The sequence below is a fragment of the Microtus oregoni genome, unplaced genomic scaffold (genome assembly GCF_018167655.1).
Source record: "Microtus oregoni isolate MIOR12 unplaced genomic scaffold, Mior012 000002F_ref0000024, whole genome shotgun sequence".
NCBI lineage: Eukaryota > Metazoa > Chordata > Mammalia > Rodentia > Cricetidae > Microtus > Microtus oregoni.
Genome location: NW_024543061.1, coordinates 8,077,017 through 8,365,374, shown reverse-complemented (window position 1 = coordinate 8,365,374; position 288,358 = coordinate 8,077,017). Strand labels below are relative to the sequence as shown.

The following is a 288,358-nucleotide window of genomic DNA, read 5'->3' as shown; positions in this document are numbered from 1 at the left end:
ATTGCCCAAAAAAAACTCCAGTTGGTGCAAAATGAGATGTTTTTTTTTTTTTAAATTTATTTATTTATTAAGGATTTCTGCCTCGTCCCCACAACCGCTTCCCATTTCCCTCCCCCTCCCCCGATCAATTCCCCCTCCCTCATCTGCTCGAAGAGCAATCAGGGTTCCCTGACCTGTGGGAAGCCCAAGGACTGCCCACCTCTATCCAGGTCTCGTAAGGTGAGCATCCAAACTGCCTAGGCTCCCACAAAGCCAGTACGTGCAGTAGGATCAGAAACCCACTGCAATTGTTCTTGAATTCTCAGTATTCCTCATTGTCCGCTATGTTCAGCTAGTCCGGATTTATCCCATGTTTTTTCAGACCTAGGCCAGCTGGCCTTGGTGAGATCCCAATAGAACATCCCCATTGTCTTAGTGTGTGGGTGCACCCCTCGTGGTCCTGAGTTCCTTGCTCGTGCTCCGTCTCCTTCTGCTCCTGATTTGGACCTTGAGATTTCTGTCCGGTGCTCCCGTGTGGGTCTCTGTCTCTGTCTCCTTTCATCGCCTGATGAAGGTTAATATTCCTGAGGAGGCCTATGTGTTTGTCTTTGGATTCACCTTCTTATTTAGCTTCTCTAGGAACATGAATTATAAGCTCAATGTCCTTTATTTATGGCTAGAAACCAAATATGAGTGAGTACATCCCATGTTCCTCTTTTTGGGTCTGGCTTACCTCACTCAGGATAGTGTTTTCTATTTCCATCCATTTGTATGCAAAATTCAAGAAGTCCTTGTTTTTTACTGCTGAGTAATACTCTAATATGTATATATTCCATACTTTCTTCATCCATTCTTCCGTTGAAGGGCATCTAGGTTGTTTCCAGGTTCTGGCTATCACAAACAATGCTGCCATGAACATAGTTGAGCATATACTTTTGTTGTATGATAGGGCCTCTCTTGGGTATATTCCCAAGAGTGGTATTGCTGGATCCAGGGGTAGGTTGATCCCGAATTTCCTGAGAAACCGAAACACTGCTTTCCAGAGTGGTTGCACAAGTTTGCATTCCCACCAGCAATGGGTGAGTGTACCCCTTTCTCCACAACCTCTCCAGCAAAGGCTATCATTGGTGTTTTTTATTTTCGCCATTCTGACAGGTGTAAGGTGGTATCTTAAAGTTGTCTTGATTTGCATTTCCCTGATCGCTAAGGAAGTTGAGCATGACCTTAAGTGTCTTTTGGCCATTTGAAGTTCTTCTGTTGAGAATTCTCTGTTCAGATCAGTGCCCCACTTTATAATTGGGTTGATTAGCCTTTTACGGTCTAGTTTCTTGAGTTCTTTATATATTTTGGAGATCAAACCTTTGTCAGTAGCAGGGTTGGTGAAGATCTTCTCCCAGTCAGTGGGTTGTCTTTTTGTCTTAGTGACAGTGTCCTTTGCTTTACAGAAGCTTCTCAGCCTCAGGGAGTCCCATTTATTCAATGATGCCCTTAGTGTCTGTGCTGCTGGGGTTATACATAGGAAGTGGTCTCCTGTGCCCATGTGCTGTAGGGTACTTCCCACTTTCTCTTCTATCAGGTTCAGTGTGTTCGGACTGATATTGAGGTCTTTAATCCATTTGGATTTGAGTTTTGTGCATGGTGATAGATATGGATCTATTTTCATTCTTCTACAGATTGACATCCAGTTTTGCCAGCACCATTTGTTGAAGATGCTCTCTTTTTTCCATTGTATACTTTTAGCTCCTTTATCGAAGATCAGGTGTTCATAGGTTTGTGGGTTAATGTCAGGGTCTTCTATTCGATTCCATTGGTCGACTTCTCTGTTTTTATGCCAATACCAAGCTGTTTTCAATACTGTAGCTCTGTAATAGAGTTTGAAGTCAGGGATGGTAATGCCTCCAGACAATCCTTTATTGTATAAGATTGTTTTGGCTATCCTGGGTTTTTTGTTTTTCCATATAAAGTTGATTATTGTCTTCTCCAGATCTGTGAAGAATTTTGATGGGATTTTGATGGGGATTGCATTGAATCTATAGATTGCTTTTGGTAGAATTGCCATTTTTACTATGTTGATCCTCCCAATCCAAGAGCAAGGGAGGTCTTTCCATTTTCTGGTGTCTTCTTCAATTTCTTTCTTCAAAGACTTATAGTTCTTGTCAAGTAGATCTTTCACTTCCTTGGTCAGGGTTACCCCAAGGTATTTTATGCTATTTGTGGCTATCGTGAAAGGTGATGCTTCTCTGATTTCCCTCTCTGCTTCCTTATCCTTAGTGTATAGGAAGGCAACTGATTTTTTGGAGTTGATCTTGTATCCTGCCACATTACTAAAGCTGTTTATCAGCTGTAGGAGTTCTTTGGTAGAATTTTTGGGGTCGCTTATGTACACTATCATATCATCTGCAAATAACGAAAGCTTAACTTCTTCCTTTCCAATACGACAAAATGAGATGTTAATACTAATAATTGTATAGGCTTATCATAATCCACCCTTTGTAAATGCACCTGTTCTATACTCTACCTAAGCAATTTTAGAGCTGCTTCAGGAAATCTTACTGGCCTGAGCCACCACAACCGGCCCAGGCTGCACACAGGCTCAGAGACATTTCACAGCTACTAAGAGGGTTTCTCGAGTGCTGCAGGGAAAACCTACTGCTCGCACCACAGACTCTTGGGCTTGCAGAGCCTGGAACCGCCACCATCTTCTCCTTGCTCAACTGCTGCCTTCTCAGGCAGCTCACCAGGGTCTGTGCTCCAGCTTTTCTTGGCTCCCAGGCAGGGCACCGGCTTGGCAAGGGCAATGGGCTTTCTGCCACAGCCACCTAGCAAAGCTCTGCTCCAGCTGCCTTCTAGCCCCAGCTGCATTCGTTCTGGGTCCAAACTGGTGCATGGAGCGGAGCAGAACTCAGGAAGGCAGGCTTGCTGCTCCAGAACCACTGAAGGGCCCCCACTTAAATAATCTTTTAGGCTGATGACACCCCAAATCCCATTCCGGCTACTTCCTGCTGAGTGGGGGGCTCTACATTCTGGGGGTATTTTACTGCAACATTTCAGGAGGTCTCAGTTAATCCAACCACATGAATCTTGAATAAATCCTCAGGTTCTCATCCTCTGTGGAGACGAAAGCAGAACCTCTTTTCCAAAGGATGAAATCCTTAGGCCCGTACTTTAAAGTCAAAATACCTTTGTTAGCAGTTCCCAGAATCAAATATCTTTCTCCAATCCAGAACACCATAGACAACACAATCAACATAACATACATCTGTACATCTTTTTTAGCTGTATACATTCTATCTTTTGGAAGCCTTCAATTCACCCTCCCTCCTCCTGTTTCAGAGGGTGTCCCGTCTTAATTCCTCAATACGTGCCCACCAGCTGGGGACGACCCTGTCTGCTTACCCCTCTTCCTCCACTGGACTTCCACTTGCCACACATGCATGGCCTGGAACTGAAACCCTAGCTAAGGATGTCAGGATTAACACATACCTCAATCCGCCCTCACCTTCCAAGGATGACCAGTTCATGAGCTTGGGGCAAGGGGCTAGAGGTTAAAATACACAAACACACAGAGAGACAGAGACACGGACCTCTAGTCACTGGTAAGAAGCCCTTTATTCAATAGCACCCTGGAGGCTATATACCCAACAGTCATGTGGGCCAACAGGTGAAAACCTTATCCTCTGATCCTCAAGGCCAAGGCAACACGTGCTTGTGAAGCAGAGCTGGTAAACAATTTTGACACAGCCTTTAGTAACTCAAATCAGAAGGAAAGTAAAGATCTCTAGCAAGAAAGAGCAGCTGGAGGCCAGGACTCCAAATGGTCCCAACTGCAGGTGAACAATTTAAATAGACCTATAAGTTGTGAGGAAATAGAAACTGTCATAAAAAAAAAAATCCCAAGCAAAAAAAAGCCCAGGACCAGATGGTTTTAATGCAGAATTTTCCCAGAGCTTCCAAGAACAGCTGATACCTATACTCCTTAATGTGTTTTACATAATAGAAACATAAGAGCCTTGCCAAACACTTTTTTTGAAGCTACAGTTACCCTGATACCAATACCACACAAAGACTCAACCAAGAAAGACAATTACAGATCAATCTCGCTTATGAACATCGATGCAAAAATTCTCAATAAAATACTGGCAAACCGAATCCAAGAACACATCAAAAAATTATCCAAAAAAAAAATATCCATTTCGATCAAGTATGCTTCCTCCCAGAGATGCAGGGCTGGTTCAACATATGAAAAATCTATCAATGTAATCCATCATATAAATAAACTGAAAGAAAAAACCATATGATCATTTCATTAGATTGTGAAAAAGCATTTGACAAAATTCAACACCACTTTATGATAAAGGTCTTGGAGAGGTTAGGGATACAAGGATCATATTGAAATATAATAAAAGTAATATACAGCAAGCCAACAGCTAATATCAAATGGAGAAAAACTCAAAGCCATTCCACTAAAATCAGGAAAAGACAAGGCTGTCCACTCTCATCATATCTCTTCAACATAGTGCTTGAAGTTCTAGCAATAGCAATAAGACAACATAAGGAGATCAAGGGGATTCGAATGGGAAAAGAAGAGGTCAAACTTTCGTTATTTGCAGATGATATGATAGTGTACATCAGTGACCCCAAAAACTCTACCAAAGAACTCCTACCTTCAGTGATGTGGCAGGATACAAGATCAGCTCAAAAAGATCAATAGCCCTCCTGTACACAAAGGATAGAGAAACCGAGAGGGAAATCAGAGAAACTGTTTATAATCTCTCGTGAAATTTATACTGTAGAAATGGCAGTATACTTGTACCATGTATAGATCTGGTTGAAAGCATTAACATTGTTTCTTTATCCAGAAAACTGGGACAGGTGTTTTCTGTGCAATACAAAGTGTCTTTGATGTCTATAGTTAGGAAACAAGCAAAGGGAAGTTGAAATCTTGAGCTTGTGGCTATGGTGACTGTGGTAGTATTCTGCCAGAGCTAGATTAATAGCTTATCAGAATTTTGACAATTCATGTTAAGACTATGGAATTTTGGAGTCTTAATATAACAGTAGCGTAATGAGAGAGATATCTGGAACACATTTTATTCTTTTAAACATCTCAAATCTTTTTTGCTTATTCAGCACTTACGACTTTTTGTCCTCAGACCTTTGTAACTTGCATTTATGCACCTTAAGTCACTTTTAGGTGCCCTCAGACCTTCATAACTTGAATTACATGTCTTAAAACATTTTCGTAGACCCTCAAACATTCTTAGGCCCTCACATCTTAAGTTTTGCATTTTTTTTTTGTTTGTTTGTTTTTCGAGACAGGGTTTCCCTGTGGCTTTGGAGCCTGTCCTGGAACTAGCTCTGTAGACCAGGCTGGTCTCGAACTCACAGAGATCCGCCTGCCTCTGCCTCCCGAGTGCTGGGATTAAAGGCGTGCGCCACCATCGCCCGGCTTAAGTTTTGCATTTTAAAACAACTTTTATCTAATTTGCCATTAATTCCAAGTAGCTGACCACCGAGCACAGTCACTGTAAAGTAAGTTCCTGTAAACAAAGGAATGGTAAGAAGTTATACTGAAATCTTTTTTGTGAGTTTTTTTTTTTTTTGAGTCTGGTAACGAGGTGAACTGTGTCTGGACTTAGTATTGGGTCTAAGAGAGTGAGGTCTGTGACTTGAATTTTATAGAGAACTGGGAAGGCAACTGAAGCCCTGGTTGCTGCTTTTAAGTTGGCAAAGGTATTAGTTGTCAAACTGTGTCAGAGTTCTGAAGGGAGTAAACTTTACCTGAATTATTGATTAAAAATTGACAGAGAATTACTTGCTGTCTGTCTAGACAGCTACCCCAAGGTCCTCCTTGATCATTAAGGCAGGTCATAGGGCAACATCTGTCTTCCAGCTGGCAGAGGTCAGCTTGCAAGTTCCCTGAGGATCCCACAAGCTTCCCTGGCATGAGGATTTAGGCAACTCTAGGTATTAAATTCCCCAGTGTCCCGTTTTACCCACCATCTAAAGAGGGTCTTTGCAGCTTGAGGTGAAAGGCAGGTTCACTCAGTGGCTAGTTCTACCAATTTTGAGCCCAGTTTTGGGTAGAGATTCTCCTGCTTCCATCAGTCTTCTTTGCAGGAAATCAGGGAGATGTCTGGAGCTGGCTTGCCTCTCTATTACACAAAGCTTTTAAATAAAACATTTAGTTGCTATTTTCTGCAGATCTCTGAGCATGTGAGGAGAGTCTGTCCATTAGGGAGATCTCAGCAGACAACCCTTGCTACCAGTTATTTGCCCTAAGCACACAGAGCACTAGGTAGGGCTTCTCCCTGCAATAACCACATCAGTGCTTAGCATGATTGTAACCAAAGAGCATGGTAATTCATAAGATGACTCTTAACTTGTATTTCTTAACAGTCTACAATGTGTTAGCAGCTTTCATAACTAGGACTTTATATTACATTCCTGCTGGATTTAGTCTTAAAATAATGATTTTAATTGAAGCTCTTTTAGTATCAAAATATAATCCTTTAATAGTAGATGATGAGTTCAATAAAGAAACTAAGATAGCCATTCTATTGGTAATAGCAGAACAGGTTTGTGCCAAACTAAGACTATCTCATGAGAAGGAAGAAAAAATGATGAGGGAAAGACCCCAGGGCCAAATGGGAATAGGAGAAAAGTAGTTTGTGAGGTGGGGTGTGGGCCCTGAGCAGAGACTGAGGAACACAGGGGCCGACATTGCCATGGGTCCCCTGCCTAAATCTCCAGTCCTAAAAAAAAAACCTCTCTGAGGGGTAGGTATTTTATCACAGAATATATATCTTGTTTATCAAATACCTACTTATCAAACAGATATTGTCATTTCATTAAAGTTTCTGAAGTCTTGGTGTTAGATCATTGGCAAAGACATAAGTTTTTATGTGTAAATCTCTAAATTAGTTTTTGTTACTCTAAATAGATCTTTATAATCTTAAATTTTTATCATCATATAAAAGTTCATATCAATTTAAAACACTTGAAACTTGTTGCTTCCTTAGTCTAGAAGGAAATACGATGTACAGAGATGCAATGTAGAGAGAGCTCCTTAAGACTAAGAAGTGTTATATAACATGTAATCATAAAACTAATATTTGCATCTTAATTATAAGCACATATATGTGTAATTAAATCAAGCTCTTATATAGTTAAATTTAAGTCATATATGTGTAAATGCATTTTAAATAAGAGTTGAACCATTTATATTCTCATGTACGGAAATTTTAGTATAAGTCTTTATTCATTTGCTGAAAGTCAAATTTTGTTATAAATTATGTAGATTTTAACCTATATCTCATGAAAAATCTGTAAGTCCTAAGAGAAGAATTTAAAGTATTATTTAAAGATATTATTATCATTATTATAACTATTTTAATCCTTATTATATCAGACACAATAACCAGAACATCCAGAAGTAAATTTTAAGGTTGGGCAGTCAGTAAGGGTTGCAGACAGGACGCATCAAACCAAGTCAATTTATACATTTAGATACATTTAGAAATAAATATTTACTGGCCATGTTTATGCATTTTAACATAACAAAATTTTTCTTACTTTTTCCAGCTGAATTTTGAGGTTGGGGAAGGGCGGCAGGCCATTTGTACTTTCCTGATAGGGCTGCTACTGCTAATAATGGGCCCTGGTGTTCCTTACTATGCCATTCCTTACCATGGAGCAGTTGTTCTTTTGTGAGATTTAAAAATTTATTGTCCAAGAGAAGCAGCTGATAGTGGCCATCATTGCCTGCTGCCATTTATTCTTTAACCTTTGTCTAACCTTGGCTCAGTTAACTTTGTCCTTGGATCTTAGCCTGGATTTTATCCTTTAAGAAATTCTGAACTGCAGAGGTGTCTCAAGCCAGCAGAAGTTCCATAGTCATTCTGAGGTATGAGACCAGGCTGTCTTCATGCAGCCCACTTAGGCTCATCCTAATCTAAAGCACTCACTCCATGTTGTGTCTGCAGCACTCAGAAACTGCTTTCTTTCCAAACTTCTTTATACTGAGTTAAAATTGGCCTGATGGAGGATTGGAAGAAATGAGGACCCTCAGATATTGCTATGGTGTAAAATTATCTAGCCCTCTTAGAAGCTATGTATAACTTTCAGAAACTTGAATAGCAGCTCCCATATGACCTAGTGATCCCAGAATGAGAAGTGTCCACAGAGAATATAGAAGCATTCCTAAGAGCACTCCCCAAACAGCAAATATTCAAATTCCCATCACTCATGAGTAAAAAGTCAATGATGTCAAGCCCTTCCATGGATTATTGTTAAGCATGAAGTACATGTGCTCATTTGACCATGTGTTAGTCAGCCTTCTGATACTTAGAGAAATCTCTGACACATTCATCTAATGCATGGAAAGGTTTATATTTTATTCCTGATTGTAGAGATTTTCTGGTTTTCTGTGCTCATTGCTTGAGCTCATTGGGCTGAAATTGAGGTAACCTGTGGTTTAGAGAGCTCCTTTTAGGGGACACTGCCCTCCTTGGAGCCACTGGGAAGCACTGAGTGAGAGCAAGGGGCTGGTCTAACATCATGCAGTGGTCTTGTACCAGGAAACTAAGCCTTTAATGTACAGACTGGAAAACTTGCTATGCAAGTTGGGATAACTTGTCAAGGAACCCTAGCAACCACAATTTGCGACTTGGGTTTATAAGGCAAGCACTACATTGACTGATCTGTCCACTGTGTTCTTCTCCCACATTACTAGGCATGCATGTGGTTCACAGAAAAACAGGCAGGCTAAATACTTTATACCATACATATAAAGTAGAAATAAGTTGAAAACTTATCAAAACAGACCAACAGTACATAATCCTCAACACATCACTACATCACTCTGCCTGGGTTGGAATATGGGTAGAGAGGGTGTGGGCTAATGAAAGTTAACCCTCTTCTCTATAGTATCCCAGGTGATCTCTTCTTAAATTAGGTTAGCTAGGAACTAAACATGTGGATGCAATGCACTGTGCTTGTATGTGTGCATCCATGTACTTGTGTGTGTGTGTGTTTGGGTGTGTCTGTGTACATGCATACACACACGTACACATGGGTTCAGATAACTCTGCCCTAAGAATACAACTTTCTAATGAATAGGAACATCAAAGACTGGAGGAATATCTTCAGACCCTACTGAAGCTGAAGAAACTGGTTACCCAGCAAAAAGACTTAAAAGTCAAACTATAGCATCACTTCACTGTGTCCCAGATGAGGCAGGAGCCCAGACTGGCAGCAGCAGTCAGTCTAGTGGATCACCTGTAACTGCATCTCTGAACTCTTTGGGTTTTTGTTCATTTGGCAAGGCTCCCAACCACAGCCAGGGAAAGAAAGTTCAGAGTATCGAGTTAGTTAATCACTAGGAATTGTCCAGGCAACAATAAGCTTGGTTATTAGTCTTCTGGGGATTGTGACCCCTTCTTTTCTTCTGAGATCTCTAATGTGGTCTAAGTATCTCGTTACTTAGGTTATGTCTCCCCATAAATATTCCCAGGGTAACCCCAAACCTAGAAGTGGGAGGTCAATTGTGAAGGACAGAGTGTTCTCTGCCACTTTATTTTCCTTCAGGAACATCACATTTAGAGATGAATTTCTATTCTTCAGATTATTAGAATGCAGCACACTCCTGCTGATTGCAGGCTCTCTGCAGGGTTCCTCAGTTTCCAGTGAGAATATTTACTCTGGCCAGAAATAGTTTAGGAGTTGACAAATTAACCACATGCAGCATCTGAGCTGGAGGAATAATCACAGCCTTCTCTGCAGTATTGTGTAGAGTCCACTAGAGGTCAGCCAAAGTGGCCTCTGATCCCTTCACTCCTCCCAGGTCTCTGTAATTCCCACTCTGTGGGAAAAGAAATCTAGTTTTAAAACATTAAAGCCCAAACTGGATGTCTGTCTGTTGCTGACCTTTTCCCAGTCTGTGCGGTTGAGGACAGCTGGGCTCTGAGTTCATCTGTCCTACCTAGGTCAGTTGAGGCGTGTGATCAATCAGACGGAAGCAGTAGAAGTAGATAAAGACCCATGACTAATGCAAGCAGGTGAGGAGTGGGTCTGGCCTTTAACATTTCCTATTTTGGAAGTAAGCCAGCCCCTACTAGACTTTCTCTTCTCTAAGTTGCCCTGTTCATGGTGTTTTCATGACAACAAAAACATAAACAAGATGAGGGTAAGTTTTAGAACATAGCAGGAAATGAATACTGGTCTAGCAAAATGACTTCTGATTGGTTGTAACTGAGCCTTAGCTTAGGCTCATTTCTCACGAGCTCTTATAATGGGACCTGTTTCTCTTCATCTGTGTTTTGGCTCAATGCTTTTTGCCTTTCTTTTCCTCTGTATATCTTACTTTTACTGTTTCTCCTTTGCTTCCTGGCTTCTGGTCCCAGGCATGTCCCTCTCTTTCTCTCTTGTTTACTTCTTCTCTTTTAACTCATTCTCCTATTTATTCTCTATGCCCACCAGTGCTGCTTATCCCTCTCCTGCCTAACTATTGGTGACTTCAGTGATAAGGGACCACCATCAACTCTTGAGAGCCCACCAAGGCATACATGGATAAGCTCTATTAATTTTGGAAAAACTTTGACTATCCTGGTCAATCATTTGAAATAAGGTTTCTTGTTTTGGTACTGGAGGTTTGGCTGGTCTATGGTTCTTGTGGGAAGGACCGCCAAACTGAGTGACTTAACTTTCGCGCTCTCTCTCTCTCTCTCTCTCTCTCTCTCTCTCTCTCTTTCTCTCCAGTGTGTGTGTATATGTGTGTGTGCGTGCATGTGTGTGTGTGTGTGTGTACACTTACCAAGTGAGATGGTTTATGCCCCCCTTCCTCATTTTAATGACACACTTTAGGATTTTATTTCCTTGACTTCTATATCAATTACATTTCAATTTATTTTTCATAGTACTAGAGGTACCAGATTAATCCCAGACCTCTTCTTGCATATGATTTTTGGGATACTTTGATTGTGTTCTGTCTTTCCATTTTCTTCATTTAAGCAAAACTATGTTTTCACTTTTCATTATTTTGTGGGATTTGTAGTTTTGTTTTGACAATCTTGGCAAACTTGAGGTTTCTGGTTAACTTGTGTATTTCTCTAGTTGGGTGAGAGCATCAGCTGAGAAACCATTTCAATTTGCCTCCTTTGAAATAATGCAATTCTAACTCAAGTTTTTAGTCATTTTTAAAATTTGTTAATTTAAATATATATATATATCATAAGCTCATGTATATACATATATAATGTATATATATATGTATGTATTTAAGGGGCTTGAGAGATGCAGTCAGTAAAATGCTTGCTACCTAAGTTCATAAGTACTTGAGTTCAAATCCCCTGCACCCACATATATGCTGGATGTCGTGGTATGTATTTATAACTTCCGCAGCAGGGGAGTAGAGACTGGTTGTTCCCTGGGCTCACTGACTAAATCATGGCCCTCGTGTTCAGTGAGAGACCCCACCTCAAAAGATAATCTGGAGAGCAACTAAAAGAGATACTCAGCATCACCTCAGGCCTCCACATGTGCTCACACACCATGCATACATACACATAAATCTAACATGGTCAATTGTCTAAGAATAGTGATTTACAAAGTATGACCCAAGGTCCTGGAGAAGTGGAAGTACACAGACACACCACAGGTGAACACACAGACCAGCAAACCCTCTAAGTCAAGAACAAAACAATAACTTCATTGTTATATGAGGAATTTTTCTTTCTCTCAATTTAATGTTTTTATTCATTCATTATAGATGGAGCCTCACTGTGTAGCCCTGACTGGCCTGGAGCTTGCTATAGAGACCACATTAGCCTCAAATTCACAGAGATTTGCCTCCCTACTTTTATAACCTTAAAAACTATGGAGAACCTTTAGACATTGTGGCGCACGCCTTTAATCCCAGCACTCGGGAGGCAGAGACAGGCGGATCTCTGTGAGTTCTAGGCCAGCCTGGTCTACAGGAGCTAGTGCCAGGACAGGCTCCAAAGCTACAGAGAAACCCTGCCTCGAAAAACTAAAAAAAAAAAAAAAAACAAAATTAGTTCTATTTTCAAAGTTTTAGTTTTGTTTTGCTATTATGTTTTGGTGTTTTGTTTTTGTCTTTTTGTTGTTTTTGTTTGGTTGGTTAGGTCTCTCCATATCAGCCTGTCTGTCCTGGGACTCGCTATGTAGACTTCGAACTTAGAGATCCATATGCCTCTGCCTCCTGAGGACACCACCATGACTGTCTTATTTTCAGTTTTGTTGGGAACCTCCACACTGATTTCTACAGTGGCTACACATTTGCTGATAATGGTTCCTCTTCCTCCATATTCTTATTTCTACCTCTTACTTTTTTGTTTAATAGCAGCCATTTTTGACTGGGGAAAGCCAGAATCTCAAAGCAGGTGTTTCATTTTTATTATTTTCCTAATGGCTAAGGATGTTGAACACTTTTTAAAACAATCACTGAACATTTGTATTTCTTTTTTATTTTCTTTATTGTATGCATATGTATGTGTCTGCATAAGCATAGACCATATGTCCATATGTCTGTGCATGCCTCCTGCAGACAGAGGAGGCCATCAGATGCTCTGAGAGTCTATCTTTCCCCAGTCAAAAATGACTGCTATCATTATTATTATTATGTATACAGGTTTCTTCCTTCATGTATCCTGCAGTACAGAAGAGGACAGCCTCTGATCATGAAGCATCTGCTCCCTGACAGAGAACACACAGACGCCCAGGCTGTTCTGGTCGTCCCTCCTGGCCTAACCTCCCCAGACCAGAGGTCTCAGTTTGGAGTCCACTGCTCTGATCAAACACCGTGACTGATAAGAACTTGGGGAGGACAGGGTTTCTTTGGCTTAGGCATCCCAATCACAGCCCATTATGAAGGGAAGCCACTGCAAAGAATCCAGGCGAGAACCTGGACGCAGGAACGGAAGAAGAGGCCATGGAGGGATTCTGCTTATTGGCTTGTTCCCCATGGCTTTGCTCCTTTCTTATACAGCCCAGAACCACCCACCTATGGGTGGTACCACCCTTCCCGGACTGAACCCCCCCCCACACACACACATACCAATAATAATTTTTAAAATACTCCCACCGACTTGCCTACAGGTTGGTCTAATGGAGGCAATCTCTTTTCAGTTGCGGTTCCCTCTGCCAGATGATCCTACTGTATTTCAAGTTAACAAAGCAACCCTACCCAGCACGCCACAATTCCTTCCACACACCACCTGCGGGGCCAGCTGCATTGATTCCACCTGCCAAAGTCTGCGCCCCTTGATGGGTAATTCCATTTTCACAGAGGTTCCCTCTGATGTTAGGTGATGAGAAGCCCAGCCTCACCCATTTAATGGCAAAGCAACATCAAGGAGAGGAAGGCCACGGCTCTTTCCTCACCCCTGCACAAAGCCAAATGGCAGTTCCTCTTCTGTGAGTTTTCTAAAACATTGATCCCCATTGGCTTTCGTGGACCTTTGGACTCGGGCTCGTGGGCTCCAGTACAGCCTGGGTCTGGCCTGCCAGGTGCTCTAGAGACCAATGTCTTCAAAGCCAGTCTACTTATACCTGTGCTGCACCAATGACGAGGCTGGCCTATGCTGAGGGTGGCTGAGGAGTCCCCCGCCTGCAAGTCTGGGCCTTTCCTTTACAATCAATTTGCAGATCGATGATCCTTCCAGCTTTGTGGTTGTGTTCTCTCCTGGGTGGGGCAAAGCTTTGTTTCCCAGAGGTGACCCTTAGAGTTCCACTCTGCTCCAGTGGGGAAGTTCAGTAAAGGAGGGTTTTAGAGCAGAAAATGTAACTGACACTTTGAAGGGGGATTTTAGAGATTTTACCAAAGATCTCACCAAAGTTCTCACCCGAGAAAACGACTTGATTTGGTCCTGGTTTGCGGGACCCAAAGCAAACTCCCACGTTTATGATCAATTGAATCTCAACAAAATGCTGCAAAATCATTTTTAAAAACAATATTTTTAGCTGTGGTGGTGCACGCCTTTAATCTCAGCACTCAGAGGGGGCAGAACTCAGTGAGTTGGAGGCTAGCCTGGTCTATAAGACCTAGTTCCAGAACAATTTTTTTCCAACAAGAAATGATTCTGGGGCAATTTGGTATCCACACGTGAAAAAAACAAGTGCTGGTAACTATGAAACAGCACCAATAAAATTCACTCAGAATGCAACATTAAAAGTATGAAATGAGATGCGCAAATTCAAGTAAAAAAAAAAACATGGGCACACATCGTTGTGACTGGATCAGGCAAAACCTTGTGTTAGGACATTAAAGCCTAACAGCTCCATCACCATGCACCTGCATGCTTCAGAGACACCGCCAAGGAGAGCAATGCAAGAAGGCTAGAAGAAGAAAATACTGGCACGTTCATGTGCCTGATGAAGAACTCATATCCAAGACATACAAATGACTACAAACACCAGCAATTTAAAGCTGGAGAAACAATTTATCTAGACCTCCTCTATGAGGTACACGAATAGCCAATAGGTCCATGGAGACCCCTGTGCTCCATATGTTAGGGGAATGATGGAGGAAGGTCATTGGCTAATAAAGGGACTGCCCTGGCCCATTTTATTGGTTAGAGGATAGGTGGGAGGAGTAAACAGAACAGAACGCTGGGAGGAAGAGGAAGTGAGCTCAGAGTCTCGACCACTCTGCTCGGGAGCAGATGCCTCAGCAGAGACGCCATGCCCTGCTCCCTGGCAGACACACGCGATGAAGGTCCGACCCAGGATGGACATAGGCTAGAATCTTCCCGGTAAGACCGGTTCTCACAGATTATTAGAGATGGATTGATCAGGATGTGAGAATTAGCCTGTAAGTGCTAGAGCTAAAGAGCCAAGCAGTGCTTAAAAGAATACAGTGTCTGTGTAATTATTTTGGGGCATAAGCCAGCCGAGCAGGCGGCCGGGGTGCTGGGAACGCAGCCCCGCCGCCTCCATTACTACAGGGGAATGCAGATGTGATCCACACAACACATCAAGTAAACCTGATTTAGTTTTTAAAAAAGGGAGCTGGAGGGATGAATCAGTGGTTAAGAGCATTTCCTGCTCTTCCAAAGGTCAGAAGTTCCATTCCCGGCAACCACATAATGGCTCAAAACGACGTGAAATGAGGTCTGGTGCCCTCTACTGGCAACAGAAGGAAAAGGCAATGCTTAAAACCATTGCCTGCTCTTCCAAAGGTCCTGAGTTCAAGTAGAGACAAACACACAGACAGGGCCATAAATAGATTGGGAAAGATATCAGAGTAATATCACCCTTCATGGGGCTTCTGGGAGGAACAAGGCTCCAAAGTTCTTGTCCTGCTGCCCTGCTCCATCAGTGACCGCTCCTGGAGTGAATTAGTCTCTGGAGCCTTAAGTGGTATCTCACCTTCCTCCTGGCTCACACAGCCTAGGCATAAAAAGAACCCCAGAAAGTTGTCCTCTGCCCTCCACTTGTGCTCCTCCCACAAATAATAAGTAAAAATAACTTTTAAAACACGAAGAAAGGTTGGCTGTGCTAGGGATAGAGCTCAGTACAATACCCTGGATTGAGTTTCCAGTTCAGCTTCCACCTCCAGAACCACATAGCTAGGGGTGTCGCCACCTACACCAGTGCCTGGGAGACCGGTGCCAGGATGGCTGGGATGACGACCCTCACTGATAAACCTGACTATACCTGAGTTAGAACCCTGGAATCTACATTAAGGTGGAAGGAGAATGGACTCTACAGATGTATGCTCCACACCCTGTAAGCACCCTTCAAACACACACACACACACACACACACACACACACCATATAATTAAAATGTTTTTAGAGGTTAAAATTCATCCTCAACTAAATATGAGTTCAAGGTCAGTTCAGGACCTACAACACACAAAACAAGAAATAAACTGAGTGTAAACTATCAGAATACACGGCATTACCATACAGGGTCAACAGTGAATTGCACAAAGGCAGGAGAAGCGCACACTAAATGCTGTACCTCTCTTCTATTCTGCTCTTGTCCATGAGAGGCTGTTTAATCCACTGGTTAACCAATCTTTGTCCTTGAGCAGTTTTGCATTTATTCAGTAATGCAGCGAGAGACTGGGAGCCAGTGGTATCTTCAAAAGAACCCTAGTAACACACGAAATGAAAAAAACCACCAGCAAAGACTTTATTCTGCCACGAAACAGAACTGGAATAGTGAGCACTGCTCTCCAAATATACACTGGGAACTGCCCACAATAGCTCCTCTAAGGCGAGACCTGTGCATCTGCATTTACCCTCAGCTGACTCACAGTGACTGCAGTGTCTAAACGAACTCAGAACAGAACTGTAAGGCCCTGTGTTAACGCAGAGTCACCCAAATGACCAGGACAGTCTACACATACTGTCTGCGACTAGCAAAATAAAATACAATAATTAAAAACAATTTATGGGGGCTGGAGAGATGGCTCAGAGGTCAAAACCACTGGCCACTCTTCCAGAGGTCCTGAGTTCAATTCCCAGCACCCACATGGTGACTCATAACCATCTGTAATGAGATCTGGTGCCCTCTTCTGGCCTGTAGGCAGGCATGCCAGCAGAACACTGTATACATAATAAATAAGTAATTTTTAAAAAAAAAACTATCTAGTTTAACCACAATAATGTTACAGAATACAAATTCCTTACATAGATCATTAATTGTGAAAGGGAACTTTTTTTTTAATTACTCAGTTTCTTGATTTTTTTCCTCCCCAAGACAGGATTTCTCTGTGTATCTCTGGCTGTGCTGGAACTCGCTATGTAGACCAGGCTTGCCTCAAATTCACAGAATTCACAGCTTGCCTCTGCCTCCTGAGTGCTGGGATTAAAGATCTGTGCACCACCACCCAGCTAAATTATTCAACATTCTTAACCCATGTTGTCTTTTTTACCTGGAAAAGGTTGAGGGCTCTAACTGCTGCCATGTCCAATTTCATGTATTGGTTGAAGTCAAAAGTAGTCAGTTCAAACTGTCCAAAATTTGAATCATCTGACAAGAGTTCTAAAAACTTGATTACTGCAGATAATGATGAAACTGCAACCTAAAAATAAATATTAAATAAAAGATTCTTCCATCACTAAGATTAGAGACTAGAAAGGCAAAACAAAAGCAAAGTAAGGCTAACTGGGCATGGAGGCATGTGCCTGGAATTCTAGTACTCGAAAGACCAAAAGAGGAAAGTCAAGAGTTTGAGGCCAGTCTGGAATACATAGAGAATTTGGGGCAAATCTAGAATACAAAGAGAAACATTGTCTCTCATGCTGGTGAGACTGCTCCATGGATCTCATGGTCACAGCTTGATCCCTAAACCCACAGCAGAAAGAGAACTCCTGAGGTTGTCCTCTGAGCTTCCCATACATGCTGGGCACCCTAAGGACCACACACTCATATTCATACCCAATAATTAATATTTACATGTATGTGCACGTTTAAAGTGAAACTTGCCAGGTAATATTGTACAGCCTTTATTTCCAGCAGTTGAAAGGCAATGGCAGGGGGATCTGTGAGTTCGAAGCCAGCCTACACTACATTGTGAGTTCCAGGCCAGGCAAGGATACACAGTGATACTCTGTCTCAGAAGGGTAAGAAAACCCAGTCTCTTGGAACGGGGAACCAGAGGGAAGATGGTGTACATCTTTAATGGACAAGTGTTAGGAATTCATCCCCAGAGAGACTGTTTCATAACAGATCTTCTTCTAGGGAATAGCAGTATTTGCTGTTCTTTTTCTTTTTTCCTTTATATCCCTCCCCCCAAAAAACTCTGCTTCACCAAGATGTAAAAAAGAAGAGGCTACAGGAGCTCCTCTGACTCCCAGTCTGATGAAAGAAGGCCACCAAGAACCACATAGAATAAGCTGCACCAGGCGTCATCATGGCCCCTGCCCACTTCCAACAGCTGGTGAACGAGGAAGTTAATGTATGTCTGTGACACTGACAACTAGGCATGCATTAGCACAGAAGACAACCATCAAGAAGTGGAGAACAGCTCAAGCTGGAGAAGATGAAGGTGTCTATCTAAACAAGGACTGCTGTGTCCTTCCTCACAGATGATGAGGTCATGCTGGGAATTCCCGCTGGAGGAGCTGAACTGGTTAGCATGCAATTCTATAAACATACATGTGTGTCCCCTTACCTTCTTTGTATAGATTACTGAATTAATATAGTTTTATTAAGTAAATATTTTCAGGTTTCAAAACTTGAATTTTTTAATCTTTATATAATTTAACACCAATTCTCTGGTCTGAAAGAAATAAAGGCATGTATTAAGTCCTGTTAATGTTGCCTTTTTGCTGCTTCTTTGTTCTTTTTCCAAGACGGTGGTCTTCTGCGTAGCCCCTGCTGTCCTAGGACTCAATCTGTAACTCAGGCTAGCTTCCAACTCAAGAGACAGCTACCTATGCCCCCCAGCCTAAAATGGGCCTTTATAAAGGATGCGCCACCACTGCCACCGGGCTGCCTTTCTACATTTCTAAAATACTGCTCCTTGTTATTTTGCACTCATTTATAAATAAACCACACCATTATTTATTTTAGTATTTTTAGTATACATAGAAGTAGAAAGGCTATCTCTAAAATCAAAATAGGGGAAGAAAGATATAAAAAATATAGCCCTATAAATCATTTATATAAACAAATAAAGGCAAACTATTCTATACTGTCAGAAAATGAAGATGGTAAGGAAGTCTTAATGGGAAGTATAAGAAATTAACAAAAACTAAATAAATAAATAGATACATGAGTGAATGAACAAATAAATAAAAATAAAAGAGGAAAATATTGACTCGGCAAGGCGGTGGTGGTACACGCCTTTAATCCCAGCCTAGACGAAGGCAGATCTCTGTGAATCTGAAACCAGTCTGGTCTATGAAGTGAGTGCGGGACAGCCAAGGCTACACAAAGAAACCCTGTCTCAAAAAAAGAACAAACAAAATATATATAAACTGACAAGCAGGGGGGTACATACTTTGAGTTCCAGCACTCAGGGGAAAGATAAATCTCTGAGTATTCCAGGCCAACCTGGTGTACAAAGTGTGTTCCTAGCCAGGAAGGGTTATATAGCAAGAACTGGTCTAAAAAAAAGAAAGAAAGAGAGGGAGGGAGGGAGGGAGGGAGGGAGGGAGGGAGGGAGGGAGGGAAAGAAAACTACAAAATCCCAAAAAGCTTCTCATTCTCAGCAAGGAAGACCGTTCTCTAACCCTTAAGATTTTCACTCATCCTTGTTTTTTTTTCTTTTTTTTGCCTTTTTGAGGCAGTTTCTTATAGCTAACGAGGGCCTCCAACTCAACTCAGTCTATATTTAAGACTGCCTCCATCTCCTGACCACAACTAACACATGATGGCTCACAACCATTTATAATGAGATCTGGTGCCTTCTTCTGGCCTGCAAGTATCCAAGCAGACAGAACACTGTATACATAATAAAATAAATCTTTAAGAAAAAACAAAAAAAAGTAAACAGCCAGGTGGTGGTGGCACAGACTTTAGTCCCAGCACTTGGGAGGCAGGCAGAGGCAGGCAGATCTCTAAGCTTGACATCAGTCTGGTCTAAGAGGACAGCCAGGGATACACAGAGAAACCCTGTCTCAAAACAACAAAAAAAGTTAAAAAAAATAAATAAACACCAAAACAACAAAGAAAAAACACCTCCAACAACAATCCTTCACTGCAGACATATTTATCCTCATTTAACAGAACACTAAACTGTCTCTTACAAAGATTAGGTGATTTATGAAAGACCCCAGAACTGGTGCACAGCACAGCTGAGACACGCAACACTAGGCTATGTCTCCTACTCAAGTGACAGTAATCAGCTTCTTAACAACATTTTCCCTTCTCTCTCTGGAAACATGGTCTCAGATCACCTGACCAGCCTCAAATCTGCTACAAACTTCTAACCCACCTTCAAGTTGCTGGGATCACAGGCTTCCATATCAGACTCACACGCAAATGGTAGACTCCTTTTGATGTGGGAAGATAATATGTCAATCTGTTGATTTCATTGGTTAATAAAGAAACTGCCTTGGCCCATTTGATAGGCCAGCCCTTAGGTGGGTAGAGTAGGCAGAACAGAATGCTGGGAGGAAGTAAGGCAATCGCCATGCCTCTCCTCTCTGGATCAGACGCGATGAAGCTCCAGCTCAAGATGGACGCACACTAGAATCTTCCTGTTAAGACACCACCTCGTGGTGCTACACAGATTATTAGAAATGGGTTAATCAAGATATGAGAGTTAGCCAGTAAGAGGCTGGAACTAATGGGCCAGGCAGTGTTTAAGTGAATACAATTTGTGTGTTGTTATTTCTGGTAAAGCTAGCTGGTGGTCGGGAGCTGGGAGGCAGTCGGAAGCGGCCCACAGCTTTTTCTACATCCTTTCATATAGAAACTCCACAGAGATGAGCCACATATGACCACAGGGGGCTTGAGAGATAGCTCAGCAGTAAGAAGAGCCTGTGCTGCTCTTCCAGAGTTAGGAGGTCTTGTTGAGACTGCATAGGAGAAGGCAGGAGGCTTCTGGGATGCTGGCTGAGGAGGAAGGTCAGCTGGGTGCTTTCTCTGCCTCTCTGAGCTAGCAGGATTTCACCCAGCATCTGGCTCCCAGGTCTTTATTGGTAAAACTGAACAACTGAGACTTTGTTAAAAACAACACATGCAGCCACACATGTAATAAATAAAGGCTAATAAAGTCCCTAGTCATATAACACTAACCCAGGCTTGACTATAGCCCAAACAATACTTCAAACTCTAACAATCTTAGACATAAACTTGTCTCTGCTCTGACCCTACCCTTACCCTAGCAGTAGCCTAACTCTGTCTAACCCTAACACTAATGATATCCCTAAGCATAACCATACAATAATCCAAATCAGACAAAAAACAAAACATTAAACCTACTCTACATCTACCTGAACCACAAAACTAAGACTAAAACTAATCACAAAACAATTTTTAACACTAGCACCACCTGAAACCTAAGCCTAAACTTAGCTCTGACTCTAACCATCATTTCAAATCAAAATTAAACACTCACATAGCTCTATTTGTAAATTTACATCTAACCCCAATCCTAACCATATTGCTGACCTTACTCTAAGCCTACAACTAATATCCCACCTAAATTGACATTAAAACCAAATCTTAGCCTTCACCATGAATCTAACCCTAACTCAAACACTAGCCCTAAATAAACTGGCAACCAGAAACCCTACCACTACTAACACTATTATGCTTAATATTAACCATAGAGGTTGCGCTCCCTTAGCACTTCAAGAACTGACTCTAACCTGATACCAACATTAAATCTAAACATAAACATAATCTGAGTGTCAACCACCTACAGTAGCCATGCAATCCCTAACCCTAACTTCCTAACCTTAAACCTCGCCCTAACCCCACCTTGACCCTAACCATTACTGAACTCTAATGCTAGCCCTAATTATGGTCTAACCCAAAGCTAACCAAACCCTAACTGTAACCGTGATAGCAAACATTAAAACAAACCCCTAACCCAAACCTCAAAACTCAAATGTTAACCACAAACCTAACCCATTCTCTATTCCTAACCTGATTCTACAATAAATCCAAAAGCTGACAGCCTAAGCCTCACCTTCTTACCGTAACCCTAAAGTGAACTTCATCCCAACTGTAAGTCAATACTAACAATAAACTTTACCCTAACACTAAGCCTAACCCTAACACCTAACTTCAATCCTAACCACCTAATGCCAAGCCTAAACATAACCCCTAACCCTAACTATAATAGTAACCTGAACTCTACCACCAAATTTAATCCTAACCCATATCTTAACCACCAAACAGAAACTATAACCTAACGCTCAACCTAACTCCATCCTAAACCTAACAAAACATAACCAAACCCTAATTCTAACCTTAATACAAAAGCAAACCTAAACTCTAACCCTTTATCAGAACATATCCCCCATCCCTACAGGCACAAGGCCAATAAAGATTGTGTTCATATGTAAATGTAAACGCAATTCTCAAGGTGCCAGTATCTAGCTTTCCTTAAAACGAGGCATCTGGAGGGTGGGCTAAGGTAGGAATGGTAATCCAGGATGTCATAGGTGATAATATTTACCTTTCCCAGTTCATAAACACTGAAATGGTCCATATACACACCCCAGAGAAAGCATACAACATTCTGGACACAATTCGCTGTGAATTAACCCAACATGCACTACTTAGTACCCACTATATACTCACATGCCAGGAACACAGTACACTGATGTGACTCTTGTCCCTTGTAAGCACTTGACAATGCCCAAATAATGGAAAGCTTTTGTTAGGTATTTCTAAATTACAATTAAAATGTGAAGAAATTAAGGTAGTGCAAGGTTTCATTTTTAATTAGAGGAAGAGAGAACTAAATCTGGGTGGATTTGTGCCTGTTAAGGAAAGCCTGGCTGAACCAGATATTAAAGAAGGAAGTCAGGGGATCTGGAGGCCATCCTTGTTCACGCCATCATCCCTAAGAGGATACCAGACTTGGGCACCTACTCATCCAGTCCTCCCAGAACATAACAAAATCCTATTCTTGGCTTAGTAAACTAAATAGTCAGCACATCACCTATGTTCCTCAGCACTGAGAGCCCCTCCCCATTACCTTTCTTCCATCTGGCCTGGGACTCAGAATAAAAACCAGGTGGCACATGCCTTTAATCCCAGCACTTGGGAGGCAGAAGCAGGAAGATCTCTGAATTTAAGGCCACCCTGATCTACACAAAAAGAGTTAGAAAGAGTTTTAAAGTAGCCAAGTCTACACAAAGAAACCCTGTCTCAAATATATAAAAAAACAAACAAATATTTTTAAAACAAGAAGAAAAGAAAATAAGATGGTTTTGCCAGTTATAGTAAATTATGTCCACTCAACCAATCACTGGAAAAAGTGAGAAGACAGGCTAATTTTTTAATGGAATATAACATTGTCTTAAAGTTGCAAAGCTTTACCATCTACTGTCTTGTCTGTTTAGTTTGATTCTCAGAATAAATAACCTAAGAAACAGAGCCTCTGTTGTATCCATTTTACAGATGGACAAGAGAAACCCAGGAAGAGTGGATTTTACTAATTCTAGGTTGCAAAAGAGATAAGGGAGTACAGAGAAGAGGCGCTTTCCTGATTGGATCAGGGAAAGGTGTATCACAAAAGGCTTCCAGAAATTAAACAGTGATTGAGAGTAGAAAATCCCAGTTGTATACCGACACCAGTTGAAGAGGAGAAGACTCCAGGTACACGACTCTGCAAAGGTTTGAGAACATGTGGGAGGCTGGGAAGTTGACAGGATACAGTAATGATGGAACTGTGGCAACAGCTGGCACTATGCACCAATTAATGAAGTATGAACTTTATGCTTAGAGCCAAGATGTTTCTCTCTTCCCCTGTCTGCACACACACACACACACACACACAGAGAGAGAGAGAGAGAGAGAGAGAGAGAGAAAGAGAAAGAGAGAATTCTCAACAGAGAGAAAATGTGCACACATAGGTGCTTTAGATCTTTCTTGTGGCAGGGTGGGTGGAGGTTCGACAGGCTAGGCTAGTTGTTCAAGAACCCTAAAGAGATGGTGGGGGTAGAAATCAGAGGTGTGTCCCCAAATATCCTGGTGCTACTGGGTAAGAAGTTGTCCCTCGTGTCTCTACTTCCTCTGTCTATAAAGACAAAATAATAGGTTTGCATCTGTCTGCCTTGGGAATTGCTTGAAAATTAATGGTGCAGAGACCTGGCTAGCTTCCATGAGTCAAACAACACCCTTGAACAGTATACTCCTGACACACATTAAATGCTGATATATAAAATGTGTTTTGAAGGTGGATCTGAGAATAATTATAGTTTGTTAATTATTGTTAATTTTACCACAGCTTGGAATGGTGGACTTTCTCTAGATTCTACAACAGATTGCCGCCCCTCCATCCCATTAAAGAGGCACAGTTTCTCCCAGGCTCCATTCTCTCATTATACTTAGTGGTTCAGCCACCTCCATTGATTACCAAGAAATAAAATCAAATTTACAGAATCTCTCCTAGTGGCCTTACTGAATCAAAAAAAAAAAGTTTCTTTCCATTTGTCTTTAAGAAGTATAGGCACACAAGAACTTTTAATACTTGGCACACCAACCAGGAGCTCTGGATTCTGCAGGTGGTGTGGTAATAGAATTGTTTCACTAGTCTGTCTTCATATTCTGCACCACTTTGTTTTCATAAATATTCATTTACAGGACGCAATCCTGGGAAATCAGTGGCTGGGTGACTTCAGGTCCCCTTGCCTCATCTGCATCATCTCTCCTAGAATAGGATTTACTGACAGTACTGCTTGTATCCTGTGAGGTTGCACTAATGTTGGTGACCAGAGAAAGAATGAAGGAACTGCCTAAATGTGTTATGAGGTGTCCTGGAGCAAGAAGAGAGGAAAGCAAAGAGACTGAAGATAGGAGTTGGGAGAGAAAAAGAGGAAGTATGGGATTATGGGACCTGGAATGAGATGGGCAATGGGCGTGGAGTTCAGCAGCTGGGCCTTTAGAGGAACTCAGGAGGCTGCACTAAGAAAGATGGGCCACCCTGGTTTGGAGCCATAAAGAGGGCAGCGTCTCCAGGGTGGGGACAGGTAAGTACTGGTTTCCTCTGTGGACTTTTGGTCAGCAGATGGCAGGAGCAGCCTCCCCTGCCTGATCCTATCTCAGGAGGCTTCCTTCGTGGGACCTGGGAATGGGGAGCGCCACCCAGATTCCACTGGGTGAGTCACTGGCAAACCAGTCCCGCAGGTCCCTGAGGATATAAGAGCAGGAGGGAGCGGCCTGGCAGCAGTCGCCGACAACGTCCTACCCAGTCTGATCCTTCAGAATCCCGGCTCCTGGTCAGTAGCTGTAAGTACGCTCTCCTCCACCCCACCATGGCTAGGGGCTCGGAGTTAGCACCTCTGATATTACTGCTGCTGCTTGCGGTGGTGACCCGCTTTTGCGTGGCACAGACCGACTGTAAGTGTCCCACCAACAAGATGACCGTCTGCAGCTCTGAGAGCCCAGGTGGCGCCTGCCAATGCCGGGCAATTGGCTCACAGGTGTTGGTCAACTGTTCCACGCTGACTTCCAAGTGCCTGCTGCTCAAGGCCCGCATGAGCGCCCAGAAGAGCGGCCGCACCCTGGTGAAGCCTAGCGAGCATGCGATTATAGACAACGATGGCCTCTACGACCCAGAGTGTGACGATAAAGGTCACTTCAAGGCACGCCAGTGCAACCAGACCTCGGTGTGCTGGTGTGTAAACTCAGTGGGTGTGCGCCGCACGGACAAGGGCGACCTGAGCCTGCGCTGCGACGAACTGGTGCGCACCCACCACATCCTCATTGAATTAAGCCACCGACCGACCGACAGAGCCTTCAACCACTCTGACTTGGACTCTGAGCTGCGGCGGCTCTTCAAGGAGCGCTACCAGCTGCGCCCCAACTTTCTGTCGGCAGTGCACTACGAGGAGCCCACCATCCAGATAGAGCTGCGGCAGAACGCATCGCAGAAGAGCCTGGGAGACGTGGACATCGCTGACGCCGCCTACTACTTCGAGAGGGACATCAAAGGCGAGTCGCTTTTCACTGGTCTCCGCGGCCTGGATGTGCAGGTGCGTGGGGAGCCCCTGCATGTGGAGCGGACCCTCATCTACTACTTGGACGAGAAGCCCCCCCAGTTCTCCATGAAGCGCCTCACCGCTGGTCTCATCGCTGTCATTGTTGTGGTTGTGGTGGCGCTAGTGGCTGGCGTGGTCGTCTTGGTGATCACCAACCGGAGAAAGTCAGGAAAGTACAGAAAGGTGGAGCTAAAGGAGCTGGGGGAGATGAGAAGCGAACCTAGCTTGTAGATGTCCAGCAGGTACTGGACTTCCGCATCACCCTAGACAGAATGGGATGGCCTGTTGGTTGATTCTTGGCCAGGAGGTAATTTTCCTCTCCGTTCTGACCTCTTCCTTCTCTGTTCACAAACAAATTCGCTAGATGCTGAGTTCAGTTCACCTCCTCGCCTTTGGTCTTGAAAGAAGCATTTCTGAAATTCCTTGTTTGGTCAATAGAAACCTGACCAGGAACTTAAGCGAAGGTGGGCTAGGTGACTTAGTTAAGAAGCAAGTGCCAGACAGCCCGGAAGTGTTTCCCAGAGACTTGAATCCACATAAAGACTTAAATCAGTTGAAATGGGAAAGCAGAGCTTTTTTTGTTGTGGGTTGGTATCCGTCTGCTCCTCATCTTCCCGGAAAGAAGAGAAGTTCACTAATTGAGCCTGTGCAGTGTTCTTCATCCGCCGTCGTTTGTACCGGGAGGAAAAGGCGTTTCCAATATCTGAATACATTTTAGATATCTCTGTTGAACTGTATCTATTCTTCTGTCTGCTCTTGATGGAGCTGATACTAGTAATCTTCTCTTTTGTAAAATGTTTGTACAGATGCGTCTTTGATAATGCTGCTGTTTTTTAAGCAACAATTCAAGTTTAATAAAATATGGGAAAAGAATAAACCTGAAGATGGACTGTGTGAAAATTCCTCCAGAATTATATCATTTTGTTGTTTTCCTTTGTCTAATGCTTGGGTTTTATATTTTAAATTCTAACATTGACTATTGAAACTCTGGTGTTTCCTGAGGACTAGGGTGGTATACTTGCCTACCATCTGACAGGCCCTGAGTTCTGTCCTCAGCAGGCGGTGGGGGGGGGGATGGAAATTTTGGAATTGCAGTTGCCTTGAAGGTGGTTGCTAAAACTAGCCGCCTTCAAACCGGCAGAGGTGTGAGATGGGAGCAGCCTCTAGCTGCTTATTAACAGACAAACCTTCCTTATATAGTTCTTAAGCCACATGGAGGAGCTAAGACCACTCCCAAGAATCCTAGGAAATAAATGACTAGGTAGGTGGCTTCATGCGACTCATCTTCTGAAAAATAGGGCTAAGAGTCTGTTTCTCTCTTGTTAGAACACTCGCCTGTTGGCGATGGTCAGCTGTATAAATGTTTGCTACTGAGTGTTGTGGAGGGACAGAATCGGGGAGGGGGATAAGGGGGAAAGATTTGAAGGTAGAAGTTGGGAGAATGGGGTGGGGCAGCGCCTCCAGGTGCTTTCCTGAAATTCCAACCTTTACTATTGGTTCCATGCTAGTTTCCGAAGGTGGGAGGTGTGGTTGCCTAGCAAAGGGAAGCCGCGCGGGGGTAGAGCCTGGGCGGGCAGGCGAGTATCGGTTTTCTCTCCTGGCTTTCGTTTGCCCAGAGGCGTGTGCAGTGTGATGCTATCGCGGCAGGGCTGGCTGGGTACTCCGTAGAGAGGGAGGGCCACCCAAATTCCTTTAGGTGAGCCACTGGAACCAGCAGATCCGGTCTAGCGGAGAATAAGGGCAAGAGAGAGAGGGAGCGGTCCAATCCGCAGAGTTCTGCAGTGTCCCAACACCCACTCCTAGCCTGTCAAAGCCCACGTCAGGTCCACCCCTTCGCGGCCTGGCTTACTACAGTACTGCGAGTACTAAAAGTGATGCTCCACTTCGCACTGGCACAGGACAACGACACCTGATCTGCTAACTAGATGGTGACCCACGGGTTGCTGCCACTGTCGAGTTCGGCTTGGGTTTGGTGACCCACTGCTCCACGCTGACCTCCACGTGCCGCCCGCAGCTCAAGTGCGTGAGCTGGTGAGGCTCCTTCGTTTCACAAGCGTATTTTCTCGTAAGAGTCCTACTCTGAAATAAGAGGTACTAATCTCATTTAGCTATTGGGCAAACACACTAATCTTGGTGTTCAGACTGTTAAGGAACTTCCCCAAACCCATATTTATGAGCACTTGCACCATTTTTCCATTGCTGTACAAGTCAGTCACCGATTCCATCCGTTTACCGCTTTCTTTTCGCTTACTGCTACTCACGAGAAGCCAAGAGTGTCGCTCTGAGACAGCAAGTCAATGCAATAGCCGGGAAGCTGATATTCCACAAATATTTAGATGCAAGGCTTTCTCCCCCAACAGAAACCTATCTCCTTCCACCCCTCCTCTGCTGACCAAAACTGAGCCTCAGTTTAAAGTACCTTGCTGGTGGCTAAGGGGTAGCAGCTGGAGCTGTGGGTGTTTGGCATTGGTGGTTTAGGTTGCTTCTGGGGAGGAATGACTGTCAAGCTTAAAACTTCCTCTGCTGTTCCAGTGAAACCACTTAAAGGAAGGGAGGGGGTACAGGCAGGTTCCCAGCAGTGGCTTGGAGGTGGAAGTGCATAGTTACTCCCTAGTGAGAGAGACTCTGGAGTCCTCATTCCCTAGTGGCTGCCTTCCTCTTACAGATTCACCCTAGGGTCCTAGCTGAAAAGCCTTGCGGGAAGGCGAAGCATCCTTTGACCTAAACTTCCACTACAAGGGTGAAATGAACAAGGGGTTTCCCAAAACTAAATTTTTGTGGCCCAGTTGGAGCTTACAGGTTTCATTAAATTAACTTACCTTCAAAAATCAAATGAACAGATGAGAATGTGGATGTCGGCAATAGAAAAAGGAGCTCTCTGAGAAAGCCTTCCTCTATCAAAATGAGGTACTGGCTGAAACATCAGTTTCTTCTCTTAGCCCTGAGTAGATGCTTTGCACTTTACAGCGCTCTGACTTGGCTACCCTCTCACAGGCGTGATCTTTGAGACACTGACTTACTGGAGCATCCAAATTCAAATCCTGTTTGGGTGAGAAAGTCACTAGCTCCCGTCTCTGTGTGAATATGACATGAGGTATTTGTTGAGTTCAGCTTGTTTACACTACTCTCGTTTCTAGATCAAATGATACAAGAAAGCTAAGGTGCACATCTTCCATGAGTCAAAGTCTGCTTTGACTTCCTGGCCCATGCGACCGCCCTGAGCACCTGATGTGTAGGGTACCTTTCCTCTTCATTTCTTTCAAGCTGGTTATATTTCTGTTTTCAGCTCAACCTATCTGCTGGGGACAGAGCTCCTGAAGCAATGACCTTCAGGACTTTGCCCTTCTTCCTCCAGGATTGCCCCTCACTCCAAAATTTCCCTTTCACTGGCTGGTTTGAGTTCAGGCTGATGCTGGGCCTGAGAGGAATGTGAAAAGCAGGTGGGGCTCTCATCAGGTCTCAACTCGTCCTCTGAGCCGCCAGCAGTCCTGGTTGATTTCTTTGTGAGTCACCAGGGTTTTCTCCACTATTTCCATTCCCTTAAGAAGAACAATAGCGAGCATTATTTACCCCTCTTGCATATTTTTGTTTACTGTTTCCAGGTAGAACGTTAGAGACAGGAGAAGTGACAATTTAGTTGAATATTTTATTATATAGATGAAGGGATAAAACACAGAGAAAAGACTTCCCTAAGCCAGGAAGCAGCTGGCAGTTTTACTTGAGTTCCTAAACTCCTCGCGGTCCCATCTAGTGTTCACTCTGCCTGCCTGCCTGGTTACTCTCGTTTGTTTTTTGATTATTTACACACATTTTTTTTAAGACAGGGTCTCACTCTGTACTCTTGGCTGGCTTAGAACTCATTCTATAAATCAAGATGGCCTCAAACTCTGCCTCTGCTTCCTGAATGCTGAGATTAAACATGTATGTCACCCTGCCTGGTAATTATTTATTTCTGTTTTTAAGATATGATTATTCTATAGCTTTTGGATATCATTTAAATGGGAGCAATAATTTGGTTAAATGGTTGTAAGATGGTAGGCTTTGAAGTCACAGCTGCTATTTTCCTTTTTGTAAAATAGGTATAGTTTTATTTAACAATGTTCTCGGTCTTAATAGTTAAGACCAGGCTTGGCTGTTGAAGAGATTATATCACTCCTGTTTGATCTACAGGACGTTAACCTAAGAGCCTGGAGGAAAAATTACTGGTTGTGAATGAGTTCATAGATCATCCACCCACTTGTACATGGAAACATCTTCTTTTCTAGATATCTGTGATAGGGAAACTAGGGGGCCATCTGTTCACAGAGACAGTCATGGCTCCTCTGGCTTGTACAAAACATCCATGTTCAGCCGGATGAGCAGAGACATATCTTCAACCATGATATGAGAAACAAATTTCTTTCTTTCTCTCTCTTTCTTCCTTCCTTTCTTCTCTCCCTCCCTCCCTCCTTCCCTCCCTCCTTCCCTCCCTCCTTCCTTCCTTCCTTCCTTCCTTCCTTCCTTTTCAAAACAGTTTCTTTGTGTAACAGTTCTGACTGTCGGAAGCCCAAGGACCGCCCACCTCTATCCAGGTCTCATAAGGTGAGCATCCAAACTGCCTAGGCTCCCCCAAAGCCAGTATGTGCAGTAGGATCAAAAACCCATTGCGATTGTTCTTGAGTTCTTGGTATTCCTCATTCCCACAGGTCAGGGAACCCTGATTGCTCTTCGAGCAGATGAGGGAGGGGGACTTGATCAGGGGAGGGGGAGGGAAATGGGAAGCGGTTGCGGGGAGGAGGCAGAAATCCTTAATAAATAAATAAATTAAAAAAAAAAACAGTTCTGACTGTCCCAGAACTCTCTTTGTAGATCAGGCTAGCCTCAAACTCACAGAGACCTGCCTACCTCTGCTTTCTGAATGCTGGGATTACAGGCATGTGCCACCACCACCCATTTCAAATGTGTTTCTTTTTAAACTTCAGGTTTACACACTCGTGGAAGCTCCATCTTGTAGAAATGAAAATTCATTTGAGAAAACCCAAATTGAGAATGCCACTGAAGGGGCTCCCATCACAGGGAGTAGAGGTCTAGTATCTGATTTCTGAGGACACAGGATGAAAGAGTTTGGCACTGGATGGCTAGGTGATAAAGCATTCAGAGCACAGGGAATCTCCCATGGCAAGACAGGCTTCTCAAAGCCACCAGGCCAGATAGATTTTTGTCCTATTTCCCCACAAACTCTCTCTCCCCATCACAACCATTTCTTTTTCATTTAATACCCAATGTCAGTTTTAAAGGACGTCTAAATCCTGCCTTATCTCTTTTTTTTCCTCTTCCTATCTTTCCTTTTTCTTTTTCATCTCTCAAAAAAACAGAAACAATCCTGGTTTGAGGGGTCTCCATGAACTCCTGAGAAATGGAACTGTTCTACATTATCTACAACATATTTTTACCTCTTTCAAATTACCTTCTGTCCAAACTCCCTTATCTCACCCTCCTTTTCTTGCTCTTAAAGCAACCCCTACTATTTACAATTTTCCCCCATGCTTTCTATCAAATCAATACTATTCATTAGTCTTTCTTACTGTGGGATTTTTTTTCCTTCATTTTGCTTTCCATGAATAACCATAATATCTGATGAAATAATCACACAGTACTGTCAGTGTCTCTTTAAACTCCAAAACAAAGCAATTGGTGCCTTTAGGATAATGGTTTTGTAGCTGATATAAAATAAATAACTCTATTTTCATGAAAGGTCTACCCCAGATAGTAATTAATGCAGCAAAATGCAAATAGGATTCTACTTTCATGAACGGAATGGGATTAGAGCCTAGTGCCTTATAAAGTGTCTTATAGAGGAAATGACTCTTCAACACTTCCTCAAACTAATTTCTCCAGAACATTGAAGACACTCACATGGAAAGAGGAAAAGTGACTTAAATAAAAACTTCCCAGATGCACAAGTACCAATGCAAACACAAAAGTAACATGAACAGAAAGACAGCTTGTCTCCTCCAAAAAAATACTAATCCCACAGTACTGACCCCAATGAGAATGATTTCAATAAAATTCCAGACAAATAACTCAAAAGAATGATTATAGACATATCTAAAGAAATCAGAGAGGCTGTGAATAAACTCCTGAATGAATTCTAAGAAAACACAAAGAGCTAAATGAAATAAGGTTATAAAAATAGAATTTAGTCAAGAGATAGAAATGCTGGGGGGGCTAAAGAGATGGTCCAACAATGAAGAGGTGCTCTAAGTTCTGCTCCCAGCACCCACTTTAGGCACCTCCGTGGGCAACAGCATTCCTGTGCACATACCTACACAGAGACACATAGATATACACATAATTTAAAATAAAATAATTTTTTAAAACATATAATAAATATGAATAAAAAACTGAAATAGTAAAATGAAAGTTTCAATAAGTTAAATAACAAGCTCAGATGAGTACCTTACCCTTAGAATTGCCATAGGGAGAACAGAATATAGGGACAGAAGACAAGGTAGAAGAATTGGAGTATTCTGTCAAGAACAAAGATACATTATTTAAAACATACAGATGGAATATGGAAGATCTATGGGACGCTAAGAAAATAGTTACAGGCTAAAAGCATAGAAAATATTTTCAATATAACAAGAATCTATCTGCAAATCTAAAGAAGGAAATGTTCACCAAGGTACAATAGGCATGTAGACTATCAAACAGATAAGATCAGAGAAGAAACTCTATACACCATATTAGAATCAAAACAGAACAACTAATGTATCAAAAGGTGCAAGAGATAAAAATGAAGTTACATGTACAGGCAATCCCATTAGAGTAATAGCTGATTTCTCAGCAGGAACTTTTAAACAGAGAAGGCTTTAGAATGTTATATTTCAGCCTTAGGTACATCATTGGCTCCAAGACAGACTACTATACCCAACAAAATTCTCTATCATCATGGAAAGGAAAATCAAGCTTCTTTTATAATTAAGATGACTTAAGGAACTTATGTCCATTGACCTGTACAGAGAATACTGCAATAAATTCTTCAGACTGAAGAGAACAACAAACCCATGCAAGAAGCTACACAGAAAATTAGTTACACAAATAAGGATTAGGAAAAAACAAATATTACATCAATAAACTGAGAGTAATTAATATATAACTTTCAATAATAACACTGAATATTAATAGCCTCAATTCTCAAACCAAAAGACACTAAATAGGAGATTAGATGAAAAAAAGAGTCCTTGTCTAGAGGACTCTGAAAACTGGAGCAACCTCTGAAAATCAATGCAGGGGTTCCTCACAAAGCTAGAAATAGATCTACCACATGATCCAGTTATACCACTCTTGAGAACATCCCCGATGAACTCTTTATCTTACTATAGAGATAACCTGGACCAGTGAGAGGTTTCTGGGAGGGAGGACCAGGAGATGAGAAGTAATAAGGAAGGCAGGAAAGCTTTGGATCAAAAGTTCTTGTACAAGTTTATAGCTCATACAAAGAAATGTATTAAGAAGTACAGCATCAGCCAGGCAGTGGTGGCATAGGCCTTTAATTCCAGCTCTCAGGAGGCAGAGGCAAGTAGATCTCTGTGAGGTCAAGACCAGTCTGGTAAGTACTATGTCCTAAATACAGACTGCAGGGGGGAGGGGGGTGGAAGGAGAAACATGTCAGAGTCAGCAGAAAGCTATTACACAGTAGGACAAAGTCAACAGGAAGCTAATCAAGCAATGTTGTGTAAAAGGAAAACAAGATATATCAAGTATGACAGAGTAAACATACGGTGGCCTTGCCAGTCTCTACCAGGGGAAAAGAAAAGTTCCAGGAAAAAAAAAAAAAACCCTTAGCTCTTTTGATGCCTCCAGCTTCAGACCTTGCCCAGTCTCCTCCTGACCAACATGCAGAAGCAGCTTTCTCTCTGTTGTTTCATCAAGGCCTCTGCTGAGAAAGTCTTCTATCAGCCTGAATCTCAGCACAGAGATCCTTGTCCTTACTTAACTGTCTCTCCATTCACAACTTCCAGAAACTAGAAAGAGCCTAGATGTCCATCAGCGAATGAATGGACAATAAAAATGTGACATATTTATTTACGCAGTAGAGTACTATTTAGGTGTTAAGAAAAGAAAGCACAATTAAGCCCAGTGGTGGTGGTGCATAACTTTAATCCCCCAATTAAAGGTAAAAGAGGGAGGCAGAGGCAGGCAGATCTCTAAGAGTTCAAGGCCAGCCTGGTCTACAAAGTGAGTTCCAGGACAACCACTACTGTTACACAGAAAATCACTCTCTAAAAAACAACAAAAAAATAGAAAAAGTGGGCCAAGGGGGGTAGAAAATTATAAAATGTGCAAAAATTATAAATAAATGAAACTGGAAATAACCATCCTGAGTGAGGTATCACAAACTCAAAGAAACAAAGATAGTATTTTCTCGCATATGAGGACATTAACTTTGCAGCTTTGGATATAGGTGTTTGGTTTAAAATACCCATAGAAGTTAAGAAACTAATAAAGGAACGTGTCAAGCAAGGAGAGATAGAACATAGTGTTATAAATGGAAGAAATAGAAATAGGAAGGATTAAAGGGGTGAAGGTGGAAAGGCAAGGTATAGGAGGGAATGAGGGGGACTAACACTAAAAGCCTTTTTGAGGAAACCTACCAGAATAGATACATATATAAAAATATATACATATATAAAAAGAGTTTAAATGCAACTACCCTATAATGGGAGACAAACAAAATTCCAACTTGATACCATACACTACCAAAAGTTCCCAGTACCAGCAATAGAAATCTTAGAATTTCTGGCCAATGGGATCCCATAACTCCCACAAACATTACATGATATTCCCATTGCTCTTGGTTACCCTCCAGCACATGACAGCAATTGAAGACACCATATACTTGAGTCACAAACATGAAGAAATCAAATAGCCACTGATCTGGAAGTTCCACCCCTACTGGATAACATTAATAGTGCTAGAGGATGGTTTGCACAATATGGGAGGGGAAAAGTAATCACCAGTCTCTCCCAGCTATGAACCCTGCATATTGTAATAATGACCTGTCTGCCAAGACGTGACCATTAGTGCAATAATAGCACGAATGTTATGGCAGTGATCATCCACTTTCTGACTGGATCTAAGGCTCACTCCATGAGGTGGGACAAATATTTTGCACTGTTAATGAGGCCAACATCCCAAGGCCCTAAGAGAGTTTGTACTACTATTATTCTGCTAAATGGACACAGCATTTAAACTTATGACTTACTGATTTACTCAAAGATCAGTGTATCACTCAATCCTGTATGGTCTATTCAAACACACTGTGAACCCCGAGTTTGCATTTGCATTAGTTAAATAAAGTCAACCTTGGGTCAAGAGGCCCAGTTAGCAGTTAGTTGACAGAAAGCAATCATAGAGAATCAGAGAGTGTCTGTAAGATGATAGAGACACACAGGGAGTAAGAGGGAGGGACTTGGTGTAGAGTGGGTGCCATGGTAAAAATAAAATGGTGCAGTTCCCTGAGTGGCCCTTGGGCCATGAGGGCCAGGGAGTCCTAGGCAGGAGGCTGCATGGTCAGTGAGAGACCCAGTCAGAGCAGCCAGTCCCACAAGGAGCAGCAGTCACAGTGGGTGAGAGACAGACCAATAGGCACACCATGCAGAGTGAGGTGGGATATATATTTAGTGGGTTATGAAAGGAAAAGGGAGAGAGTGGGAGAAGGGGGATGAGGAAAGAAATGGGGGGAGCCATGGCAACAGCAGCTAACTCTTTGGGAGAAAGACAGAAAGGGAGAAGGGACTGGCAGTCTTGCTTCAGCAGACGGGGGAGGAAGTAGACGGGGCTTGTATCTTAAAGGAACAGGACAGACCATTACAGTGGGTTCTTTTGTTTTGGTAGAGCAGAAGAATGCCCTCTTTCAGAGATGTTAGCAAAGAGAGAAGGTCAACTAGTTGCTACTCAATCTCCCTGAGCTAGCAGGTGTTTACACCAGGCTTTGATTCCCTAATCTTATTGGTAAATAAAACAATAGAGATTTAAGTAAATGCTATAGTTGGTGGCAGCAAGACAACCAGTGTCTATGGGAACAGGATTTCTGCTAGGCCACAGCCTGAGCAGCCAAAGAATCAGGCCAATAACTGTAGAGCTGCCTTTGCTGACTAAAACAGCAGCAGATTAAAGTGCAGTCTCTGTGCTGATGAAAAAACAACCCTTGTTAGAGAAACTTCTTTCAGCAGATAGTGATTTTCACAGAGATCTACCACTGGAATAAGAGAATAACAGACTGTGGGATATTTACCAGTAAACGGGATATCTATGCCACAACTTAAGGCTCAGGGCTAATCACGGGAGAAGGAATGGAAAGACTGTAAGAGCCAAAGGTGGTGGATGACTTCAAGGAAATGGGGTTTTCTGGACACCAGAAGGCATACACACAGGAACTCACAGTTGTTGTGGCAGCATACACAGGATATGAGAAAACTCATGTCAGACAAATTCCCAGCAAGAAGTGTGATGAGGTGACCATGTAATAACCACTCTTAGCTGAGGAGATGATTGACATTTGACAGCTGCTGGCAAAGGCAGAGTTGGTTTCCTTTAATATATTGACCATACTCCAGGGTGGGGCCCACACCCAAGAGAAGGTAATCAATGTAAACTGGGCTTGATGGGTTTGAAAAGAGAGTGTTGAATAGTGAATGAGTTAGAAAGAGAGAGAAAACAAGAAGCTGGATGGAGAGGAAGGCAAAGATGGATCTGGGAAAAACTGGGGTGACAGGGATCAAAATACACTGTATGAAAATTTCAAAGACTTAATAAAATATTATTTTAAAAATAAAAAAAAAACAGAGATCCGATCTGGGCACCGGGAGAGCCATCATTGGGATGAGTGAGGGCGGCAGCAGCCCGGAACAGGGAACTCAGACGTTCCTCATCCCTCCTACACTTCCTGGTCATCCTGCAGGGGCTATACTGCCGGATACCGCCTCTCTCTTCCTATCCCACCCAGCTTGCATCCAGAACCTCCCCTCCCCATCTGACTCCCTCCCCTCTTTGGCCACATAACATCTCCCAGCTCAGCCTGTTCGGGCGCTGGGAACGGGACCGAATCCAAATCGGGAGGGCAACCAGGAGGGCGGTAATTCCTTTGTCACAATAACCTGCCTGCAGCAAGCAAGGTAGGCCCTTTGTTTACGAGATACCCAAGCAGCACGGAGAACCAATCTGGGCACCAGGAGAGCCATCACTGGGAAGAGACATCACTGGGAAGGTACATCAATGGGCAAGCAGACCTGATCCTCTAAAAGAAGATCCATGGAGGAGCATTCGGAGGAAGAGATGGACAGGCGCCAATGCAAGAATTCACCCAACAATCTGAAAAACAACATGAAACCATCAGAACCCAGCGACCTCACAACAGGAGGACATGAACACCTTAATCAAGAAGAAGTAGAAAAAATTGACTTCATGAAAGTGATAGAGGCCCTTAAACAGCATGTAAAAATGCCCTTATAGAAATGTATGAGAAGTTTAAGAGAAAGTTTGAAGAATTGAACAAATCAGTGAATGATAGCATAGGAAACCAAGAAAAAACAATCAAGCAGATAATGTAAACAGTTCAAGACTTGAAAACTGAAATGGAGGCAAAGAAGAAAACACAAACAGAGGGCCGGCTGGATATGGAAAGTCTAGGTAAATGAATAGAGACTACAGAAACAAGCATAACCAGCAGAATACAAGAAATAGAAGAAAGAATCTCAGATTCTGAAGATAACATAGAGAAAATAAACGCACTGATCAAAGAAAACAGCAAGTCGAACAAACTCTCATTACAAAACATTCAGGAAATATGGGACACAATAAAAAGACCAAACCTAAGAATAATTGGGATAGAAGAAGGAGAAGAAGTGCAGCTCAACGGTCCAGAAAATATATTTAATAAAATTATAGAAGAAAACTTTCCCAACCTGAAGAAAGATGTACCCATGAAGGTTCAAAAAGCATACAGAACACCGAATAAGCTGGATCAAAGAAAAACATCCATTCGCCATATAATAATCAAAACACAAAGCATACAGAATAAAGAAAGAATATTAAGAGCTGCAAAGGAAAAAGGCCAAGTTACTTATAAAGGTAAACCTATCAGACTTACACCTGACTTCTCTATGGAAACCATGAAAGCCAGAAGGTCCTGGATAGATGTACTGCAAAAACTAAGAGACCATGGATGCAAGCCCAGAGACTATACCCGGCCAAGCTTTTGTTCACTATAAATGGAGAAAACAAAATCTTCCAGGATAAAAACAGATTTAAACAATACGTAGCCAAAAATCCAGCCTTACAGAAAGTAATAGAAGGTAAATCACTAACCAAGGAGTGCAACAATGACCACAATAACTCAGACATCTAGAGATCCTTCACCAGCACAACTCAAAGAAGGGAAACACACAAACTCTACTACTAAAAAAGTGACCAGAGTTAACAACCACTGGTCATTAATATCACTTAATGTCAATGGGCTCAATTCACCTATAAAAAGGCACAGATTAAGAGATTGGATACAAAAACAGGATCCAACATTCTGCTGTTTACAAGAAACACACCTCAACCACAAAGACAGGCACCTACTCAGAGTAAAGGGCTGGGAAAAGGCTTATCAAGCAAATGGACCTAAGAAACAAGCAGGTGTGGCCATACTAATTTCTAATAAAGTTGACTTCAAACTTAAAACAATCAGAAGAGATGGAGAGGGACATTTTATACTCATAACAGGAACAATTCATCAGGATGAAGTCTCAATCCTGAATATCTATGCCCCTAATATAAAAGCACCCACATACATAAAAGAAACATTACTAAAACTCAAGGCAGCCATCAAACTGCACACACTAATAGTAGGAGACTTCAGCACTCCTCTCTCACCAATGGACAAGTCAATCAGACAGAAACCTAACAGAGAAATTAGAGAATTAATGGAGTTAATGAATCAATTGGACTTAACAGACATCTATAGAATATTCCACCCAAATAGGAAAGAATATACCTTCTTCTCTGGAGCTCATAGAACCTTCTCGAAAATTGACCACATACTCGGTAACAAAGCAAACTTCCAAAGTTACAAAAAAATATTAATAACCTCCTGTGTCTTATCAGATCACCATGGATTAAAGTTAGAATTCAACAACTATGCTACCCTCAGAAAGCCTACAAACTCATGGAAACTGAACAGTCAACTACTGAACCATACCTGGATTAAGGAAGAAATAAAGAAAGAAATTAAAGTCTTCCTTGAATTCAATGAAAATAAAGAAACAACCTACTCAACCTTATGGGACACTATGAAAGCAGTCCTAAGAGGAAAGTTCATAGCACTAAGTGCCCACTTAAAGAAAACAGAGAAAGCACACATTGGGGACTAAACAACCCACCTGAAAGCTCTAGAAAAAAAAAGAAGCAGACTCACCTAGAAGGAGTAGAAGACTGGAAATAATCAAATTGAGGGCTGAAATCAACAAATAGAAGCACAGAATACAATCCAAAGAATCAATGAAACAAAAAGCTGGTTCCTGGAGAAAATAAACAAGATTGATAAACCCCTATCCAAACTAATCAAACGGCAGAGAGAGAATATGCAAATTGATAAGATCAGAAATGAAAAGGGGGACATAACCACAGACACAGAGGAAATTCAGAGAATCATTAGACCTTATTACAAAAGCCTGTATGACACAAAACTGGAAAATGTAAATGAAATGGACACTTTCTTAGATAAATACCATATACCAAAGTAACACCAGGACCAGGTGAACAATCTAAATAGACCTGTTAGTCGTGAAGAATTAGACGTTGTTATCAAAAACCTACCTACCAAAAAAAGCCCAGGACCAGATGGTTTCAATGCAGAATTCTACCAGAACTTCCAAGAAGACCTAATACCTATACTCCTTAATGTATTCCACAATATAGAAACAGAAGGGTCATTACCAAATTCCTTTTATGAAGCCACAATTACTCTGATACCAAAACCACTCAAAGACTCAACCAGAAAAGTGAACTACAGGCCAATCTCACTCATGAATATCGACGCAAAAATCCTCAACAAAATACTGGCAAATCGAATCCAAGAACACATCCGAAAAATTATCCATTATGATCAAGTAGGCTTCATTCCTCAGATGCAGGGCTGGTTCAACATAAAAAAAATCTATCAATGTAATCCAGCATATAAATAAACTGAAAGAAAAAAACCATATGATCATTTCATTAGATGCTGAAAAAGCATTTGACAAAATTCAACATCCATTTATGTTAAAAGTCTTGGAGAGATTAGGGATAAAAGGGTCATACCTAAATATAATAAAAGCTATATACAGCAAGCCGACAGCTAATATCAAATTAAACGGAGAGAAACTCAAAGCCATCCCACTGAACTCAGGAACACGACAAGGCTGTCCACTCTAGCCATACCTCTTCAATATAGTGCTTGAAGTTCTAGCAATAGCAATAAGACAACATAATGGGATCAAGGGGATTCGAATTGGAAAGGAAGAAGTTAAACTTTCATTATTTGTGGATGATAAGATAGTCTACATAAGCGACCCCCAAAACTCCACCAAAGAACTTCTACAGCTGATAAACACCTTTAGTAAAGTGGCAGGATACAAGATCAACTCCAAAAAATCGGTCACCCTCTTATACACAAAGGATATGGAAGCAGAGAGGGAAATCAATGTCTTTAAGACATTGAAGAAAGAAATTGAAGAGGATACCAGAAAATGGAAGGACCTCCCCTGCTCTTGGATTGGGAGGATCAACATAGTAAAAATGGCAATTCTACCTAAGGCAATTTATAGATTCAATGCAATCCCCATCAAGGTCCCATCAAAATTCTTCACAGAACTGGAGAGGACAATAATCAACTTTATATGGAAAAACAAAAAACCCAGGATAGCCAAAACAATCCTATACAATAAAGGATCTGCTGGAGGCATTACCATCCCTGACTTCAAACTCTATTACAGAGCTACAGTAATGAAAACAGTGTGGTACTGGCATAAAAACAGAGAAGTCGAACAATGGAATTGTATAGAAGACCCTGATTTTAACCCACAAACCTATGAACACCTCATTTTCGATAAAGGAGCTAAAAGTATACAATGGAAGAAAGAAAGCATCTTTAACAAATGGTGCTGGCACAACTGGATGTCAACCTGTAGAAGAATGAAAATAGACTCATATCTATCACCATGCACAAAACTCAAGTCCAAATGGATTAAAGACCTCAATATCAGTCTGAACACACTGAACCTGATAGAAGAGAAAGTGGGAAGCACCCTACAGGAGATGGGCACAGGAGATCGCTTCCTAGGTATAACCCCAGCAGCACAGACATTAAGGGCAACATTGAATAAATGGGACCTACTAAAACTGAGAAGTTTCTCTAAAGCAAAAGACACTGTCACTAAGACAAAAAGGCAACCTACTGACTGGGAGAAGATCTTTACCAACAAAGGTCTGATCTCCAAAATATATAGAGAACTCAAGAAACTAGACTTTAAAATGCTAATTAACCCAATTAAAAAATGGGGCACTGAACTGAACAGAGAATTCTCAACAGAAGAAGTTCAAATGGCTAAAAGACACTTAAGGTCATGCTCAACCTCCTTAGCAATCAGGGAAATGCAAATCAAAACAACTTTGAGATATCATCTTACACCTGTCAGAATGGCTAAAATCAAAAACACCAAGGATAGCCTTTGCTGGAGAGGTTGTGGAGAAAGGGGTACCCTCATCCATTGCTGGTGGGAATGCAATCTTGTGCAACCACTTTGGAAATCAGTGTTTTGGTTTCTCAGGAAATTCGGGATCAACTTACCCCTGGACCCAGCAATACCACTCTTGGGAATATACCCAAGAGATGCCCTATCATATGACAAAAGCATTTGTTCAACTATGTTCATAGCAGTATTATTTGTAATAGCCAGATCCTGGAAACAACCTAGATGCCCTTCAATGGAAGAATGGATGAAGAATGTGTGGAATATATACACCGTAGAGTACTACGCTGCGGTAAAAAACAATGACTTCTCGAATTTTGCATGCAAACGGATGGAAATAGAAAACACTATCCTGAGTGAGGTAACCCGGACCCAAAAAGATGAACATGGGATGTACTCACTCATAATTTGTTTCTAGCCATAAATAAGGGTCACGGAGACTACAATTGGTGAACCTAAAGAATCTAAATAAGAAGGTGAACCCAAGGAAAAACATATACTTATCCTCTTGACTATGGGAAGTAGACAAAATTGCCGGGGAGGAAAGTTGGATGGTGGGGGTGGGGTGGGTTTGGTGTAAGGGGAGATGGGGAGAGAAAAGTGAGAAGGAGAGGATGGGGGGGAACTTGGGGAAACAGGAGGATTGGGATAAAGGAAGGCTGGATAGGGGAGCACGGAAGCACAATTCTTAGTTAAAGGAGCCACCTTAGGGCTGGCAAGAGACTTGAACCTAGAGTGGCTCCCAGGAGCCCAAGGCGATGTCCCCAGTTAGTTAGTTAGGAGGATGAGGATAGGGAACCTGAAACGACCCTATCCTATAGCAATACTGACGAATATCTTGCATATCACCATAGAACCTTCATCTGGTGATGGATGGAGATAGAGACAGAGACCCACACTGGAGCACTGGACTGAGCTCCCAAGGTCCCAATGAGGAGCAGAAGGAGGAAGAAGATGAGCAAGGAAGTCAGGACCACGAGGGGTGTACCCACCCACTGAGACAGTGGGGCTGATCTATTGGGAGCTCACCAAGGCCAGTTGGACTATGACTGAAAAAGCATGGGATAAAACAGGACTCTCTGAACATGGCGAACAATGAGGGATGATGAGAAGCCAAGGACAATGGCACGGGGTTTTGATCCTACTTCATGTTCTGGCTTTGTGGGAGCCTAGCCAGTTTGGATGTTCACCTTCCTAGACATGGACGGCGTGGGGGGGACCTTGGACTTTCCACAGGGCAGGGAACCCTGACAGCTCTTTGGACTGGAGAGGGAGGGTGAGAGGAGCTGGGTGGGAGGGGGAGAAGGGTGGGAAGAGGGGGAGGGAAATTGGAGGCTGGGAGGAGGGGGAAATTTTTTTTTCCATTTCTCAATTAAAAAAAAAGGAAGAAATTCAAGCAGCATGTAAGCATGAGAAGGTGCTTGCCTTGCAAGAAACAAAGGAATGTCCATTTAAATGGCAAAAAGGAACAATTTTCCATATAGTGTTTCAAGTACTGTAAATACTTAAGATATTTGAATTTTGCATTTGGAGACGGTTACATATCAATATGTGAGCAATGGTATTGTAAGATGGGGTTAAGGGAAATTCTCTTTCTTATATTTATTTTTACTTATGAAATTAGGAAGTAATTATTTGCAACCACTTACAGGAGTTCTCAGCTGGAACTTCTGAATGAGTATCTAAGCTGTGGTTATGTCCTCTGGCTCCCCCTGGAGGACATTTAGCCATTTTGAGTTATCCTGGCTTCGACTACAGAAACCAGATCTTAGTGGTTACTTAGACAAGAATGGGACTGTGGTGAAGATGTTAATACACTAGCATTTCAAGAGTCAATTATAAAAACAACACTCGGTGTGCTGGTATGACCATTCTTTTCAAGCAAAAACAGAAAGTTTAAAGTGGAAGATCTGTTCATTGTGAAGAAGGGTTAGGATGACAAGAAACTAGAAGAATGGATAAATGTAATGCAAGCTAATTTTTATTGGAATGTAACTTATGAATAAGGATGCAGCCCGTATTGCAAGCACTTAAATTGTCATACCCAGTGTATGTTCCAGAAGTCTGAGGAAACATTTCAATCAAGATACTGCCCATGAACTATGGTCCATCACGTCTGTGACTCTCATCAAACCCATGGCCATTTCACCTGTTTCACAGGCTGTATACCAAGAGCAACAAAGATCTGATCATTACATTGAAAGCACCTGTATGAACCTGTTGTAAAACAAGTAGCAGTTCATAGATCTGCAGAGTTTCTATCACCTTTAACTTAGTATTCAGCTTCCCATACCTCATAAAAGATATGAATGAAAGTCCCTGTGTACCAACACGACTTTCTGTAAAAGAAAATTTAGTTTTATTGTACTAGGTCCCCTGGAAACGGAGGTGTGTCAGAGTGCAATATTATTGAAGAAAGTCTCCAAAAATAAGGAACACTGATTGAGAGTGCAAAAAAATTAAATAAACAGATAGAAAGATAGATAGATAGATAGATAGATAGATAGATAGATAGATAGATAGATAGAGCATTTCTCAGTCAACTTCAAGAGGAAGTATGATGCCTGTAGGGTTGTGCTCACTTGTAGCACAGAGGCCATGGCTTTATATTCACAATAGATCTGTTGTTGGGTATGTGCTGTCCCAGAAAAGAGACATATGTCTTTATCCTTGGGAAACTTAGCAGGCAGGCAGTTGCTGGGATGAGAACTACTGTAAATGGGGATGCAGCAAGGTGACTCCTCTAGGTCTGAACAAAGTCCTAATGACAGGGAAGATGTCACAGGACAAATGCTTTAGTGGGATTCTTCAAGCAGCTGTCCTTTCATGACTCTTTAGGAAAGTATACTCACAAAAGTTGTACATACATCATTTCAGCCATATGACACATTGGAACACTTTTTCCAAGGGCTTAGCCAAAGGAAGTTATTTTTCTTGGTCATCTGAATACAGATGGAGTAGTTTTGGAGCCTTGACACTCACATAGTCTTCAAGTGTAGCATGCTGTATTAGTTCTCAGTGCTTTGAGACATAGCTGGGGAAACATGAAAAGAAAAAAGGCTTGTTTGGGCCATGATTTCAGTACATGGCTGGTCAACTCCATCACATGTTGGGGATCAAGGCTGATTACATTTTGGGTTCTGGGAAACAGAAAGAGACACAAAGTGGAAAAGACCACATAGAGATAGGGTACAGTTTTTCAAAGCTGTGTCCCCCAGCAATGTTTTTCTTTTGATCATTCTGGTCTTCCACAGTGCCCATCCCCTCCAAATAGCCTGTAAAATTATTAATTCATCAGTGGATTACTCCATTGATTAAGCCAGAACCATAATGATACAAATGCTTCCCTCAAATTCTACCTCTGAACATTTTGCAGTGGGTATCAAGCCTTCAGCATACTGGCTTTGGGGAAAAACACTGTATATTCAAACCATAAAAGTCAATACAAAGATGTTGGTTCCTGAATGGGATCTGATTGTGTGTCTAAGTCTGGGCTGATATAGCAAATTACTGTAGAATGATGTGCTTAAATGGAGAATGTTTATTTCTCACAGCCCTGTAAGCTGGAAGCTGAAGATCAGGATGTCATTATGATCTGATTCTGGTTAATGGTTCCCTTCCTGCTTTATAGACAAATACTGTATATTCACATTGTAGGAGAGGTCTCTGCTCTTCTCCTATAAAAGGCCATTGTCATTCAGGAGTTCTGTTTTTCAATTATATAGTTACTTCCTATATTAGTCATCTTTGAATCACTGGAATAAAAATATCTGTAAATGGTGACTAATTTTTTTTGTTTCCTTGCTGCCCAGACCCAAATAATCACAAAGATACTAGAACAACTACAACACTCTTTGGCTAATGGCTCAGGAATATTTCTAGCTAGCTCTTATATCTTAAATTAACCCATTTCTATTAATCTGTGTATCATTATGAGAGTGTGGCCTGCAAAGTGTTGGCATACTTCTCCTTCAGCAGCTACATGGCTTCTCCTTGACTCCACCTATTCTCTCTCTCTCTCTCTCTCTCTCTCTATATATATATATATATATATATATAGATAGATAGATAGATAGATATAGATATAGATATAGATATAGATATAGATCTGTTTGGATTTCCTGCTTGGTTGTACTCTGCTAAGCCATTAGCCAAAGCAGCTTTATTCATCAACCAATAAAAGCAACACATATATAGACGGACATCCCTCATCAAATATCTGACATAGTTAAATTCTAAAAAGAAAACTTTATTTTGGCCCATGGCTTGAAGGTTTTAGTCCTAGATGAAGTAGGACCTTTTCTCTTTGCCTCTGTTGAGGTTCCAGATAGTCACAACCAAAAAAGTATGGTTAAGCAAAATGTTCATATCATAAACTAGGAGATGGGATAAAAAGAAAGAGAGTATGGAAAGACACTTAAAAGAAATCCCACACTAGCTCATAAATAAGAAATAGATAGTTATTTATTTAGGGGTAAATTCACAAATCAGAATCTTCTGCTTGAATGGAAAACAGAAACTGAATCCAGCAACCAGAACAGAGAGACCAGAAAAAAGAGGACAGACACATGCTCTGCATCAGCACATAATAGTATAAGAGGCCACTCCCCAGTGGGTGGGTAACCACTAGCTGTAAGACTTCATACAGCACCTCCCCCTTCTTTTTAAATAAGAGAGTTATAAGCCAATACAAAATTATATACAATAAGAATAAATATATTCAATAATTATCCTATCCTAACTAGTTTAAGACTTATATAATAAATAACTTGGCCAAGTCATGAGAAGAAAGTAACAACTATCTAGTCTTCAACACCATCGAAGATCCGAGAAGGGAAATAGTATCACTTAAGTAAGCAGGAAATGCAATCAAGCAACTTCCAAAATGTACAACAAATGACAGAGACAACTGGCTACCTGGGCAGTCACCCAAAGTCTCATTTGCCATGTTGAAGCAACCAACTTTGGCTAAGGCCTAGAATAACAGACAGACTTTTTTTATTTATTTATTTGTTTATTTTTCGAGACAGGGTTTCTCTGTAGCTTTTGGTTCCTGTCCTGGAACTAGCTCTTGTAGACTAGGCTGGCCTCGAACTCCCAGAGATCCGCCTGCCTCTGCCTCCAGAGTGCTGGGATTAAAGGTGTGCGCCACCACCGCCTGGCCAGGCAGACCATTTTCAAAGGCAGGAAATTTTTCAAAACTGTCTTACCCTGTCTTGGCAAGATTTGACAATCCTGCTTATCCATTTCTGAATACTATGTATCTTGTCAGTGGTTGAATCATGGGTATTTCTTTGCCCAAAGGCCAGTTTTGCCAAGAAGAAAACAAGCTCTAAGTGGAGAGCCTTCAGTGCTCAACATTCTCTCGGGAATAGACTGGTGTTGCCAGGAGCAATCGTGTCTCACTTCAGCAGAAGCCTAAGTTATTTAAATGCCATATTCTACACCTCTTTGAAGTGGTTGAAGATTATCTATCTATGCAGAATACAATCTCTATGTATCTAAAGAACCTGATTAACTATAAGTATGACAAACATAGATGACTATTGATCTAGAATCCTTAATACCTAATAACTTAAAGACTAAGTCTTCATATTAGAATATTATACAATAAACAACTGTGCAACAAAGGAGGACAATGACCTCAAAATGTAAACAATGTATAATTATCTTGATCAGAGGTAGAAATGTACATTGCAATATGATAAATATATATGAATATATAAAAATGTTTTAAGCAGAGGTAGAAACATACATGCATACAATATTCAATGTAATTTAACTTTGAATCAATATACAAGAATCTATACCAATGTAATTGTTTATAAATCATAACTCACAAGTATTCGCTCTATTACACACTATTATTATTAGTTTGAGTAAGCTCATACTAATCTATTATCCCATCCAATTCCCCCCTTTTTTCCTTTTTTTTTTTGTTTTTTAGCTTTTTCAAGACAGGTTTTCTCTGTAGCTTTGGTGCCTGGCCTGGAAATAGCTGGCCTTGAACCAGGCTGGCCTTGAACTCACAGAGATCCACCTGCCTCTGCCTCCCGAGTGCTGGGATTAAAGGCGTGTGCCACCACCGCCTGGCTTTCCCCCCTTTTTGCAAAGAGATCCTTGATCTTATAAAATTTCCCCCCAACCACAACCCTATACCAATTACAATCAATCCCTAACTGATGTCCCTAACCATGAGGACAAACTTTGTTGAGAGAGAGTACATCGTCTTATAGAATTACTTCCAGCTGTCATGGGGACGATGTTCTTTCTATAGGATCCTGTGAAAGTAAAATGATAGTTAAGTTCCAAGATTAATGTCTGGTATAATAGCAAATAGTCTCTGAGCATTTGGTAGGGTTGGGCACCAATTGTTGCAGGGGCCACTTGTTCATCCTGGCCACCCAACTAGCTTAGCCCCAAAATAACCACAGAAGCTGTATTAATTAAATCATTGCTTGGCCTATTAGTTCTAGTTTTATATTGGCTAATTCTTATGTCTTAATTTAATCCATTTTTATTAATCTGTGTATCACCACGTGGCAGTGGCTTACCAGGTAAAATTTCCAATGTCTGTCTCTAGTGGATCCGTGGCGTCTCTTTCATTCTGCTTTCTTCCTCCCAGAATGCCATTTAGTTTTCCCTGCCTACCTAAGTTCTCCCCTATCAACAGGCCCAAAGAAGTTTTTTATTAACCAATGAAAGCAACATAAAGACAGAAGGACCTCCTACACTCACACACACACACACACACAGAGAGAGAGAGAGAGAGAGAGAGAGAGAGAGAAACCTGGCTGGGATCCCTTTAATTCCTTTGTGAATGTAGCCTCATTACTAATGTCCTATTGCCTGAAAGTCCATAGAATCTCCAAATTTTGATAATAGGGACTGAGCCTTTGGTGCCTTTAGTCCAGTCAAAAGCATCTGGACACAATCACTTTCAGCATTCAAAATATGAATTTAGAAGGCATGTAAACATGTGTAAGAACTGTTCATTTGGCAACATAATAGTTTATATCCAGAACAGAAAACTTACGCAAACTCTAAAATTATCCAGATTTTTGTGGCTTCTCAGATCTTCTACCGTTGAAAACTATTGTGAGACACTATTCCTGAGAGGATATACACAAATGTATTCACCATGTTCAGGAAACATGACAGACCAGAGCAATGATACCAATGAAGTCTAACTTGAGAAATCAATAAGTTTTATTGGGATTACATAGAGGAATATAGGTTAGGGGTTTACTTACAGTAGCATCACCCAAAAGCCCACCCTAGTCAGGGTGAAAACTCGTGAATGCTGCATGACTTAAAGGCAACTCAGATGCTCTGAGAAGCCCCTTAGCAGTCTCTGATGCTAATAAAACATTGAGGAAAGAGGTCTTTGTGCAACTGGCCAGTTTTAGGGACTTTCTGGGTCTTTTTAGTTTTTATTTCTAAAGTTCATTTTAGACATATTTATTTATTTACTTTTGTGTATGAGTGTTTTGCCTGCATGTACTTAGACACCACATTCATGCCTGCTATTCACAGAGATGAAAAAGTGTGTCAGTTGTCCGGGAACTAGAGTTATAGATGATTGTGGGTCACTATGTGGTTAGTGTGAACGTAGTCCCTATGTAAGAGCAACAAATGCTCTTAACCACTAAATCGTCTATTCAGACCCAAGAAGTTCCTGAATCTTAAGGGGCCTTCTCTAGAACTTCCTGGGTCTTGAGGAGCATCAGAAAAAATTGCTACATGAAAGGAGCATGACCAACTCATAATGTCTGTCCCTGTCTTTGACTTTCCCCAAGAAAGAAAAACAAGCTAATTCTTCCCCAGGCTACTCCTACTCAATGACAGAGAATTTTGTGAAGGGCAGTGGATGTCTATCTCTGCAAGAAACAGAGTTCCTCTAATAAGCAATTTGGGGTTCCGGGATTCCCTGTCTCCAGCACCTCTCCAGAACTATGGTAAACATTGAGTCTTTTCTTACCTAATCTTCTCTTCATTAAGCAATGTCAGACCTTCATCATGACCTCGTCTGATTATTGTTATGCCTGCATCCTTCTCAAACTTTTCCATTCAGTGAGTACCCAGTATATCTGACTCTTTCTTGACATAGACATCACAGAAAACCTGAACTTCTAGCTTGGTATCTGGCTCACTCACAGGCTTGTGCTTTCTTGTACAATCTAAGACCATCTGCTGAGGGATGGTCTTATCCACAGTGGGATGGACCCCCTTATATCAATGAGTAATTAAGACAGTCCTCCACAGAGGTATCTACAAGCGACTGTTCTCTAGGCAATTCCTTAAACTGTGACTTTCGTCTATGAGTCTAGGCTGTCAGGTTAATAATTAACACTAATTTGTACAGCCACTTAAGTGCTCAGGAGAAACTAGCAGGCGCTTTGTTTATGGCAAGAGTGCAGCCTGGCGGTGGTGGCGCACACCTTTAATCCCAGCACTCGGGAGGAAGAGGCAGGCGGATCTCTGTGAGTTCGAGGCCAGCCTGGTCTACAAGAGCTAGTTCCAGGACAAGAACCAAAAGCTACGGAAAAACCCAGTCTCGAAAATTCAAAAAAAAAAAAAAAAAAGCGCAGACACATGAAGCCTAGGCTGATCTAGCGCTGTGTTGGCCACAGTAAGAAAGCAGAGGTGTGGTTCAGAGTGACACATATGCTCCTTCTCAAAGGTTCACTCTTTGGATTGGATTTGGTCCCTTAAGCTGGATGAATAGTCTCTCTTTCTTGCACACATACACATGCCCTTTTTTTGTGAATTAGAACTAAAACATTTACCACCTTTTTTTTTTTTTTGAAACCTGGTCTTTTTATCCTGGGTTCAAGTGATTTCTCCAGGTTCAGCTTCCCAAGTATCTGATTTTAACTATTTGTAAGCCTGGACAAAAGCAATAGTGAGTTTGGTCTGCGCAAACCCAATTAAATATGCCATTTAATACTGCTTACTAGCCTGCAAGTTTGTTCATTTGGCTGAAATGAAAGTCCTTGGATTTAAAGTATTCTAAGAACTGAACTACCTAATTTTCCACTGATCAAAGTGTTAATGGCCAAAGATCCAGAAGGTTGCATCTGATCTACTTTTAGTTTAAGGTCACTTTATTTTAGCCTTAAAATTATGTAGCAATTACTTTGAAAACTGGAGGAAGATTTTAAGTCTAAGGACAGCTGGGACTACACAGCAAGTTCCAGTATATCAAGGCCTATCTCCAAAGAAAACAACAAAACTGAAATCCTGTAACTTGGTGGTATATAGAGCTTCACACTTATCAATTATGAATCAACTTCCCAGTAATCTTTTTACACACAGTTAATAAAAAAGGTGGCTTAGTTTGCATATTTCTTTATAACAAGTTGATAAAATTTTCCATTAAAGCTACCAGTAGCAATAAAAGTAATTATACTAAACATCATTAATAACTATTTATATTACATTGCAAACTTGTTCTTCTTTGAGTCATTAAAGCTGAGCACCGATTTTGCAACTTCATTTTAGAGTTATTTTTTAATTACACGTTTTAGTCAGGATTCTCTAAGGAACAGAACTGATAGAATGAACTATGTGCATCTATATATCAGGAAGGGACTTCTCAGAGCACCTTATAGGTTGTGGCTCAAGTGGTCTTGCAAGGAATGTCTCCTGACGGAAAAGTCAAGAATCCAGTAGCTGTTCAGTCCACAAGACTGGATGTGTGAGCAGTCCCAGTCTAGTGCTGGAGTCCCAGGGAGGTCCCAGAGAGGTGCCAGTTTTCAGTCCACACTGAAATCCTGAAGGCTTAAGTTCTGACACCAGCAACGGAATGGGTCAGGATAGATAAGTTTGCTAGTGAGAATAAGGACAGACAGAAATCACAAGCTTCCTTCGTGTACACATGAATGCAGATGCAACTGGAGGCCAGCAGAGGGAGTGAATCCTCTGGAGTCAGGGTAACAGGAGGTTGTGAGTTTCCTGGCGTGGATGCTGTGACTGACCTTGGGTCCTCTGTAGGAGCACTATGAACTTTTTATCACTGATCCATCCCTAGGTTTGGTTTCTTTGTCATAGCCCCGAATCCTTGGGTGTTATGAGCATGCTCTTTTTTCCCCCCATTGGTGTTTGAGTGTAGTATTTTCTCAGTCTTGTTCTGAATCCCTAATAATATCTTCTGTATGGTCAAGTACATGGATGATGTTTCTACATCCAAGTTTGAACCAAGTCAAAAATAAGCCTGTAAGAATAACAACTATCAGACCCTGAATCTCAAAAAAAAAAAAAGAGGAAGAGAAGAGAAGAGAAGAGAAGAGAAGAGAAGAGAAGAGAAGAGAAGAGAGGCTAAACATCTGAGGAAAAACTGTTTTTATAGTTTGGTTCTAATTCTGTCATGGATTTTTTTTCTTTTGCTGGTGGATATACATTTAAACATATTCAATAGTGAAAATATTAAATCCAAAATGAAGCTCCACAGTTTCAGAATAATTACTCTAACTGTATAAAAGACCACTGAAATGTACAGGCTCTAGATCTGGTTAATTCTAGTGTTTTTTTTTTAAAAAAATTGTATTCCCCTTAATGAATTTATTTAGTTTTGTTTATGTACTTGATGAAAGAGAGAAAGAAGGAGAAGGAAAGGGAGAAAAAGGAAGGGAGAGAGACAGGGAGGGAGGGAGGGAGGGAGGGAGGGAGGGAGGGAGGGAGGAAGAAAAAGTGTTGGAACGGCTTTCTTCTGGGCCTTTGGAAACTGAAGACTGAATGAGCATGGAAACCCAAGCTTGTGATCACTGATGAAAGCCAGAGAATCAACAGTTCAAAGGGGATCCTGGGTCTACACAGATAGGCTCACAAGATACCTTGAAACAAAATACCAGGTCAGAAGAAAAATTGCGGTAGAGAAGGGAAGGGAACCTTGGGGACTGGCAGGCATATATAGAGATAAGGAATGAGGCGTTAAACAATTGAACTTGTGAACTAATTTCTTGTTATTTTGATTTGTAGATCAAAATGGCCTTGAATTTACAGAAATCCTTCTGCCTCAGCTTCCTGCTATGGGAAATACGGCCTATGTCTTTCCTATGATATATGCTGTACCCAGCAAGTGTTTGATGGCTCCAAGAACTGCCTTCATTTCAGTAGCTTCTCTTCTTTGCATACGAGTGGCCTCTACTGGCCACACTTAGCTTTGCAGTGCATGGACTGCATCCCACTCTGGAGATGACCTAGACCATCCTGGATAAGATGGCTGATGTTCTGAGGAAGTACAATAGCTGCAAAGGGAAGAAGAAGCCGTAGCACTGAAATCTTTATAGGCTGACCTGTTGTTATGCTTTCAAACTCTACTAAGCATTAATCACTCAGTTGGATGGGACAGCAAGATGTCTGTTTGTTGGCACTTCAAAGTTCATGGGCTCTACTGCAGTGAACCCACAGGCAGAGAGATGCTCTGGAGGTTAATCCACCTGCTGACCTCAGGCTTAGGAATGTCACAGTCCAAAATTATTCCCAACTAATGCCATGTGCTCCCAAACACCTATGTGTGTCACCATCTGGGTTGAGCCTCCTCTCACCTGCAGTTCCTGGTTTATCTTTTCTATTTTACTTTAATCTTTATATATTTTTCTTTAGAGCATGTTGTTTTATAGAAAAACTGGGCAAACATTCCATAAATTTCTTGTGTACTACATTTTCCTCACCTATATCAGTGGGATACTTTTATTAGAACTGATAAGCCTATAGTGACATGTTGCTATCACACAGGGTCCTAGTTCATGATAAGGTGATGTGCATTCTATGGGTTTAATAAATAGAGAACGACAGGAGCCCATCACTGCAGCATCACTCAATATAGTTTCACTACCTTAAAGGTTCTCCATGCGCAGTCTTTCTCCCTTTTACTAATCTCTGACACTGTGATTATTATATTGTTGTTTGTTTCATTGGTTGGTTGGTTGTTTTTCACTTTTAACTTCTGTGATGTCGTGCAGTGGGAATCAGACAGAATGTAGTCTTTCAAACTGGCTTCTTTATCTAATAACTTTCATTATGCTTTTCCCATGCCTTTCTATGACATCATAGCTCATTTTCTCCAACACTGAATAATATTCTATCATCTGTCTGTGTTACAGATTATCCATTCACCTTCTAAAAGGCATACTGGTTGCATGCAATTTTGAGTAAATATGTATCAAGTTGTAAATTTCTATATGCCGTATTCTGTGTGTTTCTAGATTTTTATCCTCTGAGGAAATACCAAGGAACACTGTTTCTTATTTTTATGTATGAATTGATAAGAGCCTGTTTAAATTTCAAAGTGGTTTTTCTAGTTTATATTTCATCCTAGTGGTTTTAACTTACCTCTGTTTCTTAGCGTCTTGGAAAATCAAGCACAGCTAGCCTTTAGTGTGCACCTCACAGGAAGCGGGGTGAATCTGCCTTCTGCTCCTTTCCCTCTAACAGAGCTGAGTGAGTCTAAGGAGTGTGAAGCTGAAGCCCTGAGCTGCTGACTGGGGAGCATTATCTTTCAGGTAAGCCAATTTATGGCTCTTTCTCCTCAGAAAATCTTCAAGTTCAGTATCGTGATAACTAATGAGACAAAATACTCTTCATTTATTTGGCATAGTTGAAGAATGAGTAAAAGTATCCTCAATTTATTTAAAACCTACAAATAAGCCATAAACTTAGAAAGAATTAATTCAAAGAAAATGAATGAATCTAAAGCTGCTAGGAATGAATCTAAAGCCTATATATATATATATATATATATATATATATATATATATATATGCTGGATAAGCATACCTAACGCTATGTTAATATTTTTTATAAATTCATTGAAAATAGTTTGTTTCCTTCTTAAATAATAGCTATGTCACTTAGTCTGTATGTTTCTTAATTACTCAGAATTTTCATTGTTGAAAAGTAGGTCAGGCTTAGTGAACTGTGCACTGCTGATAAAGGAAAGGTATGATCCGAATGTTCACCCACTAGAGGATGGTAAGGTAGCAAAAATACTAGTCAAAAAAGGGGTGCCTGAACCATGAAACCAAGTTCAGAGTGAGCATGAATAACAAAGTAGAATGTATAATTAAGACTCTATCAACCCAAACAAACTAAGACAAACAACTTTTAGCAGCCTGGTAATAACAATGTGTTGATTGTGCTCAGGGAAACTGGATATGGATATTTTCACTCATTCCAAGCAAAAGAATTTGCAGAACACTCCTCCACTTCAGATTCCTACTGCTTGGCTTTTCTTCTGGCCCCAGCTGAGTCTTGGTAGCCAGACTCAGACATGGAAGGTGGCTTCGTCTTTAATCAGTTCTCCACATAGTCATCCGAATTATCTTCTAAAGCTCAATTGGATAATGTTATTTCTTTACTTAGCAATATTTGACATCACTTTTTTGCCTTCAGAATGAAGCTTAACTGTTTAGGCAGGAATGCCACACCAATTTCAGGCTGCTGCTGACCTGAAGTTGTTTATTTTGGCATGGCAGGGGTGGGCTGGGCAGGGAGGATCTTGCTGGATAACTAAGACTGGACTCAAACTCATGATCCCCCTGCCTCAGACTCCCAAAGACTAGGATGACAGGCATATACTGCTATGCTCACTCTCTCTAATATTATTTCTGGATTAAAGTTCTCTATTCTCACTCTGGAGAAGTGAACTGAAGACCCTGAGGCGCTGTCACTTGTCACTCAGTGAGAGAAATGTTTTTCACACCTCCTCCATAGCTTGTAAGGCCATAACAAATAGTAACTCCTGATTAGCAGTCACTTCTTCAGCTTGGTCCTCAAAGCTATAACATGTTTATGTTTTTCAGGGGTTCTCATTTATTATAGTCATTCAGTTTTTTTTTTTTGTAAAAATTTCAACGTCCAGATTTTACCCACAGAAATTGCAGTCTCATTATCTGCAAAGAGTTTGAGCACAACTGTGTTTTAAATGTTCTCCGACAGTGTGCTTGCTTGGAACTGAAAATGGGTCCTCTGGAAGAGCAGCAAGCACTCTTAACAGCTAAACCACATTTCCCAGACCCAGGCTTTGTTTTATTTTTGAAACAGGGTATTATTCAATTTCCCACAGTATCTTTAAACATTTTATAACCCAACTGTCCTTGAACTAGAGATCCTCAGCCCCCCAAAGGTTGGGGATTTAAAGTAACTTTTCTTAATAAATATACATATTCCCGTGAGCTGTAAATGGATCAGAGTCACGGCAAGCCTTTCACCTACTTAGCCATCTCCCCAGCTCTACACTGTTCATTCTTATTCAAGATTCTCTTTCCTTGTAAGGAAGAAATTTCTTATTTTCTTTTGGAGCATGGGAGGGTATGTCCTACTCTCACGCTAGTGAATATTTTTGAAGCCGAGCAGCCTGACGACATTATCACATTGCACCTGGTAAGAGCCCCGAAGGAAGTGAAAGCTCAGTAGAGACTTGCTGACAGTGTCTGAGAGTGAGTTAATGATAATTAGGGCAGGGAGCATGGCAGCAGATAGGCAGGCATGGTGCTGCTGCCGGGGCTGAGAACTCACATCTGAACAGCAAGGTGGAGGCAGAGAGAGCAAGATTGTGTCTGGTGTGGGCTTCAGAAACCCCAACACCCACCCCCAACACGCGCACCTTGGGTAACACAGCTTCCCCAAGGCCACACCTTCCTAAAGAGCAGCAACTAGATAAGCTGTGTCCAGGCACATGGGAGCCATTCTCATTCACACCAGCATGGGAACCATAAGGAAAAAACATGAAGTTTTGTGCATAAGTTACTCTTTAACTTGCTGGAGGCACCAAAGCTGACTTTTCGTTCACCCACTTTCTGTTTTCTTCCCTTCACAAGTCTGTTTCTCTTGTCTGCTCCCTGCATTTGTTAGCAAACTAAGGATTTACAGGGCTATAATCCCTGTCCCTTTTACCCTTGTAAGGTTTGGCTCCTTTGTTGTGTTGGAAGTGTATATCATCCCTCCCTTCCATATTCCCTCCTCTGCTCTGAAATCTCATTTCTCAGAATTTTGCAAGCTAAAATTTGTTGTTCCTTTACCCACCATTGTCCCTCAGCAACCAAAGGAAAGAGGAGGAGCGTTGGCACAGAGAAACTTCAGCTTTTTTCTGGGGAAACACAGCCTTTGGGTTAAGACTCAGGAAGCTTCTGCGCAACAAACAGTGTGGTTGGGACTGGTAAAAATGAATCTGGAAATGAGGCCAACAGGAGAGAGTGGTGTGACTTCCTCCTTAGTTGTCGTTATCTCTGAAGAAGCTTTGGGGAGTGGAGGGTTTCTCCAAATATCTCGTCCTCATCCTCCCTCTCACTTCAGTGTATGGTGCAGGTAGAGAAACAAGCAGCTATATGGAGTGACGTTTTCTTTTCTTTTCTAATGTTTGTTTTGGGACTACATCTCACTATGTAACCCTAGTGGGCCTCTAATTCCCTATATAGACCAAGCTGACCTTGAACTCAAGGAGATCTGCCTTCCTCTCCCTCCTAAGTGCTAGTATTAAAGACACCCATACACCCCCCCCCCTTCAAAAAGGACACATACAAGCATGCCCATCTGTTTGACTTCTTGAATAAGACAGTATTTTCAGTTAAGGTGAGGAGAAAAAGTATTGACACAGCAGTTCACTTTCAGTAATCTGGGTTTTCCCAAAAAGCGACACGAGAGCTAGTCATTATGAAATGGACACCAAGTTCCTCTTCAGGAAACGGAAATGTAGGTCAAGGCTCTGCTGACATTTCCATTTGTCTCATTGGTAAAAATCTGAAGCACTCACTGACAGGCAGGCACCAGGGCAGTTGCTTGGCTCTGAAGAGAGAAGGTGCTTCGAATGAGCAGAGAGGCAAAGGGACCCTGATCCCTGAAATACAGAACGACAGCTGCACTTCCCTCCGGGAATGCACAGGCCAAACTGCTCTCTCACACATGTTCTGTGATTCTTCCATGCAATGCTCCTGATGAAAGGTGAGTCTCTCATCCTGTCTGCCACCACACCAATTCTGACAGCTTGGTAGTGAGCAGTTAGCTTCTGATGACGCAGTTCTACAGCTGTACTGTCTCTTCTAGAGACACATTGTCATAATTAAGAAAGAGCTCTCCAAATTCATAAGCCACAAAAAAATGCAACTGTCTGTTTTATGCTGCTTGGCGAGCCATGAATTGGGTTTTGAAGTTCTTTCAATAGGAAAAGTCAGGTTTAACTAAATGATAAAAAGCACAACAACTTATTCCACAACCAGACTGATGTGTGAAGAGCAAGGCCCCCCGTGTAAGCTGTGGACAGTGCCTTCCATCATAAGTCTCTTCTGAGGCCTAGAGATGAAGAGCCCCCTTGGGCTTTGACTTGCCATAATTATGTCTTGGCCTTGATTCCCTTTTCCTCATTTTGTATCCTTTTTTGTGGGAATTCTGAAACTTTCAGTTTCTGCCAGCTTTTGTTCATAAAAGACTGGTCTTCCAGTCTTGATGGCTGTGAATGGTCAGACAGCAGAGAGGGGAGCTGTTTGATGCGGGAGCCGTGTGATTTTAAAAAGGGTCTGATGACCTCATAGGATAACCTGCAACATTGCTCTAACTAAGGTAGACGTTCCACCCAGATGCTCTGCTTATCTGCCGCTTGATGAACCTCCTCAGAACACTGGCATCTGTCTGCCCTATTTCTGTCATTCTGAAGGAAAGGATCCTATTCAAGACAATAATCACAAGACATGCAGTGCTCAGTGTCTCTTTAAAACGTTACAATATAAACATTTCATTTTTTTTTCCAGAAAGAAATGAAAGGTTTCTTCCTCATTTGGGATGTGAGTCACCTCACACTACAGTGGCATGTAGGAATCGCCCTCTATGTTCTCTTCAGATGGAGTCATGGAGGTAAAGTGTTTTGTGTTTCTGTCTCTCTTCTCATTTAACAAATAGAATGTTGAACAGTTATCATTTTTCAAGCCATTATGTCATAATATCTATTCCACTGAGAAAAATTAGTATGGAATGAAATGAACTAAAAATAATTCAACTTCCCTCCAAAGGCAGGTTGTTTTTGTTTCGTTTAGTTTGTTTTTTTTCCCCCAGACACCTAAATGGACACTGTCATACATGACAGGAGACCACAAAGGAGACCATTGTGAGATGTTCTGTTTGGGGATTATCATAACTGTTATGTAATTTATCCAAATCCTGCCTTTACTTTAATTCTGTGAACTAATTATTGACGGTCACTATACAGCAATCTCTCATTTAGTCTTTGTGATAAACCATTATTTTGCCGCTGTTTTTCTTTCTGTCTCATAATTCACACTAACATTCAATAGAACAAGTTCCTTTGAGACTGCAGAAGTTAAAGAAGGCTATAGTTGGCATCTGGGAGTTGCTGTTGCGCACAACTGTCTCCTGGACAAAGGTACAGTTCCAGGAAGACAAACAATACCAGCACAGGGTTCTGAAAAGTTGAGTGACATTTTTCAGACTAGGTGATTCAGAATAGTGACAAACTTGTTAATTTTCTTTCTTTTTCATTTTGTTCTGGTTGGGGGGGGGGTATTTGTTTGTTTGTTTTTAGTTTTTTGTTTTGTTTTTGTTCTGTTTTTTGTTTATGTGAAATGCTTCACCAATTTGTAAGTCATCCTCGCTTGGGACCATGCTGACTTCCAATTTGTTCATCCGTAGTCGTGAACACAGTTGTGTTGGAGCTACAGATACAGATGTAAAAACTTGTAGCAAGATAACTGGACATTTCAGAGTTAGCTCAACAGATGCCTTAGAAGGTTTAGAAGAAAAGATGCCAGACAATAAGTAGAACTTCTGTTTCTACATCCAAATGATGGGTACACAGCAAGTGAAGTAAGACATGGTGTTGGACAGTGCCTAGCACTGTGGCTCATTCTTCTGTGACTATTAGTAGGATTCAGGGACATCTGTCAAGGTTTTCAGTAGGATAGTGTTACCCAATTTCAGTAGCTTTACTGGCCAAGTGCAGAGCCACACACCTTTATTCTGACACTCAGGAGGCCAAGACAAGGGGACTGTTGGAAGTTTGTAGCTAGAGTGGGATACAGAACGAGTTCAAGGATAGCCTGGCACACATAGAGAAACTACTCTGTCAAAAAAAAATCCTTAAATAAACAAATAGCTTTATAAAGATATAGGAGTATAATTACACATTTCTACAAAAAGTCAAACATTTCTAACTAATCTAAAATCTTATTTAAGAAACTCAATTAGCTGGGCAGAGGAGCTCATGTCTATAGTACCATCATACAGGTACTACATGAGTTCAAAGTCAGCATGGGCTGCATGCAAAGTAAGAGCATTTAAAAAAGAAAAGAAACTAACAGACTGGAGAGGGAGGGGGAGAGGAGTGGGGGGAGGGGGAGAAGGGTGGGAGGAGGGGGAGAAGGGGGGGAGGAGGGGGAGAAGGGGGGGAGGAGGGGGAGAAGGGGGGGAGGAGGGGAAGGGAAATGGGTGGCTGGGAGGAGGTGAAAACTTGTTTTTTGTTTATGTTTTTTTTTCTTCTTTTCGCAATAAAAAAAAGAAAGAAAGAAACTAACGAGTTAACATGACCTACTCTTCATACTCTGTGCTGCCTCCAATATGTTTTGAAAAGCCACTTCTAAAACTCAGGACATGTGACCAAATCTTTTGAGACTTTTCTATGTATTCTAAAAATGGTTTCACAATGAGTCATAGAAATATGCTTTTCCTAAACTTGAATTGTCACACTTATTTAAAATAGTCAGATATGTTCTTTAAGAAAATAGAGTACATCAAAAATCTGTCTATCATCCTTACTTGGGTCCTATGCTACTCTATTCAATAGTATCCTGTTTTGTCTCCTCTTTCCTTTTCCTCTTCATCTTCCCAGATCCTTCTTTCATTTGTTTTTTTAAGACCAAGTTACATTTTGTTTTTTTGGTTTTTTTTTTTTTTTTTTTTTTTTTTGGTTTTTCGAGACAGGGTTTCTCTATAGCTTTGGAGCCTGTCCTGGAACTAGCTCTTGTAGACCAGGCTGGTCTCGAACTCACAGAGATCCGCCTGCCTCTGCCTCCCGAGTGCTGGGATTAAAGGCATGCGCCACCACCGCCCGGCCCAAGTTACATTTTGTACATCAGCCTTGAACTTGCTATGTAAGACAGGCTGGCTCAAATTCTCCATCCTCCTTCTTCAGCCTGGATCCTTCTTCCAAGGATTGCTAGGATTATAAGCATATGCTACCGTGCCCTGACAGCTCTTTCTTTCTTTTTAAATATTTTTCTGGGAAACAGAGTGTGTGCCAAGGCACAAGGGAAAAGCCAGAGGACAACGTGCTTCTCTTGTTCCACCATGTGGGGTCCAAGGATGAAACTTATGTCTTCATACTCATGTCATCTTACTTGCTCTCATTCTTTGCTACATAGCCTAGGCTATCTTAGAGATTAAAATATATGTAGCAAAGCTGGCTCTAAATTCATGGTCCTCCTTCCTCACTCTCATGAGTTTTGGGATTACAAACTCCCTTTTTATGTCTCTGGTTCTACTTCCTATTGACGATGCTGTAATTATTTTATTATTTCTTCAACATTTAAGAATTGCTAATTTATGTGTAAATGTTCCTTAAACAAAGGGGAATCTTAAATTACATACTCAACAAACTAGTTCCTTAAGTTTTGTGTTTCTAGGACAAGGGCCTTTTTAAAATCGAATACTGATCTTTATTCTTATCTTAATAAGATTTAAATATATTTTAATATAAGTATTTCCAGGAAAAGATACAACAAATTTCATAAAACTTCTGGTGTGTTTTCTAGATAAGAGTTTTATTTCATTAACATTCCATTTGATTTTATACAAATGACTTTATGTTAGGGGAGACTGATGGGAATGTAACTCAAGGCAAGCTCTGCACTAAATTTTACAATAGTGATTTGGTGTCATGAAAGTAATACACCCACTGTGTCATATTTAAGTGACAGACATACACAATTTAAAATAAAAGTATTAACACTGAGACTGATGCTATTAACAACTTTCAGTATTTCTCCATGATTTGGTCATTATTTGCTTTTTTTCAATGTTGAGCTTTTATAAATCATGTTGTTTTTCACCTTGCCCCTATATTAGTAAATTAGTGATGCGTTTTATTTGGTTATTAAGTGCTCTTTTTTTGGAAGGATTTGATCATTTTATTCACATTAAGCTGATAAAAGTTTTATCTCAAACAAACAAACAAACAAAAACACCCTCCCAAACAGCGAAGGATAGATTGAGTATCAAGAGAAGAGTTGGATTCTGCGGTTCATAGTCTACTTTGAGTCTCATACTTGGAAAAATGCTGTGGCTTCATAACATTCTCTGCCTTACGGTAGAAGAGGAAATTGTATTTGCTCTCTAACAATGAGAAAGCTCAAAGGCTGGTTCAGGCTGCTGGCCATCAGGGAATCCATAATGAAAACACACAGCTATTCGTCAGTAATCATTCAGTTATTGAAAGAATATATTTTACATGAAGTAGCATATTCTTCTTCTAAATCCCTTACAATAATTTGCAAACAGTTGATTATTTTATGTGTTTATTTCCAGGTATTACAACTATAAACTGCTCTGGTAACATGTGGGTAGAGCCTGGTGAAATTTTTCAGATGGGGATAAATGTTTCTATATATTGCCAAGAAGCCCTTAAGAACTGCCAACCAAGGAAGCTTAATTTTTATAAAAATGGCGTCAAAGAAGAAGCCAATATCACCAGGATTAATAGAACAACAGCTCAACTTTGGTATAAAGGCTTTTGGGAACCTCATGCCTCTATGCATTGCACTGCTGAATGTCTTGGACATTTTCAAGAGACACTTATTTGTGGAAAAGACATTTTCTCTGGATGTAAGTACCTTGGTGTATCCTAATGGTTAACTGATAATTGCTGGGCTTTTGAACTAAAGCAAATCAACATAGTTTAACTTTCAGTTAGGTTTAAGATAGGGCTCGACTCAAATGTCTACAGAGTCGGTTTGATGAATTCTGAGTTATAGAGGCTGGTGAGGCCCATACAGAGAAGAAAGATCATGGCTCACTGGGACAGCCACTGCTGGTCTTTCAACACAAGACAGAAGTGGGAAGGGTTGATGAGAACACCATAAATTTTAAAAATATGGCAAATATTCCCAGAGGACAATTTTTCCACTCTAGCCTGAATGATTAGTCTTTGTGAAGCCAGCACCTCAGGTCTGAGAGGCTGCTCTTAGTTAAGGATGAACGTGCAAACCTGTAATCCAGCACTCTGAAAGTGGAGGAAGCAGGGTGGTGAATTCCTGATCTGTAGTGGACTGCAGAATTATGCACTGAGAGCTAAACAAGTACTTACTTGTTTAGTCAATACCCTTACTCTCCCAACCAGGTCCTTGTATAACTTAGAAGCCTGCCTCCCTGTAATTAACTTCCTTCACAGACAGTTGGTCAAAGTTAGTGTCCAGGCAAAGGGACCTCAATTGAGACCTTCATAGATGCCGAAGAACAAGAATTACAGCATGTCTGAAGTTGTTGAGCCATAGCTCTTGGAAAGATACAGAGCAAGAGTGTCCTAGATTCAGTCTGCCAGCAGATAGCAAAGTGCTGTCCCAAGCTAACCTCGCATAAACTTTAAAGCATACCTATTCTTCACTTGCCAGTCGGTTAACTAAATACCTATGTCTCAAAGCTTACCTCACTGTACCCCCTGCCCTCTGGCCACAGTCTCAGTTCTGTAACCTTGGACCCTTATGTTGCCATGGCAATGGTTCTGCCCCTATTGTTTAGTATAGGGCTGTGCTTCTGACCAATGAGAGCTATTCTGGTAACTCCTTCTTTTGCTTCAAGTCTTCAAAGATTTTGAGAAACCAGACTAAAAAAGTAGTAACTGGAGGGAGAAGTTGGAAGAAGTTAGCAGAAATGTATAAGGATAAGAATATAGAAAAAATAAAAACGTAGGAAGAAGAGGAGGAGGGAGGGAGGAAGGAAGGAAAGAAGAAAGAGAGAATTAGAATTGAGACAGAGAATTAGAGCTAGGAGGTTATAGACAATTAGGACAAAAGAACTAGATTAGAGGCAGAGAGAAAGGAGAGAACAAGAAATAGATAAATTTCCATGAATAGAAAGAAGGTGTTGTGAGAAAAGTTTCTTTATAGCCCTCAGAAACTAGTTCTTTCACTTACTGTAGCATCTCTTTTGGGCCCTGAGCAAAGACTTTTAAGGCTAGACCTTAAAATACTAATCAACCTGAGTATTGGCAACAACAAAAAGTTTAAATGTTGCTCTTTTCATGTTTTTATTTGGATTTTGTTGGTGAATTTGTTTTCCAAACTAATATAATTAATTTTGAAGCTGCTTGATCCCAATGAGCTATTTTGAAACCAAGATTCAGGATGCATTTCCAAATTACCTTTGTCTCACTGTCCTCCCAGTGAGCTGTGTGATCTTGTACAATTTGATTAGCTGACCTCAACCTTCATGGCTTTTTTTGTGAAATGAAAGTACTTATAAGCACCATATTTCAATAATTTATTTGAATATATGTTAAAAACTTCAAAGTATGTTAGTGTCTAATTCTTATAAATGCATGTTTTTGATAAAACATAAGAAGATTCTACAGACAGGCATGGTGGCTTCTGCATTTAATCCCAACACTTGTGAGGCAGGTAGAGTTCAAGGATAGCCCATTCTATATCAGGAGTTTCAGGCCAGCCAGGGCTACATAGTAAGATCACATTTCAATAAACAAACAAGTAACCATACATAGGGAGATTCTCCTATAATCTCTTGTTCCTAATCCCATAGGCCCTATTATGAATTACTGTTTCTGTCATTATTAAGAAAAATTTAGTCAAGTCAATCTCAAAACATACTAAATCAGTTTGTGTTCACAATATTATGAAGGTGTAAAAGTTCCTTTAATTATTCGTATAAATATCTATGGACCTTTTGTTTTTTGATGTGTTTGTGTGTCTGTGACTGTGTTTGCAGGTGTGCATGTGGGTGTAGAGGCCAGAGGTTAAACCTGTGTGCTATTTAAAAGGAGTCTTTCACCTGTTTTTGTGAGACAAGGCTTTACACTGTAACCTGAAGCACACTAATTAGTCTTGCTGGTCAGGGAGCATTAGGAATTCTCCCGTCTCTATCCACTCAGTGCAGGGATTACAAATTTATGGCATCATGCCAGGCATGTGATGTGGGCACTTGTTGAGGAAGAGAGGGCCTGCTTTTCATCCCACCTGGCTAGCTTACACCCAAAATAATCACACAGAAACTATATTAATTTAAACACTGCTTGGCCATTAGCTCTAGCCTCCAATTGGCTAACACTCACATCTTGATTTAAACCATTTCTAAGGATTCAACGTGTCTGACCTGGCAGCTCCATGATGGCTCTCTGTCTCTGCTTTCTTCCTCCCAGAATTCAGTTCTGTCTACTCCGCCTACCTAAGTGCTGCCCTATCAAAAGGCCAAGGCAGTTTCTTTATTCAACCAATGAAAGCAGCACATAGACAGAAGGACCTCCTACACCAGGCACTAGGGACTAAACTCATGTCCTCATGCTTTCACAGCAAACAGTTTGACACCTAACTGAGATACCTCCTTATCCTCTCACAAGGCTTCTAAGGCCAGAGTCATTCTTCAGTACATCTTTACCTTTTGGGGTGAAAGATCAGAAGGGTTCCCTTCCCCCACACTTTTGAACATACTATAGAAGTCCTCACTTCTTCCTTGGCTTCCAATCGTGGACAAGAAGAGCCAGAACAGACCCCACTATCATTTGGCCACATGACTGGCTGCCTGAAAACTAGGAGACTGCCCTGTTCTGTAATAAGGTCACTGTCCTAGCTAACTCCAGGCAGCTGATCAAGCATGCATGTCTTTCAAATGAGATAGCTAGCTGTAGGATGAGGTGGAGGAGAATTGAAGAAGTATGTTTTAGACTTGAATAACAAACTTGCACGATGTGCCTTGAAATTAATGCATTAAACAGTAAACTATGCCTACATTGTGAAAATCAAACCATAGACAAACAACTTGTCTGATGTATGAAGTCTTGTTAGCTTGTCCATATCTTCAGGAACAAAATCACCCTCTCTATATGTCAGTGATGTGCTGTTTCTCTTCTGAGGATTGATATAAGAGGAGAGATGATATGCAACTTATTTAGAGAGAAAATGAGAAAATTCCACAGTTTCAGAGAAAGGTGAATTGTTGGTTTAAGAGAAAAGAAAAACATCTAAAATAAGTACCACTTCTATTAAAAGAAATAATGCAGCAACTTTGGTTTTCAGTTCTGTGTTACTTACCATTCCTGTTCAAAGGGCACCTCATCCTATAAAAAGAAAAAAAAGTGGTGATGGAGATCAGAGCAGACGATTTTATAAGATGGAGCAGGAAATCAAAACAGTTACCACCATTTTACTTTTAGTTAAAGCAGAATGGGTCTGCCTTACACCAGGTTCAGTTGAATGAACCTTTAATACAGGATGTTGTTGAGCCCGCTATTTTCAGGCAATAACCTTCAGTTTGGCTCTGAATATAGGCCCGTTCATTTTGGTTTGAATTGCTAGTTCATTTTCCTAGTGAAGGAACTTTATCCAAAAACAAGCATTAAAAATTAAAATTTTTACTTAACGCTCATTCCCTGTACTGGAGTGCAGGTGACTGATTATTTGTCATCATCAGCCCAGTGCTGGTTGAGGGGTTTCTGCAGAAAGCCCAGAACCAAGCTGTGTTTCAGGTCAGAGATTGTTTCCCCGCTGGGACAGCCTAAGAGAAATTCTCATCCTCTACCATCACTCTTTCCACTCATTAATTTTCGAGGTGCAATTCCTCACAGAAACCTTGGGTTATGCGTGTGGAAACCCAACTGCCAGGCTAGAATTTACTCAACCCCTGGGTTCAAGTTGAATGTGCTTCGGGGCTGAGTTCTCAGCAAACTTACTTCCTTTTAACTAGGTCAAAAGGGGGTGGGGGCTTGAGGGTTTTGTGGTACTCCAGAAAGCACGCTGCTTTCACTGGGCTGCTTTGATACAGGACATTTGTTCTGTAAGCCAAGTAGTCGTCACTGCTTTGAACAGAGCGGTGGCAGGTATTTTGACACATCATGGAAGGGAGACGGAGAGTGAGTGAGTCAGTGCTTTCCCTGAAAAGATCCAGGCATTTCAAAGGCTCTCTGGTGAGTGATTTCTGAAACACCACTATCACAGTTTCCACTATAATCCACAATCTCAAATGCTTCTTAGATTCTTATCTCTGATTCAGTGAGAACCTATTATGGGAAATTTGTTTAAATAAAGGTTATTGAAAAGTGTCAAATTAAATAAACCATGCAAGTGATGTTTCCATTTAACCATTTACTTAAAATTTTCAGCGCTTTTGCCTTACATGTTTTCAGTCTTCAACCTGTACTTATAGTGATGTAAGACTTGTTAGCCATTCAAAACCCTGAATATTTTCAGTGTAGCTCCTTGTGGAGAGCTACACTGCAGCACTGGAAACATCACACCTCTCTCCATCTTAATTCTTGCCGTTGTCATCCTTTTAATTGAGCCATTCCATTCACGGGATAAACTTCAGTGATGGGTGTATACATGTACCCAAAGACATGCTAAGTATTAGAAACACAAAGTAAAGAGAACCACAGACCCTGCCCCTTCAGAAGGTCTCCGTGGCAAATGATCTTTGGCTAGGCTAAATTAGTAAGTCTCCTGGTAAATGATCAGGGAGCCTTCTATAAGGGTAGGGATTGGTGAGAGCGAACAAAGTTTTAATCCTCCCCGTGTATTCAGGGTATTCTCAGGAAGTGGACAGCCAGCTTTATTCTTGGATATTTACAACCCAACAGTGACTCCAACAATGGGATGTCCCTCCGTGGCTTTACTCTCTAGGTCTTTATTCTGCTTCCCACTAACATACACTGCTCACTTAACCATGTGCAGAGCTGTCACTTTTGTCTTTTTCAAAGTTAATGCCAACGGTGCATTCACAGTCCTGACCATTTCCTTCATGGAGTACAGTGTGAAATAAAGTCCAGAAGGTTGACATTTGTCTTCTGTAACTGTCAAATTACAGTGCTCTCTGTCTAAAACCACAAGAAAACATCGCAAAACTGAAAACCCATATCAAGGCCACAAGCTCCCCAGGACATGATCCCACTGCTATAATCCACAAGCTCTCACAACCCAGGGTACAGAATGATGTAGAGGAATGTTGCCATACTTTCCTACTTCAGGTTCAAATGAGACTTAAAGATTTCTTCCTCCTTGTGGAAGCCTGCGGTTCTTGTTGGAACCAACGCCACTACTCACCAAGCTCTCACAAAACACTTTCATGTCATGAGTGCTGCTCAAAATTAGCTTTGAAAAAAGATCAAGTTGTTTGTGTTTCGGTGTGAGAATGCATGCACATATGTGTGTGAAGGTATGAAGGCTAGAAGAGGGCACCCTCCTCCTGCTGCTGTCTTTGAGGCAGCATCTCTCTCTGAACCCAGGGCTCACATTTTCTTTGCTAGGCTGGAGGACAGCAAGGCACAGTTGTTCTTCAGTTTCTGTTTCCCTTGGAGCTGGGGTTACACATGTGTATACCATGCCTAGTTCATTACACAGGTGCCATGATCTAAACTCCAGGCTTCATAATTGTTCAGCAAACACTCTTAACCACTGAAGCATCTCTATAGCCCAAACCACAGATTTTAATAGTAAAATTGATTACATTCAACATTTTTTTGATGAGCAAAAATAGAAATGCCTATCAAGTGCACGAGCCCATCATTCTACCCATGTCATAATCCCATCTTTACAAGTGTGAATGAGTCTTTGGAGTTTCCGCCTTTCCCTTTCTCTCTAAGGAGGCTGCTACACTTACACCACTTTGTAACATACTTTTAAAGTCACTTTATCATATAGCCATTGTTCAGCAACATATTTCTAATAACTCCTAAGTCCTTAAAGTATTGTCAACAGCATTGTTTTAATGTATGTTTTAGGAGCATATTATAGTCTGCTCAACCTTGTGTTGGAGCATTTAAGGAGAGTCCATGTTTTCCATTATTATGAACACTATTTTGAAGGATACTTACATCCTTTTTTAGCAAGTTATTTTTATACATGTGTGGATATTTCATGAAGAATGCACTCCTAGCTGTACAACTGCTGGATTGCATGGTATTGTTCTCACTTGTAATTTTTAATTATATGCTTATTTATTCTGTGTGCATGTGAGCACGTGTATATGTGTGCACATGCCATCAAATGCATGTGGGGGTCAGAGAACAACTCCAAGAAATCCATTATCTCCACCATATGGGCCTTAGAGATGAAATTTGAATTGTCAGTTTGGGCAGCAAGCACCTTTTCCTACTGAGGGATCTTGCCAGCCCTGTTCTCACCTTTCACTGTTATGATACACAAGGGGGTAAACCTTAGAAGTTATCCAAATTTGTACTCATACCAGAAATGTTACAATATTTTCATAAATCTATTTTAACATTTTATAATTTATGATACCATTTTTAACTCCTTGTCAATTTTTTAAGCTCTAAATAACTTTTTTTTGAGATTTTTGGCTTTACTTTGTTTTGTTTAAAAAAAAATGGTCTCGCTGTGTAGCTCCCTGTGTCTCACTATGGCTGACCTAGGACTCACTATGTAGATCAGGCTGTCCTTGAACTCACAGGGATCCATCTGCCTCTCGAAATAACATGTAATATTCTTGGTAGACAATTTGCAGACACCAAAATGTCTGTGTCCTTTTATATTAATTAAATTTGTTCTTTGACAATTTTATACACATATACATTTCATGATGGTTCTTAGCCTCACTGTCTTTTATCCACTCTCCATCCCCATCAACGCCCTCCTCCTCCTCCTCACATATCTTTTCCCCATATTCTTGTCTTTGTGTTTTGTGATCTAGCGATTTTAACAAGGGTCATCTGTGTGACCATGGTTTGAAACTGTCTATTGTGGCTAGTAGGCTCACTGGCTGGTGCACAACTGATGATAATGTTCATCTCTAACCACCAATAGCCAAAAGTTCATCAGCAAAAGGAGAGCCCCATAAATCCATGTGGAGTGGCCCAAACTTCATTCCTCACAATTTCCCCTGCTGGTGTCCACTATGATTTCTTACATCTGTCTTGTAATTCTCAACATAGTCATCTCAGGCAGGAGTTTACCTGAATGGAAAAACTGAGAGAAGTGCCCTGGAAATGTGGCAATATGGCAAGCACTCAATAGTCCCATGCTTGTTTGAAACCCTCAGTTCTGGTAGCTTATTGTTGAATGACATAATGGGACATCTGGATGCCATTCTGGGGTTACATAGGCCTCCAGAGGCCCTAAGGGTCCAAAGACTGTCATCAAAACTCTTTGTGCAGGCTAGATTCACTCTCAAATCCAGCACCACTGAAAGGGCTGTGGACTGTGTCGGGAAGGTCACAAGCAGCTCAGCTCACGTACTGCTTAGAGAGAGAAATGGAAGGAGAGAGCAACAGGAAGAGGGAGAATGGGGAAGAGAGGGGGGAGAGGAAGGGAGAGGGGGAGAGATAGACCCTTAGAGAATTCTTATTGGTTCATCCTGAGTCATGAGCTCATTCCCAAGGGAAATTCTCTGATTAGTCAGCTTAGGTCAAGTGCACCCTTGTGCGTATATCCTAGCTACTGACATCCTTGGACTGGACTAGTGTAAGAAGGGGAGCTGAGGAGACTGGAGGGAAGTGTTCCTTCTCATAGGAAAAATGCTAGCAGACAAAAGTTTTTTTAAAAAAATGAGGCTATGGGGAGGACAAGCTGAACAGGGGTGGGGGGTTGTGGTCAAGGATGTGAGAGAGAGAACACATCTTAAAATAGTTCTATGAATACCAAACCTTAAAAAAAAAAACTTTTTGATGTGGTGATGGTAAAATCTGCATAGTATAAGCCACTATTTTGTTAACGTTAAGGGCTTGCTTCTGTGGTAGTTACTGCATTTGTTTCTAACCTTCCAGTACTCTCTTTCTGGGACTCTTCTTGCCAACTGTACCTATTGAATAACAGGCCTCATCCCAGACTTCCACACACTGCCTACTTGCACAATGGGCCACCACTGTCATTCTCCATTTTATTTGTGAATTTATCTATTCTAGATACCATTTATAAGAGGAATCATGAGGTCATTTATGTCTGGCTTACTCTGTGCAGTGTCCTCAGGTTTTATCCATATTGTAACTTGGTTGGAAGTTTCCTTCCTCTTACGGCTGAAGTGCATGTGAACAACAAACTTTCAAAGGAGAAAGGAAAATACACTCCCCACAGGAGCAAATAATCTTTTAGGGCAAAGGGGGGAAACTGAAGGATCTCTCACAGAGCCTAAGAACAGAGGCTTGAAGAAAAAAGTAAGAAAAGGTCCAGCTTCTGCAGAGGTCAAGCTCTGTAATACTGATGTAGTTCTGATGAGGCAGAAAAAAGTTTTCCAGATGGAAGGTCATTGTGACCTTAACAGCTGTGGCTTCAGCAGAACCTGTGCAAATTAAACCTGAGTAAATTAGAGGGCTGGTGAGAAGGCTTCATTAGTAAAGTGCTTGTCATGAGGACCTGAAGTTAAATCTCCTTCATCCACATGAAAGCCAGGCTTGGTGATGCCTGCCTGTAATCCCAGTACTGGGGAGGCAAAGGCAGGAGAATTTCTAGGGTTTGCTGGCCTACCAGTTTAGTCAATCGGTGAGCTTCAGGTTCAGTGAGAGACCTTGCCTCAAAACAAACAATCAATCAAACAAACAAAAAAACAGTGGCAACAAGAACAGAAAAAAAGCATGAAAGACTGTAGAGATGATTCAGTGGTTAAGAGCACATACTTTTCTTGTAGAAGTCCCAAGTTCGGTTCCCACAACCCACATAGGGCAATTTACAACTGCCTGTAACTCCATCTCTAGGGAATTCAGTGCCCTCTCCTGGCTCCCAGAGGCACCTGCACTCACATGCACATATTCCCACATAGTCAGATATATGTTATTAAAAAATAAAATAAATATTTAAAAATTAATATGAAAAGTAATGAAGGAAGACATCTAATGTGGTCTCTGACTTCCACTTGCACCAGAATTCCCACACACGTAAGTGTACACAGACCATACACGCACACACACACACACACACACACACACACACACACACACACACATCATGCACACATGCATTCACACAAAAATTTATACAACAATAATTTTAATGATTTCATTCAAAAGAAAAAGGTAGAATGGTAGCTGATGGGAGGTAGAATTGGAAGGAGGCTTGCTTTACTTGAATGGGAGGAACCTAGCCTTGTTAGAATCCCACAGGAGTAGAGACTACAGGATAGTGTGAAGAGGAGCAATGCTTGGTGACAAACTGGGTTACAGGATGGTAGTAGTGGAATGAGGAGCCCATGGGTACTCAGTGCCAAGTGGCCTAGTTTCCCTATGAAACTGACAATTTGTCAACTGCCTCCTTTATCAAGAGCAGCTCTTAGTGATTCATTTTGTTACAGATCCACCGGATGTCCCCAGTGAAGTGACATGTGCCATTTATGAATACTCAGACAACATGACTTGTACCTGGGACGCTGGGAAGCCCACCTACATAGATACCAAGTATGTGGTGCACGTGAAGAGGTAGGTTCTACTGCACTATCAGACACATATTCTGCTGCAGGGTGGATCCAGTAGAGACCAAGACCAGCCTCAAACATGAGACACCTACCTTGGTTAGGGAACTTATAACCACTCCTGGGACCCTGCTGTTTTTTGCTTCATGGGACAGCAAACTCTAGGACCAATTCATTCTTTTCTCTTGAGAGTAAACAGCTAAGTTTAAACAGTGACCTAAATCTCAGCCCTATTCTCCTTTGAGGATTAGTATAATATACAAAGTTGCTCAAAATTTCCATTCTTTATCTTAAAAATGGGCCTTTAATGCCTGCTTGTTCTAATTGATTGATTTTTATTGGTTCTGTGTACATGTGAGCATATAGACTACAGGCTTGGAAGTTCAAGTCCAAAGTGACAGTACATCTGGTGTCTGCCACCAGCCCATTCCTCATGAGTAGTGTCTTCTGTGTGTACTCAGACGAGAGAGGGGGAAAAAACAACTCCATTTCTTCATAAGACATTAACATCATCCTTGAGGGTGAAGCCCTCATTACATCATCACCATCTAGCAGCTCAGTCCCTTAAGACTCTTGCACTAGAGTCTGAATCGTACATAGGAAACTGACTCATTGCCAGGTCTCAGCGTTTGAGTTTGCAGGGACTATCGCAAAGGGAACTAGACTATTATGGTGCTCTCAGAACTGACTGCCTAGGCTGATGTGATTTGTCTCACACCAAGCCCGATTCATATAGGAGAACAAAGGTTAGTAAACTCATAACAATCAAAACAGAGTACTGTGTGCAATTTTATTTTCAGATAATTTTGGACAAATCTAGAAATTGATGCTAAATGTGTTCTGATATGAAAGATTAACTTAGATATATTAGTTATTGAACTTAGATATATCCTTATGTATAGGCAGTATTCCTAAATCTGGGGAAAAAAATCTAAAATCCAGTGCTTCTTATCCTAAGTACTTTGGATAAGGCAGGTAAACTATAATTAAACTCTAGCAAACCCGGCCTGTATTTCTAATTGATGGAGTATAGATCAATGTAATTTTATTGTATTTTAAAGAAGACAGAGTGACACTGGAAAGATGGTTTAGCAATTAAGAGCATTTACTGCTCTTCTGGAAGACCCAAGTTTGGTTCCCAGCACCCATGTCAGATGACTAATAACTGTAACTCCAACTCTAGGTTATCTAGCCCTCTGGCCTCTATGAACACTTGCATTCACACACCTCCGTGCACACACACACACACACACACACACACACATCCACATGTGCACATCACTAAAAACTAAAAAAATAGTAAAACTGCCTTTTTTAAAGAGTACATAAAACACTGGAAAAATTATCATACAAAAATAGTTTCCTTCTAGAAAATTCAAAGCATACTTTCCAGTAAGCAGAGACAAACAAAAGGAAACAAGCATCTAATCATCTTCTAACTCACAGGAGACCCAACCTTGAGCGGGAAGAAGTTAGAGAAGAAAAGCCTACCTCTCTAATAAACTGCACAAAGGCCTTTTTCCTGCAAGAAAAAGCTGAGTTATACTGAATGCTGTGGGCAAGGTAGAAAGCAGGCAGCGGGAAGAAGAAAGAAACCTGTGCGGATCCTGGCCCCTTAGGGTATTTCCATTTAGCCAAACATCAAGAAATCAGCACAGGCAAAGTTTCACTTTTAACCTGCGTGCTTCTGTGTTCCAGTAAGAGCACACACTGTAAAGCCTGCCACCCTGGCTTGTTCCACAGAAAAGCAGCAGCCCTTCAATGGCAGGACAGGGAAGTGGGAGGTCTTCCAGTGTTGCATGGTCCTTGTCAAGCAGAGCTGAGTCTGTTGCTGCAAGAGTTCTTTTCCTCCCTAGTGGTGCCCCCAGTAGACAGACCTGTGTATTGTTTTCCTGTGTGTCAGTGGGTGCTGCTGGGAAAAGACTGGCCTCTGTTAATAAGTGTCTGCTTGCCTTGTCCCCCTGTCTTCAGCTGACCCTTGTAAATGGGCTTTCTAGGAAACTCAGCAGTGTCTGACAGTGCTTTCTGCTTGTTAAAAATTGTTGAATAGAAATGAATGAATGGGGCCTTCATATGGCTCAACAAACAAAAGTGCTTGCCTCAAGCCTGACAACCTCAGTTCGATTCGTGAGACCCACAAGGTAGGAGAGAACTGAATCCAAAAGTTGAACTCTGGCCACCGTGTCATGATATGTGTACCTGTGAGTATACACATACAAAATAAATAAATAAATAAATAACAGGTGAGCAGATACTCAACAATTTCAATAAGTTTTAGAAAGAGAAACGACTAAGTGATGTCCTCATTCTGTCCCAGCCAAGCCAATATTTAGCAAATATTTTTTCCCATTTTATGACTTCCAAGAATGTGTTAAACCCTTGAAATTAGAGGCAGAAAATCACAGTAACGAGCACAACAAGATCATAAACATTTGGCGGCCAGCAGCTCTTCTTAGATGTCGAAATGGGGAACATTTTTCTAAGTCAAACACCAAGATCTTCCTGCAGCTTGTTCCCATCAGGCTGTCAGGCTTGGAGTCAAGCATTTTGAACTGCTGAGACCCATCTGGTAAACTAGAACTCTCCTCTCACTGTTTGGGTCACGTCCTTAGTAACCCAAGGTTTTCTCCTTACAAGACTTGAGGTCTCAATATGTGCGGTAAGAGAACTAACCACAAACCAGTTGAGAATGTATGTGTGGTTTTCTCTAACTGGAAAGGAGTTCAAAGATGTCCCACTTACCCTTACCACTAAGCACAGTGCATCTTTCTTGTTTTCACATTTGAATTCTTAGTTAACACACGCTAGCCTATTTTCCAATAATTTCTCTGTTGATAAACATATGACCCCTATTATTTCAGAAATAATGTAAGACACCTACATAAATATCTAAACACAATGACATAATTTACCTTTAGGTACAAATTTTACATATATCAAACAGATGTGGTAGTGCTCACACATTGGCAATCCCCAGTACCTGGGAAGCCAAAACAAAGGGATTAAGAGTTGAAGGCCAGCCTAAGATACAGAGCAACACTGTCTTAAATCTTTTAATTTCATTTTTAAATTTCATTTATATTCATAAAAGTGACATCACAAATACCTTTTAACTTGTCATAATTTAGAGTCCTCTATTAGGTGTGAAACCATCTCATGCTTCCTCTGCCCATGCATCTACCTTCACTGGTTATCACAGTGATGCCATCATTTCTGTTTCACAGATGAGCAAACTGAATTATATCAAGATTAAGTAAATTAAGTCTCACAACTTATGAAGGGAAGAAAGGTAATATGGTAAAACACTAGAGCTTAAAACCTGAGTTACTAGGGCATGTTATTTGGTCCTACTCCTAAGGTCATGAGTCACCTGCTAAGGTGGCCTTCCTGTGGCATAACAAACTTTCTGTGCTATTTTAATTCACAAAATCATTTTTGATTAAAGCATAAAGCTCATATCTATGTCTCTGCAAGTGTGTCACTTGCATCAAGTTCTGATTCTCCTATCTGTGTCTTTGTGAGTAAGTCACATGAATCCAGTTCTAATTTTCCCGTCTGTGTCCCCGTGAGTAAGTCACATGAATCAAGTTCTGATTCTTGTTGCAGTATTAGGAAGCTGCAGAAACTCAGGAGTTGCTAAATGGACTTGTAGTAATAAATGGAGCTAGAATGGAACTCTAAGCATGAAATGGCAGTAACTTTAATGCTCTCTCTTCCTCACCAACCCTATGAAAGCAGTCTCCTGGAAGAAAAGCAGTGAATGGTGTTAGCTAAAGAAATCAGGCCAATTCTTGCTTCGACTCAGCAACTCAAATGCCAAAATTGGGACGGTACAAAAAAGGTGCAGATGACTCCCCCAGCACCTGAATCCCATGAATGGTGATGTGCAGATTGGTGCAGTGTTTCCATGTCTTAGAAATAAAAAAAAAAATTGGGGGCTGAAATGAGGCTCAATTAATGGAATGATTGTCTAGCATGCACAAAGTCCCAGGTGCGACCTCCAACTCTGAATAACTGGGTCATCTTCAGCAGCACAGAATTTAAGGACCAGCTAGAGCTACATGAAACCCTATCTCAAAAAAGAAAAAAGTCAGGCATAGTGGTGCAATCTTTTAATTCCAGTACCTGTTAGTTAGAAGCAAGTAGATCTCTGTCAGTTTGAGGCCAGCCTGGTCTACATAATGAATTCCAAGCCAGTCAGTGCTACATATGAGACCCTAGAGAGAGAGGAAGAGAGAGAGGACCAAAACAATATATGAATATTTCATAGGAGAGATTTAAAAATAAAGGGCCACAAAATGGTTCAGCAGGTAAGGTGCTCTCTACCAAACCTGATGACCTGTTTTAACCCAGGGGGTGAAAAAAGAACTGACTCCCACGGGTTGTTCTCTGACTTACACACACACACACACACACACACACACACACACACACACATGCACACACGCACGCATGCATGCACACAGGCTCAAACATGTCTTCATCTCTTGAGAGCTAGAGGACTCCTGTTCTGCTTCTTCTGTGTGCTGTACAAAGGCAATATTGGCTAATAAAATTTGGCAGTTTAGCACAAACCAAGTGGAATTCATCAGGACTAACAGGATGACGAGAAAACAGCAACCATGCAATGTAAAAACATTGATGTAATTGAAGTGGCATTTAATGGCTCTCCATACTGCCTAGTCCCCAACCCCCTACGATTATCTTCTTTGTTGTCTCGGACAGGAAATGACTCCTCTTCATTTAATCAGCTACCTGGTACAATCAGCTCTGCTTTCTTATGGTATTTTTGGAGACTGGGTCTCATTGTAGCCCAGGATAGCCTAAAGTTCTCTGTATACCCAGGAATAACCTTGAACATAGGATTCTCAAGCCTCTGCCTCTGTTGCTGGGATGACAGGCACTCAGCCACCATACTCAGCTAGTTCTATTTTCAAACTAGGTCTCTGACCCTCACTTCAGACTAATAGTTCAATTCTGGATGATTACTGCACTTGCGTTCCTTCTCCTGCACCACTTTTACTTCCCAGCAGTCTACCCTTCATGAGGATTCCTCTGAAATTGCACAGCAATCCTATGTGCTCTCTTCCCCTCACGTGGTAAATCGCAACCTATCAGCTCCTCATTAGAGGGTCTTTTGGGTGTGGCCTGTTCCACTCCCAGCTACTTCCTGCCCATTCATGCTCCAGAGGACAGCACTGGTTGAGCTCTCATATCATTTCCCTTACTTGTTTTACAGTATGCTGGGGTTTTTTCTGCCTGTGAAGTTGTCTTCCCTACCTTGCTTCAGTCTCTCACTCCTTCTTGACCCTCCTCTCACTCTCACCCTTTCCCCAATACTGTGGCAGAAATAGAAATAAATGTCCAGATGAAGAGGCCAATGCGGTAAACCTCCACATTGCTCCTTGACAGCGGCGCCCATTTATATCCAGCTGTGGGCAACGCCAAGTTAGCCATTAACAGGTGTTGTAAGTACAGTGCCTGGTGTTCACAATACAGAGGAAATCATGAAAATATTTAATTTTTCAAATGAGAAAAGAAATAGAACTTAAAAATTTTAATATATAATATTAATATTTAAGTCTACAAACACATATAAACTAACATATATTACTATGTGAATATATGCATGTATTTTTACATATGTATTTTTTGCACAGTCTTATTCAGGACTATATAATCAATTTTATTTTAGTGGAGGAGGTCTACTGAGAAAAGTATTTGGAACCCACCAAAGTTAAAGCATGGCCTATGTCATATTTGGAATTTTTTAATTCAGAAGATTAAAATTGAGTTTGATCTATTTTTTAGTAACAGACTAAGTTTTGAAATCAGGTAAAAAATAAAACATTCAACATTTCAGGAACAAGTAAACTGCATAAATATAACTTGTGGGTTTTCTTATAGTTTAGAGACAGAAGAAGAACAACAGTATCTTGCCTCGAGCTATGTTACCATCTCCACTGACTCATTACAAGGTGGAAAGAAGTATTTGGTATGGGTCCACGCTGTCAATGCCCTAGGCATGGAGGACTCACCGCGACTACAAGTCCATCTGGATGATATAGGTAAGGAGTGAGAGATACTGCATAGCTTTTATTACAGACAACTAATTGGCATTGATGGCATCAAATGGTCTAAATCTGAACAAAGTACACCTAAAGTTCCAGCAGATAATAAGTAATCAAATTTTTCTGGTATTCTTTCCCCTGGGGCAATTCTGCAATTGGGCATCCTTCCAGTCTCATATCTAAATGGCGGTGATGCAAATATGTTTTTGAGAACTTGTGTTTCAAAAGCTAGGGAAACTAAGAGAGACTTAAAATTTACCTTACAAGAAGCCATCTGTCAAGGGCAGATGGGAAGAAACAAGGATTGTACTCGGATATGATGAACCTTATGTTGTAAAAGGGATGGCATACTAATGGATTGTGCTCTGTGTGCTATATGTCAGGGAGGGTCCTTTTCAGGTACATACAGATTGCTGAAAATTGTGTTGACATGTCTAACTTCACCAAAAAAACTAGTGTTTGCATGTTTTACTTGAGATATTTTATTTTTTTAATTAATTAATTTATTTATTTTACTTGAGATATTTTAGACCCTGCCTTTTAAAGATTGCAATATTTAATAAGCATCTCTATTAACTCCAGTATTATTTTTATTATTATTTGATCATATGACTGCTTATTTCCTCGTTGGAGATTTATACTGTTCTCAATTTTCCACCATCTAAAGTATAATGTCATGAACTACATTGTAGCAAAATCATCATGAAGTTCTTGATTCTTAAAAATTAATTTTGGTTAGTATACCAAAATGGGTTTCATTCAACTTTTTCATATCTATATATATATATATATTTATAATATACAACTCTAGCCAGCGCTCACCCCCAAGCTGAGTTAACTGGGTGTGGCTGCGGTAGACGTCCCCGCGCGGGGCTGAATCGCTGAAGTGGCTACGCTGCGGAGCAAGGGCCACAGGCCTGCCACGCCCGGGTGTGTCTGGCACCGCAGAGGAGGATCTGCCTCTGTCCTACATGTGCCTAAGCCAATGCCATGGCCTGGGAGTGCCCTGCCCAGCTGCTCTCACCTGCAAAGCCAAACTTAATATGCCAAGTACAGGATGCCAAGCCCACAGCTGCCCAAGGAGGACATCATCAGCCTGGCCTCCCGGTCTGCACTGAGCAGATACCTCTGATCCCTGGGCCAAGCAGAAGGCAACTGTGGACAGCCTGAAGGGCTGGCTGGCTCAGAGACCACCAGCCTTGCTTCCAGCTCGCCAGCAAGATGTGGACAGCCCTGGTGCTGGTTTGGATTTCCTCCATGCCCTTATCTAGAAGCCATAGCATGACTGTGGAGCCGCTAGCGACCAAGGTGTGGCCTAAAGCCATGAATCAAAGCATGACTAGGAACACAGGTCCGAGAACAGCCACAGTGTCGCCTGCTCCTGTCACGCCAACCACGGGGACCTGGGCAGCTAGCCCGAACTTGACCACAGTGACAGCAGAGATGACAACACTGTGGACAAACACGAGCACTCTGACCACCAGAGAAGGCACAACGGGCAGCATGACCTCCAGTTCCCTTACACCACCTCCATCATCAGGGCCCGTGACCGTGGGGCCATCTCCACCCACCACCACTGCTGGGCTTCCCTCTCTCAGAACACCACATGCAGAAGTGCCAAGTGCAGATGCCAGCACATCACCAAGAACAGCCACAGTGGCAACAGTGGCCCCACATACCACGACTGTTGCTGCAGGCACCATAAACACAAGCGGTCCCACAACGACTCTGAGTCCTGCCGAAAGCACACCTACTAACACATCCACCATGAGCCCCATCCCCACTTCAGGTGCCCAAACCCAAGGTACCACCATCCAGGTGACAACAGAACAGCCAGTGCATAGCACAGCTGGCAGCTCAACACCTGGTCCTTCAAATACCACCCTGGAGCCCAGCACCACCCGCTCTGTGGCTTCAACGGCAGTAGTGATCACCACTCAGATACAAACCAAGGAGCCAACGGCCAGCACAATGCCAGTGCCTCCTACCAGCCCGACCCCAGAAGTGGAAGCCACAACCCTCACCACACAGCCAAGCCCTGCATTATCTACCCAGGGGATAGGTGGGCCAGGCACACCCCTGACAACAGAGAGGGTGGAGACCAAAGCCACAGCTGGTACTGCCTCTGCTGGGCCAACACCCAGGAGCTCCGGGGACCACAGACCCTAAGGTGCCAACCACAGACTCGTGTCAGCTCAGCACCCAAGGCCAGTACCTAGTGATCACCACTGAGCCCCTTACCCCATCCTTAGTGAACAAAATGTTGCTTCTGGTGGTGCTCCTTTTTGGGGTGACCCTGTTCATCGCAGTCCTGGCGATGTTTGCCCTGCAAGCCTACAAGAGCTACAAGAAGAAGGATTACACGCAGGTGGACTACCTGATCAACGGCATGTATGCCGACTCGGAGATGTGAGCCCAGGAGGCCGGCCTCCTCCGTGGCCTTCTGTTTTGTCTCAGACCAAACCAAGTGCTTCCAGATCCTTTTGGTGCAATTTCGGAACTGTGTCAGATGCGTAGACACACGTAGCTGCTGTCAGACCACTCCAGGAACAGGAGAGAGCTGCCTTTTCATAGTTATGATTTTAAACTATCACATATGCAAGCGTGACCGCGGTCAAGGGGGCCTGGCCCGTTTGGCTGTCAGCGTGTGAGATCTTGACCAGAATTAAAAGCAATGGCTGCTCTCAAAAAAAAAAAAAAAAAAAAAATATATATATATATATATATATATATATATATATATATAACTATATATATATAATTGTTTTTGTCCTTATTAGTTCTTTGTCAACTTGACACCAACTAGAGACACCTAGGAAAAGTGAACTTTAGTAGAGGAATTTTCTGCATCACATTAACCTATAGTCAGTCTGTGGGACATTTTCTAGATTAAGATTAATATGAAAAGGCCCAGGCCACTGTGAGTGGTGCCACCCCTTGGCTAGTGGCCCTGGATTGTACAAGAAAGTCAGCTGAGTGACTCATGGAGACCAAGCCATTAAGTAACATTACTGTGTGTTTGATAATTTTTCTAGTGATTAATAAGAAAAAGGTTGTGAAGAAATCTTTGGGGATTCAACATTAGTACCTTTTGGAAATCACTAAAGCTTTCTGCCATGGCTTTCTGTCATGACTTCTCAATTAATGTCAATTATCTCAAATAATAAAATTACTTATTTTCTAACAGTCAACCTATCCTGTCCTCTCAATATTGGATTTTAAAAATACATGCTGCTGACTATGATGACAAAAACAACTTCATTTTATTATATATTATTTGGAACTACAGATCTCTTCACAGTGATTATACATTTTGTGAATATATGTTTTAAAGTAAGATATAATAAATACAGCCTTTTCTTAAGACAGGTTCCTTTTTGCGCTGAAGAGATGGCTCAGTGGTTGAGAGTACATAGGGTTCTTACAGAGAACTCGTTCAGTTCCCAGCACCCACACTGAGAAGCTCACAATCACCTGTAACAATCCATGTTCTGTGTCATTTCAGTTGTCTCCTTTTTAGGAATAAAAGTATAAATAGTAACAGCATTATTGTTGTGGTAAGTATGATCTCAATATAATCACCTCCATTTATTGCTCACATACTATATTCCAGAAACTTAGAAGACATCGTATTTAATATTGACAACCGTACATGGTAGTACTGTCTCCATTTTACAGATGAAGAAAATAATAATTTGCTGGAGTTAATACAATTGGTAAATAGCAACAGGGAAGTCACCCAGGTTTGCTAACTTGCTGCAGTTAACCAAACTGGCCATGTATGCTGGGAAACTCTCAGTTGGCCTCCACCTCCAAATCTGGTTTCTTAAATTCTGAACTGGAGTTTGGAATTGATCCTCTTTCTCCTTCTCCTCACAACCACTTTACTTCCTCATCAGTGTCTCCATCCATTCTTCACTCTCTCGTAGCCCAAAATAGACTCGTAAACACAATTTGAAAAGTAGAGATCAACAGTGGAGGAGATTCAAATGAACAAAATCACCAGATTATTACTGAATGAGTTTTCATTGTGTGACACTTTAAAAACAAGGTATTGCAAGTTCAATACATGATCCATTTTATGGAGCTGAGCACAGACTATCCTTGGAGTAATATCCACACAATAGCTCCAAGTTTGAGCTTTTGTAAAAGCTTTTGTGACCCTTTATAAAATCAAAAAGCAAATTACATGCCTCCAACATATATTGGCACAGAATATGCATTACCATTCTAAAAAGAAAGAATGGGTCAAGGTAAAGAAATACTAGACCAAGTAAGACTGAAAATCAAACAAATAACAAATCCTGTAGCTCCATATCTGGTGTCAAAGATTGTAGATGACTCTGTCCTTCCAGTACTGCTGCCTGGGACATCCTTCTCTCTTTCAGTCTGGTTCCACTCCCTGTGTTCGTGGACTATCCCCTTGACAGATATCCCACAGTTCTGTCATCTTGGGATCTTCAATACCATCCCAGTTCATTTTCACAGATTCATACAAAGGTTTCTCATGGCCTCTTACTCTCTCAGGAACTTCATGTAGGGAAGTTCCTACCACACATTGCCTGGACTCAATGACTCTCCTAACCTTGGAAGGAGATTCTATAACTTCTTTCCTCACGTATCTTTCATGACTCTAAGGTCAGAAACCCATGGATGACACTATCAAGTCCAGCTGCCCCATTGGGAAGGAGCCTGTCTCCCTTGAATCACGTTTGCAGCAGCTTTCATTTGCTGTTGCTTCTTAGGAATTTATAAATCCCTTATGCTTTTCCTTTTAAAGGCAGAAGTTTTGCTGGGTAGAGTCTTGCCCTGAGAGCACCCTTCCCTTTATTCCATTGCAGATCAAGCCTTACCCTGATTGTCCTATCTCTTGTAGCACAAACTTAGCTGTGGTGCTTTTTCTCTTCAAACCACAGATTTTATATTTCTTGCTCTTTTTTCATTGTCGATCTACATAAGAATGATTAGTAATCTCTATCTGAAAGAGTTGGTATTAGGCTATCTTGAAATCTTCTTGATAAACTAGTCACACTAGTTTACAATTTAGCCTCAGGTAAATTCTTAGGACAAGGGCAGAAGGCAGCCATTTTCTTTGCCAAAATATCACAGGAATGATCTCCAGTTCAATTAAAGTTCTCACTTCCTTCTTAAGTCTCTTGAGCTATGGCTGTACTGTCCCTTTAAGAGACAAGCCACACCCACTCCCTCCCTAGTCCACTGAAGCAAGTTGATCTTCAGCATCCAGCCTGAGTACCTTCCTTGTTTTTCCCTTCTCCCCACTTCTCTCCTCCCCCCCTCTGCCTCTCTGCCTGCTCTTTCCCCTTCTTTCCTTCCCTTCCATAACCTACTAAATAAATATCCAACTTCACTCTGTATGCTGTAATTACCCGTCTTGCCATGCGGCTTCCTGCCTGGGACCCAGCTGCCTTCGTGGACTGCAGTGGTCTTGGGACCAGCTGCCCGCTGCCTGCCACCACTAGAGGACTTATGGTGTAGTCTCATGGCCCGCTGCCCACTGCCACCACTCAGGGACCTGCAGCATTGTCTTTAAACCATTACAGCAGCTTCACAATCTGTATAGCTATCATCACTACTCTGTTGCAAGCCCCTACTAGGACAGCTCACTAATCCCTATTCAGAACATTTAAAGTATCAAAATGGTCCACATTCCTCCAAAAACCACTCCTGGTACCAAATTCTGTATTAGTTACTCTTCTCTTGCTGTGCTAATACACCATGACCAAGGCAACCTATAAAAGGAAGAGTTTGGTTGAGCTTATGGTCTCAGAGGGTGAGAGTCTATGATGACAAAGTGAAGGCCTGGTGGCAGACACCAGGAGCAGCAGCTGTAAGTTTACATTGTGATCCACAAACAGAAAAGAGCAATAGATGGCTTGAAATGGCAAGAATCTTTTGAAACATCAAAGCTGCCCCCAGTAACATACTTCCTCCAATAAGCCCATACTCCCTAATCTTCCCTAAATCACCACCAACTGGGAGCCAAGACTTATGGAGCACATCATTTAAACCACCACAGGCACCACCTGCATTTCTCAAAAAAAAAAAAAAAAAAAAAAAAAAAAAGCTTATGTTTGCTTCCTCCTAAGAATAGCTGTTTCTGCAAAAGCTTCTAATATCCTAAATAATTAGCTAGGAGACTCTTCAAGGTGAATTGGTTTATTCAGACTTAGCAGTGCAATATGGCCATATATACCATTGTAAACTATATATGAATTCAAAGAGGGCGAGGCAAGAGACATCAAAGGCAAAATGAGGATGACTATAAAAATTGTTTTGGATTAATTACCCTTGCCTGTAGGGATTAGTAACAAAGATAGATAGTATCAACCCAAACATGGCCAGACAGCTGATGGACAGACATTACCCAAGCATTTTGTGACCAGTCCTGTAATCATGCACATGCCCATGAGTTCCTTTCCCTTTCTATCCTCACCCCCAACTTTATTTACTTAATTTCTGTTAAGAGGACTTAACACAGTTATTATGTTTTGATTCTGATCATTTTTACAGGGTTCAGAATACTTAATGGTGCTATTCTGGATGCCTGCACCAAACTCAAGTGGGAAACAGGAGGAAGACTATAATTTATAGCCTTAATAGTACTTAGAAAGATTTTAAGTGGTCCCAGAGCCCTGAAAGTCTACTTTCTTTACTCCAGAAAAATTTAGAAATTGATTTCTATTGAAACAAAGCTTGTATTCGTAAAAGTAAAGTGACTGTGTAAAGCAGGGGTTATAAATCGACCACAGTGAGCTATGGAATTAGTTTCACTTTGATGTTTATGCTTTTTAGTCCTGTGTAAGACTGTACTGGAAAAGCATATTTTAGCTTTATAATTCTCTATAAATTGCCTATCTGCATACATAAGTTTAGGTAGTTGTTAATAAAACAAGAGTTTCCCAAAGTACAATCTATGAAGTTATGAATGAATAAAAATGAATTAATTGATAGAGGATATTAAGTTGTAACAATATTTCCTTGGTCTAGATGCAGGCTGTTGAGTTGATAATTTATCTAACAAAGACAAAAGCTTTCATCTTTATATTATACATATAGAATAAATGAAAAGTATCAATAATGTATTCTGTTCAGATAAGGAAACTTATAGGGCCTAGGAAGATGACTCAGAGATTAAGAACATTGGCTGCTCTTTCAGAGGTTCTAAGTTCAAATCCCAACAACCGCATGATGGATCACAACTGTATATAATGAGATCTGGTGCCCTCTTCTAGTCAGAAAGTATACATGCAGACAGAACACTGTATATATAAAAAATAAGTAAACAAACAAATATTTTTAAATTACCAGTGTATATATAGTTTAGAAATATGAATGTTCTAGTTACTACACAATTTCTTCTATAGTAACTATAAGGTGACCCATCAGAATGTCAGTCCCCCTTTCAGGACACACCACAACAATTTCTTACACTTTGAGGACTTGTTCATTGTAATTAGAGAACAATACAAGTTACCAGTCAATGTAAATATTTATATATTTCCCTATTCCCCAGAAAAAGAGAGTATTACTGTGAAAGGTGTGCTATCAAGCAAAATTATCTGAAATAAACATTGATGGTGTGTTAGCTTACTGTTATTCTGACAATATACCCAAAATAATCAACTCATGAGAAGGAGGGATGTCATTTAGCTTGCCATTTTGGTAGTAACAGTTTGCAATTGGTTGATCCCATTGCTTTGGGCCATGGCAGAGAAGTACATAATGGTACAGTACCTGGTGGAAGAGGCTGCTTACTTTATAGTTGCTAGGAAACAAAAAGTGAGAAAGGAAGGGCCAGAGTCCCAAATATACCCTTTGAAGTCACATACCTCATAGATCTAAGACCTTCTACTAAAGTATGCATCTTAAGGTTTCTGTCATCTCCCAGTGGTGTCAAGCTGGGTACTAAGCCCTTAACACATGGGACACTGGACACACGTAAAATCAAGGTCCCAGAAGAAAAGATACCTCCTTTATCTCTTATTTTATACTCCAAATAATGAGGCCAGCAGTTGGTGTTTCTTTAGGCTTTTAAGAAGTATTTCTTTCTTACATAATAAATCAAAAAATAAGACAAGTTCTATCAGTTGTTACTTAGATTATGAATTTATGGGACTTTGTACTTTGAATTTTGACATGTCTCTATATTGATGAAAAGCTATCAATTTCTTCCTGGGGGACTCTCTTAACCACTAGTATTTTGTTTCTTTTTCTAGTAATACCTTCTGCATCCATCATTTCCAGAGCTGAGACTAAAAATGCTACTGTGCCCAAGACCATAATTTACTGGGATAGCAAAACCATGATTGGAAATGTGTTCTGTGAAATGAGACACAAAGCAACAGCAAACCAAACGTGGAATGTAAGCTAAGTTTTCATTTTCCCTTAGCATCTGAGGAAATGATTTAGAGAACAGCCCATTAACAGTGTTCAGACTGGACTTAGGAAAGATCGGTTTCTCACAATTTTGACTGACAGGATATTTAAACTACTCTGGTTTCAGTGATCGCTGTGTGTTTCTGAATAGGATTGTTTCCAGAAATGATCTTCTGACTTCTCTAAATTGTTAAATATACTGAATTTACAACTAAATGGGATCATTTTTAGTTCCTTAGCATTGTCTCTTAGGATGAAATTTATATCCATACCCGTAAATATGAAATTAAAGCGCTCTATGCAGAAATTGGACAGCATGATTCAAAATGGAGATGTTAGAGTAAGATGTCTGTAACAAATTCCCAAGCATATATATGCTGGGGGAACTCCTTTAACCACTGCTTTTGAGATGCTGACCTACTTTGGGTGTGGCCTTGGGTGCTATAAAAACAGATGCATAAATTTGTTCAGTCTCTCTTGGCTGCTGGATTTGGTTTCTGTTCCCTGCTTGTGCAGAGGACTGTTGATCTGTGAGTCTACCCCTAATAAAGAATCCTTTATTATACTCATTCCGAGCTAGTGTGGGACTACTTTATAGTAATATATTATATGTAAATATAATATAATTTATGTAAATTATATCATATAATATAATTGATGATTAATTATATTATATGTAAATATAATATATGTAAAATATTACATATATTATAAAACATTAATATATATTAGCAACTTGTTAGCAATAAAAAATTAAAACAAAAATTCTCAGGGACGCAGGCATTCTTTGAAGATACGTAGCAAAACTTATGAGAAAGTCTGTAGCTAACCACAGCTTCAGTTGTGAGGAGATACTGGCAATCTCTTAAAGGGGCCACTACAGGTTACAATGGGAGAAAACGAAACCATTGAGCTGTCTAAGGAGACTGGAATATTCCACGTCCAGAGTTCTAGCCCTCTGGCACAGCCATTCCTTGCCCACCTCTGTGACAGGAGTTTTAGTGCACACATCCTCAGGACGCTGAAGTTAGCATATTTTCATAGCACATCAAAAAAGGCAGTAAATCATTCAAAGGTTTAATGTTGTCCCTCTGGTCAGGTGATCAGCTTTGTGTCTGCTCACCTCCTACACTTTCCCTCATTATGACCTCTGTGTGAGGGGAAGGGAGTTCACACACAGTCAAGGTCGTTGAATCTTACATTCCTACCAAATCACTCTGGAGTACAACTAGGTTGAAGGTTAACTCAAGCAAACTGCTAAAACTCGTGCTGGGCTTTTTACAATGTGTTCCTACAGTTCTCTTTCAAAGTATGAAGTGGAAATGTACCCTTATAATACAGAATGTTGTGTGATGACATTTTCCTCGGGAGATGTAATATATACACACATAAATGGGGAGAGTGGTGGATAGATGGAATATAGATAGATAATAGATAAATGGATCATAGATGTAGATAGATCAGAGATAGAAGATAGATGATAGATAGATAGATAGATAGATAGATAGATAGATAGATAGATAGATAGATAGATATGAAAGGGAGGAGCCTATTCACCACAGAAAAGGAACCCATGACAGAACAAACAAAAGATTACACCAGTGTCCAACTTGGTGAAGCAATTAATTTTTATTAGGTTCCTAGCAGGACGAGGTAGCAGGTTTGCCACAGGAACAGGGATGCCTCAAAAATAGCTGCATCACCTAAAAGTCCCAAAAGTGGTGATGACTCACTGAAAGCATCCACCCTGGAACTGTCTGCACAGCTTTGAGATAACTCAGTCTCTTCTCTGTGTAACACCCAGCTGCCAGAGGCCCCTCTCCCAGCAGCTGTTGGCACATTTTTATGCTAGGGAGGAGAATCTTCCAAGTTTCTGTTCTCTTGGTCTGTGGCACGAGTTTTTGTTTTCCTCCTGAACTTCGTGAGCCTCGCCTCCACCACAGAGGTGCTCTACAAGTGTCATGGTGCTTCTGCTCCTCCCTCCTATCCCCATCATATCCTTATCTTCTGTAATCCTCACAACAAACCTCACAGCATTCCTTTGTGACAGGTAGCTTTAACTCCATTGTAGAAATGAAGTAAAGACTGAATGAGTCAAGTCAAGGGTTTCCACATTTGCATAGTACCTAAGTGCCTCTCACTAACTCTGTATTGCTCCCGAGACCCAGTGAATAGTCAGAAAATGAAAGCAACAGGTTCCAATCCAAAGCTCACATTCCATCCCCTCTAGCGTGCTTCTAAAATACAGCCACTAACACAGAAAACGGTGGATCACCATTTCTTTCCATAATTTTCCAGTCAAGTTAAAGATAGCCAGGATGAAGCTTTGTTTAATGTTTTCATCTAGGTCATTCCAGTATAAAAGACTGGAAAGTTGAAAAGGGCTGTACTTTTACCTCAGCTCTAGGTTGACAGTCTTTATCAAATTAGCTGGCAGGCAGTGACAGAAAGCTATCTAAGGAAAATCTTGTGGCTCAGATCACAGGGTCAAAGCTCTGTTCTTCTGTGCAGCCGACAGCACTTTTCTTCTAGCTGTTTCTAATTGTAAAGCTAGTGGATGCCTCAATCTGCTGAGCTTAGTGATATATTCTGAGACATTTACCCATGAGAATGTTAGGCCAGATTTAAATTTTAAGACAAATGGCTGTTAAAGGGGGTAAGAAAGCCTAAGAAAACACCAGGTATAAACGACAGCATTGCATCTCTCCATACTCAGGATGCCCTGATCAGCCAAGATCAGAATCTGCAAGACCTTTAATATAGACTTCGCTTCCTCAAGGAAATTCAGTTCACAATCCCTTCTTGAATTCCAAGATTGGGTTGGGACATATAAAGAAGAGTTAAGAAAGTCTCAGCAATAGCAGTAGGAAAATAAGCCAGATCTCCAATGATGGTTGTGTATAAGTGAGATATGTCAATAACATAGACACATTTGTGTCATTTCACATCAAAATTTTGAGTAACAATGAACACACAAATTAAAAAATCATGTACATTCATTTCATTGACTTCAGTTTGCTGAGTATAAATGTAAACTACATTCCCTGACATGGAATGGCCCCTCTCTTTAGTTATCAGAATATTGATAGAATGGTCCCTAAAATATTGGAATTCCCTCCAGGAATCTCTTGCTAGAATCCTAGTCCCAGACAGAGAGGGTAATTCATCTCCCAAAGAGAGTTCACAAAGCTTTACCAACTTGTCAGACCAATTTGAAGGACAGCTGGAACCATGACAGTGGTGATGGGTGGGCCACACCTTAACCAGAATCACTTAGCAATGCCACGTTTTACCTTTTATTTGAACTTAAACTTCATTTCAGACCTTATAAGATGTACTGGACCTCCAAGTTCTCCTCCCAATATGGCCACATTGAATAAATCACCTCATCCTGCTTTTCATCATGCCTTGCTCTTTATAAGTGACCCATTGTAGATGAGTGACTAAACCTAACTTATTGGGCTGCCAGCTTTATTTAGGCTCTAACCCTAGAAACTTTGTTTACAGTTTTGGCAAGCCATGGACTCCAGAAATAAAGGAGACATTTGGAGTGTGTGGTAGTTTGAATTAGAAATGTTCCCCTACTGCATCTGATCACATGGAGCTCTGTTGGTGGTAACATTTGGGTAGATTTAGGAAGTGTGGCCTTGCTAGAGGAAGTCTGTCACTGGGAATGAGCCTTGAGGTTTCAGATCTACAGGCTGCTCCCAGTTCACTCTGTGTTTCCTGCTTGTGGTTCAAGACTGAGCCCTCAGCATCCTGCCGCAGCTGCCATGCCTCCCCTCTGCCATCACGGACTCTTATCCTTCTGGAACTGTAGGCCAGATGAACTCTTCAATAAGTTGCCTTGGTCATGGTGTTTTATCACAGCAAGGAAAACATAACTAGTACAGAAGTTGGTACCAGGAATGAACATGTTGTGAAGAACCTGATCATACAGGTTTTTTGGAAATGATAACAAGAAGGAATTGCATGTATTAGTCATTCCTATGGTATCTTAAGTTGTGAGACTATAGAGAAATTCATTTTATGGTTTATCTGAGATAAAGTGAGTATCTGCTTTTTATTTTGTTTTTGTGGTTTATATGTTTTACCCTTTTATAATTGAAAAAAATTTCACAAAATATTTTCCAGTTGTAGGTCTCTGTGTTGTTCTCATATACTGCAAAAAGAAACTTCTCTGACAATGACTGAGCAAGGCACTGATCTATGAGCATAGAGAGGTGTCATTTTATTGCTATGTTCCTTTAGCAGAACAATAGTATTTGGTTTTCCACTAGACCCATAGACTATCTAGTCTCTGGTTCTTGATCATCCTAGCAATGTCTGGCATGGGTTTCATCCCATGAAGTGGGCCTTAAATCTCAGCAGTGTTTGTGTCATTGTTAAACCAGAATATCTTGCAAACAGGCCACCTTTGTAGATCTCAGTATTTGTAACTTGATTGGTGTTTCTACTCTGGTAGCATGAGTACCTTCTAGATCATGAACACTAGTCAGTAGGGATCAAGTTCCTAGTTGGGCCCTACTGGCCAATTCAAGTAGATGTAATTCATAGCAGAGAATGGGGTTTTATGTGGTGGTGTAAGATATATAGTTGGAGCAATATCTACCCCATTATTACTGACTCCACTTAGATTTCTTTCATCTATTCATGTATTTTTAGGAAGCTTCTACAATAGTAGGTTTCCACATATTCTCTCCATTACCCTTCTCTGTCATTCCCTCTTCCCATTTAACCCTCCCAATTCAATCCCTCCCATTTCTCCATAACAATACATTCTATTTATTTTGTTTCCCCTTCTTTGGGAGATCCCCTCTTCCTTCCCAGTCCCTTACTAAGTCCCTAACTTCTGTGGCTAATTATGCACATTGTAGCATACATATCAAAGACTTAAAAACTAACAACTCTGCCCCGTGATGGTAGCACATACCTTTAATCCCAGAACTTGGAAGGCAGCAGCAGGTGGATCTCTGTGAATTCAAAGCTAGCCTGGTCTACAGAGAGAGTTCCACAACATCCAGGACTACATAGAGAAACCCTGTCTTGAATGAAAAGAATTAACATTCAAATATAAGAGAAAACATACAATATTTGGGTATGGGTTACCTCACTCAAGATGACTCCTTTTAGCTCCATCTATTTGCCTACAATTTTTATGATTTTTCAAATAGTTCAACAATATCCCATTGTATAAATGTACCACTTTTCATTTTTTCATTCATAAATTGATAGACATCTAGGCTGTTTCTAATTTTAGCTATTATAAACAGAGCAGCAATGGGTATGGATGAGCAAGTTTCTCTGTAGTAAGATGTAGAGTCCTCTGGATGTATGCCCAAGAGTGGTATAGCTGAAGTTTATGATAGATACATTTTCACCTTCCTGATGAATCTGCACACTGATTTACATCATGGTTGTACAAGGTTGTGCTCCCAGAAGCAATGAGTAAGTGCTACGATTTCCTTATATGAGTTGTCATTTGTTTTCTTGATCTTGGTATTTTTGACTGTTGTGAGATGAAATCTCAAAGTAGTTTTGATTTGCATTTCCCTGATGACTAAGGATGTTGAACATTTCCTTAAGTGTTTCTCAGTCACCTGTGTTTCATTTTTTGCAAACTCTCTGCTTAGTTATCAATTCCATTTTTAATTATATGCTTTCTTGATGCTTAAATATTTTAGTTCCTTATATATTTTAGATACTCTTTCCAATGGGCAATTGACAAAAATCTTTTTCCATTCTTTAGGCTACTCCTTTTCCCAAATGATAGTTTCCTTTGCCACACAGAATCTTCTCAGTTTTACAAGGTCCTGTTTACTAATTGTTGATCTTAGTGTCCATACTATTGCTGTCCTCTTCAGAACATCTTTTCCTGCACCAATTAGTTCAAGCCTATTCCCACTTTCTCTTCTATCAGGTTCTTATGATGATCATATGTTGAGGACTTTGGTTAATTTAGGGTTGTCTTGTATAGGATGATAAATATAAAACTATTTGGATGCAGACATCCAGTTGACCAGCATTATTTGTTGAAGATGTTGTCTTTTCTCCAGTATGTATTTCTGACTTCTTTATCAAAAAATGAAGTGCCCATAGATGTGTAGATCTGAATCTTCAATTCAATTCCATTTATGTGTGTGTGTGTGTGTGTGTGTGTGTGTGTGTGTGTGTGTGTACCATGCTGTTTTTACTACTATAGATCTAAAGCACAATTTGAGGTTAGGGGTGGTGATACCTCCAGAAGTTCAGTGACTAATCAGGATTGTTTTAGTTATCCTGAGTTTATTGTGTTTTCATATGAAGCTAAAAGTTGTTCTTTTTTTAAAATTTGTAAAAAATTGTGTTGGAATTTTGATGGGAATTGCATTGAATCTGTAGATTGCTTTTGGTAGTATTGCCATTTTCATAATATTTAACCTAATGATCCATGACTATGGGAGATCTTTCCATTTTCTGATATCATCTTCAATTTCTTAAGTGTCTTAACGTTTTTACAAGTCTTTCACTTGCTTCATTTAAGTTACCCCAAGATATATTTTTTAGTCTACTGTGGAAAGTACTGTTTCCCTGACTTTTTCTCAGTATGTTGACCATTTTATATAGAAAGGCTACTGATTTTTGTGAGTTAATTTTGTATTCAGCTACTTTGCTGAGTATGCTTACCAACTATAGAAATTTCCCACTGAAGTTTTTAGGATCTTTTATGTAAAGTCATATCATCTGAGAATGAACATACTTTTATTTCATCCTTTCTTTTTTGTATCCTGTAGGCTGAGTTTTTTTTTGTCTGGACAGCCAGTTAGTTCTGTCTCACCAGCTTCTCCCAAATAACTACACAGAGACTTATTATTAATTATAAATGCTCAGGCAATAGCTTAGGCTTGTTATTAACTAGCACTTATATCTTAAATTAACCATATTTTTTATCTGTGTTCTGCCACGTGGCTTGGTACCTTATCTCATACAATATGTTCATTTCCTGCTTCTTCTGTCTCCTCTAGACTCTTCTGACTTTTCCCTTCTTTTTCCCAACATCCTCCTAAGTCTCTCCCACCCAATCTCTTCCCGCCCAGCTATAGATAAATTAGTTCTTTATTAACAGTGAGAGCAACACATCTTCACAGTAAACAAAAGGATTATTTTACAACAGCATCCTCTCATCCTCCTTTAGTAGTCTTATTGCTCTACTTAAGACTTCAAGTACTATACTGAATAGGTATGGAGAAAGTACATAGCCTTGTCTTGCTCTTGATTTTAGTAGAAATGCTTTGTGTTTCTCTCTGTATAGGTTGATGTTGGCTTTGGGATTGTTGTAAATTGTGTTTATTATGTTAAAGTGTGTTCTATTAGTAATCTCTCCAGATCTTTTATCACTAAGTGTTGTTGGACTTTTGTCAAAGACCTTTTCTGCATCGAATGAAATGATCATGTGACTTTTGTCTTTCAGTCTCTTTGTATTGTGGAGTACTTTTATTGATTTATGTATATTGAGCCATCCCTGCATCTCTGGGATGAAGTCAACTTTATAATGAAGGGTAATGTTTTTGATATGTTCTTGTCTTTGATTTGCAAGTATTTTGTTGAGAATTTTTGGACCTGTTTTTATAAGGAATATTTGTCTATAATTTTCTATTTTGGGCTGGGTCTTTGGTTTGGGTTTCAGGGTATGCTAACTGAATACTTTCTAACTTTGGTCCTTATTGTTATTAGAGTTGTTGCAATCAGTAGCCCAAATAGAATAGGTTCGGACACTTTTTTGTTGGTGGTGGTGGTGGTGGTGATTTGGTTTTTGTTTGTCTGTTTGCTTTTTGATTTTTCAAGATGGGGTTTCTCTACACAACAGCCCTGGTTGTCCTGGAACTCACTTTTTATTGTAGACAAAGCAGGGCTCAATTCTCAGAGCTCTACCTTCCTTTGCTTTTTGATCAAACTCACATAGTTTTGCCTGCCTCACCTTTTGACTGCCACTGTAATGGGAGGGTGCTTGTTAGTTCCTGGCCGCCTGGCTAGCTTAGAGCCAAAATAATCACTATAGTAATTAAATCGCTGCTTGGCCCATTAGTTTTAGCTTCTTATTGGCTAACATTTACATTACATCTCCATAAATCTGTATATTGCCACGAGGCTGTGGCTTACCAGATAAAGTTCTAGCATCCGTCTCCGGCGGCACAATTGCATCTCTCTGACTCCACCCTTCTTCCTCCCAGCATTCAGTTCCATCTTTCCTGCCTACCTAAGTTCTGCCCTATCAACAGGCCAGGGCAGTTTCTTTATTCACTAACCAATAAAAGCAACATATATAGACAAAAGGACCTCCTACACCATGCCACCGCTGGAATTAAAGGCGTACATCACCATGCCCAGCTGGATACCCATTCCTTATGTCAAATTATGTCAAATTCAAGAGACTAAGTAATGGTGTAAAGCAGAAAAGGGAGTTTATTCAGTGGCCATATTGGGAGAGAAACAAAGAGGTCCAGTGACAGACACCACCTCCACCATCGTACCATCTGTCTTTAGGGTTCTGATATGAGGTTTAGGTTAAAGCAAAAAGCAAAAGATGTGTATAACTAAGCAGTACTGGTAAAGATGCTGTCCACTCTCATCATTTTCTTGCTTCCAGCCATATCCTTCAAGTTGTTGTGACTGTAAAATATCTTTCTGGGAGATAAACTCTCCCTCTGACTAGTACCGGAGCCTCAACCTTTTCATTCTACTGTGATATTTTTAATGAATTCTTACATTTTGGGAATAATTGTTTCAATATTTTGATCACTAAAAGGAGAGAAACAAATGGCTCTTTAGAATATCTTTTTCCTGTTAGGACAGTTACACTACTTGTATTCTGTGTGTGATATATGTTGCTGGCACCAGCATATTTTATCTCAAAGCTACAATGTCAAACTGGAGAGTGAGAAGTGTAACTGTCTGGGCAAACAGACATGGACTGTTGCTCCCAGCAGTGGAGAAGTTCCCTTAGTGCTTTATAGATTGTTGTTGTGGGTTAAGAGGCATCCTTGGCTTTCTTGGAGAAAAAAAAATGGGGATGCAAGTCAGTATGAAACAGAGTTGAACTTTATGAAGAGATTTTACTGTAGATTTTAAGCCTGAGGGTTGTGAAAGAGAGAAGCACTTGGGAAGAATGTAAGACACACCTTAAAGCATGGGGTAGACAGGCAGACTTCTTAGTGTCTCACTTCTTCTTTCCAATAGTCATTAAAATGCTGGTGAATTTTGAGGTTATTTTCTTCAAAGATTGATAAGGAACATAATAAGACCACAGTAGCTTGTTAGATGTACCTAAAGGATTTGTAAAAGTCTAGACCATGAGATGTAAGAAAGGAAAGAGATGGGAAAAGGAGAAGAGAATAAGTTAGGGGAGAGGGAAGGAAGGGAAAGAAGTGGAGGGGAGGGGAGATGAGGGAGGGGAAGGACAAGAGGCCCATAATTAGTTTCAAAAGTGTTTTGAATTCCATTTGTTGAAAAGGAGATTGAGGAAAAATAAACTTAGCAACATCAAAGGAAGTGATGCCAAAAGGATTTAAGATATATTTTATTGACTCCTTGACAAACAGGTTTTTTTATTGGTTTATATTGAGCTCTACATTTTTCTCTGCTTCCCTCTCCGCCTCTCCCCTCCCCTTCAACCCTCTCCCAAGGTCCCCATGCTCCCAATTTACTCAGGAGATCTTGTCTTTTTCTACTTCCATGTAGATTAGATCCATGTGTGTGAACTTTGTTTGGTCTGGTCAGGAGGGGACACTACAAGTAGGGGCTGTTGCATGTGTTACTAGAGAAGCAGTAGAGGCTCCTGTGATGTGTAGCCCTGGAGATGAGTTGGGGCACTCATAATTGTAGAAGGAGCGGCGGGCTGCGTTCCTACCCAGCTCCCACATGGCCCACAGCCAAAGCTCAGTGAAACAGCATTTTTAAAGGCAAAAGCCACAAAGACCATAATTTACATCAAAGTTAGATGAAGGTCAGAGTAACTTTGAAACGTTCATTTCTGGCAGAATATAGTAATTATTTTAGACAGGACATGACTATTATTTTTTATTTATACCTTCCTCAGTTATTTTAGTTTATGTCAAGTTTGTTAATGTTTGTATAAATATTAATTATTTTGGTTAGTACACCTGGACCATGGTCAAGTTCATGGAAATATCAAATGTGTTACCAAGGTAGCTGTAATTATTGTGGGGTAGAAAGCTGAGAACCATTTAAATAAGCACAACATGGAGTCAGAACAAGATGGTGTTGTTTTAGTCATGACATACCTTCATGGAGGGAGATAAGGAACAATTGTATGGTCGGTATCATCAGCATCAGTCAGGTCCAAGAGAAATCAGTAGGCTTTTAGAAAGACCCCAGAGAGCCAGAAAGGAGATACCATGAACCACCATGTGTCAGGGGAGACAAACAGGACCCAAGTACAACACAGGAGAAGCCAGACCTTTTGCCATCATAGCAAACTAAAGATCTGTGTAGGAATGAGGCAGCTTCCTATCACCCACAGAGAAAAGTTCCCGTCTCCAACCTGCTAGAGAAATAGGTTTCCTGGAGAGACTGTGGAGAATGTAGTAAAGAAAACCATGAAGGGAGAAAGCTATTTTAGAGTTAGAAAAGGCATTTGCTACAGGAATTGTCAAACCATTTGCCACTATGCAGTATAAAATCTAGGTCTGTACAAATGTTTACATCAAAGATACCATATTTAGGCCATTGACAGCCATTACTTAATTTTGTGTGTATGTGACAAGATGATGTTACAGAAGAAAGTTGGTCTGATTTCTGCCCAGGATAAGGCATTTTCAGAAAAGGCACCTGTAAGAGTCTTTGGGCAAGAATGGGTTGTATCCATTATGAGGCTTGAAGAGTCAAGCAGGTGGAAGGATGTGAGGGAAGCCTCTGCTTCCTAATCTCCCAAATGTGTGGCCATTGTCACATCCAGGAAACCAAGCTGAGTTTGGGCATCCCCAAAACTGACTGGTTTAGAGCAATGAGTTCCAACCCAAGCTCAAGTGAGGCTCCAAGTTGGTCCAGAAACAGCAGTTGTCCCAAAAATGAGAGACTTACCAGAGAAAAAAAGAGGCCAGTGTAGAGTGTGGAGAAACAACTGTAAGCATAGAGGGGTAGGGGCCCCAAAGAGCATCTGTTTCAACTGAGCCCTCTCATGGGTTTTGGCACCATTATCATAGGTCTCAGGTTAGGAGCTCGAGTGTACACTGAGGGCGGATGGATTGTCAGAGGGGTGTTCAGACCCATGAGGCAGAGTGTGTTCCCTCTTACATGTCTCAAAAAAATGGCAAGGTTCACAGTATCACTTTGAGTCAATGTATGCAACTGTCTCTAATCCCAGGAAGCAGGAAAAGGGGAGGAGGTCTTACATTTTGAGAAAGGAAAGCGTGACCTTGAGAATGTGAGGAGAATAAGGAGGGACCCATTAGCTAATATGATTCTCTCCATCCTTTAGAGTAGACAAAACTTCTTCTTGGTCAAGTAAGTAGAATCTCTGGCTGCATAGAGACCTAACATTCCGCTTATGCTGGATTAATCACTTTGGCTAAGGGACAACCCCGAGGAAGAAGGGTTCACTTGTCATACTTAAGAGATAGATAGAATAATTAGCTCTTTAATGAAGTTTGATACTCTTCTTTCTGCCCCAAGTTCTGTGGCAACATAGGGTCAAAAGTCTGCATGCTTTTCTGAATAATTCAGAAAGTATTCAGAATTATTCAAAAAAGTGAGACCTTTCTTTATTTTCTAAACATGTTTTCAAGACTTTTTGCTTGTAAGTGAGGGTTCAGAGAAAACACCAAACTGGACCACACAATTTATAGAAAGAAAGTTTTATTTGAAGAAATTCAAAGCTTCCATGCAAAATGCAGGAAAAGTCTTGATAGTTTTAAAGAGATGGGCTGCTGCAGAAGGAAGTGGGAATAGCCTGGAAATTAGAGTATCAAGTGGGAAAGTCTGTGAGCCAGAGAAGCCTGGGGACTAGAGAGGAGACTTTAATATGTGTTACTAGGGAACTAGATGCCCCATTACTGGAGATATTTTTCTGTAGGGACAGATAAGGGAAGTAGTGGCTCTTCCTGAAAGGCAGAAACTTGATTCACAAGTTTCAGAATGCTGATTTTAGGGTTTTGTTTATCTGCTAGCAATCTTCTGTTTACCTAACCAGAGTCCAGCCTGAGCTGAGCTCAGAATGCCATTTAGGACATTGTCGATGTCACTGCCATGTTGGGGGTCCACTTTGAATCATGCATCCCCCAATATTTTGGACTTCTTACTTAAAAGCTTGTGGCTACTTATAGGCCATGCATGACATTCACGACCTCCATGACAGCTTAAATGTGTGGTTTTCTCCTTCTGTAGCTGAAGTTTTACAGTATTCCTGCTCTAGGAGTTTTCTTGTTAAACTCTTATAATGTCCTCATTCTTCCATTTGAGTCTATTCTCAAACTGTTTTATTCAGAGCCCCAAAGGGTTAATTAATTAATTTCCCCCATATCAACACAGGGCAGGTAGACCCTGATAGCTTGGATGCTTTTATAGGAGAGGTGGGAGCTATGTAAATGAGCTCTATAAAAAGGACCAGAAGTCTTTTGAGCACACACTTCCCCTTCAGCTCTCTGGCCCACACCCATTCTCTGGGCTGCTTTCTTTCCCACTATAACGTTTCCGTGTTTCTATAACAATACAGCAAACTGGTGCTTCGCATCCTCCCGCTCCTCTGAGTGCCAGACCCTCTCCTTCAGCTACTCGTTATCTTTGTAGTCTTCATCTTGGAGCCTTAAGCTCCTATCAAGAATCGACTAAGGGGCTGGAGACATGGCCCCTGGTTAAAGTGGCCTTCAATGCTCTTGTAAAGGATCAGGGATCAGTTCCCAGCACCCACATGGTAGGTCATACCTATCCATGACTTCAGTAAGTCCCTTTCCACGTGGTGCTGCAGTGAGCCCTGGTCCCTCTCTCCTGGATGAACCAGCTGATATGGGGTGTGTTTTTCACTTTGCTTGATAACAGATGATACCAGAAATAAAATCATGAGTGTATTCCTGAGCTATTTTCTCTCCTATTTCCTTTCCATTGCAGTTTTAGAATACACTTTTCTTGGATGTTTTATTTGCTCTCATTCACTTCTGCACACACTTTCATATTCATATATATATATGTGTGTGTGTATATATATACACATATATATATCTTACATAAATCTAATCACTAAGAACCAATTTAACAACTTAGCTTCTGAGTATTTGTTTCTAATTTTTCATGGGTAAATGAGATATTTTCCCCATTCAGTGAAGTCATCCATACAAATAATCAGCGCTTGCCCTGAATTCAACCAACAGCACCAAATAACTGAGTGACAGGTGCATATCAGAAATCTTAGTGATAGTTAGATGGGACAAGAGGATAAGTTCAAGATTATCCTCAGATACACATCACTTGAAGCCAGCCAAGCCTGTGTCAGATTCTAACTCAAAAAAAAAAGTCTACCTCAGAGAAAGAATATGAATGATGACAATGAAATTCTCCATCCCGTGGTGGGGAGGGGCAACTATCCCAAAGTGCAAAAGGTATCATATTTTGAAATTTCCAGAGATTTCCAAGTTTGTCAAATATAAACCAGTATGGATTTTCCTTTATAATTTTAAGACCTGCATCTGGTTGTGTGTGTTTTATACAAAATACTCTATTCCTGCCTGTTTTCTCTGACTCTGGGAAGTGCCCAGGAATCTAGTAGTGTTCCATAGATCTGCTGAATGGAATAACCCATCCTAAATGCCTATCACATCACCTCACTACTTCTGTGCATCTATTATAGGTTAAGGAATTTGACACCAACTTCACAGATATGCAGCAATCAGAATTCTGCCTGGAGCCAGACAGTGAGTATGTATTTCAAGTGAGATGCCGAGGACGAGGTAGAAGAAGCTGGCAGCCCTGGAGTTCACCCTTTGTTCACAAAACTCCCCAAACAGGTAGGTTTGCTTAAATACTGTGTCCTCTGTGTTTTCGCCTCCTTCTTCTAAGCATTCCTGCAGCTTGCCTGCCACCACTGAGAAAGGCTTTTCTGTGGAGGGTGATAACATTGAAATCAGCATTTGCTTGGAGCCTTTTAAGGGTGGCAATTTGTGAAGTGGTTTAAACCACCTGGAGATACTTGGGTTTCTACACATTTACTCTCATTTCTTCCCACAAAGGACGTATTCCACACACAGTTGGGGTGACAGTTCTTACAAACATGCTAACTTGTTATCAGTTCTTGTTTTGAGTTACATTTAAAAAAAAAAATGTGTCACAAAAATAAAAAAAATCAAGTGATGTGAATAAACACTGATTATACTAAATGTAACCAGAAAGTCTTAAAAACACTTAACCACGGAATTAATGATTTTTCAGCAAGGCCTCACTGATAAAGATTTAGAAAGATCTCGTTCCTATTATTATTAGTTTAATTACATATCTATTTAGTCACACCACACAATATCACCATCTTAGCTGAATAGATTTCAATTGTAAGCAAGTAATAAAAACAATTACAACTGTCATAATATTCCAGAGATATGCCTGTATGTGTAGCTTCTATGCCAGGTTTTGTCTTGCTTTCCAGAAACAACACATTTGTCTTAATTATACTCACATCATTAACAACATCAGCCTTCTTTTTTTATTTATTTATTTATTTATTAAAGATTTCTGCCTCCTCCCCGCCACCGCCTCCCATTTCCCTCCCCCTCCCGATCAGGTCCCCCTCCCTCATCCGCCGGAAGAGCAATCAGGCCTTCTTGTAACAGTTTAACAACCATGATCTGTGATTTCAAGTAGAAGGAGCCAAGCAAGCCAAGTTATTTTGGCGCCCCCTGATGGTCAAATCTTAGAGATACATTATTAAGGGAATAATTTTCAATAAATTATCAGTTCTCTATTTTTGCAAGTTAAAATTTAATATTTTCTGTCTTCAATTGGTATTGGCCAAACTTCTTGAAACTCAATAGAAAGTAGATGTGCTTTGTAATGAAATTCTTTTTCAAATTTTATTTTATTTTGATTTTATGTGTATGGGAGTTTTGTTTACTTGTTTGGGTCTGGAGGCCACAGAAGCCAAAAGAAGGCATTGGATCCCCCGGAAATGCAACTCTGAATGATGGTCAGTCACAGGATGGATACTGGCAATTAAACCCAGATCCTCTGGATGAGCTCGAAACTGCTGAGCCATCTCTTTAGCCCCAAGTAACCTGGTTCTTTTAAAATGAAATCTAGAGTTGTTCAAATACATATAACTAAACATAATATATTTAAATTTACAAAGCACTGCTCTCTATAAGCTTGTTTTGTTTGTCAACATTTTTGGTTGTGTAATTAGCACCATTTTATCATGATTTGCTAGACAGCACATTGCTCATGGGTCATTGCACTGAGTTGCTCAAATGTTGTGCGCTCTCATCACCACTGACCCACACTCTCAAACTTTCTTGTTGTCCAGTTCTGTCTGAACAAGTGGAATGGCATATACTCCTTCCCCACTCCAGGTCAGGGGCAGGCCAATAGATGGTGCATCTGTGTACATGCCTGTATTTGTTTCTTTAGACAGAATATCACTCTGTAATATAGGATTGTCTTGAACTTACAACAGTTCTCCCTCAAGTGCTGGAATTACAGGTGTATTGCCATATCCAGCACAGATGTTGTTTAAGGACAAAAGTCCTCTATCTAGGATAAAAGAGAATAAGAACCTACAGAGCCTAGTCTTAAGATTTATTTCATAAGGAGAAATTTTACTTAAAAGATAAAACAGAAATCAAACTTATATATTTTTTCTTTTTTATTTATTTTCTTGAACTATACATTTTTTCTCTGCTCCCCTCCCTTCCTCTCCCCTTTTCTTTAACCCTCTCCCATGGTCCCCATGCTACCAATTTTCTCAGGAGATTTTGTCTTTTTCTATGTCCCATGTAGATTAGATCCATGTATGTCTCTCTTAGGGTCCTCTTTGTTGTCTAGGTTCTCTGGGATTGTGAATTGTAGGCTGGTTTTCTTTACTTTATGTTTTAAAACCACTTATGAGTGAGAACATATGATAATTAATTGTCTTTCTGGGTTTCTTCACTTGATAAGATGTTTTCTAGCTCCATCCATTTGCCTGCAAATTTCAAGATGTCATTTTTTCTGCTGTGTAGTACTCTATCGTGTAAATGTACCATATTTTCCTTATCCATTCTTCAGTCAAGGGGCATTTAGATTGTTTCCAGGTTTTGGCTATGACAAACAATGTTGCTATGAACATAGTTGAGCACATGTCCTTGTGATATGATTGAGCATGCTTTGGGTATATAGCCAAAAGTGGTATTACTGGGTTGAGGAATGTTGTTTCCTAATTTTCTGAGAAATCACCATACTGATATCCAAAGGGGCTGTACCAGCTTGCACTCCCATGAGCAATGCAAGAGTGTTCCCTTTACCCAACAACCTCTCCAGCATAAGCTGTCATCAGTGTTTTTGATCCTGGCCATTCTTACAGGTGTAAGACAGAATCTCAGAGTTGTTTTGATTTTCATTTCTTTGATGACGAAGGATGTTGAGCATTTCCTTAAGTGTCTTTCAGCCACTTTGATTCCTCTGTTGAGAGTTTTATGTTTAGGTCTGTACTCCATTATTTTTATTGAAATATTTGTTCTTTTGATGACCAATTTTTTGAGTTATTTGTATATTTTGAAGATCAGACATCTGTCTGATGTGGGGTTGGTGAAGATCTTTGCTCATTTGTAGGCTGCTAGTTTTGTCTTGTTGACTGTGTCCTTTGCTTTACAGAATCTTTTCAGTTTCAGGAGGTCCCATTTATTAACTGTTTCTCTCAGTGTTTGTTTAGGGAGTGGTCTCCTGTGCCAATGCATTCAAGTGTACTTCCCACCTTCTCTTCTATGAGGTTAAGTGTGGCTGGCTTTATGTTGAAGTCTTTGATCCATTTGGACTTGAGTTTTGTGCATGATGATAGATATAAATCTATTTTCATTCTTCTACATGTTAATATTCAGTTATGCTAACATTATTTGTTAAATACGCTTTCTTTTTTTCCATTTGATTCTTTTGTTTCTTTCTCAAAAATCAGGTGTTCATAGGTGTGTGTATTAATGGCCAGGTCTTCGATTAGGTTCCATTGGTCTTTCTATGTGTTTTTACCAGGCTGTTTCCATCATTGTAACTCTGTAGCGGAGTTTGATGTCAGGAATTGTGATGCCTCCAGAAGTTCTTTTGTTGTACAGGATTGTCTTGGCTATCCTGGGTTTTTTGCTTTTCCATGTGAAGTTGAGTAGCATTCTTTCGAGGTCTATGAAGAATTTTGCTAGGATTTTTTACTTTACCTCAGCATGCTATGATGCAGTGGTGATTTTTTTTTCTTTTTTTGCTAGGATTTTGATGGGCTTTGCATTGAATTTGTAGATTATTTTTGGTAAGATTGCCATTTTTACTGTGTTAATTCTACATGACCAAGAGCAGAGAAGATCTTTTCACTCTCTGGTGTCTTCTTCAATTTCTTTCTTCAAAGATTTAAAGTTCTTGTCATACAAGTATTCCACTTGTTTGGTTAGAGTTACTCTGAGATATTTTATGCTATTTGTGACTATCGTAAAGGTTGATGTTTCTCTGATTTCTTTCTCAGCCCATTTATCATTTGTGTAAAGGAGGGCTACTGATTTTTTTTAGTTAATCTTTTATCCTGCTACATTACTGAAGGTGTTTGTGAGTTGTAGAAATTCCTTGGTAGAATTTTTGAGGTCACTTATGTAAACCATCATATCATCATAAAATAATGAGATTTTTGACTTCTTCTTTTCTGATTTGTATCCCCTTGATCTTTTTTGCTGCTGTTGCCTTATTCATCTAATTATTTTCTTTTCTGAGATTTTTTTTTTAATGTGTGTGAGTGTTTTGCTTGCAAGTAATGTCTGTACACCATATATTTGCAATATCCAAGGAGGCCAGAAGAGGGCATCTGATCCTTTGAAACTGGAGTTACATATGCACCAACGTCAAGATGTTATGACTCTAACCTGGTACCTCTCAAAAAGCAGACAGTGCCCTTAACTGCTGATCCATTTCTCCTGCCCCCCTTTCCTCATTCAAAGTTTCAGCTACTTCATTTCATCATTATCAGTAAGCTTCTTTAAATAGATTTTCATTTAAGCTTTTATTTCTTTATGTCTAAAAAAGAATTATTAGATTAAGAGTTAGGCAAATTTGTCTTGTTTTGTTTTTTATACAAGATTTCTCTGGGTAGTCATGACTGTCCTGGAATTCACTCTGTAAACCAGGTTGGTCTCAAACTCACAGAGATCCACCTACATCTGTCTCCCAAGTGCTGGAGTTAAAGACATGCACCACCACCTCTTGGATATGACCCAGTGTGTGTGTGTGTGTGTGTGTGTGTGTGTGTGTGTGTGTGTGTGTGTATACTACTGAATCCATCCATTGTTGTACTTAGGTATATGTGTTTAGAGCTGACCATATAAGATGGATAGTCTATGACAGAGCTTACCTCCAAAGATAACTAATTCTCCTTCCCTCAGAAGACATTGTAGCTCTTCATCTAGGGGTGGAGTCTTATGAAAGTCTCCTCATCACTGGCAAGTCAACTGGTGTATTATGCAGGTCTTGTTTAGGCAGCCATATTGTTGTGAGATCACGGAACAACTCCCTATAGGGTCTAGAAGACACTATCTTACAGCAGGCATCTTGGTCCTCTGGCTATTTCTGCTCTCTTTCCCATCATGTCTCCTGAGCTTTAGGTATTAGGATTGTGTTGGAGATGTACGGATTAGGTCTTTGCATCCTATGGTTACTTAGTCTCTGCATTTTGACCAGTCTACTTCTGGATCCCTGTAGCAGTCTACATCTATTGGGAAAAGAAGTTTCTTTGAGAGGAATGTGAGTCACATTTATCTTTGGGTATAAGGGTAAGTGTTTAGAAATAAAAGCTATATTGACTTAGGAGAATGGTTGTAGTAGTTTCTCAAGTATGTTTTATCAAATCCTTACATTTTACCTTTTTAAGACTTAATGAAAAGACAGTTACCATGGTGTTAATTAATATTAATTTAGCCTATACCACACGGCAGGCCTTATAAGTGCTTAAGAATCTCAGTAAGCAAAGGAATAGAGCAAGATCTATATACTGGAGAAGTTTTATTCTAGAGAAGATAGGAAAGAATAAAATTCATAGCAAGTATCATTACCTTATATGTACAAATACAAATAAAATCTGGAAGAAGCAATTTACACAGGTGAATATTAACATGACTTGTGATTGAGACATAAAACAAAATCTATTTCCATAATATTATTATAGTTAGCCAATTTGCTTGGTAATATAGGTATTTTTCCAACAGTTAAATTCCAAGTAATTAAGGGTTTATTTATAAGGCAGTACATACCGTCCAAGCAATAATGTTCCTTCCATGGAGGATTTTCCCAACTTATTTTCTAAAAATTATTACATGTGTTTCCATATTTCCCAAAGTATATCGAACTAGTTTAGTGGACATTTCTCTGTATTGCTGCTCTCTAAAGAGTGCCTTTTCCTTACCTTCAAAGCTTGATCTTGGGCACAGGGCATAGGTACACATTCTTATAATCCTGTAACATGGGAGGCTGAAGCAGGACGATTTGGAGTTCAAGTTCATCCTAGGCTATGTAGTGAAAGTCTGCCAATAAATAATGGATGGATGGATGGATGGATGGATGGATGGATGGATGGGTAGGTGGAGGTGAATGGGTGAATGGAAGGATGGATGGATCAATGGGTTGATGGATGGATTAAGGATGAATTGATGGAGGATACAAGCAGCAAAAACTGGCCTCAAGCTGAGATGTTAGTCAGTTGTAGACTGCTTGGCCTACCTGCTTCAATTACTGCCAACTATGACAACAATAAAAGCTTTAAAAAAACCCAGCCTAAAAAAGAAACTGAAAGAGCTCATTTATAGTTAGAGTTGGGTGACTTGAATTACTTAATCTCTTTTCCTTCCTTGAGTATTAAGCCTTTACTGGAAAGCAGAGCTCTATACCAAAAAGAAAAAAAAATCAGTTCCTCAGAATAGAAGATCAGGCTTTAGGACACCCACAGGGGAAGTTTTGCTGGTTAGACACCCATGCTCCTCTATCCTAGCATGTTATCAAGAGGTCACTTAGTAAGACAGGGAGTCTTTAAAACGTAATATATTAGCTAACATTTCTTGGATGATTACATCGGTAGGGCACTATGGTAAGCATTTTACCTCAAAATTGTCCTTTATTGACATAGTCCTGTAAAACCAGCATGATCATTGTTCCACCCATTACCTCCAGATGAAGGTAATGAGGTCCAAAAACTTGCCAAAAGTTACACAACAGGCAAATAGCCAAGTTCTGGCAAGATCAAGCTATGGGGTTCCAGAACAATTCTTCCATTTGCCTTCCCTGGAGAACCAGGAATCGCCTGTGTCCACCCCATCTCAGCATCCTGTCTAAATGCTCCACACATACGTCAGTAATAATGCTATGCTGACACAGCCTTGTTTCTGTTGGAGGACTCACTTCGAAAATGCACAAGTGGGGAAATAATCATAACACGCCATGGAGTACTTCACACCTCGTCATGAGTAACTAATGAGGAGGCAGGCTTAATCTGTGGTGATGATAATGAAACCACAGGACACCAAAAGTCTTGAGATGGTATAAGGAAGGGGGCAGTCTGAGAAGAGAAAAAAAAAGAACACGTAGAAAAGGTAACTTTGTTGAAGGCAGGATAGTCATGGGCACTAATAAGTTTTTCAAGCAGGTTCCAGTCAAGTAAACTAGAGTACACTGTTTCTCAGAGTGGGTGCCCTGGGCCAGTTGTTTGGAAATGCCTGTGTAGATTCCTGATCCACTTCACTCCCAGGTTCTTCTGTAATGAAGTGTAAGAAGCATTATTCTAAATGGCATAGCAACCTTCAAATAGAATCTCTGGTTGGGTGTCTACCACCTGAAATTCCAGCATGAGGCGCAAATCCCACCAGGAGTTCAAGGACAGCCTGGACAGTATAGTGAGTTCTAAGCCAGCCTGGAAAATGTAATGAAACTCATCTTCCCACCCCAAGAACAGAGAGAATTACTAGCTACCATTCTTCCCAGGTTTAGTATCCAGCTCTCAATTTTCAGTGTTCCCAGGTTCAGGGTTCCTAAGATAACTAAGACAGAAACAAGAGGCAAACAATACCATCTAAATGAGCCCAATAAGGGAGATAGCACAAAAAAAAACAGTGTTCCCGGATTGGGTTCCCAGGGACTCAAGTGTCACAGATACTTAAGTAAAAGGTGGGCTCCCAAAGCCACCTAGTCGGCTACTACACACAACCCGCCATTTCCACAGATATATTTAAAGATCTTTGCTCTCCTTTCTGGAGTTACTGCTTGGCTTAATGATCTACTTGTGTGAACTGGGTCTATCTGAGCTCTGTTTGCAAAAGAGGGTGGAGGCACTGCCTCTGTACCCTCACTAAGATGTATAAACTAAGCTGTGATCTATTATAAAAGTGGGGGTTGTGGAAAAGCTTTGGGGAGGATTCAACAGCTCTGCAACCTGGTCATTGGTGGAAACCTTCTTTGTAAGCAGCATGCATTGGCGAGAGGCCTTGGTGATAGTTTGGGGCCCTGTTGTTTAGTCTCCTTAAGAAAGAACACCTAGGTAAACAAGTCCAGGCGGCTGCGATCCGGGTCGGGGGGGGGGGGGGGGACGGCGCCCATCAGGAGCGCCCCCCACTCCCAGGCCAGGCCGCCCCCCACTCCCAGGCCAGGCTACCCCGCGGACCGGGTCCTCCACGCGCCCAGGCGAGGCACTGGGCTCCCTCTGCTTCCCGTGGGCCGCTCCCCGCGTGGGGCCACTGCCCTTGGCCCCCGCCATGGTGCGGATTTCGAAGCCCAAGACGTTTCAGGCCTACTTGGATGATTGTCACCGGAGGTATAGCTGTGCCCACTGCCGAGCTCACCTGGCCAACCACGACGACCTCATCTCCAAGTCCTTCCAGGGCAGTCAGGGGCGTGCCTACCTCTTCAATTCTGTGGTGAATGTGGGCTGCAGGCCAGCAGAGGAGCGGGTGATGCTGACAGGTCTTCATGCTGTCGCTGACATCCACTGCGAGAACTGCAAGACCACCTTGGGCTGGAAATATGAGCAAGCCTTTGAGAGCAGCCAGAAATACAAAGAGGGGAAGTACCTCATTGAACTCAACCACATGATCAAAGACAACTGGGCTGGAGAGATGGCTCAGAGGTTAAGAGCACTGCCTGCTCTTCCTAAAGGTCCTGAGTTCAATTCCCAGCAACCACATGGTGGCTCGCAACCATCTATAATGGGGTCTGGTGCCGTCTTCTGGCCTGCAGGCATATACACAGACAGAATATTGTATACATAATAAATAAATATTTAAAAAAAAAAAAAGACAACGGCTCCTGACTGACGCATGTGGCTTCACCTTGGCCTGGCCGCCATGGGGAGCCACTGGTTTCGCTCCTCCTCAAAGGAGCTCAGTAACCTTGGCGCCCCCACAGGGGAAGGATCCAGCTCCTGTACATATATTTTATTGCATGCACTGTGAACTTGGGTGGAGACCAGGAGGGGAATTGCACCCCCAGCACCTCCCTGCGATCTGGCTGGCTTGGATCTCATTTTTTAACCCCTTCTTGTCCTGCCTGTCCCATAGATATGGCCTGTGTGCTGCTCTCATGGCCCTGGTGCACTATCTTTCTGTGAACTTCTCCCACTGGATCCCTCTTATCCGCAGCGTGTCTGTTCTCATTCTGTAGCGTTTGTAAATAATAAAACAATGGAATGGAAAAAAAAAGAAAGAAAGAACACCTAGCAAAGGCAAGAAGCAGGGCAAGACCAGTTTCAAACCTGGTTTTAGTAATCACAGGCTTCAGAGAGCACGGAAGAATCTTAGGAATTCTCCTGAGTGCTGTCTGCGCACTTCCCTGAGAGTCTGCCCATCCTGGCATCCTTGGCAGGGCAGGCTCTCGGGAAGCACAAGCACAGGTCTGTCTTCAAGAATCGTGTCCACATGACCCTTTCTGCCACATTCAGTTTGCTCTGGCTGTGAGGCCTCAGTGAGACAGAATGGCTAAGGGCTTCTAAGCCAACAACGTGGACAGCTGCTATAGAAATCTCTGGCACTTTAAGCACAGATAATACCGGAAATGACAAAGATAATTGGTCAATAATTTGTAGAAAACCAATACTAAAAATGTGTAAGTTCCCTGAACTCAGTGCTACCAGTGTAAATCGGTGACACTGTCTGTCCTACAGACCTCTCTGTGATAGAAAAGGGCTTGAATTTCGCAATCCTTTTATGAAGCTAGAGCGCCAAGGGAAAGGCAGTAATTTCATAATAACTAATTAGTGTGCTTGAACTGCAGCTTTCAGTAGAAGTTTCCCAGAGAAGACAGATACCTGCCTGGATGGTTTTCCAGAGGAAGGCAAGTGTGAGCAAGCTGGGAAACTCCTTCTCACTTTGTTCCTGTGGAGTTAGTAGCTACAGAGCCACCGGCACTGTTTAGGTGCTCGTTATCAGTTTTTCAGGATTTTTAGTGCCTCAATAAGAAAAAAAAACAAACATCTTAATAGAACTCAGCATATGTGCTGTTAAGGGTAATGCAAATTTGATAATGCTGTACAGAGTTTTCCAAATTCCCCCTTATTTATAATGAGAGACTTGTCATTCACACATATATAGATGAATTATGATTTGTAGATTCTTAGTTAATAAACTGTGAAACAAACACAGCGCTCCTTGAAATATGAGTCATTTTTGAACTTCTCATCCAGGTTTTATCATCTCCTGGTCCTGCCTCTAATAAACCACTGTGTTTCTGTAGGATAAGTAAAAACTCAAGATTACTGAAGGGCTAGAGAGGTTGCTCAGTGGGTAGGAGTGTGTGCTGTTCTTCCCAGGGACTCCTAGACTATGCAGACTTGAGAACAGGGAAGGACTGTGTCCAAAACCAAGGCTGGAACTTTAAAGAATCTTTGACAACAGGCAAAATTCTTACCTCTAGAGTTTTGACGTGCTTTGGTCTCTGACCCTCATCTCTGTGTGGTCCCACATGGCTTGGGGAATTTTCTTGAACAGCTTCTGGTTGTTTTGCTTCCCTTTCTCTTATTTGTTGCTGCAACAAGATGCCTTTGTTCATCTTCCCTCTTCTCTGTAAACATGTAAACAATGGAGGAACGCATGAACTAAAAGAGTCTGTTGGTAGTATCTCTGCATACCTTGCCATCCTTAATTATCCTGGGTAATATGATTCATGCTTCCTTAAAATAACTCTTGATTTGGCTTAGTTTTCTCAGTCTCGTGGTGAGTTGGTTGTTCACTTACTATTGTTTCTTCCTTGGGCTACTGATGCCTACCAGCTGTTGTATGGTCAGTGTCTTCATTTTGTCAGTTAATATAGGCTAGACCAAATTTTTGAGCATGGTCTGATGGTATTGAAATCCACCTCCCAGGTTTGGCCTGTGATGATAACATTTAAATGTTGTTAGATAGTTGAATTATTAAAGTAAGATTAGAAAGACAGGAACCTAAAGGAGATGCTTATGTTTTAAGAAAATGGTTGGTTTAAAAAAAAAGTTACCTCTTGCTTTAACTCTTCTTTCTTTTGGAAAGAAATAGAGCCTTGAAAAATAATTAGAGATACGGAGCTCAAGATATATAGGGAAAATCAACAGATAAGGAAAGGAAATTCCTGTGCAATGACACTTGTCCCAAAGCTGATTATAATAGTGAGAATTTGGAGTCAATTTAAATGTCCAACATAGCAATAAATAATGTTTTTGAGGCTTTAATTTATATAAAACAACTGTCTCATTGTGTCTCGTGAGAATGGCCCTCCACAGACTCATGTGTTTGAATACTTGGCCTCTAGTCAGTGAAACTGTTTGGAGAAGATGTGAAGGTATGCCTTAGTGGAGAAGGTGAGTCCAGATCTGACCAACTAATCTCTCTCATTCTCTCTCTCTTTCTCTGCCTGCAACTTGCTTGTCAGATGTGAGCTCTGAACTACTACTTCTGCCACCTTTGTCCCTGCCATAACAATCATGAACTAACTCTCTGAAACTGTGAGCAAGTCCCTTAATTAAATGCCTTCTTTGATAAGCTGCCTTGATCGTGGTGTCTCTTCACTGCAATAGAACAGTAACTAAGACAGTCATTAAAATCCCTAAGCAAAGCATGTCTGTTTTCCAGTTTTGCTATAAAGAACATAAATCACAGAAAGGATTAATAATCCATTTGGGATTATGTAATTCCAAGTGATGGAGCTAGGACCTCAGCTATTTTATGTGAGTCAACAGTTTATGTTCAAAACAGCTTTTCAACAGTAGTGTGGTTGTATGGATACTGCATTGTATGAGCATGATGAATATTAAGCAATCATAAGTGTGTTTTGAGTAATTTTTAATGAGGAAGTGCTCATTATATAACACTGGATGCACAAGACACACTGTGGCATTGCTAGAGCATGTGATCTCCAATAGGTATCGATGTGGAACAAGTATTTCAAATGACTGTCTCTAGGTTGTGACAGAGTTTGAAATCCTGTGTGCCCTCTATAATCTTCTGTACTTCCCAAGCCTGTCATAATTAGAGTGTGTTGATGGAGTGATCAAGAAAGATATCTGGGAAACATAACCATAGACTAAAGCTTTGAAGAGCCAGTGCTCAGTGTTTTAGCCCAATAATACACACTGCAGTGGGATCTAGAACGCAGTGAGGCCGGGCAGTGCTGACACCCTGTGACTTATCCTCAGAGACGCAAGGTCATCTTTGACGGGGGGGCAGACTTCTGGCAGGTTCACCACCATGAACTACTGCAAAAGTGAGACTATTAGTTTATGAGCCTAGTGACCAGTACATAATACATGTAACAAGTAGGTGAAACATTGACAAGTTAGTTACCATTCCTAAGTCTTCACTCAGTAAACAGCATGCTTAGTTATGATGAAGTTAAAGGCATGATTGTGAGACTCAGCAGAGAGCACAGGAGGTCTACTGTGTCATCTGAAACACACTAGAAGGTACCAGATGGTTGCCTCACAGTGATAACAAACATAGATTGCCCAGACATGGTTTGCCTGGAGGTCACCATACAGTGAAGAGCTATGGAGATCATTTGGTACCAGCTCAAAGAAACAAATAGAATTCATTATTTCTAAAACCAGTCCTTTGGAGTAGTAGATTTGGTTAATTTAGCCTGTTATTTGTTGGGCTTAAGAGTATATTTATGCTCTGTTTTTTGCCCAAGAATGAGGAACTATTCTTATTGTAAAGATTGTAAAGACTCTAGCTACCTCCAGAGACATTATTTTCTTTTTTTTTTTTAAGATTTCTTTGTTTATTATGTATACAGTGTTTTGCCTGCATGTATGCCTGCAGGCCAGAAGAGGACACTAGAACACATTACAGATGACTGTGAGCTACCATGTGATTGCTGGGACTTAACTCAGCCTTGGGAAGAGCAGCCAGTGCTCTTAACTGCTGCACCATCTCTCCAGCCCCCAGCCTTCAGCCCCCACTCTGTCTTCTATTAGGATCACTCTTACTTTCCATGCCAGTATGTGTAAGCTACATCAAAAATCTTTTGAAGTTAGAAATTATTTGGGTTTCTGAATGTCCTCTAATATATCCTGTGAAGATATAATAGTCACACAATGTAACACTCTACTTCAGGGCAGAATTGTCCCACTGTGAACAGAACACCACATGTAATAAAGAAATAGCAGAGATAGCATGAGGGTTTCCCAGCATGGTAGTTAATGGCCTGGTGGTTGAAGCTGACACAAGCAATGTTTTACAGCTGTGAAGGAGTCTGTGTGTATCATTCTATTTGCGGGGCCTTTCATATGTTAAAATACTTAAATGTACTACAAAATACTAAAAGCTGGTGAATTAAGAGGGTATAATTGGGTTGTTTTTATCTTACACATCTGTTTTCTGCAAAAATATCTTCGCCATAACTTTTGCTTTTATAACAAAAATTAAGTATGATTTATAAAGAAATTAGCCACTTGGTGGCAGTATAACATGGAGAATGTATGGCATCATTTCGGCCCTATGCTAAAAAAATTGTCATAGATTTTTTTGATTTCTTCTCTGATAGTCCTGTTTATAAGCTATTTTATTCAGATATCTAATTCTCTGTGAAATTATCCTCTCATAATCAAGCACCTCTTTTAAATGACTAATTTAATTTAAATGAGTACACCTTGTTGATTTGAAATTATAATAACAGACTCTAAAGGAAAATTGCATTTACTCATTAAGGCTAGGAATGTTTACTATAGTTATTTTGTATGATAGAAGTTAATAACTCAGTAAAGTTTTCATTGTCAAATAATCAACTTAGTTTATACAACAAAATTATATTAACTTGTATTAAACTACAACAACACAACTCATTATTTTTAAATAAAAATGCTAGTTTTCAAATAATAAAAATAAAAATACCAGCAACATATGCTGTAAACCTCTGCCTTTACTAAAGGGAAAACTATGCTGCATTTTAATGTTGTGTTTCTGTTCTTAAAATTCCAAAAGCATGTAGCTGCAAGTCCCTCCCGAATTTGGAGAATTGTCACTACTCTGCGAAGCATCCATCTAGGTTAGCTGGCCTGGCAGTTGGCCATGACTACTTAACCTTCATGACTCAGAATTTAGTAGAATTATTTTCTGAGGAGCCGAAGAAACTTCGGGAAATATTGAGAAGTTCAGAATAATTTCTGATAGCCACAATCACAGGGAACATTTTGCTCTTGATGCAGAAAGTCAGAACACAGACAGACTTTACAGTTTTCAGTTACCTACACCTTCTAAAATCCCCAGCCCTGGCTGACAGAAAACTGTGCTGAAGTTGACTGCATACAATTAGCCTTTTCATAAAAATTCTAAAGGTCTGTAAGAATCTTTTCTTTGAATATGTGTTGTCCATTTCTTAATGAGTATCCCAGGGACCACACTTTATCACATAAGTCTTTGGTGGCTTAGCAACAGGGACATCTCAAGTTGTGCAAGACACTTTTTCAAAAGGTGAATTTGAACAGCGACCCTGGAATGACTAGGTAGCTATGGTTTATGAGATGCTGAACTTAGAACGTTAACCAGAATCAGAGCCTTCTTTGGTGCTGTCTTCTGCTCTTGAGGGTTGTGTCTTTGAAGTCACCTCTGACAGCTCTTATTTATTAGGAAGCAAGAGATGGGCAACCTTGCTATGGAATGCTTTTGAATTTAGACTTAAAGTAAATTAATTGCCAAGACTTCTTACCTCACCCAGTTCTGAAGTTTTCATTAGTGGAACCCTGAAAGTCTGATGGCTAGACAGGGCTGGCCAAGATCCTCCCGAGCAGGAAAGTAGCGAAGAGGAGTCATTAGTGACATCTCAAAGCTGTGGTACAACTTCAAAGTGTCTGCTCATGAAAACTCCCCTTGGTGTAGCCAAAGCAGGATGAGCAAACTAGGGCCTGTATCAAGGCAGAGGTGATGCAGCCTGGACAGTCAAGGCAACTTGGGCTTCATAGCATCATTGCCTATTGGAAGAAACCAAGTAGGGACAAGTTATTGTGCATTTTTTATCATAGGGTGAAATTTTTCTCTTGGTAGTGTCTTGGTGTGTGTTGCTAGGAACCAAGTGAAGTCGCTAGCCACATTGGCATTTTAAAGCCTGTTGTAGTTTTAACTGTCCACGCAGAAGTTCCTCCTTCGAGACGTAGTCACTGAAAAGAAAATAAGAAAAGGTACATAGTTGAGATCTGTGCTTTATTCCACCCTCTGAACCTATGGAAATTACTAGTTCGATCATCTCCAGACAAGAGAATGTCTCGGGAATGTGGGTCACCTGAATGTCCAGTTCTAAGTTGCTGATACTCTTCCTTCCTTGGTCTAAGTTCCCCAGGTCACACCAAGATCATCCCAAGAATCTCAGAAGATTGAGATGCTCGCTGCTACAGTCATTAAAGGACATTCTATTTTTGGTAAAAAAAAAAAAATGCACATACATTTATGTGTGTGTATGTGTGTGACCATGTATTATGCAGTATGGTATGTATGTATGTATATATGTATGTATGTGTACTAAGGCCTCCTTAGAAGAAAAATTCCATACCAAAAATAATGCATCAGCATTTCTGGGAGATACTTGACTAGGTTCAAAATGTGCTTAAACTGATTGTAAGCAGTAGTTCAGCCTGCTGTGGTAGTGAGTTTGTCACATTGTTGTTTCAGAAGACTCTTCTGAGTCTCAAGTCCCAAAAATGTCTATCAACTGTCCATCATGTGCTAGGATTGTATATACATCATCTGTCAGTCTGAAGAGCAACCTGTTGAGATAAAGGCCATGGGTCTACTTTATAGGCAGGAGAACTGAAGTTCAGGAAGGTTGAAGAATGCCAAAATGTATGAAGCTATTAGAAATTCAAGCCTTACTCTTTTATTTTCATTTATTTATTTGTTAGTTTTTGTTTTGTTTTGTTTTTCAAGACAGGGTCTCACACTGTAGCCCAGTCCAAGGATGTCCTGAAATGTACAAGTCTCCTGCCTCGGCTTCCCAAGTGCTGGGATTCCAGGCATGAGACATCACACTCGGCCCTATCCTTCTAAATATACAAGTCTGTGCTCTTTCTTTTAGATGAACCAGTTACCATTTTATTTGGAAATATGCCTCGATGTGTTTTTATTGATGACCATGCATAAACGTTTCAGCATATAAAAAATTAGATAAAAGTATACAATGAGCAAATATGACTCCAAACTGAAATTTGTCATTGAAAAACTTGAGGCCCTGACTGACTATTTCACTAGTAGACTATTTGCTTCCTGGCATGGAATTCTAACAGAACTAGAATAAGAAATTTTGCAGGTGGTATTGACATTTTTACACGGTTAATTCATCCAACAAATATGTGTTAAATGACTATGTATCAGGTACTGTTCTGGGTGATGGGAAATTAACAATGAAAAAAAATGGACAAAGCTGGACCAGGTGGTATCTGCCTTAATCCTAGCAGTGGGGAGGTACAAGCAGAAAGATCAACAGTTCAACACCTCAGCTACATAGCAAGTTTAGAAGCCAGTCTGGGCTAAGTGAGATCTTGCCAAAGAGTGAAGGAGACAAGGGATAGAGGAAAGAAGGAAACAAAAGAGGAAGAAAAAGATGGAAGGAAAATGTAAACAATGCCTTTGTCTTGAGGGTCTACTTTTCATAGATAGGGGAGAAAAATAACAAAATAAAAGGGAAAATGTCTCATGTTGTGCAGAAACATGAAGTAGGCAAAAACATCCCAGTATAGATTCCTAATTGCACACATGCCCTATGAATTTTCTGTGGAAATTTTGGAGGCTTGGGACCCATGACAACTCTATTAGACACACAAGATGTTCTATAGAAAATTAAATGTGAATCTCAACAAGTTTGTAATTATTCCACAAATCCATAGAGCTAATGAATGACAGAGTTCAACTAGACTCCTGGTCTCCTGGTGCCTCCGATCTCCTTTGTAAACCATTTCTCTGAGCACCATGTGACCTTGATAACTTTCTATCTAATTCCAAGCTCTAATGCTCAACAGTGTGCAATAGTGTGTAACCCCATTAGTTGCTTAGGATATTCAAAAATAACTTTTAAGCCCTAGAAAAATACTAATTCCCTAGTGTGTGAGAATTTGAAACAGGCTAAAGTTCACGGGCTCCAACCTGGCAAGTGGGTTTAAAGATGAAGAAGGCCAGCCTGGACACTCCCAGGTCAATGGAGCAGAGACGTGGCTAGTGTGGGGCTAGAAGCCACCTAGAGCTAATTATTTAAGAAAAGTGGGAAAAGGGCAGGGATGGAAGAAGGAGGATGGAAAGGTAGCTGCTAACTCAGAATGGCCCACAAGTCCCAAGACGGTAAATTCATATCTGAAATATCATCTAGATCTGAAAACACTGAGGTTATCATCCCAGGTACTGGGGAGAAATATGATGAGTCTCTGAGCAGCATGTGTTGGATAAACTATATTGAGAAAGCTAAAGTGATCAAGTCAACTTTAAAATGTAAGAAAGGTCTTTTTAAAATAGGTGTAAGAAATAGCAATTTTTATTTGTTTCTCACAGCGTATATTGTGTTAAGCAGAATTACTGTGCTTTCTCATAGGTCAAACTTCATTTTAAAGAATGGTCAGATTAATTTTGCCTCACAGAAAAGGTTACAAAAAGATCTTAGTTGTGGCTTTGGACTGCCTTAAACATTGTCACAGCAATTGGGAATTCTCAGCTGTGTCAGACAAACCAAATGAGGTTCATCAGAACACATATTCATATAAAATATGTTCGTGTGAGTTGACCACATTTGCTGGAGATGCACTTCTAGAAACCCATTGACCTCAGATGGATGTGGTCCAATTTCCTCAGACAGAAGATGGTTTCCTGGGGTACACAGTCAGGCAATCTAGAAGGGCGGTCACTTTGTAGTCTTAGGTGAGTGTTAACTCTTGACTGTGACTCTAAGCAGGGTACCGAAAGCAACGACATGGTCATCACGTGGACACGAATGCCTAGTTAAAATTACTTTTCTTTCCTTTGTTAGATAATAGTCAAGACATTGGATTTTTGTCGGGAATGGTCTTCTTGGGCATCTTGTTGCCGATTTTCTCTCTGATTGGGATATTTAACAGATCACTTCGAATAGGGTAGGTTTTTGCAGTTTCTAGTTTTTGATTTAGGCCATATAAGTATACTATCAAAATGTAGTCAATTATTTACTAAAAATATACATTAACATCTTTATTTTGAGAAAAGAGAGATTTTAATCATTATTGTGTGTGTATGATGTATGGCTGGGAGAGCACACATGCCACAGGTGCGCGTGGAGATCAGAGAACAACTTTGTTGAGTTGGTTCCCTCCTTCCACCTTAAAGTGAGTTCAGGAACTGATCAGGTCACACAGGTAACCAGAGCTGGTATAAGGCTGTGAGTGTGACATCCAGGTTTTGTCCTGAAGACAACATTTCATAGCACTCCTCCCTGTTCTCTGGCTTGTACATTCTGTCTGTCCCTTCTTCTGTCATGCTGTCTTGACTGTCATGCATCTTGAGCCTTGCATTATAGGTGGTCCACTCAGACTAATCATCAAGCATTACTTGTTTCTCAGCACTTTGACCAGTTATGAGTCTCTGCACTGACTTCTGCTTACTGCAAAAAGAAGCCTCTCTGACCCAGCATGAAAATACTACTAATCTATGGGTATAAACAAATACATAGAAGGCAATTTGACTACATGTCCATTTAGCAAGAGAACAGTAGTAGATTGCTTCTTTATTTAGGCCTATTCCCTCTTCAGATATGAACTTTTAGCCGAGTTTATAGTATCACAATTTAATTACCTCCTGTGGAAAGGGATTCAAACCCAATCAGAAAGTTGTTGGTTACTCCTGCCACATTCATGGCACTATAGCACAAGTAAACACATCTACCCTGGCATTTTAGTATTGTAGAACATGGAATTACCACTGGGTAAAACCACTGATGACTTTTCTCCCTCAGTGGACTACATAGCCCCTTCCAACATTATGAACACTGACCAATAGGAAGAAGTTCCAGGTCAGTTCCAGCATAATTTCCCTATATTCTGCAACCAAAATGTATGGTGTCTTCATGTCTTACCATCTAGTTATGGTGGGCAGTTAAAAGCAGTGGTAATGTTTGTGTTATGTTGAGGAAAGACCCATCTTCTTTTAAACAACTTATCCCAGTATAGTATTAGAAAGGTTTATGCCTAGTTGTTCAAAATGAGATATGAGTAAGGAAAGGTCTCTAGCATTAAAGGCCTCTGATATTTCTAAATGTTACCAAATGCATTTGGCATTTCGTATATGTTAATAGACTAAAGCTGTTTAATGTTGCAGTTTTCTAACGTGTGTAATAATGCACAGATTTGGAGACACATGAACATTCTTTGGTTTCTGACTTAAACTATATATGTATAGTCAATCAGAAACTGGAAGCCAGTGTTGTCTTTGTCATCACTTGCTTCAGGAGGTAATCAATCATCTAAATATATAATCAAAATGAAGAAGAAAGAGTTTAAGCAAGCTAGTCTATAAATTACTATATTATACTTATTATCTGTACAACCTTTCCCCACAGAACTTAATATTTCAAATTTTAAATTATATCCCTAGTGCATCTCCAAAGTGGACAAATTAGAATGTAATTTTGCTTGGGGATGTTTTAAAATGTAACTAAATACAAAGACTCTTGAAATATCTTAGTGTTCAAATAATGCCTGCAAAAATTTTTATATTAGCATTATCATCTAAATATATCCCAGATATTTTTGCAATTTTAACTAATAACCATTTTATTACTATAATTAGTAAAACCCAAAGGCTTTTAGTTAGCAATAATCCATAAGAAAATAGAACGATCCCTGGATAATTTAATTGCTTAAATCCTAATTTTAAGAAAACAAAAGAGAGGCTGGGAAAATGGCTCTTTCATTAAAGTGCTTGCTTTGCAAGCAGCAGGACTTGAGTTTGAGCCCTAGAATCCAAGTTAACAAAGGCCACAGGTATCGTGTTGCTTACTCATAATCCTAGTGCTGGAAAAGCAGAAACAGGCATATCTGTGAGTCTCACTGGCCAGCCTACCTGGCCTACTTACCAAACTCCAGGACAGTAATAAACCCTGCCTTCCAAATAAGGTTGATAGCACTTAAGGAATGACACCCAAGGCTGTCCCTAGGCCTTCACATGTACACATATCCACAAATTCACATGTATGTATGAAAATACACACACATACAAAGTAGAAAGAAGAAATAATTCCAATATAAGTATTTAACATATATGTAGATACTGTTGGCTACCAAAACTATACATTATTGATAAAAGCCTGTTATTAAAATCAGAACTAAAACAGAAACAAAAATCACCTTTTAAACGCGGACAGATTATGTCTATTAGTGACTAAGATCAAGTTATCAATAATGCATCAGTGTCGCATTAAGGAAAGTAAAAGCTCTTCACTTGGAGTCATTTAACCAAGAACGAAGTGCAGATTTGAATCCTCTGCTCATGTTCTCTGTACCGTCAGTCCTCACCTCTCTGTTGTATGATACTAAACATGTACCTGCCTGAAGACTGTCTTGTAAATATGTCTGTCTGTGTGTCTATCCCTGTCTGTCTCTCTGTGAGTGCTGTGTGTGTCACTCTGTGTTTATTGCACAACGCAGAAATCATCACATGGGGAAGGAATGGGATACTTGACAGAAATCTTTAACAGAGTTTTACAAGGGATTAAGTCTCTGGCTCCAACTGATCCCAACTGACCCAGATAACATCAATGATAAACATTATTTTTTTTTAATCAACCAATATCCATACATGACTGCTTTCAACTTTTATGGTAGACTTTAGAAAGTGGCTTTAAACTTCTGTATTTTCTGCTTTCAGCCAATTTTACACATGGTTTACCTGGGTCAGGGGCATGGAAGAGTAGATTATTTAAGATTACAGCTATGCGTTAATTTAGGTTGTAAATGTTGATTACATGGAAAACCCAATTCAAGTAGATGGACTGTTACATTATTTCTTAAAGGCAGGTTAAACAAATGGAATACACAAAAGGCCAGCAGTCTCAAGTCTTAAGTGACCTTAAGGTGTATTATTAACTCTGACTATGAGGAACAGCTAAAATTTCAGTCTTTTAGAATGCAAAATATTTTCAGAATATTGTATTGTCACATAAATATAACAAAACTAAGAGTAGGCAAATTTAAAATATGTATGAAAAATCACTGTATACTGTACCAGTGTCCTCTGTGAAATGGCACAGTAACATCAGCTCACTATCATGGTCTAATTTTAAATATAGAAAGTACGTGCATTAATTTTAAAAACTGAATCTTACCACAGAGAAACCCTGTCTCGAAAAACCAAAAAAAAAAACTGAATCTTAAAAGATTGTATAGATATATGCAAAGAAATAATTTTTCACTTGTGTTAGTCAAGGTCAAAGGATCTTGCAAAGTTCACTTGGTCATTTTTGTTGTTACTTAATAAATGTGTTTAGGGAACCTGTTAAATAACATGTCTTACTTGTTTTTCAGTCTCTTGATGTGTAAAAAAATGCCTCATATCAGTGTGGTCTTGTCTATATCCCTGGTACAACCTGTTTGCCCAAATAAGTTCACATAATCAATGTAGAAAGTGTTTTTATACATGAAGACAGCACCAGGAGGAACATTTGATAATACCTCAAGCTGGTTTATACCTGAACACTTAAGTAAGAGATAGAAGATTTGCTTGGTGGGGGTAAGCTGAATTCCATTCTAGCTCTGTGCATCACCTATGATTGCCTGCTCTGATTCTAAATAAATGTTCTGAGAGAGTGTGATGGTGCATAATCCCAGCACTTGGGAAACAGAGGCAGGAGGATCTCTGAATTCAAGGCCAGCCTGGTCTGCAGAGTAAGTTCCAGAATAACCAGGATGACACAGAGAAACTCTGTCTCAAAAAACGAAGGGAGGAAGGAAGGAAGGAAGGAAGGAAGGAAGGAAGGAAGAAGGTGCTGCTTCTAATGTATTATTTTGTCTTCTAGAATTAAAAGAAAAGTCTTACTAGTGATCCCAAAGTGGCTTCATGAAGATATTCCTAATATGGAAAATAGTAATGTTGCAAAATTGCTACAGGTAATCAAGCAGCACTAAAGAGAACCTGATAGGTTCCAAGTGTGGTAGGTATGTCAGTAATACTAGTGTTGGGAAGACTGGGGCAGGAGGATCACAAATTTAAGACCAACTACATAAAGAAACCTTTTCAAAATAAATAAGCAAGGCTGGAAAGGTTGCTCAGTGGTTAAGAGTATTTATTGTTCTTGGAAATGGCCCAGGTTCAATTTTCAGCACCCACATGGCGGCTCACAGCTATCTGTAACTCCAGTTTCAGAGGATTCAATGCTCTTTTCTGACCTCTTCAGTCATCATATATCACACATACATATAAACTTAAAAATAAATAGTAAACAACAAAATACCTGCAATTGAAATATCAGTTGAAGTGTGGTCTGGTTGTTAGAGTAGAAACATAGCCAGTGTGTGTGTGGAGACAAAGTTGTAGCATTTCAAGCCCTCCTTAGATGAAAGAACAGTTAGGGGAGTAGAGGGCAGGAGGAAAGGAAACTGCTATTCAGGAAGAAAGATTGGTAAGTGTCTTTGGGGCAAAGGAGGAAGGAAAGAAACACCCTGTGGAGCATGCAATGAAGGCTCCAATAGGATTATTTACAAGATGTCCAAGTCTTGTTCCTTTCCATTGTTTCAACTTTATGGACCTTGCAAAGATTATCGTTGGGTGACTGTGGAAGATGGTGTCACCAGGGGTAGACTAGGATTTATGTCAACCAGGAAAGAAGGAGTATGCACCAGGATGACCCTGGGAATGAGGGAATTGGGGAGGGAAGCTTTGCCAGCTACAGAGAAAAGGGTCAGAAGTATGTTTCCAGAACTCTGCTCATCCATCACCATTTTCAATACCCAGTTAGTGGGTCAGAAACATGTGATACTACCACAGCAATGGCCATAGAAAATGAACCCAAATGTGATGGAGGCAGAGAGGAAATATGGGAAGATGAGGACTTTCTTGAAAGAATGTTCTAGGCAGAAGAATCATGTGAGCTCAAGAACAGAGGGCCCAGCAACATCTTGGACAGTTCAGGCCTATTTGTAAAAACAGACACACATACTTGGTTCTGCTTAACATTGGATGAACCCACTGTCTTAATTTGCTTTCTCTTGCTGGAATAAACCACTATGACCAAAAGCAATTTGGGAAGGAAAGGGTTTACTTCATCCTACAGCTTTAAGTCTATTATCCAAGGAAGGCAGGGCAGGAACTTGGGGCAGGTACTGATGCAGAGGTCACAGAGAAGTGGTGCTTACTGGCTTGCTTTCCCATGGCATGTTCAGTCTGCTTTTCTATAGCACCCAGGATCAGGGGTAGCACTGCTCACAATGATCCAGTCCCTTCTACATCAATCATCAATCAGGAAAATGTACTACAGATTTGCCCATAGGCCAATCTGGAGGCCACATTTTCTCAATCCTCTTCCAAAAAGATTCTAGCTTGTGACAAGTTAACAGAAAACTAGTCAGCACGACCACTAATCAACTTAACCCAGACATACATCATATGGACAAAGGGTTCCCAGGATAAAATAAAAATAAATATATAGAATTTTTAATACTTTTTTTGTTTGGTTTTGGTTTTGATTTTTTAAGACACCGTTTCTCTTGCTGTCCTAGAATTCCCTCTGTCAACCAGGCTGGCCTCAAACTCACAGAGGTCAGTCTGCCTCTGCCTCCCAAGTGCTGGGATTAAAATCATGTGCCACAACTGTCTGGCTAAAAACTTTTGAAAAAGGTTATAGCCAAGAAATATGCTTAAGACATGGATTATTTTTAATCCTATCTTTGGAAGGCCTGAATAAAGGTTTAGAAGACACCAAAGAAAGAGAAGGCACAAATCATCCAGGACATAAACACTAAGATGGAAGGGAAGGGAAGGGAAGGGAAGGGAAGGGAAGGGAAGGGAAGGGAAGGGAAGGGAAGGGAAAGGGAGAAGGCAACTTTCATCCCTAACTCAATCACTCAGTTGATTCCTTTGAATAGTTTTTGTTTTGGGGGTTGTTTTGTTTGTAAAATGACATAATGTCTTTGTTTTTTTCTAGGAACAAAGTGTACATGAGGATAATACTGCCAGTAAGCAGGACCTGTATGTGGATCCTGTGGTTACAGAGGTAAGTGAAACCACTCCCCTGGAACACAAGCCCACAGGTTACAAGGAAGAAAAGCTTGTGGGCCTCCTGGAGACCAGAGACTGTCCGCTAACAATGCTGTCTACCAGCTCTTCTGTTGTGTATATTCCCGATCTCAACACTGGCTATAAACCCCAGATTTCAAATGTTCCCCCTGAGGAAAACCATTTTATTACCAGAGATGAGGAGTCTACAACTCTTGAGGCCACAGGTGACTGCTTTGCCAGATTGAAAATATACCCCAACTTTTCATTTTCTTCTTCAAGTACAACTTTACTAAGCAAAACATTAATTCTTGATGAATTGAACCTCGTTTTAAATCAAGATGCGTTCAGTCCTCTTGAAATACAAAACTCAAGACAGGAGGAAACCACCATGATTTTGGAAAGTGTCTCACCCAGTGAAACCATCCCAGAGCAGACCCTGCTTTCTGATGAATTTGTCTCCTGCTTGGCAATCGGGAGTGAGGACTTGCCATCTGTTAATTCTTACTTTCCACAGAACATTTTGGAAAGCCAATTCAGTGGGATTTCACTCTTCAAAAGTAGACTATCCCGTCAAAGTCAGTGAGAGAAGCTGCCTTTCCACTGAAGGCCAAATCTTCCCTCAAAAGAAGTATACTTACACTCGCAAGATGCCTCGTTGGCAAAACAAAACAAAAACATTGAGGGTAGATTTGTTTGCTTGCTTTCATTTTCATTTTTTAATATTCCCACTTGAGACAGGATCTCACATAGCCAAGCTTGACTCCAACGCAATACAAGGCCAAGGATGACTGAACTCCTATGTTTCCTGCCTCTTCTCAAGTGCTAGGATTAAAGGTGTGAGCCTCTAGGACTATTTCTTTCATAGTTTCTTCATTAAGTTGTACAAAACAACTCTGTTTGTATAAAGAATAAATAGTGAAGAATACATACTAGTGAAATGTAGGTCTTTAAAATCAAAACGTGAATATTTCCTTGCAAAGGCAGAATCAAGCATAATTTTTATCTTATCACTTAAAGTTAGATATAGAACCAAACAACAAAACAAGGAAAAGCAGAAATAGAAACTAGCTGCTAATTAACATACTTGCTTATTGTTCTTCCGCTATTTTGTTTGTTTTGGATTGAAAATTTGTAATCCAAATGGGACTGATTCCTCCATTCAGGTTAAAAGTGGTGGGCATCATGCTGTGGCAAACACCAGTATTTACATTCTAACAGAAATCATGCCAGGGGGTAGGCACGGGATTAGCAAGACAGGTGGTTTGACTGTTATTCTCAACTAGGTGTTGAGGATCTCAGAAAACCGCCATGAAAACAGATACATATCCTACTCTGGAATGGTGGAAACCCACTACATCTACCCTTGTCCCACAGCCAGTGTCTGCTGCAGACATTGCAAGTTGCTCCCTACATGCCTCAATTTACCTTCTTCTCATTCTCTGAAGCCATTGTGCTCCAAAGTAGAACAACCAGTCCCAATGTAAAAAGCTTAGAACCTGATGGAAAATCTGTTGTTTATCCTAAAATATGTGTGTTTTGTTGTATTTTATATAATCTAAAAAAGAAGTTGAGTGTCACTCACAAAATTGTAATTGTTAAATATCCTGACTTGTAAATTATGATAACTTTGCTTTCGTCTTCTCTAAGGGGAGACTGCCAGTAAGGGAAAGGGGCAGGTTAGATTTGATGCAAAATGCCAGGACAGATCACCTTTGTTTGTTGACTGATCTGGTCTATTGAGAAGGATATTTACATAGGCCATTTCATTGTAATCATAAATCTAATGCATTTAGAAAGCTTTTGTCCTGTTTTAGGGATGAAAGCAAAGAGTTCTTTGCTCATCTGTCGATGCTTCCGGAACAGTGTGTGCCTCTCACCCCAGGCAGTGTGAAGGGAGCAGCAGTTTTGGGTATCTCCTCCCACCACGTGCCTTTTTTCATGTTCAGCACAGGAAAAACTTTTTTTTCAAATTAGCTTACAAAGTAGCAGGTTTCTTTGTGGCTTTAACATATATACTCAGTTTTGGCTGACACTCTCCCTACTTGATCTTCTTGCCCTCCCCCACCCCCAACCCCACCCCCAACCCCGTGTTCACCTAAGCCCCTCCCCACCCCAGCACGGCCACTTGTACTTGCATAGCAAATGTTTTCTATTACCCTCCCCACCTCTCTCCCCTTGAAGTCATTTTCCCCCTCCCCAGGGCCCCTTTCCTGGCCTTTACCATACTCACAGCTACAAACGCACATATAAAAACATTAAAACTAAGGATCCACATAAGAGAAAGAACATGCAGTGTTGCTATCTGGGCATGGATTCCTTTATTTTATAGAATGTCTGGGGGATTAAGAGATGTTTAACAGTGGGTACTGCTCTTACAAAGGAACTGAGTTCCATTCTCAGTATCCATGTTGGTTGACTCACAGCTACTCAAACTCCAGAGGACCTGCCAGCCTTTCTAGTCTCAGAGGGTACCTGCATTTATGCACACATACTTCCATACAAACCCAGAACTTAAATATATTTATAGAAAACAATATATACTATTTTCCTGCAAATTTCATAACTTCATTTACTTTGCTGCTGAATAATATTCCATTGTGCATATGTACCATGCTTTCACTATTCACTTATCAGTTAATGGACATCTGAACTGGTGCCATTCCTTGGTTATTGAGAGTAGAGCAACAATGAAAGATGAACAGTATCTCTGGAATGGATGCTAAGTCCTTTCGGTATAAGCCCAGTGCAGTTGTATAAAAGATCTATTACTAGGTTCACGATGACTTCTCCACAAGGCTTTCCACAGTGTCAGCACCAGTTTAAATGTCTACCAACCTTGCACAATGGTTCCCCGCTCCCCACATTTTCACCAGTATTTGATTTCTTGATGATAGCCAGTATGATTGGGTGGGATGGACTCTCAAAGCTTTTTTATAACATAATTATTTATTGATTCTTAGGGAATTTCACATCATGCACCCCAATCCTATTTACCTCCCAGTCCCTCCATATCCACCCCTCACCTCTGCATCTTACCCCCAAAAGAAAACCCCCCAAATTATTTAAAACAAACAAAAAGGCCACCTCATTCATCCATCTTCCCACATCTCTAACGCCTCTTCATCCATCCTGGTGGCCTTGGGAGCTGTGGTATGTCACATGGTATACCCTTTTTTCCACTCAGCCTGACTTGCAAATGTTCATTTCAATGTGTTGTTTGCCTGGTTCAAGACCTCTGATTTCTGGCACACTGTCATCACTGGACTCACCAAAACCCTTCTCAGATATCATGCTGTTGCCTGAATCATGGAGATCCTGCAGTTACTGTCCAGTTCCACAGAACCACTCCAGCAGGTCATAGATCGTGTAGATGTTAGGGTGGGTCAACCCAAGGCCCAGGATGTGGGCCTGGGTGGCAGTTCAGCTGGTCAGTCCAGGCTGGTGGATGGGATCCCTCAAGTGAGGGGCAGAGCCATCTCTCCTACACCCATGCCATCAAGACCAGCTCTCCCACACTTGTGATGTGGGACCATCTCTCCTGAATGCAGGGCTCCCAGTTCTCCCATGAAAAGTGGAGTCCGCTCTCCTGCTGCAGTGTCCATCGAGAGGCAGGGCCAACTATCTCAAGGGCAGGTCCAGCTCTCTCAGCACTGCCCTTGGATTCCAACATGCATGGTTCCTATGGCCCTCTGTGATAATATGGGCCGTGGAGATCAACACAGATCCCAGTTGCAGCAAGACCATGGACCCAGAAATGGCCTACGCAGCAGCGCAAGCCTGAACATTACCATAACTCAAGGAGGCAGCACAGGTCACCCAGATCAGTATGGTTCTGGTGGCAGCATAGCCCCGAACACTAACATAAGCTCGAGTGGCTGACCAGACCCCTGGCATTGGCACAGCTTTCGATGGCATCATGGGCATTAAAACAGACCCTGGTCATGGTAGGGCCATGGACCCAGGCATGACCCTAGGCAACAGTCCAGGCCCAGACAATACCATGGACCCAGCTGTTAGTGCAGGCCACTCCGATGAGCATGACGCCGGCAGTAGCATACCCCTCGGACACCAACATGGCCACAAATTGTCGCTTAGACCCCAGGCATCCATGTGACCTTTGATGGCAACATGGCCACAGGCATCAAAACAGACCCAAGCTGTGGTAGGACCACGGACTCAGACATGATCCTCAGCAGTAGCCCATGCTTGGATGTCACCATTTTTAGAATTCAGACAAAATGTTGGTCACTGTCACCTGGCAAGATAAGCCCAGGCAGTACCTTAGCCAGCCCAGGGTTCTATGACTGCTGCTTGTGCTCAAGTACTTCTTTCTCTGACTCTTTACTCTCTTTGCCCTCTCCCTTCCCTTCCCCCAATAAAAGTTTATAATAGCCACAAATAGCATAAAATATCTCAGAGTAACTCTAACCGAACAAGTGGGAGACCTGTATGACAAGAACTTTAAATCTTTGAAGAAAGAAATTAAAGAAGACACCAGAAAGTAGAAAGATCTCCCCTGATCTTGGGTAGGTAGAATTAACATAGCAAAAATGGCAATCTTACAAAAACAATCTACAGATTCAATGCAATGACCATCAAAATTCCAACAAAATTCTTCACAGACCTCGAAAGAATGGTACTCAACTTCATATGAAAAAGTAAAAAACCCAGGATAGCCAAAACAATCCTGTACAATAAAAGAATTTCTAGAGGCATCATTATCCCTGACTTCAAACTCTACTACAGAGCTACAGTGCTGAAAACAGCCTGGTACTGGCATAAAAACAGACAAGACTAATGAAGCCAAATAGAAGACCCGAATATTAATCTATACACCTTCGAACTCCTGATTTTTTTACAAAGAAGCAAAGCTGTCAAATGGAAAAAGGAAAGCCTATTTAACAAATGGTGCTGGCATAACTGGATATCAACATGTAGAAGAATGAAAATAGACCCATATCTATCACCATGCACAAAACTCAAGTCCTAATGAATCAAAGACCTCAACATAAAGCCAGCCACACTGAACCTTATAGAAGAGAAAGTGAGGAGTACACTTGAATGCATTCGCATAAGAGACCACTTCCTAAATATAACCCCAGCAGCACAGACACTGAGAGAAACAATTAATAAATGAGACCTCCTGAATCTGAAAAGCTTCTGTAAAGCAAAGGACATGGTCAACAAGACAAAACGACAGCCTACAGAATGGGAAAAATCTTCACCAACCCCACATCAGACAAAGGAATGATCTCCAAAATATACAAAGAACTCATGAAATTGATCATCAAATGATGGAGTACAGACCTAAACAGAGAACTCTCAACAAAGGAATTTAAAATAGCTTAAATGTTCAACATGCTTAGTCATCAGAGAAATGCAAATCAAAACAACTCTGAGATTCTATCTTAGCCTTGTAAGAATATACAAGATCAAAAACACTGATGAAAACTTATGCTGGAGATGTTGTGGGGAAAAGGGAACACCTCTGCATTGCTAATGGTAAGAATGCAAGCTGGTACAAACCTTTGGATGTCAGTGTGGCAATTTCTCAGAAAATTAGGAAACAACCTTCCTCAAGACCCAGTAATACCACTTTTGGGTATATATCCAAAGGATGCTCAATCATGCCACAAGGACATGTGCTCAACTATGTTCAGAGCAGCATTGTTTGTCACAGCCAGAACCTAGAAACAACCTAAATGTCCCTCGACCAAAGAATGGATAAGGAAAATATGGTACATTTACACAGTAGAGTACTACACAGCAGAAAAAAATAACAACATCTTCAATTTTGCAGGAAAATAGATGAAGCTAGAAAACATCATTTTAAATGAGGTAGCCCAGACACAGAAAGACAATTATCACATGTACTCACTTATAAGTGGTTTTTAAACATAAAGCAAAGAAAACAAATCACAATCCCAGAGAACTTACACAACAATGAGGACCCTAAGAGAGACATACATAGATCAAACCTACATGGGAAGTAGAAAAAGGCAAAACCTCCTGAGTAAATTGGGAGCATGGGGACCTTAGGAGAGGGTTGAAGGTGAGTGGAGAGAAAGGTAGGGGAACAGAGAAAAATGTAGAGCTCAATAAAAAAATCAATTTAAAACAAAGAGAACTGCTCTTGAAGGTGATTGGAGTTTGTTTCCAGTACCCATACTAAGAGGCCCACAGTTGCCTGTAACTTCAGCTCAAGAGCTCCAAAATCCTCTTTTGGCTTTAACAAACACCGGCATGCACATATATGTGCCCAGGTATGCTATCTAGTTTTATGTCAACTTAGACAGGTGAGAGGGATGTGGTTCTCTAGATACCACTACGAAAGAGTCAGGGGGGAAATGCTAAAACATAGTGGAGTACCTTACTCCATACACTACTATAGCTGGTAAGTAGAATAATTTCTTTTCTGTTCTAGAACCTTCTTGCTCTTTATTCTTCTTTCTTACATAATAGCAAAAAACGGAGGCACACCCTGTCCCTCATTTGAGCATCACAGGAGAGCAGGCCCCCATTGCTTTGGTGAGGGAGAGCTGGAAGACTGACTAACTGAGCTACCACCCAGGCCCAGATTCAGGGGTTTGAGTTGGCCCACGCCAATGTCTTCCCCATCTATTAGCTTTGGAGCACATGAAGGGACCCATTCTATGGAACCATGGCTGCAGGATTCCCAAGATTCAGTACAGCAGCAGGGTATCCAGATGAGTCTCTGTGAGGATCCAGTACTGATGTAGCAGACCCTGAACTCATTACAATGAACATTTGCAAGTAAAGCTATCTGAGCAAAGAGTGAACTGCGTGACACATGCTTCCAATGCCACTTTGACAAATGAATATGTGCTAGAGTGGAGGGAAAGATGGAGGTGCAGAACGGTGCATGCACAGCAAAACTGGAGACATGACCACTGTGATGGGAGTGAGAAAAGGCTGCAGTTGATAGAAGAGCAGGTTGTGTCCAGAGGGGTAGGTGAGATGGTTTTGGTTTGTGTGTGTGTGTTTTTTGTTTTTTAGGGGTTTTTTTGGGGGGGTAGGTTACAAGAATGGAAGGTGGATATGGAAAGACTGGGAAATGAGTAAGATTGGGGTACATGATGTAAAATTCCCAAAGAATCAGTAAAAAGCTGTGTTTAAAAAAAATGGAGACAAGATGAAATTCAGTGGGGCCATTTCCTGGAGTAGGGTGTGTGTGTGTGTGTGTGTGTGTGTGTGTGTGTGTGTGTGTCTGCCCATCTCTCTGTCTGTCTGTTGTCTGCCTACTGTCCATCAATCTGTTTGTATGTCTGTCCATCTGTCTCTCCCCATGTACTTTACCTAGAGTAGAATCTTTGAACTAGAGTTAGAAATAATATGGAAGGTACAATAAGGCTGTGGCACTCGGGCTGCATGGGCTGCAAGGGTTGCTGGGTTACACCTCCCCACACATTCCCAGCTTCTTTCCTTGTATTTTTAATCATCCTTTTTTGGACAGAGAGGCTGCACATGACTGCATAGAGAAGAAGATTTCAAATATGTGCTTCAACACTTTACCCTTTTTCAAACACAATTAGTTGCAGAATTCCAACTTGTAAAGGCGGAGAGGAAAGCAAACTTCCTGCTGAGAAACCCCTGGAGACCTGTTTGAGGCCCTCCCTTTATCTCTTACCTGCAGCTGCCTCTGAAGCAGCATGAAGAACCCAGACTGGGCACCTCTCCTTCTTTCTGTGCACTGAGTCTGGCCTAGAGAAGCCTAAACCCCAGGACTAAACAGAATTCTTCATCTGACATAAAGTGGGCCAGGCCAGACATCCATGCTGAGCATCCCAAGCTTTCTCTGTGCCGTGGCTGGGCAAAGGAGCTCCTCCCTCACACAGCTGACAGAGGCAAACTGCAGGAAGCATGACCTCGCTGCTCTCCGGTTGCTATGTGGTTTCTCTGGGCTTTGTACAAATTTGGGCTCTGAGAGCAGTGGAAATAAAATATTGTATTGTGAACATAATTAGATTTTATAAACCTGGAGATATGGAATCCTACTGTGGCTTCTCTCTGTGTGAGGTAATTATACCAATTACAGAGGATTGCACCTTAAAGGGAATTGTTACCCACTTGGCAGACACTATTGATTTAACATACAAGAAGTGATTAAAAATAAGCCATGGCTCTCTCTGAGGCATGAAACTAAGTAAAGTAATTAAATTCAGATTCATGAATAGATTGTGTCTGATTCTATTTAAGACGAATTACAGAGAGCTGGACAGAGTGCCACCATGTCTTTTGCCCACTGCCAGGATTAACCATTAAATTCCAATTGATGTTTCATGTTAGGGCTTTTTTAGCCATTTTACTAATTTCATATTCAACCTAACTCAGGAAAATGACTCTATACCTTGTATGTGTAGAATTCTCATAACTGCTCTGAAGATACATTCTGTTTGCCCTCATGTTCAGAAATGCAAGCTATTATCTCTTCTCATAATTAACAATTAGCAAATATTAAGAATGTGATTTTAAATGATCCACTTTTACTCAAAACAGTGAGAACATTCTGGCTGAGTTGTATAACAAGAAAAATGATAAACAAAGCAGCATAAAGCTAGGTAGCAGTTTGTAGAGCCATATTTTTATTTATAAATTTAAATTTTTAATTATATAAAAAATGTAGAACTTTCCTTCCTTAGATCATTGTCTCAAGCAAAACAACATACTTCCTCTAACCATAAAGACAAACCTAAAATTAGCTGCTCTCTCAGAGCACAGGAAGGAAATCATAAACAGTCCAACATCAAGACCCGCATGTGAGGTGCGGAAGCCAGTGAGCCCTCTCTTTCACTTCTTTTTGCTTCCTGCCTGAAAATTTGTTTATTCCAATTTTTGTCAGTTTTTTTTTTTTAGTATATGTTAACAGTATTTATAAGTGATGGGTTCCGATGGGGCCTTTCATACATGTATATGATGTAGTCGGATCTCATTATCATCTCTTGTCCACCTCCCACTCTCACTGACATAGTCTGATCGTATGCACCCCATTATCATCTCTTGTCCACCTCCCACTCTCACTGATGTAGTCTGATCATATGTACCCCGTTATCATCTCTTGTCCACCTCCCATTCTCACTGATGTAGTCTGATCATGTGTACCCCCGTTATCATCTCTTGTCCACCTCCCACTCTCACTGATGTAGTCTGATCGTATGCACCCCATTATCATCTCTTGTCCACCTCCCACTCTCACTGATGTAGTCTGATCATATGTACCCCGTTATCATCTCTTGTCCACCTCCCACTCTCACTGATGTAGTCTGATCGTGTGTACCCCCGTTATCATCTCTTGTTCACCTGCCACTCTCGCTGATGTAGTCTGATCGTGTGTACCCCGTTATCATCTCTTGTCCACCTCCCACTCTCGCTGTTTCTCTTTCTCTTCTCAGCTGGTTCCCCTTTTACTACCACATCTTTTTCTTTTCTCTTTATCCTTTTTTAATGACGTGATGAGTTTCATTAGAGTACTTCAAAGAAGCATGAGTGATGGACTGTTTTACAGAAGCACTGACAACTTTCCAGTGATTGCCCCGCTGAAGAAAATGCATGCCACCCCCAATAATTATGAATTATATAAATCTTCAAGGAGGGTGAGGCCTCCTGAGCACCTCCAACCCAATAAAAAGATAGTGTCAATGACAGGATAGTCTGCCTGAGAATTTAATATAAAAGAGAAAGAAAGAAGTGCAACAGTACACTAGAGAATAAACATTTTATTTTGGAACTGCATTGTATTTCATGAAAATATATTTTAAGCAATGTGAGTAGAATCAAATATATGTGTATATATGTATGTATAACTTTTTGATATATATGTGTATGTACACACACACACAAATATCTATGTATGCATGATTGTTTGAGCTGGGATCTCCCTGTTAAGGCCCAGCTAGCTCCAAGCTCCTAGGCTCAGGCAATCTACCTGCCACAGCCTCTGGAGTAGCTGTAACTACAGGTGCTGCCACCATACTCAATTAGCACACATTCCCAAAACAAACTAGGAAGACAGTGGGCATTAGAAGCCCACAGAGCTGAGTGGTTGCCTTCCCTCCTCTTAGCAATGTGATTTCTAGCACTTGCTTGTCTCCTGGGGATTTGATTTCTTCTTCCATAAGATATGGCCATATTGTCACTAATAAGGGACAATGACAGTGACTTCACACTGTCACCATCAGCAGCCCGAGGAGTTCTCCTAATCTTTTAGGACTCCTCACTTAGGATCACCAGGATTTGTGGACTTCACACAGAGAAGAATTTTAGACATAATTATCCTGAAGCACATTTAGAGGTTTTATTAAAGACATATTTTAGCAGGCTGTGCTGTTTTGTTTTTAATTTTATTTATTATTAATGGGGCAGGGGTGCTACATGCCATGGTGCATATGTGGAGGTTAGAGGACAACTCTTTGTGAAGTCATTTCTTTCCTTCCCCCTTATGTGAGTTCTTGGAATCAAACTCAGGTCATCAGGCTTGTGTGACATGCGTGCAACCTGCTTAGCCACCTCATTGACACAAAAGATCTCTTAATATAGGTTTAAGCATGAGGGTTGGGAGAAAGAGCCACTCGTGGAGAAAACAGGATACATCCTTACAATTATGTACTTCACAAGAGAGAGGGGAAAATAAGACCTATAGAGAAAGTGAGACATACCCAGGTATAGGTTCCTCAAGTTAGAGCCACAACCGGCATCTTCCCTTTGACATACTAACCATTTTGGTGATTCTCAAGTTACATCTCAAGCACTTGTAAAAACTTTTCATCTAAATACAAGAAAAGTTCAGCTCTCATTTTACTTCAGGATCCAATGTAGATTTAGTCTATCTCTGCCACTGAAATGGAGTTTATTTCTATTTTATTAAATATAACGGGATTTTACGAAACTACCAGCTGCCAAATATTTGCTTTCTTTCATGATCTTTGCATGTTGCCTTTGGTAGATCAGCTTGGAAGCTCTGCTCAATTGACAACGAGGACACAGGGAATCTTGTGAGGGAAAAGAAAGAATTCAGTGAAGCCCTGAGCATGGTGACAAACGATTAAGGCAGGTGCCCAAAGAAGAGAGAGAAGCGTTCTGCGACACAGGCAGCTGTCTGCTGTTCCGGTGTGCAGTGACTTCTAAAAGCAGCTTTAAAAATTCTCAAGTTGAATCTTTTCCATTTTGCCTCTTTGTTTTACTAGAGTAGGAATCCTCATTAGCAAAGAAAGTTCAAGGAAAACATATAGAATTCTAAATACAACTGGCGTCACATATAAGCAGACTAATTGTTTTCCTCCCCAAAACTTGCATTAAAGACAAACATAGTTTTCAAATTTCAAACTTACTACAGTGTGCAATGTTGGGCCATTATTACTGTCCTTTTCCCTGTGTGCCCTTTTTTTTCTGCAACAGGCATGCAAACTCTGGTGTGACCTGCTACAGATGTCCCTAAGTTACTTACTTCTTTCTTGAAACCGTTTTTTCCCTTCATGGACATCACATATGATGACTATTTTCTTGAACCACCCAGTCTCAGTCTCCTGTCACAGATTTTCCTCATCTCATCCATCACTAAGACACTATAGACCCCAGAGTACTGATCTCAGTCTCTCCCTTGTGACTTTGTCCATTCTTGTGGCTTACACATATCTAGATGTTACAAAGTCGAGTGAAACCAAACTCTCTCCTGAGGTCCACATTCATATATTCAGCCATCTACTTGTCATCTCCATTTGGGCTCGGGGGTAGCCCATAAGGACTCATGGCTACCCTATAAGGCAACAATAAAAGATTCTTTTTACAATCTTCAGCATCTGGTCACAAGAGTGACAAACGAGAGATTAAGAAGAGAAAAAACGTGCATAATTAAACATCTGCACATGGAAGACCCACAATGTATGAGACTTGAAGAAAGGACATATGACCAGCTTATACATAAGCCCCACATATGGGGACAAACAAGAATTTGAAGGGGATTGTGGGGGATAGCAGCAGAGTTATGAGATGGAGAGGAAAAGAGGTATGTAACAAATAAGAGTTGTCTTTGCGTGAAGATAAAGAGTCTTCAGAAAATGAAAGTTGTCTGGCTGCTAGCAGCCCTAAGGGGAAAAAATAACAAAGTTGACCTGAGCATGGTGCTGACTGTTGAAGGCATCCTACCCACTGTGTAAGCTGCCATCAGCATATTCAAGTTCAGGAGCCCTGAGCTCCTCCACCTGCAACTCCAATCACACTCAAAAGTGGCACAGGCTCATATCTAGTAAAAAACAAACAAACAAGCAAAAACCCACTTGAACTCTTCCTTGACTTTTGATTTGCCTCTCAATCCTCACATTTCTACCAAAAACTATGTGTCCTACCTTCAAAATACACCACTTCATCCAACTGCAAAAGTCAGTTGTCAGTACATTGACCAGCAGATCCACCAACAGATGATCCAGCTCAAAGCCTGCAAGTGTGAAGGCTTTTTTGTGAAATTCTATCTAAAACAATACCTCCCCAACCACAACTCAAACACCATTCTTCCTATTCCACCGATTTTTCCCTGTATTTGCAGCATTCAATCTAACATTGAATATACTGCATACCTCATTAAATAATCTTGTTCATTGTCACCTACTACAAAATGAAATCCAAGAAGGCATGAATTTTGTAGGCTTATTCTGTCAAAATACAAAATTACAAAGAATTACAGGTCTAATTGGCTTTTGATTGTGATGAATCAGGGCAGTCTTGATACTGCAAAATAGCATGGGTGATTTCCCCTTACCCAGAGTAGTGCAGGACGATGGGTTTGGCAAGGTAGCAACAAGGACACAGACAGCGGGAAAGCTGATTGATTAACATCAATTTCTAATCACAATTTTGTAGTGGATAAAGAAAACTCAAACTTTAAGACTTCCTTAAAGTCTCATTTGGTTCTGTGCCATTTAGAACACAAATCAATCAAAACAGTAGCCCCCATTATTTGCATCTTGCAGTTCCTTGAAAATCTTTTTTTTAGATTTATTTATTATTTTTATTATAATTATGTTATGTGTATGGGTGTTTTGCCTATATGTGTGTATGTACACTGTATGCATTCTGGTGCCTAAGAAGGTCAGAAGATGCCATAAGATGGATCCCCTGGGACTGGAATTACAGATGGTTGTGAACTGTCTTTAAAAGCAGAGAATCATACCCATGTCCTCTGTAACAGCAAGTGCTCTTAACTTCTCCACCAACTCCCCAGCCCCTCCTGAAAATATTTAATGCTAAGAAGAGTGTCCCATAAGTGGGCACTTCAAATTTGCTGATGGAATGAACAATGGCACAGTTTATTAATTCCTTCATCTTCCTGTGAAGGTAAACAGGGTTACCTGAAGCCAATGACAAGTTTTCAGACCTGTGTAGACTGAGGTTGTTGTTGTTTTGTTTTCATAATACCCCTATCTCGCATCTCCATCCCAGATCGTTCCCTGATTGCCTATCATGCGATTGGTGTGAAAGCAGCAATACTTTGCACTTTATACATTTTTCTTCTCATCTACTCAGTCTTATTTTCCTGAGTCATTCCAATGTCTCAGTCATTTTCAATGGACTTCTTTGCTTTTGCACAAAACCCCTTTTGTCAGGTGGATTCATTTGATAGAAATAAGGCCCCTCCCAGCAAACAATGTCCCTCATTTGGGAAGAAATTTTTCCACCTTCCACACTTATTAGACAGCTATCTGCCTGATGATCAAGCACAGGCAAGCAGTGCACTAAATAATAGAAAATGAGTAAGCAAACATGAATAATCACCTTTCATTAACTAAATATCTTTTAACAGCTTAATTATAAAATACAAGCATTCTTATAGCTGATAGGAAGTTTAGCACAGAGAATTATGTCACTTCCATATATAAATTTAGAAAGTCAGCATTCGTGATTAAAACCTTGCCTTTTCTGCATACCAAGTATGTGCTCTACCACTGAGCTACAGTCTCAGCTGCAAATCATTTACTTCTAACAGTCAAAAGTTTGTTCATTTTCTGTTACTGTTTGTGGTGGTTTGAAATGTGGACTTGTTGGAGGAAGTGTATCACTTAGGCTTTGAAGTCTCAGATGCTCAAGCAGACCTAGTTTGTCTCCTTCTTCCTGCTGCCTACTGATCCAGATATAGAACACAGTTACATTTCCATCACCATGTCTGCCTCTGCACCACCAAACTTCCTGCCATGACAATGATGGACTAAACTTCTGAACTATAAGCCAGTCCCACTTGAACATTTTCCTTTATAAGAGTTACCATGGAGATGATGTCTCTTCACAGCAATAAAACTGTAAGGGTCTTGTTAAGACTTCATTTACTAAGACACTGTGTTAGATAACACCTGATTTGTTTAGATTCAACCCAATCTTTTTCTGAAGGAAACTGAGTTTAGCCTGATGATTTATACAGGCTTTTCTGGGCCAGACCTTCTCTCTCACTTCAGTCCAGGGCTCTATTACAATTTACCAGATTAGCATACCCACAAATATGTCAGTGGGTCTCACCCTATTTCAATTACCCAGATTTCATTTCAGAAAAAAATTAGCGGGGAAACCCTAGTGATACCAAACTACTAAAATCGAAGCTCCTGTGAACTCTGTGGGAACTTTCTAAAGGTTTGTCAGAGGTATTTTATACTCTTCTAGGAACTAAGTTTCCTCTTTAGGAGAATGGGCTGTTTGCCTTTATTGACTATTATTCTCACTGCTAGTGCCGTCCCAAGCAGACTTACAGATGGCAAGCAATGGGAGCTTCATCATGCAGTCTACAAACTCAACTCCCTGTACCTTCTTGCCTTCCATAAAGTACAAGAAGGATGGCCGCCTCTGCCATCAAACTTATCTCTATGTGCCCTGGACTCTCTCTATGTTTGGTCCTCTGCAGAGACTGCCTGTGACTGTGTGTTTATGATACCCTTACCACGTTTCCAGAATTTACCACAGTGTTGGGTTCTAATTAACTATAGCAGGGACTACTAAGTTTCTGTCAATATGCTATTTAATGGAGTAGCACACTCAGTAAAAAAAGATGCAATGTCCAGTCTCTCTTGCAGCTAGGTTTCGCCATAATGAGGTATGCATAGAAACTATTGAGAGAGATACTAAGGAATGTTTTTAAAGCAGTGGAGAGGTATGAAATAGACAAAGAAAGAAGTCATTTTTTTCTCATTTTTGCCAACTAGAAAGTTGTACAGTTTCAACCCTCATCCTAATCCATAAGGTGACCTGAAAATTAGAAGCCATATACCAAAGATGCTTGAACAGGGGTGGTAAGACAACAGTAGGTAAAGGCAGTTGTTGCCAAGCCTGATAACCTGAGTTTGATCCCCAAAACCAGCATGGTGAAGGGAAATTGACTTTTGGAAGCTCTCCATTGACTTCCATACCATACATACAATGGCACACACACAAACACACACACACAAACATACACACACATAAAAAAAAAATTTAAGGTAGTCGGGCAAAAAGAAACAGCCAATGATTTAAGGAGTTTCTCTGGACAAAATTCCTTAATTTAACTAATATTTTGGACTTTTAAACTTGAAATTGAGGGTTTAGAGTTTGTCCCTTTATTTTGAGATGGAATCTTACTCTGATATTTCTCAGGATCCTTCTGCTGCAGCCTCCCAAGTAGCTGGGACTATGAGTGCTTGCCACTATGCCTTGCTTATTTTAAATCTCTATAATTAGAGATCTTGCTATTTGTATCTGAAATAATCTTTTGTTGTTGTTGTTATTTTTGGTTTTTTGAGACAGGGTTTCTCTGTGTAGTCCTGGCTGTTTTGAAACTCACTCTGTACAATTTGCAGGCCTTAAACTCAGAGAAATCCACCTGTGTCTGTCCACCACTTGGCCTTAATCCTTTTATTTCTTATTATTTATCTCCCCCCATCCTGTGTATGTGTGTGTGCGTGTGCGCATGCATGTGTGTGTATGTGTGCATATATGTGAAAGTCATAGAACAACCTGCAGGAGTCACTTCTTTCCTCCCACCACATAGGCCCCACATATCAAGCTCAGGTCATCAATCAGGCTTGGAGGCAAGAGCCTCGACTGGCTAAACCACCTCACTGGCACTTTTAAACTAATCCTGATGGATTCAGTGGGTAACCAGAAATTGCACTTCAGAGGGTAGATGGCGTACAGTTTTATCAAGGTTGTAATGGGCAACTGAACTATATACTAAAATACTAGGGGGTTGCTGACTTTCCTTTATCCGTGACAAGTATGGTACTGTCTTAGTCACTATTTTATTGCTGTGAAGAGAAACCATGACCAAGGCAACTCTTATTTTTAAAAAGCATTTAATTGGTGCTTGCTTACACTTATAGAAGGTTAGTTCATTGTCATGGCATGAAACAGACAGGCGTGGTGCTGGAGCGATAACTGGGAGTTTGACATCCCGATCCACATGCCACAGGTAGAGGAAGAGAGAGAGAAAGACAGACAGAGAGAGAGAGAGAGAGAGAGAGAGAGAGAGAGAGAGCTCCAACCCACAACATTATACAGTAATTGCTCAGCCATCTTCTCTTGAGCAATTTATCAGAACCAAGGCATCTGGTAAAAGCTAAACCAAAAGACAAGGCTTGTTGGTGTTATTGCCTTGTGAATAAGTGGTTGTCCTCTGTTGTAGATTTTTTGCTGTAGCTGAACTCCCTTTCTGTTACATATTTGGTGATTCATTCCCTAGTCAGAACAATTTCCCACTGCCAGGCCTTGTTCCTCTCTCCTAAGTAAGCGAAGAGATCTGCCTTCCTGCAATTATCTTAATCAGCAGGCATTTGGTCAATGCTTAGGGTCCAGGCATAAAGCATTCCATCTAAGATAGTCACAGATATACAAGGACATGGAATTACTACTTGCCCAAGCTGTTGTTCTGATTTTACCTCATTCAAGATTCTTAACTCCATAAGCACACTTTCATCTCAGTTTACTGATGATTTTAGTTCAGAAAGTTTATGGCTTCTGTTCTACTCTCAAGGACAGCAGAAGTGTTAATCAGCTGCAATCCAGAGAAAGACCTACAACACCCTAGACCAGAACGACTGATAACAGCACACCCAGGAACTCATAATTTAGAGGCCTGGGTCCCTTTGTTTCTACTGCCTAGAGCAAAACTCCAGAACTAGGCCCACAGAAACTGCAGCATCTGGTGTATGTGCAATCTGAACAAGAGCCATCAGCTTCCCGCAGGTTGCCTAGTTACCTGGTAGCCTCTATGCATACTGGAAGAAAAGAAGTGGCGCTGATTTAAACAATCCGTGCCCTATTCATAAGTTTGCTGAAAATAAACCTTTTAGCTTATTTATTTATCATCCAAAAATGTAGCATAGCACACTAGCCTTCCCCTCTAGAATTTCCTGATGATTTAATTCCTTTTTTAACTAATTTTCTCCATTAAGGAGTTCACTGAATGTGTACTATTCACTCCCATGAATTCTCTCTCTCTTTCTCTCTCTCTCTCTCTCTCTCTCTCTCTCTCTCTCTCTCTCTGTGTGTGTGTGTGTGTGTGTGTGTGTGTGTGTGTGTATGTGTGTGTGTATAAAAACCCTTATCTGATTTTCTATGAAGCAAAAGAATTCTGGCCCTGAAACCTTCTAGGGCTGGGGAATTTCTGGTTTTAAGGACATATATAACTGAGAACATTTGTAACGGGCAATGGAGAACAATGAAGAACAAGAAGGAACAATGAAAAATGATGGATTGAAGAGAGAAGAATAAAGAATTATGGCTAGATGAACCTGTTGTGAGTAGACTTCTTTACCCTCAGATCTTTAGCAACCCCCCCCCCCACTTAGCTATTCATGATGTCTTTAATTGAACCCTGAGCAGATGTCTTAAAGGCTGGAACGTTAAGGCTCTAGTTGTCTGGCGCCTGAACAGATTTCTATTTCCTATCTCCTTATTGTGGAGACCTTCTTTTAAATCCTGAGAGGTTTCCCTAGAAGCTGGACTTTTAGGGTTCCCATTAAAGAAATAGACAAGAGTTCCCATGAAAGAGATAGTCTCTCCCCCCTGGAGAGATAGAATATGTCTGGTGTGGGCTTTTGACACCTCAAAGCCCATCCCCAGTGAAATACCTCCTCTAGCAAACACACTTCCTAATCCTTCACAAACAGTTTCACTCCCTGACTAAGCATTTAAATATTTGGGAGCCATTCTCATCCAAATTGCCACAGTGGCTAAATGGAAATTGTCTTTGTTATGGGAATGGAATCTTCCATAAGTCTGGTTAATTCTGGTGAACATTTATATCCCAGCAGCCTAAACTTTGTTGTCTCTAAGGATCCTGGCTAGCACAGTGCTTATCTTTGGGGTATTTTGGAAGTAGTGCTCCTTTTGCTAAATTCCACTTTGTGATTTCATGTCTCCTAAGCAAATCTATTGGAAAATCATTTGTAACATCAATTTTATTACCCTGAGTTTCTTTTACATCATTGAGATTTTCTAAATAATCTGTGCTAGCCTCAAACCTCTCGTTGTCCTGCCTCAGCCTTACGAGTTCTGAAATTACACAAATAAGCTGCCAAACCCAGCGATAATTAACAAAACTAAGGACTGAAACCATTTAGAACTTCCATTCTTTTTTATGTTTTCTATTTATTCTGCTTGATAACTACAGAGCCTACTTTCTGTTCTGGCCATATGGATAAAAACAAGACTGACAGCAGCTTTGGAACTGGGTCTCTAGTGTGCCGTTAGAGAGTTGCTCCCCCCCCCACACACCCAACTCCAAGTTCATTCCAAGGGGGAACTATAGGAACATCACCACATCACCAGGAATGTTAAAGAACTGCTTCTCTTGAACACATACACTGAAGCGCTGACTTCCGGTCTGAGAAATCTGGAGAGAGAGCTTTCCTGCTAGGGAATTAAAACTCAGTGCTGTTGTGAGACTGGAGAGAGGGCGCAGCAGTTGAAAGTGTAGACTGGTCCTTCCTAGGACCTGCGTGTGGTTTCTAGCACCCATGTGGGCTCGTAGTCATCAGCTCCAAGCGGACCCAATGCCTTCAGCCTTCACAGACACTAGAACTTATATATGCATATCATCTCCATGATGTAGAAGAAACCCAGAAATAATGAAATTGATGGTATAAGGGATTCACTAATAGATTTGCTTAGGAGACGTGAAGTCTCACAAGTGGAATTTAGCTAAGAGAACTGGTGCTGGAGAATTGTCTGTATTCTGTCAATCATATTTTAAATAAGTGCTGATAGGCCAGGCAGGAAATATAGGTGGGAAAACCAGACAGGAAGTAGAAATGATGTAATGAGAACAGGAGAATCTGGGATGGAGGAAGTTGATTCCTCCCACTCCTGCCCAGACCACCGAAGCAGCAGGATGTGATCTGCCCCACTGGAAAAAGGTACTGAACCACATGGCTAACATAGATCAGAAAAATAGGTTAATCAAGATGTGAGAGTTAGCCAGTGAGAAGCTAGAGCTAATGGGCCAATCAACTTATAATTTATGGAGACCTATGTGTGATTTTCTTTTGGGCTAAAATAGTTGAGGGGACCTAGTGGGAGGACAGAAACACAAACATGCAGGCCCCCGATCATGCTACAGAGAACATTGTCTCTAAAATATCCCAAAGGTAAGTATTATGCTAAAAGAGCCTGTTAGCAACAAGGGAAATTTGGGATTCTAAGGTGTAAATGTTAGCCAGGATTGACCAGCCATTAGACCCTGATTTCCATACAAAGGACTACCTCTAAAGGGCAGTTCAGAGGGCAGCAGAGTAAAGTCACAGTCATCATTAAGTCCAGGTCTGTCATTAGGACTTCTGTACTCTTATCAAGAAAAACATAATTCTACCAGGTGACCCTATTTGTTATTTGTTATTACACTGGCATACTGAAAATAATTCTGGCAATATGTAATGTCTTTGTGGTGTAAATCTCCTGTCTGCTCACGGCCCCAGACTTACAGTCTCCTGTCCCTATTTAAATTGTTTGGAAGTGTAACCTGGGGCCAAATCTGAAAGAAATTTCTGATGACCACATGTATAGGATGCATAAGCTTAAGGTGGATAAAATATAATGAACTCTTCAGCTGGGACAGACTCTTATTTAGTTGTTAGCCCCAGTTGGTTGGGCCCTTAAGTAAAGAACTTGTCCTTCATTTCTAAGCGTGTGGAGTAATTCCCCACTGAGGAAGCATATTATTACTTCTATTACATTAAAAAAATCTAAAATAAAATGAAGTTCAATTACAGGACTGGAGAGATGGCTCAGCAGTTAGGAGGACTTTGCTCTTCTAGGGGACAGGTATTTGTTTGCCAGTATCCACATGTCAGCTTGCTACCATCCAGCCCCAAGGCATCGGACGGTCTCTTCCAGCCTCTGTGGGTACTTCACACACACGGCGCACAGACATACATAGAGACAGAACACCCATAGTCATAAAAACAAATACATAATTTTTAAGACGATATGTTACTGTGTATCCTCAGCTATCCTGGAGCTTGCTGAGTAGACCAGGCTGCCCTTGAGTTCACACCTACCCTCCTACTTCTACTTCTCAAGTGCTGGAATTGGAGGTCATCTATAAATACTTCCTTAAAGTTCAGTCATACTCATAACTCATGGTTCATCCTTTCATCTTATGGTCTATTTTCTTTTGCCACTTAGAATCTAGCTTCTGTTATTTACAAGTGAGATTCTCAAGTGATACCATTTCTCAGAAAAAAAATAAAGAAAAACTTCATGTTTGTCTTCTAGAATGTACATGATTTTGTGCTAGTGATGGTTAGCAACAACTCGTAGTGTTTGTTTAACCTTGTACTCTAAAGTGCTTGTACTTGAATAGGACCACAGCCTAAGGAAACAGTATGCTGGGGGTTAAACCTGAAGCTACCCTCCAACTCCTCTTCCATTGACATCCTTGCAATTGCAGGTGATAGAATAAATGAAATCAAACTGAAAAGCCATGAAAACACCATGGTCTTAGAGGCCTTTGAGGAGACACTAGCTCATGTTATCAACTCACCGAACATCCTGCTTGGAAGTCTGAAATAGGCTGGAAGGCCTGTTATTTTTATAGTTATAAATGGTCCTAGTCATGACTTTATGTCTCTGATCAAAACACTGTTCCTGGATAAAGATATCAAGCATCAACTAAGAGGAAACCACCACCACCCCTAAACGCCCAGCTAAGTTTCAGAATGTGAATAAAGTATGGTTAAGCAAAATTGTCAAGCCAACGGATGCAAGCTTTCTTTCCTAGGACTACATAAGCAAAAATCTTTTGCACGGTACTGAGTTTGATGTGGTGTAGCATGTAAATGAGAAAGCATTGTATTTGCATAGAAACCATATAACTCTTCCTACAAAGTGAGGAAGAAATTACCTAAGTGTCAACTCCGACACCTCCTACTGTAAATAGGCTTATTGAGGTACCAGGCATCATTACCATTAATGCATAAACTTGACAGAAACAAAATCTCAGTGCACACGCTCATTCATACCAGATTCTTCACCTCCGTTGTTTAATTAGCCTTCCTAACAGCCTCTGAGGTATGTGTTATCACCACCATTTTATGGCAAAGGAAACTGAGTATTGCCCAGCATCACCCACTAGTGTGTAGTCATAGAGAGATACAGCTTTGGAAGACATGTCCCTTCATTCCTACCCTTGTGCCTAATCCAGCAATGCACTAGAGGGTCCTCAGTGAATCCCAGGGGCTGCTGTTCAAATTGTTTCTTTAAGTAGGCATGCAAATACAGAGCCTTCTTCTTAGTAGTAATAATACATAAATCACAACAAATATAAAAGCTATATCAAGACAATATAAACATCAACAGATGTATGTGTATGTGTGTGTGTTTATGCTCACACATGCATGTACATGTCTTAGAAAAATTACTGAAAGCACACCTGTGACACGCATCCAGATCCAGTCACAATAAATCATTAAAAAAACAGAGACTACCACTGAATGAAACACTGGAACCTGGACCAAACCTTGCACATAAAGAAGCATGACAGACTTTTCTGTCAAGTGCTTTTGGGACAGTCACCAAAATTTTGATGCCTAAGATTATAAAAAGAAATATAGAATAATGTTAAGTTTGTTGTGTTTAATGCTATACTGTGAGCATTTAAAGGCTTATTTTTATTTACATTAAAACACATACAGATTTTATAGGTAACTGTAACAGGCTATTACATATACAAGCAGCCTCTCCTGGCGAGTTCAAGGGGAAGAAAATAGAGAGAGAGAGAATAATAAGGAATCATCCATACAAAAATACAGCTTTCAACTCAAAGGAAATAGGAGAAAGTTTGTTCCAGAACCAAAATTTAAACGATCATGGGCTGGGATACAATGTTCCAATGTGGAAGCAGTTTCATGGAGCTTTACGGTAACAGGACAAAGAACATAAAAAATCAAGGCTTTTTTGGTTTTTAGTATATTGATAGAACTATCTGGGAGGTAATTTCTGCAAAATGGGAGAATCTCAATTACAGGCTTTGGGTGTTGTCTCCTGGCATTCTTCCAACCTCCCTCAGTAGACAGTAAAGTTTTGTTACGTATATATACTGCTGCTGACGGAGGTTTCTGTCCTGCCAGGTTCCCGCAGTTGTTAAGTCCCAAATAAACACACAGAGGTCTACATAAAATATAAACTGTTGGCCTATTAGCTCAGGCTTCTTATTAACTCTTATAATTTATATTAGCCCATAATTCTTGTTTATGTTAGCCACCTGACTTGGTACCATTTTCAGGGAGGCAAGCACATCTTGCTTCCTCTGCAGCTGGGTCATGACTGCAGACTCAAACTTCCTTTTCCTGTAATCCTCATTGCCATGCCTCTGTTTCCTGCCTGGTCGCTGTTGCCCCACCTATACTTCCTGCCTGGCTACTGGCCAATCAGCATTTTATTAAAAATAATACAAGTGACAAGATAAAAGACCATTGTCCCACAGCATATCCCAAGGGTTTTTATCTGTTTATCAGGATATTGCATCTGACACCAATGTGGGCAAGGTATGGCTCTTTAAGGAGACTAAAAATATAGAAATTATAATTATGCTCTGGGACCTGCAATAGTCCAAACTCTCCGTAGTCACTGAAACTTTAGTAAATACTTGTGGACAGGGCTTCTTCCCAAAATGTAGTAATAAGGGCGGCGGGGCTGCGTCCCCGGCACCCAGCCGCCCGGCTAGCTCAGTCGGTAGAGCATGAGACTCTTAATCTCAGGGTCGTGGGTTCGAGCCCCACGTTGGGCGCCAAAATGTAACGGCGTAAACGAATGCAGACAGATTGTAACTATATATATATATATATATATATATATATATATATAGTTTAATGTCGAAATAGACTTACAGAACCACCGTTCCAGCGGAGATCAGGAAAGCAGAAGCGGAGGCTGGGAGCACGCTCACCAAATTTATAGGCAAACATTAGCCCGAGGCGAACATGCCCCCCAAGGGGCGGGACTTATCCCTACACCAAAAAGTCTTGTGGACAGAATAAAACAAATGTGACAAAATCTTTCTAAAAAATAATAAAGTAAAATAAAACAGGTAACCTGGGGAAATGTGGAAATTCTTTATATGGCCTTCACATTTGTTCTGCCAATTTGAATCATTTCAAAAATGTGATGATTATGCTTGGCTAACCCAGGAACCTTGGTTTCAGGTCAGATTTCCCATTATCTCTCTACGACACATATACTGGTCTGAATGAAAAGGGCCCCATAGACTCATGGGAAGTGGAATTATTAGAGGTGTGTCCTTTTCGGAATAGGTGTGGCATTGTTGGAGGAAGTGTCACTGGAGGTGGGATTTGAGGTTTCAGAAGCTCAGTCCAGGCCTGGTGGCTCACTCTCTTCCTGCTGCTTGCCAATCCAGACGTAGACGCTACCTCTGCAGCACCATGTCTGCCTGCGTGCCACTATGCTTCCCACCATGACAACAGTGGACTAAGTCTCTGAACTATAAGCTAGACCCAATTAAATGTTTTCCTTATAAAAGTTGCCATGGCCATAGTGTCTCTTCACAGCAAGGAAACCCTAACTGACAGTCATGTTTGTTCTTCCACAGAACCTCTTTGGACCTTCTCTCTCTGGGTATCAAATATACACCTTTTCTGAACTGTGACTTGCCATTCTATTATGTAAACAAACCTCTTTATCCAGGGTATTGAGCCACCTACAGAAGACTATCCAGGTGAGACTCGTTAAGGAACACATTAAATTGCGAAGGTTTATGATTACTCTTAGCAATAGGCTAGATCTGCTATTTAATACATGTACCATGAAAATATGGGACTCTGTGCCAAAATTATTTACAGTCTCAGGAAGGTGGTAGTATAATACTAAAAAAGAGCATGGGGTTCCTGGAAACCTGAAGCTTGCAGCTTTCACGTGAAGCCAACCTGAACTGCAGTCATCTATGCTGCTGAGTATGAGCTGGGACCAGAACTGGATCATACTGAAAAGCGGGAAAGTGAATACCACAGAGGGCCTTCTGTCTTTCCAAACACATTGGGTCTCGCCTTTCGGTAATGTCAATCAGTCATTTGAGCAGAATCTCTGAGGTAGTTCGATTACTCACCTGCTTTGAAGCCATATGTCTCAGTCCTGTTCTGTCAGAAAAGGCCTGTCACGCTCTCCCTTCTTTTTAATTATTGTTGCTGTTGCCCTTAATCTAGCCTAGATCATATTGCTGTGTGCTCCCAAAGCCACCTTCACAATCAAGTGCTTAGCCTGGATTATTTCTTTTGATTGGTCTAGACTTCTATCCTCCTTCTGAGTTCGTAAGTTCAAAGAAGTTAAGGCAGTCTTTGTTTTGTTTTGTCTTTTTATCTGTGATGTGTTTCTCTAGAACAGTGCCAAAGACAACCTATTATAAGTATCTACTGAGTATAGCAGTAATTATAGTAGTAACTAATTTTTTATACCATCAGATATTTTAATTATAACCATTCTAGTCGGTGGGGAATGGTAGCTTGTTGTGGTTTTAATTTGCATTTTTCCGATGACTAATGAGTACCTTTTCATGTACTTTTGGCCTTTAGGAAACCCTGGGAGTTGAGGAGGTAGGATCGTCACAACAAATTCCTACCGCAAATGGGGTGGCTGAAACAGCAGAAATTTATTTTTTCTCCAGTTCTGGAGGCTGGAAGTCAGACACCAAGATGTCTGAGGACTCTTTGACATCCAAATGGCTACACCTTCACAAAATCCCCTATGGAATGTCTGTATCTTTAAAAAAAAAAAAAAAAAAAAAAGGATACCCCTTCTTGGCACACCCAATCCTTCTACCTCACACAATCTCTTTGTTTTAGCCACCAGCCTGAAGGCACTCTCCACCTGGGAACCCACTGAACACCCTAGCCCAGGAATTAAGTAGGCAATCTGCACCCTCCATTACTAAATCCCCAGAGTCAAACGCAGACCTGTAGAAGACCCTTGCAGGAGCCTGTCCTCCCTCTCTGACACCACTCCCTGAGACTTCACCAAACTTCGTGATAGACTCGGCTTCTCCCCTTCCTGTGAAAATTCTCAGCACCCTCTTCTAACCTGACCCCAATCCTGAATGTCAACTCCCAATATCTAGAAAACATTCTACCAAGAACCCCAGTGGTTACACCTGGCAGAGACTAAGAAGTACTACTTGTCAGGCAACCCACAGGCACCACACATTACTAAAATCCAGAGAAAGCAGTAGAAACCAAAGAACAAAACGTCTGCCCAACAACGACAAGACCAGGTGTCAACAATACAAACACCTAGAATTAGAATCATGCAAAACTCAGATGCCTAGATACCACCACAAAAACACAGTGACACTCAAGACAATATGGCTCCACCAGAGCCAAGCAACCCTAATACATTAGGCCCTGAAAAATGCAACATAACTAAAACACAAGAAAACTTAAAAATACCTATTATGAATGTGTTCAAGTGTTAATGGAACATTAAAGACATTTTACATTCTTTATGCTGTGGAATATTTATTTAATGATGAAAAGATGTGTTGCATCTTCTTATGCTGCATTTTTTAAATTCTATTAAGATGTGTTGCTTTGCCTGTCAAAAGCAACTGATTGGTCTAATAAAGAGTTGAATGGTCAATAGCTAGACAAGAGAGATAAATAGGCAAGACTGGAAGGCAGAGACAATGAAAAGAGAGAAGAGGAGGGAGCAAGAAAAGGAGAAAGAGAGGAGGCCACCAGGGGCCAGTCACCAATCTACACATCCAGCTATGAAGTAAGAAGGGAAGAAAGGCATATAGAATAAAGAAAGGTAAAATTCCTGAGGCAAAAGGTAGATGGAATAATTTAAGTTAAGAAAAACTGGCTAGAAATAAGCCAAGCTAAGGCCAGGCATTCATGAGTAAGAATAAGTCTCTGTGTGTTTATTTGGGAGCTTGGTGGTAGGCCCACAAAGAGCAAAGAGTAAAAAGAGAAGGAAGGAAGGAAGGGAGGAAGGAAGGAAGGAAGGAAGGAAGGAAGGAAGGAAGGAAAAAACACTTAAGACCTTAAAGAGGATATGAATAATTCATTAATGAAGTCTGTGAAAGCACAAACAACACAGTGCAATGAAATGATGAAAACAGTTCAAGATATGAAAGTAAAAATAGAATCACTAAAGAATACCAAAAGTGATATAAAATAGAAAAGAAAAAAATCAGGAACTCAAGCAGGAATCTTAGAGGTAAGTTCACAAACAGAATACAAGGGAGGGAAGATAGAAGTTTAGCACTGAAGACACGATAGAAGAAATGGATAACTCAGTCAAAGAAAATATTAAACCTTCAAAATTCCTTGCACAAAACATCCAGGAAATATAAGACAGTATGAAAAGAAAAAAATCTATGTACAATAGAAAGAGAGGAAGAAGAAGAAGAAGAAACCCAGACTAATGGCACAGAATATATGTTTTAAGAAAATCTCCTCATCCTAAATAAAAAGATGCCTATCCAGGTCCAAGAAACATACAGAACACCAAATATGTTGGACCAGAAAAGGAAGTTCTCTTGGCATGTAAAAATCAAAACACTAAACATATAGAACAAAAACAAGAATATTAAAAGCTGCAAGGGAAAAAGACAAAGTATTACATAAAGGCAGACCCACTAGAATAATACGACTTCTCAATGGATACTCTGAAAGCCAGAATGGGCTGGATGGATGTTCTACAAACTCTAAGAGATCACATAGGCCAGCTCAGATTTCTATACTCCACAAGACTTTTGATCACAGTGGATAGAATAAAAGCAATTCCTTGATAACAGCAAATTTAAGCAGTATCTGCCTATAAAGCAGCTCTCCAGAATGTGCTATAAGGAAACTTCAGCTTGAAGAAATCAATCATTCCCAAGAAAACACAAGGAATAAATAAAACCAGAGCAGCATATCAAAAAATGGGGGACCCTTGCTATAACAACAAAATAACAGGAATCAACAAACACTGCTCTTTGATAATTTTCAACATCAGTGGTTTCAAATCCCCCAATAAAAAGACACAAACCAACAAACTGAACACTAAAACAGGATCTATCTCTCTGATGCATCCAATATACACATCTTAATAAAAAGATAGATACCATCTCAGGGTAAAAGGTTGGAAAAAGGTATTCCAAGCAGATAGACCCAAGAAGCAAGCTCAAATAGTCATTTTAGTATATGACAAAATAGACTTCAAAATAAAACTAATCAGAAAAGATAGGGGAAAATACTACATACTGATCAAAGGAAAAATCCCTCAAGGATATCATAATTTTAAACAATTATGCATCAAACACAAGGACATCCAAGAAATAATTCTACTGCTTAAACCACATACTGAGCCTACACAGTGATAAACAGGTTATCCAGATAAAAACTAGAGAAATTCTGACACTGAATGACATCATAAATCAAACAGATCTAGCAGATTACCAGTGGCCATGTCAGAGGAGCAGCAGGTGACAATTAAATTCAAAGTGTCAGCCCACCAGGAAGAAAATCCCCGATGTATGAATCTGAAATAGGTAAGGCCCAGAAATCACAGACTCCAGAATGTCTTTTGCTTTCACTGGGCTTTTACATGTTTGCCAAGGCCATCTGTCTCTGGTATCTAGCATGGTATGAATGGGTGTGGGGAGATCCCCACTGCCTGTAATGTAGTACGTTATCTCATGGAAACATTCTGTACTAGGTATTTTTACCTGTGGATTATTATGAAGATGATTTCTTCTTAAGTTGTACTGTTTAATTGATAATAATAATAATGCTAGTTTAAACAGAGCTCTGATGATTAAAATATATGCAATATAAACAATACAATAAATACAGTAAATTATATAATATATAATAGATCTAATATATATTATATTTATATTTGTCACACAGCTAAGGTCTATCAGTTTCATCTAAGGAGCTATATAGATTGCAGTTCAGGTTAATGATTAAGGAAAACAATTGAGTCACTAGGAGCCAGGCTGGCTCAAATTCTTTTAATTTTAATGCTGAAAGATGCATTCACAGGTTTCAGTGTGCATCATAGCTGAAACAAACCCTTAGAATCACATAAGATTAAATTAGATGTATTGATAATAGCTTTGAGATGGAAAACCCTAGAAAACAGTCAAAAGTTCACACGAGTTATACATTCATTAGCTTAGGATCAAAAATACAAAACAGCTCAATTATTATTACCTGATGTACTTTTCTTGTTGGATTAGCTGATGATCAAAGATACCCATTTTGCCCTCAATTTCCTAATATTAAAAACATAAACAAGGGTCACGGAGTCTACAATTGGTGATCCCAAAGAAGCTAAGTAAGAAGGTGAACCAAAGGAAAAACATATAGTTGTCCTCTTGGCTATGGGAAGTAGACAAAATTGCCGGGGAGAAAATTGTGATCTTGGGGGTGGGGTGGGATGGGGGTAAGGGGAGATGGGGAGAGAAAAGGAAGAAGGGGAGAATGGGGGGAACTTGGGGAAAAAGGAGGATTGGGATAAAGGAAGGTTAGATAGGGGAGCACGGAAGCACAATTCTTAGTTAAGGGAGCCACCTTAGAGTTGGCAAGAGACTTGAACCTAGAGTGGCTCCCAGATGCCCAAGCCGAGGTCCCCAGTTAGTACCTTGGGCAGCTGAGGATAGGGAACTTGAAATGACCCTATCCTATAGCAATACTGACGAATATCTTGCATATCATCATAGAACCTTCATCTGGTGATGGATGGAGATAGAGACAGAGACCCACACTGGAGCACTGGACTGAGCTCCCAAGGTCCCAATGAAGAGCAGAAGGAGGGAGAACATGAGCAAAGAAGTCGGGACCACGTGGGGTGCACCCACCCACTGAGACAGTGGAGCTGATCTATTGGGAGCTCACCAAGGCCAGCTGGACTGTGACTGAAAAAGCATGGGATAAAACTGGCCTCTCTGAACATGGCGAACAATGAGGGCTGATGAGAAGCCAAGGACAATGGCACGGGGTTTTGAACCTACGTAATGTGCTGGCTTTGTGGGAGCCTAGCCAGTTTGGATGTTCACCTTCCTAGAAATGGACGGAGAGGGGAGGACCTAGGACTTACCACAGGGCAGGGAACCCTGACTGCTCTTTGGACTGGAGAGGGAGGGGGAGAGGAGTGGGGGGAGGGGGAGAAGGGTGGGAGGAGGGGGAGAAGAGTGGGAGGAAGGGGAGGGAAATGGGAGGCTGGAAGGAGGTGGAAACTTGTTTTTTTTTTCTCCTTTTCTCAATAAAAAAAATGAAAAAAAAATACAAAACAGCTCAATTATTATTACCTGATGTACTTTTCTTGTTGGATTAGCTGATGATCAAAGATACCCATTTTGCCCTCAATCTCCTAATATTAAAAAAAAAATATTGATGAGCTGATCTGTACCCTAAAGATTTAAGGTAAAGCTGACTGATGTTTTTCATGTTTAAAAGTTTAGGTTTATGATTCCTTTAAGATTCCTTAAAAGATTATCTTTCAAGATAACCAATAAAGTGATTAATTCTTTTCTTAAAACTGCAATATGCTATCTGCCAGTAAAAGAAGTGGCTGAGAAAAATACCCTGCTTGCTCACACCCTGTTAATCTACACCAAACTTCAGGTATAAATTGCTGTGGCTTCTTGAGATTACTTTGTTTTAATCATGTAAGGGAGATTAAAAACTTGATTTTAGCTGCAATCATTGTAATCATTCACTTAAAAAATAGAATGTAATCACATTGTAATTTTATATTGCATGAAAGATTTTTTTGGGAGATATAAACTGTAAAGAAAGAAAAACGATAGAGTTAGAAGAAAAACATCAAGAGAAACAGAAAGGACATTTCTGGATAGGGATAAGAAAAGAGGATATAGAGCACAGAATAAAGACTACAGAAGAAGGAATCCATCAAGAGAGTGTGTAAGTGTCTTTTCCCTTGCCCCCCCCCCAGTTAAGAAAGTTACAATGCACTGAATCACAGACTCAGTGGATTTCCCTTTGAGCCCTGTGCTGCTGGAGGCTGGTCCTCCAGGCAACAAAAACAAATATTCACAGAATATTTCACCCCAACACAAAAAAATAAACCTTATTCTCTGCATCTCATGGAACTTTCCCCAAAATTGAGCACATACCCAGTCACAAAGAGAGTCTCAACAAATATAAGAAAATTGAAATAACACCCTCTATACCATCAGACTGCCACAGATTAATCTAGATATCAATAACAGAAACGAGAAAGTTTACAAATTCATGAAAACTGAACAACTCTCTGATGAATAAAAAAGGGGAGAAGAGAGACATAAAAAAATTAAAGTCTTTCTTAGAATTCAATGAAAATGAATACATAGCATACCCAAATTTATGGGACACAATCAAAGCAATGCTGAGGAAAATTTATAGCACTAAGTGGCTACATAAAAAAATGGAGGGCTAGGGCTGGAGAGATGGCTCAGTGGTTAAGAGCATTGCCTGCTCTTCCAAAGGTCCTGAGTTCAATTCTCGGCAACCACATGGTGGCTCACAACCATCTGTAATGAAGTCTGGTACCCTCTTCTGTATACGCAGACAGAATATTGTACACATAATAAATAAATATTAAAAAATGGAGGGCTTATATTAGCAAACTAAAAGAAATAATGATACGCAGGAGAAGTAAACTGCAAGAAATAATAGAACTGAGGGCTGAAATCAATAAAATAGAAAAAACAAATAAATAGAAAGAATCGACGAAATAAAAAATTGTTTCCTTCAGAAAGTCAATAAATGAGCAAACCCTTAAGCAAATTAACTAAACAACAGAGAGAGAAGATCCAAATTAACAAAACTAGAAAAGAGTAATATAAAAAAAAAAGCAGTCAATAAAGAAATTCAGAGAACCATAGGACATACTTTACAAATCTGTACTCCACCAAATTAAAAACCTTTAAAAATGGAAAATTTTTATGATAAATACCACCTACCAAGGCTAAATCAAGATCATAATAAGCAATTTAAACATACCTATAATCCATAGTGGAATAGAGGCACTAATTAACTGTCTCCAAACCTAAAAGAAAGCTGAGGACCAGATTGATTCAGTGCAGAATTCTACCAAACCTTCAAAGAAGAATTGATGCCAATATGTTAGGAGCCAATTTCCTCCTAAAATCATTGCAGGAACCATCACCCTGGGGAGTCTGCAGAGAACCCCACACCCTTAATTGTGTTAGGAATAGTTCTATTGACAGAGCCTACCCCACACCCAAATTGGCTGTTAATGAGAGCTATCTGTTAGCGGAACCCACCCCACATTCCAAACTATCTAGGGATCTAGGTGTGTCAACTTGCGACTTCTTGGCCTACAGTGACCTGACTGAAGACAACCTCCTGCCTACGTGACCAACTCGGACCATGTGACCAACGTGAACCACGCGGCAAGAGCCCAGGCCCCTGTGCCCACCCCCCAACTCTTTACCCTATAAAAGTTGTACCCCATCTCTAATAAATGGAGGCTTTGACAAGAATTCTCGCTTAGCCTCATTCCGCTTTCCTAGCCCATTATCTTCCAGGTAGTGCCTCTCCGTGACCCTGGAATAACTGATTGCAGGGTGGGTTACAACCCCTAGACTGAGTAGCCCACCCAAAGGCAATCAACACCAATACTCCTCAAATTTTTCTGCAAAATAGAAAAATAAGAAATATTGCCTAATTCTTTTTATGAAGGCACAGTCTCCTGATACCCAAACCATATAAAGAATCAACAAAGGAAGAGAATCACTGATATGAGATGTCCTTTTGTATATGTGTTGTTCTTAATGGTTAGTGAATAAAACTGTTTTTGGCCTATGGCAGGGCAGAATATAACCAAACTGGAAAAATAGAGAGAGAATAGGCAAAATCAAGGAGATGCCATGTAGCTGCCAAAAGAGAAAGATGCTAACATTGGAACATTACTGCTATGTCCCAACCTCATGCTGATACATGAATTATAAAACTGGGTTAATTTAAAATATAGAGTTAGCCATGAATGTGCCTAAGCTATTGGAAAGCAGTATTATAATTAGTATAGTTTCTGTGTGATTATTTGTTTCTGGGTGGCCAGAAATGAATGAGCAGTCTCCATTTACAAAATGGCACCCAACATGGGCCATGAACCCATGACCCTGAGATTGAGAGTCTCATGTTCTACCGAATGAACTAGCTAGACACTGCACACAGGCTTACAGAGCCCACAGTTGGGCTGGCTCTCACCCTAGCTGGTTAATGTCCCACCACCACCATCCCCTTTGCTGGCTGGCTGGGACACCCTGAATTGTCGCTGCTTGGGTCACTCCCTTGCCGAGTCCCTGCACTCCGGCTTTCAGTGACCCTTCCCTCCTACCTTGTCTGCTGGGTCTCACTCTTCAAATGGCAGCCACTCTTTGGGGCATTGATCCACATAAGACCTAAAAAAGCTTTTAAAAAAGAAAAAAAAAAAGAGGACTTCTAGACCCGCCCCCCCCCAAAAAAAACAGAGCCAAGCACAGCTTGATGCCGCATTTTTTTCAGATAGACTCTGTTTGCTGACAGCAAAGGGGTGCAACTTCTTTAAGAGCTGGTTTCCTGGTTCATGCTGGCAGCATGAAGAACTCTTGAGTTTTCAAGAGCCCTGCACTTAAATGTGGTTTGTGAGCAGCATGCTACTAGTTGCTTAATAGTGACATAGACCAGCTATGTTCCTGCAACTGGGGTTATAAGTATGGCTTACAAAGGCAGTGAACATACCTCCACCATGTTAGACTGGACAGAGCAAGCAGGTAGGGCTGTGAAGTTGGTTCTAGCCACACCCACTTAGCATTAAAAAAAAAAGGCACTCCTGACCAGAAAATGATTACAGATATACAATAAACACAGATTCCAACAAAAATAAACTCCTGAGCGGGTCACAGAATGTTTAAAAAACATACATAGCCTTGGGCGAGAGAAGAAAAAGAGTCTAGACAGTGTCTAAAGAATATTCCTTTCCACCCACGGAGACAGTGGGAATGATCTAATGGGACCTCACCAAGGCCAGCTGGACTGGAACTGAAAGAGCATGTGATCAAACCAGACCCTCTGAATGTGGCTGACAATGAGGGCAGACTAAGAAGCCAATAATGACACCGGATTTTGATTCTACTGCATGTACTGGCTTTTTGGGAGCCTAGTCTATTTGGATGCACACCTTCCTAGACCTGGATGGAGGGGGGCCTTGGACTTCCCACAGGGCAGGGCACACTGACTGCTCTTAGGACTGGAGAGTGAGAAGGAGTGGGAGGAGGGGGAGTGGGAGGGAAATGGGAGGATGGGAGGTGGAAATTTTTAATAAATAAATGAATAAAAAGAATTAGTTTTATTTATGAATAAAATCGACAGATTTTCTGAAAAATAAAAAAAGAATATTCCTTTCTTTCAGCACCTCATGAAACTTTCCCCCAAAATGACCATGTACTCAATCACAAAGCAAGTCTCAACAGAAACAAGAAAATTGAAATAATCCCCTGTGGTGGTTTGAAAGAAAATGGTCCCCAAAGGGAGTGGCACTATTAGCAGGTCTAACCTTGTTGGATTACATGTGTTGGAGGAAGTGAGTCACAGTAGAAGTGAGCTTTGAGATCTTATACATACTCAAGCCATACCCAGTGAGAAAAACCACTTCCTGTTGCCTGCAAGTCAAGATTTATGACACTCGACTACTTCTCTAGCACCATGTCTGCCTGAATACCACCACGTCACACCATGATGACAATGGACGAAAGATATCAAAATGCAAACAATCCCAGTTAAATGTTTTTCCTTTATAATAGTTACTGTGGTCATGGTGTCTCTTCACAGCAATAGAAACCCTAACTAAGACACCCCCAGCTTTCTATCAGACCACCATGGGTGAAAGCTAGATTTCAATAACAGAAAGAACAGAAAGCCTATAAATTCATCAAAACCAAACAACTCTCTCCTGAATGAAAAACGGATCAAAACAGAAATGAAGAAATTAAAGACTTTCTAGAATTCAATGAAAATAAATGCAGAATACCCAAACTCACTGGATACCATGAAAGTGGTGCTAGAAAGAAAGTTCATAATACTAAGTATTTGCATTTAAAAAATGGGGAAATATCATACTAGTAACTGGACAACACACCCAAAAGCTCTAGAATAAAAAGAAATAATCACAACTAAGAGAAGTGAGTGGCAAGAAATAATCAAATGGAGAGTTGAAATCAATAAAATAGAAATAAAGAGAACAATACAAAGAATTGATGAAACAAAAAGGTGGGTTTTTTTGAGAAAATCAACAAGATAGATAAACACTTATCAAAACTAACTAAAAGATAAGAGAGAGAATATTCAAATTAACAAAATCGGAAATGAAGGGGGATATAACAACAGACACCAACGATATCCAAAGAAATCACTAGGTTATACTTTAAAACCTATACACCACAAATTTGGAACATATAAAAGAAATGGATAATTTTCTCAATAAATACCACTTACCAAAGTTAAATCAATAGCAGAAAAACAATTTAAATAGAATTATAATCCCTAGTGAAATAGAAGCAGTCATTCGATCCTACTGCACGTACTGGCTTTGTGGGAGCCTAGGCAGTTTGGATGCTCACCTTACGAGACCTGGATAGAGGTGGGCAGTCCTTGGGCTTCCCACAGGTCAGGGAACCCTGATTGCTCTTCGAGCAGATGAGGGAGGGGGAATTGATCGGGGGAGGGGGAGGGAAATGGGAAGCGGTTGTGGGGACGAGGCAGAAATCCTTAATAAATAAATAAATTTAAAAAAAAAAAAAAAAAAAGAAATCATCATAAAAAAAAAAAAAAAAAAAGTCTCCCAACTGAAAAAAAGCCCAGAGTCAAATGGTTTTAGTGCAGTATTCATTCAACCAGATTTTCAAAGAAGAGCTAATGCCAATACTCCTTAAATCACTCTACAAAACAGAAACAGAAAAAACATTGTCAAATTCATTTTATGAGACCACAGTAACCTTGATTCTCAAATTACACAAAGATCCAATAAAAAAAAACTTAGAGGCCAATTTCCCTGATAAGCTTAGATGTTAAAATATTCAACAAAATACTTGCAAACAAAATCCAAGAACACATCAAAACAGTCATCCACCATGGCCAAGTAGACTTTGTCCTAGAGATGCAGGGGTGAATAAAAAAATAAATCAATGTAATTCACCATATAAACAAACTGAACCATAAAAGCACATGATCATCTCATTAGATGCTGTAAAAGCCTCTGACAAAATCCAACACCCCTTCATGATAAAAGTCTTGGAGAGATCAGGGATACAAGGGCCATGCCTAAAAATAATAATGACAATATACAGCAAGTTGACAGCCAACATCAAACTAAATGAAGAGAAACTCAAAGCAGTTCTACTAAAATCAGGAGCAAGACAAGGCTGTCCACTCTCTCCATATCTATTCAATATAATACTTAAAATACTAGCTAGAGCAATAAGACAACAAAAGATCAAGAGGATATAAATTAGAAAGAAATAAGTCAAAGTATCATTATTTGCAGATAATATGATAATTTACATAAATGACCCAAAAATTCCACCAGGGAACTCCTACAGCTGATAAACCCCTTCAGTAAAGTGGCTACAAGATTAACTCAAAAAAATCAGTAGCCATTTATATAGAAATGACAAACAAATTGAGAAAGAAATTAGGGAAATAATACCCTTCATAGCAGCCACAAATAACATAAAATATCCTGGAGTAACTTTATTCAAGCAAAAGAAAGACTTGTATGATTAAAAACAAATGGTTCTAGTTAAACTGGCTGTCTGCATATAGAAAAGTGCAAACAGATCCATATTTATCACCCTACTAAAATCTCAAGTTCAAGTAGATCAAAGACCTCAATATAAAATCAGATACACTGGACCTGAAAGAAGAGAAAGTGGGAAATAGCCTTGAATGCATTTGTACGAGAGTCAACTTCCTGAACAGAACACCAATAGAACAGGCATTAAAATGGACAATTAATAAATGAGACCTCAAGAAACTGAAAACCTTCTGTAATGCAAAGGACATTGTTGCTACAATAAAACAATGGTCTACAGAAAGGGAAGAGACCTTCACCAACTCCATCCCATGAGGACTAATATGTAAAATATATAAAGAAAGAACTCAAGATGCTAGATATCAACAAACCAAACAAACAAATTTAAAATGGGCACAGCTCTAAACAAAGAATTCTCAATAGATGAATCTTAAATAGCTGAGAAACAAAGAAATGTTTAACATCCTTAGCCATCAGGGAAACGTAAATCAAAATTATTTTTAGATTCCACTTACACCTGTCAGGATGACTAAGACCAATAACACAAGTGACAACTTATGCTGGTGAAGTGTGGAGCAAAGGGGTCACTCCTCCATTACTGGTGGGAATGCAATCTTGTTGAGCCACTGTGGAAATCAACATGGGAGTTTCTCAGAAAATTGGGAATCATCTACCTCAAGACCCACTTTTATCACTCTTGGGCATATACCCAAAGGACACTCCATCCTATCACAAGGACAGTTACTCAATTATGTTCATAGTGGCTTTATTCATAAAAGCCCAGAACTGCAAACAACTTAGGTGTCCCTCCCAAAAAATGGATTTAAAAAATGTGGTACATGAACACAATGAAGTGTTTCTTAGCTGTTAAGAACAATGACATAATTAAATTTTGAGGCAAATGGATAGAACTAGAAAAAAATCATCCTGAGTGAGGTAACCCAAACCCAGAAAGATAAACATGATATGTATTCACTAATAAGTGGATATTAGCTGCTAAGTAAATGATAATCATGCTACAATCCATAGATTCAGAAATGCTAAGGAACAAGAAGAGCTTAAGGGGGGATACAAGAATCTCCCTGGGAAGGTGAAATAGAACAGATTTTCTTGCAGGTGTACTGGGTGGATGGGAATGGGTTCATTCCCAGGAGGAATCAGGTTTGAGAGAGGAATAGAAGGAAACAGTTTGGGGAGAGACAACTAGAACTGGAGGGGGCTGGGGAAGGGGCGATGTGGAAACCAAGTACAGTAGGAACTCCCAGGAGTCTATAAGGATCACCTTATTGAGGACTCTGTCTTAGTTTATATTCCTATTGTGAAGAAACACCATGACCATGGCAACTCTTATAAAGGAAAACACTTAAATGAGGCTGTCTTACAGTTCAGAGGTTTATTACATTACTGTCGTGGAAACGTGGTAGCATGCAGGCAGACATGGTGCTAGAGAGGTAGCTGAGAGTCCTACATCTTTATCTACAGGCAACAGAAGGAGATTGTGTGCCACACTGGGAATACTTTGAGCTTATGAGACTTCAAATCCTGCCTCCAATAAGACCACCCTTCTTAATAATGCTATTCCCTATGGACCAAGAATTCAAACACATAAGTCTATGGAAGCCATTCCTATTCAAACCACCATAGACACCCAGTAAAGGATATGAAGACTCCACTGTTGGGACTGGTACAAACTAACCCAGCTACAAAACCTTCAACCTAAAATCTATCCTTCTGCCTGCAAGATGTGCTGGGGCAATGGAGCTGCAGAACTTGTGGGGTTGGCCAACTAATAACTGGTCTGATTTGAGAGCCAATTTGCATTGGAACCCATGCTCTACTGTGCCTGGATGACCAGGAATGGGGATGGGGTAAGAGTGGGAACTGGACATCTGAGAAACCTTGGAGCTTTGGGTACTCCTGTGAAGATGGGGAGGAAGAATTGTAGAAGTCTGAGGAGTCAAGGACACCAGGAGAACTTGGCCCACAGAATCAACTAAGCAGGTCTCATAGGGGCTCACAGAAACTGAAGCAACAATCATCAGAGCCTACATGCGTCTGAACTAAGTCTCTCACATATATGCTAGATTTTTAGCTTAGTGGTTTTATGGGACTTCTAACAGTGGGAGTGGAGGTATCTCTGACTCTTTTGCCTGCTCTTGGAACTCTTCCTCTTACAGGGTTGCTTCATCCAGCCTTGATAGGAGAGTGTGTGCCCAGTCTTATTGTATCTTGTTATTCCAAGTTTGACTGATATCTGTGGGAGACCTGCTATTTTCTGAAGGAAAACAGAGGAGGAGTGTCTCTGGGGAATAGGTAAGGTCTGGGGGTGGGGGAGCAGGTAGAGTAAGAGAGAAAACTGCTGTCAGGAGGTAGGAGAGAAAAATAAATAAAAAGTAAATAAATACACAAATAAATAAATGTTAAGATTATATTTTAAGAATGGAATTTACTAGAATCTGATTATTCACATATGTATATGTAAGATTACATATATTATCTGGGCATTGGTGGCACATACCTTTAAACTCAGCATTTGGGAAGCAGAGGTAGGCAGATCTCCGAATTCAAGGCCAGCCTAGTCTACAGAGAGAATTCCAGGACATTCAATGTTACATAGAGAAACCCTGTCTCAAAAATCCAAAAGATATACATACATACATACATACATACATACATATATATATATATATAGTCTTTCTAATATTTGATATCACAAGCATATTGAGGAGTTATGTTGAATTAACACAATGGAGTGGTGAGTAAAACCAATAATTTAATGAGTATTGTTAAAAATAAAACTTTTTATTTTTAAAAATAAAATAATAAAACTTTTCTATTTTGTTGCAAGGAAACAAGCAGGAGTGGATTTTAGATCTGGGTCTCATTGTTCATAGAATATTAAACACCTTCTATGGTGGTTTGAATGAGAATGGACCCCACAGGTTTATCTATTTGGATATATGGCTCCCTATGGAGCCACCACACTTTCTTACCATGCTTTATTAGTAGCAGCACTAGCTAATATCTGCAATCTCCATGTTAGAAAGCACCTGTTAATATTTATCCTAGGGGCATTTTAGATAGAGGACTCAGTTACTTTTAGAATGCCCAAGTAAGGACATTCAAGAAGCTTAGTGTCAGCAGTGAGCCAAAATAGACATTTGAAGGAATAAAAACATGCCAGGAATGGAAACTGAGCTAGTGTTTCCTAGAAAAGCCTCTGTCAGTGTCACTGTGGTTATGCACTTAGCTGAGTTTCTCGTTTGCAAAAAGCCGTGTCACAGGCATAGGCTGACATTTTGGTTCACATGTTGGGCTCCTGCTGCCTTGCACGAACCACCTCCAGTGCCTTAGACTTGCTCTTTAGACAGCACCCCAGCAAGCCTCTCTTCCTTTCTCACTAGGCAAGCAGCCACCTACAGTGAGGAGGGAGAAGAGAATGGAGGGAGGAAAATAGAAAGCTCTGCACTGATGCAAGGGTCCCAGACTTGCTAAGAATATTGTCATTGTTCAACAGCCTTTTAACTCTGTTGAAAGTTTTAAAAATCCAAAATAAATACCTAGGATTTGGGATGAACAAAGAGCTCTTTGAAAAAGAGCTAATTCAGCTCAGTAACCCTTTATTGAGCTTCCTGCCCTGTGCCCTTCATTGTGCCATGTGCTGGAGGCAAGAGAGCAGACATAGTGCAACAGGATCCTTGTACTTAAGGAACTGAAAACCTAGGGAGTGAGTTGGATGAGAGAAGCATTCTTATGCATAACTACTAGCACAAGTTTCTGGACCTGAAATAGGTCCAGAAATAGATGGGGAACAGTCTTCCATGTTATGTAAGAAAGATCATCCGATTGAGTTGCCCCTGGAGAAAGAAAAACCAAAGACGGTTGTATTCTCCCAATTTGATGAACTTGCTTCATGAACATGTTTAAACTTGCCTCTTAAACTCTCATGTCTTACTTCTGAGGTAAATAAAATGTCTCAGTGACATTTAAAGCCATGGGCATCTGTGAGTAATGCTGTAAGGTAGATGGAGGTTGGTAACCAGTGGTCTTTCAGCATTTTAGACTATACTCTTGCAGAGAAGAAAAAGGGATTGCTTTGAATTTTTTGTGTTGTTTGGTTTGCTTTGATTTGGTTTTTTTGATACAGGGTTTCTCTGTGTCACAGCCCTGGCTCTCCTGGAACTTGCTTTGTAGCCTAGGCTGGCCTCAAACTCACTGAGTCCCGCCTGTCTCTTCCTGCTGAGTGCTGGGATTAAAGGCTAAAGCCACCACTGACCAGCAACATAGGGATTTTTAAGACCACAGTTCCCATGTACGTTCAGCTGCTTTTCATTATATATGCATAGATGACCAACTAATAAGCTAATACAATTATTGAAAAATAACCTAACTCGGGACAGAGAGATAGCTCAGAGGTTATAATGCAGTGTCTGTTCTTCCAGGGGTCCTGAGTTCAGTTCCCAGCAACCACATGGTGGCTCACAGCTGTCTATAATGAGGGCTGATGCTTTCTTCTGGCCAGCAAATAGAACAATGTATATATACTAAATAAATTAGTCTTTAAAAAGGAAGGAAGGAAAGAAAGAAGGAAGGGAGGGAGAGAGAGAGAGAGAGAGAGAGAGAGAACCTAACCCATAAAGCATAGAGTTTATCATCAATATTTGGCATCATAGTTTTTATATATCATCTCTGATATCACCAACTGTCAGTTCAACTAACCCGAAGCTACTGCATATTTGCTTATTCTTTATTATTTAGCTTATTCTCACTTGGTGTTAAAACTACTTCAATGACACCACAAAACTTATATATTTGGGTTTTTAATGTTTTGCAGAAAAAAATTAGGTAGCATATTATGGACACTCTTATAGAAAAATCATCAGATTTGAAATATTTGTTCCTGTAAAACTAATTAGTGGCTTAATTCGTCGTGAAACTTTCTGAAGCCCTCCTGCCTATGATTAGAGGTGAGAAACACTACACCTGTTTTACATACTTACTTTAGACTGAGGCAATTCCGTTAACTTTGTTAAAAATGATTTTCACGACTGTTAGTTGGATTCTGACGTTTAAAAGCTGTATTTGTAGCTTTCACATAACTTACTGGAGAACGCAAATTAGATGCGACACAATCTACTTGCAAGGTGTAGATTCGAGAGGTGCACTTTTCCCAACATTTACACAGGCAAATTAGAAGGCAGAAAAACTGAAGTCTAAGTCGGGCCTGTGGTCTGGGCTGGGCGGGGGGGAGGGGGGGAGGTCCGGGTGTAGCGGACTGGGAAGGACCCTGGGACAGCAGCAACGCACACACAGGCTTCGGAAGTTCTGCTTTATTCATCGGCTGATAATGAGGGAAAGAAAAACGTTTAGTTAGGCGTGTTAGATTCTCAGTATGAACGCAGATAAGAAATATTTTACCTAATGTATTTTGTTGTAAGCTCCCCTTCTGTTTGTATGTCCTTAAAGGGACATTTAAATAAATGAGATGTTAGTTAATGAGTTGCTAAGTGGTTCTGGGTCGGTTCGCGCGTCAGCCTAGTCATTTTCTGGCACATGCCGCCCTCCCTGGGCGGTTTCCCTCTTTTCTCAGAACCACGCTAAGCACGCGGGGCGCTAGTGCCAGGGTCACACGCATAGGTTCTTTTGTCACTTAGTTTTAAACCCTCCCTCTGCGGCTCGCGGAGGGCGTGGTGAGAGCGCAAGAGGTACTTCCCCAAGCTCCGGGCACCCCCACAGGGGTACTTGCCGTGGTCACAGCACAGGGGACCACGCTACGGCGAGGACTCCTGCGGGTGGCGCGGCTCTCGGCCAGGGCTTGCCGGGATCCCTCTCCGCGTCCTGTGCGCGGGAATGAATACCTCTGGTTAGTGGCAACGAGGAACCCGGTAAGGAGGCATCGCGACTCCGTGGTCCAGAGTCGGACTTCCCTTCACCCTAGGATACTGGCTGGTCCTTATCCTGAGCCTCGCAGGCTTCCCTAGGATGAGAATAATGGTTGGTGCTCTTAACGGGACGGGGGGGGGGGGGGGGGGGGTCTGGCGGGGAGCCACACCTGGGGGCCATCCGTGACCCGTCCCATACTCTGGAAACTAAGTCAGGCATCACGGATTCATTATAGTGAGGTGCTGTCTTAGAAGTAGAGGAGAGAGGAGAGGAGAGAGAAAGATTAGATTCCTGATCTTCAGAATGGGTACAGAGCCGCTTGTCTTCTGCATTCCCCACGCCTGATTCAGTGAGTCCTCCGCTATCCCTTCTTTAGGCACAGCAGTAAGCTCAGATTCGTGCCTTGTAGCTCCTGAGTCACTGTGGTTAGTTAGATAGGATGACAAACTCTGAACCTCAGTCTGACTTTAGAGGAGAAGAATCATCATCTTACAATCATTTCTCAGTAATGGGCTCGCTTTCAGACTGCTGCACCTGGCTTGTTCTCTAGCAAATTCTTGCCGTAGCGGCCTTTAAAAAGTAACCACCAAATCTCAGAAGAGATCTGGAACAACGGTTTCCTTTGCTCTTGGAAGATTTTAGTACACTTTGCACGCGGCAGCAATATTTTTTTGTTGTTTTTAAGATAAAAATATGAATTGAATGTCTGTTTTTCTCACTACCTTTGGTGGGCACTGTGGCTAATAGAAGACTTACTTCACTCCTTCAAAGTTAAAATCAGAGATATACTTAAGAGTACAGCAAACGAAGAGACAGCACCTAGTTTTAACCAAATTAATATTTCAGTGGCACTAGAGGAACGTTTAAAAAGAGAGATCAAAAATTCAGGCTACCTACCTGAATTTTAACAATGTCTTTGAAAAAATGTGCTGGGGTTCTTTTCCTTTTCAGCTTGTTCTGTATGGTGGGTACAGGGTTCAAGAGCATCTCATGTTAACCCCACAACAGTCCTATGAATCAGGGACGGATTTATTTCTCATTCCGTAGACAGGCCACACAGCTAGACTCGTCAGCTGAGACTGCAGCTTCTCTCCCAGGTCTTCTCCGTTCTTGACTAGGCCAGTCGCTTCCCAGGGGGCTCTTTTGGAAAGCTTGGAAGGAAGTGATAAGAGCACACATCATCCACTTCAGCTGTGAGCTAACTACTCTTGGCACTGGCAAGGGAGCCCTGAGGCTCACTGAAAATAAATGAGTTGTGTGGGCCAGGTCCCAGAGAACTGCAAAGGGCAGCAGGAGCGGAGCTGCTGTTAGGTTAGCCAGCATCTGGAGGGATGGAGGAGCAAGAGGAATGCACGGGACATACTCTAGTGTAACTCTGAGAACGCTACTAAGACGCCCATGCCATCTTGATCACCGCATATGTCGCCACAGTCTAGAAATGGTAAGAGTTACTTTGTGCAGTAAAACAAGGATTAATTACTAAATTATGTGCTCTGCATTATGGAAACTTGTTAACAAAGGCCAGAAAGGACGCTCAAGTTTAGAATAATCACAATGTGTTTTGTCATTATAATGTCAAGGAAAGGAACTGGTTAAGTAAACATCAGGCAGAGGGTTGTTAGGACAGAAACTTCAGTGCCACGGATGGAGATAGAGACCTACATGGGAGCACTAGACTAAGCTCCCAAGGCCAGTTGAAGAGCAGAAGGAGGGAGAATATGAGCAAGGAAGTCAGGACCACGAGGGGGTTGGTCCACCCACTGAGACAGTGTGCCTGATAATGGGAGCTCACCATATCCAGCTGGACTGGGGCTGAATGAGCCTGGACCCTGGACCCTCTGAATGTGGTTGACAATTGGGAGAGACTGAGGGGCCAATGATAATGGCACTGGGATTTGTCTCTACTGCATGTACTGGCTTTTGGGGATCCTATTCTCTTTGGATGCACACCTTCCTAAACCTGAAAGTAACAAGGAGAGCCTTGGACTTCCCACAGGGCAAGGTGCCTTGCCCTCTCTTAGAACTGGAGGGGGGTGGGGGAACGGGTGTGTGGAGGAGTAGAAGGGAGGTGGGAATTTTGATTAATATTATTTAAAAAGTAATAAAAAAGAGGAAAAAACTTAAAATCTAACCTCTAAAGGAAAAAAAGAAAAACCTTGTAGGATGGCTGTTTGTCTTAAGTTCACCTCACTTTATGAACAGACAGAGGGTGATGTCACAGGGGAAGCAAACTCATCAGGATTTCCCAGGGCTCAAGAGGGAGAAATAAACCTCATGCCTCCACATGTTGACCATGCACTTCAGTCCTGAGGTATCACACAGAGGCCTGTCCAACAAACCGAGGAAGAAGCATCTTGCAGGGATTTGATGTTCTTTTTAAAAAGGATTTATTAGTGTTGTTTTCAGTTGTGTGCATGTGTGATGGTGAGGAGTGGGTAGGTGCACATGAGTGCAGTTGTCCATTGAGGCAAGAGGTGCCCAATGCCCTGGAACTAGAGTTCAAGATTGATGTGAGTGCTGGGAACTGAACTCAGGTTCTCTGCAAGAGCAATTGCACCTCTTAGCCCCTAAGCCATTTCCCCAACCTTATGATTTAATTTTCTCAATAAATGTTGGTTTTATTTGGGGTCATTTTCTTTTGTTCCTTTTTTGTCTTCTTTGAGGGTTTTTTTTTCTGTTTTGTTTGACTTTGGGGTTTTTTTTGTTTTTACATCACAAAGTTTCCCCTCCTTCCCCTCTTTCCAGCCCCTCCCCCTATTCCACTACCCATCCACTCCTCCACTATTTATTTCTCTTCAGATACAGGTGGGCATCCCACTGCCATCAGCCATGGTATATCAAGTTGTAGTGAGACTAGGCACCTCCTCTTCTATCAAGGCTGATGAGGCAATCCAGTAGGAGGAATGGGTCCCAAAAGCAGACAACATAGTTAAAGACAGGCCTTGCTCACACCATTAGGGTTCTCACAAGAAAACCAAATTATATAACTATAACATATATGCAGAGGGTCTAGATCAGTCCCATACAGGCTCCGTGGTTGTCAGCTCAGCCTATCTATATATATCTATACCTATGAGTATCGCAGGATGTCATTAGAAATCGTTTCATTGACGTCTTTATTTTAGATGAACTTCTTGCTGTGCTTTCCAGGCTGGCCTTGAACTCCTGTGCTGTAGTGATCTGCCAGTTTCAGCTTCCTGAATGCTAAAGTTGCATGTGTACACCACCTTACCTAGTTCGGCCATTTAAATCTTTTAGTAGCAGTAGCAGTAGCAGTAGTAGTAGTGTGTTTTTATGTGTACCGATGTGCACACCCGCCACAGTTCGCGTGTTGAGGTCAAGGGGAATGCATAGGCATTGGTTGTTTCCTTCCACTTTGGGACCCAGGAATCAAACTCAGGTCATCAGACTTGCACAGGAGGAGCATTGTTAACCTCTGAACCACTTGCTAGTTCTCCTTGTTGTTTGCTTTTTATATTGTTTGTTGGTTTTTTTCCTTATGCCATCCTGACTCAGTGATGATGGAATCTCAATGTGGTTTTTATTTGCACTTCACTGGTATCTGGTAATGTCGGACAGTTTGTATATGCCTGTTCTTTGTACTTCATCTTTTAAGAACTGTATGCGCTTATCATTAGCCCATTTATTGACTGGATTGTTTGATTTCTTGTTGCATAGGTTTCTTTCTATGTTTATATATTCTATATACTAATACTCTGGTATATAATTGGCAAAGATTTCTGTAGACTGTCTCTTTACTTGCTTAACTATTTCTTTTTCTAAGTAGAAGCTTTTACATTTCATCAGGTTCAGTATGTCAATTTGGGCTATTCCTTGCATGACTAGAATCCAAGTGAGGATGTCCCTGTCTATGCCCATGTCTGGAAGTATTCTTCTTACCTTTTCCTTAACAATTCTAGGGTTTCTGGTCTGTCAGTCAGGCCTTAGGTATGTTTGGAGGTGATTTTTTACAGGTCCTAGGTTCAGTCTTCAACATGTGGCCATCCAGTTTTCATAGAACTACTTGTTGAAGAGGCTGACTTATCCGCATTTAGTATTTTCAGCATCTTTGTTGAAAGAAAAAGTAGGTGACTGTGGCTGTGAGAGATAGAATCTATGTCCTTAGTTCCACAGATCATGTCTGTTTTGTGTGAATACTGTGCTGTTTTAGAGTCCTGGAGTACAACTTGAAATCAGATCGGTTACACACCTAGCTTTATTCTTTCTGCTCTGGATTGCTTTGGCTATCTGGGAACTTTTGTGTTTACAAACAACTTTAAGAGTTTTTTTTTTTTTCTGTTCTGTGAAGAATGACGATGAAATTTGATTGGTGGCGTCACTGAAACTGGAGTCTGCTTTTGGAAGTGTCACCATTTTCACAATGTTAATTCCTCTAATCAAGGAACATGGGATGTCTTCCCCATCTTCTAGTGTTCCTTTCTTGAATGTTGAGTGTTTTAGCCTTTTCATGGAAGAGTTCTTTTACCTCTTTAGTTGGGCTTATTCTAAGGTAAGATTTTTTGTTTTGTTACTCTTTGTTTTAGTGTGTGTGTTAAATGCTTGGGATCCTGCGTGTGTGTGTGTGTGTGTGTGTGTGTGTGTGTGTGTATGTATGTATGTTAAATGGGATGGTTTCCCCAATTTCTTTGTCTGCATGTTTGTCATAGGTATATATAAAGGTTGCTAATTCTTTTATTAATTTTGTATCCTGCTACATTGCTGATGGTGTTTATCCATTCTGAGTTTTTTGGTGGAGTTTTTAGATTGGTTGGTTAGTTGGTTGTTTGGATGGTTGGTTGGTTGGTTGGTTGGTTGGTTGGTTGGTTGGTTGGTTTGTTGGAGACAAGGCCTCACTATTAAATCCTGACTAGGCAGGAACTTCCATGTGGAGCAGGCTGACCTCTAACTCACACAGATTGGCCTACTTCTGCTCCCCAGTATGAGGACCATCACACTGAGCTAAATTTCCTCAGGTGTAAAAAGATGTCTTTTGCAAACAAACACACCTTGACTTCTTCCTGTCTTATTTACTTCCCTGTTATTTCCTTCTCATGTCTTATTGTTCTGTACTATATTGAGTAAGAGTGGAGAAAGTAAAAACCCTTGTCTCATTCCCGATTTAGAGGAAATGCTTTGAGCTTTTTTTTTCCATTTAGCATAATGTTGGCAATAAGTTTGCTGTGTGTAGCCTTTATTATGTTGAAATATGTTCCTTCCATTCCTAATGTCTTGAATGTTTTTATCATGAAAGGATGTTGGATTTTGTTAAAAAGCCTTTTCTGTTGAGATGGTCAAGTGATTTCTTTCCCTGATTCCATTAATGTACTGCATTACATTTATTGACATGTGTGGCAAGCCATCCATGTATCTCAGGAATGAATACAGCAAGTTTTTTTTAAGGATAAATGAAAAATAGATCCTAAAAGGGGTGAAAATAAGCAAACAAACAAACAAACAAAAAGAAAACATTAAGGACTTTCCTAAACTCAAGCAAGAAAGGAAAATCCCTATTCTCGGGTGAAAGCTAAGGAACTAAGTATCTTCGAACGGGAGACAGTGAGATAAGTGGGAGTCCAATGGCACCTCAGAGGCTGCACACAGAAGACAGGTGTGCGTGCCAAATTTGGTTCACATCAGTGATGTTTCAGCTTCTGGGGAGAAAGAGAAAACTTTGAACTCTGAAGAAGGTTTGCTGGCTACATGGTGGCTTTAGAAACTGCCAAGAGAGTCTAGCTTTCTCAATTTTACTTAGCTGAAAAATTTGATTTACTAAAGCTTATCACACCATATGGAAAATTATGAAAGAACACACTAAAAGAATAGATATTAGGGTATCATGGCACTTAAATATCATGTGATTGGAGCAGACCACCCTCCTCAACCAGTGCAAGTCTACATATCCTTTACAAAAAACCCAAAGGTTGTGTCAAACAGGAGATACTGCATCAGAAAAGAGGCCAGGTCTGCTTTTTAAAGCGGTATTTCTGAGCCAGACAAGAACATAACAAAGATGGTTCCCCAGGTGTCCAGCAAAAGCTGGACACCTGGGCAGAGATGACATAAAAATTGCAAACTCAGATGAAGCTGCACAGGCTGCTGGAACATTCCCAGCAGGATATGTTCACCGTCCTGCTGCCGTTAGAGCAGAGGTGAAACAAGATGTTAAAATAACTCCCTCCTCCGCCCCCACACTGCTTGTAAGCCTTTTAGACTCAAGCAAAGAGAACACAGGTAATGATAATTTGTAATACCTATAATGGAAAGATCCCTGCCACCAACACTTTCTTCTAATGATATGAAAATTATACCATCTCCATCTTCTACTCCAAGGAGAGGTTTTTTTGGTTTGGGGCTTTTGTTGTTGTTTTCAGTAGTGATTAGAGAAAACTTTATACTACCAAGGTCCAAACTGTAGTATCTGCAGATGTTAAAAGAGAAGTATCAGAGAACTTTGGAGAATCTAAAACTTTTGGATTGTCTATTCAGGAGGAGAAGGATGAACTAAAAAAAAGGGGAGGGGGCGGAAACAGCTGAAGGCAGGTTACTTGTAGCACACCACACGTGAATGTATTTTTTCTTTTGCAGTATATGTTTTGATCATTTTATTATTTTATGTGTGGGAATGTTTTGATTGCATGTATATATCTGTACATCATATCCATGCCTGGGGCTTATAGAGGCCAGAACAGGGTGTGAACTAGAACTGAAATTAGTTACAGATGATCATGAGCCACTATGTGGATGCTTGGAATCAAACCCAAATCCTCTAGAAAAGAAGCCAGTACTCTTAACTGCTGAATCATCTCTCCTGTCTAATCTGATCATTTTAATGTTGGCTAAAGGAATTGTTTTACAGGAGGCCAGGCATCAATCAGGAGGCAGAGGCAGAGCAGGCAGATCTCTATGAGTTTGAGGCCAGCCTGGTCTACAAAGCAAGTTTCAGGACAGGTAGAATTACACAGAGAAACAAAGCCAGCCCCCCAAAAATTATATTTTAATTGGGGAATATCTTGGAACTGAACACATGTTCCATAAAAATGTTTTGTATCTCTATTATTGAAAAACTTTTTGGCATGACTTTCTTAGTATTTTGATTATTTAAAAGCATACAAGTACAGGCTTAGGCCTGTAATCCTAGCATTTAGAAGCGGGAGGTAAGAGGATAAAAAGTTCAAAATTAGGACTGATGAGATGGCTCAGTGTGTTAAGTAACTTGCCATCAAGCCTGACAACCTCAGTTCGCTCCCTGAGACGCACAAACTGGGACAAGAGAACCAACTTCCACAAGTGGTCCTCTGACCTCCATACACTTGCCATGGCACAGGTGCACATGCACAAATAGATGATGATGAGGAGAATGAGGATGATGATGATAGATAGATATAGATAGATAGATAGATAGATAGATAGATAGATAGGTAAAAGATAGAATTTTAAAGATTAAACAAAGAGTTCAAGATTATCCTTAACATGCAATGAGCGTGAAGCTAGCTTAGATTACGTATGGCCACGTCTCAAAAAAAAATTACTTATCCAAAAATATTTGTGTTTTTTTCAAAGTTTTGAGTCTTTGTAATTTTGTATTAGAACCTTGAAAATTATCAAAGATTTGGTTTGCTTTGGTTTGGTTTTTATAAAACCTGTTGACTTCCTTAACTCTACTATTAAGTTACAACATGACTTTGTAACACAGCAAGCCAGTGCACATTCAGAGTCAACATTTGCTAGTTCAGCGGTGAACAAAAATGTCACCTATCAAGAAGGTGGAGGAGTGAGGAACAGACAGCAGCCATAACAGTTACCTGTTAACCTTTGAGAGGGCTTCTTCAATGCCTAAGGTACGCTATTTTACCTTGTTCAGGGAAATGTACAATTCCAGTACACTGAAAATGATTAAGAAAGCAACACAAGCCAGGCCTAAAGAGAAAATGAAATAGGCAGTGGCCTCGGTGGACAGCTTACCTGGTAAGTCATGAGCCTGAGACTCTACCGCTAGCCTGTTTGTCCTCACAATACCTCCTTTTTCTTTCAACTTACCACAGTACAGGAGAAGGAAGCAAATGTAAATATACAGAGTGTTCATGTCTGGGTGAAATCATTACCTGCAGAAGACCAAGTGTTTTGGTTTTTTTCATAGTCTCCTCAAGGACAGCTTCCAAGAAGCTGCCTATTTTGCGTTTGTCTCTGGGGTGAGTGTGCAGAGACTGACTGGGAGCACCTGCTGTACCTTCCTGCCTCTCCTGGTGGTGCTGCTTGGGGACGTTCGCTGGCCTCCCTCAGAGCATTGTTTTCACTGTCTGGAAGCCATGGGGTGAGTGATGAGTCAGGGACAGAGTCTTTCATTCTGTGTTTCAGAGAAAGCTGTAGTTTTGAGATTGACCTTGGAGGCAGGCTGTGTAAAGGATGTTTACAGCCCATGTGAGGTTTCATTTTATTGGAAGATGCCTCATTTACTTGAAGGTTATTGAGGGGTTTGAACTTCTCATAAACGCAACTGTTTTTACCTGATTTTCAGGGGCAATCAAAGCTTCTGTTTACATCCCTGTGTTACGCTGCTTCCTGGCTTCTTCCCCATGACTTGCTCAGCTTGCTTTCTTTTACCATCCAGTACCTCGTGCCCAGAGGTGGCACTACACCAGTGGCAATGGGACCATCAGCATTAATCATTATACCATTCAGAAACACCCGCTCAGTAGTGTCACTGCCCCCCAATGACCTGAGACCACCTACATTAACCATTAATCACGAAGATGCACCACAGACTTGCCTACAGACAATTTTTTCTTTTTTCTTTTTTTATTCGAAAATTGTACAATATATTTTGATCACAATTTCCCATCCCTCGTCTTTTCCCAGACCCTCCCTACCATACCACCATTTTCTGACTGTTCAGAAAACAAACAGAAAAATAGAAAACAGAATTTAAAACAATGAAAAAGCATAAGAAATACACAGATAAAAAAAATTAAACACATAATCAGAACCCATAATGTACAAGCAAAAGACCAGTAAGATATAAAAAAAATACCCAAACAAAGAAATATGAAAAACAAAAAATATCTACAAAAGCACCATTGAGTTCATTTTGCATTATCCACTTACTGCTGGGTGTTCGGTCTACCCTTTTATACCCAGTGAGATTCCAATGGAGAAAATACATTTGTCCTTTTCAAATGGGTATCAGTTGGGGATAGCTTCTTGAATAGGGGTGGAAAATGGTGTCCACTTTCCCTTCTCAGCATTGGAACCCTGTCTGGCTTGAACCTGTGCTGGCCCCGTGTGTGGTCCCACCATCTCTGTGAATTCACGGTGCATCCTGCCTGCTGTGTCTGGAAGACAGTTTCCTCATTGTCCTCCACCACCACTGGCTCTTACAATTTTTTCACCTCCCCTTCCTCATAGCTCCCAGAGCCCTAAGGGGAGGGGATTGATACAGACATTCCATTTAGGTGAGTGTTCCTAAGTCTCTCACTCTTTGCACATTGTCCAGTTGTGGGTCTCTGTATTAGTTTCCATCTACTGAAAGAGAAAACTTCTCTGAGAGTGGCTTAGTGAGGCACTGATCTATGGGGAAAGTAAAATGTCATTAGAAGTTGTTTTATTGTTGTGCTCCTTTAGCAGAACAATGGTGTATTTCCCCTAAGCACATGCCCTCTCTAATTTCAGGTTCTTGGCCATATAAGCAGTGTTGGGCATGGGTTCCATCTCACAGAGTGGGCCTTAAATCTAATCAGAGAGTGGTGTCTTACTCTCATAACATTTACACCCTTATTGCACCATAATAACTTACTCAGGCCACCATTGTACATTTAGAGTTTGTAACTGGGTTGCTGTTTACTTTTCTCCTCTGGTACCACACAGAATACGTCCCAGTACCGTGAACACCAGTCAGTAGGGGTAAAGTCTATAGACACCAGCTCAACTTTTTCATGTTTAATGAGTTATGTAGGTGTTTTCTTCAGCCAAAGAGTGTTACTATCAGTTGGTGGAGAACTACCAATAGCCTTTGCCTGAGTTGTTTGAGGGTGTCCATGGGGCCCCTTTGGCCAACAACTCAATTAGATGTAACCCATTCCTGTCACTTGAGTTTCACTTGGTGCCAAAAGATGTCTAGTTGGAGTGTTGTCTTCTCATTATTTGGTGGCTCCATTTAGATTTATTTTATTATGTACATAGTTTAAGAAATTTATACATTAGTAGATTTTCATATACCTCATCAAATGGCTCTTGGTATTGTGCCTCTCTTTATTCCCCCCCCCCCGGCCCACTTTTGTCTCCTCCTCCCCATTTAATCCTCCTGTTCCATTCTCCCCACTCTCTCTCCAAAACTATGTATTCTATTTCCTCTTCCTTGGTAAATCCTCCCTTCCCCACTAAGTCCCTTACTAGTTACCTAACCTCTGTGGTTATATGGATTGTAGGATTCCTAGAGAAGGCTTAAAAGCCAACATTCACTTATAAGAGAACATATACTATATTTGTCTTTTGGGGCCTGGGTTACCTCACTCTGGCTGAACTCCATCCATATACCTGTGAAATTTATGCTTTTATTTCTAGCAGCTGAACAATAATTCCATTGTGTAAATGCATCACATTCTCTTTATTCATTCACCAGTTAATGGACATCTAGGCCATTTCCAATATGTGGCTACTATGAATAGAGCAAATGGATAATCAAGTGTCTCTGTAATAGGATGTAGAGTCCTTTAGATATAGACCCGAGAGTAGTATAGTTGGATCTAGATCTATTCCTAGCTTCTTGGGATATAGTGTTTGTTCAAGTTTGCACTCATACTGAAAATGGATAAGTGTCCCACTTTTCCGATGTCCTCACCAACATGAGCTGTGTTATGGGAATATTTCAATTGATAGTCTCACTTTCCAAATAACCTAGCCTGCATCAAATCAACATAAACTAACAAGGACAACTGACCCTAGTCAACTTCGTAAATGAACACATTACTGCTCAACCATAACTTTCCCTCTCTTGCTCATCCTGATTACCTCAATATCCATATTACAGTATAAAACTTTAAAAATCTCAACAGTTTTTAAAATTTTAAACACTTAAAAGCTAAGTCTCTTTAAAATATCCAAGCTCTCTGTAAAATTCCAAAGTCTCTTTATTGTAGGCACCTGTCAAATCAAAAATAACTTTAATACTTTCTTACTCCGAGGGAAAAATCAGGGCACAGTTAAAATCATATCAAAGCAAAACCAAAATCCAACAATGTCAAATGCTATGACTCACGACTTCCAGACTCTCAACGACTTGCCACAGCACACACTGTGCCCTATCCACTCAGGCCAACTTCACACAGAGCCCTTGCTGTCCATGGTCATTATCCCATGGTACTAGCATCTGCACTGAAACTGGGCTGCACCTTCACCAACAGCCTCTTCAGGGACTCTGGTTCTGCATATGTGTCAAGCCTCGACTTCTCTCCATGACCCATTCAATCTTAGGACTTCGATTACAACTGAGACTTTTACCTTCACTAATGAACTCTCCTGCCTCTCTTCAGGAATTCCTGCCCTGCCACACAGTGACAGGCCTCCGCTGCTCACTGTGACCCCTTCATGCCTTCAAAACCAGTACCACCTGAGTGACTCATATATATTACCACGTTTGGCTGCAAGCATGAGATGTAGCCTTGGACCCTCTGGACCACAGCTTCTGTGTGCTGTCCATGAGGAAATACTCCCAGAAGACTTCACCTAAATGATGTTGGCCTGTTCTTAATCACAGCTGATTGTACCAATTGTACCAACAAAGCAAAGGTTTTTACCTTACTGTTGTTGGTTGTTTTTTACTCTTGGTCTCTTTGGAGGGCTGTCATCCAGCTTCCAAAGAAATTACACAAATCTTATTTTTTTCTTATGAATGCTCAGTCTTAGCTTAACTTAGAAAGCTTCCAAATTTAAATTATCCCATCTATGTTTTGCCTCTTGGCTTTTACCTTTCTCTATTTCTGTATGTCTTTTCTTTCTTCTTATTCTGTGACTGGCTGTGTAGCTGGGTGGCTGGCCCCTTCCTTCCTCCTCTCCTCCTTTTCGTGTTCCTTGATCTTGCTTCCCTCTTCCCAGATTTCTCCTTCTATTTATTCTCTCTGACTGCCAGCCCTGCCTATCTTTCTCCTACCTAGCTATTGGCCATTCATCTCCTCAGGTATTGTAGACAGACAAGGTAACACAGCTTTCACAGTACTAAACAAATACAACACATCTTTGCATCATTAAACAAGTGTTCCACAGAAAAAATAAATGTAGCACATCTTTAACTAATATTCTACAGCACCTTACCGGTTATTGATTCAAAATATCACTCAAACAACACTGACAGAGCCTTTGTTCCCTCTAAAATTTCACAAGCTAGATCATTACCTTCTACACTGCTTTCATGTTTATCTTTTTAGTTCCCACAATAGTTGACTAAGCTCTAGATGCTCAATGACTTTTCCGGTCCAAAGTCCTAAAGTACTTCCACAATCCTCCCCATAACAAGAGGGTCAGATCTCTCAGAGCAATAGCCTATTTCTCTTTACAATTTCTATCTACGACTGTGATAAAATACCATGACTAAAAGCAATTTGGAGAAGGAAGGGTTTATTTCACCTTACGCATGTACATCAGAGTACATCATTGAAAAAAGCTATGACCGAAAATGGAACAGGAACCATGAAAGTATATTGTTTGCTGGCTTTCTCCACTTGGTTTACTCGATCTATTTTCTTACAGAACCCAGAACCACCTGCCCAGAAGTGGGTCTGCTCCCAGTGAGCTGAGACCACCTGTACCAATCATTAACTAAGAAAATGCCCCCATAGAGTTACCTACAGACAGATCTTAAGGTGGGGGCATTTTCTCAATTGAGAGTCCTTCCCTCAAATGACTCTACTTTATGTCAAGTTGACATAAAACTTACCAAGACAAAAAACAAAACTATGTCCTGTTGTAATTTTGAGACAGGGGTTTGTCCAAGATGGCTTCACACCTACAAGACACCTGCCTCAGGCTCCAGAGTGCTGGGCTTGCACATTTGTGCCACCATATTCATTACAAAATTGACCTTGCGGCTCAGTCATGTCTTTCCAGTGTTTGTAGCATTGCTGGCTAATGTTCTATGACAGTGTATTTTAACCTTTTCACTACAATAATGAAAACCCATAAAGATGCCAATCAGTGTATAGCAAAAATAATCAGAATAAGATAGAATTCAGTGTTCATGCTACCACACCAGTGGGAGCCATTTTTTAATCTACTGTTTTCAGAGCTACAATGAGATTAGAAAATCTCCACCAATCAAGAGGTCTGTTTATTGTGATGACATAGCCTTTTTAAGAGGAAAAACAAGTTTTATGCGTGGTAGAGTATAGACAGGTTATGTAATTTTATATGGTCACAATATTTAAACCCAGTTTTAAATGACTTCAAAGTTTGTTTTGTTCATGTCCCCTCAAAACCCACGTGTTTAAACGTTAATCCCCAATGGTTGAGGAGATGGAACCTTTGAAAGGTGATCCTATCCTAGAGCTCAGCACATATGTATGGGATAGTGCTCCAGCTGCCTTGCTGGAAAAGCAAGTCCAGAGTGCCATCTGTGAACTGAGAAGCAGGTTCTCCCAAGACATTGAAGTGTCTGCCCTCTTGATGTTCAACTTTCTGTTGCTCCCAGCATCATGCTAGAGCTGTTGAAGCAGCCTGAAGAGAATGAGATACCCAACCCCTTCTCATCTCTGCCCGTTATACCTTAAACTTGCACTTAATGGCCCATCATTGAAAGAAATTATGGTAGAAGCAAGGTGGTTCATTGAGATGGGAGGGGAAGGTAGCTATGATTCTTCAGTTTCCTAAGTTTACAGGCTTAACAACATGGGGAAACAGTAGTACTTGAATTGTTCTGGAAAGTGGTAGTTTTGGCATTTTCTGAATGTACTTAACATGAATGAATTTGTCTTCTTTTGTAAGGAGAACTCGAGTTGCATTCTGGAGTTGACTGCTCATGGCACGCACTCTTAGAGGATTCTTGTTGGGACTGAATTTTTTATTCGTGTGGCTGTTGATTAAAGCAGATATAGGTAAGAGATTTCTGTAATCTTGTCTGTAGAAGGAATTGTAGTTTAAATTCTCAGGTACAAATGAACCATGTATTGTGGTAAGTGTTCTAAAGTGAATTTTGTAGTCAGTCTTTTAACATTTAATGGATAAGTTTGGCTCTGTAGTATTGTCTTATTTATTTTAATAATTAACATTGGATATAATCATATATTTACTCTTGAGAAACTGGCTAAGAAACCTGAAGCATAATGGAATGCATTTTAGAACCAGAAAGATGTTTCAGCAAGTAAAGGCACTTGCTTTGCAAACCTGACCACTTGAGTTTGACCCTTTGAGCCCACACCCTGGCCTCAACTGTGTACTGTGGCCCATGTTCACACACACACATAAATGATAAAATAAAAAGTTAGAGTGTACTTTAGCAAGAGTATTCATGGTTGAATTCAGCTATCATACGAATATGATACATACATATGCATGTGTGTACATTTTCCTGGCTTCTTGAGTAAGAGTTTGATTTGGGCTTTCTGGCCCATTACAATGAAGAACCAAAGAAATCAAGACCAGACATAGAATAAAACTAAGAGAGGGAAAGAGATTCCATTTAGTTTTGAAAATAAAAATGAGTGTTTTCTTTGAAAGGATTGTTCAGTATTTCATTTACTTAAGGTAAATAATAACTTCACTAATTCCTCTTTTATGCATATTGATCGTATCACAGAATTATCCCCAAAGATGATTTCACAGGGGGATTTACATCACATCTGAAATTGAGAATGCATCTCTATTTTGTAGTTCTTTTTACTGAAGTGTGTCAGTGGAATGCTTTTGGGAGTGAGTTAAATGGGAGTTCAAGGTGACATTGATGATAGTAACTAAGCCATAAGAGTCACCCAAAAAGAGGAACATAGATGTCATTTACTTCAACCGTATTACCCAGGGGCCTACAGCTTAAAGAAATATCAAAATGCAGGTTATTGGACCCACTTTCCTTTGTTTTTTTGTTTGATTCTTTGCTACATTTTCTGACTTTGTAGCCTGGTCTGACCAATAATTCATGATGCTCCATCTTAGCCTCCCAAGTACTGGGATCACAAAACCACATATTTGAATATTTTATCTTTATTATAAAATGATATTACAAGGTATGCTCATTTAATACGACTGATATATTAAGAGAAGAAATTATTTCTACATATGTCCCTAAAGTCTTGTAAGATTGTCTTTGTTTTTCTTAATATAATTACTAAAATAAGCATTTCAAATTACAAAGGCGACGGGAATTATGTAATTTATCCAGCGAAGAAGTGGTCTGGTGTGAAATCTGAATGTGGAAAAGTCACCTGAGAGAGTTTAGAACTGCATTCCAGAATGTTCTTTCAATGCTGTTTTCTTGCTAGTTTCCTCTTGTTATGTCTATAGCGTGGATATTTTGATAAGAACATACATTTAATTTAAACACATTTTAGTATGACTATCTTCTAATTCTCCAGCATTGCCAATGCTGCTGGAGCAATGTAGGTTATTAACAGTTCCGTGGTCTGATGAGTTTTAATTTCTCCCTACTATGGGGATTGAACAAACTCTCCATCTTGAAATGGATGTCTTCCTTCTAGCTGACTTTTGCCTTTGTCTCTTCCTGCAGATCCCTGCAAGCGAGGCACAGTGACTGTCAAGCCTTCCCCTGTGATTCCACTTGGGTCAGCTGTCAATATTTCCTGCTCTTTGAATCCCAAGCACCGCTGTTGGAATCATCCTGGTTCTAAATTAGTCCTCTCAAAGTCTAGCGAAGAAGTCCATTCCCACAATGGTCGCTCCTCCACTATTCAAGTCTCCAACCTTTCCCTTGGTAGTACCATATTTGTCTGCCGGGTATACTGTCCTCAAACTAGTCAGTCCTATGTGTGTGGAGAAGAGATCTCAGTTGGTGGTGAGCATTCCTTTCTGAACTCTTATGAAGTGGTTAGTGTGTGTGTGTGTGTGTGTGTGTGTCTATGTGTGTGTGTGTTTGTGTCTGTGTGTCTATATATTTCTGTGTGTCTGTATCTGTGTGTATCTGTGTATCTCTGTATGTCTATGTGTGTGTCTTTGTGTTTGTGTGTGTGTGTGTGTCTATATATCTCTCTGTGTCTGTGTGTATCTGTGTATCTCTGTATGGCTATGTGTGTGTCTGTGTGTGTCTTTGTGTTTGGGGGGGGGGTGTTTGACATGAGATAAATAGAAACCCGAACACCAGACAGATTTTTTTTTTTTTTTTTTTTTTTTTTTGGTTTTTCAAGACAGGGTTTCTCTGTGGCTTTGGAGCCTGTCCTGGAACTAGCTCTGTAGACCAGGCTGGTCTCGAACTCACAGAGATCCGCCTGCCTCTGCCTCCCGAGTGCTGGGATTAAAGGCGTGCGCCACCATCACCCGGCTCACCAGACAGATTTTTATGTTCTCCCAAAACATTAAGTATTTTATTGTGAGACCAGCCTGAGAATCCCGATGTAAGAAGTCTAGAAATCAACAGGATTAGGATCTTGTTTTTTTTTGTTGTTGTTGTTTTTTTTTTTTTTTTTTTTTTTTTTGGTTTTTCGAGGATCTTATTTAGGAACTCGCAGTCTCTCTCCACCACTTGTCCTTCACTCTCTCTTTCTCCCAGTTCTTCTCTTTCTTCCTTTCCTCTTTCTCTGACCATTGGGATAATTTGCTTACTCTCTGTGCGTGGCTCTTTACAGCTAGTTTGCCACACCCTCTTGGTTTAGGAAAACTGGCTCAAAGCTACAAGTTCCTAAAGTGATGGAAGAGTGTCTCTTCCAGCTCTTACATCCCAGACCAGCAGCACCTCCTCTCCCTTCACTTAGTGCCCAGCAAGTAGTTCTTCCATCTCCACCCACCCATGAAGAGTGACGATCACACGCAGAGAGGCTAGCAGGAAACTGCCACCATACTTAGGGACCTTTCCTGGAATTATGCCCAGCACAAAGCTCATAGGCTAATACTTCAAGAAAGGAGCTGAGAGTGAGAAACAAAGCTAGGAAATACAGTTAATGTATCCTTTAGTACTGGGATAGCTCTAGAAAAGTGTCATTAATTTCACCATTATGCAAACAGCATAAAGTATACGTAAGCTTAAATGGCATCTCCGGATGACAACATCTCACAGGACCGCTGTTACAGACTGACACCATTGTGTGTACATGATGGTATGGTGTGGTGATGTTACTAAGCTGGCAATAGCCTTCACGGAAAATACTGATGACAGTTTGACCACTTGAGGACATTTCCAGGAAAAGCATAAGGAAATATGATAGCAAGAAAAGGGGAAAGCCTTTACCTAGTTCCCCTTTAGTCCAAGTTTAGCCCATAGGATCTCTTTTATTTTACTGGCTTGCATAGTTGGTCCCTCCAGGCAACTGCTAAGAGGAAAGAACTAGAACATCACAACTGGCCTCTGCTGAATGAGCACAGGGGAGGCAGCAGACTCCTGACTTACAGTTTCTAGCCAGAAGCCCACAGCTTCTCAGGTCCAGCTTGGCAAGTTGCTGAACATGGTTGAACCCTGGATGATTTCATGGCCCTTTTTAGCCTCCATAATGGAGGTACATATGCCTAAATACAAGTACGTAAGGAAATGCTTATTATTGTAGCAAAATTAATAATTTGTTATTTTATTAAATGGAACCACAAGAGCTATATATTTTTATAGGCAGTCAATAGACAGAACTAAATACTGAGATGTTATCTTGTCCGAGGCCCCACGAAGATATGTGTACATATCTGTGGTGGATACTAGCAAAAAAATTGTATTTCTCCATCAGTTTTGACTTTGGAAGAAATGGCGAAAATTTTGCAGTATGCATTTTTTGTCTTGCCAAAGGCACATCTGTCTGCATCAGAATCTCAGTACTGTATTAGAATGGGATGGTTACTCAACTAAGTGTTTTCTCAAAACCCTCCATTAATTCTGTTCTTCAAAGGATCTGGGTTCAATTCCCAGTACCCACCTGGAGGTTCATAACCATCTGTAACTCCAGTTCCAGAGAAGTTGACACTTTCTTCTGCATTCTGTGGGCACCAGGACAAGAAATGGTGCCTACATACACATACAGTCAAAACACCCATACACACTTTAAAAATATATTGTTTGAAAATAGACAGACCCCTTGCCTTGTATACCTTTGTTTTGACAGCTATGCCTATGCCTGGTCAATGGAAGCTATAAATATCTGTATGCATAAGAAGTAATCTATACCTGCTCATAAGGTACTCCGAGCGATACAGTGCCTTGGCAGTGCATGGAGACAGAGTCAACTGTTTGTTTTTGTTTTTTAATTTGTCATTGGTGGTGGAGATTTGTGTTTGTTTGTTTGTTTGATTGGTTTTGTTTCTTTGTTAAGACAGGGTCAAACTATGTAGCTCTGACTGTCCTTGAATTTACAATCCTCCTGCGTCAGTCTCCTGAGTGAGGGAATTATAGGTTGGTACCACCATACCTGGCTTAAAACTTCTTATAGTGAGTAGAATTCCTCTGGCATTGTGGAATAATAGATATTTGTCTTTCCAGGGGAAAAAAGGTAGAATTATGACTTGCCAGCCACACCTGAACCGGAGCACTGATTCTGCCCTTCATAGTTTTGTAGTCTGGGGCAGATGTTTTGCCTAAGACTTTGTTTCTTCTTTGATCACGTAAAAAATAATCTTACCTACTTTATGGAGTGATCTGGCTAAGAACTGCATATAAGACACTTGGCACCAGGCTTAGGCTAAAGGATGTGATCAATATTCATCACTATTGCTTTAATTATTAAAGAAAATCCATGCCTCAGGAGCAAATCTGAGCATGTTAGAAAATGACTTCATCTAGATTTGTGGGGCATGTGGAAGTTATTATCAATATACTGCAAACAATAACAGTGTGATCTTGGTATCACCTTCAGACTATTCCAAACACCAAGTCTTGCTCTTCCTTTGTAAAGTTGCTCCAGAGCCACCTCGAAACCTATCATGCCTCCAGGAAGGAGAACGTGGGACTGTGGTCTGTACCTGGGACCCTGGACTAGATACCCATCTGAAAACCTACTACACTTTACAGTGAGTAAGAGGCTACATGGCTGTTTTGTGTGTATTCTGTCTTACAGCAGTATCAAATGGTTTATTAGATGCTAAGGAGAAACAGCAATAGATCCCTCACCAAGAATTTAATTACCATTTCCAGTGTCTGTCCCTGAGAACTGCTCCAGTCCCTTGAACTGTGAGGGCTGATATCTTAGTTCTACATTCTCATTTAAAGTTTTCTTTGGGTCATCCAAGATCTCAGTTAAGATAGTCTCCCTGGGTTAAGCTGGCTGTGTAAAACCCCATCTCCTTTGTAGTCTCACACTTTGGGGCATCGTGATATATAAATGGACTCCTCCTTGGAGGAATTACATTTTAAAATACAGTTGGCTGGTGTGAGAGTCCACAAGAAGAGGGGATATGGGGGGCCGCCCTTTTTGGAATATATCCCATAATCCCATCACAGGTACAACTGTGCCTAGGTGAACAGAAAATCGAAAAGACAGCCGGACCAGGATGGAGTTTTCCTACCTCTGGACTGTGAGCTCACACCATACTTCCATTGAATGGAGATCAGATGTTCAAAGATTCTTTGGATAAGCATTAGAACTTCCCTGAAAAGACAAGATAACAGCCAGGGTTTGGGAAATTAAAAAGTATTAACCAAAAGCCCTCTATATGGACATTCATTTCAAAAGACTTCAGTTGTACCAAAAAGGGAGTAAGGAGGAGATATAGTCCTATAAATGAGAACAGGATTCAAGTATCCCCACAGAATATCCCCTAGTAATAAGACCAGCCTTAAAATGTGTCTGGAATTTTGTAGTGACTGTAGGAAGCAGCATGTAAAGTATATTACTAAACACAGTTTGCTTGGGTTACAGGTTAACTGGACCAAACAATGTGACCTGTCAGGACCAAGGCAGTTGTCGGAATTGTAACCGCTTGAGTCTTGGGATCAGTCTAACGTCTCATTTAGCTGAATCCAAGTTCACAGTCAGTGTCACTGCCAAAAATCAGCTTGGAAACTCTTCTTCATTTCCATTTACGTTCACGTTCTTGGACATAGGTAAATTTGCTTGCAATTTTCCAGGTGTCATTAACTGGCACATGAAGATTTGTTTAAAACTCACTGAAGTCTTCTATGTGTAGCTATTTTAAAGGAGACAAGAGCTGATGGAAAGTAACAATAGGTACAAAGTTTGAGGCTATTGTGTTGCATGTCATTGGCACATTGGTCTTCTTTAAATCTAGTAAATGCTGTCCACAAATTAACTATCTGGTAAAGATGAGGTTGGGTTAAGAGCAGTTATTTCAAATAGCTGAGAAATGAAACCAACATTCATGTCAGTACTTAAAGCAATCACTGATCATAAAGCCTGACTGGTACATTTTTGTTTGTCTTGGTTACTAGTGAGGCCTCTTCCTCCGTGGGACATCAGAATCGATTTTCTAAATGCTTCTGAAAGCAGATGTATCGTGCAATGGAAAGACGAGGGGCAAGTGGTGCTCAATCGACTCAGATACCGGCCTTCTAACAGCATGTCCTGGAATATGGTAATAGTCTTTAGAGGAATGGCAGAAAATCAGTAAGGGCTCTTGCCATTGATGCACAGATTCATCTTACTATGTCAACAAATTAGGGAGCTTAAGAACTTTCAGCCTAGAAACACACATTGAAATTCCATCAGAAAATTGTATATACCTCTGTCTACATTTTAGAATTTTTGTGTGTACAAGTATTTCCCTTCTCCTAAGAGGCAAGAAGAGAGCATCAGATTCCCTGAGGCCAGAGTCACAGACTGTTCTGAGCAACCGTATGGTTGCTGGAAACCAAAATCTGGTCCCAGCAAAGGCAGAACATGCTCTTAATTACTGAGCCATCTCTCTGTTTATTAAGAAATATTGGAGGGGCCGGAGAGATGGCTTAGTGGTTGAGAACATTGGCTGCTCTTTCAGAGGACTGTGGTTCAATTCCCAGCAACCAAATGGCAGCTCACAACTGTGTGTAACACCCTCACACAGACATATATGCAGGCAAAACACCAGTGCACATAAAATAAAAATAAGTCATTAAAAATTGATAAATTCTGAGGAAGAAGAAGAAGAAGGCAGCGGCGGCGGCGGAGAAGGAGGAGGAGGAGGAGGAGGAGGAGGAGGAGGAGGAGGAGGAGGAGGAGGAGGAAGGAAGGAAGGAAGGAAGGAAGGAAAGAAGGCCAGGCAGTGGTGGTACACACCTTTAATCCCAGTACTTAGGAGGCAGAGAAAAGCAGATCTCTGAGTTTGAGGAAAGACTGGTCTTCAGAGTGAGTTCCAGGACAGCCAGAGCTGTTACACAGAGCTTGAAAAAAAGAAAAAAGAAGAAAAGAAAGTCTGGGGTAGAAGAAATGGGTCAGTAGGTAGAGTGAGGGCTGATTTTGGATCCTCAGAACCCTCACTCACTAAAGAGAGGGTCATGGCAGCATACGCGTGTGATCCCAGCACTGACAGACTGGAGGATCTCTGGAGGGCACTGGTCAGCTAGTGCGATCAGTCAGCAAGAACACCAGGTTTAATGAGAAACTTTACTCAAAAAAAAAAAAAAACAGTAGAGAAGCAATTGAGGAAGACACCTAACATTGACCTGACCTATGGTCTCACATGCAAAGACGTGTGTGCCCCACACACATGCATACACATGAACAAGTACACACACATACACTCATACACACACACACACACAAAGACAAGAAATATCTTGATCCCCTGGTACTGAATTTTATCTCCAATGTTTAGTTTTATTTATTTGTGTGGTGTGGGGGAGGGGCTGGTTCCCCCAAATCTTGGGGATCAAATCAAATGTCAGACTTTCAGCAAACCCCTTTACCCATCAAGCAATCTCATGATATCCTTAGAGTCTTTAAACAGCAGGTTTGGTTGGTTAGTTGGTTGGTTGTTTTTAGAGTGCTGATAATTGAACCCAAGGCCTTGCCTGTATCAGGCAGATGTTCTGCCATTGTGCTACTTCCAAACTCTTAAATTTTATTTTACTGTTTTGTGTGTGTGTGTGTGTGTGTGTGTGTGTGTGTGTGTGTGTGTACACGCGCACGCACGTGTGTGTAAGTGCAGGTACATGTGTGCCACAGAGGACATGTGAAGGTCAGAGAACAACTTTGGGGAGTCAGTCCTCCCCTCCCACTCTGAGTTCTGAGTGTCGAACTCAGGTTATAAGGTTTGCACAGCAAGCACCTTTACCTGCTGAGTGATTTCACAGGCTCCGATTCTGAGGAGTTTAAGCCATGGGCTTTCATAAACCTATTTGTAATAAATATTTTGTTGCTCCTTATTTTTCCTTCCCCTTCTTTTTTCTTTTTTAACATTAAAAATATTTTTGGAAAGAGGTATTAGAGTATGTACTCAAAGGCTTATGCAGAACTAGATCTTCTCAAGGAAAAGACTGCCGTTTGATACATTAGGACTACACTGTATGTGTGGGGGTGTTGGGAGCGCGCATGTGTCATGGCATGCATGTGGCAGTCAGAGATGCCAGTCCCCACTTTTCAATTACACCTTACTTGAGACAGGGTGTGTTTGTTGTTCCCATATGTACACACAGCTTGTAGCATTCTCCTGCCTCCTGCACCACCTCACTGTCCAAGCCTCGGATTCCAAATGCCTGTGCTTAGACTTACACCTGTCCTGGAGATTTGACTCAGGCCCTCACATTTGATCAACAAGAACTTTACCCACTGAGCTGTTTTCCCAGCTTGGTGCTACCACTTTTTATGATAAAAAAAAAAATGTAGAAGTATGGTTCCTTCCAGAATTTTTGTAAAGTATAGCGGCGTGTGATAATAGAAAAGGATTGGCTCTACACACTGAAATTCAAGAGAGCATGACTAACATTTTTTCCTGAAACCAGTTTTATGTCTATGATAATGCACTCATCATATGCTAATTATATATGATGTAGAGATTTCTCCACACGGCATTAAGAACTGACAGATTTTTGGGCTAGTGTGAAAGTACATACCTATAACCCCTGTGCTCTGAAGGCTGAGAGAGAGGATAGAATCCCAGACCGGCCTGTGCTGTGTCCTGTGTGTGTCGGTTATCCATGGGAGCCAGAAGAGGGAGGATCCTGTGAGACTGGAGTTACAGACAGTTGTGAGTCACCGTGTGGGTAAGTGCAAATCAAACCTTGGTCATCTGGAAGAGTAGCAAAGGCTCTTAACCATATCTCCAGCCTCCAATAGATCTCTAGAGTATTTTTTAAAGAGAAACTATTATATTAGGTTAACATCTCAAATTCAGTAATAATTCAGCATTATTCATTCTCATTAAATGGTAGATCTGGAGAATTTAAAAGGTCATCTTATCTAGATTGCCCTTTCAAGTTGAAATGTTCTGTATCAGGCTGGGGAAAGGCCTCAACAACAGAGGGCCTGGCTTTAGTTCCTAGAACCCATGCTGGGTGACTGAAAACTGCTTGTGATACCAGTTCCAAGGGATCTGATGCCCTCATCTGACTGGCCTCCTTGGACCTCCTGCACAGGCATGGTGCACAGGCACACGTATACATAAATAAAGCAATCTTTTCAAAAGTCGTTGTATTATCCTTTCTATATATGAGCTTTGAACATGCTGAAGACATACTATACCACCAAACTACTTCTTCTTTGCATTCATTTGCTACGAATAGGTATCTTAAAACCCTTGTGAGTTCTGCTATTCGTTCTGTTCTACATGACTGCCTTCATGAGTAAGAACATGTGTTTGTCACTAGAGCCAGTGGTGGGTAGAGAGGAAGGAAGAGATTGTTTGAGTAAAGGAGTGACATCAGGCTCACCCTTAGCACATTTACACTTGAAACAACTGAAGTAACATATGCTGTACTTCAGAGTGGTCAGTAGAGTGTGAAAATGTTTACTATTTTCAGGTTGTTATTGTTGTTGGTTTTTGGTAATGTGTGTGGTTGTTCTGCATGATTTATTATTTCTGTGTTCATGTGCATGTTTGGTGCCTGCAGAGGCCAGCACAGGGCATCTGATTGAATCCCCAAGAACTGGAGTTATAGATGGTTGTGCACCACAGCCATGTTGAGTCCTGGCAATAGAACCCAGGTCCTCTGCAAGAGCAGCCAGTGCTCTTAACCTCTGAGCCATCTGTCCAGGCTCAATGCATACTATTCTGTGGGAGATGGGTCTTATCTCCTTTCTTAGGCCATTGCATACCCTCTGCCTGTACTGAACTGTCACACAATACACAGTCCACTCCATAAGAATACAGAAGTGTGGTATCTCAGTAAAACACATCTCTTCTGATTTAAGGTTAATGCTATAAATGCCAAGGGAAGATACAGCCTACAGCATCTGAAGCCGTTTACAGAATATCAATTTCAGATTTCGTCTAAGCTGTATCTTTCTAAAGGAAGCTGGAGCAATTGGAGTAAGATACTGACAACACGAACACCAGAGGAAGGTAGGCATCCAGCCAAAACGGGGGGGAGGGGTCAGGAAGAGGAGAACAGGAAAAGGCAAAGCCTTCCCTGGAGTAGACTCTTTCAGTGCATGGTGTACAGAAACCACCCGAGAAGGCAAGTTTATGATGCTAAGAAGCTTAACAGGAGACCAACCTGCCCCTGTCTGCCATCAGTCAAGCCACTGTCTTATTGCCATCTAGTGAAATGTGTGCTTTTTTTCTCTTACTTTTTCAGTACCTCTTATTCCCCAAAGCTGTAGCCAGTAATTAACCTCATTTCTTTGATATATTTTATCGCTTTAGTTCTTTGAAAATTAGAAATGATAATTTAGAAATTATAAACCATACTAAAAGTTTGAAAGAATTTCTGAAAAGAGTATCCTAAAATAAAAGGAATGTCTAACAATCCTCCTTCCTCTACTGTTGCATGGCACTTCGGCACTATCCTGCTCAAGGGAGCCCCGTTGGACCAGGACCAAGAGCAGCATAACAAGTTCAACTTTTTAATCTAATAAATGGGCTTTTCCTTTTGATAATTATTAAGAAATTAATTTCACAGAAATATAAGCCAACATTTTATTCAAACACAAGTCCTTATATAATCTTTTTGTCGTATTAACAAACTGTTTCTTCATTTTATAAGTTCTCAAAGAGTTTTGTGTAATATGTTTTGATCGTATCCATTCTGTCCCCAGCTGCTACCACATTCATAACTAATCCACACAATTATGTCTTCTTTTTTCCTGTTGTTTGTTTTAAAAACCCATAAAGTTCAATTTGTGCTGCCCATATACTCTAGGGTGTGTGGTCTTCACTGGAGGGTGGCCAACCTACTACGAGCTACACACCTTTAAAGAAAACTCTCTCTCTCCCAGCAGTTACCACTTACCAACAGCTTCTCAGCAGGAGGTGGGGCTTCATGCTCCCTCCCCTCTCCATGCAGGGGGCATGGACAAACACTTTGTCCTTTGTCCTTGTGAGCTTGTGGAGTTCTTGTGTGTGCTGTCTCAACTCCTATGAATTCTGAAGTGCAGCTGCCCTGCTGGTTCTAGAAAACCCTTCCCAATAGTAACAACCCTTTGAATTCACAAGAAACCTGTTTCGTATTGTTTCCATTTTGAGCAGTGACATAGTATAGAACGTTTCATATTGTGGGGTATTCACTAGAGAAGACTGCTAGAACATGGGTTTAAGCAGAGGGAAAATCTTTATTAACTGCCCAGCAACTACACTGCATGTTCGGGATCCCAATGTAGTTCTGAGACTTTCACGCGCACACACAAGCACACACACACACACACACACACACACATACACATACATACACACACACACGTACTTCAGTTAACAAGAACAGTTAGACAGGAGAAGAACTACAGAATCTAAAAAGCAAGGTTAGTACATTTTGAGACTTTCTCAGAACTAGATGGATTTGATTTAGTTTTAGCAGGTGGTACTGTCTACTTGCTGAATTTTAAAACCTGAATGGTATTTTCATCATAGAGTCAGTTATGCTAAGGTCTGGGCTGGGGTCCTGTTCCGATACTTTATGTAAATTTAAATAAAAAAATTACAGGAATATAATCAATTGTTTATTACTACCTAGATTTTTGTGAGACAATTTTTTTTTAATTTCATTTTACATTCCAACCACAGTTCTCCCTTCCACCCCTCCTCCCACCCCTACCTCTCACCCCTACTTCCCCCACATCCCATCCCCCTCCACTCCTTCCAAAGGATAAGGTTTCCCATGGGTCAACAAAGCCTGGCATATTAAATTGAGGCAGGTCCAAGCCTGTTGTAATAGGAGCCGCGGGGCTGCGTCCCCAGCACCCCGGCTGCCTGCTAGCTTATGCCAGAAAATAATTACACGGACACTGTATTCTTTTAAACACTGTTTGGCCCATTATATCTAGCCTCTTCTCGGCTAACTCTCACACCTGGACTAGCCCATTTCTAATAATGTGTGTAGCACCCCAAGGTGCGCATACCGGGAAGATTCTAGCTTACATCCATCCTGGGTCGGAGTTCATTGCGTCTGCCCGGGAGAGGGGAGCATGGTCTCTGAGCTCACTTCCTCTTCCTCCCAGCATTCTGTTCTGTTTACTCCACCCACCTATGTTCTAAGCTATGAGGCCAAGCAGTTTCTTTATTACTTAACCAATGAAATCAACAGATTGATATATGACACTCCCACACCACAAGCCTGTCCCCACTGCATCAAATCTGAGCATGGCATCCACCATAGGGAATGGGCTCCAAAAAGCTAGCTCATGCACCAGGAATAGATCCTAGTTCCACTGCCAGGAGCGCCTCAGATAGGCCAAGCAACACAACTGGTAAGACAAATTGACTGGCTGACTTGGAACTCACTATGTATACCTGAATGGGTTTGAGCTCACAGAGCTCTGCCTGCTTCTGCTTCCCAAGTACTGGGATTAAAAATCTGCACTTTCACGCCCAGCTGGAGTTTTTGTAATGCTCATATGAACATCTAAATGGTTATTTGCAAAGGTGGGAATCTGCATATGAGAAGCAGCCTTGTATGATTGGGCTGCTGTCTTTGAGCTTTTAATAGTTGGGGGTTTTGTTGGTTTTGTTTGTTTGTTTTGAGACAGGGTCACCTATATAGTTCTCTTTAGTCTGGAACTCAATATGTAGACCAGGCTGACCCTGAACTCAAAGACCACACCCCTGCCTCTGCCTCCTGAGCACTGGTATTAAAGGCATGCACCACCACCCCCAGTGTGAAGTAATATTTTTTAAATACCTCGTGGATTATATATTTGTTTGCACAATGCAGATAAGATTTTTTAAATGGGTCAAATTTAATATTCAAATCCAAAATAGTATATGGGTCTAGACATCTGTAAACTACATTATTACATCACGTGGGTCCGAGCTATAAACTACAGAAACATGAAGCTTATGAATCCTTGTCATTTATACACAGATTAATGACTTACTGAGAAAAGTAAGTTATTATTAGTTATCAAAAAGAATTTTCTTTTATTTTTTTAGTACTTACCTGATAAACTCAAACTTCTCTAAGGCAAGCTATAAACTCTAACATGCGGTGAATAAGTTGCCAGTCACCATGAGGCTGCTGTGTTCAGAGCAGAGCAGGCACCCAGAGATCTGAGGCATGGCTTACCTCAGCCTGTAGGCTTCCTTTCAATGTTTGCACCTTGCTTCTCCGGTTTGATCTTTTTGTGGGTTGTCCTGTGCTCCTGCTCTTACTTTAAGCTCTGTGGTTTACACCCCTTACCACACTCTCTGTCATCAGTTTCTTTTTGAAACACCAACTGATGTAAACCTAAACGTGTGAAAACTTTTTTAACACTTCTTCCTTTTAACCCTTTGAAGTGTCTAGTCGTACGTAACTGGCTTCACTCTCTGAAACTGTGAATGGGGCTCTTTTTCTGTAGCCTCAGCTTCTAAAACCAGAGAGGAGCATGGTGTCCCCTGGTGGTCCAGGTGTGGCTGGCTGCGTCATTCCAGCTGAGTGAAGGCTCTCTCTACTGCACATAGGCCCCTTCCTTTGGTGTTAAATTTAACTTCTGTCATGGTCTTCAGAGAAATGACCACTAAGGAAAGGGAGGAGGAAGGAAGCCTATGCCACCTTCTGAAAAACAGACTCTAATTCAGCATCGATCAAAAGCTGTCTCGATTCTGGGGACTTTAAGCCATGTTTTCTTTCTAGTGAGAAAACACTCATGAATTTGAGCTCAAAAGTATCCAGACCTGTGCACACTTAACACTCATGACACCTAGCAGAAGGCTCCCCTATAAGGAATAGGCCTTCTTTTATGTATGTGACTCTGTTTATAGGTTTGAGTGCTACTCACCTCAATTAATTTGTCAAATTAATTAAGGAGGCATGGCATGCTTATCTTCAGGACAAAAAGTGCTTCATGCCATGGTGACAACAGAGAGAAGTGAAAGACGCCCGAGAAAGAGAGAGAGAAAGAGAGAGAGGGGGGTTCATTGGCCCCTCAAATCTACTCTTCCTCACATAAAGAAGGCATTCTGAGTCCAGCACAGGAGAGGACCACTAACATTTCACTTGTATTTGTTCTGGAGTTTGTATAGAGAGCACAGCTGCAGAATGTGATTCCCAGTCTGTAATAATCTGTTAGGTGGTGGATCGTTAACAAGCAATCTAGTGAGCAATGCCTTTAAATTTGTTGCAAATATGTAATTAGCTGAAGGCACTATTGCTGTGAACAAGTTAACTGATTTTGATACTGTACACACCCAATCCTAACTACATGGTCAATGCCTGAACTATGTAATTTGTGGAATATTCATTATAGATCTTTGTTCAATATAGACACTGCATTGGGAAAAGCAGGATCTTTGGAGATAGCAAGAGCTGGCCTCAGCTCTCAGCTTAGCCAGTTTTCAGCTCTTTCTGGTCTTTGCCAACCTCCTTGTCTACAACTGTGCAGCAGATACCATTATGGGAACCTTCTATATCAGAAGAGGGCTACTGAGACCATGAACTTGGCAGTGTTACTTCGTACTTCAGAGTGGCTGGTGTCAGTTGCCTGTACTTTTTAATTCATTGTACATGGTCTATCAGATACAAGCCCCACGCTCGGTGTCTGTGTCACTCTCTCGTGTCCTGAAGAAATGAAAGCATTTCAGAATGCTTTATGGAAACTTTTGTCATCTTGTCCTTGCTGAAAGGGCAATGTTAGCCCTAGTGGGAGGAGAGAGGGAAGAAAAAGGCTTTAGGTTCAAACACACACACACACACACACACACACTCACACACACATAGAAGATGGGGTGAGGGTGAGGGGGATTAGAGAAGAGCCACAGAAAAGGTCCACTTGATGAAGAATTCAAGTTTTTCAAGTTTAATAGAGGTCATAAGCTTTTTTAAAGCCAAATCACTGCATGGTGTGAAGTTCATACAAAGATATAGGATCAAACAGACCCATGCTCAGAGCCTGACTTCCATAACTATTAATTCTAAGTTTCTTAACCATTTAGCAACTCAGTTTTCTTTCTTCTTTTAATTGATATTATTGAGCTCTACATTTTTCTCTGCTCCCCTCCCATCCTTTCCCCTCCCCTTCAACCCTCTCCCATGGTTCCCCATGCTCCCAATTTACTCAGGAGATCTTATCTTTTTCTACTTCCCATGTAGATTGGATCCATGTATGTCTCGCTTAGGGTCCTCATTGTTGCCTAGGTTCTCTGGGATTGTGATTTGTAGGCTGGTTTTCTTTGTTTTATGTCTAAAAGCCACTTAAGAGTGAGTCTATATGATATTTGTCTTTCTGGCTGGGTTACCTCACTCATTATGATGTTTTCTAGCTCCATCCATTTGCCTGCAAATTTCAAGATCTCATTTTTTTTTGTTGTGTAGTACTCCATTGTGTAAATGTACCACATTTTCTTTATCCATTCTTCAGTTGAGGGAAAGTTAAGTTGTATCCAGGTTCTGGATATGACAAACAATGATGCTATGAACATAGTTGAGCACATATCCTTGTGGCACAATTGAGCATCCTTTGGATATATACCCAAAAATGGTATTACTGGGTCTTGAGGAAGGTTGTTTCCTAATATTCTGAGAAATGATCATACTGATATCCGAAGAGACTGTACCAGCTTGCACTCCCAGCAGGAGTGTTTCCCTCACCCCACAACCTCTCCAGCATAAGTTGTCATCAGTGTTTTTGGTCTTTGCCATTCTTACAGGAGTAAAACATAGAATCAAAGAGTTGTTTCTCTGATGACTAAGGATGTTGAGCATTTTCTTAAGTGTCTTTCAGCCATTTTAATTCCTCTATTGAGAGTTTTCTGTTTATGTCTGTACTCTATTTTTCTATTGGGTTATTTGTTCTTTTGATGACCAATTTCTTGAGTTATTTGTATATTTTGGAGATCAGTCCTCTGTCTGATGTGGGGTTGGTGAAAATCATTCCCATTCTGTAGGCTGTCGTTTTGTGTTGTTGACCATGTCCTTTGCTTTTCAGAAGCTTTTCAGTTTCAAGAGGTCCCATTTATTAATTGTTTCCCTCAGTGTCTGTGCTGCTGGGGTTATATTTAGGAAGTGGTCTCCTGTCCCAGTGTATTCAAGTATACTTTCCACTTTCTCTTTTATGAGGTTCACTGTGGTTGGCTTTATGTTGAGGTCTTTGATTCATTTAGACTTGAGTTTTGTGCATGGTGATAAATATGGGTCTATTCATTCTTCTACATGTTAATATCTAGTTATGCCCTTCTTTGGAATTTGCTGCTGTGAGATTATCTATTGTCTGTGTTTTTGTGGATGTAGCCAACTTCCTTAGGTTGGTACTAGTTTTCCTTCTAGTACTTTGTGTAGGGCTGGGTTTATGGATAGGTATTGATTGATTAAATCTGGTTCTGTCATGGAATATCTTGTTTTGTTCTTTTATGGTAATTGAACATTTTTCTGGGTATGGTAGTCTGGGCTGGCATCTGTGGTCTCTTAATGTCTGCATAACACTTGACCAGGATTTTCTGGCTTTCATTGTTTCCATTGAGAAGTCAGGTGTAATTCTGATAAGTCTACCTTTATATGTTACTCGGCCTTTTTCCTTGCAGCTCTTAATATTCTTTCTTTATACTGTATGTTTAGTGTTTTAATTATTATGTGGCAAGGAGACTTTTTTTGATCCAGTCTATTTGATTTTCTGTAAGCTTCTTGTATCTTTTATAGGCATATCTTTGTTTAGGTTGGGAAAGTTTTCTTCTACAAGTTTGTTAAATATATTTTCTATGCTTTTGAATTGAACTCCTTCTCCTTCTTTTATCCCTATTATTTTTAGGTTTGATCTTTTCAGGGTGTCCCATATTTCCTGGATATTTTGTGTTAAGCTTTTGTTAGATTTAATGTTTGACAGGTGAGTCGATTTCCTCTATTGTATCTTCAGTGCTTGAGATTCTCTCTTCCATCTCTTGTATTCTGCTGTTTATGCTTGCATTTGTGGTTCCTGATCATTCCCTCATGATTTCTGTTTTTATACCCTCATGTTTTCTTTATTGTCTCTATTTCAGTTTTCAAGTCTTAAATAGTTTCTTTCATATGTTTGATTGCTTTTTTTGGTTTACTTTAAGGGATTTGTTGATGTCCTCCAATTTTTTGTTTGTCTTTTCCCCCATTTCTTTGAGGAAATTTTTCATTTCCTCTTTAAGGGCCTCAAACATTCTCCTAAAGTTATTTTTTTAGGTCATTTTCTTCTGCTTCATCTATATTTGGTTGTTCAAGTCTTGCTGTTATAGGGTCACTAGTTTTTACTGGTGTCATGTTGCTCTTTGTGGTGTTGCATGTGTTCTTACCTTGTCTACCCATCTTTTTCTCTAAATGGTGTAGTTGGGGCTGTCTGTGACTCTGGTGATCAATCTTCCAGGTGCCAGTGGATCCATGGCTCAGATAGTTGCTCCTCTTGGTGCAGTCAGGGCCAGAGTTCCAATCACCCTGTTGGTCATTCTATGTTCCTGGAGGTCACTCAGTGCTCCCAGGGTTCACTCTATAATTCCATGGGTTATTCGGGCCTGCTCCCACAAAGATTGATAGCTTGGTGCACTTTCTGCTGAAGTTGCTGCCTTGGGCCTGCTCTGGCAGAGGTCCTGGCTCAGGTCTACTCCCTCAAAGGGCCCAGACTTTCACCCAGACCTGCAGAGGTATCTTGTTCTGGCCTACACCCTCAGTGGTTGCTCCTTTGTACTTGCTCCTGTGGAGTTCACTATCTCAGGCCTACTCGGGCCTAGGTCACTGGCTCTGACCTGTTTCTGTAGATGTCCCTGGTCTGAGCTCACTCCTGTGGAGGTCCCTGGCTTGGGCCTGGTTCCACAAAGGTCTCTGGCTCTAGTCTACTCCCTCAGAGGTCCTAGGCTCATGCCGTGACTTAGTTTTCAAATGAGAAAACAGCTAAATTTGCTGACAGTTTACCCTGTGGCAACACTCTTCATCTAAATTCTCAAGACAGCCCCCATGATAAAGAGCTACCAACTTCATTTGACAGATGATGAAGCCTGCTAATGGGCCTGTTTGTTAGAGATCACACAGCAGGATTCTGTGGTAGATAGCCTAGTGCCTTGGTAATCCTTTCACAACATCTCCTGTCCCAGCAAGACATGAGGAGGAAAGGTGGTACCGAGAAGGGCCCTTGAGACAGTACTATCATGGGACTGTCCTGGTTCCTCCTTTTCCCCATTGCTAGTCTCTCCCTGGCTGTTTAGCTTTTTTTTATCCAGGTGGAAGGTGTTACTATTCTAGAAATTTTGCTCTGGTTTTTTTTTTTTTTTTATTGGATTTTCGAGACAGGGTTTCTCTGTAGCTTTTGGTTCCTGTCCTGGAACTAGCCCTTGTAGTCCAGGCTGGCCTCGAACTCACAAAGATCCACCTGCCTCTGCCTCCCGAGTGCTGGGATTAAAGGCGTGCGCCACCACCGCCCGGCTTTGTTCTGGTTAAAAGGAACTTTATTCCAGAAGGAACCCCAGTTCAGTCTCACCTCAAACACACTGTAAGTTTTCCTGTGGGGGAACCTGGGTTGGAGCGACAGCAGCTGACTTCTGTGGTTGTACTGACTGATTGTACTCCAGGCTAAAGGCAAATTTATCAAGTAGGAGAGAAAACACACACACACACACACACACACACGGCACGGGGTTGATTATTCTCTTTTTCAAGTGTGTTTGCCTTTCTCAAGTGCAGTTGTACTATATTCAACCATTGTCTTATTTATAGTTGCTGCTTATTTATTCTATTTGTTCAGCTTGTGTTTTGACATCAAATGAATAGCATTGCCTGGTCTGGTTTGTTGCTCATCCATCACAGAACAACGCTTACCACATTCCAGATACTGTATTTGCATTGTGACTCTTAGGTAAATGAGATGTGCCTTTGCTTCAAGCAGATCACACCAAATAATCACATGTCAATCTAAGATCAGGACTGGGGTAAAGATAAGGCTTGCTATTTGTACTTGTGGTTTGTGTTCTTACAGGACCTTGATTTTCTTTGTGGCCTACTTTTCCACCTTCCAATAAAAAAAAGAGAAGTAATCACACATACCTTGAGTTTTTAACTTAAATACTATGTACAAATGAAACATGAGTTAATATATTTTAAAGTTAAGTTAGGAAATAAATTTTCTTAGTACTTTTTTACTTTTTCATTTCAAAGTATCCATCTTTTTTTACTCATGTGTCAAAGGGATATTTGTCTGCTTTTAAATAAAAGAAAACAGAAAATATTAGATTATAGTGAAAAATGAAATTAGCCTATAATTCTATTTTAAGAATTGTTTATTGACTTTTAAAGATTTTTCTACTGTATATACCTGTATTTATGTGAAAATGTGCTTTTCACCCCTCCCTCCATCAGTGCCTGTTGGGACATTAGACATCTGGTACATGAAACAGAACATCAGCTCTAACAGACAACAGATCTCTCTTTTCTGGAAGGTAAGTTTTCAATTTAAAACTCAAGGACAGTGTATACTTAACTGAGTATGGGAACATTGTGGCTTCCATATGGCCCTGGAGCTCAGACAATTCCATGATACCTGACGTAATGTCATCAGCACTCTGGCCGAGTTCCCTCCTCCGAAGTTCACATCCGTGCTTTGTCCCACTTCCACGCCAGGCATTTCTGCCTCTAAACTATACCCTCTCATTTTGCCACTGTGCTTCCAAAACTGCTCAGCAGAGACTTTCTATCTAACTGAGTCATCCGGGGAGGGGGAACACAAAAGATAAGAAAATTGTGCGTGTGGATGTTTAGGAATTGTCCTCCCCACAGTTGTTCAAAGAGCAAAGGTTTTAAGAAATCCAAAATAACCTAAATGATAATGGAAAGGAGCCCCACCTCCAGCAGGAACAACAGAACAGGAGAGCCTGCCTTTCTTATGAAGAACCAAAGCTGCTCCTGGGCTGAAAGTCACCGTGACTACCTCATTTAATTCTCACACCCCAGGAGATAGACTCTAGATTGGCCTACCAGATGGAAAACCAGAGAAAGACAGTGCATGCCTAGGGTCATCCAGCCACTAGGTGGAGATGGGGACTTAAGAGCCTCCCTGAACCTTTTTGTACTGCTTGATGAGCCATCTTTGTTGAGTCAAATTCCTGTTTGAGCTCAACTATCCACACACACTGTATATGCTGCATGCCCACAGGACACGTTTCCAAGTGAAGTGTACTATATTTTACTTCTCAAAGCTCCCCCCCAACTCCCACCACCACACACACAATGTCCAGTGCAAGAGAATCTATTAAAAATAACTTGTTGCATCATGACCAAGCCCTTGTCTTTGAAACTAACATTGCAGTTCATAATGAAGCTGCTTTCAAGGACAATGGTCAAAGTAGGATACACTGAGAGCTGTATTTGTAAATGAGACATCCAGCTTGGGTGTTTTATAATCAGGCCCAGCTGATGCTGCACTGGCGGGAGGGCTCGAGGGCAGGCATGTGAGTGTTTTTTAATAACACTAGAACAACCCAGAACTGCAAAAAGGGGCACCAAGGAAGTCCAAAGTAGAACTATTCCCCAACCTGTGAAGACAGTGGCAGAACAAAAGAAAATGTGAAATTTATCTTGCACTTTTGTAGGGTGTTTGCCTTAGAGGAACGAGTAGGTACTGAGTGGGTGGAACCCCTGTAGGGAGGGAGTGTGTGTGGGCGCTGGTGTAAGTGTGCTCACATACATATCCGTGAGATTGTCATGGATGTGTGAATGTGTTTGTATGTATGGAAGAGACGAGTATGAGTATGTATGGAGTAAGTATGTACATAGGAGTTCATGACTGTAAGGGAGTGATTGGGTGAGCATGTATGTAAAAATGTGTGCATGCAGGTGTGTGTTTATATGAGTGTGGGAGGTTGTGAATGGGTAGAGGGTGGTGTACAGTGTGTAGATATGTGCCTGTATGAACGGTGGTGTGCTAAGGTGAGGAAGACTTTGTATCGGAGTGCAATTTAAAGACACCAGAATGAGCTAAAGGGGAGCTAAAGATCTGAGGGGTAAGAAATCTACCCACAACGGGAATCATCTGACCATGTTTCTTCATTCTTCTCTCTCCAGTGCATCATTTCTCATTGTTTCCCCAAACTCGTTCTCCTTGTTCTACCTTGTTCTTAGTTCTACCCATTACTAATTCCCAGTCATATATATCCTTAAAACCAGCAATTCCCCAGCCCTATAGATTCCGAGCTGGAACTCTCTTGCCCCATAGAAAAATCAGATAAGGGTTTTCACACACACACACACACACACACACACACACACACACACACTCACACACCGAGAGAGAGAGAGAGAGAGAGAGAGAGAGAGAGAGAGAGAGAGAGAGATCCATGGGAGTGGCTAGTACACGTCTGGTGAACTCCTTAATTGAGAAAGTTATTTAAGAAACTTTAAATAATAATAAACTTTTATTAAGTCATCAGGGAATTCTAGAGGGGAAGGTTGGTTCCCTGTACTACATTTTTAGGTGTTAGAAAGGTTTAATTTCAGTAAACTTATGAATAAGGCAAGGATTGTTTAAATCAGAGCGCCACTTTTCTCAGGATGCATAGAAGATACCAGGTAACTAGGCAACCTATGTAAACAGTCAAGTAGAAGTCAGGGCTCTTGGTCAGATAGCGCATACACCAGACGCTGCAATTTCTATTGGCCTAGGTCTGGAATTAGACTTACTGCTCTAAGCAACGAAGAGATCCAGGCCTCTAAGTTATCAGTTCTGGGCTATTCTGTTATCAGCCGTTCTGATCGTGGGTGTTGTGGGTCTTTCTCTGGGCTGCAGTTAATTACCTCTTCTGCTCTCCTTGAGAACAAAACATAATTAAAATCATCAGTAAATGGAGGTGAAAGTGAGCGTAAGGAGTTAAGAATCTCTTAAGTGAGGTAAAACCAGAGCAGCAGTTTAAGCAGGTAATGCCTGGACCCTAAGCACTGACAAAATGCCTGCTGATAAAGATAATTGCAGGAAGGTAGATAGATCTGGGTGCTTACCTAGGAGAGAGGAACAAGGCCTGGCAGAAGGAAATTGTTCCTCTGTAGTACTGAGATTAAAAGCATGCACCACTACTGCCCGGTTTCTAGGGCAAACTAGTGTTGCTACTGGGATTAAAGGTGTGTGTCGCCGCTCCCTGGTCTGTAGGGCTAACCAGGGCAGATGTTTTATTCTCCGATCTTCAGGCCAGCTTTATTTATTAAAATATAAGTGAAATATCACTATATTTTAGTAGTTCTGATATCTTGTTAATCACAGCTGATTCTTCAGCCCCAGCTAACCAGAACCACAGGATCTTAATTCAAAAGCAACAAATGGCCCTGAAATAGTCTTTAAATTTCCCTCTGAAACTACACAAGACAGGCATCCATCTTGTACACTAGTCTTAACATTATCTTCCAAGCTCATAAAGAACATCCCAGAGAGTCCTTGACACTCAACAGTTCTTCTAACACAAAGTTCCAAAGTCCTTCCACAGTCCTCCCCCAGACATGGCTAGATAGGTCACGGCAATACCACACACCAAGGCACGAATTTGTCTTAGGGCCACTATTGCCAATACAAAACACCATGATCAAAAAGCAAGTCAGAGAGGAAAGGGTTTATTTGGCTCACACTTTCACAGTGTTGGTCATCACTGAAGGAATTCAGGACAGGAACTCAAAGAGGGAGGGATCCTGGAGGTAGCAGCTGATGCAGGTCATTGAGGGGTGCTGCTTCCTGGCTTGCTTCCCCTGGCTTGCTCACACAGCTTTCTTGTAGAACTCAGGACCACCATGAGCTGCCCAGCCCTCATTGATTGCTAAATGAGAAAATGTATTACAGCTGGATCTCATGGCGGCATTCCCTCAACGGAGGCTCCTTCCTCTCTGATGACTCTAGTTTGTGTCAGGTTGACACACAAAACCATCCAGTACAAAGAGCAACAGTAAAATGTTGATGGTTTGTTGTAGGATTCCATGCTCTCTTCTTTCGCTCCAGTTCTTGCCCTATCACAGATGGACACAGCATATCCAAAGATGGGTACTAATGGGAAGAAAGGTTGCTCTTCCCCAGTTGCTAATGATACATTTCAGCTGAAAGGCAGGGGGTTCTGGTTAGTGAGCAGAATGTGGCCAATGACAAAAATGAGACAATCAAGGGCAGAAAGTTACCAAATTAGAAAGCAGAAACAGAAGGGGAAATAGAGTTTTATTTTCATGAAAAGCTCCCTTATTTTATAGCATTTCTAGATGCAAATTAAGATAGAAATCATGATGTCTGGGCAACACCCATGAGATTTCATTCTTGATTCAGTCAGCTCAGAAGCAGAACATCCAGGGAACTGGTCATGTGAGTGCTACCTGGTCCAGCTAAGAGTCCATTCTCTAATCTAGATAGAGCTGTGTATCTGGTTCAAGTTCTGTTTCTCTGTCATGTGATCCATGTGTTTATGTGTGCCCATCCACATGTGTCTGTATGAACATGCATGTGTGTTTATGAGTCTGTGTGTGTGTATCTGTGGTGTTTCTATATATATGCATGTGTTATAATTTTTAATTTATTTTTGACAATTTCATACATATATATAATGTTGAGATTTTTAAGTCATAAAAAAACACAGTGTATTATGCTGAGATTCACACCCATGTCTGCTGCCCACCCACTCCTGCCCACTAAACTCCTTGTTTCTTTTTTATTAGCCCTGCTCCTACTTTCATGTCTTCTTTTCACAAGTATGTGACCCACTGGATTTAATTGAGGTTGCATGCATAAGCATGGATATAGTGTGATTTACTGAAGGTTGAGTAATTTACCAGTGGCTACACCACTGAAGAAAATGACTCTTCTGCCACAGCAACCCACTATCAATCAATTGCTCCTTAAGGAGGGGTAAGAACTCATGTGTCCCTCCCCTATCCTTGATAGAATGTTAATGAGCCTATTCTCACACGTATTTTCTTCGGGTGACCACAGCTACTGTTTCATGATTGCAACTGCCGTGTCCTTGTCTTTCCAGAAGACTGTTTTACAGATCTCTTCCACATCCCACATTCTTTCTGCTTCCTCTTCCCCATTTTCACTAAGCCTTGAAGGGAATGGTATATATGTTCCATTTAAGACTGATTTTATATATGTTTACTTTGTATCCTGCCACTTTGTTCATGGTTATCAGTTCCGGAAGGTTTTGTGGTAGAATATCTTATGTACTAAATCATAATATCTGCAAATAGGGAAACTTTAAGTTCTTCCTTTCCCGTTTATATTTACGTTTATTTCCTTCTCTTGTCTTATTACTCTAGCTATGACTTTATCTTGAATAAGGGTAGGAAAATGGATACCTTTGTCTTGTTCATGATCTTAATAAGTTTGCATATATAGCCTTTGTTATATTGAAAGATATTTTTCTCCACCCCAATAATCTCCTGGATTTTTGTTTGTTTGTTTGTTTGTTTGTTTGTTGTTTGTTTGTTTTCCCATATGAAGTTCAGTATTATTCTTTCAAGGTCGATGAAGAATTGTATTGGGATTTTAATAGGGATTGCTTTTAGTAAAATGACCATTTTTACTATGTTAATCCTACTGGTTAATCAATGAACATGGGAGATCTTTTCATCTTCTGATATCTTTTCCAATTTCTTTCTCCAAAATACTTGAAGCTTTTGTCATACAGGTCTTTAGAGTTACACCCAGATATTTTTTGTTTGGTTTTTTTTGTTTGTTTGTTTGGTTGGGTTTTTTTTGTTTTGTTTTTGGTTTTGGTTTTGGTTGTTTGCTTGCTTAATTGCCTTTTTTGAGAAAGGGTTTCTCCATATAGCCTTACTTGGCTTTCCTGAAACTCACTCTGTAAACCAGACTGGCCTTGAACTTACAGAGATTCACCTTCCTCTGCCTCCTGAGTGCTGAAATTAAAGGCATGCACAGCCATTGCCAAGCAAGGTATTTTATATTATTTGTAGCTATTGTGAAGGGTGTTGTTTCCCTGATTTTTTTTCTCACCTTATTTATCTCTTGTAAATAGGAGGGATACTGATTTTTTTGAGTTAATCTTGTATTCAACCACTTCACTAAAGGTGTTTGTCAGCTGTAGGAATTTCCTGTTAGAATTTTTGGGGTCACTTATGTATACTATCATATCATCTGCAAAGAGTGATAATTTGACTTCTTCCTTTTCAATTTGTTTCCCCTTGATCTTCTTTAGTTGTCTTATTGCTCAAGCTAGAACTTCAAGTACTACTTTGGCCAGATATAGAGTGCACAGCTTTGTCTTGCTCCTGATTTTTGTGAAATTGCTTTGAGTCTCTCCTTTGATGTTGGCTGTCTAATTGATGTATATTGTTTTTATTATGTTTAGATATGTTCCTTGTATCCCTAATCTTTCCAAGGTTTTTGTCATGGAGGGGTGTTGAATTTTGGGAAAGGCTTTCTCAGCATCTAATGATATGATCATGTGGTTTTGTTCTTTCAGTTTGTTTATATGATGGATTGATTACATTGTCAGAGTTTCATATGTTGAATCATTCGTGCATCTCTGGGATGAAACTTACTTGATATTGGTGGATGATATTTTTAATGTATACTTAGATTCGGTTATGTTCATTTGATTCAAGAATTTTAAATTTTCCTTCTTGATTTCTTGAATTACACATTCATCATTCAACAGTGTTGTTTAATCTCTATTAGTTTGTGTTTTTCTGTAGTTTCTCTTGCTGTTGATTCCTAGTTTTAATCTATTGTGGTAAGATAGAATACAAGAAGTTATTTCAATGTTTCCATATTCATTGAGATTTGTTTTGTGTTCTAATATATGATCTATTTTATATAGTTTCATGGGCTAATGTGCAAAACAATCCCACACCAGTTAGGATTTAAAGGGGTATTTATTTTGGGGGGTAAAACTCACAAAACACCAACCATCAGGAAAGGAGCTTAGTCACTGGAGCAGGAGCCAGAACCAAGAGAGCTAGCTGAGGCTTGCCGCTCTTTTTTAAAGATAAATAGACCACGCCCCAGTGGGCTGGTATTTCAGCAGCTATTGGCTGAAGGAGCGGAAAGTCCTCCCGCAGCAATGGGCTGCTTGGACAAAATATATAATAGTATTCTTTAGTGTTCAGGTAGAGTCTACAGACTTCTTTCAGACACATTTGATCTATGATAAAAGTTAATTTCAGTGTCTCTCTATTTTTTGGTATAACCTATCTTTGGGTGATAGTGGGATACTGAAGTCACTTGCTATTGCTGTGTTGTGGTTAGTCTGTGCCTTTGCATCTAGTAATACTTGTTTTGTGAAACTGAGTGTACCTCTGTTCAGTGTTCAAATACTTACAACTATTAATGTCCCTTGATGGATTGTCCCCTAAATCGGTATGAAGTGATTTTGATCTTGTCTTACTAGGTCTGGTTTGAAGTCTATTTTGTCAGGTATCACAATATCAAGACCTGTTTGTTTCTTGGTTCCATTTGTTTGGATACCTTTTTCCATTCTCTCACCTGCCTTTAATGTTAAGTGTGGTTCCTTGAAGCAGTAAAAAGAATATTCTTGTTTTCTAGTCAAATTTTCTAGTCTTTTGATTGAGGAACCAAAACCATTAATATTTGGGGTTATTATTGAAAAGTGTAAATTAATTCTTGTCATTTGATGGTTGTGCAGTGCTCAGTGTTTTCTTAGTCATTATACGTATAACAACTGTTTTAGCTTCATTTATTCTGCCGCCCCCTCCCCACAAGCTTCTTGACTGACTGTGCTTCTTTCTCTTCTGTCCATAATATTCTTTCCAGCATCCTCTATTGAGCTGGATTAATGCTCATAAATTCCTTTAGCCCTTTAGTCTGCTTTTTTTTTCCATGGGAAATTTTTCTTTTTTCTTCAGTTATGACTGATAGTTTTATCAAGTATGGGTAGTCTTGCCGGGCGGTGGTGGCGCACGCCTTTAATCCCAGCACTCAGGAGGCAGAGACAGGCGGATCTCTGTGAGTTCGAGGCCAGCCTGGTCTACAAGAGCTAGTTCCAGGACAGGAACCAAAAGCTACAAAGAAACCCTGTCTCAAAAAATCAAAAAAAAAAAAAAAGTATAGGTAATCTTGGGTTGGCATCTGTGGTCTTTTTTTTTTTAAGGAAAGTTATTTTTTTTATTTATTTATTTATTTATTTATTATGTATACAATATTCTGTCTGTATGCCTGAAGGCCAGAAGAGGGCACCAGACCTCTTTACAGGTGGTTGTAAGCCACCATGTGGTTGCTGGGAATTGAACTCAGGACCTTTGGAAGAGCAGGCAATGCTCTTAACCGCTGAGCCATCTCTCCAGCCCCATCTGTGGTCTTATATAATTAGAAATATGTCTTTCTAAGTGTTTTAGTCTTTTTGTTGTTGTTTTTGTTTTGTTTTGTTTCATGACAGGCTTTCTCTGTTTAGCCCTGGCTGTCCAGGAACTCACTCTGTAGACCAGGCTGACCTGAAACACAGATCCTCCATTCTCTGCCTCCCAAGTGCTAGGATTAATGACATGTACCATATTGCCTGGCTCTTGTTTCTGGCTTTTAAAGTTTCTATGTTTGCTATGCCTTCAGCACAGCATTCTTCTCCTTCATTTTCTCCCATAGTATACATCTGCTTCTATTGGCATCTGAGGATCAAGTGCTGGAGGGTCAGCCTTCAATCTGAAAAGCAAGCAAGATTTCCATGTGGTGTCTTGGGAAGGTGGTCAAATTTAGGGTTATAAGTAACATTGGCCAGACACACAGATAAGTTCTCTAGATGGTTTTGCATGGCTGGGTATTAGGGTTTTAGGAAGAAGGGTGCTTGCTGCTGGCCTAATGAACTAGGTTCTCCACTCTGTTCCGTGACAGTTGAGGGACATGTCAGGGCTGGCAGGAGTGCTAACCTCTGGCCTCATGAGCAAGCATTACTCTCTGTATGGCTCTGTTGCCGCTGTATGTGTTCTTTAGCAAGGTGTTTTTAACCTCCCATACACACTTTCCTCATGAGTAAACTTAAGATAATACTAATGTATAACACATGAGGCTACCATAAAGATTCACGAGGTAATTATGAAAGTCAGAATCACATTCCTGTTATGAGGCAAGCATTGTGCAAGCCCATAAGGACACAAATGTGAGCTGATGATGTGTCTGGGAGAACACAAACCTGGAAGGTTTCAGTGGAGTGGTGCTTAGAACTTGAAATCCAAATTAGAACACAGGTGGCATGTGCCTGTAGTCCCATCTACTAAAGAGGCTGAAGTAGGGGGATCATTAAGCCTAGGAACTTAAGGCTAGTCTAGGCAACATAGAGAGACCTCATCTCAGGAAAGCAAACAAACAACGAACCCTTCCTGTTATTTCTACACTTTGGACTGGGGTTGCTGATTGTAAGTCACGATTTCCAAAATGAAGGTACTCAGTTTGTGTAAGGGGGGGGGTGTTGTTGTTGTTTTACACTTATTTATTTGGGTCATGTGCATGTGACATTAATAGAATTGATGTCTATTCTCTCCTTCCACCATGTGCGTTTCAAAATTGAACTCAAGTGATCAGGCTTGTCAGCAAATGCTGGGCCCCACTGGGCCATCCTGCCAGCCCCGTATTCTGTTAACTCACAAATTATATGGACTTTATGACCATTTATGGCATTAGTAGAAATTTCATAGACAGCTAAAAGACAAGTCAAGAATTTTGACTATCCTTATTTTCAAAATAAAGATATTATGTCTCAGAGCGATAAAACAACTGTGTGTAATAGATGTTACACAGAGACATGAGAAATCAAAGATGCTTCCTACTGCAATTTGAGGGTGGGGATACAGTTCAGCATGAAGAGCATGTACTAGCACGCGCAGGGCCTGTATTCAATCCCCAGCGTCACCCATGCACAAAACTACCAAGGATCCAAAGCTAACACAAAAGGAAAGGAGAGCTGTGGCTAATGTGCCCTACGCCTGAGCTTTCAAAGGGGTCTTGATGTCTACTGCTCTTCTTTGACATGAGCAAAACTCTAATGGCCTTCCCTTTCTGTGATTAGGTTTCTTCTTTTTATTATTTGTACTTAGTGCTAGTAGAAGGGATCCAGGTGTCAGAAACCCTACATGGATTGGCAATTGCACACTCCAGAAAACGCTCCTCCCTGACAGCCACCAGGGGGCGGTCTATAGACTCTTATGTCTTCTCTCTAGGTATGGCTTGAGCTGGTTGATCAGCTGCTCTAAACCAGGCTCACACCTCAGAAAGGGAAGCAAGATCTAAACATAACAAGGAATATAAAGCTCGTGATTAACAAAATGTTATTTTCTCCCTTATCACCTTCTCAAATGAGTAGCACTGGAGTACGAATATGTTTATCTGCAGAGTCAGTCAGTCCGTCAGGATGGCTATCTTCAGAGTTCACGGCTTGTCTCCCGTGACTCAGAGCCTTCTGGCTCTTGAAGAAAAACGCCTGTCCCCACCCTTCTCAAATTGCTAAATGCAAGCCTTCTGTTGACGCTGTGTGTCAGAACGCATCATAACGCCATAGCTGGAGAAGGTGTTTTGCGACTTTGAGCTGGGAGGGTGACTGGGATTCCATCTGTAAATTGCAGCAGCCTGAACCTCCTCCCTGTCTCATTTGCATTTACTTATTTTGTGTCATGAGGGAACAACACATCACAGCAGAGGGAGAAAAACACTATAGATGAAAGCAAGTGTCGGTTACAGAAAGGCATCCCCTCAGCTATCTCTCACTGCATCCTTTCCTGCCAGCCCTATATGTTCAGAGATAAGTATATCTATCATACACTGTCCCAAGCTCTCTCCACCAAGTCATTGCTCAGAAGTTAACTGCTCACACAGCTCCATTCCTGCCAGAGGATGACTTCCCCAAAAAGCATTTATTTCATCTATGTTGCTTTTCTCCTCTGACGAAGGTCAGATTTATTAATATGATGTTTGTTAGAACATTAGACTTTAAAAAACATTTGCATAGCTGGGTGTGGTGGCACACACCCATAACCCCAGAGACAGGAGCACTAACAAAAGTTTGAGGCTCAGTCTGGTTTATGCAGTCAGTTCTAAGACAGCTAGGGCATCACTGTGAGATCCTGTCCAAAATACACACACACACACACACACACACAAAAAAAAAAAAAAAAAACAAAAAACTGGGGAACATAATTAAAAGCAAGCAAATGCTTATGTAATCCTCACAACAGGCAATGAGATTGACTGTGATGGACGTAATGGACACCTGAAATGATAACTTCAGGGAAATGCTGAAGATTCTCCAAAGCCTCCCCATCAGCGCTGTTTTCACCCAGTACACTGGACCAGGCTAAGATCTAATTTAGAACTTATGGACCAAAAGTTTCCCCCAATAGACTTGCATTAACTAAGCTCCAGAAATGGCAATATACAGAGCTGAGCTCATTGATTAATTACAGTAAAAATGTAGCTAGTGGGCCAATCAGAAGACTTGACTCAGCAAATCAGAACATTCTCTCTCCAGCACTAAATGTCTCAGAATCCAAATTGCAATCAGGACGGCAATTTATTCACTTAAAGCGAAAGAACTGAAGTGCACCAGCTGTTCATGCCCAAACACTTCTGACAGATAAACTGCATAGAAAATCAAATTATGCAGCCTCTTGGTAAGCGGGGCATTTGCTGGTCCTCAGGTGTGTCTTCCAGTAAATGGTCTCCTGCCATGAATGGAGAGCTGTGCCCAGAAAACTATACCACTTAAGTCTGTTAGCCAAGCCTTCTTCCTGCAGTAGGCAGGGATGGGCACTGCCAGGGTTAGACTTCACAGCTCTTCAGGTCTGTGTTTCCATTTGCCATGGCCATTGTACAAAACAAGAGAAAAAGAACAGTTTCTGCTTACTGTGTGACTTTGTTCCCAAATGATCTCAATCAGAATTTTGCAGTTTGGAGCTAGGTTCCTAGAACAGATAGCTAATTCAAGTTCCTAAGGGTCATTTTACTGCTTTAGCTCCTGAATGTGGTGGTTTTGATGTTTCAAGCAGTCTTGCACTTTCTATATTTAAAAAGGCATTCTCACCAGGAGGCGGTGGAACACACCTTTAATCCCAGCATTTGGGAGGCAAAGGCAGGTGAGTCTGAGGACAGCCTATTCTATAGAGTTCTGCGACAACCAAGGTATATAGGGAAACCCTGTCTGAGAAAAACGAACGAACAAAAATGAACCCTCTCTCACCACTCCCCACCCATTCCTGGCTTTCTCTGAGTGTCTCTCTGTATCTGTCCATGAGTGTGTCCCTCTGAGTGTCTCTTTGAGTATGTCTCTGTGTGTCTCCCTATGAGCATGTTTCACAAATTTTAAAACAAAAATCCAGAGGAACTGAGTGCTTGCCCCAAGATCTGAGTGTCGGTAAATTCGCAGCTCAGAGCCGGTGCTGCTACAGTCAGACTTCACAGCTTTCCTATGAGGTATTTACCATCAGTAAGCTTCATTTTGAAGAAAGAAAAATCAGTGTTTTAAAGAATTATCTTTTGAAAATGTTAACCAATTTTTTTTACTAAATAGAAGGTGTGAGATTGTGAATCACTGAATGAAAGTGTACAGTGGAGATGAGAAGATATAAATAAATAAAGCACTTAGAGTCAGTCGCCTGCATCCATGTTGGGTGGTTCCGGCACAAAGAGCATCCCTGATCTTGTCTGAGAGTAAGGCTAAGGCTACGTACCTATGTTCTCTTGCAGAATCTGAGTTCCTCAGAGGCAAGGGGGGAAATACTCCAGTACCAGGTGACCTTACAGGAGGTAACAAGAAAAATTACACTGCAGAACATTACAGCACACACCTCCTGGACCGGGGTCATTCCCAGAACTGGGGCTTGGACTGCTTCTGTGTCTGCAGCCAGTTCAAAAGGCTCTTCTGCGCCCACTCGTATTAACCTAGTGGATCTATGTGGCACTGGTAGGTACCTAGTCACCTTAACACTGCCTGTGGGAAGTGCTCTCCCTCACCTTCTCTTTCCTGCAGGTACAGACCAGAGTGTGGTATGAGCAGCCAATAGAGTTCGGTGTCAACAGCTGTTGTTTCCTGTTACCTTGGCAATGTCCTTGAGCAAATGAATTATAATTAACCCTCTGAGCTTCAATTTCTTCATAAGATGGAGATTATACTTACTGTCTTGCAAACCACTGTAAGATTACAATCTTACATATGTATTAGTAACATTACATTAGAGTAATATTTTCCAATTAGGCTAGTTTTTACAAATTTAACTATATATATTGCTAAATTCTGGACCAAAAAAATAGACTTATATTTAAAAATTGAGTATTAAAATAAAATTGTGATCTTAGTGAAATTGTGATAAAGTTTTGTTCTTTATTATATACATTTAAATATGTATCTAGTTGTCTTCAAAAAATCAACTAGATGTAGAGTCTCACATTTATAATCATATCTTCTATAATTATTTCCTCAAAGAAAAGACCATTATTAGCTAAAAAAGGGATCTTATGCTATGTCTCAAAGTCTGCACTGTAAAAAAGAAAAAAAAAGTCTAAACAGGATAAAACACTGTATTTGGACCCTCTCTTATAACTTAGTGTCATATTGTTATATATACATGTGTTCAGCAATCATCAGTTTGAAGAAATTTCTGTCAAGAGATTATGTTATTTTTAAGATGTATTATTTTATGTGTATATGTCTTTTGCCTGCATGGATGTCTGTATACCATTTGTATGCAGTGCGTATGGAGGCTGGAGAGGGCATCAGATCCCCTGGAACTGGAGTTACAAATGGTTGTGAGCCTCCATGTGGGTGCTGGGAACCTATCATGGGTCCATTGGAAGATCAGCCAATGCTATTAATGGCTGAGTCATCTCTCCAGTCCCAAAACATTGATGTTTTAGATGCAACATTAAATTTTGATTATATTTTAAGAACACATAATGAACACAGCTAGATGAAAATACCAGTAAACATGGGTATCAGCTCGATTTAGCATTTGAGTTAGGAATTGCTCCTCAGAGGCCGTCTGACTGAAGGCCTGACTACTGTGGCTCATTTGCCCTCTCACATGATAGTTCAGGGTAGTAACGTCAGTCAGTCTCCAGGCTCCTCGCTCTTTCCCTCTGCCAAAGCTGACGTTTGTCCTCACATGGAAATGGTCCAAAGGCTGCCAGAGCTCTAGCTGTTTCTTTGTAGGCAGCAGAATAGAGAGGAGGCAGAAGGGAGTGGCCCCAGTGTGCAGGAGCTCACCTCAGTGCACAGCATTATGCACTTGCTGCTACTTGCTGGCCCTCACTACTCACCTGACCACACCCAGCTGCAAAGAAGGCTCAAGAGCCACATTTCTGGCAGCCTTGCTATCTTCCTGAAGAAGATGAAAAGTTGTTTGGTAGGAAAAGCACCCAAGGAAAAAACGTAAAGGGAAAGATGGATCTCTAACTATAGGGAAACCCTTCCAAGTTCATACACTGTGAAATAATTTTATCTTAAAAATACCATATGTGGTAGGTATGATAGTGAACACCTGTAACCCAAGCAGGAGGCCTAGGCAAGATGTTGGCAAGTTAGAAGCCAGTGTAGACTCTGTAGTAAGATCCTGTCTCAAAAAAAAGAAAAAATGCAAGTAAAGCTTAAACAGCAAATAATAGCTTATAAATAAATATGTGTGTGTGCATCATATATATTCTATACATGTGTGTATCATATATATATATGTATTGATATATATCACATTTTGGCATAGAGTTGATATTGTCTATATATTTGTCTATATTAATCTTTTAAATTAATTTTTAATTAATTTGTACTTTTTTCAAATTCATAGAATATCAGGGATATAAACACACAGCTCAAAAAAAGAAAGTACAAGAGCCCAGCCTGTATAGTTCAGAGATCACTTTTAATATACACAAGACCCTAAAGTTGATCCCCATTGCATCTCCATGACCCTTCAATTATCATAGGAAAAACAGAGATATAAAAATGTTTAACTTAGTTAGCAATTAATGAGATGTAAATTTTGAAAAAAAACGTGAAAAATCAAGTCAAACTGACGGAGTGAGAAGAATGAGTGTGCTCCATGTTGGTGAAACTGTTTTTGTGTGCTGTTGGGGGGGGTGTAAATTGGCACAACTTTCTGGAAAACAATTTGTCAATACATAAAAATGCTAGATATGCACCAGAGAATTTCACTATTCAATATTCCAGACCAGCCTGGGATGTAGAATGAAACTGTCTCAAAAATAAATAAGAAAGAAGGAAGGCAAGGAGGGAGGGAGGGAGGCAGAGAGGAAAGGAGGAAGGGAGAGAAGTTTATCCTCAAGAAATAATAGAATGTTAGAAGTGTAAATGCAGACGTTCATTGAAACTGCTTGAGGGCTCTTGTCCGAGTTTGACATCCTGAGTTCAATCCCCAAGACCCCGCAAGGTGGAAGGAAAGAACTGACTCCCTCAAGTTATCCTCTGACCTTCAGACCTGTGCTATGGTACATGTACGTGCACAACATGTATACATAAATAATAGATTTTTTTATATATTATTTAATAATAATATAGCTGGCCTAAACATACAATAGAGAACAGACTTCAAATATGTCTGACCTTGGCCTGTCTTAATCACACCCTAGCATGTCACTACTGTTCCATGGGAAGATTTACATTACAAGCAACAAAGTAGTCTCTTAAAAGGATACATGGTCCCAGAGATAACACACACACACACACACACACACATGCACGCACGCACGCACACACACAGATAATTCCACTTTAAATCTACATTTATATGAGCAGATTTCCTTTTATACTTAAAAACAAAAAGCAGAGCCGAACAGTGGTGGCACACACCTTTAATCCCAGCACTCAGAAGGCAGAGGCAGGAGAATCTGTGAGTTTGAAACCAGCCTGGTCTACAAGAGTTAGTTCCAGGGCAGGCTCCAAAACTATAGAAATACCCTGTTTCAAAAAACAAACAACAAAAAGCCTAGTAGAAGCCATGGACATATTAACAGAGGTGATTTCTGCATCATTGGATTACCAAAAATTTTTCTTCAACGCCCTCCCCCTTTTGGTACATTTTTTTTTTCCTTTAAAAAATCTTATTTAGGGCTGGAGAGATGGCTCAGTGGTTAAGAGCATTGCCTGCTCTTCCAAAGGTCCTGAGTTCAATTCCCAGCAACCGCATGGTGGCTCACAACCATCTGTAATGGGGTCTGGTGCCCTCTTCTGGCCTTCAGGAATTCACACAGACAGAACATTGCATACATAATAAATAAATAAATAAATATTAAAAAAAAAATCTTATTTAAGCTGGGTACTGTGGTACATACCTTTAATCCTTCCTCTTGGGAGGCAGAGGTGAATGGATCTCTGAACCAACCTGATCTACAGAGCAAGATCCAGGATGGCCAGGGTACCACAGAGAAACCTTGTCTTGAAAAACCTAACTAAATAAATAAATAAATAAATACTTTATTTTATTTTTTCCATTTATTGATTTAGTATCTGTGTTTGTATTCATGTCACAGTGTGCCTGTGGTCAGAGGACAACTTTTGGGGGTGCGTTCTGTCCTTCCACCAAGTGGATCTTGGGGATCAAATTCAGGCTTAACAGCCAGTATCTTACCTGCTTAGCGTCCTACACCCCCTGCTGTTTTTCATATTTCATGTTTCTCCTCTGTGGATAAGTATTGTACATAGACTTTTTAAAGATTGATTTGTTTTTGTTTGTTTGTGTGTGTGTTTTACCTATGTAAAACATCCGTGTGTATGCATAGCACAACTGTGCTTGGTGCCTAGGGAATCAGAGCCCTGGCACTGAACTGCCATGCAGTGCTGAGAACCGAAACTGATCCTCTGCAAGAGCAGCATTGCTCTTCAATGCTAAGCCATCTCTCTGGCTCCTGTACACAGCATTTTTTAAAAATGGATTCTGCAGTGGCATTATGCTGTTTTTAAGATGAGCTACATAAAAATTAGCCCTGGTGGCTGGTGCCGGCCTTTCATCCCAGCTATCAGGAGGCTGACACATGAAGGTTTTGCATTTGAGAATGGCCTGAGCTACATAGCATTCTCAGCTACACATTGAAATCCAGTATCAAAAACCCACTGTTGATGGGGAGATAGATATCATAGTAAATAAAGAACTTGCCATGCAAGCCTGAGCACCTGAGTTCAATCCCCAGAACTGACATTTGAAAAGCCAGGCATGGTGTATGTTTGTAATCCCAATACTGGGAGACAATGATCCATGAATACATGGAGCTTGCTGGGCAGCCAGCCTAGCCTACCTGGTGAATAACAGTCCAGTGAGAATCTGTCTCAAAAACAAAAGGTGTTTGAGATCTCAAGAACACCATCCAAGGCTGTCCTCAGGCATATGCACACACACCTACACGTACACACACGAACATGTACAGAATGCACACACATACATATAAAAATACAGTGACTAGGGCTGGAGAGATGGCTCAGTGGTTAAGACAACTACCTGCTCTTCCAAAGGTCCTGAGTTCAATTCCCAGCAACCACATGGTGGCTTACAACCATCTGTAAAGAGGTCTGGCGCCCTCTTCTGGCCTTCAGGCATACAGACAGAATATTGTATACATAATAAATAAATAAATTTTTTAAAAAAAATACAGTGACTAGGCATACATCTCAATAGTACAGCATTTTCTTAACAATGGCCTAGATCCAAGTAACAGAACATGAAAGTAAAGCACTCATCTATATAAAATACATAAATAAATAAATAAATCTTTTTAAAAATAAAATAAAAAAAGATTGCTTCTTCCCAGATGACACAACTCTGTATTAAGTTGACAAAAAAAAACCTGGAGAGCACAGTGGCTCACACAGATGTCAGAGACTGTGGCTCAGGAATGTGAAGTAAAATCCAGTGTAAGGATACAATATTCTGAAAATATCTCTTACATAGTAAGAGACTGGTACTTTTACTGAACCTCACAGCCAGAGTTAACAATACTCCATGAAGTCACGTAAGGCTGCTAGCCTACTGTGTACTCAAACCCGCCTTTTACAAGAACAATATAATAAACCAACCTTACTTGTTTTGGATTTCCCATGTAATTAATGTCTAGCACCTAAGCCCCTCCATAAGTGTAACTGTAAATTATGTACTCTTCCATGCCCCTGACCCAGAGAAGGCACATGTATCATTTGCTGAAAGCAGAAATACAGACAGAAGTTGAAAGCCACTTCCTAAAATCTACTATGAATGTTGAAAGCAACCATTTATGGATATTGGTTAATAAACAATGATGTTATCTGGGTTAGTCGGGATCAGTTGGAGCCAGAGGCAACCCCTTGTACAACTCTGTTAAAGATTTCTGTTAAGTATCCCATTCCTTCCCTGTGTAATGCTTTCTGTGCTGTTCAATAAATACAGACTGAAGAGGCAGACACACATACAGACACAGTCAGACACCTTTCATACATACAACGACACGTACAGTACATACAGACACATACAACAGACAGACACAGAGACACATTCAGCTCGTATGACAGACACACAGGCATAGACAGAGGACAGAGACAGAGAACATGAAATAGAAAATTAAAACCTATTCTCACTTTTGGTTAAATGAGGAAGTGTTTTTCTCTCCTTAATTTGATACTGATGCATTTAAAAGAAATGCTAATGAAAATAATCCAAGCAATCCAAGAACAGACACCCAGCAAGCAGCAGAGCTAGACAGAGAAAGTACCCTCCTTTCTCTTAGGTGGTACCTTACAAGCATCAGAACTCTACATAGAGGTTCTCGGGAAACATGGAGCTAGAGTATTCTGATTGACACTAAGAAAGTAATTTCATTTTATGGTTTTTCTGAGACAAGGTTTCACTCTGTAGCCCAGGCTGTTCTTGAACTCACAAAGTTCCACCTGCTTCTGCCTCCGAGTGCCAGGATTAAAGGTGTGTGTCACCATGCCTGACATAAAGATAGGAGTCTGAAAGGTGACTGAGAGAAGGGAAGACGCAGTCTGGTGAACATCCTAGAGAAGGAATCACAGACTGGTGCTGGTAAGCCCAGCGGCTGAAGGACTCTGCAAGATGCAAGCTGATTTGCTTAACAAATTTCAGATAAAGCAGAGATGAAAAAGACAACCTCATATAAATGATCTCGCAAATTGTAGCACTCAATATTTATGGAATGAATAAATTTTACTCTAAAACAATATCCTCGGGCTGATGAGATGAGTTGCAGGAAAGGAAACTGCCAGGCCTGACGACTTGAGTTCTAGCCCTGAGGCCACTATGGTGAAAGGGGAGAACCAGCTCCTCAGGGTGTCCTCTGACCTCCACACATATGCTTTGACACTTGCATGTAAGTACACACACACATACAAAATAAAACACGCACAAAAATAAAGGCAGTCATAATAACATTCTGAAAGCTAGAGCTAGCTTACCCCAACCTCTATGCTTTTTTAATAATGCCCAGGCACAAACTACTTTACAATTGAACCGTGAAAAAATACATAACCTTATTTTATTCAATTCATGTAGAAAATAGAAAATAAGGAAAGCTGTCCAATCCATTTTATGGAATCAATTGCTTTATGATCAATTTTATTTTATTAATAAAAGTAAATAAAGACAGTAGAGGAAGGATTAATGTTTAATCAATTGTGAATAGAGACACACAATATAAATAAATTATTGGCTATCTAAATCTATATAGATATATTTTAAAAATTAGTGCCAATAGTTCCAACTTTCAGGTAAGCATATACAGCATTTGAAAATGATTACTCTGTCCTAAAACAAGTAAAAAAGAGACAAACTAAAAAGGCAACAATGTCCTCCTCCATTCCTCCTCCCAACCCACTGCAGATAAAAATAAATGTCTGTACATAGGAAACTTATTTTTTTATATATTTATTTATTATTTATTATGTATACAATAGTCTATCTGTGTGTATGCCGAAGGCCAGAAGAGGACACCAGACCTTATTACAGATGGTTGTGAGCCACCATGTGGTTGCTGGTAATTGAACTCAGGACCTTTGGAAGAGCAGGCAATGCTCTTAACCACTGAGTCATCTCTCCAGCCCCCATAGGAAACTTCTTTTGTTGTCACTAAGAGCCTTTTGCTTTATAGTTTTCTATTATTCTTCAATTAAATGTTTCATTCTTAGGGTATGAAGGCTTTTTTTCTAGCTAGTAATATTTCCACTATTAATTGGAATGCTAGCATAAAATACCTTTCATTTCTACTTAAGAAGAATTTTTCTATTATTTTTATTACTGTGTATTCATAAGTTTCATTATGATATTTTCATATGTTTTCCATGTACTTTGATCATATTTACTCTTCCCATTAGTCAATTCTTCTTCAACTCACGAGAGAAGTAAAACCCCAGGGAAGTCACTGCCCCCAGCATTGAAAGAAAAGGTGAATATCTAAGGATTAGCAGGTGGGATGTGCCTGCACAGTTTACAATGCAGACACACCATCCCTGGAAAACAGAAATAAATAGCATTTCCTTTCTTAAAAAATAACCTTTCTAGCTTATACTTTGGACTGAAACCCTAAGCATAAAAAGCAAAAGTAAAGGCCAATAGAAGACAATGTAGTTGAATGTGTTCATAGTCCCAGCGTGGTGGAAATTTACAAACAAGACTCAGAATCAAAACTGTGGTAAATTTACCAGTACCACGGTAGATAACAAAGTTGTCAGAGAACTAACTGACTGCATTAAGAGTAGAAAACTGGATAGTAATTAGATTCATCAAAGCTACTTGCAGATCAGAAAAAGGCAGAAACACACGAAAAAATGAGCCAAGTCTACTAATAGCTACAGAAGGAAAGTCATTGAGTAATTTGGACTCAGGAAAGTCAAATCTCTAATCACGTATGATTTTATACGTATCAAATTGATAAGCAGAAAGGGAAATAGAAAGTGTAGGTGAGGTGAGAGCCCTCCTGCTAGCTACCCTTGGTGAAGGGTCAACGTGCTTTCATTGTTTACCTTCTGTGCGTGTGTACAGTTTCTTGCTCAGGCTGGGCAAGGGCTACACCCCCGTCTCATCCATCTGTTTTGGAGATCAGTCAGAGGGATTCTCCCTAGCCAAGCAGTCCTGTGCGTGTACATCCTGGATGGTCTTGCACATGCACAGAGGTGCTGTAGTGTCACTGTGTCCTTGTGTCAGGACACTCCTTCTGGTCACTGGAGAGCAGAGGAGAAAAGGGCTTAGCAGAAGTGGGAAGGAGTGAGCTAGGTTTACATGAAGAAGGAGAATGAATCCATTCCAAAAACGAAACTAAGTGAAAAGGTTTGACAAAACATGGTGTGTTTTGTGAGAATACGACACAAGCAAAGGGTCACACTACTTCTCAGCGATACATTTATGTCTAAGGAGACAAATGGGCGGTCATTAAAAGGGTGTATATTACATTTAACAGAGTGAGCACTTTGAGGGAATTCAGTAAGTAAATACAAATAGAAATAAATCCACAAAGAAAGCTACTCTGGATTATAGAACAAGCTGCTGAGGCTAATCCTCCGTGGACTGAAAAACATGAACTTAAACCTTGACCTGGAAGTCCCTAAAGAGAGACTGAATTTCTAAAACTTAGCTGGGATAAGCTGTCGTGTCTTATTTTAGTGTGTGTGTGTGTGTGTTCATGTATGAGCAGATGCATGTGTGCACATGTAACCGCAGGATAACCTTAGGTAGCTGTTATTCCTTAAGCACGATCTATCTTGCTTTTTGTTTGTTGTTGAAAAAAAAATCTCACTTACTAGGTAGGCTAGTTAGACTGGCTGGACATCTCAGGAATCTTCCTGTCTCCACTTCCGCAGGACTGATGTACAAGTGTGCAGCACCGTACCAGCCACACCTGGCTTTCCCCCAGTGGGTTATGGTGATTGAATTAGCATCCTCAAACACTTGACTGACTGTGATGTCTCTCCAGTTCCCATTTTTATCTTTATCCGTTCTGATTTTGTCCTTCCTCCTCCTCACCTCCAAAGGGTTGCTGGCTCCTTCCTGGGTATCTGCTAAGTCAGAGAACATGGACAACATTGTGGTGACCTGGCAGCCTCCGGGGAAAGCTGTCTCTGCTGTTCAAGAGTACATAGTGGAATGGAGGGCTCTAGAACCAGGAAGGAATGTGAGCTTTCCCCCACACTGGCTGCGGATCCCTCCCTACAACACGACTGCTCTGATTTCAGGTACCGCACTACTCACATGTCTTCTAGAGAGCCACTAAATTCCCATTTGTTTGTCTAGTTTTCTGTCAACGTGTTAACAAGTTAGAGCTGTCTGAGAATTGATAAAGAGGGAATCATAATTGAGAAAATGCCTCCCTAAGACTTGCCTGCAGGCAAAACTGTGGGGTCTTGTCTTACTAATTCATGTGGCACCTCTAAGCAGGTGGCTGGTGCTATAAAAAAAGCAGACTGAGCAAGCTGTAGGGAGCAAGCCAGTGAGCAGCACTTTTCCATGGCTCAGATACAGCGTCTAGAACCACACCATGAGTCCTGCCATGACTTCCTTGGATGGTAGACTACAAGCATGAGATGGAATAAGCCTTTTCCTCTCCAGGCTGCCTTTGGACATGTTGTTATATTACAGTAGTAGGAGCCCTAAGACATTTGGGGAGACAAAGCTATTTTGTCTTCAATTACAGAGGGTTACATGTTATACTAGAATCCTAAACAGTGGGAACCTAGAGTCCATCAAGACTGCCCTGTAAGCCAGATGGGGTGGTGCATGCCTTTAATTCCACAACTTGGGAGGCAGAGACAGGTGAATCTCTGGAGTTCAGGGCCAGACTGGTCTACATAGTGAGCTCAAGAACAGCAAGAGTTACATAGTGAGACCTTGTCTTGAAAAAAAAAAAGACAGCCCTCGGGACTAACTTGAGGACCAAGTGACTGAAGAAGGCTTATGTTTATGGGAGAATTATGTCCCCTAGCACCATGCCCAATAAGATGAAAGAATAATTGAACCAAATAAGTATGGCAGAAACCTAACTTGTCAAAGATACATTTATCTTTGTAAAGTCATTTAACTCAAAACAATTTTGTGCACTGAGTCATTATTTTTATGCAAGATAAGATATGATAAGAAAATTCTGAAATTATAAAATACATAATTGCTTCTGAGGCATTGTTTTAAACCCATCATACAGATGGCAAAACCAGGAGATCCTCATTCCCAATCCTGCTATTTGTCATTTGAACTGTTATATGAAAATTGGGACCACTATTTCTAAGTGACATTTCTGTCAGGGGTTGCAATAAAGTGAGAAAAAGTATCTGAAAGCACATTAAAAGGACTAGAGAGAATCTAATGTCAATTTAAATTCAATTTAATGTCAATTTAAGTTCAGTATTGTGGTTCATGGTCTGGCTATATAGACAGCCTACCCAGGCCTGAGTCCCGGCTCCTTCCCTAACAATTGGGAGATCTTAGGCAGATTTCTGCTATGCCCCTTTTTCCTCATTTCAGTGGCTATGAGGACTGACTGTATTAATATATGGAAAATGCTCTGAACAGAGTTTAGCATATTTCAAGTACTAAATAATTTAGCTTCCAAGGTATTGTTACTAAATGTGTCAGAAATAAGAACTGAATAGATTTACAAGCTCAAAACACTAAACTACATTGTTGTTCCACCATGAACATCATTACTCCTCTCTAGGAATGTATATAAAACCTGCTTAATAAGGTTTACTTGAAGAAAAATATCATATTATACAATAACATATGAGCTGGTCCTTGACTGGGTGCCTCTTATATGGCCTGCCTGCCCAGACTTCTACCGGTATACAAGGCTGCATACAGTGAGCACCCAGAGAAAAAAGAGCAAGCCACTGAGAATCTAGAACTTTTCGTTTGGAAACCATTTATCTCATAGAAGAGAAATTTATAAGGTATAAGACAAGCGGTTTGATTATTTTTGCCGGTTTCATTATCTATACATCCAAAAGTATATGTGCATTTTTCCTTGGTTGCTCGGGAAAGCAAGATTCAAACCCTGAAAGGAAATGATAAGAAAAGAAGGCATTAATTCTGGTTGTTGTTTCAAACAGGGTCTCACTCTAGTTCTGGCTGGCTTAGAACTCACAGAGATCCTCCTGCCTCTGCCTGCTGAGTGGTGGAATTGAAGGATGCACTCATTATCACGCTCCAGAAGGTAGCATCAGATTTGAAAGCAACTTTATCGCTTGCTTCTGGGATAGTTGGAGGCTCTGCAGTGATGCCAGTTTCCCTTGGGAAGCTGGGGGCTCTGCAGCGGTGCCAGTTTCCCTTGGGAAGCTGGGGGCTCTGCAGCGGTGCCAGTTTCCCTTGGGAAGCTGGGGGCTCTGCAGCGGTGCCAGTTTCCCTCGGGTAGTTGGAGGCTCTGCTGTGGTCCCAGTTCCCTCAGGTAGCTGGAGGCTCTGCAGTGGTGCCAGTTTCTCTTGGGTAGTTGGAGGCTCTGCTGTGGTCCCAGTTCCCTCAGGGCCTATCATACCCATCAAATCAAATGACCCATGGACAGGAAACAGTGCCTAAACTGGGAGGTAATATCAAGATTCATCTCGAGTGCTGGGATTAAAGGCGTGCACTCAGGAGGCAGAGGCAGGCGGATCTCTGTGAGTTGGAGGCCAGCCTAGTCTACAAGAGCTAGTTCCAGGGCAGGCATCAAAGCTACAGAAAAACCTTGCCTCGAAAAAACAAAACAAAACAAAAAATATATATATCAAGATTCATCCCTCATGGGCAATTTGAACCTTGCCTTTCTTTGGGAAATCATATATTTCTATATAAATACCATAAAGTGGATATAAAATGAAATATTCAGAATCACTTCTGAATAATGCATTTGAATAAAAACAACAGAATAAAGTTGCAAAATAACCCATTAAGATTGTTCTGCCACTTGGAAATATTTGATTTGCTATTATTTTCTGCTGAACTGAAACATTCACAAATTCAGACGTTATTCCCCTTACAAGCTTCTTCTGACTCTGGCTGTATGGACGTCATCAGAGGGTCTGGAATGAGTCAGAATAAACCTGATTCCTGGACTGTGGAATGGCAGAGCTAGAGACTATCAGCCCATTCTGTTTGCCCACCGTATCTCAGTGTCTGGAAGTTCCTCTGTGAGACCTAGAGTAGCTGTGTCCCTCTCCCACATGCTTGTCTTGGTGTGTACAAAATTATTCTCAGTTACATTGTTTGTGGAAGAGATGCCTACTTTCTCCCACACAAGAGGTAAAACTAAATATCTGCAGGGGAAAAAAAAAAGTCCGTAAAATAGCTTATAAACAGAGACAAGGCCTTTGCCCAAGGATGTTGTGAATATAAGGTCAGCAGAGAGACATGAAATGAGCTTGGAAATTGGGTCCCATTGCAAAGGAAATGAGAGTCTTCCAAGTGTGGACTTCTTCCACTGAAGGTTCTTAAGGTGGGGAGCAAATACCCCTGAGGGGTGGTGTTCATACAAAATAATCCAAAAAAAAAATGTATCTCCTTAAGTTCAGAATCAGGAAAAATGTTTGCTAGGAAGGCTTTGCTCTTCTTGAAAGGGAAAATGTCAATGAAGACACACAGCCATGTATCTTTCCTCCTTGACTGAGAGCAAGCAGTTCACAGGAGGAAAACCCACAGTTTTCGATTGTGAGCAGTGCCCTCGCTCACATTTTGCTTTGCAAGGCTCATCAGGAACTCCCAGATCTCCACAGCACAGTGGGTTGGTTGGCTCTTCCCAAGTCATGGGACAGGAAAGTTAACCAAACACTGGAAATAAGAGCCACTTACCAGACCCTTCCAAAGGACGTATGATTCCTTATCCTCCATTGCCCTTCAGCCGGGATCCCATGGCACTCTGCAGACTAAGGTGGCAAATGTCTTCTCCACTTTTCTCTGGTTTATGAGCTCAAGTTGGTGCCCACTCTCATGTAAATCTGATCTTATCAGGCTCTCTTCCAACAATGGTTGTGGGATAATTTAATGGACTTTCATGTAACACACACACACAATTTAGGCAATAACTGTGTGAGGTAAAATTCCTCTGCAGCCCAAAAAGACATGAAGTCCTAGTCAATTATAAGAGTATGGGACACCAGTATGCCATAAGAGAGCCGCTAAGGTGCTATATCTGCAAAACTCTAGCGACTTCATATAAACAAGGGACTCATTTGTAGAATCCAATATTTTGCATGCTTGTATCTATATGGATATGTTTAAATCTTCATCAGAGCTTCTTAAAGGTCTTTATCTCCTTTTTAAGAACAATTACTCTGTTCTCTTAAATGAAAAAACTAGGCATAGTAATGTATGTCTGAACTCTTGGCCTAAGAAGGTTGAGGCAGAAGTATTGCTATGAATTTGAAACCAGTATGGGCTACATAGATAGAATTTATCAAAAATAAATAAATAAAATCCCTACATTTCTTGGAAATGGTACCTAATAATGAAAAATAAGATGCTAGGAAACTGTAATCTAGTCCATCCCTTTATTTTCAGTCCAGACTGCTTTCTTCAAACTAAGAAAAGCTAAAAATGATTTGGATGTGGTTATTAACACAACTCCCTTTCCTGTGCAGAGAACATCAATCCCTACGTCTGTTATGAAATTCAGGTGCATGCACTGTCAGAGGACCAAGGAGGTTGCAGCTCCACCCTGGGTGACTCCAGGCACAAAGGTGAACCTTAGGATCTTTCCTCAAGCTTCTGGTTTAGTGGCTTGGATTTGGAGGGTGACAGAAACCTCTTGTGTCCTTCTCCTCAGCACCTTTGACTGGCCCTCATATCATTGCCATCACAGAGAAAAGAAAGAGCCTTTTTATTGCCTGGTCCCGCATCCCAGCCCAGGAGCAAATGGGCTGCATCCTCTATTACAGAATATACTGGAAGGAACGAGACTCTGCTGCACAGCCTGAGCTCTGTGGTATGTGTGAAAACCAAGTGCTGAGGGGCCTCCTGTTTAGACGCTGGGAAAGCACAGACTGAGCATGTCCTCACTACACACAAGTGCTAGTACTAAGTCAGCACTTGTGAAATGAGTTGAATTATGAAGAATAGATACCCATATGCACGCATGCAAAATTACTGAATATGTGTTACACGCTAAGGAAACTGTTAAAGATACAGAAATGAAGTGAATGGGCCAGGCTCTCATAGTGCCTGCTCACAAAGACCAAAGTAGGAGGGCTAAAGCAAGAAGCAGGCCTGGGCTACATAGTAGACAGTGAGATGTAATTTGTCAAAACAAATTACAAATAGTAACACTTGTGGGTTTTGTTAAACTGGTGGACAAACACATAAAGTCAGCTTTGCAACCCAAAACTTATGGTTTAGCAGGAGTTCTTAAACAAATAAGAGGATATGACACTCAAGACAGCTAGGATTTAAATGGCATTGATTCTAAAAGCAGAGCTGGCAATTTAATGAAACAAACAGTAAAGGCACTTCACTATTAATTATATGAACCCTTGAACTCCAAAACATTTAGATATTGTTTAACTCTTCATGTTTGCAATTAGCATCGTATTATTTTCTTCTTGGAATGTATAAAATACAGCACAGTTTAGATAATTCTTTATGAACTATAATTGTTTTTTGGCTAAAAAGGCAAAATGATTACAATCAATTCTGACTGGAGCATTATCTCAAATGTTTTCATGAATCATTGCTTCATGGAACTAATCACTTGTAAGATCTGATCATCAGTTCTTTGATCTAATCAGAGCCGTTTTGTTTTTATTTGTTGTTGTATCTTGGCCTTCTCTGTTTCAGGAGCATTTGTAGGAAGAAGGGGCATTTTCATCCCTTCGTTGGCTCAAGTTACGGGCTCAAGAATGCAAGACTTGAGTGGCAGGCTCCAGAGCATTGATGCAAGAGAGCTTTTTGCCTAGGAACCTTGAGAGAAGCTGTCTTCTCTCTTGACGTTTCCCTCAGTTATGCCTCTCACTGTTAATTTTTATAATTAGTTTTGAGAGAAAATAAAATATCTTGGGCTGCTCTGTATATATATTCCTCCAAGGACGAAATTAATGCACACACAAAAACATGCTTGGGTCTTTTTCTATTTGGACCTGCACTTTCAATGATCTTTCCACCTCTGTGTCTGTGAGTTGACTCATTTTTAATTAACAGCTCTGTCGACTTTCCATCATTTGCTAGCTAATCTGTCACCAGGCCCATCAGGATAAGACAGTTCTAAAAGGCCTTCTAAAGACTGGCGAATCAACTGGCCTTTTCATGGGCTATTTGGGATCCTTCCTGTTATATTTGCCCCCAAAATTATTTTCCTTTTAGCAACATTTAAAGCAATGCCTATTTACAGCCACAAAGATCAATGTGGTTAGTTGGTCCTTGTAGCTGTTGCGGTAGATGTTGAAAATGACCTACTATATTTTGTCACAGATTTGTTGCTTCTAGAGCCTACACAGTGCTATTTTTAAATAAGTTAAAAGGCAAGATTCACAGTCTGATTTTTACTAGTCTAGATTATATTCCCACTTAATCCAGTAAGCACATATTGGTGAGTAAGCCCCATTCCTTATCCTCAGAGCCTTCAGTGTGCCGAGAGCTAGAAAAGTCTAAATAACCACTACAGTAATCCAGTGCAACCAGAAAGCACTAAATTCAAGATCATTCTAGATGGGAAAGATCAAGAAGGAACAAGACATCTGGAAAGAAAAGGGACCTGATAGCAGGAGGAATGTTGCCAGTGCCAAGAGAAAGGGGCCCAACCCTGTCTGCTTGGTTTAGGTACCCAGTCCCACAGAGTAGTACGAACATATGTGGAAGTATCAGTTCTTTGTCACTAGCTCTACAAGGACAAGTGAGGTAAGTGAAGAATTAAAAGTGCCCCAGCATCTCGGTGCACAGCCTGTTGTCTGAATATCTGCTGGCATGGCCATATGCGCTAGGTAAGCACACCTCCCTTCTGCAAGACACATGACACTGCCTGGCTGTTTGTCCAAAACTGTCTAGGCATTGAAGGACACAAGCTATGGCAATTCGATCACCATTTCTCTCTTCTAGAACACAGCCAGAGAGATAGTAGGTGCACTTACTAAGCACGGTATTCATTGAATAACAAGTGATTGAATTCATTCCCAGTATCAGTGCATCTGTTCAGCCTGGTCTTCTTGATTTCATTGCCACAGTCTTTCAGACGGTCAGCAGCGATCACACCCTTCTAAATTCATCTGAATTTGTCACTGAACCACCCGTTTAAATTTCCACCCACTGAAACCCACTGAGCCTTGAAGGGATCCCTTTATCTCTCCTGGGAATCACCCCAGAGGCAGCAGGACCAGTCTTTCTTGCTTGACTTCTCCCATTACACAACTCAGCCTATTTTGCCAACAAAACTGCTGACTCCACGACTCGCACCTTCCCACATCAGCTGCTATTTTTGTTCTTCAAATATGTACGTGCAAATGAACATTACCAGCCCATCACACCATAGACATCCCTCCTTTCTGCTCCAGTGTCTCATCTCACTTCCCCAGCCCAGGACATATCACACAGTTGGACAGCTGACTCCCTGGTGCAAAACCAACAGAAGCTCTTCCTTAAAAAAAAAAAAATTAAATCCTCTCCTTTAGGAATAGGAATCCCCGCACACATCTACTTAATCATATTGCTTAAGTCTATGTAAGCTATTTCACCAGGCTATAGCAGACCTTGGAATTTTCCACAAGGTATTTTTCTCAACAGGTTGTAAAATACAGCGGTTGTTCTGATAGTGCCTATGAAATGATCTGCTCAGGCCTTAGCCCTTTTCAGTGGGGCAGAAGGAACATTCTAGGGCTCCTTCTTACTACCTACCCATAATAAGTAGGAACAGACTGGTGGGCAGAGTCTGTTCTTCCTGTCACATGGTGAATTCTCTGAAGCGGTGCTGTGTGTTCAGAGCAGCCGACAGGCATCTGTAACTGTCCATGGGCCCATTTATGAAGTTAGACACAGTTTCCACTATTGTCCTCAGCATAGACACAGGCTGTCTGAGTGAGCCAGCAGCTACAGCTATTCAATTTCTGGCTTTGCAGATGCTGAGGATGAAACCCAGGAGATTGTGCATAGGAAGCAAACACTTTTAGCAAAGCTACAGACTACCCCCTCTGACCTTGATTTTCCAGCCTTCCTCTGATTCCCACATGCTGAAAATAAGGCTGGCACTACCACACTCAGTATCCCTCCCTAGTTGTTGAGAGGGCACCTTAAAACCCACTCCAGAACACTGCATTTACTACAGGCTACAACTACCTGTGATTCCTGCAGGAGAAAGGCAGCATCTGTACATCAATCCACACACAAGTTTCACTTGCAGAGAAGCTATAGGAGGGTTAGAGCATAAGAAGTGCCACCTGGGAACCAAGGAAGTCTCTAGTTTTTAATAGTTTTATGTCAAACTGAAGCTAGGCACTGTGAGTTCAAGACCAGAGCCTAACAAAAAGAAGAGCAAAAGCACAGTCTAAAATCTTCAAGTAGAGGCTGGAAAGATGGCTCAGCAGTTAAGAGCATGGGCGGCTCTTGCAGAGGATACAGGTTCAATTCTCAGCACCCTCATGGCAGCCTACCATTGTCTGCACCTCAGGTTTCATAGCTGGTGCCCTCTTCTGCACTCTGAGGGCACCATGCACACACTTGGTACACAGTCATACATGAAGGCAAACACCCATACACATAAAATTAAATAATTCTTAAATAAAAAACAAATGTAAAAGAGCTTCGAGTAAATGTTTCATTAATTGCTATAGATTTTTTTAAAAATATATTATCTCAGGGTAGGTGGTGACACATCTTTAATCCTAGTATTCAAGAGGCAGAGGCAGGTGGATCTCTAGGAGTTCAAGTCCATCATGGTCTACAGAGTGAGTTCCAGGACAGACAGACAGACCTATCCAGTGAAACCCTGTCTCAAAAAAGAAAAAAATCTATTATCTTAAAAATAGTTTTACACTAATCTCAGTAATTATAAAAACATATATGAAAATACAGATGTAGAAAACAAAAGAATTGCTTCAACTAAATCATTTCTGAAGCAAAATTAACAATTCTTTCAGAATATCTTTATCATGAAAAAAACTGTTTGCTATAGTAACAAGGCTTCACAAATGACCACGCCTATTGAGTACTAAGTGTTGATGAATTTTGATGCTGTTAAAACAGCAATATGCTTCTCCCAAACCAAACAATGCAACAAAAATAAGTGAGTACCCACATTGCTTATTTCCCTTACACAGCTGTGTTTTCCTTTCAGAAATTCCATACAGACACTCCCAAAACTCATCTCCAGTAAGCAGCCTGCAGCCCGGAGTGACATATGTCCTATGGATGACAGCTTTGACTGCTGCTGGGGAAAGTCCCCAAGGAAACCAACGGGAATTTTGTCCACAGGGTAAGAAGCTACAGGCAGCCAGTCCACTGTGGACTCTGGCACAGGCCCTTTCCCCTCGACTGACTTCCTTGCAAGCACTTCACACTTGCTGTTGAGCTATATGCTGCCCTCCCACCACACCGCCTGCATGAAGACAGTGCCAACTCATCTTCAAAATGCAGTAGAAATACTACCCCTCATCCAGGAAGCTCTGTGAGACGTATATACACCATTGTATATTCTCCGCACTTGTGAGCTAGGGAAGCCCTTGTAGGGCTCGAGTGCCTCTTTGAAAATATAATTGGATCCCCATAGTATCCTTCTAACAGAATAGTTAAAATTGAATTGGCTTTGTTCCTAAACCCAAGTACGCATGCACTGCGGGTTAAGGTCCAGATGATTCTGAAGTATTTACTGAAGATAACACCATAACAAGATTTGCTTACTTTCCAGGCAAAGCCAACTGGAAAGCATTTGTGGCATCAAGCATTTGCATTGCTATCATCACGGTGGGCATTTTCTCAGTTCGTCCCTTCCGGCAAAAGTGAGTTGAGTTGGTTATACCCTCCCCCCGCCAATTTAATATGTGTGTTGAGTATGTGTGTGTGTGTGGTATACATACATATATGCACATACGGGAAAACATGCATAGATATGTGGAGGGCATGCAAGAATGTTGGATGTGTTCCTTTATGCTGTCAGCCTTATTCCCTTTCAGGGTCTTTCCTTGACTCTTAAAGTTGACATTTAAGCTAGGCTGGTGGGCCAGCTAACTCCCAGGATTCTCCTGTTTCCTCTCCCTAACACTGAGCTTGTAGGCACACATGACTGATTTTAATTGGTTTTTATGAGTTCTAAGGAAGTGAACGAGATCCACATACTAGTACCCACTGAGCCATCTCTCCAGTCCTGTAAATGTATTTTAAAAATGTAAGTCATTGCTGCTGTGGGTCAGGTAGATACATCACTGGTAGTAGAATAAATTTATTCAACCTTTTTGGCCAAATGTATGTTAAATTTTTAAAAGTTTACCTCTAACTTTAAATTCCAAATATATTCAAAATATATCATATATGTATATAGTTAGTGAAAATATGCTTACTGAAATACTGGTCATAAGGAAAATATTTCAAATAGCCTACATGCTATACTCAGTGAGACTAAACCACATGCAAATAACTTACTGTTTATCCACTAAAGATATTGAAGTTCGATGTAATGTTATATTAGTTTTTAAATTTTGCAAACAGTATTTTTACATTTTGAGATAATGCATACACAGAAACATATCCATATACAGTTGAGGAGGAGCAGGCAGTCTGCCACTGCACTGGTGTGACTCAGCTCACCTGGCTAACTAGAAAGGTCTCCTTCCTACCTCGTCACTCTACACAGTGCTTCCCACAGGTACACCCCAAGAATTCCTTTCCCAGGTGGAGGACTGTTCTTCTATCAAGGGTATGAGTAGTTATGTTCCCGTTAGAACCTCCTAACAAGCTCTCAATATGTTGTGTGTACTCTACTGGCCTGAATCTATATAAGCGTGTAGCAGGTTCTTACCTGGGTAAAGGGCTCCTTTGGTAGCTCCAAAGGTGACAGGAACAAATTTCCTATTGCACTATCCTAATTTAGATTATATATTGCACTATATCATCCTATATCATCTGTGTGACCCTGTGATCTCACGGCTGTGGGAACTATAGCTATTATATTCTACAATGGGGGGGAGAGGAAAAGGGGTCAGTCTTCCCTTTTAAAGAGCTTGAAGGCTGCACATGATACTTGCAGTTATATCTCAATAGACAAAACTCAGTGAGGCAAGAGTGGCTAACTTTATGGTCTTTTAGCTGCATTCACTGTCATCCTGACAAACCAAGATCCTGAACTGAGGAAAAAGGAGGAAATAGAATATCGAGTGATGAACACTCTGCCCCAAAGATACACGACACAGCATAAATGGTGGTTATATCTCGAAACAAACCATAGGTGACTTTATTTTACCTATCTATTCTATAAAACTATCTATTATATAAAAATTGGGTAAAGGAACTTGTCACCAAGTCTGATGACATATTCATTGATCCCTAGAACCCACTCCCAAGTTGGTCTTTGATTTGACATGCACGATAGCACATGTGAACTCATACTAATATAAAATATTTAAATCTTTTAAAATTAATTTTAAAAAACATTATTTTGCAAAGGAAAATCAGTTCATTCTTCAACGTGAAGCTTTCTTCAGTTTGCCAAGTAATAGATGCCAAATACAACCAACTTGGCATTTTCCAACCAGTGCATTTTGGCAGATCTACCAAAAGATCACCAATGCCAAGTAATAGGTTCCAAATACAACTAACTTGGCATTCTCCTAGCTGGTGCACTTTGTCTGGCAGGTCTACCTAAAGATATCACCAAAGCAAAGCTCCTTAAAGACTTCGTAAAAGGCTGGATGCATGGTTCTGCAGTTAAAAAGAACCAGCTGCTCTTCTAGTGGGCAAATGGTACACTTTCTAGCACCCACATGGTGGCTCAGAACTGCCTGTTACTCTAGTTCCAGCGGACCCAATGCCCTCTTCTGGCCTCTGTGGGCACCAGGCAAAACATTCATATACATAAAAAGACAAAACCGACTATTTTTAAAAATACTTTGATAAAGCTTATCCTAGAAGTCAAAGAGAATCACATCCAAGCTATGACACACCATTGCCACATAACATATCTCACTATCTAACACAGTGGTTCTCAACCTGTAGGTTGTGACCCCGTTTGGGGTCAAGCAACCCTTTCACAGAAGTTGCATATTGGATATTTACACTACGATTCACAACAATAGCAAAATTAGTTATGATGTAACAATGAAAATAATTTTGTGATTGAAGTCACAACATGAGGAACTGTATGTAAGGGCTGCAGCATTAAGGTTGAGAACCACTAACAGTTAAATCATAGCTGGTCTTTCTTCATCAAAGTTTATCAGTGTTTGAACTATACTTTAAATTGGTTGAGATGGGGGGGGGGGTCTTTTTGAGACAGGGTTTCTCTGTGTAACCACCATAGCTATCCTGGAACTTTCTCTGTTGACCAGGCTGGCCTCAGAGATACTCCAGCCTCTGCCTCCTCTGAGACTAAAGGTGTGTCTCACCACTGCCAGGCTGGTTTTGATTCTTTAGTGTCCAATAGTTTGTCAAGTGCATTTATAAGCTTTTTGAATTTTTTCTCATCACAAGACCTCTTTATTTCTTCTGATCAAACTGTAATCAGTGTTAACAGGTATTTCTCTAGAATGACCTTTCCTTGGCATTTCAAACATGATTATATTCAAGATATTACACTATTCTGTATACTATTTTAAATATTCATTACAAAAATATTCATTCAATACAAATATTGTATTACAAACTCTATACTTTAATTAATTCATTAGTAAGATCCCCAAGCTTTGCTCTTCTATTCCCAGCATGTTACTGTACTGATAACATATTTAATGTTACTTGATGAATGAATGCATGGCTAAATAGTAAGAGATTACTAAAAACTAAGTGGAGCAACATTTTTTAGTCTATTTAGCAACTCTAACTTACTGCCATCCAGCCTTCAACAATGTTTAAGGGTTTGTCTTTTACTCTTTCCATACAAAAGAATCCTCTCCCCTAAATAACTGCAGCGAGAGCTTGTGCCTTTGGACACATTTTAACCAAATATCACTGTTTTCTTATTTTAGGGCATTTGCTTTCCTCTCTACTCTCAGACCTCAATGGTATTGCAGAACCATTCCAGATCCAGCAAACAGCACTTGGGTAAAAAAATACCCCATTGTGGAGGTAAGGTACAAAGTCACATTGGCAGCTAGTATAGTGCTAGTGATGACTGCATCTAAGGAAATCCTCCCAGGAATAAAATTCTGCGGGTGAGCTGAGTTGATAATGAATCATCACTGTTTTCTTCTGGACTCAAAAACAGTCCATGCATGAGAACTTCTGAAGCCCATGAGCTTAAGACCTACCAGGCTTTATGCCTCCATGAACTTTTATGCCCCTCCTTACTTAAACTTATTTCAAAAGAAAAAAGCAAGTTTGATCATTTGCCATTTGGAACAGCACCCTGTAAACTGACTGTTCCAAATACAGGCAAATGAATTTAACTTTCCCAATCCTGTGGGAGCACAGAACACAGGAGTTTTAATTTTTGTGGGAAGACATTGCATAAAGAAAAGGTATTATGGAAGAAATAGCTCAGCATACAAATGAAAGAGCACTGTGGATAGAAAAGAAAGGGGGCTTTATCACTGCTTAGAGGAGGAAGATGGGGTATCTCTGGAGAACTGAAAGTTGTGGCATCTAAAGTGCAAGAAGGAACGGAAACCACATGCCAATCTTTCCTGTTGTTGTGAGCCTTTTCTCAAGATTCTCTTGATTTACTTCCTTAAGTCAGAAGCCAGTGACCCAGCCTCTGCTTAGAGGAACTGCTCCTAATCACCTCTGCTTTAATTTAAGTCACTGCAGTTCAGCATCTTTGCAATTGGTTCTGGAGGACCCTGCTTTCTGTTGCACACATGGTAATATGTGCATCTTGGGTAACTTGCCCAACTATCTGAGTACCAAGTGTCAGCATTTCACATTTTATTACTGAAGGGGAAACAATGTGAGTAAAATGCTTTTTACTTTTGTGTTGAAGGGTTTGTTTCTGAGCTAGTGTTTCTAGCTCAGATTGGTCTCAAACTCAGATATCCTCCTGCCTCTCAAGTGCTGGGATTATGGGCATAATCCACCATGTCCACTTTTCACTTTTCATTTTCTTCCCAAGAACAGTCATACTTGGAGACTTCTTTCCATTGAAGGGTTTTTGTTTCCATTAAATTACAACAGCAAGAATAATGACAATGATAGATGCATATTCACAATACACTATATTATGTATGTACTAGTTAAGTACATAATAATAGTGCACCAATACTTTCTATGTAATCTACATATTATTTCCTATGTAAGCAGGCACTTTTAATTTCATATATCAACAATTTATTGGCAGCTATAAGTCATAGTATTATCCTGATTATTCAGATAAAGAAACTGAAGCAGAGAGCCAAATAACTTGCCCAATACTGTGATAAACAATGGGTCCTAAATTCATTTTCAAGCAGGATATGAAGACATTACACCTTACAACAGACCTTTAAACACAGGATGAGGAATATTTCTAGTGGCCTTTACCTCAGAGGTGAACAGACTCACCAGGGAGGTGTCCACACAACAGCCCTCACTGGATACAATCATCTATGGGAGTATGCGGATAAATCACCAGCCTTATAAGGTGCTTTGCTGGCATTAGAGAGGATTCAAGTACCAGGATTTGAATCAACTGACCTTGACAGTCTAAGCCTAAAACACAATAGGAGGCAGCTCTGGGATAGGTGAAACACAGACCTTCACATTCCCCATGGACATTGACCAGGAAATAGAGGCAGAGATGCTAGAGGCTGGACAAAATGCCAAATAAGATAGGCAAAAGTTTTGACAGTAAAGTAGCAGAACTGGCACGTAAACACATGCCCAAAGTCACATGGCAGAAGCACGTGTATCACAGCAATAAAGTACAAGTAAAACATGTATAAAGGAGAGACAAGACTTGGATATGCTTAACAGTTTTTAACTCACAAGTGCATATATGTATGTGCATATAATTCCTGAATAGGGCAGTTAAAGCAGGAACAATGTGAGCTATCATTGAGTCTCACAAAAATAAATAAATAAAGTCAAAGTTTGTAACACTTGCTTAATGTAGTTTTCCTGGGTATGAAGGAGATGGCCTTTAGAGAAGCCTGCCAAATACATAAGCCCATTATGGTGGCTGCCTCTGGAGTGAAGTTGAGAATAAATAGGGAGTCTTCTATTTGACCTATGAACTTCGCAAAAATAATCAATTTAATTGGAAAAAATAAGTAGCTTTTAGGAGCTGGAGAGATGACTCAATGGTTAAGGGCACTTGTTCTTGCTAAGGAGGACCTGGGCTCAGTTACTAGCATCCAAAAGGTGGCTCACAATTAACACCCCTAGGGTCCGATGTCTTCTGTACTCTGTAGGTACTTCACACATGGGTTACAGTACATAGATGCAGGCAAAACACTCATACCCACAAAATAAAATTTATGAATAGACTTTATAAATTTAGTTGATGAAGACTTTGAGACAACCCCACAGCCCAGTTTGACCTCTACAGTGTTTCAAAAAAAACATATTGTACTTTTTTGTACTTGATTGAGGCAAAAAAAAAAAAAAGAATTAGAAATAAAGATATACCTTAACACTCTGAAGGAAAAGACCAAACTATAGAGAGGATCACTGGAATGCTGTCTTATACAAACTAAAATTGGTGCCCATGGTGTTCCTGAACCATGAGGTTAAAGGAACCTTCCCTGACATTCTAGAAGCCAGCTCCAAGAATGTGCAGGGGAGTAGTCTGTCAGTACTGCTCCAGCAGCAGAACAGCTCACCTAGTAAAAAACAGTTTCTCCCATCCTGTTAATCTCTTCCAAATGTGGCAGCCTTGCTTTGGCACAGCTGCCATGCATACATGCATGTTCCAAGGCAAACCTACATGCCAGGACCAGCTTGAGGATGATCAGGGGAGGACTGACTTTTAAAAGAAACGATGGAAGCCATTCATGGAACTTTTCAATCTCATCACTCCTCTCGACACGTGCCATGCCCCCAAAAGTGGCCAAATCAGAGGCTAATTATACCAAGACCCTCTTGTGCCACTTGTCATTTATTAAATGAGAAAACCAGGGAAAGAGAGAGATTGATCAAAATTTCCCACGACTATCAAAGCTGGGACTCGTCCTCAGAACTTGCCAGACAGCTTACGTGTGGGTGACACTGAGAAGAAACTATGTGGAAGTGGGAAACAGATGCAAAGGAGGACTAGGGGCTGAAATCTTTTGATATAGGTCTAAGTGTAATGGCATGGAGCTCTACCTTGGGAAGCCCAGGCAAACTGTGGAACAAAGTAAGATGTAAGAAGAGCTGTAAAGCCTGGTAGGAGAAATGTTAATCAATTGCCAAGGACTTGAACTTGAAAACTGGCAGTAAAATATAAAGGAAAAAAAGACAAGGTAGTGCTAGTGACCAAAGAAATGTTGAGAAAATTAAGAGAAAAAATATCAAGACTAAATAAAGGGAAAGATGAAAACCTGTTACAGCAAATGTTTAAAATGCCAGTCTGACAAGAACATTACCTTATCTGAAACCACTTAATTCTATCAAAGCCCAAACCCCTTAGCAAGCCCTAAAGGGCTTAATAGCATGATGATGCTGTACTCGGGAGGCAGAGATCCAGGCTAGCCAGGATACTGTCCTTAATAAAAGTCCTTCATGAGTAGTCTTGCCCATTTCTAAATCCTGCTTTTTCTAGTACTAACAGGGTTGTGTAAGTGACTCAGTAGTAAAGCACTTGCCTTAGCATGTACAATCTGGAGTTTGATTCTTAGCAATGAAGGGTGGGGGGCAACAAACCAGCAGGCTCAATATCAATTTTGCCCCACCAACTCCAATAGAGAACCCACCTCTCTCCAGATTCTCCTCTAGCCTTTCATCTCTGCCTCCATGCCCTTGCCACTAAAAGAAAAAAAAATGGTATAGCTTGATTCAGAGACTAATTAAATGTTAAGTTAAACAGTGAGTCTGTCCTTGACTGAAATTTGCGATGTTGATAGTGTGGCATGGGTATCTGGCTCTGGCCCCTCCAAAGTTTAAAGGTCCAGCTTCTCACCTGAATCTGAGACAGGACTGGATATGATGTTTTGAAAATCCAGAGTCATCAAAGTAACCTATATATTCATTTTTCCTCCTCCCAGGAGAAGACCCATCTATCCATGGACAATCTCTTAATGGCCTGGCCCACTCCTGAAGAGCCTGAGCCCCTGATCATCAATGAGGTCCTTTACCAAATGACCCCAGTCTTCAAACAACCCTACTGCCCCAAAAGACAAGGGACTCTAAGTCACTCTACCCCCAAGGAAGACACAATATATATTGCCTCCAGTCCACTACCTACAGGAACTCTCACTGCTGACACAAGACAACTAGTGAATCTATACAAGATGCTAGGAAGGAGAGAACCTGACTCAAAACTGGGCAACCTCACCAATTCCTTGACAGTTGCCCCAGTGGACTACCTTCCCAGCCATGAAGGCTATTTACCCTCCAACATGGAAGACCTCTCTCTACATGAGGACCCTCCAACTGATTCTTTAGAACTGGAGCACCAACACATCTCTCTTTCCATTTTTGCATCAGGTTCTCTTCGCCCACTCACCTTCTGTGGTGAGAGGCTGACTCTGGATCAGTTAAAGATGAGGTATGACTCCCTCATGAGTAATGAGGCTTGATGCCTAGAAAGTCAGTGTATCCCATTAATATAATTACTCCAGTGATCACCATCGTTGGTAGTATCGGGACAGTGCAGACAAGCTAGCTGTCTCTAGTTCCACCATAGGGACTTGCTGCCTTTGATATCTTGGGTCTAAACTTTCAATCCACAAGAACTTGGACTTTGCTGCTTTATTTCTTTATATATAACTGTAACCTGACTCCGCCCCCTCTTCTGTATCACCACTGGGTAAGTCAACTGTCATTCTAAAAATTCTCCTTACCAAAAAAAAAAAAAAAACAAAAAAAAAAACTAAAGATCCAAAACTTTTTTTCTTAAAATGCCAAATCTAATTCTACCCCCATCCTATTCTCTACAGTGACTACTTTTCTGTATCTGGTATTTTCATTTAATAAAGTTACCTATTGCAATTCTGTACTTCCTTTCCTAACCTACCAAATTAGCAATGTGTCCATACAGCCCAGTCCTGCCACCTGTTTTCAGTCTTTGTTTCCTATGCAAGTCTAGTCAGCTTGTTCATAAACATCACTGCTTCCTGCTACTCTGGAAAGTAAGTCTGGAAGAGTTCTCAAAATATTAGGCTTCCCATTACATTTCTATTCTACCCTACTAACTACTGTCCAGCCATCAGCTTTGGCATCTCTGCACCCATCAAGTGTCCTCAGTTGATTGCCATGACAAGGATACCTTCCCAGAAGCCAGCCAGCCTGTTATGTACGGTATTGTTCAGTTTTCTCCTACCCAACTGCTTTTCTCCCTGCTCCCCAGAAGACAGTGAAATCTTATCAAAGTTTCCCAACCCTAACAATGTCTCTTCCATGCTTTCCCTCATCAAGACTTCCAATGTCACTTTGATCTACAACTTGGCAAAGTCTTCCCAGTACAGTGCATGTCATCTGTCACCACTCCTGTTGGCCATTTTAGCTTGTTTGCTTCCCACCAGCTATTCTAGCACAAGCTTGACAAAGAACAAACAAAATCCACATAAGGGACTTTCACTTTTAAGGTGCATTAAGCAGTCTCACTCTGCCCTATGAGAGAGCTCACCAAATGACAGAGCAACAGGTAAACTTTCCCAAGTAATTTTTACAATTTGCTTGACTCCCAGATAAAACTCCAAGCTTCAAGTCTTTCATCCCTTGGTATTTTTAAATTCTAAAATATATTCCACCAATCTACTTTTTAATTCATAAATGAACCGAAATACCAGTGTACAACACTAAGGGACATGGGAAATCTTGGATGTTTTGGTTTTATTTTGAAGGTGTGGGAGTGAAATCCAGGAGTTTGTCAGACAAACTGTGTCCAGACCTCAGGTTCAGGTAGGAATTCTCAAACTGTCCTGAAATTTCCCAAAAGCCAGGGGTTTTGTCCTACTCTTATCTTTCAGGTTAAGTGGAATGTCAAGCCATCTCTTACCCTCTCCCCACTAGTTCTATCTAACCCTATCACCATTTTTTAGCTCCCTTTACAACTACAGCTCACCCATGACGTCCTGGAGCAGGGGTTTAGAGAAAGAAAAAAAATAAGTTCTAAGTAGGGTCTGTTCTTGAGTCACCAGAAAGTTGCCTCCTGTTCCAATAGCAAAGACCAAGCAAGGCCGCCCAAGGTTTGCTTTCATCCTAGCTTGCAGACTCATGTCCACTTTAAGTTTCTTTATAAAAGCTTTACTTGAAAGGGTAGAACTTCCAGAATAAAGCATTTTCAGATAAGAGCTTCATAGAAAAACCTTCCTTCTTCCCTAAAATAGAAACGCAATTCAGACTAAAACAGATATAGCAGCAGCCTAACACATTTAAGAACTTGGGTTGGATTCCCTGGCAACACGAGGTAAGGGAGGCTTTTCAATGTGAGTGATGCAAAGAATCAAGTTAGAATTCACAGCTTACACCAAAAAACATACAATAAAACTACCATGAAACACAAATAGAAAATGGGTTCCGTAATAAGGCTCTCGTACAGATAAGTATGAAAGGCGGCACTTCAGTAACACGAAGTACATAATTGTGGTCAACTGTAATTAAAGAAATGCAAACTAAGTACTACTTAAGTATTTTCACCATATTAGCAAAGAAGACAGAACAAATAAGACAGTATTAATCAGAGCATCTGGACAATATTCAGTAAAATTCTAATGGTCAGCACTCAAATTTTCATCAACATAGCCAAGAGCAGTTTAGTTAGAACACAGTATTTCTCAATGAGTTAAAATGGTGGTCCTTTGAAACCTAGTGTTTCTGTACAATGAAAATACTGTAGAGTTCAAGGAAATTGACTTTATATAATTTTTAATTCTAAACAAAAGCTAACTAAACTGCATTGTGCCACTGGCTAATGTGTTACACTTTCTTTCTAGTTGTGGCAATAAAACTCGTGGTCTTATGCATGCTATCAAGCAGCATGTAGGACTTGCCTTTCACATTTTGATATCCCTAAAATTAAGATAGGGCATAAAACTGATGAAAAACATACAATATAGACAGAGCAGTGGTTTAGAGCTATTTGCCCTTACAAAGGACATAGGTTCCACTCCCAACACAAAGATGATGGTAGCTGTTCCTCCATGACTAGAGCATGCATGGTACACATACTTAACATGCAAAACTCTCATAACCACATAGGATGGCTTAGAACCGCCTGTTAAGTCTGGCTTGGGGGGGGGGGGGAGCACAATGCAATGCCTGTGCTTTCCACACTAAGTGAACATGCCCATGTAAGTACATTGGATCTGCCTGGGTAGACTCAAATACTATTGGAACCAACTTCTATGTCTGCTTTATATTGGTACCATAAATCATGGACTAGCACTGAAGGAAGCCATGGCGTAACTGAAGTGGAAAGCTGCTTACTGACTTGTTCTCAGCACTCCAAACTCCTGCACACAGCCCATTAAACTATGAACATGTCCACAATCTTCCCCCAAAGCAACAAGGCCTGGTCTGTCACAGCAACATTTCACTGCAACCATCCTAGTTTATTTTGTTGCTGTGATAAAACCCTGACCAAAGGCAAACTTGAGAATAAAGGGTTTGCCTTATACATTCCAATCACTGTTCATCCCATTACTGAATAAAAGTCAGAACAGGACCCTAGAGGCAGGAACTGAAGCAAGACACCATGAAACTGTTCACTGGCATGCTCAATTTTTTTTTAAATACAGCCTAGGAATACATGCATGACAGCTCCACACCAATCATTAACCAAGAAAATGTCACCATAGATCTAACATGAGCAATTCCCCTCTTCCCAGACAACTCTGCTTTTGACAAGCTGACAAAACAAAAAAAAAAAAAACTTATCACACTGATAAAATAAACCATGCTTTTTTCCTTGGGAGATGTGGAAAGCTGGCTTTGAAGGTAGGTCCTTGCTATGTAACAAAACTAGCCTTCTGCTTATTACTTTTAACTCAGTTTCAACTATCACCAACCCTAGCATGCCTTTTAAACACTACTTAACTAAGAAGATTCCCCCCCTCCTAATTTTACCCAATTTCTACATTTTGAAGTATGGCTTAAGTTATTTAAGTCAAAAAGGCATGTCTTAATTTTGTGCCATGAAAAAGCTTTTCAAAGTCAGTAAAAAAGTCTTTTTTTCTTTTCACTCTAGTTATCAAAACTACATTGTGGTTACTGTTTCAGAAAATGGATATCCATTAACTCTAGACAACTGATCTCATAAACCTCTCACAAACCCTCAAGAATATTTTTACTAGAACACCAAGTCCAATGCAGTGGCTCATGCTTTTAATCCTACAACTCAAGGCCAGCATGGTCTTTGTTTACATAGTTCCTGGCCAGCCAGGAACAGACTGCAACCCTGTATTTAAAAACTGTATTTAAGTACCTTAAATACTTAACTTAAAGACCCTAATCAGCCTGTCACTAATATTCACATAGAAGCAGAAATAACTATTCCATCACAACAAAGACTTCTGACCAATTTGTGTTCCCTCAAAACATTGGTTTCCCTCAACCTTGGACAACTCAACTTTTAGGTTCAATTCCTGTAATCAGAAAATTGCCGTGTTTCTATCTCTTCCACCTTTCTCAGGGAGGTGATTACTTTAAAACTGTACTTAACTCTCAATCAAGTGACTGATGAAACTGAAAAAAGCACCCATGCTCTCCTCTAACTACAAAGTGCTGGTAAAGCTTCGCAGTCAGTTTACTGGAAATGTTCTCTACTTTGGAAAAGATTACCTCTATCCTATACCTTTTAAAATGAGATGCATGGAAGCTATACCTATCAATACTAATAAAAAATTAACCAAGATTCTTTCTGATATAGTGACAAAGTATCACAGGCTTTTGAAGTCATAATAAACTGTTACAAACAAAACACAGTAATTGAGGCACATACTACATAACTGAGATAATGATTTACTATTCCACCTCGACGCCGACAAAAGGGCAACGAACTGGTCAGGTCTTCCACACAGCAAAGTTGTATGTTAACACACAAGGAAACCCTTCATAAATACACTTAAAGGGGTATATGAAATCAAGCTGAAACCAATAAAAATTCTGAAATTCAGAAATATGTAAAAGAGCTGCCAGTTACAGTCGTGGTGCTTATCTATAAGCTGCTCAAAAAACCAAGGCTGGAGATGCCCAGTTTCAATTCTGAGGACTGTCTCTAGAAAAGAAAAAAACACTCACATCTCATCAAATTGTCTATCTTTAAATTCACAAATCATGGAGATCTAAGCATTTTCATGTATGTAATGGGATAACACTATCACACGCCTTATTAAGTCTAATTTTTTATTCATTACTAAATGCTGAATTATTAAAACAGCCCCGTCAAGAACTTCGACACAAACTGCCACCAAACCTAACATTAAATCTCTGTGGATTCAAAATATAAAAGAATCTTTATGTGTACTCAAAACTTTAGGGAAAAATTTTTAAAAAATGTCTCACTTGGTACTCACTAGCTAGAAGCATTTAGTACCTGGCAAAATTCTATCCAAATAAATTCACTTGGAGTTTACAGATTTTTATGTGTATGAAAATAAATTTCAACAAATAAGACATTACTTAATTTTAGAAAGAGCAATTATAATCCATGCGTTGTAAACTTTCACCCAATGCAAGCTACAATATTTTGCTTAAAAACAGTAAAATTAAAGGCAAAAGTTCCAATTCCAGTTCTTAAGAGATCTAATGTTCTTGTCTGGATTGAATGGGCATTTACACTCTGACATGCTCAAAGGCACTGACACAGACACACTCGCATAAATCTATAAAAAAAAAACTAGCAGATATTGCCTCTACAGACTTTTGACCATGGATAAGTGACTACCAGATAACATCATACCCAACCACACTTTGGACTAAAGTGACAGACTCTTTTAATAGTAGTATGACTTAATGGACATATAGAGGTAAAGTTTTATTTTAAAGGAGCTTTTACATTCTGGCCTGGGATGATCAGGAACAGCAGTCAGTCAGGAAGGGTATAGCTAGCAAAACCTATTCACACTTCGGAAAGCTTGACAAGGTAGAGGAATGCTTGGTGGCAGTACATGTGTCTAGAATACACAAATCCCTAGCATTTCAAATAAACCTTTAAAAACACCTGTCAACTGGTTTTGCCAATGCAGGTAATTACTAAGGCCATTCAATAAGATAATACTTGACTGTCTTGTTATTAGACACACTCTTCAAAGCTTACTAGTAGTCGGGTTTCTGGGTTCTTAGTTAATGTAGAGATACGACATTCAGATTGAATATTTACAAAGTAATCTCACTACAATCACAAAAGTTTGGGCTAGAATATATTTCCTAAACTTTTCCTTACTCTGGTGCTGTGGCTATAGCTCAGCATACTTGCCCAGCACCAATAACCAGCACTAAAGTAGTGGGGATAGGGAAGCAAACGGCATGCATCATAGGTATACTATACCAGTTAGCTCACTGTTGGGTCGCCTGTCCACAGTTGTGTCTGCTTTATCTTACCATCAAAGTCAACATCTGTAATGTTCTGGCAGCTTCTCGTTTTTAATTTTTAATACCTTGTTTCTTCCACCTGCTAATGCTCTGAAGATGTTTTAAAAAACAAAAACTTACACTTCACTTGCAAACTAAGTATAACTTTTTTTCTATTTCATCAATCATCTTTAGTAATTATAAAAATAACAATCAGAAGGAATATGTAATAATCTCTCCTCAAACCCATACCCAAAATAAACCAAATATAGTTACAGCTCTGGAAATTACATGCCTTGAACTGAATAAAATGAACTGTAGTACCTGCTGATACATTTAAGATCTTTGAAAAATTCCAAATAGTATTCAACTAATAAACTATATCCTCCCTTCAATCCAAGCTGGAACTATCCTAATGCCATTTATATTTAAAAGCATTTAAGACAACTATTATATCCGCTCTTGAAATTACTAAATTATCCAACTTTGCCATTAAGACAGTTATTTCTCGCAAATATAGGACTCAGCAGATTCAAATTAAAATCACACATTATCTAAACATTCGAAATCTTAAAAGTAGCATCTTGACAGTGCAGAGATCAAGAAAAGGGAAGCCAAGAAACATACAAAGGGGCTCCCATGTGATTGCTTTTATATCTTTCAGAAAATGAGCATGAAAATAAATTGCTGTTTTTAATAAACAGAAAGTCTACGTTTGGTTCTTAACAAAAAGTGGACCTGAAAGGAAATTCACAGGTATAAGACAGAAACAGACCTACCTCAACCAATTCAGCCTACTTTGAAAGCATGCAATAATCTTGTAAATGCCACTATATGTTTTCTGGTGATAATGACTCAGTAAGTAAAACCGTGTTTCTAAGAGGTGGTGTTTTATACATGTTGCTGGAAAATGGGATTTATAAAGATGTTACTATTAAAAAGTGAATTAAGATACTTGAAAGTTTAAACATACTGACTTAATGGTGCATATGCTGCAGTAAGTCCACATGAACTAACCCTTACCTTACAGAGCGGTGTCTAAACATTTGAAGCCTTGGTACAGAACACATGCAGCATAAGTATCAGCACAAGTCTACTTTAAAAAAATACCTTCTTTCCAAGCTGTCAGATTTGCTGGCAACCGTAAGTGCAATTAAATGAGTAACTAAATGACCTATACAATATCTTTTAGAGGTGTACATAAAAAACCAGTTATCTAACTAGGAAATGTAAGATTGAAATATCCGTTATTTCTAATAGAAAATTACAACAGAGATTTGAAAAGAAAATAACTGATAAGTTTTAAAGCTTTGAATAAAATTCCTCCCCTGGTTAATTAATAAATGTGAATAAAAATATCCTTGAAAACTTGTTTTTTGATAATTCTATGTATGTACTTTTAACAAGCGATGATGCTTCTCTTCAAAGAATCCATTAATTACCTAATTTTCTAATGAAGGAAACGAAAACTGATACTTAACACTTCCTGTTAAGCATTTATCTATCCACCCAGGACAACATCATAAACAAGACTTTTGTATTTTATGTATGGTGTTGCTGTTCCAATCTAAAAGTAAAGCTGGTTTTGAAATATAAGATAGTTTTCCATCTCAGCAAACTAACCAATGAGTGCCCTTTGGTTTTTATAAATCAATAAGAGATTGTTGATTACAGATAACCATCTTGATTTTGGGGTCTTTCATACACAAAGACCAAATGGTCAAACTCTTATTTTACACAAGTTTAACTATTAGGTATTAACCAAACTAATTTACCCTACCCGCCTTGTGGAACATAAACCCACTCACAGAACTATTTCAATGAACACAGGCTGTGTCTCTAACAAAAAGTAACTTACACAAGCTCCAAAAGCAGTGTTTAGTTTTACTTTTAAAATGGAGAAGCCACACATTTTAAAAGTAAATATAAATCAGGTATAATTTTAACCTAATAAACCATGCATGAGCCAAGAGTTAATAAACCAATGTGTTTTGAGTTTCTTCAAGTACTGATAATTCTGTATAAAGAATTAGTATATATCAGCTATCATAAGATGTGAAAAACAAAATTTCAACTCCCAAATAAAAATATATAGTTAAAATACACAGTGGTTAGTATTCCACGCAGCATAAAATCTGGTAAATCAGAAGTTTACATGTCCCAGCTGACCATGTGTGAAAATGCAAAGCAGATATTAAAACCAGTATTTTGTCTAATATTTAAAACCAGCTTGTAATTGAGGGAACATCTAAATCCTTAATTAAAAAACACAAATGAAGTGAAAGCTTTAAACTGGTACACACTGTTCACACCTATATTTCAAGTTTGGAAATGCATATTTGCAAGCAGCAATACAAAAGTATTCATGAAGAATGCATAATCTCTGAAAATTATGAAAACATCCCTGCTACCAATACATTTCTAAATACAAAACTGACTAACATATTTGTTACTTCTGTGTAGCTAGAGAAGTTCGTTTTCAAAACAGATAAAATTCAGTCTTTAGGTGTGAATGGTATGAATGACAGTCTTTTTTTTTTTTAATTCTTAGTTGTTTGGGATCCTTAAGCATGCAAAAGCTTTGAACAGGAGGGTCCGCAAAGGAACCAGTGTTGTATTATGGCATCCAGTTAGGCCAGAGCTGGGAATGCCTCTGGGTCATCTACATCAGGAGCAGAAGCACTTGACTGAGGAGAAAAACAAAAAACAAAAAATTAACCACAATTTTCAAATCTTAAAAAATAGCCTACTAGCCTATATTTGGACACTGACTTCTAAAAAGTCTTCACGTTAAAACATCACATAAAAATAGATAGAAGCTTTTACTTTAAAAGTAAAATTATAAATCAGATTAAAACTATACACACACCTGCAATGTTTCTCCAATTTAATTATCTGACATGTAAGGGATCAGGTGCGGAGCTTATATATTACTGGGTTCTACCACAGGTTGATATATTTCCGCACACCCCCCCTTAGACAAGATTTTTGCCAATCTCAGCACTTGGACAGCAAAAGTCACTTGGTCTACAGTGAGTTCCAGGACAGCCAGAGCTGTCTCCCCCAACACCAAAAAAAAAAAAGAGAGAGAGAAAAAAAACTAAAATAAAATTCATATACCATGAATTCAGGATTCTATGATTCAATTTACAAAGTGGACATTATAGTTAATCCCTAATATTGTCAACGGGCAATTCTGAATTCCAATTCCTTGGGCATCACTCAAAACCCTCATTAAGAACTTGTCTGAGAGCCAGACATGGTATAAAGACCTACAGTCACACACAATCCTTTAGGAGAGTGAAGCCTGATGGCCAATTTGGGAACAGTCTGGTAGAGCACTCATTTAAGAGAGATAGACAGACTGACAGAGATAGGCAGGCAGACAGAGAGGATAGAAATTACATGCCACTCTTACATCATGGCATAGACTAGTGTTTCAGGAAAAGTAGCAATCCAAAGAATTTTCTATACCTCAATTTACTCAGTAGTGAGAATAACCCCAAGCATAAAGAAATTATACCAGTATACAAAAAAACCTAACACAACACCCTGACAAGCACAAATAAGAACTCAATAGTATGGCTAATTCACCTCATTGGCAGCACTACTATAATCATTAAGGTCCTTTAAAACAAAGAGAACCAAGGCCAAGTGTAGTGCATGTGTTTAAACTAGCACTCCACAGCAGGTCAAAGAGTTCAAAGACAACTACATAGTTCAGAGTTCCAGGCCTGCTGGAGCCACAGATTAAAACTGAAGCAAAATGTTGTTTCTTGAAAAATAAATCACTTATTTCTTTAGTTCTGTTTATCCCCCATACCCTCCAAACATATCCAGCCAGCAATCTCTTACAACTTCTAAATTGCATAAAATAGAAAAACACATCTTAAAATCACCTTATCAGTCCTGCTGCCACGGTTTGGACGTCCACCACGCCCACGTCCACCACGTCCTCCCCTGCCACCACGTCCTGGGCGGCCTAGGTCTCCAAAATTGATCTCCAGTTGAGACGTTATATCATTTGCTGGCTTCCGGAAATGATGATCCATAACCGAATCTTCAGCATGAGCCTAAAATGATAATTACTATTAAGTAATGCAAAAAATTTTCTTAATGTACTTTCTCTTTAAAAGACCAACTATCAATTCTGTACTTTGTGTGAATGAATATATCCACTTCTAGCTCTAACAGGCAATAAATTCATCTGGGGGTCAAGTAGAGACTTTGAAGTAAGAATTCATTTCCCTTATCACAAATTTCTCTGAACTGCAGGCAAAAACCTCAGAACCACCCCACTATTTGTCACACAGATATGAAATAAATCAGTAAGCCCATATTAAAATAAGTATTCACATCACAAAGGCACAATAAATTTATGAGCCCAAATATGTAACTTGATAAATAACATAGTCAAAGTTCCAATTTTTTCAGAAGCAATTATGTACTTTATAATTTTCATATCATATCTTACCTTGCATGATACAATATTTGCAGAGGATACTAAATATTTGTCCCCAATATTTGCAGAGGATACTAAAACTCAGGAGATGCCTGAAACCACAGAACCAAACCCACACTATGCTGTTTTTCTATATGAGCTATTAGTTAACTAATGGTAAAGTAGCATTCACAAGGCAGATACAGCTTTAATTTGGTTAATTCGTACACTGAAAGACAGTACAGGAAGGGTACGGCTAAGCTCTTACCACACTTTTAAGAACAGCATGCAATTTAAAATTATGAATTTCTACAGCTTTCTTTTTTAAATATAACAACTAGATTTCAATGGAAATAGCCAGAGCCTAGGTAAATCTTTTTTACATTAACATAGGCCATTTATTATTTTAAATGGAAATTCCTACATTAATTTTTATTCTTCAATCAGGATTCCACCTATATGGATCTACTCATGACACTAGCGATTTTTTTATCTGTAAGAAATGAAATAAAAAATTCATTCTAACTTTAAAAAAATGGAAATATTCTTATATCAATGGCATATATTATCAATAGTTGTTAAACCAATAGATTTTAAGTTTTAAATTGTTTTATCTCTTTATAAGAATATATATATTAAAGTGAAACAAAATGTATTTTTAAGACCTGACATTCAAGACAATTTCCTCATTTATATTTTTATGGAGTAAATATTAAAAACCATCCCTTCTCTAAACTTAGAAAACCAACTATTTAACCTCAATTTAATAGTGTCTCCCATATTGGTCCCAGTCATTTTTATGTCTAGTAATCTAAAAGTATTAAGAAACTGAGTGCCAGGGGCTTAGCATGTTCCAAGTCCTGGGTTCAATCCCCAATGTCAAAAAGAAGTGAACAAAACTTATTCAATCTTAGGCAGTCTTCCTAACATTTAATTGTACCTTAGAATGGCAGGATTTGATTTTCTGACACAGCCCAATTTATGACATGAATAAATACATATATCAGAAGGCCAGCAAAAGCTGCAAGAAATACTTGGTTAAATTCATATTCACATAAGCCACCATCAGCATGACTTTCTCAAGTATTTGCATTAGGTCTCATGTTTCTTAGGTAAAAGAAACTCTAATCAGTCTTAAGACATCGTTCCATAAAAAAGAAAATACTAACATTTTCTGAGTCCTGGTTATTTTTTTTTTCTTTCTGACCAAGTTACCTAGACTCAAGTAAGTCTAAAGTTTTAAAGTTATCTGTATTAGCTGGGCAGCGGTGGTGCAGATATTTGGGAGACAGAGGCAGGAGATATCTTTGAGTGTGAGATCAGTCTGGTCTATGGAGCAAGCTCCAGGTCAGCTAGAGCTAACAGAAAAAAAAAAAAAACCAAAAACCTATCATGGAAAAAAGTTATCTGCAAGAAAATCTAACAAAATTAGAATTCAAGTCACAATTTAAATCATTTTAACTTACCTCTTCACTTTTTGATTTATGCAGAACAAATCCCTTTTTCCATTGTCCATCAGCACCTTCATTTGGTTTTCTGATATTAAATTCTACTTTTGCTCGGTCTTTATTTTGAATAGCTTTCCATTCATCCAAAGTCATCTCTTTTGGACCCTCTTCCTTAACCTCTTCAACTTCATTCTCCCTGTGAAAAATACATTTAAAATTTATGTCTGATGACTGCTACTACTTTGTAGAAAAATATTTGGAGGACTGGAAATATGGATTAAGAGGTTAAGATGTTAAGATGGCTAAGAGCACAGGCTACTCTTCCAGTCATATGCGGTTCAGTTCCCACACAATAGCTCACAACTTTCTGTAACTCCAGTTCCAGGAGATCCGGAGACCTATTCTCCATAGTCAACAGAGAAGCAAACAGTACACATATATACATACAAGTAGACAAAACACCTATACACATTTTTAAAAAATTAAATATATATTTCAAATTATAATAAGGAAATTGACCCTGACTGTTAGTACCCATTACAAAGACTATCAGAAAATAGCAGGCTTTTGTATAACCCAGCAACACGCTTGTAGACCAAGCTGGCCTTGAACCCACATAGATCCCTGCCTGCCTCTGTTGAGTGTTGGGATTAAAGGTGTTCGTGTGCCATTATCACCCAGTTGCAACTTGCTTTCTAAAATGTCAACTTACCATGAAGTTGCCTTATCAACCCACATTTGTTAACTGTACTGTACCCTCTCATATAATTAACTCCATGGACTACTTTCTCCTAACTGTGCAGGGTGCATACCTGTGTTCATGCATGCACGTGCACACAAAGGTATGCTAAAGGTCAATATTGGTATTTTTCATGATCACTCGTTTATTTTTTGAGACCACATCTTTCACTGAACCTGAAGCTCACCAACTGGCTAGGCTGGATGGCTCTAGAAAATCTTCCCATACCCACTGGGAGGATTAAGGATGGCTTTTATGTGGGTGCTAGAGAATCTGAACTCAGGTCTAAAAGTTTTAAGCAGCAGATAACTTCCTGACTGAACCAACTGCATAACTCTATTATTTTCATTTCATCTAAAAAGACCATTATCTGTTGCTCTTCTACTTTAGTAACTAGCACTCTAGCAAAGTATACAAGACTGATTTCTACAAATCTGAAATGTAACTCCAACTCTCAAACCAACTTCTAACACATGGACAGGAGACTGAAGTTTCACTAGTAATGGAGCTGTCCACAAAACAAAGCGGTTTCAATATTTATATCAAAAGTTATTTCCCAAATCTTAACTATTTTAATTATCTGTGTTCCCCTTTCTACATAAAGCACAGACCTAGGAATCCATTATCTTATCCTAATTCCAAATGTCACTAAACAAATCATTTGCTATTTTGGGAACTCTGCTTCCTTCCAAAGATAGCAAGTGATTTATTTAGTTTAGCATCACTGCAAGAATATCTTTATGCAATTCTTTATATTTCGACAGTCTATATTACATCTTCCTCAAACAAACTGACATTCATTCTTGACAGGATATTGGATATCAAAGACTTGATATCCAAGTCACTTTTACAGATGACAGAACTAAAGCTCTGGAAAACTTTCCTAATGACTCGCCAGTTCTGACAGTCCATGACACATACCTATAAACACTACTTAAGTTTTGCTTCTTAAACTTATCCTGGCCAAGCGGTGGTGTCACACGTCTTTGATCCCAGCACTTGGGAGACAGAGGCAGATGGATCTCAGTTGAGTTCGAGGCTAGCCTGGTCTTCAAGGCAAGTACCAGGACAGTCAGGACTAAGAAACACTGTCTTGAAAATAAAACAAGGTAACAAAAAAAAAAAAAAAAAAGAACTTATCCTGAAAATAAAAGATTACATTCCATTTCCCCCTACTTTATAAGAATAAACTATTCTGAAGTGATGACCATCATCTTCATTAGAACAATTATTTCCAATTGCTCCTGGGTCCCAAGTAGAGGAATACTTTCTATAGCCTATGAATGTATCACTTCCTTCTGAGCAACATTTACAGTCTTGAGGATCACCTTAAAAAAAACTCATACGTTTAAAACAGAAAAAAGATGTGCTTAGTTTTGTGAGTTACCATTAATCCACATTATGTTTATCCCTCCTCCAAAGTAAAACACACACCCAAATTCTTAATTCAAACAAGCATCTAATCCCATTTACTTTTTTTTTATTGAGAAAAGGAAAAAAAAAAAGTTTCCCCCTCCTCCCAGCCTCCCATTTCCCTCCCCCTCTTCTAGCCAGTTTGGATGTTCACCTTCCCATTTACTTTTATATATTCCAGTGATTGTTTTCCTTATTCCAACGAGCCCACAAAATACAATGCTTCCTCTCACCATTAACAGTTGTTCACCAAAACAGCACTTCACATTTCTTTTTTTGGGAGGGGGGGTAGCCTCAGAGGTCCCAATTCAACAACTAAAAAACTTGCACAGCGAGTGTGGTAGCACGTACCTTTAATCCCAACACTAGAGACAGTTAAGCAGATCTCCTTGTGAACTAAAGCCAGCCTGGACTACATAGTGAGTTCCTGGCCAGCACTACAATAGTGAGACCCTATCTCAAAACCCAACAGGACTGGAGAAATGATTCAGCAGTTAAGAGCACTCTTCCCAAAGACCCAGATTCAAACTTCAGCACCTACATACAAGTCTATCACTCACAACTCCAGATCCGATAACTTTCTCTGGCCTCCATAAGTACCACATGAATGCAGATAAACATCCATACACATAAAATTAAAAATAAGAGTTTAAATGGGGGGAATACTTGAGGGAATTGATCCACCCAAAGAAACCCTAAGAAAACAAAAGCAAAATCTGACTAATGGGATTAAAAATAAGACATTCCTGTAACCCATTCATCAAGTGACTAATAGAGAGTGTATATAACAAATGCAAACAGCCCAACAACAACAACAACAAAAAACATAACATACATTTTTAAAAAATGGGTAAATGAGGGTTGGCCAGCAGTTAGGAGGCAGAGGCAGGCTGTGTTCAAGACCAGCCTGCTCTACAAAGTGAGTTCTAGATCAACTAGGGCCGTTACACAAAGTAAATGGAGAGAATAAAAAAAAAGGAAACACAACAAAAGTATATGCTCTACTATGTTCATAGCAGCATTGTTTGTAATAGTCAGAACCTGGAAACAACCTAGATGCCCTTCAATGGAAGAATGGATGATGAAAATATGGAATGTATACATATTAGAGTACTACTCAGCAGTAAAAAACAAGGACTTCTTGAATTTTGCACACAAATGGATGGAAATAGAAAACACTATCCTGAGTGAGGTAAGCCAGACCCAAAAAGAGGAGCATGGGATGTACTCACTCATATTTGGTTTCTAGCCATAAAGAGAGGACATTGAGCCTATAATTAGTGATCCTAGAGAAGCTAAATAAGGAGAACCCAAAGAAAAACATATAGGCATCCTCCTGAATATTAACCTTCAGCAAGCGATGAAAGGAGACAGAGACCCACATTGGAGCACCGGACAGAAATCTCAAGGTCCAAATCAGGAGCAGAAGGAGAGAGAGCACGAGCAAGGAACTCAGGACCGCGAGGGGTGCACCCACACACTGAGACAATGGGGATGTTCTATCGGGAACTCACCAAAGCCAGCTGGCCTGGGTCTAAAAAAGCCTGGGATAAAACTGGACTCGCTGAACATAGCGGAAAATGAGGACTACTGAGAACTCAAGAACAATGGCAATGGGTTTTGGATCCTACTGCACGTATTGGCTTTGTGGGAGCCTAGGCAGTCTGGATGCTCACCTTACTAGACCTAGATGGAGGTGGGTGGTCCTTGGACTTCCCACAGGGCAGGGAACCCTGATTGCTCTTTGGGCTGACGAGGGAGGGGGACTTGATTGGGGGATGGGGAGGGAATTGGGTGGCAGGGAAGAGACAGAAATCTTTAATAAATAAACAGGAAAAAAAAGGAAACAGTTCAACATCAGTAATTATCAGTGCTAAAACTGAATGAAAACCAAAGGGCTTAGGGTGTCAAGACGGTAGTGCATACCTAGTATGAGTCCTAGCAATGCAAACTGAACATGACTGAACACAAATATAATCCCTTTTCTTGGGAAGAAGCATACAAAAGCAAAGCAATCCTCATATAGTTAAAGGGCAGTTAGAGCTAAATAAGACCCTGACTAAAAACACCATCAAAATCACAATGAGATAATCTTACCCTAGTCACAAATGGCTATGAACAAGAAATGTTGGTGAGGATGCAGAAAAAATACCCCCAGAAATATACATCAATACAACCACAATGGAAATCAGAGACTCACAAAAGAATAAAAACCTACAAACAGATCCAACAATTTTGCCATTTGGCATATATTGTGCCAAGCTTAACTTTTCCAAGGTAGACATGAATAAACATTTATTCACTTCAGATCAAGTACACATAGTTAAGAAAATTATTCCACCTGCTTGGTGGACCAATGCGGTTCATTATTTACAAGAACATGAGTGTATTGGTTGTTTACAGGAACAAGGAAAACCTATGAGCAATAACACCAACAGAAGTGCTTCCCCATCCCTTAGCAATCAGTAATGGCTTATACATACTCAGAGACGGTACAGGTCCTCAGACCACATGGCAAGCCCCATAAGTTAGTTAAAGAAAAGCTGCCATGATTTCAAGACAGCAATGCTCGTCGTATCCAAATAGACTGAGTTCAACAACATACCCAAAAAAAAAATAAAATAAAATCACTATGCCAAAAGTACATCCACACCCTGTTGTTTACTGTAGCATGAGTTAATAGTTCAGCAGTTCCAGGGACTCCAACACCCTCTTCTGGCTTCTGTAGATACTGCACAAATGCAGTGCACTTAACACACATAGAAGCAAACGGCTCACACACGTTTTTTTTTTTAAAGAATGTTAACAAGTTAAACCATTCTTCTAATTGCTTTTCAGTTTGAACCTACTTTTTACAAAGTTGTTTTTCAACTTGTCTTGCTTTAGTATTTATAACTGAAAATGCTGAGATTATTTGAACTATGACTAAACACTACAAATACCTCTTATACCAACAATTTGGTTCTTTTTTTTTTTTTTTTTTTGAGACAGGGTTTCTCTGTGTGGCTTTGGCTATCCTAAAATTCAGTTTGTAGACCAGGCTGGCCTTGAACTCAGAAATCCAGCTGCCTCTCCCCTGCTGGAATTAAAAGGGAGTGCACCACCACACAGCTTGGTTCAGTTTTCCACACACCCTACCTATTCAGAATCTCAGAATAGTACATCTATCACTAGAATTACCCTTCCTAAAAAGTTCAAAGGCAAAGTACTTTGTTCCTTTTCCTTCATCCCTGGGTAACAACAGGTTATATATGTGATTAGGGCTTAAACATTTTACTTAAAATACATATATTCCTTAACCTTGCTAAGGTATATAAAAATGGTAAAACTACCAAACCAACACCAAGTCAGGCATGGTAGTACACACCTGTATTCCCAGGACTTAGAAGGTGAGACGAGAATACTGAGTTCTAGGCCATCCTAAACTACACTGTAAGACAATGTCTCAAAGCAAGAAAGTCTCATTTCTGTGCTATCAAATAACTGCCACTAAATCAGTTACTTTATTGGTAAAAAGGCAGACAAGTTTCCATGTTGGCTGGAGCATTACACCCTCACACAAAACCACTTACTTATTTTCAGTGTCTGCCACTGGGTGCTCTTCACCTTCAGGTGTTTCCTCAGTCACATTTGATTGCTCCAAATCACTGCAATTATAAGATATTTGTTTCTGAATGTATTTGGGAGACTCTCTAAGGAAAGAAAGAAAAAGAAAGGCATCTAGGTCCATTTACATGTAGCCAAAAGTCCTTCATAGCAAAGTAAAACTCTTATATCCTTTATGTATTTCTACTAGTTTTATTTTCAATCCATTTTACTCTCTAGTAGACCTCTAAGAAAACAAATTATTAAAGTTCACACATTCTTAAAAGGCTTTATTTGTCAGACACAAAAATGGACACCTGTAATTACACAACAAGTTCAGGGCTAGCCTGGACTACATAAGACCTAGCTCAAAAAATCCAAAAACAAAAAAGGTGGAAGGCTTATCAAATTTTGTAAGGAGAAAACTACAATAGCTGGAGTTCAAACTATTAAAGTCATAATATCACAGTACCCCCAACATTTTCATCACAGGGCTTCAGAAAAAGCTACATATATCCATAACAAAAATAAAGTTATTGATATGCTTAATTATTTTTATTTAAAAATAAACATCCCATAAGACATTATAAGGTTATAGCTTTGAGATAGAACTTCAATGATCTCAGGAACAAAGCTTAAATATTAATAAGCCTCTAGTTAAGTTTTGATTTTTTATTATTTAATTTAACTAATAAATTAAAATAAGAGTTAGAATTTTGGTTTATTATCTAATTTAAATATAATTATTTAACTTAAAAAATCAGAATACCAACGTTAATTCATCTTTGACAGTTCCCCAGTTGTGTATTTAATTTAAATATAATTATTTAACTTAAAAAAATCAGAATACCAACGTTAATTCATCTTTGACAGTTCCCCAGTTGTGAGATCCGCTACCTCCACGCTTGTCCTCATGCTTCAGGCCACTGTAATGCGAAAAAGAACTAACAAAACTGAGTTAACATTATACTCTTTAGTTCTAGAAATTCAAATTTTGTTTTTATTAAATAAGCACATTTAAATCTAAAGCATACAACAATCAGTAAAACTTACGATCTATCACTTCCACTATGCCTATCAAATTCACGTTTGCCACGAGAATCAAATCCATCGCCTCGGCCCATTCCACGTCCTCGGCCTCCTCGACCCCTTCCAAGACCACCTCGGCCTCGAATAGGCCTTTCAATAATCGGTCTACAAAATAAATTTAAAAATTTTATCTCTGATGTTTCCAGAAACAGAAAAATCCACTCCAATACTCAAAAAAATATAGAATATGCTTAATGGTTCATAACCCAATCACTAAATGCATGGTGTAGAAAATTCAAAGTTTATTTCTAGTCATATAAGGGAAGAATTACAAACTTGTTATTTTTAAAGCATTGCTGCTAGTACACACTTTTTGGCTTACTGACTCACTGCATCAATCATACTTGTATTTACCAATAATCTTATCTAGCCTGCAGAAGTGACAGACAATAGCACTGTCCTTTTAAACTCAGTATCTAAACAGAGGACGGAAAATAAATTGGCCACTGATTCAATTAAAATATTTACTATTAAGAGCTCTAACTTAAAACATGTTATCCATAAATGTAAATGCAAAAACACATTCTCATTTCTCTGAAATATACCTAAGCAAACACCCCAGCTACTACCCGGCAATTATGCCCAATTTACAGCTTTACGTTAAGATCTAACTATAAGGGGACAAAGCAAGAAAAACTTGTTTAAGGCTTACCTATCAACTGAAAATTCACCTCCTTCACCCCTTTCTTCAAGGGGTTTTTCAAATCTTCTTTCCCGAGGTGGTCGCCTTTCTGGTCTCCTATCAATTATTTTCCCTTCACCCTGAAGTTGTTGATCAGGTCTTCTTCCAACTCGCCTTATTCCTTATGACAAATAACCAGCATAAGCAAATCATTTTTACAATACAAAAGTTTAGCCTAGACTATTAAGGCTGATGAGCATCAGCCACATATAACAAACTGTTTCAGACAAGCTCATTCAACAGTACACATCTCAAACCTTATCTACATGCCATAACTGACTTGGAAATCACTGGGCACCATCACATCTTACTTTCCAAAAAGTCAAAGTCTCCCATGACAAAGTTTTAAACTTACAAATATTTCAGTCAAATTTTAAACTTACAAGTATTTTAGAGAAGTCAAAGCTAATACCAGTATTCATTCATAAATAACCAAGCACTAAATATGCCCCCCAGAAAACAGGGAAATTCACTCTATTATTTTTCTATATAATCTGAAGGGGGGGTAATAAAGAACTCTTGAGTCAGAAAAAAAAACTCTAAAATAGCTATTTGAGGTGGATGTGGTGCCTACAATATTAACACTAGGAAAGACTGGGACAAGGAAGGTTTGCAAGTTCAAGGCCAATCTGAATCACAGAGGCCAAGCCCCAACTCCACCCCAAACAAGCAAAAACAGCTATTTAACCTGAAAAACTATCGCTTTCCTCATTAACAGTCAAAGTCCAGGTATGTATATACAAATCTCTATACATATTTCCAAGTCTAACATTAACACTATTACATAACCATTAGGAAATACTTCATAATTAGTATGGACAGGAAGCCTTTTTCTAGGTCTGCTCTTTCAAGTATCTGCTTTCAAAGCATCTTCACAAATCACACAAAGGTCCTCATTTAGCAATGTGAAGGGTGCGACTGTCCAGAATGTTAGTAACATGCAAGCCCTGAGTTCAGTCGCAGTACCCACCTGCAAAAAAGAAAATGAACTTCTGGCACTAAGTGACATTTAGGAAGGCACAACTAATTTTTCTGCCTCCATTTTTTTCTGGTAACATAGGAAACTAACAAAAAGAACCAATATGAATTGAATTATTGATAGTCTTAAGAACAAGTTGATGGTTTAATATATGCCTACCATTTCAGGTATGCTCAAACCATAATTACCAAACCATAGGTTTTGACAGTCTAAAAAAATTGTTTTTGTTAAATATTAAGTTATGTGACTTAAAGAAAATGGAACACCATCAGGATATACCAATTTGTTCAGATATCTAACTAGTCGTGCAGTTAATATTTAAAGCTCTGTAAATTCTTATGACAAGCCCTAAATGTGGACCTTATACCAAGACATTTACACAAATTTCATCAGAGGTACAGTGTGTTAGGGTGGAGCTATGGAACTCAGTCCTTGTAATGATAACCATGCTAAACACACCCAAGGAACAATGGCTTGGTTCCCCACCCAATACTCAATGAGGCCTCATAATCAGAAAAACTTATTAAACTCATTATGAAAGTGTTGCTCATTGAGAGCTACTTTAGCCTAGTGTTAACTGTGGCACAATACAGTTTTTTTAATCCAAAAACCTGATCTACACTTAACTCTAAAGTTCTTCAGATAGACAAAAACTAAAAAATTTATGTAAGGAAACCATAACATTCCAACATTGTGTTATTGAGACCCGGGACAAACCATGGATTAACAATTCTTTCTTTCTTAGAAGTACCAACTACCATCCAATAAACAGAACTGACATTCTACTCCAAGTTTCCCCTTATATGTAACTTTGTTTCAAGCAACTCTAGCTTTAGAGTGATCTAAGAGTTGAGGACCAAGGAAGCACAGCTTTTCCCCCAGAATGGGCAAGGTCTTGAGTTCTACCTCCAATATCACCCCCCCCAAAAAAAGCCCTTCTGAAATACTAAGGAAAAATGTCGATCAGTAAGGTGGAAGTTTTCCGAAGGACTTAATGACAAACTATCCTGGCAATAAATACAAATTCCCCTAAACGTATGACTTATGATCTTAGTTTCCAGGTAAGATCATATGTTGGATTCGTGGTGAAAACTGAGTAATTTAAATTAAGATTAATGCGCTGAACATTGAGGGAGTGAGCACATCAACCTGGTGTGTTTCAAGGAGGTAAACAGTTTAAAATACACCAGCCAGTGTTCCTTAACCCAAGAATTAAATACCTTAAATTGTGTGATGTCAGAAGCTTAACCAGCTGAGTACTTTCCCCACGTGATGTTCTTCTAACACTCCAGCTATGCTGCCTTTCCAAATCTATCATTTTTAAGCACAAGAAGTCTTTCTTTGATTCAATCAACTAGGTACTGGATGTTTACTCCACGCACTAAAAAAAGACCCCTGCCCAAAAAGATACCTTAATTCAAAACCTAAACAATTCCCTCCATGAGCACGTGGCAGTAAGGGGCAACGTTGCCACATAATGGCAACTTCAAAGATTCACAGCTTAAATTGTATACCTACCTGCTACTGATTTTGTACTTTTTCTTGACTCTTAATTGCTTTGCCTTTTCACCCACAATGAGCCGGTATTGGGGAAGAATACTAAAATCAAAACCACTACAAAACTTTCAGCGCCCTGCAAGAGTCTATTAACCGCCAATGAAGACCTGACCACGCTTCACGCACGTGCGGAGGAAAAGCTGCAGACTCCAAAGAGCTCTGCTGCCGGGACGTGGGCACTCGGAAAAGTCCTAGGACCAGGGGGCTCAAGGGAGTTGGAAGAAGGGATCGCTACACGAGAACGGTTCTGCTAGTGACCGGTCTTCCTTCAAAACTCCTCTCCTTTCCACCAGTTCCATTCACGCCAGCAAGTCACACTAAGTTTGGCACGCGAGCGCCAGGGTGCAACCAAAAGCACACGTGCGACTCAATCACTCCACTCGAACACTGCCCCAAACTGAGAGACGACGGGCCCCGGCCCGTCCACGAGGGTCCGCGCCATTGTGGGACAAGATGGCTGGGCAGGAGCCCAGAGCGGGCAGCGGCACCCAGGGGCACGCAGAGCAGGAAACGTACCCGGCAGAGGCAGGAGGCGAGCGCCCGGGCCGAATCGGCGGGAACGCCCGGGCCGCCCTCCCGGAGCACGCTCAGTCGGCCCGAGGCGGGAAGACTCCTGCCGCGGCCGCGGGCGGCGTGGGCTCCGCGGTCCCCTCCAGTGCACACGCCGCGGAGGCGCACGCCCCCGTCCCGCCCGCCCGCCCGCCCGGCGCTCCCCCACCGGGTGCCTCGCCCGGCTTTACCTTCTTTCTTAAGCGCCACCGGCGGCTGCGTCTCCTCCTTTTTGTCGGCCACGCCGACGATGGCGGGCAGCGGGTTCTTGCGGTCTTTCTGGGACTCTTTCCGCAACTGTTTGCCCGCCGCGTTAGAGTTGGTCTGGGCCGCGGCCTGAGCCGCGCTCTTGGCCCCGGGGCCCCCAACGCCGCCCCCGCCGGCTTCTTTTTTCTTGTTCTCTGCTGCCTTCAGTACCTCGAAAGGGTCCGATTCGTCGTCAAATAGCTGGTCGAATCGGTTGGTGACCACGCAGCCGAAGCCTTCCTGTAGGTGCCCAGGCATGATGGTGGCTCGGCGGCGCGTTCCTCCACGGATTGCAGCGGACCGCGCCGAGCCAAAAGCGCCTGCTTCAGCTCTTCCCACAAGATGGCCGGGCCGAGAGAGGGGGGCCGCCTTCTCTTCCGGCGACAGGCACACATCCGGGAGCGGCCTGCGCCGCACAGCACCATGGGGCACGTAGGCCACAGCCTAGCATCCTGAGGCGACTATCCACTGCTGGACCACAACTCCCAGCGTGCACCGCGCAGCAACTCTTCGCGCGCGCCTGAGAGGCGGGATCTCAGGGAGAGAGTGAAGCGTGCTCGCTGAAGGTGGAGGAGCGTGTGCTGGGCGGAGTTCTGCCACCTGCTCTTGTCACCCTAAAACTCTCGGTCTTTAGCGACCCCTGAGAACAGGGAAACGTGAGGGCGCCTTCTGCTCACGAAAGTGTTCTCTGTCTTTGGTTTCACCCACTCCGTCTCCGGCCGAGGACTTTCTCCACCTTTCTGAGAGGGTCAAGGTGACTCCCAGACCTAGTAACTGGAGCCTCAAAAACTTCCGGCGGGGGGGGGGGGGGGGGTGAGGTGCCACACTAACCACCCGTAGGTTGCAGTTTGCGGCCGCTCGACTGCACATCCCTAGCGGTTAGGTTTCTGGAGCTATCCTCCACCCTTCGTAGCGAATCGAGGCAGTTCGGTTTAATGTACAACGGAATTCCGGGCTTGCCCTCACCGAGCCGTGAATTTGGGTGGCAGAACTAATCAAAAAGACGAGTTGAACTATCTAGGTTGCGCGCCTTTTCCGTTCATTGCGACCATGCTTTAAGAGCTGTTAACGCCCGACTGCAGCACTGGACGCCCGGCAAGCCTCCAAAGGCGGTGTTTGGAAACGCTTTCTAGATTCAGTCTGATTAACTGATCTGTCAGTATCTGGCTATCCAAGACTTAAGAGATAGTGCTGTTAGTAAAATGTGCCTAAGAGCCGGGAGCTGGTGGCGCACGCCTTTAATCCCAGCACTCTCGAGGCGGAGGTATGCAAATCTCTTGACTTCGAGGTCAGTCTGGCCTACAGAGCAAGTTCGGGAAAGCACTGTGGTTCACACAGCGAAACCCTTTCTTGAAGACCCCTTCGCGTCCCTCCACCCGCTCAAAAGATGTGCACAAGTAGAATTATTGTAAACTACACTGAGTATTATGTGTGAAGGGAGGAAAATTAATTTAATAATTTAGTAACGGCTTGAAAACACTGATATTAGTTTGGAACCTTTAAAAACATAGTTTGTGCCGGGCGGTGGTGGCGCACGCCTTTAATCCCAGCACTCGGGAGGCAGAGGCAGGCGGATCTCTGGGAGTTCGAGATCAGCCTGATCTACAAGAGCTAGTTCCAGGACAGGCTCCAAAACCACAGAGAAACCCTGTCTCGAAAAACAAAAAAAAAAAAAAAAAAAAAAAGAAATAAAAAATAAAATAAAAAAAATAAATAAAAACATAGTTTGTAAATTCTTTTCATTGACACAAAGTTTAATAGAAAATGTATCTCTCAAGTAGCAGGTACTAGGAATACTTTATCCTCACATCTTTTAGGTCAGTAATTGTCCCCTTTTCACAAGTAGTAAAATCATGTGATATGATTTACTAAGTTCACACTTATGTTAAGTGCTAGTGGCAGCCTTCTATGAGATTGTTGACATCAGCCTCTGTCCTGATAGAAGTGAAGACAAGTGTTGAAATTCTGATTACTAAACAGGTTTAAACAACATGCTTGAAGGTAATAACAATTTCTAAGCATATTTTAAACCAATGCCTCGAGGAAATTAGAACACAGAGTTCTAGTACAGGGATGCCTCTTGCTTTTCTTATGTTCTATTCTCCTTAATGCTTCAATGTTTATTTCCCCATTGCTTCATTCCCCCACCCACACATCCACACCTTCCCTCTCTCCCACAGCCTGTGACTCTTACCAATACTAAACCAGCAGATCTTAGCCATACTTTTAGTAACAGGTCCCAGACCTAAGCACAACTCCATGATAGCAATACCATTCAGGCTTAGAATTCAACATAGACAGTGCCACCTGCCAAAACCAAAAAAATGCCCAATCCATCAAAGCCCATATAGTTCTGGGAAAGTCTCAAAATGTAGTAACCTTGCATTTTAGTGTCGGTAGTTCCACTTCTGGCCAAATGTTCTTATTAACTGAACTATGTCAACCAAGCACATGGTTTTTGTCCTTAAAGGCTCACTTTGAGAAAAACTCAGGGCTCCACTGGGATCCTGAACACCCAATGTCATTGCCAGATGGCTAATAAATACTTTCTATTGACTTAACCCATGTCATATCAGTCTTCTCTGGTCAATACACCACAACACTCTCTCCACCCTTAGAAAATAGCTCAAGTACAATTTCAAGATCATAATTTAACAAAGGCTTTCTCTTCAACAAGTATAGTAACTATCTGTAGTTGTGAGGCATCTCCAGAAACTCTGATCTTTTTCTCACCACTGCCACAGTAACAGTAACTAAAGCAACATTGTACTATGTGCCTATTGCACTTTACATATGGGAATACATTTAATCCTCGTTGGCTCTGTAAGTATCAGTCTCATTTTAAGGTGAAGAAAAGGAGGGCTGGAGATGTAGCTCAGTAGTAGAGCACTAACGTGTCTGATACCCTTCAGTCCCCGGAGGAAGATGGGGAGGAGAAAACTGAAGAAAAGGAAGCACAGTGAGGGTAAGTTGCTCTCCCATATCACAGCAGCATAGGAAATGGAGAGGGCCTCTGCTTGGTCAGTTTTCTCTGACATTCTTTATCCTAAGAATATAGATTAGATGTAGAATTGGATACCTAGAAATGTATAACACTGACACACTCCAGAGAATTTGCCTGTTGTGATAACTTCAGAATGTCAGGAGTAAACGTTTGAAAGGACAGTGAGAGTCTTCAGAGAACTTAGAAAGCTAAAGTCTGGCTAATCCAGATAAAAGTTAATGCCTATTTTTAAAGCATACAAATAAAGCCCAGGGTGTAACGTCTTTTGCATCTTAAAATCTACTGTCTAGTTATTATTTCACAACAACTAGCACTAATTTTACCTTTATCCTCAGAAATTAAAGTGATCTTTAAAGGTAAGTATATAGCTTAGTGATAAATCATTTAGTTAGAAAAATGCTGGTTTGATTCCTAACACCTCACCTCCACAAAGTATACACACATATAGGCTTTAAAATATTAAAATACTGGGCTGGCAAAATTATTCAGCAGGTAAGGGTGTTTGCTGCCAAACCTAACAATCTGACTTCTGTTTGTATAGGAGACAGGAGAGAAAGGACTCCCACGGGTTGGCCTCTGTTCTCCACACTCATGCGATAGCACATTCTCATATGGGCACACACACAATAAAAGTGATTTAAAAAAAAAAACAAAAAAACTTCTAAAATGGTTGCTAGTATAAGAATATTGGTGGGATGATCCTCACAGGAAGAGCAGAGGAGACTCCAACACTCCCTCTCAAATTCCAGGCTCTGCAGCATTACTTGAGCCACATTATGGTCTCTTAAAAATATTCAAACACCATCTCAGTTCATGCATAGCAAGCTTCTCGCAAGAATATTCTATCAGTAAATGTGAAAACTATCCAAGTACATTGACTAAATATATAGTATATTTGCCTAATTGTCAAACTCAGGAATTCTTGCTTTTTTGATTCTATTACTCAGTTCTCAGCCACACTGTAATCTTGTTTTCATTCATTTTATTGTGTGAACATGTGTGCACACATGAAGACAGAGGTCAATGCTGGGAATTTTCCTCATTTGCTTCTCCACCTTTTTTTGAGATAACATCTCTTGCTGAAGCTCACTGATTGGGTAGACTGGCTGGCTAGCAAGCCCCAGAGGTTCTCTGCTTTCCTTCTTTTCAATGCTGGGATAACAGGTGCACTCAGCTTTTACATGGGTGCTGATGAATGAATTCAGGTCCTCATGCATGCACTTTACTGACAGGCATCTCCCTAGCTCTGTTCACACATTTCTTAATAATGTCAATCCCCTGTTACTGTTACTATAATAAATAACAACAATTATTATTCTAGCTTTCACTGTGTTCTAGACATTGTGCTAAGTATGCTATATTCCTCATTTCCTTTAGTGCTCAGATTAACATGAAATAGTACTACTCTACCTCTATCATTTTTTAAATTTTTTTATTATTTATTTTACATGTATAGGTATTCTGACTACATGTATGCCTCTGCACCACTTATGTGTCTTTGGCGGTCAGAAGATAACATCGAATCCCCTAATACTGGAGTTACTGAAGTTTGTGAGCCTTCATGTGGCTGCTTGGAATTGAACACATACACAGCCTTCCTCTGGAAGAGCATCAAGTGCTCTTAACTGCTGAGCCCTCTCTGCGGCCCCTCTCCCCTTCTCTATGCTTTGTACAACTGAGTTTTAATACTCCTCATAAATTCACATTGACTAAGAGACCAAAAGAATCTGAGTTTTTTTTAGATTTTTTTTATTTTATTTTATGTGTATTCATGTTTGCCTACACGTATGCATGTGCACCATATGTGTACTTAGAGGCTAGAAGAGGGCACTGGAGCCTTTGGAACTGGAATTACAGATTTTGTGAGCCAACATGTGTGTGCTGTCCACTTGGAAGACAAGCACTCTTATCTGCTAAGCCATCTCTCCAACCCAAGCAGTCTGATCTTACACCGTGGTAGTAACCCAATCTCTATCATTATGAGGACCATAGGCCAGGAAAAAGTCTATCTTTACATAGTTACCACAACTACTAAAATAAAACTATAATTCTCTTTTAGTAGGACACATCAGGAAAACAAGCATCACATAAAAATAAATAGGAGAATGATACTATGCTTACCTAATGGATAATTCATTTTTTAAAACAAAGCAAACACATTAAAGATGGTTCTCATGAAAAGGACCAATCTTCTATTTATGAGGATGAAATACTTTCAGCATAATATTGCAGGCTGAGATCATGCTAAAATTAAGGACTAGCAGAGCTAAAAACAGAAACATTGTACTCTCTGTTTTGCTACCTTAAAGTTACTTTGAAGTATGAACCTTTTGATTTTACACTTTAGGTGGTTATTTTTTGGTTTGTTTTGTTTGTCTTCCATTATGCTCTTTAAAAAAAATTAAGAACATCATTGACAAAACCCACAAAGCTAGTGTTCTAGTCACACTCACAGTCCCAGCATTGGGTAGGTTAATGTAGGGATGCTGCCACGTGTTCAAGGCCAGCCTGGACTGCAGAGTGATACTTTGTCTCAAAAGAATGAAACAACAAACAACAAAAAAGGGGAAGTCAACTTTCCTGAGATACAACTCACTGACCATAGAATCCATTCATGGAAAGGGTGCTGTTGTGTAGCTGTCTCATTTATTTTCAGTATATTCACACAGCTGAAACTATCCATCCTACCCTTAGGCAATCACTATGGTGCTTTCCTTTGTGTGTGTCCATTCTCTATATACAAGTAAAATCATACAGTGTGTGTCTTTTCATGGCTGCCTGCCTTCTCTCACTTATGTAAGGTTTTCAAGGTTCATAGTTGTTATAGCATTAATCACTGTTGCTTCTTATGACTGAATAATTTCCCACTTATTTCCAAATTTTAATTATCTCTTTTTCAAGTTGGCAGAAATTTAGGTATTTTCTTTTCTTATCATCTATGATTAATGCTGCATGAACGTTGGTTTACAGATTTTGTGTGACTACATGTATTCAGTTATTTGGGATATTTCCTTGGACATACCAGATTAGAACTTCTGGGTCATACAGTAACACTGTGCTTAACAATTTGGAGAAACTGTTCAACTATTTTCCCAAAAGGCCACTCCATCTAATCCATCAGCAATGAGGGAAGCCCCAGACCTTCATGTCCTTGCTGTGGCTTGTTCTGTTCTTGGTTATGGCCTTCTGGATATGACATGGGATCTGTGTGTCTTGGATTTGCTCTTTCCAGACAGCTGATGGAACTGAGCACCTTGGTTCCTGCTTATTGGCCCTCCTTACATGTTCTTTGGGAAATGTCTACTCAGATTATTTGACTTTTATTAATTACTATGTTTATCTTTCTGTTATTGTGTTGTAGGACTTCTTCATATGTGTTAGATGATTATCTCGTCAAATGTATTATCTGCAAATATTTTGTTCTATGGACTAATTTTTCACTTTTTTTCTCTTTATTTTTTTCATATAAAGTCTTTTATTTAAAAGATCATTTGATGGCCAACAAGATATGGGTATAGGCACTTGTCAAAATTTACAACTTGAGTTTGATTTCCAGGACCCACAAGATGGAAAACAACTGACTCTAACGAGTTGTACTCTTACCTACAAACATTTGACATAGAATGTGAATGTGCTACCACCCACCGCACAAATAAATAAATGTAGCAAAATTAGATTTTAAAATCCTCAAGAGTGATCACAAAATTCCATATCCTTAGATTTACTTTTTGTTTGTTTCTTTCTTTGTTTTTTGAGACAGGGTTTCTCTGTGTAGCCCTGGCTGTCCTGCAACTCACTCAGTAGACTAGGCCACGAATTCACAGAGAACTGCCTGCCTCTGCCTCCCACATGCTGGAATTAAAGGCATGCACTACCATCACCTGGCTAGGATTTACTTTCTGTATTAAAACTGGATATTTGTGTTCAAAATGCTACTATGTTTGAAAATACGGAACATTATTTCTGCATATTGTCCTCATGCCTAGATAATTAAGAACTTTGCATGTTTTTTGTTGTTGTTGTTATTGTGGTTATTTTGGGGAATTTTTTTTTTTCAAGACAGGGTATCCATTGAAGGGCATCTAGGTTTGCCCTTCAATGGAAGAATGGATGAAGAAAGTATGGAATATATACATATTAGAGTATTATTCAGCAGTAAGAAACAAGGACTTCTTGAATTTTGCATACAAATGGATGGAAATAGAAAACACTATCCTGAGTGAGGTAAGCCAGACCCAAAAAGAGGAACATGGGATGTACTCACTCATATTTGGTTTCTAGCCATAAACCAAGGACATTGAGCCTATAATTAGTGATCCTAGAGAAGCTAAATAAGGAGAACCCAAAGAAAAACATATAGGCATCCTCCTGAATATTAACCTTCAGCAAGCGATGAAAGGAGACAGAGACAGAGACCCACATTGGAGCACAGGACTGAATTCTCAAGGTCCAAATCAGGAGCAGAAGGAGAGAGAGCATGAGCAAGGAACTCAGGACCATGAGGGGTGCACCCACACACTGAGACAATGGGGATGTTCTACTGGGAACTCACCAAGACCGGCTGGCCTGGGTCTGGAAAAGCCTGGGATAAAACCGGACTCTCTGAACATAACGGACAATGAGGACTACTGAGAACTCAAGAACAATGGCACTGGGTTTCTGATCACGTACTGGCTTTGTGGGAGCCTAGGCAGTTTGGATGCTCAACTTACTAGACCTGGATGGAGGTGGGGGTTTCCTTGGACTTCCCACAGGACAGGGAACCCTGATTGCTTTTCGGGCTGAGGGGGGGGGACTTAATTAGGGGAGGGGGAGGGAAATGGGAGGCGGTGGCTGGGAAGAGACAGAAATCTTTAATAAATAAATAAATTAAAAAAAAAAGACAGGGTTTCTCTCTGTCACCTTTGCTGTTCTTGGCTGTCCTGGAACTCAGTCTGTAGACCAGGCTGGCCTCAAACTCACAGAGATCCACCTTCCTCTGCCTTCTGAGTGCTGGGATCAAAGGTGTGTGCCACCATTGCTCAGCTCCCTTTTTTAAAGTCATATTTCATATGCTGTTGAAGTTAATCTTTACTTTTAACTTTCTCAGTAGTTCCTTTGCAACATAAAAGGATCTTTATGGTGAAGTACTATTATTCTATTTTGTTGTTTTGTATTTCTATAGTCACACTTGACAACAAGACTTTGCCCAAACTGAGTTTATAGAAATTTTCTTCTATGCCTTCTGTTATATTGCCTGTAAATCCACTCAAGAGACAGGTACAAGAAACCACATGTTCAGGACTGTCTCAAAACACCAGGCACTGTGAATATAACATAGTGGGTGTATGTGTGCCTCTAAAAATCTTATCAGTTTTAGGTCTTGGGATTGATCCTAGGGATCAAATTTAGGTTATCGGGCTTTTTACATGGCAAGCACTTTATCCGCTGACTCCCCAGCTCGAGATATTCAGCTTATATGTATCTAGTTTTTTTTCATACGATAGATTCTGATTATGGTTCTCCCTCTCCCAATTTCACCTAGCTCATCCCCAGCTCTTTGTCCACCCAAATCCACATTCTTTCTTGTTCTCTCTCATTAAAAAACCAGTAAGCGTAAAATAATAATGATAGCCAGGCGGTGGTGGCGCAAGCCTTTAATCCCAGCACTCGGCAGGCAGAGGCAGGTGGATCTCTGTGAGTTCAAGGCCAACCTGGTCTACAAGAGCTAGTTCCAGGACAGGCTCCAAAGCTACAGAGAAACCCTGTCTCGAAAAACCAAAATAATAATAATAATAATAGATAAAATAAAAAACCTGAGTAGAACAAAACAGACAGAAAAACAAAGAGAAAAGAAAAGCACAAAAGCAAATATAGACACAAAGACACATTGGCAAACAGAAATTCTACAGTACAAAATAGGAAATCATAATATGTAAGCAAAAGACCAGTAGGATAAAAGAAAGAAAATTGCCCAAACAAAGCATTATGAGCCCAATAAATAAATAAATAAATTAATAAGCATACAAAACCAAAAAACAACCACTTCAGTTTGGCCATCTACTATTGGTCATGGGACTTGACCTTATGAGTAGTTGGTATCCCAAGTGAGATTCCATTGGGAAAAAATAATTTTTTTGCTAGTGTTTATCAATTAAAGATAGCTTCTGGGTTGTGAATGTGCTCAGCACTGGGACCCCTTCAGGCCCAGGCCTGTGCAGACCCTAAGTATGCTTCCACAGTCTCTGAATTCTCCTGTGCATCAGTCCTGCTTTGTTGAGGAAGGCCTGGTTTCCTTGGTGTTTTCCATCCCCTCCGGCTCTTAAAATCTTTCTGCTACCTCCTCTACAGAGTTCTCTAAGCCCCAAGGGGAGGAATTTAATGGAGCAATCCCATTAGGGATCAAGTGTTCCAAGGTCTCTTACTCTACACATTGCCCAGCGGGAGGTCTCTGTATTTATTCCCAGCTACTGGGGGGAGGAAGCTTCTCTGAATGGGAGCTGAGCAAGACACTGCTGGTCTATGGGTAGAGCAGAAATTTGTTAGCCATTTTGTTGCTACATTCCATTAGCAGACCAGAATTTGGTTTTCCTCTAGATCCCTGGCCTGGTCTCAAGTTATTGGCCATCTGAGAAGTTTACAGGTGTGACATTCTCCCTCCTCCAGTAGCTATCAACTGTAGTAGCTCCTTAGTAATGGATGGGATCTGGAATCATCTATGCTGGAATTTTGGCCAGATTGATGTTCTGCGAGAACCATAGCTGTTGTGAGTTTCTGAGTGCATGCAAGTACAGAAATCTGCATTTTGAAACACTCCTTCCCCTCCTTAAGCTCTTACATTCTTCGCACTTTCTTTTCAAGCTGTCCCCTGAGTCGTGGTGCCAGGACTTAATCTTTAGTTTCAGAACATCATAAATACCACACTCTGAGTGTTTACTATGTGTTAGGTACTATATTAGGCATTTTATATTTAGCTAATCAACAGTCATAACAAACTATGAAGTTTTTTGTCTACACCAAAGCGTGAAAAATACAAAAAGAAAAAGAAAATATAACTAGTCAGAATTCTTTCAAGATAGCAGATGGCTTTTTGTCTTTTGACCATATTAAATGCTGTAATAAATTTTTAATCAAGATAGAAATCTTACAGCATAGAATTCACCAAAATGGAGTTTATAGTTTGGTGTTTTCCCTTGCACTCGTGGGCTTGTGTGACGATCACTGAGGTCTGATTTTAGAACATTTTCTTTATCCTTAAAAGAAGTCCCGTACCTTTCTTAGCAATCGCTCTTTCCCCACTGCCCCTTTTCTTTTTCTGTCTTCCCTTCTTTCTTCCTTTTCTTTTCCTTCTTCTTTCTTCCCTCTTTCCTTTCTTCTTTTTTTCTCCCTTCCATCTTCCGAACCCCTGCCTTCTCTTCCTTTATTTTATTTTTTCTCCTAAAGTTAACAATTTAAAAACAGGTTCTAATTCCATTCCTTAAGCTGGCCTTGAACATTTGATCATGCCTTTGCTTTCTTTTTTGTTTGCTTAGGTTTTTTGTTTTATTTTGTTATTGTTGTTATTTTTTAGACAAGTTTTCTCTGTGTAGCTCTGGCTGTCCTGGAACTTTCTCTAAAGACCAGGCTGGCCTCGAACTCAGAAATCTCCCTAGTGCTGAGGTTAAAGATGTGTGCCAACACACCCAGCCTGACTCTGCCTTCTAAGTGAAGAGATTACAAGTGTACATCTAGATGCCCTGCTTAAGCTACTTTTTGTCTGTAAATTTGCTCTTAGATTCTTCTGATGGTTTATGAAAGTGATTTCTTTCTTAAACTATACATAAATTAGGATATGAGAGTCCTTAGATTAAATTATCCTTAATAAACTCAAACCCAGTCTCTACAGAATTGACCCCAAAGGACAAACACATGGTGCAATGCATGTGGGACCTTGTGATCATGACCCCTGGCCTGACATCTTGATACTCACATGATTTGCTCCATGGTTTCTCTATTGTGAATATCATCCGTAAGAGTCTATCTCACTTACCTTAACTTATTTCCTCTGGAAGCAGTAAAAATCTGAGATTACAGAGAGCAATTAGAACCCATATTTAGCCAGGCATGGTGATGTACTTGAGGGTTGGAGGCTGGAGGACTGTGAGATCAAGGCTAACTTGATACAGATACACACATACACATACACTCCAAATCTCTTTTATTTTTTTCTTGTAGTCCTGGCTGGCCTCAAGCTTGTTATATAGACTAGGCCGCCCTCAAATTCACAGAGATCTGCCTGCCTCTGCCTCCTGAGTGCTGGGACTAAAGCCATGCGGCGCCATGCTAGGTCATACTGTTTTTTGGCTTATTTTTTTTCTTTTCTTCCTTCCTTCTTTATTTCTTCCTTTCTTTGTGTATGTGTGTGTCCTTTAAAGTTTGAAGATGTCAGATCCCCTGGAGCTGGAATTACAGGCAGTTGTACGCTGTCTGATGTGGGTGCTGGGGACTGAACTCAGTTCCTCTACAAATGCAGCAAGCATTCCTAAACGTTAAACCATTTTTTCCACCTCCAGAATGCAACTTTTGAAGACAAGATAGGATATTACTGTTCTTCCAAAGCTACTGTAGCAAATCAATGAAGGCCTTTAAATTTTCAACAGGAGTGTTGTGTAACTGGAGCCCTGACTCTAGATGTCATCTAGCCTGGATTACTTTTTATCACATCATCTGTAGAGGAAATGTTTCCTGTGATAAGCCTCCCTTGCCTGCCCAATTACCAGATGCCTACCTCAGTTACCTCTTATTATACTGCATTGTTGTTTGCTTTTCTGTTGGCCTCTTGCAGTTCTTTATAAATACTGACAGTGTTGTCTAGCTGTTATACTCCCATCTTCCAGTGCTTAGTATATAGAAATGCCTATGAACAAAGGTGCCTAGTGGAAACTAGACTGTCCTTTTTCTTCTGATTTTATTTTTTGTTCCTAAATATCTGCTCAATAAGGTCTCAGCATGCCAAGCATGCTCTTATATATTCCCCATGGTTATAAAACTCATAATAACTATGTGAGGACAACATTATCATTTCCTTATTTTATATATGGGATCTGAGATACAGAAAGTCAAAATAAGTACTGTAACCTTGGGTAAGTGAGCTGCAAGGCTGCAATTCAAAGTCCTTTGGTTCTTAACACCCCTAAAATTATTCCACATCACCTGTGTGTTCTTAATTGCTTGTCAAGTGATGAAATAAATAGATGAAATCCTTTCTACTGTCTTCAGGAGCCTTGGGCAAGAGATACACATACGCATGTGCTTGTGTGCATATGGAGGCCAGAGGGACAACCTTGGCAATCATTGTTCTGGTGCCATATACCTTTTTAAAAAGATAGGTGCATGGCCTATGGGCTGTATGGTAATCAGCAATTACGATGTTCAGTCTGGGGAGGGGTGAAGGCATGCGCCACCACTGCCCCGCTTCAGTCCTCCATTTTCAAGAGAAGCCGCAGGCCCTTATCAGCCTGTTGGAAACTTTTAAGCTTAAGAGTGGCATTAGACACTTTTTTCACCAAACACTGGGAGGATTGAAAGAGGCAGTCAGAAAACTTATACAGGGTAGATAAGGTTACTCAATGACCTGATGAATTGTCCTCGGGTTTCTGGAAAAGCTCTGTGAGACATATTGGATATTTACTCCAATCCTTAAATGCCCCGAAAACCAGACTATTGCCTTTGTCATGCAACTGGTCCCACATACAAGAAAAAAAACTTCTGAAATTTGAAGGATTGAATAGATCCCAACTTTTGGAAATAACTCAGAAAGTTTACAACAGCTAAGATTCAGCTGAAGACAGACAAAGAAAGAAATTCTATCATGTAAAGATTGCAGCCCTTGGGGAAACAGGCAAGAGAGAAAACAAGGGAAATAGACCAGGAGCAGGGGTTCAGATACTCACCAGCATCATTCGAATTTAGACAAGAATACCTACAAAACACTCTGCTGTAGTATGTAGATGGCCTCCTCATATCTCTGACCACTGAGGAGGAATGTGGACAAGCAACAGAAAACCTTTTAGAAGTCTCTAAGCCCTGGGGTACAGAATCTCAGCCAAGAAGGTTCAGCTGTGCATCCTTCAGGTCACATACCTAGGCTACTACCTAGACCATGTTTCAGGCATCCAGGAAATCCCCATTCACACAACAACAACAACAACAACAACAACAACAACAACAACCACAACAAAAGGCGTGGGAATTCCCATAGGTAGTGGGATCCTGATCCTGCCAACTATGTATAATGGGATTTGCTGAAACAGTCAGTCCCCTCTATGCCAGCACAGGGAGTATGCAGCCTTTGGAATGAATTGAGACTGAGCAGAGGACCTTCAAGGCCTGAAAAAGGCCCTGGCATCTGTCCCAGTTCTAGCCCTCCAAGACAATGCTAAGCCATTCCACTTCCACATGTATATAGATGAGACCAGAGGTATTGCTTTGGGGGTCCTTACACAAACTCTGGAAATTTGTAAAAGAGTAGTGGCATATCCGTCCAAGAGACTTGACCTGGTCACAGCTATATGGCCAGCATGTGTAAGAACCCTAGTTGCCACTGCCCTGCTTGTAAAAGAAGTTGACAAATTAGCATTAGGGCACAAACTGTTCTTGACAGTCCCATATTCTACTGAGGCCCTTTTGAGAGGAGCACCTGAGAGATGGATGCCTAAAGCCCAGGTAAACCAATACCAGGCTCTGCTTCTGAATCAGCCCTGCATTCAGTTCCACAAGACATCAGCCCTCAATCCCACCAATCTCTTGCCAGATGACAACCTCATGAGTTCCCTGCATGACTTGAGGTGACTGATCTGATCCAGTCTCTCAGGCCTGACCTGACTGACATCCCATTGGTGATACCAAACAAGGCATTGTTCACAGATGGAAGCAATTTCACCCAAGACAGGATCAGGTTTGCAGGGGGTAGTGGTAGTGACCCAAGATAAGACTATCTGTGCACAATCTTTAAGCAGGGAAACCACAGCCAACCTCAGCTCTGTAAAGCTGAACTTTGAGCTTTGGCTCAAGCACTATGCTGAGGGAAAGACAAGGTTTTCAACATATGTACTGATAGCCAATATGTTTTCACCATGACCCATGTCCATGGGGCTCTATACAGGGGAAGACTGCTAAACTCAGTAGGAGAAGAAATCTTAGCCTTTTTGAAAACTAACTGGTTACTCCGGAGGGTGGCTATTGTCCAGTACACAGGACACCAAAAAGGGGGGGGGGTGATTCCCCAGAAACCAGAGAAAACAAGAGTAGCTTACTTGGCCACCTGGGAAGTGGCCCTGGAACCAGTGGAACTTCTCCAAATCTTGGTAGCCCTGCTGAAGCCCTGTTTACTGGCCTGCCTGGGAAGAAATTGACTGGGCAAGACAAGAACTGGTCAAACAGGATAAACAAGGATGGCGGCTGGGTTGGTGCCTGATAGCAGACCAAACCTTCAGGGAAAGTGCTGAATTCCTCAAGCCAAGGTATTATGTTCTGAATTTGTGAAGCCTGCTGTGCTTCAGGCTTTCTGGTAAACCCCAAATGAGGAAGGAAAATCCCACAAGGGATTCTGGCTCGAGGAAATGGACCTGGGGACATTGGAAGTTGGACTTGGCTGAAATCAGAGAGAAACTGTTTTCCTCCTTCAGGAGGGCAGCAAGAGATCCTATTAATGGTTTGTGAATAGCTTCCAGCTCCTTTTCCAAATGAATACAAGGGAAAACAGGGTCTGAGGGTAAGCCGATTCAGCTTATTTTTAGCGAGTGGGGGGATTCAGTTAGGAATACTTAAAGGGAATGTTGAGGACACCACACAAATACCCAAGTGGAGGCCTCCCTGAGTCAACAAGAGATGCATGATCACACAGAGAACAGAACACCTTCTTCTGAAGAATTTAGGTAGCTTTAAAAAATTAGAATCTAACTAAAAAGTGGTGGTGCACACCTTTAATCCCAGCACTTAAGAGGCAGAGGCAGGGAGATCTTTGTGAGTTTAAGGCCAGCCTGATCTACAGAGTGAGTTCTAGGATAGTCAAGAAGAGCTAAGGCTACACAGTCTTAGGAAACCCTGTCTTGGAAAACAAAACAAAACACAAAACAAAACAAATTTAATTATTTTAGGACATTTTGATCTTTCTTTCTTCCTTTCTTTCTTCCTTCCTTCCTTCCTTCCAATCTTTCTTTCTTTCTTTCTTTCTTTCTTCTTTTTTTCTTTCTTCCCTTGTTTGTTTGAGACATAGTCTTGCTATGTAGCTCTGGTTGGCTCAAGCTGTAGTGATCCTTCTGCCTGTTTACCAAGTGCTATGAGTATAAGCATGTGCCACTATCTCCGACTGGCATCCTGAGTTCTGTGAACTATTTTAAGGACCCTCTTTTTCTCTTTTCTTTTCTTTCTTTTTCTTTTCTTTTCTTCTTCTTCTTCTTCTTCTTTTTTTTTTTTTTTTTTTTTTGATTTTTGAGACAGTCTTTCTCTCTAGTTTTTGGTGCCTGTCCTGGAACTAGCTCTTGTAGACCAGGCTGGCCTCGAACTCATGGAGATCCGCCTGCCTCTGCCTCCCAAGTGCTGTATTAAAGGCATGCGCCATCACTGCCCGGCAGGACCCTGTTTTCTCAGTCATTGTTTTCCTTTCTTTCTCCTCCCGAGTCAGAGAGATTTCAGTTTAGATTCTGGACACAATTTTTCACCTTGAGGATTTTGTACAAATTGCTCAAATTCGTCAAGCAACTATAATTTATTTATTATTTTGTGGTATTATTTATCCATGCTAAGCAAAGTACTGTACAACTGAGCTACATCTGTAGCCTGTATATTTTGTCAGTAAAATTAGAAATGGATGATAGGAAGATGACTCGTTGAATAAAGTGTTTTCTGTGCAAGTTTGAAGACCTAAATTTGGATCCTTGGTACTCATAGTAAAAGTCAAGAGGGTGGGGCAACAAGCATCTATAACATAACACAGGGCACACTAGCCAGCCATTCTGGTTGAAATAGCAAGCTTCCAAATAAAGAAATAAAGTAGAGAGCAATAGAGGAAGACATCCAATATCAATTCCTGGCCTCCAGGAACATACATAGAATGATCACACCTGTACATGCATGAGTGCGTGCTCGCATGCATGTACACACACACACACAGAAAGAGAGAAAGAGAGAATGAAACAACCCTCGTTGCACAAAGTAAGGACAATAAAATTTCCTGCCTGGGGTGTAGCTTAGTGGTAGGGCATTTGCCTGTCATGACCAAGGCCCAGGGTTGGATGTCCAAAATAAAAATAAATAAAATAATTAAAATGTCTCTAATACACTCAAGTAACTTGCTTAGATATTAGTTATCACTATAGAAGGAACCAATACCTTCTCCATTTCAAGTACACAAATTTCTGGAATATGCCATCCTTGGATGGTTTTCATTATGTCTGCAACAGTAAGTCATTCCGGAGAATTTGGGCAGGTCCAGTAACTCAACCACAAGGTTTTGAAAGGAGAGCAAGAGTTAACTTGTGAAAGCAAATAACTTGAAAAACTTGATATGTTATTGATATTACCTGTCACCTTCTGAGCATCGCTTTTATCCTACAGAGTCATCACAAAAGCCGCATGGGAGTTTTGTCTTCCATCACTTGTTTTGCTTGCATGCTTATTTTGTTTTGTTTTGTTGCTGTTTTTGAGAGAGACAGGCAGCCCTGAAAACCCAGGCTACCCCTGAACTCCCAGCAGTGCTTTTTCCTCTGCCTCCCAAGTATTACATTCTATTACATCCGGTCATTTCTCCCTTCTATAAATGAATAAACTGAAGGCTCCGGAGGTTTAAAGTAAGGAGTAGAGCTAGGATTTATTCCTAGAATCAAACTCCAAATATGTGTTCATGACATTGTAGAGAAGAAATCTCCAGGATTCAGCAATTCATTCTAGAACTTAGTATTTTCCTCAATGTGAACTGGTAGGAATGACTCAAAATAATGTCTCTCAATGCCTAATAGCCCTGGCTGGAGATTAGAGTGCTACTTATCAATACTTCCAATAGGCACATATTTAGTTTGAAGAGATCCTGAACCAGACTTATTTTCAATCAAAGTAGAAAGAAATCAGAACACCGGGCTAATAGTCTGAAACTGTCTTGTGCTGTAGGAATTCCTACAGCCAGTACCCTTTAAGTTACCTGCCCACTTAGGCATGGCCTCTTATACTACACATGCCGATGTAAAGCATGCTTCTGGCCTCTCTTCTGGCAGTGTGATTCGGTTGCCATTCTCTTTTCAAGCATAGGATTATGATCTGGGAGTCTACCCCTAAATAAATAACCCTCTATTATACTCAATTCTAAGCTAATGTGGGATTTCTTTTAAATGTCCGTCTTCAATCTTGTCCATCCACATATGGCAATGGATGCCTACAGATTGGGCAGAGCATGGACTGTGAAACCAGCCCTGGCCAAGTAAACTCACTAAAAGAACTCAAGAGACCAGACCTGTAGTGAGAACATTCTAGGCCAATCAAGCTATAGAATTATAAGACCCAATGATACATTGTTCAGAAAAAGCATGATAAAATAGGTTATGAATTACTAAAAGAGCAAAAAATGATCACAAAGCTTGTTCACTGGGAATAAATTATGGAAGACACAATTGATAAAGGGGAAATAGGTCTCCTCTGGGAGTTCTTAGGCTCATTGATAACGAAATTTGAAAATTGACTCAAATGTCAACATAACAATTTTATTAGAGTTGAAGAGGAAACCTACAGGGTAGGCAAACTCTAAAACCTAAGCTTCTACCCCAAGAAGGAGAATGCAGAGGAAAAGGAAAAAGCCATGCCATTTTAACTGCCATAGAGGTTAGATGTGTAGCTGACAAGCAACCATAAAATAGGAAGAGAAGATTCAGAGAGAGTAAGAAAGTCTAAACTTTGGAGGAAAGCCCAAAGTGTCAAGAAAATATGCTGCCTTTCTTTTTTTCTAACTAAACACAAGCTGGAGTTATGTGTGAAGAGGAACATCAGCTGAGAAAATGCCTCCATTATATCTCCAATTGGCAACTCTGTAGGGCGTTTTCTTGGTTATTGGCTGATGTAGGAGCATCTAGCATGCCATGAGCGGTGTCATTCCTGGGCTGGTGGTTCTAGGTGGTATAAGAAAGCAGACTGAACAAGCCACGGGAGCAAGCCAGTAAACAGTTCTCCTCTGTGACTTCCTGCCTCCAGATTCCTATCTTAAACTCTGCCTTGACTTCCCTCAATGGACTGTGACTCAGAATATGGAGGCCAAATAAACCTTTCCTCCCTAAGTTGCTTTGGTCAAAGTGCAATCAAAGCCTAAATTGGACACATGCTTAGAAATTTCGTAGAAAGAAGAAAAGGAAAAACATTATGCTTTTCTGAACTATTCACAAAAGCCGGTATATTAATGATCCTACGTGGCTGTGGCCCATAAGATTCTGTACTAGAGTTAAGGATTCTGGGAAGAAACAGTATGGTATCTCATTAAGGAGCTAATCATGCCATTTATCTCTATAGCTTAACTTAAACCCACTTTTCTGGGGGTAGTCCCTTAGCAAAAGTGATTAAACCAGAACAACTGGAATGTTGGGTCTCCACCTAGACCAGGGACTCTAATCTTCTACTCTAATAACAAAGTCCCCGAAGAAAATATTCTGTGAGTTAGTTTCCTTGTCTTGATGTGTGTGCATGTGTCTATACATCTGTGTAGAGGACAGAGGAGCATGTAAGTTGTCCTGTACTTTCACTTTGCTTTGAGACAGGACCAGTCACTGAATCTAGAGTTAGGCCATTAAACAACAGTGAGCCCCTGTCTCAGCCCACCACAGCATTGGGGTTATAGGTGTGCTTGTAGCCAAATCCAGCTTATGTGGTGCTGGGGATTGAACCCAGGCTCTCATGTTTATTTAGTACATGTTCTTCACCAGTGACCCTCCTTTTCTGCTTGTTTGCCTCACTCCCTTCCCTTTCTTCCTTCTTTCTGTTTTTGTTGAGACAGTGTCTCACTATGTAGTGCAGTCTGGCTTCAAACTCATGATCATCCTGCCTGTGAGTCTCCATAGTGCTGGGATTCTAGAGATGTACGTGCTTGGCCATCTTTCTTTTTACCATTGAAGTTGCCATACATTTCATAAGAAATTCAAAGGATGCTCTGTTGAAGGGGGAGCTTTAGTTTGTTTCCTGGCCGCCCGGCAGTTTAGACCCAAAATTATCACACAGAAACCATATTATTTAAATCACTGCTTGGCCCGTTAGCTCTAGCATCTTATTGGCTAACTCTTTTTTTTTTTGTTTGTTTGTTTGTTTTTTCGAGACAGGGTTTCTCTGTGGTTTTGGAGCCTGTCCTGGAACTAGCTCTTGTAGACCAGGCTGGCCTCGAACTCACAGAGATGCACCTGCCTCTGCCTCCCGAGTGCTGGGATTAAAGGTGTGTGCCACCACTGCACGGCTATTGGCTAACTCTTATATATAAATGTAACCCATCTCCATTAATCTGTGTATTGCTACATGGCAGTGGCTTACAGGGTAAAGTTCTGGCGTCTGTCTCCGGAGGGGCTACATGGCTTCTCCCTGACTCTGCCTCCTTTCTCCCAGCATTCAGCCTACATAAGTTCTGCCTTATCAACAGCCCAAGGCAGTTTTTTTAGTCACCAATGGTATTCACAGCATACAGAGGGGAATCCCACATCAATGCTCAATCATATCATAAGGACATGTGCTCAACTATGTTCATAGCAGCATTATTTGTTATAGCCAGAACATGGAAACAGCCTAAATGTCCCTCGATCGAAGAATGGATTAGGAAAATGTGGCACATTTACACAATGGAGTACTACACAGCAGAAAAAAATAATGACACCTTGAAATTTGCGGGCAAATGGGTGGATCTAGAAAACACCAAACATCATATTGAGTGAGGTAACCCAAACCCAGAAAGACAAATATCATATGTACTCACTCATAAGTGGCTTTTAGATATAAAGCAAAGAAAAACCAGCTTACAATTCACAATCCCAAAGAACTTAGACAACAAAGAAGACCCTAAAAGAAACATACATGGATCTAATCTACATGGGAGGTAGAAAAAGATAAGATCTCTGGGTAAATTGGGAGTGTGGGGATCATGGGAGAGAGCAGAAGATGAAGGGGGAGGAAGGGAGGAGAGTGGAGAAAAATATATTGCTCAATAAAAAGATTTAAAGGACGAAATTCAAGGCATTTACCAAAAACTTTATGAATTTACTGAGGAAAAGAAAGAGATGTTGCAGCTGGGCAGTGGTGGCTCATGCCTTTAACGCCAGTACTTGGGAGGCAGAGGCAGGTGGATCTCTGTGAGTTCAAAACCAGGCTAGTCACAGAGAAAGTTCCAGGACAGACTTCTTCAAAGCTACAGAGAAGCCCTGTCTTGAAAAAACCAAAAAAAAAAAAAAAAAAAAAGAACAGAAAGAAAGAAAAAGATGTTGGTTTCTGGCCTATAGAGTTAGGTGTTTTGTATTTTAAGTTTTTCAACAGTAATAAACACTGTAAAAGTCAGAAGGAATAGACCACCAAAAAAGCTCCTTGTGAGATGTTTGATCAAAGGGTCCTTTTCACAGACTTAGTGATTTTACCATTTTGTAGCAATGTTCCCATTATTTGTACATAACAAATTTCCCCTAAACTTAGTGAACCCCCAAGCCTGGTAGAATGAGGAGTGGATCTGAGTGAAGATACTCTGCTGCTTGTTGGCAGTAATAATCATGTCCCATATAGGATGGTCATGAAGTAGTTCAGCAGAAACTCGGAAGCTAATGGTCTATATTCAACTTCCAGAGATCCAAGACGAGTGGTCCCTCTATCAAGGGAACAGTTGCAGTGAGAAGCAAAAAGAAGCCTATAAAGAAAGGAACTTTAAGTGAGAGGAGAATCTCTAAGCAGCCCCTGGCCCAGAAGATGGCCTTTTCCCCAACAGACTGATTTTTTCCCCTTTCAAACCCGAGACTTTGTGCATAGCAGCTAAATGCCCTGCCACTGAACTGCACCCCAACCCATGTTTTTTTGTGACATGGTCTTTTGAAGCTAAGGCTGGCCTTGAACTCTGGATACCCCTGCTTTAGCATCATTGTCAATGTGAGTAATATAAATTCAGCACTAGAAATATATACTACAAAGAAGCCCATGTTTGAAGGAATTAGCTTGGAACAGTTTCAGTAGAGTTCTGTGTAGGTGCCAGATTAGTATTAGAACAATACAGCAAAAGATTTCAGGACAGCCCCACTTTGAGGCTACACAGAGAGCAGCCAAAGGCTGCCCTGGGGCCTGGCCTCCTTGGCAGACTATAGACATGATCTCAAGTGAGGTTGTATATTTGTCCCCAGGACATGCAGGAACAAGTTTGCATTCATCACGCAATTTGAAACTTGTGCTCCACACCTCCTGTGATGCATAATCAATTAATGTGGGTTAACAAAATAATCATTGAATTATTTCATATATAGACAGATATATATTTTGAAATTTTAGCAAAAATATTTATTTTTCTCCTTCCTTCCTTCCTCCCTTCCTCCCTCCCTCCCTTCCTTCCTTCCTTCCTTCCTTCCTTTCTTTCTAACAGCTCTGGCTGTCTCAGAAATTGCTTTGTATACAGACTAGCTTTGAACTCACAGAGATTCACCTGCCTCTGCCCCTCAAATTCTGGGATTAAAGGTATGTGCCACCACCACCCAGCTGAAAAATGTTTTTTAAATATGTAGTTCTCCTCCTTCCCCAGGGTCCACTGGCCTTTGGGCCACAAGGGTAAAGAGGGTAGAAGTGGCAGGCGGGGCCTTGTCTGGCCTGTGAGCACGATGGAAGTAGCATTTGGGAGACTGCTTCAGTGTTATAACTCAGCTTTATTCCAGAGTGAGGGGAGATATAAAAGATGCGGACAGTGGCTGGAGCACCACTGTATTCGCATTAAACAGCCTGCTCCCATCATAAGCTTCCCCATGTGGCAGCAGGGTCCTATCATAAAGCTCCTAACAATATGTCTAATTACCATATGGGCAGCAGGTGAAGGCTTCTGCAAGGAATTGTTTTAAGGGTCATACTAGAGATAAGTCAGGCATTGGGGGCCTAGAAACATTCTCCAAGTAAGGTCAGGTAGAGAGCAAGAAGCCCTAGACTGGGCGGAGGGAATCGCCCATGTTGACAAACTCAGAGAGAGCTGCCAGGCCATGGTAGAGTGTAACCTCTGACCAACAGAGCCTGCCTCCCAATATAAACCCACTTAACACCGCAGTTTTTGTGTGTGTGTGTGTGTGTGTGTGTGTATGTGTGTGTGTGCGTATGTGTGTATGTGTGCATGCACACAAGCTCACACATGACCTGGACTTCTCTCTGCTTCTGAGAGAAGGTAGACAAAAGCCAGGCATGAGCAACAAAACAGGGTTGTTCAGAAGATGACATCATAAAAGTCCTTAGCTGAATTTCTCCAGAATCTGTTGGTGACAATTTCCTGTTGAAAGACTACACTTCCACAGCTTCCCTTGTATACTATGGAAATCATTTCTGCCCTATAAGGTACAGCATTCCATCTTCTTCTGTGGGCATTTTGGCCATCTGCACACATGGGTGAGAAAAGTACCCTCTTGCCATGAATAAACATGGTCATGCCTAAGATGAGACCAAACTTCTCTTCCCACCTTCCATCTCTGTAGCTGCTTTAAAATAGTGTGCTGAAATCCGGGATGGGAAATCTAAGCCCTAGTAAAGGTTGAGCCCACCCATGGAAAACATCCCTGGCTCTCATATGAGCCCCAGCCTGCCCCTGCCAGGAGAGGGCTAGGCAGGGTCACCCATTTCTCTCAGGCAGTATTTTCTTTCACACCCCCCCCCCCCCACCCATCTTACTGTCTTACACTGACACATTCCGACTTTCTAGGTGCAAGACTATGCTGCATTCAAGCAGATCACACATGTGCGCAGAAAAAAATGCCAGAACAAGGTAATCCATCGGACCTAACTCAAAGGCACCCACCCTAGTTAGGTCTGGGAACTAACTGGAGCATTCCTCTGTATTTCTTAAGACCACCTCAGCTGACAGCACTAGAGACTTCCTACTGGCTGTTTTATCAAGGCCCCAAACAACTGACTTCATGATGGAAGTACCATTCAGGATGTAAAACTCAATATGTGGAGTGTACCACCTGCCAAAATAAAAGCAAAGACCTAATCCATAAACGTCTGGGGAAATCTTTAAATGGACTAGCTTTGTTTTTTGGCTTCTGTAGTTCCGACTCTGGCGAACTGTTCTTGCTAACTGAGGTATGGCAACCCAGGAGATGGTTTGTGTGCTTAAAAGTCCATCCTGAGGAAGGCTCAGTGCTATACTGGGATCCCAAAAACCCAGTGGAGTTTCCAATCAGCTAATGAAGAATTGCTTTTTGCTTAAACCCAAGTCCAAGCAGTCTTCTCTGGTGAATACCACACAGAAGTGTGAGAGCCTTTGGCTGGGAAATCCAATCCTGGGAATTCTGCACTGTTCTATTACTCCATCTTCCACTGACACTGTGGTTTATTGACCTTGGAATTGTAGTGGTTTGGGGATGTTCACTTGTTCAGTTCTCAGTCCAAATCTGGTCTCAATATATAGTAGACAAATGGCCACCGCTTACCCAAATTCAGAGCTCTTGGTTTTTAATAACTAAATTGATGTAGGCAACTTCACAAGAAGGTATGCTAGTGTGGTTGAGGCCCTCCCCAGTATGACTCACAGTTCACATTAATCTTTCTCAAGGCTCTGGCTTACAACCACACCCAGAGCTGGAATGCCCATCTTTTCTATGGGGCCTCGAATCGTTACAATTGTTCCTGAGGAAATAGATCTCTTTTTTTCTTTATGTCTCTTTAACCTTATGCTTTCGGCCTTCTTGTGTGTCTTTCTCTCCAAATCTGGACAAATCCTACTTGTATCTTTATCAGCTAAGAGGTGAAAGCTTTGCAGATTGTCTGCTCCTATCTGTAGACACACACAAACTGTTTACAGATATGTCAATCACTGGGTTCAGTTTTACAATGGTTCAAATGTCTTTGGGCTATAAATAATATTGAAAAATTATTTGAAATTTTTCTACTCTACTGCGAAGGCTGGCTCTGGAGCAGGAACTTCACCTATCTGCTCCAGACCCAAGTATACTGGTTTAAAAGTTTCCTCCAAAGTGTCTCTTCTGGGACAGGCAGGGAGGAGAGCAAAACAGCAGAGCCTAAGAAAAGACACTTTTGTGCTTGAGAACAAGAAAGAAGTCAACCATTTCTCATAGAGATTACAAATGGCAAGGTGTTTAACTCTCTGGATTCTCTCCACTTTTCCTTGGTTTTGTTTACTATTTTTATTTTTACTTTCTTTGTTGTTTGTTTGTTTGTTTGAGACAAGATTTCTCAGTAGCTTTGGAGCCTGTCCTGGAGCTTGCTCTGTAGACCAGGCTGTATTCGAACTCACAGAGATCTACCTGCCTCTGCCTCCTAAGTGCTGGGATTAAAGACATGCACCATCACTGACCTGCATTGTTTACTATCTTTAAAACTTGTGTAAAACTTTAACTTTCTGTATTTTAGCATTTGTTAAGTTCATTGAGCATGATTTGAAAAGGATGTATAAATAATTTAAATTTGCTATAACATACCGTGTATGTAACTGGAGTCATCTCTTGGTTAGGAAAATGGTATGTGCCTGATGGACTCACCTTGGGGTACCATCTTGGCTGATGGAGTAGCAGCCATGTGGCTTGTCACCATCTTGGCTGATGACCTCATCAGGATGAAAATATATAACTTTACCACCATCTTGGTTAAGGTGATCATATGATATCGCTGCTTTTTATTGTATCCCCAGAGTGTTTATTTTAGAGCTTGTACATATAAAAACTGTGATGTATTTTTGCTATGTTTGTTAAGCTTTAGCTATTTGATAAAACTGTCATATTAAAAAACTATGATATTTTTGTTCTTCATTAAGATTTAACTATTTGGTAAAACTGAGTCATAAAAATGGATATTTTTACGATCTCTGTTAAGCTTTAGTGGCTTGGAGAAGCTAAATCATATTTTAAAAATTGGCATTTTGTAAAATTACACTATAAAAGGTTCATAAAAATGAGGCTCCCAGTCTCTCTGTGAATTGTATTTATGGTTTAAAGTTTATTTTAATACTAAAGGATCTTTAATTCAAGAATTATAATTTTAAGACTCAAGTTTAATAGGAATAAAATGGCAAACTCTTGTAAAAGATACCAACTTGTTTTAAACTGTTAAAGATAATTAAAATATACAAGTTAATAAACAACCATGTTATGTACAAATGTAATTTACTTAGGAACGAGCTGAGCGGGTTAGACCAATTTCTATCTCCTATTATACAGCCTTCTGTATTTGCTGTCAAAGCACGGAACTCAAAAACAAGTTTAAAGTAAACTTAGTTTGCATAATGTAGATTAAAAATCAGATATATAAAATTGGTTAAATGTACAATACACTTGCATAGTAGGCAACCCCCCGGCTCAAGTAGTTCTCCTGGATGGAGGAACATCCCACCAGAGTAAGTTTCATGCTAGCCTCATTACAGGACAAAGCTGCATGGGAAATAAGAGCTCCCATAAGTCTGTTGCTTCTGCCTCTGGCTGTATAGGCCTGACCAGTTCTGGCTGTGTAGACTTGACCAGCTCTGTTCATGAAGACTAAACCATAAGACAAAACCTCCTTATCCAAAGATGACATGACAGGGGGATGGATTTTCTTGATCAGTGGAGGGTCTCAGTCTTCACCCATATCCTAAATGCCTCTAACAACAAAAAGGCAAATAGCAATTGCTCTGTCCTCAGTGTCTCCCAAACTGACATATGAGGCTGCTGTGAATAGGGAAACCTTGTACCTAAGCCTACCATCCTACTGATATGGGACCTGCATGCTAGTTCAATTGGCCATGCCCTTTCTCCTGGCTTTCAGTTCTCCTTCTTAGCACAAGCTAATTCCAGGTTCTACATCCTAGCTACCCATATACCCCGATTAAAGGGAGATGCC

At 40.5% G+C, this 288,358-nt stretch overlaps 6 protein-coding genes and 1 non-coding gene across 17 annotated transcripts; 6 read left to right on the top strand and 1 right to left on the bottom strand.

The window, feature by feature from the left end:
- The first annotated feature begins 24,797 nt into the window (after positions 1 to 24,797).
- Tacstd2 (tumor associated calcium signal transducer 2) lies at positions 24,798 to 26,517 on the top strand. Its single transcript, XM_041639911.1, has one exon. The coding sequence runs from the start codon at positions 24,894 to 24,896 to the stop codon at positions 25,848 to 25,850; it is 957 nt and encodes a 318-aa protein (XP_041495845.1). The 5' UTR covers positions 24,798 to 24,893; the 3' UTR covers positions 25,851 to 26,517.
- Positions 26,518 to 55,561: 29,044 nt separating this feature from the next.
- On the top strand, positions 55,562 to 124,854 carry Il23r (interleukin 23 receptor). The gene is made up of 11 exons (XM_041630778.1): positions 55,562 to 55,762; positions 58,123 to 58,225; positions 61,907 to 62,203; positions 71,837 to 71,960; positions 77,861 to 78,021; positions 86,262 to 86,407; positions 100,259 to 100,415; positions 115,385 to 115,471; positions 118,060 to 118,162; positions 122,074 to 122,164; positions 124,198 to 124,854. Exons 1-11 carry the CDS (start codon positions 55,562 to 55,564, stop codon positions 124,852 to 124,854), a joined length of 2,127 nt encoding a protein of 708 aa, XP_041486712.1.
- LOC121466095 (uncharacterized protein C11orf24 homolog) lies at positions 78,954 to 80,437 on the top strand. The gene is given in 2 exon segments (XM_041679636.1): positions 78,954 to 80,184; positions 80,186 to 80,437. Coding segments are annotated over 2 exon segments (1,191 nt in total). The 5' UTR covers positions 78,954 to 79,245.
- Positions 108,234 to 112,327, top strand: LOC121432376 (protein yippee-like 3). The gene is made up of 2 exons (XM_041630309.1): positions 108,234 to 108,704; positions 112,256 to 112,327. Exons 1-2 carry the CDS (start codon positions 108,354 to 108,356, stop codon positions 112,325 to 112,327), a joined length of 423 nt encoding a protein of 140 aa, XP_041486243.1. The 5' UTR covers positions 108,234 to 108,353.
- Positions 124,855 to 147,449: 22,595 nt separating the features above from the next.
- Positions 147,450 to 147,522, top strand: Trnak-cuu. Its single transcript has one exon. It is a non-coding gene; the product is annotated as a tRNA-Lys (tRNA).
- Positions 147,523 to 166,129: 18,607 nt separating this feature from the next.
- Il12rb2 (interleukin 12 receptor subunit beta 2) lies at positions 166,130 to 240,078 on the top strand. Of its 8 annotated transcripts, none has more exons than XM_041679545.1 (17): positions 166,431 to 166,541; positions 174,568 to 174,741; positions 180,399 to 180,508; positions 182,134 to 182,418; positions 185,447 to 185,561; positions 186,410 to 186,594; positions 186,940 to 187,082; positions 190,835 to 190,985; positions 200,356 to 200,435; positions 212,657 to 212,873; positions 221,925 to 222,125; positions 226,491 to 226,589; positions 226,676 to 226,834; positions 231,164 to 231,301; positions 231,734 to 231,824; positions 235,002 to 235,101; positions 239,133 to 240,078. In XM_041679545.1, exons 3-17 carry the CDS (start codon positions 180,433 to 180,435, stop codon positions 239,664 to 239,666), a joined length of 2,574 nt encoding a protein of 857 aa, XP_041535479.1. In that variant the 5' UTR covers positions 166,431 to 166,541; positions 174,568 to 174,741; positions 180,399 to 180,432; the 3' UTR covers positions 239,667 to 240,078. The 8 variants fall into 8 exon arrangements, with proteins under 8 accessions (XP_041535516.1, XP_041535508.1, XP_041535455.1 ...); XM_041679538.1 differs by lacking the exon at positions 174,568 to 174,741 and adding an exon at positions 174,292 to 174,395 and having other exon boundaries at positions 166,442 to 166,541; XM_041679531.1 differs by lacking the exons at positions 166,431 to 166,541; positions 174,568 to 174,741 and adding exons at positions 167,658 to 167,871; positions 174,292 to 174,395.
- A 7,823-nt stretch (positions 240,079 to 247,901) lies between these two features.
- Serbp1 (SERPINE1 mRNA binding protein 1) lies at positions 247,902 to 262,700 on the bottom strand. Of its 4 annotated transcripts, none has more exons than XM_041679595.1 (8): positions 262,275 to 262,700; positions 258,969 to 259,119; positions 258,281 to 258,421; positions 258,082 to 258,171; positions 257,215 to 257,334; positions 251,509 to 251,686; positions 249,501 to 249,674; positions 247,902 to 248,288 (listed from the first exon to the last, which is right to left on the bottom strand). In XM_041679595.1, the coding sequence occupies exons 1-8, from the start codon at positions 262,585 to 262,587 to the stop codon at positions 248,232 to 248,234; spliced, it is 1,224 nt and encodes a 407-aa protein (XP_041535529.1). In that variant the 5' UTR covers positions 262,588 to 262,700; the 3' UTR covers positions 247,902 to 248,231. The 4 variants fall into 4 exon arrangements, with proteins under 4 accessions (XP_041535529.1, XP_041535548.1, XP_041535538.1 ...); XM_041679614.1 differs by having other exon boundaries at positions 257,215 to 257,289; XM_041679604.1 differs by having other exon boundaries at positions 258,082 to 258,153.
- Positions 262,701 to 288,358: the final 25,658 nt, after the last annotated feature.

Excerpts from the sequence above, each read along its gene's own strand:
- LOC121432376 (XM_041630309.1), top strand. The coding sequence starts at position 108,354 with ATGGTGCGGATTTCGAAGCCCAAGACGTTTCAGGCCTACTTGGATGAT. Across the intron at positions 108,705-112,255 it reads ACATGATCAAAGACAACTGG|AGACGCAAGGTCATCTTTGA; the intron begins GCTGGAGAGATG and ends ACTTATCCTCAG.
- Il12rb2 (XM_041679521.1), top strand. The coding sequence starts at position 180,433 with ATGGCACGCACTCTTAGAGGATTCTTGTTGGGACTGAATTTTTTATTC. Across the intron at positions 186,595-186,939 it reads GTTCACGTTCTTGGACATAG|TGAGGCCTCTTCCTCCGTGG; the intron begins GTAAATTTGCTT and ends CTTGGTTACTAG. Across the intron at positions 222,126-226,490 it reads CACGACTGCTCTGATTTCAG|AGAACATCAATCCCTACGTC; the intron begins GTACCGCACTAC and ends TTTCCTGTGCAG.
- Serbp1 (XM_041679595.1), bottom strand. The coding sequence starts at position 262,587 with ATGCCTGGGCACCTACAGGAAGGCTTCGGCTGCGTGGTCACCAACCGA. Across the intron at positions 259,120-262,274 it reads GGTGGCGCTTAAGAAAGAAG|GAATAAGGCGAGTTGGAAGA; the intron begins GTAAAGCCGGGC and ends ATTTGTCATAAG. Across the intron at positions 257,335-258,081 it reads ACTGTCAAAGATGAATTAAC|AGAGTCTCCCAAATACATTC; the intron begins GTTGGTATTCTG and ends TTCTTTCCTTAG.
- Tacstd2 (XM_041639911.1), top strand. The coding sequence starts at position 24,894 with ATGGCTAGGGGCTCGGAGTTAGCACCTCTGATATTACTGCTGCTGCTT.
- Il23r (XM_041630778.1), top strand. The coding sequence starts at position 55,562 with ATGGATCAGAGTCACGGCAAGCCTTTCACCTACTTAGCCATCTCCCCA. Across the intron at positions 62,204-71,836 it reads AAAAGACATTTTCTCTGGAT|ATCCACCGGATGTCCCCAGT; the intron begins GTAAGTACCTTG and ends ATTTTGTTACAG. Across the intron at positions 118,163-122,073 it reads AACAGATCACTTCGAATAGG|AATTAAAAGAAAAGTCTTAC; the intron begins GTAGGTTTTTGC and ends TTTGTCTTCTAG.